Source organism: Talpa occidentalis, unplaced genomic scaffold, assembly GCF_014898055.3.
Source record: "Talpa occidentalis isolate TD23 unplaced genomic scaffold, MPIMG_talOcc4v2.1 talOcc4.17, whole genome shotgun sequence".
Lineage (NCBI taxonomy): Eukaryota > Metazoa > Chordata > Mammalia > Eulipotyphla > Talpidae > Talpa > Talpa occidentalis.
In genome coordinates, this window is record NW_023601754.1 from 53,696,446 (window position 1) to 53,963,151 (window position 266,706).

Here is a 266,706-nt window from a genome sequence, read left to right on the forward strand (position 1 = left end):
AGGTGCCCTCCCACCACGTGCCGGGCTGGAGGACGCCCTCGCGGTCCCTCGGCGCCCGCTCGGAGGAGGCCCGCCTGACCGCTGTGCGCTTGTCTCCGCAGGTACTGCGACTGCTTCGCCAGCGGGGACTTCTGCAACAACTGCAACTGTAACAACTGTTGCAACAATTTACGCCACGAAATTGAACGGTTTAAGGCCATTAAGGTAATCCGCTTTCGTGAGAACAGGTATTTCTAAAGCTTTTAAAGTACTTGGCCTGTTCTTAGCTGTCTCAGCGATTTCTTATACCCATGTCGGGAAAAGCGAAGGTCCTGCAGACTGCGTTGGTCGTGACGGTTCCTGGGGGCAGGGGTAGGGGGCCCACAAGGAGCGTCACATCCTGTGGGTGTGGGTGGGCTTCTGGGGGTGGCGGAGGCTCCGATCTAAGAATGTGCAAGTGTCTGCCTTGTCTTGCTTTGGGGTCCAGAGACCGGGGGCAAATCGCGTGGGGTGGAGCGGCCTGAAGGCGCAGCCGCGGGGGAGCCAGGTGAAGGGCCAGTGGCACCACCCCCTCGCCCCAAACTGCACACAAGCCGTGTCCTGGGAGAAGGGACGGCCTGTTGAGGAGGAAGCCGGGCGGCTCCGGCGACAGCACGGCGCCCCTCACAGGTGAAGGAGCCGACAGGAACTGTCCACACCCTGTGACGGCTGCTGCGAAGCTCCAGAAGAGGCAACACCACGGCCATCGAGCCAGAGCAGCGCCACGGGGGCGCATCGGCCAGGAGGGGTCGCGAGACCCCGCTGGGTGCTGCCCGTCCTCCAGCTTGGCGGGTTGGGGTTCCCGGCAGCCACGCGCATTCCCAGCCCCTGTGCCCAGTGCCCAGGGCTGCCAAAGGCTGGGCACGGCTGTGGGTTTCCGGTACGGGGCGGCACATCCCCGCTGTGAACCCCCGGGGGCAGCAAGAAGGGAGGGCCCCTGGAGCCCGGAGCCCCTTGACTGTGTTGCTGGGGACAGGGTGGGCCTCAGAGTTACGGTCGGCAGAGCCGCGAGGGCGGGCGGCACGTGCTGCACCAGGAAGGGCCTTCCCTGCCCTCTGCTCCTTACCCTCTCCGTGCGTCGGTCTCTCCATCTGCCAGACAGCAAGGGCGGCGGCTCTGAGGACGGAGGGGCCAGGACGTTCTCTGCATCCTTGCCGCCCGTCACCCCCCAGCCCTGACCTCAGGAGACGCTGCTAACCGTGGCCCCTTTTACAGCAACTCCCTGACAGGCCAACGAGGGCCCTCACTGAGCCGCACTTCAGCCGCGCGGCGGGCGCTGACGGCCTTGTGTTTGTCTTAGGCGTGTCTTGACAGAAACCCAGAGGCTTTCCAGCCAAAAATCGGCCTGGGCCGACGGGGCGACGTCAAGCCGCGGCACAACAGAGGCTGCAACTGCAAGAGGTCAGGCTGCCTGAAGAACTACTGCGAGTGCTACGAGGTGGGTGACCCACTTCCCGGCGCCGTTAAGACAAAAAAAAAGGTAGCACAACGGCTAGATACCTTGGCCTGAGTAGGGTTTGTGGTCTAAAGCCGGCTCGCTAGGACTCAGAACTAGAGCTCGTGTCTCCCGTCCAGGCCCACAAAGGGCCGGCACAGCCGCCGCGCTGATTTCTTGCCCTCAGTCACGCTCACCAGCCAAGTGCGCCGGCTCCCTTGGGCGCCCCTGCACCCCAGCCTGGGCGTCTACAGCAGCTGCTGCCTTGGGCTGGGTGTGGCTGGGCTGGGCAGTGGCCACCAGTGACGCCTGGAGGGCCCATGTGTGTCCCCTGCCCAGCCCCTGCCCAGCCATGCAGACGCTCTCAGCGGGACGGTGGCACAGTCGGTCCCCAGGTGTCCCCTGGGTGCTGTGAGCAGGCAGCTCCCAGGCCCCCTGAGGCGCCTGTCTCTGCTGAGGGCACGGAGCAGGGGCCTCGGCCCTCCCTGTCAGCGAAACCCTCCTTGAAGCCTCCCCTCCTTTGCGTGAGCTTTGGGGTTTCCTTGCATTTTATTTTTAAAAGGCTGTCATTGAAAATGTCAACAAGGCTTCAGAAAAGTCCTCCTGGCTCTGGAGACGTGGGTTGAGGGCTGAGGAGGCAGCCCCGCCGTCCCCAGCCGGGCCGGACAGCCCCACGTCAGATGTGGCAGCGACAGGATGTAAAAGCGAGAGGCCGCCCGCGGGTCTCCTCACGCCGCCGCTGCCGCTGGTGACAGGCCACAGGCCCCGCCTTCCCGGGGGGCCAGCAGCCCCCAACACTCACGGGGGCCTGGAGGGAAGAGGCGGAGGGAGGGCCCGAGGGCCAGCGTGAGTGGTCCCTGAGTGTCGGCCGGCCAAGATCACCCACAGGAGGCAGAAGGGCCTCCCCAGGCGCCAGCCTGCCCCCGCTGGGCGCCCAGGTCTCCCTGCCTGCTCGGTCCCGGGCTCAGGGCTCCCTCGGAACAGGAGCCCGGCGAGCAGCAGCCCCCCCGCGGGCTGGCACCACGCCCCCAGGAGCCCCATCGGGTGCCCCGTGTCCCCGCTCACCCCACGCCCCCGTCGCACTCCTCCACGCTGCCTTGTTCTCCGGGTGAGGAGACTGACCTCCACACGCCCGCGCGGAGGGACGGCGCTGTGGCCGAGAGCGCGCTTGTTCGGGCTGACTCATGGGCCAACCCGAGTGACCGAGCGCCGTGTGTTGCCAGGCCAAGATCATGTGCTCCTCCACCTGCAAATGCGTCGGGTGCAAGAACTACGAAGAAAGCCCGGAGCGGAAAACGCTGATGAGCGCGCCGGGCAGCGGGAGCTCCGAAGGCGGCCACTGCCTGTCACCGAGGTGCCCGGTGCTGCCGAAACCCAGAAGGGACAGGTGGGTGCTGCGAAGAGGTCGCCCCGCGTCCACCCGGGAGAAGGGGTGTCCGCCCTCGCCGTCCGAGGTCCCCGTGTTGTCCTGAGCCGCAGGCCCAGCTCGGGCGGGGGTGGGGGCCCCCAGACTGGGCCTGTGGGGCGCCACCCTCCGCGCCCCTCTGGGACGGTGGCATCCACACAGCACCTCCCGCTCCAGGGCTGAGGCACACTTGGCCTCGGTCGTCTGCTGGGGCCTCCTGGTTCCCACCGGGCCGGGTCCGTCCCCTCGATGCCCCGGCCATGCGATGGCCCTGGCGCGACGACCCCCGGCGGCCACCAGCCAGGCCGTGCTGGCGCCGGACATGCCCCTCGCTGGCACCTGCCTGGGCTGACCGGGTGGGCTGCAGCCCAGGGCCCCCACCTGGTCCCCGCGAGCCGAAGGCCCCCGGCGCTGTGCGTTGTCGCCATCGAGAGTCGTGTAACTCACCCCACCGCGGATGTCCCTTTTCACAGCCCAGCTCTCCACGGTTTTGATATTTAAAATTGATATTTCAAAATCTAACTTTAATATCTGATAACATTTTCCCGAAAGTTTTCCGCTCGAGCGCTGCTGGCAGCCATCTCGCGGCCCCTGAGCTGAGGCAGGCCCACCCCAGGCTCCGGGGAACCCAGGCCTCCAGCCTGCCCCAGCGGCCCTGCGGGGCTGACACCCCGAGGAGCCTGTCTCACCCCAGGTTCGGCTGCTCTCCCCCAGCCAGCCCACGGCCTTGACCCCGAGGCCCGGGGCCCTGCGGGCTCCTCATGGGGGGCCCAGAGTCACCCCGTACTGTCCTTACAGCCCCTCCTCCGCCACGGCAGCGGACAGTTGTGTCCAGCGCCGGGAGGACAAGGCCAGGCTGTAACTGGAGACGTTCTTTAAAATCCACCGCGGAGGCGGCCGGGCACGGGGCGCCCCTGACGCGGCCTCCACTGTGTTTGTGACAGGCGGGCGCCCTCCTGCATCTCGCGGGAGGTGGTGGAGGCTGCCTGCGCCTGCCTGCTGGCCCAGGGCGAAGAGGCCGAGCAGGAGCGCTGCCCCCCGAGCCTGGCGCAGCAGCGGGTCCTGGAGGAGTTTGGGAGGTGCTTGGCCCAGATTCTCCAGATCGAGTTTAAGTCCAAGGGGCTGACGGTCGAGTAGCGCACAGTGTGGCCACAGCGAACGCACCGGACTCTGGAGTTCAGGACGCTGCGGCAGGAACCCGAGGCCGGGTCTGCACCGGCGCCACGGCCCAGCTGGAGCTCCCCTGCCCCGGCCCCAGGCACCCCCCAGCCCATAGGGGTCCCGCCGCCCAGCCCCCTCTTTGCGGACAAGCTGCCCAACGCGCTGGGCGAGGCGGCGCCGGGGAGACGCCCCCCGTGCCTGGAGTCAGCCCTCCACGAGACGTCTCCGGAGCCTCCTGCGCTAGCGCCACGACGGTCCCCCCGACCCTCAGAAACAGCCTCCAGCTGGGCTGCCCGAAGCAACCGAGCCCCTTCCGACGCGGCTGGGTGCCCGAGTGCAGACCGCCTGGGGTCCAGGCATGGCTCCCCCAGGCCACCGGGGACGCTGCGGCCCTGCAGCCGCCAGGAGCCCCTCAGGCCCGGGCCTGGCCGCGCCCTGGCTTCCTCCTGGTTTCTGCCCGAGCCATGGACAGCTCTGCCGCCCCGGGAGCGTCCCCTCGGTGGCTGCGTTGGGTTGTGTTGCTGTTGCTGTTCGTAAAATATGGTTAAAATCACTGGTTTTCAGGAACCAGCAGATAGGACAGTCATTGAGTCGACTCTTGTTTCTGTCGTGAAAGCCGAGAGGAATAAAAATTTCAGCCGTCTTCAGCCAGGGCCGCGTCTGCACCGGGAGGGGAGATCGCGGGCGGCTCCCCCGGGGCTGGCCCCGGCCCCCTAGCTGGGGCTTTCCGTTCTCACTGCCCCAGCTCCCGCGCTGTCTGGGGCCGCGGGCGAGGGGCTCACCCCCAAACAGGGCCCCGTCTCCTGGGCCGCTTCCTTCCCTGCCCTCTCCGCTGCGGCACCTCCTCCCGGACACCGGTTACCCCTAATGGAAGGGGCGGTTTGGAGAGGGCCGGGGTGACGGAGGGGAGCCCCCCAGAGGTGGCACTCCACTCAGGGCACACCTGCTGGGGCGGGGGCGGGCAGCCCGTGGCCACGGTGGGCAGGAGCCAGGCCGGAAGTTGGCCGGGCAGCGTGGGCTACGGGCCCGGGACAGGCAAGCAGACAGGGCGTGGCCTTGACCAGCAGCCGCCGCCCGGGGCCCTGCTCAGGTGTGATTCCTGATGCCGCCCGGAGAAACTCGAGCGTGAGGGTGGCAGGAAGCGGGGGTGCGAGGGACGCAGGGCGGAGGGTGGCCTGGGGCCAGAGGACGGGTGGGTGGGCAGCCGGGCCACTGCGGCGGCTCGAGGGAAGCTGCCGGGGTGGCAGGGCCTGGGGAATGGCGGGGAGGAGGGTGCAGGGAGCCAGGCTCGGAGAACCAGCCCACGCCATGGCACCGCAGCAGCCAGGGCGGCCCAGATGCGCCCCGAGGTCGTCCTCCCCGGCCCGCTCTCGCTTGGCAAGGACCTCGGCCTCTGCCTGGCCCCCCCGGGCCTCACCTGGTGGGATCTTTTGCTTTCTGCTCCAAAGCCCACCCTCGCGGCCGGCTCCGCGCACCCCTCTCGCCCAGAGGCTGGGCCCGACGGATGGCGTAGGCAGCGCTGAGTTCCGGCCCCACGGCCCCCCGCACCCGGCGCAGGTCCGGCCAGCTTGGTGGTCTCCTTCGTCCCGGTGACAGACTCACCTGCACAACGGCGGGCCCTTGCTACCGCCCCGGGCCGGCTCCAGGCACCAGGGAGTTTGGAGCCCTCGGCGTCACGCTCGCAGCTTCGGCGGGCAGGGGAGCAGGCCGCAGGGAGACAGGACCCGGCCTCCCCGCAGCCGCCCTCCGGATCGGAGCCCTCGCTGTCTCGCGGCGGCGCCTCGCGTGCCCGCCCTCCGGGCCCAGGTGTGCGCACTTGCGCGCCACGCACCCGCGCTCAGGTGTCCCCGTCAGGCTCGCCGCCCCCACCCCCGCGCCCGCCATGTCAGCAAGGTCAGGCCGCAGGTGCCTGCCCGCCTCCTTTGCCCCAGTGGGCTCCGACTCTTGACGAGCGGCTGGCGTCCCGGGCGGGTGGCCCGAGGCAGAGCTGGGGTTCAAAGTGCTCGCCTGACGCCCCCGTCACAATCAGCGTCTCAGCCCTGGCGGCCGAGGTGCCGGGCCCGGCGCATGGGGGAAGAGACCATCGCAAGCAGCTGCTGCTTTTTATTTTGCCACACAAAGTAGAACAGTCACCGGAGGGGAACAGCCGAGACCACCCGGCCCGCGCAGGCTGCCCTGGCGGCGTCATGGCAGCTCCCCGGCCGTCCCCGCCAGCCACGGGCGCCGTCTCAGAACCGCTCCCCGTCGTCCTCCGAGGACACCGCTGCCCGGCCCTCGGGCAAGACCCCCAGGGCGCCGGCCTCTGCGGGAGAGTCACCTGAGGCCGAGCTCCCGGCCCCCAGCGCGCCCCTCCGCTGCCGCCGCCGACCAGACGCCAGGGGCCGTGGGAAGCCCGGGGTCCCCGCAGTCTCCCCGCTCCAGGGAACTGTGAGGGTGGTGCCAGCCCAGACGCCGTGAGCACGCGGTGGCCCGAGCCCGCCCCTGCCCCTGGCAGCTGCCCGGCCTCAGAGGCCACCCCCACAGGCCTTCCAGAGCCCGGGCCCCGGAGAGGCAGGTTCCCGCGGAGGCGCCCACCTACCCTTGCGGTGCAGGAGGCTGAGAAGCTCCATGACGGCGCGCCCCGCGCTGCTCCCGGGCCGGGGCCGGCCGGAGCTCCCTGGAAGGCAGAGCCGGTGGCAGCCGCGCCCTCGCCTCACGGGAGAGTTCAGGGCGCCTCTCCTGAGGCCCAGCCCCGCCGCTGTCCCGGCCTGGCCCTCCGCTTTCGCTGCTTCCCTCTCTGGAGGCTGCCAGGTGGGCCGGGGCGGCGGTGGCGGGGCGGCCCCCCCACTCCCGTGTGCCCGTGATGCGAGGGAGCCCTCTCGCCCCCTCTCCGGCCGCCCGCCCCACCCCGCCCTCACCCGGCCCTCACCTGGCCGCGCGGCGTCCTCGGGCAGGAGCTCCCGCTTGCCGGCGAGGCCGTGCTTGTCCTGGAAGGACCTGTGGCTGTCGAGGGCATCTGTGTGCGGACCAGAGGGAAGGCGCCTGCCTGAGGCCTCCCCGCGCCCACCCAGCGTGGCGCAGGGCCGCGGCCAGGGGGGCTGGAGACCGGAGGAGGGACGGCAGCCCGCGCGGGGCCTGGACAGTGGGCGGCCCAGGGCGCTATGGGCTCCGGCGGCTGGCGCAGGGGGACGGGGCTACCGCCCCAGGGGGCACCGCGCTGGAGCCCGGGTCCTGGACATGGCCACCGCTCTGGCCGCGGTGTGTGGAGGGTCGGGGGGGCCGGGGCAGGAGCTCCTGCTGGACAGGAGGCGCGTGGGGAGGCAGGGGGGGTGGTCCCGCCTGGGGAGGCGGTGGGGGGTGTGGGGGTGATGAGCCTGGGAGCCTGGCGACTGCAGCGGAGAGACTTTAGGAAACACTGGAGGGGCTGTGGGCGGGGCTGAAAAAAAGAAAACACTAGAAAGAGAGCTGCTTGCGGGGGGACACAGCCCCCCAAGGCGGCACAGGGAAAGCTGAGTCGTCTCTCCAGAGACAGGGCCTCGCGCTGAGCGGCAGCCCGGCCCCGGCCCGGCCCGGCCCCCGCAGCGCTGGCCCCAGGTTGCCTCCTCTCGCCGCGGGCTGCGAGGACCCCAGGAGGAGCCGGTCAGCGGACGCCCCGACACCGCGGGCCGCTTGCGCTCTGGCTGGGCCCGAAGACCCGCGGGATGAACACACTTTCGCTTTCTGAAGCAACACGACGCGCAGGGCCGGGTCGGGGCCCGGGAGAGCCTGAGGCCTGCGGCCGTCTGTCCCGACAGACCCTCCGTTCAGGGCACAACACGGAGCAGGGCCTCGGACGCGAGACCCCGAGACGCGCCTGCCGTCACGCGGCCGGGTCACCGGCCCCCACCACGGCAGAAGGTGGGGTGTGGGCTCGGGCCAGGAACCCCGCGTCACGGCACCTCTAATGGCCGCCGACCCTTCTCCCCGCTTTCTCCAGAGCGAGTGTCACCTCCTTCCCCGGGAGGCGGAGGCAGTAGACATAGCGGGGTCCATGGCTGCGCCAGAGCCAACCGCACCTCACGCGGGGTCAGGAGGAGCTGAGGGTGGGGGTGGGGGACTGTGCTGGGCGGGAAGCAGAGACGGGGGCGGCAGCCTCCCCACCCGCCCGCAGGGCCCCGGCCACTGCCCGCTCCTGCTTAGGGCTCCCCTGAGGGGAGCAAGTCCCGTAGCCACAGCTGACAAACTAGGGGGGCTCTAAGCTCCCCAAAGATCTAGAGCCAGGCTGTGTGAACGACGCCGTCACGCCTGCCCACGACTGCAGCCGGCCCCAGTGTCCGCCGAGGCCCATCCTGCCCAGAGGTGCAGGGGAGGCGGCCGGCAGCCCCTCTGAAGGGGCGTGTCGGGGTGTGGACACCTCGTCTCTGCTGCGGGTCAGCTGGAAGCCCCCACCACCAGTCCCTGGAGAGGCTCAGGGGCGCCCTGAGGCCTTTGCCCACTCTGTACTGACAGCCCCAGCACCCCAAAGCCTGACACCTGATTCCTCCTCCTCCTCCAGCCTCCACCCCCTGGGGCTTTGACTCATTGATTACCAAGCCCCCCCTCCAGAGAGCATGTCCTCGGGGAGCAGGCGCTGGGGCTGTGGGGGGGCATGGGCTCTGGGGCTGCGCTTCTGGCTACTTCGGTCCCTGGGAATCACCAAGGGGGCTGAGCGCGCGGCTCCGGCAGCATGGGGGGGGTTGCAGAGCCAGTGAGGAGAGGCGCCCGGGAAGGAGTAGGTGCTGGGAGCACAGAGCCACTGGCCGCAAGGCCACCCCTGGGGATGCAGGGTCCCCGCGACCGGGAGTCGCCAGGGTGGGCAGCCCCGGGGCCTGTGGGTGAGGGACGGAGGGCAGGAGAGGCTGCAGGTGTCGTTGGCGCCCGACAGGGCCCGGCTTAAGAGCAAGTGGTTGGGAGGTGGAGGGAGGACACGGGGCCAGGGCACCCCAGAATGCGGCCCTCTGCTGCGGGGATCCGGGTACATTCAGTAAAGGGGGGCCTACTAGGGGTGTCCCTCAGGGACTGGGGACCAGTGCCCCCTAGGGAACGTCAACCTGCAAGGAAACCCACCCGGCCCCCAAGTCTCCTGGAACGACCCCGCCCCGAGAGCTGACAACAGCCGGCCGGGGCGCCAGAGTCAGAGCGGCCTCGCCCCGAAGGCAGCCCAGGCGGCGCTGGGCGGGGCGCTGGGCGGGCGGGGCCTGGGTGGGCGCTGGGAGCGGGGCCCGGGCGGGGGCGCGCTGGGGGCGGGGCCTGGGCGGGGGCGCGCGCTGGGGGCGGGGCCTGGGCGGGCGCGCTGGGGGCGGGGCCCGGGCGGGGGCGCGCTGGGGGCGGGACATGGGTGGGCGCGCGCTGGGGGCGGGGCGCGGCGGGAGGCGGGGCCAGGGCGGGGCGCGCTGGGGGCGGGACATGGATGGGCGCGCTGGGGGCGGGGCGCGGGCGGGGCGCGCTGGGGGCGGGGCTAGGGTGGGGGGCGGGGCCCGGGCGGGGGGCGGGGGCGGGGCCTGGGTGGGCGCGCGGGGGGCGGGGCCCGGCGGGGGCGCGGGGGGGGGGGGAGCCCCGCTTACGCGGCCCGAGGAGGTAGCCCGCGCTGTTCAGGGTCCAGCCTCTCTTCTCCTTCGCCTGGGAGGGAGGGGGGTCAGCGGGCAGAGGGGGCCGCCCGAGCCCCGAGCCCCGCGGGCGCGCCCCGACGAGCCCCGCTCGAGACGAGCGCGCGCCGCGCCGGGGACGCGGGGTCCGGGGGCGCCGCGCCGGGCAGACGCGGGGTCCGGGGGCGCGGAGGGACGCGCGGGCGGCGGCGGGCTCCCCTCCGGCCGAGGGCGCGCGCCCGTCCAAGGGCTGCCGCCGCCGCGCCGGCCCGAGCCCCGCCGCCCTCGGGGTCCGCCCGGCCCCCTGCCCGGCCCCCTGCCCGGCCCCCTGCCCGGCCCGGGGCGCGGGTCCCCGGCGGCTCTTACCGGTGACGCGAGCCCCGGGGCGGCCGCGAGGGCGGCGGCGAGGAGCAGCGCGGCCAGCAGGAGGGCGCGGGCCATCTGCGGGGGCGGGAGGCGGGCGGGGCGGGGGTCGGCGCGGCGGGGGGCGGGGTGGGGGCGCGGGCGGGGGTAGGGCGCGGGCGCGGGCGCAGGGCGGGGTGGGGGCGCGGGCGCGGGCGGGGGTTGGTGGGGACGGGGGTCGGGGTGGGGCGCGGGCGGGGTCGGGTGGGGGCGGGGCGCTGGCGGGGGTCGGGGTGCGGGCGCGGAGATCGAGTGGGGCGTCGGCGTGGGGCGCGGGCGGGGGTCGGTCGGGGCGCGGCGCGGGCGGGGGTGGTGGGGCGGGGTCGGGGTGGGGCGCGGGGCGCTGGCGGGGGTCGTGGGGGCGCGGGGCGCTGGCGGGGTCGGGTGGGGGCGCGGGCGCTGGCGGGGGTCGGGTGCGGGCGCGGAGATCGAGTGGGGGCGTCGGCGTGGGGCGCGGGCGGGGGTCGGGTGGGGGCGCGGGCGGGGCGGGGGCCGGGCGGGCCCGGGGTCCGCTGGTCCGCGACGCCCGGGCCGCCGACGCCGGGAAGGGCGGGACCGGGACCGGGACCGGGACCGAGGCGCGCGGCGCCGCAGCTTGGGCGCTCGGGATGGAGGGAAAGCGGGGTCGCCCCGCCCCGCCGCCCCGGGCCCCCCTGGGCTCGCGCTACCTTGAGGGCGGCGGGGCCGGCGTCTGTCGCGGACCGGGTCTGAGTGCGGCGGGCGGCGGCGGGCCGGGGCGGGTCGGGCCGGGCCGGGGCGGGCCGGGCCGGGGCGCTCACCGCGTGGCGCGGGCGGGCACTCGGCGCGGAGCTGCGGCCGGGCGCCCTCGACGTGGGGGCACCGCGGAGCCGCAGCCGCTATTTATGCGCCGGGAGTCTGGGCCCCGCTCGCGTCACCCGCCAGCTCCCGCCTCCCGCGGAGCCCGAGCAGCGGCCGCAGCCTTGGGGCGGCCCCGCGCCCGAGACAGGAGTCGGGGGTGGTGGGGGCGCCGGCGAGAGCCCCCCAGGCCTCTCCCGGGAGGAGCCCCGCCGCCGGGCCACCAAGACCAGCCGTCACTCTGCATGGAGACCCCCAACAGCCAAAGGGGCGCCCAGTATGACCTGGGCCAGGGGTCATGGGATCGCGACGACCCCCCCAAAACAGCTTTCCTCCCCCAGAATTCAGGGAGAAGGAACATGACTCCAGTCCAAGCTGAGCCCAGGGAAACGCCCCGGGGTGCTGAGAGGGGGACAGTGCAGGATGCCCGGCTGAGTGTGGGGGAGCGCGGAGGAGGGCTCCACCACCCAGACGCTCCCCCTCCCCCAGCCAAGGCCCAACCCCCACCCTGTCTTGCTAAATGGGGCACTGGGCTGGGGGTGCTGGTGGCCACCCTCTCTTGGAAGTTGTGGGTCGTCCCTGCACAGGGAAGCAGCATTCAGGCTCCAGGCTGGAGAAGGGCCCCGCTCTGGCCACATTGCTCCTCCTGCTAAAAACCCCCAGACCTTCCCGCTAACACCCCCATGATGCAGGCGGCCACCGCGGGTCCAGCAGACAGAGCTGCCTTGGCTGACTGGACGCGTCCTCCAAGCAAAGCTGCTGCCACTTGGTGGGCGAGGACACCCCTTCTCCCTTGGTCTTGGCCGGGGGGTTCGTCCTGATCTGGCCTGTGGCCCGGGGCCCTGGCGGGCGGGCGGGCGCAGACCACGTGGCGGGGAGGCTGGCATCACACAAAGGAGGACACCACACCGGGGGCGCCCGCTCCCTGGCACAAGCTGTGCTGGGACCCACGGCCGGCCCTCTAATGGGCTGTGCGCTCAGCGGCAACCCGATGGAAGTCATTGTCAGCTCGTCATCTTGGGGACGGCCCGGTGTGTGGCAGCAAAGTGGGTCTCCATTAGAGTAATGGAGATCGAGGAGAAAGCGTCCTTCCGCCCTGCGTCGTGAGCTGCCCGGCTCCCCTCAGAAGCCGGCTCGGCGCCGCTGAGAAAACCAGTGCCAGCCTGGCAGCCACGCAGAGCCGGGCCCGCACCTGGCATTCCAAGGCTGCAGGGGAGGCGCTGCGACCTGGCACCCCTGCAGCAGGAGGGCGGCCTCCTCTGCCTTGCAGGTCACAGTCCAGCGGAGACCCAAATGCACAAAAAACGATTCTACAAATAACCACCCAGGGTCATGAGGGGTTTGGATTTGGGGAGTCTGGCCAGCTGGGGAGCATGACCGGCCAGCTGGAGCCCAGCACATTCCAGGCGGAGAGCGTTCCACACACAGGCCCCCTCCTTGGTCCTGGTCTCTCCCTCCTCTGCTCCTTGGGACGTGGAGGCGAGGGCTGGAGCTGAGCAGCCATTCTGGACCACAAAGTGAAGACGACTGACAGCCAGGCCACGCAGCCGGGTCCCCGGCCTCTGACGCCCAGACGGTATCACAACAGAGAGAAGCAAACTTCTCTCTTCTGGAAGCCCGGGCTAGGCAGGGTTTTGTTAAAGGTCGTCACTGGGGTGACAGCATCACACTCCTGGCGGATGCAAACAGATGATGCTGGTGAGGCGCAGGTGTTGGCGAGACAGGCTCCTAGGTGAGGAAGCTCGGGCGGCATGACAAGGGGCCGGCACTGCCTGCCAGCCCCCCGCGACCCCACCACTGCAGAAAGGAACGAGGAAATGGCTTGACGATCTTAAATTGGCTTTTCTTTGGCCACGGTCTATTCTGGAGCCTCCCCCTGCATGGTTCTGGCTGCTGACCCCACGCCCGCCCCACCCCATCTAGTGACAGTCATGAAAAGCCCCAGGTGACCCCGTAACAGCGGTGGCCGCTCGGAGCTGGCTGGGGGAGGACAGCCCGGAGGGCGCTCAGAGCCACCTGCGGTGGGTATGAAGGTCTGAACAGAGGTGCTTTTACACAGGGGGCGGGGGTGGGCATGGGAGTGGGGGTGGGCATGGGGGTGGGAGCCGGTGCAGAAGGGGAGAAGATGCAGAAGAGCTGGAGGAACAGGGACGTTTGGTGAGGACACCTGTTCCCTGGGGACGCTCCTGCGGGCCAGCGTCCTGCCCCGCTATAGCGGAGGCAGCCAGCTGGGGTCTTTAGCATGGATGGTGCTGGTGCCCCATAAAGTCGGGGTCCTGGGCCAGAGGTGGGAAGGGCGGCTGCTGGGTGGGCGGTGGCAGGCTCCACCTCGCCAGGGCCCTCTGGGTCCTTGTAGGGTAAGGTAAAAAAGTATCAGGCTTTTCTGCCCTCCCGCCATCAGGATGGATGACGGATCCCTGCGGTCCTGAACGCACGCCTGCTGGCGGCACCTGGAGCGGGGTGTGGGCCTAGGGAGATGGGATTCACCTGGGCTGAGACTGGGCTTTTAAGGGCAGCGTCACGGGGACGCCAGCAGCAGCAGGAAAAGCAGCCAAGTACAAGCAGAAGCCGAGAGAGAAGCAAGAGAAGCAGAAGCAGAGAGAAGGCCAGAGAGCCCCCATAGAGTGAAGACTTGCTGGGGGCCTGGAGGCCTGCCAGCCTCCCGGCCCCCCAGCACCCCTGCCTGCCGTGTACCTGCTAAATCCCAATAAAAGACCCGCAAAAAGCCACTGAGGACTCTGACTCCTCCTTCACCCGGTCTGCTGGATCCTAGAAAACCTGCACCGTGTCCCTTCGCCCCTACAGTCCTCTCAGGGGAGCGGGACTAGAGGTGCTTTAGTTTGGGCTGCTGGAGTGGCTTTATCTCACCTGACGTGCAGGTGAGGTCTGCGCCGCCCCGCACCGGCTCTGCAGAGGGGGATGGGCTGGGCTCTACAGGGATGCAGGACAGCTGCGGGGCCTGGGGGTGGGGAGCAGCTGAGGCAGGCGGGAGAATGCCAGGCAGCCGGGGGTCTGGCCCTTCCCGGAATCTGCGATCCCACATCAACCTCAGCTCACCCCGGCCTCAGGTGCCCCTCAAGCAATGATGCCCAGAGGGGGCTGGGGGCCGCTGTGCCCCATGGGCCTGTTCTCTCGGCTGACAGCCCTGGGCTCGGGGGTTTGAACCATCGAGGCCACGCTCGCTGGTGGCACCTTCCTCTTCCGTAAACCCACCACAGCCTCCCTCCCTCAGCCTGCACCCCCACCCCAGCCCCGGCCCACCCCTGCACTGCCTGGGCGCGCCAGGGAAGCATCGGCCTTCTTGCCCCGCCCTTCCACCTCCCGGCCCTGCCCAGGCCACCCCAGGCCACCCCACCCTGGGCCAGGGAATGTCCAGGAATCCACCTGTGCCCCGGGTGACTCACCCCTGAGGCAGGAGAGCGCCGGCTCCCGGCTCCCGCAGTTGGGCCGAGGCCAGTGACTCAGCGGCGGCTCCGGCAGCTGCGCCTGTTTCCTGGCCTGAGCCAGGCCGCAGGCGGCAGCCCCGGGCCATGTGCAGCTGTAAAGGCCGGACTGGGCACAGGGCAGGTTTTCTGATCCCATGCAGACCGGGTAAAGGAGGAGTCAGAGTCCTCAGTGGGTTTTTGCAGGTCTTTTATTGGGGTTCACCAGGCATATGGCAGGCAGGGGTGCTGGCTGGGGGGCTGGGAGGATGGCAGGCCTCCCAGCCCCCAGCAAGTCTTCACTCTATCTGGGCTCTCTGGAGTTCGTTCTGCTGCTTCTCGGCTTCTCTTTCGGCTTCTGCTTCGGCTTCTGCTGCTGCTGCTGGCGTCCCCGTGACGCCGCCCTCAAAAGCCCAGTCTCAGCCCAGGTGACTCCCATCTCCCTAGGCCCACACCCCACTCCAGGTGCCGCCATCAGGCCTGCGTTCAGGACAAGGATCCATCATCTATCCTGATGGCGGAAGGGCAGAAAAGCCTGATAGTTTCTTTACCCCACAGCAGCCCTGTGCCTGGGGCTGTGGGGCGGGAGGGACGGGCAGTGTCGGGGAGCAGGGGTGCTCCCGCCGGAGGCCTGGGCACCCGCCTGCCTCAGGGGGCCCAGAATCTTGCCCTGGACTGGACTGGACTGGAAACGGTCCCGGCCCATCACCTAGAATGTCCGGACGGAGGCGCTGCCGCGTCCTGCAGGGTGGAGCCCGGTGGGACCCTCTTGGGAGGCCCTTTGCAGCCGGGGTATTGACTGACTTCACCCTAAATGCTTGTTTAGAAGTGGGTGTGGCTTTTTGTTTCTTGCAAACAACAGAAAAGCTTAAAACAGCAAAAATCGCCTGTAGTTACACAACTTTTTAAAAAGTTGTAAATGAGAAAGCCAGGCCCTGCCTCCCGTGTTTCTAGACGGAGCCTCTGCAAAGGGGCGTGTGTCCTGCAGGCGGTTCCGCGCTCACTGGGGTGTTACGGGCGATTAAAAAAAGCAAAATGGAATTTTGGGGCCAATCCTACAACATGCAGTTTTCACTGTCTGCATCTCAGACCCTTCCCTCCGCCGCCAGCACCCCCCGCTACTGCCCAGCTGGCCGCCCAGCGCACCGTCACCAGGGCCCAGGGTCCTGGGGCCTCGCGACCCTCTCGGGCAGCTGTCCCTCCAGAATCAGTGGAGTCCGGGCCGTGGGGGCGGGGACAGGCTCTGCATTTTGTGCACGACCCCAGGGCCCCCCGGGCAGGCCGTGCTGTTTCACAGCGACCAGCGCCGTTGCTCCACCCCCCGGCTGGGGACATCAAGCTTGAGAAACATCTGTCCGATGCCCGGGGGCCTGTGTCCATCTGCTGGGCTGCTATGGAGAGGTCCGGGAACGAGCAGTCCCCAGCAGTCACGTGCTGTCTCCAGGACCGAGGCTGGGGCGCCCACGGCACCTGTGCCCTCTGGGCCGTGAGGGGAACTCGGCTCCCTTGGCCTGCTCGGAACGTTTTCCCTGAATGAAATCACGCTGGGTGCTCATCTGTGCCGTCTTCTCTCATGTGGCAGGACGGCAGCGGCTCGTTCCTTTTTATGGCTGTATAGTATTCCACCCGGCGGACAGACCACTTTTTTTAGTCCATTCATCAATTGATGCACACTTGGGCCGCTTCCACATTTTGGCCGGGGTGCCAAGAGCCTTCTTGCATCTCTTTTTGCTTAAAGGCGTGTTTTCAGTTCTTTGGGGTCTGTTCCTAGCAGCTGAATTACAGGGTCATATTGTAATTCTATGCTGACCTTTTGGAGGAACTTTATTTAAACCTTTGATGTTTTGTTCATCGCGGACATTATACAGATATTTTGATTTCTAAGTATTGGAATATTTTCCCCCAAGCCCAGTCCCCTCTGGGATGTGCCCTAGTCCTGGCCCTGCAGGGTGGAGGCAGAGGGGGTGGGGAGGATGGGCAGGTCCAGGCATCTCTGGGAGGCAAGCCCACCTCGATGCCGGCTGCCGGCTGACTCCATCCGGAAGGCCGTCCCGCCTGGGGAGACCAGGGTCCCAGGGTCAGGGGTGGGGTAAATGCCATGAAATACAAGAGTGGGAGGGACACAGAAGGCTTGGGGTGACCTAGATGGCCCGGCGGGAGGGGAGTCGGTGGGCTGGGGCCAGGCGTGTTTCCGTGAGGGAAGGGAGCAGGCAGCCCGGGTCTGCTGCAACAGCCGGGAGGGCCCTCGGCCGCGGGCCCCAGTCCACAGCCCTGCTCCCTCCGCGCCTCCCCCATCCCCCTCCGCTCCGCTGGGCCATCGCCATGGAGGTCACCCCAGGCCCATCGAGGTCACCCCAGGCCTTCTGTGTCCCTCCTGCTGGCCCGGTGTGATTAGGGAAAAAAAATACAGGCCAGTTCAATTTGGGTTTCAGATGAACAAGGAGGAAATGTCGGTGCCCGCACCCCCCACGCGATGCTCGGGGCCTGCTGTGTTCACACGTCTCTGCTGTTCTCAGAACTTGACCAGCTCCCTGGGCTGCCTAAGAGGGAGGGGGAGGCGTGGCGTGCCGGCGCCCCTGCCCCCCGGAGCTGAGACCCTCCTCACGCAGACGGGGTGCTCCAGAGCGCAGCCCCCCTCGTCACCACAGGGAGGTTTTAGGGCTCAGGCTCTGCACCGGGGAAACTGAACAGACCGCGGGGGCCCCGAGTCTCTCTGCAGGAAGACACAGGAGGAGGGACGGGGCGCTCATTAAGAGGAAGTCAGGTGGACAGATCCTCCCTGGTAAACGCGCTCTTCCCCTGCGACGCGTTGACAACGGAACAAATCGTGACCCTGGGGAAAAAATTTAATTCTCGAGCCCTGTGATTATATTTGACGAGTCAGGCTGACTTCCCGACGGCAGGACACGGCCAATTACCCCCGGCAGGGCCCTCGCCCGGGAGCACAGCTGGCCCGCGAGCCCAGACGGCAGCCCCCGCCCGCGGCGTCTCCGGGGAGACCGCGCCCTGGGTGCGGGTGCGGGTGGGCGGGGGTCCCCGCGACTGGGCAGGAGACGGCCCCGTCCTCCCTCCCGCCTCTGCGCGTCTGGCTCAGGGGCCTCCACCCTGTGGCAAATGGTCCCGGACCAGCCACTTCCCGCCTGCGGGTCTGCAGCGTGGGCCGGATTCCGTCGGGAGGGCTCGTGTGCATGCAGCACCCCTGGGGGCGCAGCGGGGCTGCTGGGCCCACACAGAAGGGCGCCCCCCGGGCAGCGGCGGGGTGAAGCTGCAGCCCCTGAGCCAGGGCCCTTCGTCCCCCCCCCGAGCCTGCTTGGGCTTCCTCGTCGATGGCGGCCGAGGCCGGGGCCGGGGGGCCTGGCCGGGCGTCCTGCCTGCTTGTGGTCAGAGCCCCCGGGGCAGCCCCAGGGCGGCCGGGAGACGGGACTGCCCTCTGTGCCCCAAGTGTGAGGACTGGCAGCGGTTTCGGACACGCCGGCTCAGTGCCACCGTTGCCCATGTGCAGGGGCCCTCAAAACACACGCCCGCCCCTCACGCTTCCTTTGCCTGAGAAGCCAAGCCTGAGCCTTTGCGGGCCGTGCTGAGACCCCGGGGTCTGACCGCTCCCGTCTTTGCACCAGCGCCCACATATTGTGTCCACACACCGGAGTGTCTCCCCGCACACCCGAGGGCCTCCACACCCCTGAGCCTCCGCACCCCTGACTTTCTCTGGACTTGGCGCCGAGGCTCCAGGGGGGTCATCGGGACGACAGCCTGTTGGAGGGAGATGCAAACTCTTCCTGCCCTCACCATGTGAACATTCAGCAAATCAATTTCTGTTTTGGTGTTTGAGGTTTTCTTCTCCCTCTAGTTTAAAAAAAAATCCTTTTCTGGGCCTCCCCGGGGGCGCAGCAGTTGAGCGCTGGGCTGTGAAGCTGCCCGCAGCCTCTGCAGCGCCGGTTCCATCCCCGGCTGCTCCCCGGCCACCGGAGGAGGGTCCCACATGGCGCGCAGACCTCTCCTGCCGCCCGCTGCTCCCCTCAGCAGTGTCCTTCGGTCCTTCTGCCTGCTCTGCTCCCCGCTCTGGCTCTGGTGAATTCTCTCACCCTCCCGCGCTTCTGACTGTGCCCAGTGCTTGTGTAAATAATAAATAAATCTTCAAAAAACAAAAAAATCCTTTCCAGTAACGAACGCAGAACCGGGAATTTCCAGAGGCGCGGGCCTCTCCGCTCTGGCTCACACACTGGGCAACCACAGAGGCGCCCACCGAGACCCGCTCCAGTCCCCACCGATGTGACTCTGCCCGACCGCACGGCCGCCAGCACCTGCGCCCGGAGGGACGCGTTCACCGCGGCCAGGCCAGCCCGTGGGGTGCACAAGGCGTCTGGACCGGCCGTGACCTCGTCCCCACCCCTGCCCCGCCATGTCTCTCGCAGGAAAGAACCGAGCTGCCTGGACCCCTGTTGGAGGCCAGAACGACCCCGCAGGTGCCGCGGGACCCCCCGGTGGGGCTGGGGGGGTGGGCTTGGCATCTATCTTGCCAGATCACCCTCGGGGGAGCCCCTGGTGTGCCGGGGGAGGGAAGGGCAGGTGCATTTCCGGACAGTGTGGCCACCCCCCAACTTGGACCCCTGCAGGCCTGGCCGGCTCAGCGTGTCTTCAAGGACGGTTCTTCCCTAAAAACGCCCAGCGCCCTGGGGACTAGAGTTTGACTGGCTGAGTCTCTTGCCACCACCTCCCTCATGCATGCGCTTCCCTCCCCTGCCCCTCATGACCTTGCTCTCCCAAACCCCTGGTCTCGTCGTCCTGATCTGGTCGCCACCCAGAGGGGCTGCTGCTCCGTGGGGGACCAGGCCCCGTGGCTGCCTGTGTCCCTTCACCACAGCCAGCGGGCCGGTCCCTGCACCCAAGGGCTCAGCCCCGCCCCGGCCCCCCCCCCCCACCTCGGGCCTGCTCGGCTGCGCTCTCCTCCTGGCGGCGGGACCCTGGGTCTTCCCTGATGGCTTCTGGGGGGCCGAGGAATCCATCCGTCTACACGAAGTTTGCCACTTCGCCCTCGGCCTGTCGGGGCCCCCGCCAGCGCTTACAAAGTCAGACTGTCCCCGACTCGGGGTGGCGCGGGGCGCAGGAGCCCTGCGTCACTTGGCAGAAACACCACATCCCAGGCATCTTCTTGCGGCTCGTCTGGCCCACTTGGGCTCAGCCCACTGTCCCCCCGCGCGGCCATGCGCCCCGGCCCCGAGCAGGTTAGGTGTGGTGGGGACCCTTTCTCTAGAAGAAATGCTGGACTCCACTCAGAGCACTCCCAGGAGGCCAGTCGAGCCTGCAGACCTGCGGGAGGGGGGTGAGCCGCGGAGAGGGCTTGAGCGGGGTGCGGGGGGGACAGGACCCCAGTTGACTCAGTGAGGTCCAGCTCCCCAGCCAAGCTCCCTGGGCTCCCGCAGGCGACAGCCACAGGCTTCTCGGAAGTCTGGAGGGCTGGCCGTGGAATTGCTGGTCAGGGCGCAGACCTTTGGAAGATTCCTGAAACGTGGCTAAATCCCTAAACATGTGGTTCCTCACCTCACCACTCAAAGGATCTGCTTCTCCTGGGGCTCCCTCGGAGACACAGCCTGGGGCACTGAGCCCCTGCAGGGGCGGCAGCCCCTACCTCCCGCAAGCACCCCCGTGCTCTACGCACGACAGCGGCGGGGTGGGGGGGTGGGCCGCCATCCCGCCATCCGAGCGCTGCCACAGCCAGAGGCCCTGCGGGACAGGATGCCGCGTGAGACACGCCGTCACCAAGGGGCGGTCCTGCCTGACCCAGTTCCAGGGGGGCCTGGAGGAGTCGCTGCGTGGACAGAAAGGCTGACAGAGGACCCGGGCGCCGGGGGTGGGCACTGCCCCGGATGGGACAGGCTGTCTGGGCAAGGAACGGAGTCTGGACGCGGCTGGGGTGTCAGCAGGGGTGACAGCAGGGTGGATGTGTAACGCTTGAGCTGGGCATCTAAGAAGAAACAAAAGGGCAACTTCCATGTTGTGTATCTTTCATCACAATAAAAAAAAATGAAAAAGAAGGCCAGACGGAATAATGAGCCTCCACGGAATGGGATTTGTTACGAAGTTGAAAAGATAATTGGGGAAGAAGCTGCCCGAGTGCGCCTCGCAGAGCTTCCTCTCCCCGGCGCTGCCACAGCCGGGCTGACGAGCGTCACAAATGCCTTTTGATTATTATATAAACTCGCGCCTGTCAGGAGGCTCATGGGGCAGCATGACCCCGTTAATGGCATCGCGCCAGTCCATCGAGCCTCGTTTCCAGGCCCATGACGGCTCCGCCAGCTCACACTGTGGCTTAGGTCTGGAAACCAGAGGCACAACCCGAGTGTGGGGCCCCGGTGGGCGCCCGGTCCCCAGGGCCCTTCTCCTGAGCGATCTGGGACCAACAGAGCTGGGGGAGGGCAGGTGTCCCCATGGGGGACGCCAAACCAGGCAAGCACAGATGTCTTTCCCTCTTCTCTCTTTGGCCGGGGCCAGGCCCTGACACCCCACCGCTGTCTGCAGTGCCCAGTCAGGGGAGCACTGCCGCTGTCCCGTCCCTGCCCCCCAGTGCTCACGCATCACCTGGCACAGCTCGCAGATGCCCGGTGTATGCCCTTCGTAAGGCCCCGAGGGAGTGCTCCAAAAGCTCAAGTGTCTCCCTCAAGACATGGGGGTAGCCCAGTAAGACCCTGCGGGGCCAAGCCGCCTGTCTTCTTCTCTGCCCTGTTCCTCTCTCCCTCCCTTACAGATTTCTCCTGAGGCTGCTTCAGAGAGCCCAGCTCAGGCTTTGCAGGAGGGACCCCAAACTTGGGCGGGAGTGGAAAGCAGAAGGTTTGGACCAGCTCAGAGCTGGTCCCAAGTCCTGAGTGTGTAAGCTGCAAGCCAGCCACCAGCTCACAGTGGCCCCATGTCCCCCGCTTCACTTCCATGGCCGGTGTCTGGCAGCCTTTTTGTGCCATGAGGCCTCAGCCCCACCCTCAGCTGGCAGACCCGATGGGATAAGCTGGGCCTGTCTGGCCTCCTCCCTTGGGGCTTGGAACTGGGACGAAGTCCCCTCTGAGAGCCACGCGGGGAGCGCAACACCTCTGCCGGGATGGCCTCCGGCCTCCAGGCTGGCAGCAGAGCTGGGCGCAGGCTGCAGGCGAGTACAGGCAGCTCCTTCACCACAGTCCAGGGCGCCTGAGACCCCACCCTCCTGTCCTCGTGCCCTTCTGTCCTCGGACCCAGGAACCCCTCGGGTAGAGTCTCCTCTCGAGCCTAAGCTGTCTTGAGTTGGTTTCTGTCACGCTGACCAAAGCCTCCGAAGGGACTCAGCAAGGAAACCACGCGCCTCCCCCATTTGCGAGGGCACCGGGCTGCAGAGAAGCTGAGTAACGCTCCAAGTAGCGCTGGAAGCCACACCTGTCGGCCCCACAAGGCTGAGGAACAGGCCAGAGGCGAGTGCCCAGGTGGGCCTCCCTCCCCACTCAGGCGGGTGAGTGAGCACAGGTGTGGTGTGGGCGCTGGTGGGTGTGCACAGCGTGCAAGCCGGTGCTTGTGCGGTGGGCGCGTGTGTGCTGGGCCGCCCCGGGGTGTGCCGTGACCCCTGGGTCTGCGGCCTCCCGCTGTCTGGAATTCCTCTGCGTCTCGGGGACAGCAGGGCCACCTGTGTGGGGCCCGGGGCTGGGGCCGGGGGCTCCTCTCCCCTCCAGGCCTCAGGGGCCTGCTGTCCAGGGTCCCCGCCTGCCCCGCCCCGCGAGGGGCCTGGCCCTGGGGCGCCTGCCCCCCCCCCCAGAGTCGTCCCCCCTTCCTGGCCTCTTACTCACAACGCGCTCGCTGCCGCTTGGTTTTTCTGGAAGCCATGCAGCTCTAGCTGGCCAAATTGAATTTGACTTATTAGGTTATTTCTGCCCTTTTAAAAAAGCGTCACCACGCCTGGCAGCTCTCCTAATTGAATAACATTTAGCAAATGAACTTTTCTTTAAAAAATAATCCCCAAACCATGATGAAGCAGGGAGACTTTCGTCTCTCTCTGTCTTCCTGGCTCACCAGCCCCTTCCTGACCAGGGCATCGCCCCCCGCCCCAGCTGCTACCCCGCACAGCCTCTCAGGGTGCTTAGGAGGCCCCCCGAACCTCAGCTCCGAGGCCCTTCCCCTGCCCCTCTGGCTGGCAGCGATCATCCCAGCACCAGCCCAGACCCAGCTCCTTGTCAGAGGCTCACCCTGAACCCCTATTTCCAAGCTAGACCCAACTGTGCGGCCACCAGGCAGGTTAGGGTCCGCAGGGCCGAGCTCGGACAGCCCACGGCGGCCCCCGGCCCGGCCCAGGGCCCTTGGTGACAGCCCCACACCGTGTCCTCCGCTTCCGTCCTGCCCAGAACCGCGCCTGGGGGGATGTGGGAGCTGGTTTACATCAACCCGAGGCAGCCAGGACACGGGGGACACACTGCCCCCCCAGCACGGCGCCTGGCAGGGTGGGGGCCACCCCAGGCCCCGGCCCCAACCTGGACACTCTGCCTTTCAAAGGGGCCCCCAGGCTGGCTCCCCTTGGGGGTGCTCTCCTGGGGGGTGTCAGGATTGGGGGCCAGGCCGCCTCGTCTGGTGGGTTGAGCCAGGGGTGCTGCTGTCCTGCAAGGCACAGAGCAGTCCCCATGACAAGGGCTGCTAAAAATCAGTGTGGGGGACAAGCCCGTACCTCACCGTAGTCCATCGCTTAAAGCGCACAGCCGGTGCGCGTGTTTCTTCTAGACAGGACAGCCCCCTTGGCCCGGCCTCAGGCCTTTGAAACCCACGTGGGCGTGTCCCATCCGCCTCTCTGCCTTTGCACATTCTGTTCCTCCTGGGTGATGCCCTTCCACGGGCTGGTGCTGGGCCGAGGCCAGGTCCATTGTGGCCTGTGTGGTAGTCTGGGGGCCAAACAACACACTTTACTCCTGGCAGCCAGCGGGCCAAGATCGACGTAGAGGCGTCACCTGAGCTCTGGCCCCTCCCTGCCATCTGCCCACACCAGACCCTCTGTGCCCGGAGAGCAGCTCCCTGGCTGAGGGGCCTGTGCCCATCTGACCACATCTGACCCTCCACATAGGCCCCTCTCTAAACCGCCACGGGGGATTCGGGCTGCAGCGCATGTGTGGAGGTGGGGGGCGGAGGCAGTGGGGGGCAGTGGCAGGGGGTGCTGGTCCACAGCACGAGCCACAAGCCCTTCCCTGCCCGGCGCCCACTCTCAGAAGCCCCCCCACCTACTGCTCTTGTAGACGCCTGAAGGGCGCTGGTTGCCCCGCCTCAGGCAGCCCATAGAGGGCAGCCCCCGCGGGCTCAGGGCCCTCTCAGCCTCTCCCCAGCACCCGGGGCCAGCGGCGGGTGACAAGAGGCTCCGCCCACCTCTCCCAAGGCGGACGGGAGCCCCACGGCTTGCAGTGGGCTAATTTCTCCTGAAGTTATCAGTAATTTGGGCCGTCGAAGCCCGTGGGCTGCTGCCGGCTGAGTGCCGGGTGAGGACAGGCCCCCGGCCCGGTGGCTCTGGGTGGTTTTGGGATGTCTCTTAACGTGCCACAGCTGAGGGAGGCGCCCCGGCGAGGCCCAGGGCGAGCGCCCCTCGAGTGGTGGACGAACCCCGGCTGTGGTCGCGAGGAGCCAGGGCCAGACGGAGCCGCCGCCCCCCCACCCCAGCTCCATTTCCACGTCTACCCCTCGCTGGCCTCTGCGCCGGGAGCTTTAATATCTGAAACTGTGGAAGGCAAATGGAGATTTATACTGGAATTTGCTTTGGCGTCATCTAACGAGATTCGAGTTTCATTTGAAGCATTTTAAAACACATTTCAGGAATATTTGAATCAGAATTAAGAACGTGAGCTGAGAACGTTCTAGAGAACTGACCCTTCCGAGGCAGGGCCAGCTCGCCGTGGGCCGCGGGGACAGTTCATCTCCGCGGCCTCGGGGCTCAGGACACTGAGGGTCCGGGTGTCCACAGCCCCGCCCGGCGCCCCGCAGCCCCAGAGCGGGGAGCCCCCCACCGCGGGCCGCCGCCGCTTTCCGCCAAGGGCCAGGGACTCTTTTGGGCTCTGTGGGCCTCGCCCCGTCTGGCCCTGGCGCGGGCCGGCTGGGCCTTGAGCTAATGGAACTTGTCTGCGACGCGGGCGGCGGCCCCTCCCGACGGGCCCAGGGTGAAGGGCGCCTCCACCGGCCTCCTTCAGGTTTGGGGCAGGATTCGGTCCCGGGAAAAGCACAAGAGCTGAAAAAAGCACAACGGCCTTATGGGGGGGGGACCTGCCGTTGGCAGCCGGGGAGCACAGACCCAGGGCTCCTCAGCGCGTCCTGCGGGGGCTGGCCTGTGGGGTGCGTGTTCTGGCCTGTGGGTGCGCTCGGCCCGGGCGGCTCAGCCTCAGTCACGTGGTCTCTCAAAGTCCCCACGTGTCCGCCTTGGCTTCGCTCCGGGGGTGCAGCTCCGGCCACCCGCCCCGGGAGCACTGGGAGCCGCCGGGAGCCGCCGGGAGCGCCCCGCGTGCCTTTCTTCCCGTCGTGGTGAAACAGGCACAGCCCGGACGGCCCGTCTTCCTCAGCTCAGCGGCGCTGGGCCCGCGCGCACGGCGGGCGGCCGGCAGCACCGTCCATCTTCAGGATTCTTTTTGTCTCAGAAAACAACCCTGTCCTATTAAACACAGCCCCAGCCTCCGTCCCCAAGACCCCGCCGTGCGACTTCTGTTCCGTGACGCAGGCCGCCAGCTCCTCCTCGGCGTGGGCTCAGGCAGCATTGCTCCTAGTGTGGACAACCCGCCCGGCAGGAAGCCTCGGGTGTCCTCCGTGTCGGAGCAGGCGTGACGAGGCCCCTCCTTTTCAGGGCTGAATAATATTCCAGCGTGTGCCTGGGCAGCGTCGCTTATCTGTTCGTCCACGGGCAGGTGCTTGGATGGCGTCCGCCTCCCGGCTGTGGTGAACGGGGTTGGCAGACGTCTCTTCACGTCTCTGCTCTCGGCTCTTCTGAGTTACTACCCCGACGTGAACTCCCGGACCAGACGGTGGATGTCCTCTAATTGCTTAGGACCCGCCGTGCTGTTTTCCGTGGCAGCTGCTCCATCTCACTTTCCCACCAGCAGGGCACAAGGGACCGACGTCTCCCATCATTGGCAACATGTTTTCTTCTTTCCCGGCTTCTGGGTGGCAGCCATCCTAATGGGTGCGCAGTGCTGTCTGGTTGTGGTTTGGGTTTTCATTTCCCTGCGAGGAGTGATGTGCAGTGTCTTCTCACGAGCTTATCAGTCGTTTGTGTTTTCTCTGGAGGCGTCTATTCGGGGCCCTGCTGTTTTTCACTGGGTTGTCTGGGGTTTGTTGTTGACTTGATTCCTGTTTATGACCAAATAAAACTCCCCTGCATGTGTCTTACCATCTGCTTCTCCGTTCACTTGGACATTTGGGCTCTTCCCATTTTCTAGCCATCGTGAACGCTGTCTTGTTTCACGCGCAAGTCTGTGTGACCCCCGGGGTAGCCCCAGCAGGACATCAGCCCGGCGCTCCCAGGAGGGCCGGTCGGAACGTGCGCTGGGGACAGCCAGCTCTCGGCGGAGACGGGGCCCTCCCGCCAGCCCAGACCGCACCTCCCGTCGGCCAGCGTGTCGGGCTCACGGGGGCGGTGGTCGGGTGGCGTCCTCAGCCCGCGTGCCCAGACGTGGCAGCTGCAGGGCTCACCCAGGCCAGGTTGGAGCCCCACCTGCCTTCCCCCCTCTCCCTAGCCTTCCCCTCGCACCGCAGGACCCCAGGCAGCTCTGCTAAGCTCAGGGTCTGGCTCTACCTCCACGCCTCCCCAGTTGATGCCCCCTCAAAGCTCTGGGTGGGGTTCATACCCCAGGTTCTCAGCTTTTCTAGGTCTTTCTTTGGCCCCAAGGCCCTGCCTGCGCCAGCATCCTGGCCTTGGGGCCCACAGAGCCCAGAGCCTTTGGCTACTACTCCCCGCATCTTGCTTTGTGGGGCCCCAGGGCTGCGGCCACCCTCCTCCTTTTTCCCTCAAGACCCAGAAAGAGCTGCAGACCAGGGTCTCAGCCCCACCCCTCACTCTGGGTGCAGAGTCTGCAGGGTCCTAGCAGAGGGTGAGCGGTGAAGAGAGGCTGCAGGAGACCCTGCAGCTTCCCCGCCCAGTCCCAGCGCAGACCAGCGGAGGGAGGGGTGGCGAACGCGACCTCTCAGCCTCTCGGCTTCCTGCCCTAGGACAAGGGTCGGGGCTGGGGGCCCTGGAGGGTCCGCCTGTGCCTGCACTGCCCTGGGGGAGACGCCCCTTAGGCCAGGTCAGAGGGCGTCCTGCCGGGCAGGTGTCTCCCAGGTACCCCCCCCTCCACGGCAGGCCTTGTCTGCAGAGCGAACCCCCGGATGTTCCAGCCAGCGAGGCGGGGCCAGGAGCAGCGTGTTCTGGGACTCCGCGTCCCCGTAGGGAGCCCACGAAGCTCCTGTCACGCGAATCAGCTCGATGGAAACCGTCTGGGCCTTGACACGTCACCTGGCGGCATCAATCAGGACAGATGTGAGGAGTTGTCGGCATGGCCCAGCCACCCTCCCTGGGGCCCCAGGGAGGGACGGAGAGGAGGGGGGAGCCAGGGGAGGGGAGCCGGGGGGAGGGGAGCCCCGGGGGAGGGGGATCTAGGGGAGAAGTCCCTGGAGGGACCCTCCCGCTGGGGCGCGCCCCTGTGGGAAGGTCCTCCAGGCAGCACCTCGTGTTCGTCAGCACCAGGAAAATCAAGTGGGACCTTCTGTTCCGGGAAAGCTGCAGGACACTGACCAGGGCCCCGGCCAGCGCCCAGGGCGGAGCTCCAGAGGTGCAGTGGGCGGGGCCGGGTGCAGGGCCAGGGTGGCCCCCAAACCGGTGTGTTACTTTTGGGGAGAGGCGCGGACTAGCTGTCCCGAGGGGTCCTGCCCAAGTAGCCCCTTGGCGGACCTACGTTCTGCCGCATTTGCTGTAAGGCGCTGGGCTGAGTTCAAATCCATCGTGTTTTTCACTTTTATTTCCACTTGGGCCTCGGTCCTCGGTGCAGGGTCTCTGGGGGGGGACCCGGGATCCAGGGCCGGCGGGCCCCAAGAGCCAAATGGAACCCGACTGCACTGAGGCGCTGCTGTGCCCAGCCCACCCCCCGCCCCCCTGTGGCAAGCAGCTCCGGGAGGAGGCCGGGGGCGCGCACCTGCTGGCGGGGGTGGCTGCCCAGCACCCCGCTGAGCGCGCGGGGAGCGGGTGGGACGGGTGAGCGGGGTCCTTCAGCCTCTCCTGGAGCAGGCGCCAGGCAGCCTGTGAGCCCACCTCGGGGACACAGCGTGTGCCGGGTCAGGGGGCCGAGCTGCAGGGGGCTCTCCCTGCTCCCCTCTGGGGTGGGCTCGGGGCCACTGCTGCCTCCCTCCAGCCACAGGCAGGAGCCCCAGCATCGTCATGGGTGGGTGGGCGTCGGCAGCGTCCCCGGGGTCCAGGCAGGGAGCAGCTCCTGAGGAAGAGCCACCCGAGGCCCCTGTGAGCTGACTCAGCCGCACGGGGCCCCTGAGCCGCCCCCCGATGGGCTTCGTGTCTGGCTGCAACGGAGGCCACTCTGCCTCCCACTCAGATTCCGGGAGCGCGCAGTGGCCTTAGCCCGCTTTAGCGGAGAAAATAAAATAGTAGAAAAATAACAGTGAAGATTATGCGTGACTTTCGTTGCCTTTATTTTTTTTTTCCCCTGCCCGTCCGGCTCTCCCCGCCACTCCCCGCGCCCCCATCCTGCAGTCTGACAGCGAGGGCGGTCGCGACTAATTTCCGAGCTGATGCGTCCAGGAGGCAGAGCAACAGCTGCCGGTGGCGATGACCGCCGGCTCCAGCCCAGGCAATCAGGCTAATCGCAGCTCGGCTCCCCTGAGTCATCGCCTAATTGCATCCCGGGCAGCCTCTGCGCGGGCACTGGCCTGCCGCGGCCTGGCTGCCTTCCGGGGTCTGGGCGCGGCCCTCGTCTGACGCCCCTCAGCCCAGCCTTCGAGGCCCAGGTTTCCTTTCCAGGGCGAGGACGGAGCGCTGAGGGCTTTAAACCCAGGCCCGGGCCTGCGACAGTGGTGACCGGCTTGGCCAGGGCCGCGTGGGCACCATGGGCAAGGCAGACGCTCAGGGACTCGCCTGAGAAAGCGCCACAGGAAAGGCCGGGACCAGCGTGCTTTTTCAAGAAGGTTGAACAACCAAATACGTATTTTTATGCCGCTAGAAATTTCAGGAACACAGCCTCAGGCCCCACCCAGGAGGCCTCCCCAGGGGCGTCTGCTCCCGGCCCCTGCTGTCCAGCGCAGGAGGCCAGCGGGGCGGGGCCAGGTGCCCTCCAGCACTAAGACACCCTGAGAGGCCAGGCCAGGAGGATGAGCCACTGACCCTGCCCGTGACCCCGGCCCGGCCACTAGGCCAGCCAGGCGTGGGGGTGGTGGGGGGCGCAGCCTGGGGGGTGGGTGGCAAGGGGGGGGGCCAGCAGCCTCCCTAGACAGATCTGCCCCCACCTCCTCACATCACCTCAGTGCAAACTGCTTCTCCTCTGCGCTCCCTTCTGGCCCACAAGCTGGCCGGAGTTCAGTGGACACGTCCCGCCCAGCCCTCTGAAGCGCCCTCCTGGGCAACAACATGGCAAATGGGTTCCGACTCCTCCTATCGGTGAGTCGGTCCTGAAGGGCGGGGCCTGGATGTTTCCTAATACGGCACCCCAAGGACTCAGGCACCCACCTGGCCCCAGGCAGCGCTGGACAATCGCAGGCCTCGCGCCCGCTAAGGACAGACGCCTGGCGTGTGGATGGCCAGCGGCGACTGCATCCCTTGGGGCAGACCGCCCCGGCCGGTCCCTGGACGACACTCAACAAGCAGGCGCAGGCCCTGCTGCACCTGCGGGGTTTGGCCTCTTTGCTCTACAGACCACGGGACAGAGCAGTGCCGTCTAGCGAGCCACTCCTGCTAGTTTTACTTCACCTTCTCCTTTAGAAAACGCAGTGTCTCCTCATGCCCCTTGAGTGGACCCTCCTGCGCCCACTCAGGAGCAACTGCTCTGGTTTCTGGCACCTTCCACCAGCTCAGCCAATTGTAGGGCATCATGGAAGGATGGGCCGGCTCCATGGGTGCCTGGCTCTGGCACTTGCTCGTGCAACTCAGCGCCGCCCCCTCTGCACATCCGGCCACTGCTGCCAGCTGCTGTGCGAAGGCGCTGCGGGTCCCGTCCTCACACACGTGTGTCCATGCCTGCTGGGCGGTGCACACCTGCCTAGCCCAGCGGCAGAGGGCCACGGCGGAGGTCAGCGGCGCGCGGATCTGTAGGTGGGCCTGGGGCTGGGAGGCGCAGGGTCCCCTTCGGTGCCCCGGGGGTGGGCGGGAGAGCCAGGCAGGGGTGTTTTGCCCTCCCGACCTCTCGCGCATTCTGTGATGATCTGTCCAAGCGTCTTGCTCATTCGCCGCACTGGGTTTGCATCTTATCTCGGCTGGTGTTTTCCTGTATCCCCGCACAGCCCTTCTGGCGCACACAGCTCTTCTTCCCTGGCGCCTGTGGCCTGTTCATTCTGAAGAGCAGGAAGATTGAGTTTTGATGGAGCCCGATTCCTTCCTCCAGGACCTGTACTGCCGAAGTACCCGCTACCATGGCCGCGGCTCAGCTCCTTCCACGCGCTCTCCTTCAGACAAATGACCCCAGCGGTTGCTGTCTGTGCACGGTGGACAGCAGGCATGGAGGCTCCGGGGGGTGGGGGGGCCTCTCCAGAGTGACCAGACCTGCCTTTTCCGCAGGCAATGGCCTTGGCAGTGCTGTTGAAAACCTGACCACTACGAGCAGCCTCTGGGGATTCCATTCCACTTCACGGTCAGAGCTCAGGGTCCGGCCAACTTCTGTAAAAAGCCAGATCCTAAGAAATTTTGGGTTTGCAGGCCGTGGGGTCTAGTTGCAACTCCCCAAGCCTGCAGCCAGACGGCCGTCCCGACCAGCAGCTCCTGGGATGTGTCTGCTCCCGCAGGCGGCGATGGAGCCTGGTGCGCGCGGGCAGCCTGGCGTGCTCGGCCCAGCGGTCTCTGCCCATGGCTCCTCCCGTGCCTTCCTGCGCTCTGCACGTGCGCCAGCTTCTGGACAGTCGGTCTCCAGCTAGTCACTGCTGATTTGAAAACAAATCGTCAAATCCTAAGAAATCCAGGATTTCACTGGGCTGTACCGTGAAAACAGCTAGCACGCCCTGGCACTCCATAGTCAAGTGCTGTTGTATTTGAATGTGTTCACTTAATCCTGACAACTGTCACTTGCTAGCTAGTGACCGCTGCGCCCTCCTGCGATGTGTAATTCACACACTGCTGAGGAACAGCTACTGCCCACCAAGTTCCTGAATGTGCCCACAGGGCGAGGACAGGGCTCCAGGGCAACTCAGGACAGCACAGAAGCCCAACGTGCCTTCACCGGGCAGCATGAAACGCACGAGATGGCCATGGCTAGCCAGTTCCCTCTTTGCCGCCGGGACCTTTTTGGGGAAGGAGAATGGGAGGCAGCACGCTGGGTGTTAACTGTTCACGGGGCAGGCGCCGAGGGGAGGGCAGGAAAGGGGTGGCCATGGGGCGGGGTGCGGTGGCTGAGGCAGCACACCCAGCAAGGGCCACACCAGCCATGAGCTGCACGCAAGCCGGCGGCAGAGCCGTGCCCCTGGAGACACAGCAACATAGGTGGCCAGACGCCACAGCACGAGGGGCAGGGCCGCCCCCACAGGGACCACTAGCTCAATCCATGTGTGGAGTGAAGGCACGGGAGCTTTCTGGAGGTACAGGTTTCAAATAAAACAGCAGGCTCAGAGCCAGGAGTTAAGACAAGCCGGCAGGTGACTTGTGGGGCTGAGAAGTGAGTCAGCACCGGACACTTAAGCATTTACGAAGGGCTGGTACTGTCGTTCTGCCTTCCGATGGACCAGGCGCGACGGATGTTCCCCACCACTGGCTGAGGTGGGACATGAACACAGCCCTGGTCGAGCAGGCTAGCCAGTGGGCGGCCTGCAGAGCCCAGGCGGAGCGGTATGAGCCCAGACTAGGGTTGAGGGACCTGGCGGTTAACTGACTTCTGGGGGTGACAGACCCCACGAGGACATCTGTGGAAGGTGCAGGAAGAACGCTGGCCAGGCCACCTTACGCGTCAGCGCTACACCGAGCACCGAAGTCCTAACACTGCGGGCAGCTGCGGGCTGGGGAGGTGCTGCCCACGGAGGAAGCGACCGGGAGAGGTGAAGCAGTTGCTGGCCAATAAAAACCTATGATGACTGTGCGCCGGCACAGGCCCTCTGGGTGCTCAGGTGGCACAGGCGGCAGAATCCCTGACCGGCGGCTGCCCACCCCAAGTGCCCACACAGTCCTCGCGTGCACCCCAGAAGCCCACTGGAAATCGGTGGTGCTCCCTCCTCTGGCTGCGCGCCGTCCGGTTAGGAAAGACAAGGCATGGCACAGAGATTTCTAGAAACAAAGAATCAGGCTTTATTTTCGCTGTTGTTATTTTTAACACAGGTATTGTATTATAGACATCTGTTAGTCTCACGATCCAGTATGGCCAACACAGAGGTTACAGCAGAAACGCAGCAGGGGCTGCTCCTGGCCAGCGGAAACCGCTAGCAGACTCAGTCCGTCCCGTGCTCAGGTCCTCGCCCTGCTGTGCGACACAAGCAAAACGGAAACTACCCCAAAGAAAAGCCCTGAAAGCACTTCCATCGGCAGCGGGTGGCTCGCTGTCGGTGCCGTGACCTCGGGTGGGACAGGGAAGTTGACCAAATCCACCGAGGGAGGCAGCACAGGCCCGCGCCCGGCGGGGCAGCAGCGTGGTCCGTCAGCGTCCTAAGGCCGGGGCAGTGAGCCAGGCGTCCTGGAGACCCGGGAGGAGCCCGTCAGCTCGCAGCGAGAGGTTCAGAGTGGGGAGCGCGGACCTCTCCCGGGAAGCGCTCACGACAGCAGGGCTTCCTGAGGAGGCTGGAGGCCGCCCTCTGGGCGCACGTCCCACAACGCCACGTCCTCAGAGCTAGCCTGCCTCGGCCAACCTCGCCAAGTGTCTACACCGCTCACGATGGAAAAGTAAATGAGAAATAAGGCATTAGACATTTGATTTTTTTATTTCCATATGCAATGTAATGTTTAGGCACGCTGCTTGGGATGCTATTTCTAAAAAAATTCGTTGGCCATTTTTCAGAATAATCCTTTTGGTTTTAAATACTGGTCAGGAAAAACAAATGATGTAAAAATACGTGAATAATTTTCTATTACAGAAATGAAAAACTGATTTGCATCTAAAAGTGCAAGAGGTGAAGTAATTTAACCCTTTCACCAGACGATATGGCAATATACGATATATTGCTTCAGCTGTTTGAGAAGGCTGTGATGTATTTTTATATTGACATAGAAAATTATAAATTACATTGAATTAGTATCCATAATCACTATATATATACACAAACCAGTTCTAAAAAAAAATACACTGGTTTAGAATTTACGAGAGAAACCTCACAAGGTACAGCGGAACAGCCACACGCGGAGGCGCCCGGCAGCAGCCCCACCGGCAGGTGACGCGCTCAGGCCCCGTCAGCAGCACGAGCATTTTTCAACAGACCCGCTTGGTGTGACTCTGGTGTGTGAGATACGCCAATTGCTCTGAAATGTTCATTGGTGATGCTTGTTAACGAGGGGAATTTTGGTGAATGGGTTAAAAAGGCAGATGACTACCGAAACAAAACGAAAAACAAAAACGAAAAAACAAACAAACAAACAAAAAAAAACCCCAAACCACAAGCCGTGTACACGCCAATATCCTAGTGTTTCACCTGTAGAAGAATCATTTCAAGCAAACAAGACTTTAACAGAACATATGGCTTTACAATAACATCAATTTATCAACTAAGTTGTAGCAATAAATACTTAATCTCTACCAATAGACTTACGTTTTTGATCCGTTTTAAACAATACAGAAAACAGGTACCAATCAAAAGCTGGTTATAAAAAGAACACCGAATACTTCCAATTCAAAATCACTTTTGTATGTCAGACCAACCAAAGAACACTCGGGGCACGTGAGCCCCACAACTCCTTGCCAACCTGGAAGAAAAACGAATTCCGAATTTTTGTACAAGATGAAAAATGTATGAAAACTGCCTAATACTTTGGTCACACTAATAATTGTCAAATAGTTATGTTTCAAATACAATAGATCTGTGTATTCACTTTTATAAAACTATTCTTACAGCCATTTTAACTATAGTATTACCACTATGAATCATTACATGGGCGGCAAGATCTTATTTCACAGGCTGCCCATTATTTAGAACAATACAATATAAACATACGCAAAAATTCTTGGTATTTGTCAATGTGCAATATTTTTACACTTCTGAATCTCTCTGTACAATGTCTTAGACTCTAGAATATAAAGGTTGCTGGTCCTGATCCCCTGCAGAGTGGGTGCAGCGGTGGCGGCGTGGCGGCTCGGGAGAAGCCCTAGAGCCCCGCATGGCGGCGTCTGCAGTCCTCGGTCAGCAGCGCACACGTCACTCATCATACAGGGCCGTTAACCGCCGTGTCGCCTGGCAGGCTTGGCTGGTCAGTCCTAGGGAGCAACAGGTGGAACTCTGAGACGCGAGGGCAGAACAGGAGGGGTCTGGACGAGGGCTAGTCCCGCAGGGCAGGGAGGGTCTTTTTAATTTTGCCGGAGGGCTGGAACTGAGTGCTTAAGGGACGCTTCACAGTGGGCGGACGAAAAGCACCAGAGAATCTGACCCACAGCTGCGGTGAACAAGGCCGCGCTGGGCGAGGCTGCAGAAGAGCGGGAGCTAAGAACGACCAACCGGGCGCCCAAGGAGCACAGCAGGCGCAGGCGTGGTCTAGACCCACGCGCACCTCTCCTTCAGAAAAGCATCTTGTCTATCCCACATATTGAGAGCCACAAAAAAATTCACTTGAAAAATGGAGTCTGCCGCTAGGAAAGAAAACAAAAGACGAAGTTGTGGGGAGGACGGACAGCTGGCAACACGGCGGCCTCGGAGCCGAAGTGCTCCCACCGCCTCCCAGGTCAGGGGCTGACCCTAGAGGGACTGTTCCCAAGCCAAGCTCCCCGCGGCAACACTCTCAAGAGAGAAGGAAGGAAGAAGCTGTGACAAGAATGTGCAGTTCACTCTGTCCAAGTGGATCAGTAAAAGAACCCAATTGCGTAACACAAAAAAGAAAGCCAAAAAGACCGAACCCCAAAAGCATACTTGCGTGGTGAGCAGAGGCTGGGGCTAAAGCAGGGAGCGGGGAAGAGGTGGGGACGACACAGAGTGGTGCCAGACTCGGCCGACCACCTTCCTGCCAAAATCACCACCTCCACACAGGAGGGTCTCCGCGGCTCCACGTGCCAAGTGCAAGCACAAGGCGTCGGGCAGGCCTGGAGGAGGGACGGAGGCTCCCCGCTCGCCTGGACTGTGCTCACCATCTGTGAACAGGACACTCGCTCAGGACACGGGCCAGCCACCCAGAGACCCGACATGCGTGGGCCACGCGCCACACTCTCCTCGCAGCCGACGGACATGATGGTGTCTCAGCAGGTCAGAGACACAGGAACTGAGAACTCTGGAACCAGACAACCGGGGACGTAGTCTTCCTTCACCGCTCACAAACTGAGACCTTAAGTCAATTTCTTAACCTCTCCCACCTCGGTTTTCTCTCCATAGGAAAGGGGCCGACCCCCGGCAGGGCTCAGCAGGTCTGTGTGCTCTGCAGGCAGCGCACACGCTCATGCTCTGAGGCGGCGTGAGGGTGCGCAGCAGGCGTCAGGAGGCCCGCGGCCCTGGCTGCGGCGGGAACACTGTGGGGAAGGCGGCGCCCGGCCCAGGCCAGCTCTGCCAGGTGTTTTTCCATCAAGGCGTAACGCATCTGAAAACTTACCCGAGGCAGCCAGCACAGCCAGAGGCTCACAGGTCCCCTTCTCAGAGGCTGCGCCTCATCTACCGAGACTGGGCTGCCTCACAAAAGCAGGCCCCTCATTTTGGCCACACCTTCCAGGAGGAAAAGCAGTGAGGTCTGGTGCTCTGGGAACAGGCCCGACCAGTGGGTGGAGAGCGGCCCCTGCTGGCCGCATGGGTGAGGCCTCCCTGAGGCGCAGAGGGGAAGCACAGGGCCTTAACCTTATTCCTTTTGGAAGGAACATGCACGCTTCAATGTATTTCATCAAGAAAATTAACCGTGGATGTGCTGAGTAAAATTCCTTGTTTCCCAAGGCAAACCCGTCTCCTTTCGTGAGCTCCGCAGTGGGCTGGGGGTCGCCTGAGCTCTACCTGTGGGGCCTGTGTGTGGCCCCGCACCAGCCGGGACATCGGGACCGGGTCTAGCCCTTCAGACCACTGGCTCAGTCCAAGCAAAAGGTGACGAGAAAGAAAACACCACATCCAAACCACCTGGCTGTGGCCGCGGAATTTTCAGTCCACATACAAACACTGAGAAATCAGGGAACCGACTGAGCGGTGAGCATATTTAGCTACCCGCCTGGAAGGGTCTCGAGGGAAGCTCCCCGAGACTCTCCCAGGCGCGACCCTGGAAAACGGGCACCCAGAGCTGCTGAGCCTGCGGCTGGTGGCTCCCTGGGGCCAACGCGCCCAGTGCTGTAGGGCTCGCCATCAGCCTTAGGCCTTATCAAAAAAGGGTTGGGGCAGGAGGCTCGGCGGTGAGAAAGCCCGTTCATTCCCATGAACTCCTTAGAGGAACAGGGAGATCACAGAACCCCCAAGAGCCGTCTGTTCACGGCTTCCGGGAAGGAGAGAAACTTATTTCTAAGTTCTCAGGCATCCTGACTCCCAGGGCTGCAACGCGAAGCTGCAGGGCTGAAGCAGCCCCCTCCCCCAGGCCGACCTCTCTCCCTGCTCCCAGGAGACAACAGGCGCTGGGGGGCCCAGGAAGTGGGGCGTTACCTCTGCTCTGGACTACTGCTGGGGGGCCGGGGGGCTGCAGACTTTGCCTCCGCCGTCTCGGGGCTCTCCTCCACATCTTTACAAGCAGCATCTTGAGAGGTAGACAGTTTTCCTTCCTCACTGCGGTAAAGAGGGGGGACAGGCGGCGTGAGACACCCCAGCACCAGGGCCGGGCGGAGGGTGAGGGCACGTGCAGATGGCTCGGACGTCATGAGCGCCATGGAGTGGAGGCCCTGGGTGCGCATGCTCGGGGAGGAGCACAGGGGCCACAGACGGGCACACGGGGAGGGCACACACGGTGGGGACGAGGAGGGACGGTGTGATGCGGCTGTGTCTGGTGAAGAGCGGCCCCCGTCTGTACATACCGGTAGGATTTCAACACTCTGAAGCCAAGTGTGCAAAACAGAAAAAGAAATGTACAAGAGTTTCAGAATACTCCTATAAATGAGGAATTTTGGGGAATAATATGTCCACGACTGCACATAAGCAAAACTGCAGACTCGGTGAAGGTGTCACATGGACCTGTTTGAAGGAATGAGTCTTTAGTTACAGCACTTTGCTCGCAGGGCAGAGCCCACCATTTAAACAGCCAGCGGGAAGACCCAGCAGCCGGGGGCAGGGTCACGTGGGAGGGGCCCCACAGCCTGGACTGAGCCTGAATTTCCCAGGCTGTCCTCCAGCAACACGTGAGAACTACAGACACCACAAGGAAGAAAACCGAGATGGATCCTGCGGGCAGAGGACTTGGGCACACGAACAAGAGGCTGCCTCTCTCGTGCTGACCACTCAGTGGACACAGATGGCAAAGGCGCTCAGAGAGCTGGGCCGCAGTCCCCCAGACCATCCTGTCTGCACTTCCTGCCTCTGCACCAGCCCCCTGCACACAGAGAGCTGACGCTTCACTCTGACAGCTGCATCCTGCCCTGGATTTGCTTATAAAACACTAATATTAAGATGATTTCTCAGCCAGCATTCAGATGGGTGCAGGCGATTTTTAGTAGGAAACACTGAATTCTAAAGATGCGCGACCCCCCCCCCAACCCCCTGGGCAGCGTCCGCTCACTGCTCAAGGCGACTACAGGACTCCCTGTGCCCCAGGCAGAGGCGCCACTCATACAGGCGTGGATGCCCAGGATGGGCCTCACAACTGGCCACACTGGCTGTCAGGGTGCAGCCAGTGTACAGCTCTGCAGCCACGTCCCGCTGCCGGCCCTCCACCCCATGTCTCTGCAGCCAGTGCCAAGGGCCATGGCCCCAAGGGACCTGCGTGCCATTTCTCAGGGCCCAACATCCAGGGTGTCACTTGCCCATCCACAAGGATGCCCCTGCTACCCTACAGACATTGCCCCAGCACGGTTCCTGCAGGCCCACTGTCCTTATCTCCACCCCAATACTCAGCACTAGCCACACCTCTAATTCCAGGGGGTCTAATAAGAGGTGGTGGATAATGAATGAGTTTTGAGCCCGTTCTCTGATTCAGGTTTTGTGTCTCCTCCTTCCTGGGCTACAGGAATCCCTGAATGCTAAGTATCAGTAATCTCTTGCTGATTTAGATATTATTCCCTTCCCCCCTCCCCCCCCCGACTTGCTATCAGTGTCTTAATTTAGTCCACGGTATTTTCAAGCAGAAACCATCCAGCTCTATTCTATTATGTATCATGATTTGTTCTTGAAGGTTTGTTTTGTTTTTAAAAAGCTGTCCCTTCCTGCGCACAGGTCAGAAAGAGTCTAGCCACATCCCTCAACCACCCTCACCACCGTCCTCACCCAGCAAGTGGGCTGTTAACTGCCGTCCTCCCCTCACAGGGCGAGTCCCCCAGCGCACACCGAGCGCCGCCACCCTCAGCCTCCCCGGAGGGAGCTGCCCCCAGGCCTGCCCAGTCACGTGTTCTCCATCCCGCATGAGCGGTCTCTCCTCTGGGTGCTGGCATCACGCCATGTTCATTATTTCCTTCTTATGACTTTGCAGCAGGACCAAGTACTCTGATTTAACCTTCCTTCTGGCTTTCTAAGCAACTTGTGAAGCTTTATTTTTCCACATAAATTTTAGAGTGTATTTCTTGGGCGGCTTTAACGAAGTCTGACGGGTCAGCTCTGAAGGTGAAGGGGGGCAGCGGAGTCTCATTGCTGCCCACGGGAGCGGGACTGACCTCCACTGCGCAGATCGCCGTGGCTGCTCCTATTTGCACTTCCAAACTCTATAGAGATCGCAGGTTAAGATGGTTCCAGAAGAGTCTATGGCTTGATCTATTTTGTGATTGGTACTTGGCCTTTCATTATAGACTCAGATTCCAGATCTTTAAAATCCATCTCTAGCCCCAGCCTCTGTGATTGACGTGGCTGCAGATGACGGTCATCACTGCCAGTGCAACAGCCACACGGCTCCCCTCGTGACACCGCCAGGACCACCTGTTCGGCTGCAGTGACATCACAGCCTTCTCTGTCCCTTCTCCTAAAGGGAGTGGGTGCATCTGAAATTCCCCGCAGAAGCGAGATCTCTGCAGTCACGTTTTGGTACTCAGCTTGCACCAAGTTGAGAAGCTCCACCTGTGTTCTTGCTCTGTTCAGCATTTGAATCACATATAGGGATGGAACTTTATCAAAAGCTTTAGCAAAATACTGAATGATTTTGCTCCAGCCTATTAATCTAAGCGAGTTACCCCGGCACCTTCTCCTGACGTGTTAACTGGTCACTACGAGTTGACTTTAAGCAGCTACTGGGTTAGTCAGGCAAATGTTTTACAGGGGGTTTTTGCATTTCATTCGCAAAAAAATGACATGAGCTCATCACTTTCTGTATTTATCCTTATCTGGTTTTTGAATTGAGACCTCACTGTCTCATAAAGTATTTTATGGCAGTTTTTACTTTTTGTATTTTCTGTAAGGACTTAAGGCAGGCATCAGAGACCAGTGTGCATGACGCAGCCAGGGGCACGTCCCTGCAGGCGCTTCGCAGCTGTTTTCCTCCAGATAATGGCTTGTTTCCTTTATTCCACTAAAAAAATTATTATTAGAGTGTCTCTTTCTTACTGACATTAGGGTCTTCCTATACCCTAGCTACTGAATCTTTCTTTGCTGGTTATGGCTTACCTTCCCACATTATCCTATCTTCTAGAATACTACAAAAGAAACAGTCACATTTGTCAAACTTTTCCTTTATGGTTTGGCTGTTTTAGGGTTAAAAAAGTTCTTTACCCCTAAATTATAAAGATGCTGCACCTGAAAGTTGCAGTCTTGCCCTTCTTACAACGTTGAAAGATTTCACTTTTCTTCGAACAGCCCGCCATACACGGCACGGTCGCTGCGATGTGTGCCACGCCTGTGTCTAGCTCTGGCGGCCCTGCCAGCTCCAAATAGCAGCTCTAGGAAGTCTTGACTTCCAGTGTGGTAAAGCCCCTCACTTTTCTCTCTGAAACGATCTCGGCTCTTTGGTCTTCAAGAATCTCACAACTGGCTTCTCAACGTCCATGGAGAACTCCACTGGGAGTTCGAGGAGAGAGGCATTCATTTCACAGATTGTTAGAAAAGGCCAAAAACATCTTCCCATTAACAAACGCGGCACCACTCCCTCTGTATTTAGGTCTTCACCGTATCTTTCAATCTTACTTACCTCACAGGCCAAATATAACATTTTTCCTTAAAAAGAACATCTAAGGCACTGCTCCCTCGTTTACGGGTTGCATGTCCAGCAAACTCGCTGAGCTTTTCTAGTAATTCTAAAACTTCACAGATGCAGCTGAATTTTTTTACATATAAAACCGTAATTTACAGTTAAGCAATAACCACTTACTTTTTTTCTTTCAAATCTTTATACCATTTATTTTCTTGTATTTATGAAAACGCCAGCAAAGCACCACAGAGAAGCAGTGACTACTGGCCCACTGGCTTGTGCCTCTGAGGGGAATATTTCTTGGGCCTCAATGTTCAGAACAAGTCGGCTGTAGATGTTCAGTAGACCTTTTTAAACTGTTTCAAGTATCTCTTTTCTATTCCTGGGAGCCTAAGATGTCATGAAAGGCCTTCATTTTGATCAAATGTTTTTCCTCCATCTACTGAAGGTCCAAATGGTTTTTATCCTTTTATCTGTCTGTGAATTACCTTCCATGATGCTGACAATGTTGGAATATCCTCACACTAGTGTGCTACATCCTGGTTGTGAGTTGAAACCACGGTGCTGGGCGTGACTGACTAGCCTAGCACTTCTGCGTCTGAGCGCTCAGCACATGAGATCAGCCTATGATTAATTTTTCTCCCATGACCTCTGCTTTGCAGTGGCCTCACGAGCTGGTCTGGCTACAGCCTGCAAGCTAGCTTTCTGCAGCTCTTCCAGCCAAACGTAAGCCAGGCTTCTGCATACTACAGAAAGAGAAAGTGCGTGTGGCAGGCACTGAGGGGCCCAAGCTCTTGTTGTCGTCAGTAAGAGTCGCCAGGTCTCACAGAGATGTCAGGTACCAAGCTAGTTCTAATCGAATTAGAGATGTTAATGCTCCAGGCTTCCCCACCAGCCTCCCAACGACCGGGGCGGCCGTGCGCACAAGCCCTGGTTACCTTTTGAAGACCGCGGTTTCGGTCTTGGCATCTACAGTGAGGCTGAGCGTTTCCTTCATGCCGCCATTCATCACTGTCTCAGTTACCTTGTCTGCACCCTCGGCATCCTCCTCTCCGTCGGAGCTGGCTTCCATGGCCACGCTGCCCGGGGCTGGAAGAACACGCAGCTGATGGGCATGTGCGCCAGAACTAAGCTGCACCCAAGTGCACATCTGCTTTTGCAATTCATGTGCAGACCCACCCGCCTGGTGTCCCAGCTCCTGCTTGGGAAGTCACTTTCCTTATTCACCCTATGGGGTAATCAGCCCCCTACAGAACTGCTGAGGGAGGAGTGAGGGTGCTTAGTCACTGGCTCTGGTGTCCTCCCAGCCCCAAGGTTCTTATGCCCTGTCAAAGGGCTTGCTCCTGGCACACCCAATCCCGGCCACCTGTCACACCCCTTTGTCACACCCCTTCGCCAGCCTCCTCCCTTCTCCCCACGTCTCCCAAGGCCCCTCTGGTCGGGATGGCTCAGGGCCAATGCCAGCAGCACATCTTGAATAGTAAGACAACCCCTGAGCACCCCCAAACACGTCATCTGTTCTGGAGCGAGGACAAAACACATAGCCGCAGCCCGAAACATGCCCAAACACACAAGGCTTCTGCTTCCCTCACTCTGAGGACTGCGAGCTACAACATTCTTCCCTTCTGGGCCTCAGTTTCTTTTTCGGGGCACTGATGGGACTGCACAGCTGTTCATTTAAGCCCTTACTCTTAGACTCTACATGCTATGGTTCTGGAACAAAAAGATAACTTTGTCCTCATTTTCCCAGTTCCTTTGAACTCCTGACCAGTCAAGACCAATTTTGTGAAGTTGCAATGCAGCAAAGACAACTTTTCAGATCCAGAAAACTAGAGGTAAAATAAAAGCTGGGACACCGCCACAACGGGCCTGCACCCACCTTCCGGCTGCACCGCGAGCGCAGTGACACTCGGTGCCAGGGGGCCCACGGGCTCAGTGCTGGTTTCCATTTCCACTGGGGAATTACTTCTCAAAGAGTCTTTCGTGCTTGTAGGAAAGAGAACATTCAGATATTAGCAACAGGACTTCACCTGCCATCATTCACCAGAAAACTTTGAAGTAAGCTCTGGCCCCACCAGGAAGACAGCAGCAGTCGTCAGAGCAGAGGCAGCACGACGGCGGGCAGGGCTGCTTGGCCCAGTAGGAGAGCCTTCGCTCCACCAGCAGGGACTCCTCAGAGGCTTTCTGGCCGCTTCAGAACATGCCCAACTTCTTGTCCCACCCCAGCCTCTTGCTGTACCCCCACTGCAGGTTCCCAGGGCCAGGACGGGGTGGTGGTAACTGTGCCAACCCTCTGCAGGGCCATGCTCACAAAACTCTTACTTATGCCCACCCCTGCTCCTGATATTTCATGTGAAAATATCACCCTGCCGAGGGGCAGAGGAAAGATGCTGCTTCAGCAACACACGCAGCCGGGAGCGCCTACCCTTCAGTTACCAGAGCAGAGACGAGCAAGAGCTAGAGAAAGGGCAGCTTTGTGCAGGAAGTCAGTGACCAGCATGGGAACACCTTGCAGATGCTCCCCCAAATCTCACTGCACCCCTCAGAGTAGCTTCTGGCTACTGTTGCTGAAAAGAGGCGAGAAAGTGACCTGGTCCCAGCCTGCTCTTTGGCTTGCCTACACTGCTAACTGCAGGCTTCTGGAAGCTTGTCTTCTTATCTTTCCCATCACCAGGGGGTATTTACAAACATCACTTGTTAGAATAGGGAATGCAATGGGGTGTGGGAGACTTGACTTTTCAGTAGACAAAATAAAACTGCTTAGCCAATCAAAGCAGGTCTAACGAATCCACAAATGCTGATGTCACGGCAGAGAACAATGAAATGACGGGTCATATTCCTCATGAATGACACAAATGACAATACTGACAATCACACCCTCAATATGCTGCTTCAGACTAGTGACCAGCGAGCTGCAAGTTCAAGGTCTCTACTCCATTCCGGAGACACACGCAGGCACCTGCAGGAACTCCCTGGCACCGCTGTGCTCCTGTCCCCTCAGTTCCGCCTGGCAGCTTGGTGGAGCCATAAGATGCCCTGGGAGAGGCCATCTTGGTGGCATCCTGCTAACATCCAGGGCCACCTCTTCCCAGTTCAAGATCTACTCTCTTCCCTAATTCACCCTGGACTAAAGGAAGAAGCACACTGATGGCTTTTCTTGCGAAAACACCATGTCAGCATCTTCCACGGAGACGTAAATGGTTACGTGATTCAGGCGTGAGTCCCACTTGACAAAGTGAGGGGCCCCGGGGAGGTGGGACGCTGGTGTACGTGTGCTCACCTGAGGGAGGATGGGAACTCAGAAAAGGAAGCCCAGCCCGTCTCCTTAGTCGGCATTGGTTCCTCTGTGCTCCAGACATCAGACCCTACAGAGTCCAAGGGGGCACCGTGGGTTGTCTCCATGGGGACATCAAAGTTGGCCGACCAGTTGGGTGCTGAAAAAGAGGGGAGAAATTTCATTTGGAGAATACTTTAGTGGTTTAATGTAATACAAGGCATTTTTCAAAAACAGATCAGCAATGACAAAAAAACTAGCAGATGTAGGGAAAGGTAATCGGATCCACTACAAGCACAGTGCGAAAGGTGCCACCCTGGGCCTCGGCCTGAGACATCTAGCACAACCTGTGCTTCCTTTATGCCTCAGCTGCTCCGTTTCTAACAGTTTATCTTCCAATAGAAATCGCGCACAGGGACGGACGTTGAAAGAAATTTCTTTCACATGTGAAAGAAAACGATGTTCGCTTCTTACTCGGCACAAGTATACCAGGGTCGCGTTAACATTGTGGGGAAGAGTTGATGAAGGGGATAAGGTCACTTCCTGTACAATTTTTGCCACTATTTTGTAAACCTGAAATTATGCCAAGATCTAAGGAAAAAAGAGTAGGTTGGTTCTTCAACTGCAGTGACTGGAAACTACCTGATGCCTCCCAGTCCGGATCCGGCCCCACTTCATACGTTCACAGCGGCCCTGCAGCCCGCCCACCTCCTCTCAGCCTCGGAATCTCTGAAGCGAAGTATCTTCTGGGATTCCCAGGCGATGACCAGAGGCCAGGGGGCTCCTACACAGCCTCAGGACTCGGGCAGGCTTCCAGGGGACTACCCTGGGGGCCAGAGAATCAGAACTTTCAGCCTCACCCACTCCAACAGACCCCCAGCCACCAGTTCCAGGGCATGGAGAGCAGCAGAGGCCGAGCTGATCTCCAACGGCCGGCTATGTAATCACCCACTCTGACTTAATGTCATCTCCGCAAGGACCCCACACTGCGGGAGTGTAGAGCTTCTAGGCTGGTGAAGAAAGGGAGCCAGGCCCCACGGGGACAGGAGCCCTTGTGCCTGGGGTCCATCTGGATCTTGTTCTATTCTTCCGTCTGGTTGTTCATTGGTGTCTTTTTAAAATACCCCTTGTAATCAGCCGGTGATGCAAGCAAAACACCTCTCCGGGCTCCATGAGCCATCACGGCAACATCAGACCCAGAGAGGCGGGCGGGGGCGGGGGGCTCCCGATGACACGAGGCTGAGTGACACGGGCTGGTGCAGGGAGACATACGCTATGTGACCCACTCACAGGGCGGCCCAGGGATAACCCAACACAAAGGCAAGAAACAACACGGTGGTGTCCGGAGCCGGGCTGAGGTCCAGGGGGCAGGTGCTGGCTCTGCCAGGTGACGAGGCCTGTGGCCATCCCTGGGTGTGCCCTCCTATGCTGAGCTGGGGACTTGAGCATACCCATACCTGCAGTCCCCAGGGCTCCCTGCTCACGGCCTCGCCCCATCTCCTCCTTTCCTCCCTGCTGCCCAGCCGGCCCGAACAACACTCATGGTGTCTGAGGTGCGCAGTATCTTTGTGGCTCTCTAGAGCGCGCTTCCTCACCCAGCGCCCACGCCATGAGCGAGTGTCTCAAAACAAACCCACACGTTAGTTGTCCTAAAACTCTCAGGAGTCACAGTCTTGCCTCTGGTCTCATCTCCAGGCCGCCCTCCATGGTCTCCACGCCACCCGCTCTCTCCTTGAAACTGACTGATCCCTGCCTGTCCCCCGGCGTCACCTCTTCCAGGAGGTGCCTGCAGGTGGCAGAAGGAGCCGACTCTCCTCCTCCCACTCCTAACACTTCTGGCCCTGTGTCCCAAGCGCAAAGCATTAACATCCTCAGCAGACTCCGAGCTCCTGGAGGCTAAAGGTGCTCCTGCCTCTGGCACCCGGCAGGAGCTTGAGAAAGGCATGTTGAAGTGAACTGATTTACAGAGAAAAGCCAATTTCTCCTTCTGAATAGGGTGAGCTGAAGGAGTCCGGGGAAAGGGCGGACCTCCTCTTTCAGCTGGCAGTGGCCCGACCCGTCAAGGGTGGAGCTTGTAGGCTCACTGCTGAGGGCATGGCCAGTCCGAGGGGAGATGAAGCCGAGCCCCGGAGCTGGGTTCAGCCCTAGCCGCGAGTCTTCAAAGGCCTTCCCGGGAACAGGAGGCTCTCCCAGCCCAAGGCAAGCCCCGGTATCGGCCCATATGGCTCTGTGAGCTGAAGCTTTATCTGAATGTGTACACACTAACTGTATGTTTTAAAGCCAGCTAACTCCAGCCGTCTTAGTAAGGAACAGGACATAAAAAGCTGGGTAAATTCTAGGGTCATAAACAAACACTGAAGGACCCATTTAAAATGGCTTAATCTGGGGCCTCCCCAGTGGCGCAGTGGTTGAGCGCTGGGTTGTGAAGCTGCCCGCAGCCTCTGCAGTGCCGGTTCGATCCCCGGCCACCGGCTGAGGGTCCCACATGGCGCGCAGACCTCTCCTGCCTCCCGCTGCTCCCCTCAGCAGTGTCCTTCGGTCCTTCTGCCTGCTCTGCTCCCCGCTCTGGCTCTGATGAATTCTCTCACCCTCCCGCGCTTCTGACTGTACCCAGTGCATGTATAAATAAATAAAAAATAAATCTTTAAAAATAAAATAAAATAAAATGGCTTAATCTGGGCCTCCCTGGTGGCGCACGCGGTTGAGCGCAGTGCTGTGAAGCTGTCTGTAGCCTCTGCAGTGCCAGTTCAATCCCCGCCAGCCTTGGAGCAACCCACATGGCACAGACCTCTCCTGTCTCGCCCGCTGCTCCCCTCAGCAGTGTATTTTGTCAGTCTGCCTGTTCTGTTCCCCACTCTGTTTCGGGTGAATCCTCTCAACCTCCCGTGCATCTGGACTGTACCCCGGCTCTTGTATAAATAAAATAAATCTTAAAAAAAAAAAAAATAAATAAAATGGCTTAATACTGCGGTGTTTCCCCTGTCTTGGTCCACGTATAACTCCCCACACCACAGCATTTCCTCCTCTCCCCACCGTCTGTGACTCCCCCCCTCCAGTCTCTGCTACCAGGTGATGGGGCCAGGCCATGGGCAGCAGTGCGCGGTGTCCCTGGCTTGACTCTCACAGCAGAGGGGCACTGTCATCAGAGGTATGGCCCGACAGCATGACACTCCCTTCAGAAGCCATCTCAGACAGTACAGGCTGCTTTGCCTATTTTTGAAATACCCAATTCCAAACACAGCAACTATTGTGGAAGAATATGGCAACTTACGCTCATTCAGGTCGACTTCCATTTTGTCTTCTGTATTGGCACTACTGGATTCAAACAAGTCTTGTTTGGCTCCATCCTCTTCTTCAGAGTCTGTACTTTCCTCGCTGTCTGTGCTCCCCGAGCTGAGAGAAGAGAAAAAGAACCCAACTATTTAGTGCTGCAGCTCAAATCAGGCAACTCTAAAGGTCACCCAACAATAAAAAAATCACCTTGCACTTCCATGGGGCCACATCTGCCCAGCAGCCATGTGGCTACATCCGGGAGACTGGGCTATCAGCGTGCCGCCAGACCCCTCAGCCTGCCCCTGGCTGAGCTCCAGGTGGAGCCCACATCTACAAGGTGACCTTGCAGGGGTGTGCTGGGGTGTCTCATGCTGGCGGGAACTGGCATTTTCCTACTGACCAGGATGTTGCACTTCTTACCTGTTTATTTGCCACCCACACACCTTCTTATCTGAACTGTCTTCATGTCTTTGGCACATTCTAAGAACTGGCCTATTGTCTTAGCTATGGGAGTCTTCAGCTACCCCACTCGCACGCCTGTGTGCTCTGCAAGCGTCTTCTCCCAGTGTGTGGTCTCTCCTTGCACTTAACACTGTCTTTGTAGAGCAAAATGTCTTAACTTTGATGAAGCTCAACACAGAAATTTTTACCTAATGCAAGGTCACAAAGATTTTCTAGTATAAGCTTTTATGTTTTACATTCAGATCTAAGATTCATTTGGCATGAACGCGTGTGTGGTAAGCGGAAAGGATGGAGTTCATTTTTTATACGGATGGCCAAACACTCCAGCTATCACTTAGACTATTTGTTCCAAAGGCAATCTTCTCTCAATTGCCTGTGCATCTCTATCAAAACTCAGCTGTCTCTACAATGACTCTTATTCTACCCCCCCATGTATCCCTTATCTTAGTTATCGTCATCATCTTAATTACGTTATCTTGAAATCGGTATTAGTCCTCAATTTTGCTCTTTATGAAAACTGCTTGGGCTATTCTGGGTCCCTTGCATTTCCATATGAATGTAAGAATCAACTTGTCAAATAAGCACATGAAACCTTCCAGGATTTTCTCTGGGACGGCCGGGCATCCGCACAGCAACTGGGGCCTGGAGCGACCATCCCGAGTCTCAGCTAACCGTGGATCAAGGCTCTGACTTGTCTCAGCTGGTTTGTGGTTTTTAGGGTAAAGGTGCTGTGCATCTTTTGTCAGATTCACCCCCACATATTTTCCATGTTGATGCTATTATGAATAGTACTGTTTAGTAATTTCAACTCCAACTGCTTGCTATAGCATGTGGAAATAAAAGAATCTATTGACCGTGAAACATGCAATCTTGTGAAAGCCACTTAACTGTCTAGTAGTATTGTTGTGGATTCCAAAACCTGCTCCACATTGTCAAGTTACGTTAATCCGTGAACAATGCAGTTTTGCTTCCTAATTCAGATGTCCTTTATTTCTTTTGCTTCACTTGTTGCACTCGCTAGAACCTCCAGCATGATATTGAAAAGAAGTGAGAGCAGACAGCTCGATCTTAGTGGAAACCATTCAGTCTTTACCAATAAGTGTGATGCCAAGCACAGGTTAATCATAGAAGTCTGACTGCTAATCAAGTTGAAGAAATTTCCTTCTCTACCCAATTTGCTAAGAATTCTTAGGATTCAGCCACATGCTTATTGATTTGTTTGCTAAAAATTTTAAAGGAGACTTTGCACCTATGTTCAGGAGGTGCACCTATGTTCAGGTGTTTTGGTATCTGGTCACAATGATGGAGTCTCATCGAGAGAGATAGGCATTAATACCTCCTTCCCAATTTTCTGGAAGCATCTGTATAGAACTGATTTAAGTTCTTCCAGAAATGTTTAGTAGACCTCATCAGAAAAGGCATCTGGGTCTGAGACATTAAGCCCGTGTGTTTGTGGGATATTTTAAACTAAAAATTCAACTTCTTCGACAGATGCAGGACTAGTTAGGTTCCCTTTTTTGCATGTACTCTGGTAGTCTGTGCCTTCCAAAGGTCACCGATGTGTAAGAATTACTGGCACAGAATTGTCCGTAACATCCCCTCTTCTGATCCTGTCAGAATCTGCAGAATCCCCAATGATGTGACTGCTCTTGCTCCTAACATTAGTAATGTGTACCTTCCTTTTCCCTTCACCATTCTGTCTAGATGGTATGACTATTTCTTTACTCTCAAACCACCACCTTTCTCCTGTTGCTTTTCTGTTTTGCATTTCATCGATGTCTGCTCTTTATTATTTCTTTATTTCTGCTTACATCTGGGTTTAATGTGCTCTGGTTTTCTAATTTCTTAAGATGGAAACTGATTTGAATTTTCCTTTCAAATAGGCAGTTTGTGCTAAAAATGATTGTGTGCTGTATTAGTTGCACCCTCCTAAATCTCTCCATTCAAAACACCGTGTAATTTACCCTTTGATTTCGTCTTTAACCCAATGGTTATTAAGTTTCCAAATACTTGGGAATTTTCCAGAGATCGTTCTGCTACTGACCTCTAACATAATTCCACACCTCTAATTTATTTCCATTGGCTCAGAGAACAGTCTATGTATAAATTAAACTTTCAGAATCTACTGAGACTTGCTATGCATTCTAGATACGGTCTCTCTCGAGAAATATTTCACATTGTACTTGAAAAGCCCATGTTCTGCCTTCGTTTAGTGGGGTGCTTTATGAATCTCCCATAAGCCAGGCTGGGTGAGTGTAGTTTAAGGGTTCGGTGTCCCTACTGACTTCTGCCCACTGCGCTGACATACCTGGCTGTGGTTGTGGAGCGGTCTTCTCTTAGCAGTTGTAGCTCTCGTTTTTGGAGCCTCTGATACCAGGTATGGAGGGTATATTTACTGCTATGTTCTCTTAACAAAGTGACCCTATTAGCATCATATAAAGAGCTCCTTGAGCCCTTCCCTGTGAAATCTACTTTAATATTGCTCCAGACTCTACCTTTTCTTTTTGCCAGTGCTGACAAGGGGTATCTTTTACTATCCTTTTCCTTTTAACCTGTTTGTGTCTTCATATTTAAAATTATTTCACATAGGCAGGATATAGCCAGACCTTATTTTTTTTTTTAAAGATTTATTTATTTATTTATTTATTTATTTATTTATTTATTTATTTATTTATTTATACAAGCACTGGGTACAGTCAGAAGCGCGGGAGGGTGAGAGAATTCACCAGAGCCAGAGCGGGGAGCAGAGCAGGCAGAAGGACCGAAGTACACTGCTGAGGGGAGCAGCGGGCGGCAGGAGAGGTCTGCGCGCCATGTGGGACCCTCCTCCGGTGGCCAGGGAGCAGCCGGGGATCGAACCAGCGCTGCAGAGGCTGCAGGCAGCTTCGCAACCCAGTGCTCAACTGCTGCACCACCGGGGAGGCCCACCAGACCTTATTTTTTATTTGATCTAACAATCTCGGTGTTTTCACTGGGCTTTATGGATCACTAGTTAACATACCTACACTACTGATATGGCTGCGGAGGTTTAATACCATCATCTGTTGATTTTCTTTGCCTTCATTTAGAACTTTTTTATGATTTAACTTCCTTTGTTGGTTTATTTACTATAATTCTTTGTTTTCTTACTTAGTGGCTGCTTTAGGGTTTCCAGTACACATTTTAAAGTAGACACAATCTATCTTCACCTAATGACACAGCCCACAGATGAAAACAGCCCATGACCATCAACAGGGAAATGAAGGAAGAGCTGACAGTACACCATGGTTGCACACTGTGTGGCCCAAAAAAAGGAGTGACCCATTGGCACATTATGTAACGTAGATGACTCAAATAATGATGCCGAGGGGGATGGAATAAAGGAAACGAACGTATATAATACATCGTTTATATAAAACTCTAGAAAGGCAAGTCACCCTAAAGGAACAGAAAGATGGGGGAAGAACACGGGGAAATCTGCGAATGGCCGGAGCATACACGACCCCGCCGGCGGGCGGCCCTGGATGCATGCGCACACTGACTCACGAGCTGGAGAGCACGACGACATGCAGTGCCCCACACGCCAGTTACACCTCCACAGAGCTGCTAAATAACAGAAAACCACCTTCCCCAGCCCGCGATCCTGCATTCTACTCTGTGAGCTCCTCCAGTATGGTGTCCTCGCTGGCACACACAGCTGGCGGTGCCTCTGCAGACAGGGGCGGGGAGGAGAGAGGCACTGTGCTGCTGCAACCTAGCGTGAAGAGCCTGCCCGAGCCCAAACGAGCGGGCATTTAGCAAATCCACACCACACAAGGACGAGAACCTCCTGATAAATGCGGACACACCTGACCAGGGCTTTGTCTTGAAAAAAAATAAGAGTAACCACACAAGAAAACCATCACACAGACAGACACGTGTCTCATGCTGCTGGCCCTGCGCTAAGGTGAAAACCCAACATGCAGAAGATGTCAGCGGGGGGACCAGAGACAGGGTCGGGTTCAACGGCCCCAACGGCTCCAGACGGTGAGCCGAAGACACCTCTGCTGGTGAGGCCAGCGTCGGGGCTCCTGCAACCTGAGGCGCGGCAGAAGCATGGCACGAGCCGGGCACGGGTGTTAGCCGTCCTCTCCAGCAAGAGCACCGGGAGGGCCCCCATGAGGCAAGGATGGAGGGGATTTTACCCTCCATCCAAAAGTCTGGAGACTTTTCTGTTCTCTTTGAATTGCATGCCACTTACTAAAAGTAAATGGAATAAAAATGGGAAGTTCAGCTGCCTTTCAAATATCCCTCTTCCACTAATGAAGATTCTGATAATGAACACTCAGGGAACAAAAACTCCCTGTCTACAGGAGCAAATTTATTTAGCTTCTTATGAGTGATTTTTAAAAATTAAAAAACAAAAACAGAAACAAAAACTCTAGGCTGATCCCTGTAGGTATCAACTGATATGACTGTCTCCCCAAGGGCGTCCATAAACAACTTCGAGCTCCTCTGCAATCTTTCAGCCTCTTCTCAGAGACAACACAAAGCTCGGGCCTCTGCTCTTGCTAAGGTGGGGGGGACCCCTGCTGTCCAGGCTTTCACGGCCACACCCACCAGCTGGCAAGGGCCTTTCTGATCGTGCCACAGCGCTATCTGGTGACCCTGGCGAGATCTTCCAGACCGCCGCTGGCCCTGGGCAGCGGGCAGGGATGTGACTGCAACCAACCCTCCTCACCTGGACCGTCTCTGGGACTCTGGCGTGAACGCGATGTGCTTCTCCTCCCAGATGTCTTCCTCGTCAGAACCGCCATCATCAAACTGCTGTATCCGTTCCTTACAGCATGCCTCAAACAAGGCAATATTGCCCTACAGAGAGAAAAAAAGAATACAACACATTGAAAAATCTAGTTATTTTCTCTAGAAGTTACCAATAAAAACTGAATTTTTTCGTTTTCTTGAAAGCAGGCTGCCTATCCAGACGTCCAACAAGAGTGTGGCAGCAGCTACTGTTAGCTTCTGTGTAAGGAACAACAAAAAGTTCCCTGCAAAAGACTGGACTCAAAGCCAGTGTGTGCGAGAGGCACTGAGACTGCCCCCTCGTGGGCTCACATCCACCTGGCCATTGCAGCACTTCAGCACTAGGAGCCTCCCTGCACCCCCGCCCCAGAGGACGCTTCAGATCCGCTCTAGCAGGAAGGGCAACCTGTATTTCCCCTGCTATGGCCAGCCCAGGCAGCCATGCTGGTAGTCTCTGGTGGTCCCTACCATCTCAGTATCCACAGCAAACCAGGCAGGGGGCCCCCATGCTGTGCCTGTTCAAATGGCACCAGCCCCACATTGCTGCAGCTGCCTTGGTGGTGAGAGGCTGGTCTAGTCCAGATGCCTCTCTGGTGACACAGGCAGGCGTACAAGGCAGCAGGCAGAGTCACACACAGTTGTGGGGCCTCCAAGTCTGTTCTGCATCACCAGGGGCCCTGGTTTTCCTAAGCTGTCCCACCTGGAACCAGGGTTGCAAGCTCACATGGCCACAGAGCAAGGCAGGTCCCGTGAGCACGGAGGGCCCAGTGGGTGAGCGCCCCCTGCAGGCTCCGACAACCCCACCCCCACCTCCCACGGTGTGCAGGACAGGAAACATAAGTACTCACACTGTCATTCGTATTGAGGGTAAAGTTGATGTCGGCTACTCGATCAAAAGAAACACTGCAATGAAATGTAGGGAATTAGTTACTACATGGGCTCACAAACAGAATTCAGGCAATTTTCCAAATTTAAAATCGTTACCATTAACATCTCCCGAAGTAAAAACAAAACGCAAAACAAAACCCTGCTCACGCTACGTGACCCCTCCTCTGTCGACACTAAGGACTCTATCTACATAGGGTGGGAAAGCCCGGAGGGAAGCCCTTGGAGATGTACTCAACGTACCCCAAGCCTTCCTACAGAGGACAGTTCACAGCCATGGTAACAACCATGGCTCCCTGGGCTTACATAACAAGAAGAAGGTTATTTGCAAAGACACAAGTCAAAACACGAAAAAGTGCACACAAGCTGTCAGACAACCAGCTAGGGACGGCCAACTTCCTATACAAAATACACCCCCCCCCCCCGAATCTCCCGCTGCAATGACAGAGCCCAAGAAGAAAGGAAATCAATTCACTCCGTTAAGCAAAAGTTTTTGATAACAGGATGATCTTATGATTCAAAAGATCGTTAGCCCAGTACCCGAGGCAAATGTTAGAGGTCATGGACTCCTAACTAGCAGCACTCGGAGTCCAGACACTAGAACCTGCAGGTGCCGGGCTGCATGCTCTGGGGTGCAGACTCAACACCTGGGGCAGAGTCCTGGTTCTATGGATCCCAAGGTGCCAACCTCCGGCAGGTAGCACCTCCACTCCTGCTCAAGGCAGTGGTGCCTCTGTGCCACTGAGTCCACATGGCACTCTGGATGGCACAGCATGCTGGAGTTTCTCACAGGCCAGCACTGGGTCTGGGCCAAGCAACAACCTCCACTGGCTGGAGTTCAACAACTGTGGAGAATCCACTGCTGTAAGGACACCCCCCACCCCCGACCCCGGGTTTCCCCAGGAGAGCAACTGACCAATATTTAAAAGTGTTCTCCATGAACCGTCATCCCCCTCAAACACTGTTTAAAAGACTTCGCATCTCCCAAGGTCGGGGCAAGATTTACTTTGGTCTCTGTGGGTCACCTATGCATCTAGTGATCAATTCTGTGAAGCACCAAGAGTCCCATTTCTGTGCTCTCTGACCCTGCGTGGCATGACAGGTCAGCTTGCCTGGCTCTGCTTTGCGGTGAGTCACCCAGAGAAGGGAATTTGCACAGGGTGGAGCTGTTCCTGCCACAGCGCACCCCACTGTGAGTGCTGTGAGTGCATGTCCTGGCTCAAGCCAGGTAAGCAACGCAGGGATTAGCTGCTTCAGAGAAGCTGCCTCACTCAAGGAGGACAGGTGAGTGCCTGGTGAAGTTTAATCTCATGAAAGCGCACCTCTGTGAAAGCGGTCAAGCCCGAAGCACAGCCTCTTCCTGGGAACGGCGCTCTAATTCCCACCTGTGCCGCAGGGCTCTGGGAGGGATGGGCTGCAGCTAAAGAAGACCCTGGAGAGCTGGTCCCTCCGCTCAGGAACAGGAAAGCGCTCTAAGAACCCAGGAGATTCACCAGGCCGTGCCAAGAGCAGGGGTGTAGGAGACAGTTAGAGAAGAGGAAAATATACTCACTTGCCAATGTCATCTTGATCTGCAAACTTCTCATCGTTGAAGCCAAACTGGTCAATAAAATTGGACGTCATTTGTTGCATCTGATAATCAGAAAAGGCCTGGCAACCCCAGGACCAGTGACAGTGATATAATGATTCTAGTGACATTCTATATACTATTTGCCCATTTGTGTTTCAGAAACCACCTTAATTATACAGCCATAGGGCTTTAAAAGTTGGTGTGTATTTCTAAAAAATTAATCAAATAATTTCAGACACATTTTACCAAAAAGGGGCAAGTTTGAAATTGGGGCCACAGCTCATTCTGATGCACGTACCCACTGCACAGGCGCCAAATGCGCACTCTGCTGGGAATCATCTTTAGAGGTGGGCTTGGGTTTAGTCTAGTTCAGAGGTGATCAAGTGACACTGAGTCTGAAATTATCTGGTGTACCAGTCACTTCTGCACACAACCAACCTTCTCCTGAGGCCCACCCGGTGGTGGCCACCCGCCTCCCTCGGCACCTGCCCGCCCCCAGTCCACCACAGCCCAGCAGCGCCCGAGGACAGGGCTAGTCTTGACCATGGGCCTAACACACAACCTACGGATGCTCTTCTTTTTAAAAAGACTTAAGCTCTAGAGGCTGGGGAGAAAATAAAAGCGACTTCTTTCCTACCTACCTTAGAGAGAGGACAGAAAGTTTTAACACTGATCCGAAATCACTCTGAAAAGCCTACGACACTGTAAGGTCCGTGGAGGGCCAGGTCTGTGTCCTACACCATTTCTAGGAGCACCAGGCTCACTGGGGTGGTCTTAGGTGAGAATGAAGGAATGTTATAATGGACTCCACAGAAAAACTGATATGCTAATTGCAAACAATAAACAGGCCCACAGGAGCAAGTGAAATCGCAAGAGTTTTCTCACACTGTCAGTCAGGAGCGAAGCACCTACAAGGATGAGTGAGCGCCACCTCCTCACTCCACACACAGGAGGCAGTGCGTGGGCACTGCCTGGGCAGAGAGCTGACACTGGGCAACACAACTCTTTCCGTGGGTGTGGCCCAAAGCGGGCACCCCGGAGTCCCCTACTGGGAGGCACCGGCTTCTTCCTGGTCCGCATCTGGGCAGTGCCCAGGGGCACCACGCTGCAGAAATGCCCTGAACATTATTCTGGTCACTCCTTCTGGTGGCAGGGAATGATGGCATGGATAATCCAAATGGCAGATCGTTAAAAAAATAAAACTTATATTTGGCTTTGGAAGGCATCTTTTCCTCAGGTCTAAAAAAAGTCACCTAGCTTCCTTTGAGCCTGAAAACCTGTCTTCTCTCACTCCAGAGGCCACCACCACTCTCTTCCTCTCATGTTATCCCCTTCGTTCCCTGGAGGGCTGCACTCCTCAAGCTGCTGCGGGCAGCCCGGAGGGGCACACTGGTGAAGCAGGGTGCGCAGCACAGCGCTGACGGTGCAGAGGGGCAGCTGGGCAGAGCCAAGTTCTGGGAGGCCGCGCTGAGTTTTGGCCAAATGAACAGGAAATAGGAAATGAGGCCTCCACACTGCTCAGGCAAGACGAGGAAGCTAACAGCTCTACGCCGGGTAAAGGGGTGCGTGAAGCCAGGGCAGGGTGGGGCGGCAGGGAGTCTCTTCCCGTCCAGCTGCAGAGCCAGGCTCATGTTCATTTAGATGAGAAATTTGGCCACATGAGGGGAAAAGTCCATTCTGATTATTTTGATTCTTTGTTGCTTTTTTTCTTTTTTGGTACCTCTAAAGATCGTATTATGACTCTTTGGGACATAAAAGGAAAGAGTTTCCCAAAGTGTCCCTATATTTTAGGAGGCTGCAAATACAAGCAGTGTAAATGCACACATGCGCACGTGGGTGCCCACAGACGGGTGCACACATGACACCGCCTGTCTCGTCATCTGTCTGTACAGAAATACCTCTCACCTACCTACGGAAATACCTAGGACCTGACAGACACAGGTAACCTCCCAGCAGTAACGCAGAGGACAAAGAAAGTCAATACATTGTCCTCATCGCTTTTAAGTCTATTATAAGTTCTAGGAAAATAACTAGCATAGAATGTGAGGTTTCAAACCTGACTTTTACTAAGAAAGCTATCAAAGCTTACTGAGCGCACGTGAGTGAAGACTGTTGCTGTGTTCTAGCTGAAGCTATATAAAAAGTGCTTTTGGACTTTTAAGAAATTCAGTTCTGAAAAGTACTATATACATAATCATTAAAAACTTTTCCCATTTAAAATAACACGAAACAATCTACTTCCCAGAACTGCCATCCTGGCCAAAGCCAGGGGTTGCTGAGCTGCCACGAGGACTGAGTCTGCCGTTTACCAAGCAGAACTCTGCAGCGGGGCCGGGAACAAGCCTGTGGCAGCGGTGTGCGAGGTGTCAGATCAATGCCCCGGAGCCCCAACTCCCCAGACTAGGCCCGGGGAGGCCCCCTCACCCTCTGCATTGCTGTCAGGCAGAACCGGGAGGAGGAAGGAGGAAGAAGGCTGGGCGGGAGGCACAACAAAATGGGCAGCGAGGCTCTCCCCGAGCTGCTCACGGCCCCCGGGAGATATGGCTGGTCATCTTGGTAAACAACCGCCCTGAGTTCTCTGAACGTGGGACGTAACATAAGAGCTGACTTCAGGTATGAATGAGAACTTGAAGCTGATACATACAAACTAAGAATCTACTTAGAATGGAGACTAGAATGAAATTCTCAAGTTAACCTTGTATCCTCAAATGAAAAAATAAATAAATAAAAGCTTTAGAGCATTTTGCTTATTTTCAAAATAATTCACAATTGGTTTATAGTTTGAAAGTTTACTGGATGCTTGCCAATCAGAAAATGGTAATCATTCTTCCTACTTTTAGAGGGTGGCTTACATAAGCGGATCAAATCTAGACAACAGGAGCCCAGAGAAAGTTATCTGGAAGGTGTTTGTGACTGGGATGTGCACATATCAGCAGTCAGTCAAACCACAATAAATCAGAAATTCTCCCCAGCGCGGCTGTGGCCGTAGCGCCGGCTTTCATGAGAGCAAGGGACCCCGCTTTTCAGAGACCCACATTTAACCACTTCTCAATGAAATCAGGAGCCCAAAGTCCCAAGTTAATTAGCTTATTTACAAATAGATGTTACTGGCACTCTTTTTCTTAAAGTTATTTCAACAGGAACAAAATCACCTCGATACTCTTCATCTTACACCAGCACACATCATTATGGATGAGAATCAATGTGCAACACTGAGTTCACACCAGGTAAGGTACTCTACGAGGCTACGTGGAGGAAGGGCTGTTGTTAAAAGTGCTTCCAGGGAATAACTGAGCATTCTGAGGTCAAAAAAGGATTACCTGGTGCGCTCTGGGTGGTCAGTGCTGGCCAACAGCAAGCCAAGGCAAGAGGGCGGCAGTGAGGAGCTGCTCTGGGCTACAGGAAGGCCTGCTGCACAACTGCTCCTCCTGCAGGCTGGCGACTGCCACCCTCACCCAGGGGCTTGGCTTCCCAAGGACCACAAGAGGCAACAGAGAAGCCAGCCAAGGGCTGGAATGCTACTTCGGGGCTACCTTGAAAATGTGAGTGTTCAACTGCCTTAGAAGCAAAAAACGCAAACTTTGTATCAAAACTTAGTTCGGCCTGTACCTGAAATGACAGTCATCTACTTGGAGGCCAAAGACAGGGCCGCCATAATCACTGGAAGCTCCATCCTGGTCCCCCCAAAAGAGGAGTCTTAAAGAGTGAGAAAAAAAGAAGGTAAGCCACAGTCAGGGCTGGGTGGGAAGGAGACGATCTGAATTTGCATCGAAGCAACGGACATGCCAAGAACTAGTTAGTGATAACCTCCAACAGCTTCTGTTTTTAGCTCCCAAACTTGACACCAGAGGAGACAGTGAAGTCATCTGTCACTTCTCCAAGAACCACCAGTGGATGATAAACTAGTGCATATATTTTATATTCTGCTTTCGACCCCACAAAGATTACAAACAACTGATCATGGAGATGAACTTGGGGGTAGGAGGGCAGGGGTGACAATGAATTACTGTAACTAAAACTTAGTCCAAGTGTCACAATAACAGAACTTTAAGACATTGAAAACACATAAACCATGTGGTACAGGGATATCTGTGAAAGTTTACTTTTACTAACACTAAAAAAAAAAATCTTATTCCTACTATTCCTCCCCCCTTATTCCTACTATTCCTCTGCTAGGGGGATCTTTAACTGACAACTCGGCTGAGGTCAAGCTCTGCATGGGGGCACGTCCGAGATGCTGTAAGTGATTCACTTCATTCAAACCTCCTGGGAGTTTACCTGAGTCATGATTATAATCAAGAATGAAACATTTATTGGAAATATAATTGGGATGAACCTTCCTTTCAAATACCCGACACTCCCTATTTGCACTGCTTTACCTAACCAGTGAGCCCCCCAAATCACATTCTAACACATGATCTGATTTTGAAGCTAATTCATAAACGGCAACTGGACTAAGCATTTAAAATAAAAATAAAGAGCAAAGCTTTAGGCGTGACTCACTTGCTGCAAAGAAGAATCCTGTGAGAACCCCGTGTCTTTAAAGTCAATTTCATCATCACTGGATGAATGAATATGGCAGGTTGTAACCTATATGCATAAAAATGTAAAAAACTATTTAACATGAAAAAATCTTGGACATTTGTATCAGCATATTTTATGGAAAAATCACATTTAGTTTTTCACTCAATGTGTAGCAGCGAAACCAGAAGTACACTGTAAGCCATATTCCACCCGGCAGCTCCAGGGCACACACCGCACTCAGCCTGCCCTGGCACCGCTTGCGGGCACGGCCCTGGTTACCACGTCACCAGGCAGGAGCGGCCGCCCCACTTAAGTGATTTTCATAATTATCTCCAATGAAATGTTTACAAGGGGAGGTCAAAATAATTGCTCAGATGAAACAGAAAAATCACTTTTATGTTCCAGGCCCGAAGAGTAAAACTGTAATTCCCAGGGATTACGCAGGAGCCACTAGAAAGGTCAAGTTTAAATATAACCACTTCACTTTAGATTCTTGCATTTCCTGGCTGCACCAAGGAAAGCACTGTCCACTGAATACGACTCAAGTCAATCATTCAATTCCCTGCTTATTAAATAAAACAGCCAGAATTCCGACCCTTAAAATGTGCGTCCCTACCCTTGGAATTTACAATTAAAACTTACCATAACTGAGCAAAAACACAAACATCAACTGCTCGCCTATTTGTACTAATTCACAAAATGTCACACAATACTAGGAGGAAATGCACGACTCGTTAGAAATGAGATATCCAGATGACTGATACAAAGAATAGCATCACTTTGTACAGCCTGGTCGCAAGCACTACACTTCTGAGGATAACAGACACTGACTGTGTCCTCTGGCTTAGCGTGCCTTTCTCACAGAAGCGTCGAAGGAGAGAACACTGTCACCAGGGGAGACCTGAGCAGCTGCCATGGCCCCTGAAGCCCTCCCTGTCTTAACAGCCCGGAGGACAGAAACTGGCCCGCCAGCTCTGTGATGTTCCAACACGGGTTCAAGAAGCCTTAAGTCGAAACGAAGCAGGCCTGTGTCAGTGGGGCTTAAGACATTCTGAATAGGGGCCTCCCTGGTGGCACAAGGATTAAAATGCAACCTATGGGGCTTTCCACAGCCTCTGCAGCACGACTTCGATCCCCGGCCGGGGAGCTACCCACATGGTGCCGCAGACCTCTCCTGTCTCCCCGCTGCTCCCCTCAGCAGTGTATTTTTCAATCAGTCTGCCTGTTCTGTTCCCCCACTCTGTCTCTGGTGAATCCTCTCACCCTCACACCTCTGGCCTGTACCCCAGTTCTTGTATGCATAAATGAATCTTAAAAAAAAAAAAAAAAAAAAGACGTTCTGAATAAACCATGATAAAGCACCGCCTGAATAAAATCAGTCCCTTCTCCCCCCTTGTCTGAACACCTTGGCAAGGGAGACACTAAGCCCAAGGAATGACCTGTGTTTCCAGTGAAGTCTCTCCACCTCTCTGAGCCGCCCCCCACTCCAAGTCTAACTCAGGTGATAAAATCAAAGGCAGACTGTGCGATGGGTGGAGGGAAGCGGCTGAGTCAGTCTCAGTCTGTGAGTTAATGGCGAGATATGAGGACAGGAATGTTCCAGGACAGCCCAGCAGAAGGCGGGCAGCGAAATAAACTGCTTGGTCACGGGAGCTGGCATCTTACGGGGTGACTGCCCTCAGGGGCAGGTCAAGCAGTGCTACCACCGTGGACTCAGAGGCATTTCGGGATGCTCAGCTGGCAGGCTAGTTGCAAACATCACACAAAAGCAGTGTGTATTGGCGGGGGGTGGGGGGGAGGCGCACCCCATGGTGGGGCACAGAAATAGAAGACAATTCAAACAGGAAGTTTGGTGAACTAAAAAAGAGGGAGTAAAACGAGGTGGCTACTAGCGGCTGTGGCCTGAGTTAGACAGCAGTCTCCTGTCCTCCCTGGTGCAGCAGCTTGCTGGTTAAAGAGGAGGAGGACTGGCTATGACGGGCCGCTGAGCCTGGACAGCCTCAACTCCTACCCTTACAGCGGTTCTGGGAGGGATTAAAATTTTTCTTAAAAAAGAAACGACCGCTTCAGAAAGCGGTGAGTAAAGCAATGCACGCACACCTTCAAACCACACTAGCGAAGGATGTGGCGATTCCGGCTCCACGCGCCGCGCAGGCCATTGGAAACCAGTGTGAGTAAGATGAGCTACAGGCACAGTCTTGTTCCCCACCAGGGGAACGTGCTGACCAGGTCCTGCTGGCTCACTGCGCAGGTATACCCACACAGAGCACCTGACCTCCGCTCCGCACACACCGCTGAGGCCCACCACCTCCACACAAACCACCTCCACTCCTCACACCTGAAAATCTCAGTCCTCATTTCTCCTGTCCCCGTGTCCACTGTGCTGTCAAAGGATGGCCTAGACCCCATCACCTCTCAGCAAGTCTGGGCAAGCCGCCACTGCACCCCTGGGCCTGCACTGACTCATGCAGCCAAGCAGCTTCTCTCTCCGCTCTTGCCCCATTACAGTCTGTCCTTAACCCAGCAGCCAGAGGGCCTTTTAAAAACAACTATCAAATTGTGACTTTCTAGCTCCACACCGATGGCCTCTCGGCTCAGTGAGAGTACACCGCGCGGCTGGTGCGGAGCTGCAGGAGACCTGGCTGCAGGCCCTTGCAGACCTCCAGCCCCGCGCGCCCTGCTACAGCCATACCGGTGGCATGCCAGCCATGCCCACACCAGGAGACCCCAGGCTCTGGCCACTGCACTCTGCTCTCCCCGCACCCCCCCCATCCCCAGCCTCTGTGCAAACACCACCTTCTCCACGAGGCTTGTGGGACCAGCTGATTTCAGACCAACCCAAGACACTCCCGAGCTACCTCCCCTGGAGCGGACCCATTTCACATGGAGGCAGGAACTCCTGACAACCTTGTTTAAAGCAATATCCTCAGTGTCTGGCACACAGCAGCCATTCAAGTAAATTAATGAACATGAGACTATCGACCCCTAACTTTAAACAAAAGGAACATGTACACAAGACTACGCTTGCGCCACCAGACCACTCTAAATACTCTTGATGTTGTAATAAAAAGTGCTTTAGAGATGACACTATCTTCCTATATTAAAAATCTTCTTTTAGGGCCTCCCCGGTGGCGCAGTGGTTGAGCGCTGGGTTGCGAAGCTGCCCACAGCCACTGCGGTGCCGGTTCGATCCCCAGCTGCTCCCGGACCACTGGAGGAGGGTCCCACATGGCGCGCAGACCTCTCCTGCCGCCCGCTGCTCCCCTCAGCAGTGTCCTTCGGTCCTTCTGCCTGCTCTGCTCCCCGCTCTGGCTCTGGTGGATTCTCTCACCCTCCCGCGCTTCTGACTGTACCCAGTGCATGTATAAACAAAATGAACAAACAAATAAATAAATAAAAAATAAAAATAAGCCTCTGTAAAAAAAAAAAAAAAAAAATCTTCTTTTAATTCAGCTGTATTAATTGTTGTCACAGGGAAGTGTTTCTCCATCTGGGCTGACCAGGCTGTTAGAGCAAACGACAAGCATGGCTCGACTGTGAGCCTCTGAGCGGAATGTGGGGCCCACAGACTTACTCGGGACCCCCAGCACCTACATGGCCCCGGAAGGCTAGAAAATAGACTCTCCGAGGGCCCGACCCAACCTGCCGAGTCTTCAGGCCAGTCTCTCGTGCCTGCCTATGTCACGGTCTTTACACAACTTCACAAACTGGCACTGAGGCGCTGGCACTTTTCAAAACAGTCTCACCCTTGGAGAAGAAGAAAGACAATAAAAGAAACTCAATTTTCTGCAGTCACTACAAAAACATTTTCTACATTATCTAAGTTCACTCCATCTAAATCTTTACCAATTTCTATGTATCTCGGGATGGAGAGTGCCTAGGCAAAACACAGAGGTCTTCGGGTGTGAGTAAATGTGATTTTATTTTTTTATTCACCGAAACTCCCACCATAAAAGCACATAAATGTACCCTGGGTATGACGGGGTCAAACGAGCAAAGAACTTCAGCCTGCTCAGAGGTAGGACAGTTAACGCCTAGGGTGAGGCACGGGGGCTGGCACAGCAGTGTCCAGACCACAGTCCTCCAGCCCACAGGCAGGGCACAGGCACGGTTTTGGTGTACACGTGAGCGGATCCCTGCTGTGGCCAGAAAAAGAAGAACAGGCTAGGCCAGGTAACGGGGTTCCCTCAAGCATGTGCCGCTCAACCCCCGGCTGACTGACTGGAGTCCTGGAACACACCTGAAGTGACCCCCAGGACGGCAGCCCAGCCACCCCATAGCAGGGCCCGACCTGTCAATCTGAGGCAGGTGCCGCAGCCTGTGACTTTGCCCCCTGTCTCGAAATGAATGTGTCACAGTCAGCAGAAACGTGCTTTCCCCAACATCCCACTGGTTCACAATCCTCTTGTGACAGTTTGGAAAGATGAGACCCCACTGCACTCACCATGTTTTCCCTGGAACATGGCATGCAGGCCTACTGGGCTAAGTCTGACACATTCTGGGCAGAAAAACAAAGCGCCCACAGGCCACAGCTAAAGTGTCGCTGGTGGCGTAGTGTCCCTTAAACACCGTAACACGTGCACCCTTGATACCACCAAGCAAGACTCTTGACAGAACTTAAGACTAAATGGCTGTTAATGTTGGATATTTGGGACCAAGGAACTGAAGGGTCTTAAAGGTTAACCTGACAGTCTCAACAAAACCACAGTGTGGGGCTCCCCCAAGATGGGCAGGACAAAGGCGGTGACTGGCTCTGGCATCTAGACATCTGCTCCATAGGCTGACTCCGTCAGCTGCAGATGACCCGTGTGGCCCAGCACGGTGTGGAGAGCGCTAAGGCTAAGGGCCCCTGCTCGCCTGTCTTGTGCACAGGCGTGCGTGACTGGCTGACGCACCTGAGCTGAAAGGGCTGCACGTTGCACACAGGCCCGAGCTGCTCTGTGCAGGTGCACGTCACACCTGCAGGTGCAGACCAGACCCTGATGGCACCACGCCAGGCACCTACCTCGTTCCAAGCAATGAGGACCTTTCTACCAAACTGCTCACAAAAGAAACTGGCTTGAATTACTGAAGGTATAACTTTTTTTTTAAATTCCTGATAATGAAAATTTAACTAGACATTTTTCAGTTCTACTTTTGAAGTTAATCAAAAGAAAATTTTAAACCAAGTTTCTCAAACAAAATCAGAATATTCCCAAGTACCCCTTTATCAATAAGACAATCTCTTTAGTCATCATGTTCCCCACTTTCTTAATAAGGACTCAATACTGGAGCCTCTAGAAAGACATGGCTTACAGCATGACAGCACAACCTCACTTTATAACACAACCCTGGTATCTGGAACTCCACCTGACATGACTAGTGAAAAACAAACAACGGGCCACACATTAAAGGTGACTTAATCCTCCCTTGCTGGCTCGGGGCTGCCAGAATGAATGTCAGTTTCTCCACTGGGCTATGATATTCTCAGACACTAAGGGCGATCAGACAGAACTAGTTTAATTTTTTTATAATTATCTCTTTATAATTCTTTCAAATCATGGTACCTACTACTTCTATCGTTCTATCAAATCGCGGTACCCGCCAATTCCAACATCATACCCAAAAACCCATTACTCCACCAACCTGTCCAGAAACTGGAAGAAGATAACCCAATGTGTTAGACAATCTACCCAGGGGGAGGGACACCGGGACCAGTGACGCTCCAGAGCTGCCAGAGATGCTCTGCCTTCCTCGGGTCCACATCCTGCTGTGAGCCGAGGCTGGAGCTGCTCCATTCCTAGTGACTGGGTGTGACTGTACACCAGAGACTCCCACCGGCAGCTCTGAGTTGCAAATACGGAATCAAATGTCTGGCACATCCACCTCCACAAAGTGCAGACGCCCGCCTATGTCCAGGCCACAGGAATGATTGATTACCCGCCGGCATGGGCCTCAAAGGAAATGCTCCCGGTCTTCAAAAGTAAAAGCAATACTTACCTTAAAGTAATAAGTTAAAAAAAAAAAAAAAGAATACTTTCCAAAGTCCAATATAATTAAAAAAAAAAATTATCAATGCCATTATTCCCTGGCTAAAGTACCACTCCATTAAAGAGTTTTAAGCTGGGGTTTCAAAGTCATCCACAAAAACTTCCCGCTGAGAATGACACAGAACAAGGGAAAACTCAACTCAGTAACATCAGAAAATACCCAAAGGAGTATTCAGGCTTCCTAATCCCCTGGGATCACCTGAGGCAAAGTTAACAAACCCAAGGGCGCACCAGGCAGGCCAGAGGCGGGTCCGAGCGATGCGCAGGGAACAGGGCACTCTCTGCCCGCGGGGTTAAGAACTGTCAGTGGCTTCTGCATCTTCGGTCATCCCAGGCAGGACGTGGAGGTGACCAGAAAAATGCGCAAGGCTACTGTGCACAGTGACCTCTCTTTCTGGTAAAGCATGAACCTAAGCTTGGCCCACATCACAGGGACAAGTTTTCCCACCTTTCTGAATAAATGGACAAAGGCAGAGAGCCCTGAAATCACAAAAATGTAACCTTATAAAACCTACTAGATCCACCGTGTTCCTCTTGTTAGTCTCTCCCAAGGAGCTGGTGCAGAATGTCTCCCATCGCTCCCTGACCTCGTCGGGGAGATCTGCAGAGAGAAAAGGACGACGCACTGTCACTCCCGCTGCAGTGAACTCCAGGCTCAGGAAGCGAGAAGGGACGAGGTGGCCACACCCACTCGACCAGTGAGGCCAGCGGGTCTAGAGCCAAGCACCTGGCTGAGAGGAATGGAGTAATTAAGCCCACCCCACAAGTCTGCAGGACCCCTACGACTTGCAGGAACCCATTCCCACCTCCACCCCCGGCTACATAAGGTGGCAGGAAATGCTGCCCACATCAGCTCCCACACGCTCTTCTGAGTCACCGACTGGCACCTGGCCAGCGAATATTCCATGAAGGCCACCCGGTTCTCCATGACGCTAAGCGCGCGATATCACAAGGCCAACACAAGGACATAAAGCAGTAGACAATTCGTCCCTGTTACAGAAATTTTAAAGAACATACAAATAATTTTCAGAAAACTCAAACTGGCTGGAATTCTGGAGTCCTTCTAAGAGAGAAGTGGTCAAGTGACAGTTTTGCTTTAAGTCCACACTTGAGCGTGCACCCCACAGGCACGCCCAGCTCATCTGGCAAGTGACGTCCACAAACTCAACCATAGTTTCTTCCGAGGTAGCCTGGATGGATTAAATGTTAATGCTGCTGCAGAGACCTTCAGGAGTGCACAGCCGCCAGCCTAGTGAGAGGCACGGAGAGCGAGTCCGCGGCGCTTCAGCCTCACAGCCACGGAACTTAGTCCCCAGGCACACGGGGCCTACAGAAGGAAGGAAAGGGCGGGAGTGGCCACAGCTCCAGCGACCCCGCACGGCCGAGCATGCCCACACCAGCGAGCCGTGCCCTGCGGAATCCAAGTGGGTAACTCAAGCACAGCGAACTCGACCAAAACCTACTAAGAGGCCTGCAGGAAGGAGAAGTTCCCTCTTCAAATACATCCTCATGAACCTCATTCAAGTCTCCACATCAATTCATAAAATATAAAGAAACCCCAGAGCAGCTATGAAAACGCTACACATACCCACTTGCCGGCCCTCGCGAGGCCTGGCCACTCACCTCGGATGAGCCGCTGTACCAGTGTGCTGCTGGGGCCCTTGTCGGCGCTGTGCACGATGCAGTTGGCGATCCGTGTCAGGTGTCCCATGTAGCCGTGCCGTCGGCCCCCCTCGGCCCTGTCGGGGGGAAGGACACACACTCAGACTCCTGATAGCACAGAGAGCGGGAACAGCTCGGGGACAGTGTGGGTTTACAGGCTCGTTCTGAAGACGGAGCACACAAGAGACTGGCCAGAAAAGGAAGAGGCAGGACAGCGCCGGGCTGAGAGCCACGGTGGCCTCCCCCCAGGAGACAAGGTCTGCTCCGACCGACAGCTCATCTGCTGTGATGTCTACTCTCTTTAAAAGACAAACAGGCGCCATTCATTGGTGCCTAATACTTACTTCCCCTTATAATGTTTTGTGAAATGATTTGTCAGACTTTCAACAGGTCGCAGGGAACTGAGAGGAGAGCACTGGGGTTCATTTTGCTGAAAGATCATTTTTCTCATCCCACCCAGCAGCAGCGGCGGCATCCACAACGGCCTCTCTCCAGCCGGAACATCTGCCGACAGGAGCCGGCCAAGGCAAGACGTCGCCAGCTGCACGTGCCCAGTGACCCTGGGCAAGGCACGGCAGGGTCATCTTCCTAACTGCGGGCTGCGCCGTGGCGACACACCAAGCCGCTGTGACTGCCACCAGGCTACTGACAGAGGGTCACGGCCTTGAAGTCTATGAAACAATAGGGGTTTGTTTTTTTTTTTTTTTTTTTGAAACAGAAGATTTTAGATGGCAGACAGGTGGAGTAAACTGAGATTTTTTTTTTTTTGTTTGCTTAAAAGGATTAACTTTCTGCAGCCACCAGAAAAACCATACTCTACTGCAGGCCTGCTGGAGAACAAACAGGCCAGCGATGAGGAAGCGCAGCATCAGAGGCACAGGGAGGATCTCTCTTCTGGTTTCAAGGTCTAGAGAGCAAAGTGTTTCTCCTACACATCCTCTTAGACCTACCATGTCCCCTCAAGGCCACATGAAAACAAAAGCCCAGCTACAGGTTTCCGACCCAGGCCTTCCGAGGTTCTCGGGGCTTCTGGTACAAGGGAGGACACAATAGGAAAACCTGTCCAGGACCCCTTGGGACAAGGTGGGTGTCATTAGCCAGGCCTGGGGGGTGGATCCCCTGGGGGGTAGAGAGTACCAATACCTCTGCTCCGGCCAGATGAGGCAGCGTGGAGAGAGAGTGGCGGGGCAGGCACAGAGAGGCGAGACGGAGTCAGACACAACCAGATGCTGACCAGATGGCCCCAAAGAGCACCCCGCCGGGCTCCATTTGGAAGAACATGAGCAAGACTGGTGAGGAGAAGCTCCCCATCACACCTGCCACTGGGCCAACCCCAAGTCCTCACTGGGGGCATAAACAATAGTTTAAGACCAAGCCTCATAAAACAAAGCACTCCCTCCCATGAGCCCCCAGCTCCCCGAGGGCCAGGAGTCTGACAAAGCAACCCTGGGGAAGGACGGACGGCCCAGACAGCATCTTGGGGGGCGGGGGGGGGGGTTCCCGTCCTGGTCACGGGGGCCGCACGAGGCACACATCTGTCAGAGCACCTAGACACCAGCCCACCCAAGCAGGGGGAATGTCACCTTGGGAGGCTTATGCTTCAAGAAACTCGCTTAAAAACAAGTGCCCGGAGCAGGCCTGGGAGTGTTTCCCAAACATGCCCTATGACCCCTGCTTCAGAAGCCGGGGCATCAAGTCCAGGGCATGAGCGAGGACGGCACTATGGAAGACACATGGATACAGCCCAGGACCTCAGTCACCAGGGCTCTGGAGAGACCCCCTCGCTTCTCCCCTGACCCCTGTGGCAGCGGCTCCCCTCTGACACAAACATGCAGAGTCCCGTTCTGAGTAGGGTCTCCCAGGACAAACACGCCAAATAAAATCATCGCCAACGACTTGGCTTCACAAGCCTTTCTTCAGCTCCATGCTATCTCAGGAAAACTGCTGTCCAAAAGGACCAGGGCGTTTCCAGGGCAGTAGAGGTGGAATAAAGGCCCTGGTTCCCCCAAGAAAGTAGAAAGACATGGGAATCAAGCAAAGAAAGGATGAGAGAAATACCGCCATAATTAAATAACCTGGGTGGTCCTAGCTGTCACATGACCCGCACCGTGTCATTATTTTCACCGTTGTTCCTCCAAGGGAAATGGAGAATATTTTCTTCAAATTTTAAATCAAACTGAATTCCCATCCAAAGACCATTTACTTACTGTTTCTTTTCATTCATCTCCCAGGCTTCAAGTATTCGCTCAATTAATTGACATTTTTGAAAAAGCTGAATAAAAAGGAATATGCCAGTTAGCATTTATAAAAATCAAAGTGTCAAAGTTTTATTTTTATTTATTCATTTTAAAGATTTATTTACTTATTTATTTATACAAGCACTGGGTACAGTCAGAAGCGCGGGAGGGTGAGAGAATTCACCAGAGCCAGAGCGGGGAGCAGAGCAGGCAGAAGGACCGAAGTACACTGCTGAGGGGAGCAGCGGGCGGGCAGGAGAGGTCGGTCACACCATGTGGGACCCTCGCCGGTGGCCAGGGATCGAACCCGTGCTGCAGAGGCTGCAGGCAGCTTCGTAGCCCAGCGCTCAACCGCTGCGCCACCAGGGGAGGCCCAGTGTCAAAGTTTTAAAGGGAAACAGAACTCTGGTTAAACAGAAGAGCGGTGCGTGTACCCCAGCAAGCTAAATAGAACCACGAATGGCTGCCGACATGGAATGCAATGTAATAATAAGTTTACTCAAGGCCCTCAGGAACTAGAGAGACAAGCCAGGCTCCCCGCGTCCGCTGCGCCTCTACCTGGGCATGGCAGGTACTGGCCAGTGAGCAGCGGACCCAACGCAAAGCCAGGTTTAATCAGCCATGAAAGCTGGGCTCAGAATGAACAGAACCTAACTGCAATTTAGAGGCAATGAAGACAACTATGCCCTGGGAAAAAATCTAAGCAAGCTAGACCTGTACTTTTTAAATGTGAGCAGCATTTCCTTCAAAAGGTACTAGTTAAACTGTGTGAATACTACAAAAAGGTGCGGCCTGGCAACAGTCTTCGAGTCTATGACGGCGCTGCAGGCTGCGTTACGGAATGTGCGACACCCATTTATTCAAAGGTCACTTCTCTTCCCAGCTATGTGGTGACTCTGGGCTAGTCTTGCCAGTCTTCCAGGTTTGGGAGGAACCCAGGCTGAGCTAGAAAATTTGCTATACCACAGAACTTTAGAGCAAGAAGTAAGACAAATCACCAAAATCACCTCATATTTGACTAAAGAAAGCAGGCCCCCAGAGGCTCTCAATAGCCCATAAAACTCACTTCTCACGACCCTGGCCACCAGAGATTAAACTCTGGTATGCCAAATAACGACAACTGTTTTCTGCAGTATTTAAAATTTTATGGTTCTTCTGATTGCCAAGATATTTAAATCTCCAATTCAACTGATTTTATCCTGAAAAGTTCATCTAATGAACATTTGTCCAGGATTTGATTTACAGAAACACTGGTGCAGTAAAAACATAGCAATTAAATATTTAGATATGAAAAAATTTTTTGAAAGATTTATTTATTCATGCATACAAGAACTGGGGTACAGGCCAGATGCGGGGGGGGGGGGGGGGCCGGGGCAGGGGGAAGGACGGAATCGCAAAAAATATCACCAAGTAATCTTACGTGTTTCAGTAGCAAATTGTCCCCAGTGGACTCTTGATCGGTAATGGTGCCGTTCTCTGTGTTTTCAAAAGGACTTGCAAGAATCAGTGCAACACAAATTTCCACTTGTGTATGTAAAAAGTTATTCCATGTGTATTTGAAGAACATGTCCTATAAAAATGAAAAATGAAGGTTTTGTTCAGCTACCTCAGAGTTAAAGCCACTATTTTAATATACTCCTAGAACAGTGATTTAAGTAAAAGAGAAATGATGTGCTCATGTCCAAAAGTCTCAGTAGAAGAAGCACAAGTTTACTCTACTGGGGACCGGAAACACCCTTCACAATCTAAATAGCACCGTATTTGCTCACTGAACTAGCTAAAATTTGCTTGGCATCCAACAGAGACCAACACCACATGCATAAAGACTACAATCCATTTCTCAGAGAGAAAGGGAGTATCTTCTACTGCAACTAATGCAGTAAACTCCAAATACTTTTCAAAGAAATTTATGAGAATTTCATTTTGACTCAAAACTATTTACGAAGGTCTTGCACAGGGCACGGTGCAGGCACTCTGGGGACAGACGATGGCCCCTAGCTCAGGCACTCACACCCTGACGAACCACCACCACGCAGGCACTTCAAACTCATACAGCTACCAGCAAACGGAGCCAAGTTAAGAGTATGACAGGCGGTAACTTGTGGGTCTCCTAGGAATCCAATTTCTTTTTTTTAAGATTTATTGATTTATGCATAAAAGAACTGGGGTATGGGCCAGAGGTGTACCAGAGGTGTGAGAAGATTCACCAGAGACAGAGTGGGGAACAGAACAGGCGGACTGACTGAAATAGACTGCTGAGGGGAGCAGTGAGTGAGACAGCAGAGGTCTGCTTGCCATGTGGGTTGCTTCGCGGCCGGCGGGAATTGAACCGGCACTTCAGAGGCTGTGGACAGCTTCACAGCGCTGTGCTCAACTGCCTGCGCCACCAGGGAGGCCCGGGAATCCAATTTCTGGCAAAGGTAATAGTACCACAAAAAAGGAAAGACAATTCCTAGAAGCAGAAAGTGCACAGCTCAAGTATGTATTCAGGACTACTGAGGCTGGTTAGCTAATCTCAAAATGAAAAAGTAACAGTTAATGATCCACTTAGGAGACCTGTTATCACTCAAAAACAGCGCTGAAGATGAACGACAGAAAAAACTAATGGCAGCTGGCCAGGGCTGTGGGTGTTGTTAGGCTGTATACTCCCAATACTGAGAGTAAAGACTAGTAAGTGCTAACTTCGGGAAGGATCTCCCAGAGGCAAGCGTAGAAAGTCACATTCTGGCTTTGGCCAGAAGCCAGAGGGGAAGGCAAAAGTTATGTCCCCAGAGGACAACGATTATGCTACAAAGAAACCGTGTTCCTTTAAGGTTCCATCTTCCTTCAAAATGCTCTCTGCCCTATACCAACAGGGCATTTAACCCAAAGCTGAAATACAACCGAACCCCCTCAGTGATGAACAAGCATGGGTTTGAAAGCAGATGTGCTCTCGGCGTGATCTGAACAAAAGACACTCATTCTCATGGAGTCTCACATAGGCTTACATGAGAAACATCAAATGCGGGTCACAAGGGCTTCCAGGTCGTGAGCAAACATCCAGACACTCCTTCCAAATGGCCTTGAAGCACCCCAAATGCATGAGGCGCCAGGTGTCCCGTGGGACCTGCTGTGTTTGCTCTTGGGCCTTCTGTGCCGTGGGTGGGAGGCCAGAGCGCACACAGGACGGGAGGCGCCTATGGAGCCTACACACAACACTTGGGACTGGGGGTCAGGGTTAGGAACATCCAGGGAAGCCTGGGCAAGCCCCCTTCCCCGGCCAGCAGGCCAGCGGGTGTTTCAGAGTCTCAGTCACCTCACAGCCACGTATCGCAGTGGAAAGTAGAGCCTGACCCCTTGGCTATTTATGAAGAGAAAACAATGCTGCAAGTAGCAGTCACTGGTTACACACACATTACCCCCCCACACACCCCACCCAACCCCCAGCGTACTAGACAACGTGTGACAGGATGAGCTTTCTGTCTCTTTGAAATCCTCTGATGAAGTTCTCTACACACCCAACAATAAACTACTACCGAAAAGCCAAAAGCGTTCAAACGCGATGATACACTCAAGGTAAAACCATCTAAGAGACCATTTAAGCTCAGACCAAGAGTCACTGATGCCTTTTATAAACCCGTGAGGTTCTGACTCAAGTGACAGGTGCCTAGAGTCAGGGGCAAGCTGGAGAGCCCTCAGGGAGTCTTACCAAGATGACCCCGATGCTGTTCAGCTCCACGAGGTCCCCGTTGATGCTGCTGGTGTTGGTCTGCAGGAGGCTGGATATCAGGCGGATCACATTCAAGCGGGTGTTCCCCACGGGAGGGTCCAGCACGCCCCACGTTGTCTTCATCACACTTTTCTGAGGAGGAAAAACTGCCCAATTAAACCCAGGTAAGCCAACAACAGGGCGTGAGCATGTATTGAGAGACACTCCCAGGTCAACCAATCCTGTGCAAGCTCTGGCCTGAATTCTACATCTAGAGGAAAACCTGAGACTGCACCTGATCTCCTTGAGACAGGACAAGAGGAGCAAGAGGGAAATAAACGAGCCATTCCCTGGACTGTACGCTTCAGAAGACGCCAAGTATCCCTCTTTCCAATATCCCAAACTGTCACAGGAATAAGCATAAAGCTACTTGGTCCATAAAAAAAGTACGATATTCCAAGCCTGACCAGAAATCTAAGAAATTAAGAGAAAAGTACAAGTGGTTTGGGGAAAAGAGTCGAGACTTTGCCAAATCTTCCACAAAAACACAAACTCAGAAGTTGCTATGGATCACAAATTGAAAACGAACCCATTCTTGTCCATAAAAGGGAGTTTTAATAGTTGTAATCACAAAAAAACACAGGCCATGTCAGAACCGCAGAAGTTTGACAGGAAAGGGTGAGGAATGATAATCTAACAGCGAGCTACTCTTTGCCAACATTCCCATCCAAGCCAGCCCTCTCCTTCCTGGTCCCCAGCCTTAACGTAACTGAGGCCTCACAGTTCATTCCACGTGAGCCAGTTCTCACTGACAGACACTTGCAAAGCGTCACGGGCCCACTCACAGGCCACATCCACAGTGACACCAGGTGCTGCCGCCCCCCACTCTAGCAGCGAGAGGAGATCCGAAGCAGGCACTGCCTCACTTCTGAATCCAGGCCAGAGAGGATTCTTGAGTGGGAGCCATGTTAGAGGCTTCCTTTTCGTCCACCCAGAAAGATGACGGGGGCGGCGGGGCATCTAAGAGAGTGGGGGGCTTTCCACTGTAGCCCCACGGCTCACTCACATCCTTCTTCCTCCCACTCCACTGGCGACGTTCCCTCCTAAGGGAATCGTACTCCCTATCCTCCCTTCCCGCTCTCCTAGCCTTCTCCCTAGGCCTGCTGTCAAGGATGTCAGTGGCCGTAACTGAAACACCAACAGAGGTCATTTCCCTGCCAGTGGGCGCCGGGTCTGGGACGCACAGCACCCAGGTTGTGTGCAGACGAGACCACCGCTGCAGTGGCACTGCCGCCTGCTCCCTCTGCTCCCTCATGGCATCGGTCCGCTGAAAAGGCAATGTGGAAGCTGCACTAGGCTCCCTGGGAAACGGATATGAAATTACTGTTAAATCGCTAAAAGGAGAAAGAACAGAAAACATCTAACTTAGGAGGGAGAAACAGAGCACTGAGGCCCAGGGACTGAGGTGCCACAGAGCTGTGCGCTGCAGCGGCAAGCCCCAGGGTGGAGGAAGGGGCGTGCAGAACTGGCGCTGGGCACAGAGTTCTCACAGACCTGAGTCTCCCACCTTATAGGTCTCAACAGGTAGAGTCTCTCACTCAAGTCTAAATCTGTCACACGAAACCAAGGGGTGGGGTATAACGGAAAACACCCCTCTTTTGTAGGTCTTCACTGTCCTGTTTGTGCTCCCAGTGGCCTACTGAGGAGACAGTCACTTTTAGATTAGGGTGCTCCCTCCAGAGAGAAGCTCCAAGTCACGTTCGACCAACTATTTCTCAACGGAGGCCTCATTCTGTCGGGCCGCACACCGCCCAGCCCTGAGAAAAGAAACAACTGCACAGAGAAGCGCCTGAAAGATGATTGGAGGAGACAAAACGCTTTATAGAAACGACCGTGCACTGAAAAGGAAGTGAAGCTTCTCAGACAAACAGGGCAGAGGCGCAACAGAAGGTGCGGACGGTAAAGGGCTGTGGGCGCGGGGAAGGCAGGCCTGTCCCTGCACAGAGAGCTTGGCTGCTTCTGGTTTCGCAGGACAGGAGGAACGCCTGTCTGACCAGCATGCAGGTGCCCGAGAAAGAAAAGCTGCATGTTCTCTAAGCAACTAAGTATTTTACTTTAATCTTAAATGATCTACAAACAAAAGCCAGTTAAAAACCTCAGAAGCAGTAAGACGAGATATTACCTCAAACAGGGGCCAACTGAAAGCTATCTCAAGAGGCAGTGAGAACCACCAGCAGCGGGCGTGTACCAGGCCTGGCACATGCTGGTCATGGCCGCTGTTACTCTGAGGTTCTAACAATTGTTTAAAAATCAAATGACTGCAGCAGCCAGCCACGCACCAGGTCGCTGCCCTACCTTGGGAGGCTCGAGGAGGAGCTCGTGGAAAGACCTGAGTCGTCCCCGGATGGCTTCCAGGACACTCCTGTTGACCGAGCAAGCTGAGTGACTCATGCCTGGCGGGCAGATCTCTATGTGGCCTTCAAATCTTAAAATAAAGGAAGTTAGTTTTACTTAACACATTTCAAAGTAAAATTCTAGGTGTTCTGTACCGACGAGAGGTGTATAAATACATACTGGTTCTAGCAACTCTTCTGAAGGAACGGGGAAGGGGCAGAGCAAAACCTCACCGGGGATCCAAGGGCCCAAAGGCCAAAGGCCTCCACGGACAGGTGAAAATCCACATGGTTCGTCCTGTTCTCCTAGCCCTTCTAAGTCTTCCCCTTATTCATCACGAACTGGCCAGGAGACTGGAACAGCACCACACTGACCCTGAGTACAGGGCACGCGGCCTGAGGGTTGGGGTGTCAGCAATCAACAGCACTGGGGTATCAGGGCACAACCCATACGAACCCTGAATCATGCTGTATGCCTGAAATGTGTTGACTGTACCTCAATAAAAAAATGAAAGAGCTGAACTGCTACATATAAATTTAAAAACCATGGCCTGCATTTGTTCCCTGTAGCTTTCCTCAGCTAATCAGTCTCCTATTAAAGGGCCTCAAGTTCCTCCCAGAGTTCAGTCTGTACTTACCAGCACCCGCACTTATGAGACTCCTGCCCCCAGCCATGCTAGTAACTAAAAGGAAACAGGTTCTCAAAGTGGGGGCAGGATGGCGCTCAGGAGGGGAGGAGCGTCAGCAGAGGGAGGCCAAAGAATGTGGCATGAAGTTCAAATGGAAAGACACAAAGGAGAGCACCGCATGGAGGGCAGCACTGCATGCCAGAAAGACGCTGCTCAACTTTCCGGCTATTGGCTCTAGTATGGAGAATGGACCGCCACCACCTCACGTGGCCCCCTAGGACTGTGTGAGGCTCACACAGACACAGCCAGGCAGATAAGCCAGCACCTAGAGACGACCAGTATGTCTGCACTTGAAAATAGTCCCCACGTGAAGATTTCCAGTGCTGAGGGTGAATGTGTTCAGAAACTCGATTCCTGAACAACGGATTTTTGCTTTGACTATAGTGCTTTTGAATGTGGATGGATTTTAATAATCTATTTAGCCACATAAAGCTTTCTCACAGTTTCTGTCTTAAAAATTCTTTACAATCCCTTAATTCTGTGAGGCTAGTATTTCTGCTAAAAAAAGCAGTTCTTTTCACTAGTATTTTCAATTCAACTCATCAGGAATTCATTTCTGTGTAAAATAACAGGTACAGACACGATTTTTTTCTCAAGTGGTGAGTCAGCTACATTCACAGAACAATCTCCCTTTACCCAGTTATGTGAAAAACCATAGACTAAAATTTCCTAATCGCTCATACCAATGCTGTTTATTTGTTCATCTAGTAAATATGTAGCAAGCACCACTTATGGACCAGCCCTGGTCTGGGCCTGGGAGCTGGAGACCACATCCTCGCAGGGCCGACAAGCTCTCACGCAGCCATCTTTATTATAAAAATGCTACTAAAAAGTGTTTAGCTGTTCTATTTCTATTCAGCCAAAGCCCAAACAAAACCCATGCTGATATGCCAAGCAGAGCTGTGTTAAATTTAGTATATGTGCTGCCGAAGCGAGCACGCTGTGTTAAATTTAGAACTGAGATCTGGACGGGCACAGGAGGTATAGACATTTCTGGTATCAGAAGCTCCTTGGGAGGCTGAACCACAACCTACTGCGCAGACGCACATCATCTCCATTCATCAGGCGAATGGTTGTTTATAGTTTGGGGTGACTATGAATAGAGGTGACATGCACGTTGGCATACGAGTTTCTGTATGGGTGAATGATATGTAAGAGACTGCTGGGAATGATAATAAACGTGTGTTTAACTGTGTAGAAACCGCTGAGCACTTTGGAAAGCAGCGGCAGCTGGCATCCCCATGGAGCAGCTAGCAGAGACCTGGGGCGCCCTGCTGTCACCAACATTGGGTGCTCCACTCTGGTTGTTTGGTTTAGCTACATTGTGGGTGGAATGGGTGTCCCCAAAAGGTCTGTGAATGTGACATTATCTGAAGGTGTAAGACTTTCAGGTCTTGAGCAGGTGAGCCAGGGGCTCGACACGCCCCGTGGATCTGTACAGGGGGAGCAGAGGAGCTGGCCACAGGTCAGGAATGCCAACAGCCCCAGAAGCTGGAAGAGGCACCTTTGGGGCAAGGACACTGCTGATACCCTGACCTTGCACTTCTGGCATGCAGCCTATGACAAAGTAAATCTCTACTGTTCTAAGTCAAAAACTTGTGGTATTTTCTAAAAGCAGCACAGGAAAAAAATTCAAGTTTTTCAAAATATGTGTAGGTTATCTCAATGTGGCTTAACTTGAATTTCACGAATGACAACTGGCAATGCATGTTTTCAGGTATTTATTTGCTATCTCTATGCATTGCATGTTGCTCTATGTGTGCATGTGTGTATAAACACATATGCACATGCTTTATTCTCTAAATAAATCTTCTGACCTTATAAATGGAATTGTCTATTTTCTTGCTCAAAATTTTCAGTGTTTTTAATATATATCTGCATATAAGTCCTTTCTCTGATATGTTATTTACAAATATTTTCTGGTGGTCTGCGATCTGCCTTTCGTTTTCTTACTAGTCTTTCAGAGAGCAGAATTTAAAATCTTAACATAGTCTCAGCTGACAGCTTTTCTTTTGTGGACTGGGCTTTGGTGATGCATCTAAGAAATGTCTATCTAACCGTGGTTAAAGATCTTTTTCCCTAGAAATTCTTTAATTTGGGGATTTACATTTATTTCTATGATCCATGTAAGAGTGACTGTTTTACATAATCTGCAAGGTCCGCCATTTTAACATGGATGTCCAGAGTTCCGGGACCGCCTGCAGAGAAGGCTGTCTTTTTTCAACTAAATTGCCCCCACACCTGTCAAAAAACAGCTGACCTGAGTGGGGGTCAACTTCGGGACTCAGCACCGAGCCTTGTTAGAGCTCTGGATTTTGGCCACTGTCAATAATTGATTTTTGAAGGATGAATAAGCCGCAACCCCAAAATAAACTGTAGCTGATCGTGACACATTATCTTTTTAACACACTGTCGGATTTAAGGTGCTAACATCTTCTTAAGGAATTTTGCATTTAAGCCTCTGTGGAAATCTCAGTAAGCAGTTTTCTCTCCTGGAATACTTTTGTCTCATTCAAAGTACTGCTGGCCTCAAAGAACCATTTTTTCTGCTATATTCTGACAGAGTTTTTACATCTTTGGTGGAATTTACCAAAGAAGCCAATCCCGGCTAGGAGTTTTAGCGGAAGGTTTAAATGAATGTTCACCTGTCTGTGTTGTTTCCTTCTGAGTGGAATGAGCACTGGCAGTTTTTATCCCTTGAAGGAAGGTGTCTGTCTCATCTAGAGTGCTGAGTTTGTCTTGTTGTTTGTTGTCTTTTCTTATTCTCTTAACCTCTGTAGGGACTGTACTTATGTAGCCAAATTCATTCTGATTATCTATAATTTGTCTTTTCTTAGTCAATCTGGCTGAAGAGTTATTAATCTTATGATCTCTCTAATGAAGCAGTAGTTTCCTCAGTTTCCTGTCTTGTTCTCTTCCTGTGTCCACTCTAATACGAATACTTCCTTCTGTTGCTCGGGCTTTCATTTGCTCTGCCATTCCTAGCTGTATGTAAAGGTGGACACTGACCCCACTAGCAGGCTTCCCCCTTCCTACTAACGTGCCTCTACTACTCTCACTGCACTCTACAAATGCTGACACATTCTGTTTCTATCACCAATTTGTTTCAAAGCACTCTCCCATGTTTCTTATTTCATATTTAACACTTGTTATTAATTAGAAGTGTATTAATACATTTTAGAATATTTGGGGGTATTCCAGAAACCTTTTCCCATATTTCTAGCTTAGAAATTCATTATGATCTGAATATAGGGCGTGTCATTTCTTCTGGGCCCTTGCAGCTCACAAACCAGCTATCTTTTTGGTCTAACTCCTCCTCTTCCGGCATGGGTAACCCCCAAGCCCTCCACTGAGTCTCTCTTTGACTATGTCGAAGTTCACCTCGAGTCCGAAGCATTCTTCTCTGCTCTGTGCTCTCATCTCTGGCATTCCCTACAGCCTTCCACCTCACTGTTAACATTCTCCATCTGTACACACACACTGGCTGCTCTTCTTACAAATCTTAATATATTAATCAGTTATTTTAAATTCCCTGTCACATAGCTCCGACATTTTAAATACAGTCTGAGCGACTGCTTTTCCTCTTTGAGATTGTGCATAGGTTGTTCTTTTTTCCTCTTATAATTTTTGGCTGAACACGGAACATCCTGTACAGGGTAGTAGAAACTGTTGTGAAGAGTAGTGATGTCTGCAAAGGACCACTCCCTTTTTGTCCTATATCTTCGTGTGGGGTTTAAAGCCATCCAGCCAACAGCTGAGTTAGTTTGAGTTTTGTGGGTGCTGTGACTGCCCTCCATGCACTGAAGACTTCAAGTTTATCTCAAGCTACTTTGTATTTTTATACTTAAGGCTGTTTGGCCAAGTTTCCCCCACCTTTAGCTACAGTTCTTCCCTTTAAGCTTGTTCCTGTGCCCCGACAGCCTCCTCCCCACTGCAGACCTTCCTCTGGCATGGAGGCCTCGAGGCCGGGTGGTGAGGACAGGCGGGAGATGCACTCTACTGCTCTGGGTCAGCCTCAGCCGTGGCAGCTAAATGTCCCTGGGACTCAGAGGTAAAAGCTCCTCAGGGACCCCACATTCCTTCACCAGCAGGAGATCTCCCCCAGTCTGGGCCCAGAGTGTGTCCCTGCCTCTCCCACAGAGGAGGATTTATTTTTCCCAGTCCCTTCCTTCCACAGCAAATGGCCATCACCAAAGTTTTTAAGATTTTAAGGTTTCCGACCCTTTCCTTGGCGAGCGCTGTTCAATAGGGCCAAGAATGGAGAAGGCCCCTGGGGAGAATCATGATCTCCGCCAAGTCTGCTCCTCCCTCTCCTCAGGCCTGTTCTGCAAAAGAGGTTCACTGGGGCCTCAACCACGGCCAGCACTTCTCAGGAAGGGCCTGCAGGTGTATGCGGACGGACTACCCTGGTGCCTGTGGCTCTCACGGTCTCTGCTCTCCTTGCCCCCTAAGGGGCTTTGGGAGCTCCATGAACTGCCACTACCTAACATTTATTTTTAAAACGTATTTGGGCTATAATTTTATCAAGATAAATAAGCTGTCCCTGAACACAGACGGACACTGAGGTCTCTCAGGCTTGAAATGCCTCTCCCGCTCTCGCACATCGCTGCGGGACAGTTCAGGGCTTCTGCTCTGCAGCGCTCGCCTGCTTTGCCAACGGGATGTCTGACAATCCGCTCTGCTTTGTAGTTAGTTCACCAAGATTTTCTTATCTAGATACTTTAAAGATTTGCCCTCTAACCTTAACAGGACAAGGGCAAAACTTGAGACCTTTTTTAAAAATCTCACCTCGCTTAGGATTTAATAAACCTTCCAGGTCTCAGGACAAGCTCCTTCCAGTGAGGAAACCTACTGTTTCTCCTACTGCAGTATCTCGTTTGTCTGAGCACGGGTCTCGAGGGAGAGCTGTCCACGTTCCCGCTCAGTGCCGCTTCTGGGGCTTTCCCACCGCGGGAAGGATGAGGGCGGCGGGGGGAGGACGGGCCAGCCATGTGCCGCTTCAGCTTTCAGTTGCTGAAAATACGATTTACCAGGGAAGACACAGACACAGCCCAAACAGCTGCCATTCCAGAAAGGAGCTGTGCACCACTCCGCAATCCTGCTGGTACTCCCCAAGGAGTAGGCACCCCAGGCACAGACACCAAGAATAGGGAGGCAGAGGGTGTCCGCTGTTTCCAGACACCCAACCCACATCTTCCAGAGTCACTGCAGAGGTCTGGATGCGGAAGCCCTCCCAGCTGACAGCAGCCTGCCCTCGGGCACACGGGCAGAGCCAATAGAGAGGAGGGGCAGAGAAACTCCAGCCTCCAGCCCACCACCCAGGCCTGGAATGCTGACAAGTATGTCCCCCTTCAAATTATCATGCTCCAGGAAACAGCTAGAAAACTAACAATTAGTAAGTTAGCCGGGGACAGAAACTGTAAAGAACAACAACAGACACTAAATGCCTGGTCGAGGGGCGGACACATGGGAAAAGCAGGCTACACTTCTGATTCTGAATCTTAGCACAGACTCTCCTTAAAGGCTGCAAGTCACCCGCCCTTTCATTTTGCAACAGCCTCACCAACTACAGTCCCTCACATGTGAGACCACCCCCCAAACCATCTGAAGCCTAAATTTAATATCTGCAGAAAGAAATCATAAGCCAGAAAGAGCCCCTAAACTGTCACTGGAGGAGAGTGGCCGGCCACGCAGGGATCCCTATATTCGTCTTAAGTGAAATAAGCTTCTTTTGTGTTTGACCTGTTACACATTTCTGGTTTATTTTAGCACTTACTACAATAGCATTTTTGTAACCACTACAAAGATCCATATGACGAGAATCCAATTACTGCCAGAAAGCAGTGTTCATCAAAGATATTCTTCGAGGCATCCCTGTGTGTTCAATCACATAAAACTACGGTAGCTTACATAGCAGAAAGAGATTCAGCACATGAAATACAAGGCCATGATGTTGTAGCTTATCAACCAACAACTTCACTCGGCTTTTAAAAAAGCCTAAAAGTAGAAGAAAACGGTTTGTTCTGTAAGTTATAAAGGGAAGCTTACGTTGGTCGCCGCGTCTCAAGCAAAGTCAGCAGTATCTGGATTGCACTGACTATGGCCGATTCGTTTTTTTCCTTATGGAAAATATTTGACAGAAGCTGCTCTATAATTTCTTGCCTAGGGAAACAAAGCAACAGTCAATTACTGATTATAAAGTCATTTACCAGTGACAACATCAACAAAGAGATCATGATACAAGACAAGCATTATACAAGCATTCACCTTACTGGGGGCATATTTGGTTTTTTAACTCACATTTATTAAAGTCAGCAAGTGATCCCGATTATAAACATAACTCCCCAAATATATGGTCAAATGCCCTCCCCTCAGCAAAACCGCCGTGGGCCCTGTTCGCCTCCGCCAATCTTACCAAGTCAACCAGTGCTGCAAGACAGGACGTCACCTCACGGTGGCAGGAGTGGCAGGTGTGGGGTCATGGTAGAGACTCAGAACCCTTTACCCCCACAAAGGGAGGAGAATTTTTCAAAAAGGCTAATTAGGACCCATAACTGTTTTCCCACAAAGGCAGTAATGCATAATTAACATAGCTCTAAACAGGTACACGCACAACTGCTGCATTCTGCTCTACAACTAAAATGAGATAAATCCAAACAGTGAGGTAGCACCACAAGGTATCTTGACCCACTGAGGCCCACACAGTCCAGCAAGTCACAGTGACAGGAAGACTGGGCAGCCGTCAGGTACGTGTACGCGTACCTGTTCTTGAGGGAAACCCAACTTCTTAGACTGAATAATTTTCAGAACCCATGTGGATTAAGAAATACAGTCTCCCTGCAGGACCCCTGGCAGACACCGGCCAGCCTGGGCACAGCTGTGCTCACTGTATCAGGCCAGGGCAGCAGGTGTGAGACTATGGAATGGAAGTGGGCAAGACGGTCTCTGACCCAGCTTCAGAGGATGCCTCTGCAGAATGTACTCCCAGCCAAGCATTCAGATTACTTATGGGGACTCACCCCGGTCAGTGAGTCACTCTACACAAAGCAGGCTGCAGATTGAACAGCGGCAAGTGCAGAGGCCCACCTGCCACCGCCATCCACCAGTGTTCCCGCCTATCCGTTAACACATCCTCTCACCACTACTGATGCCCTAAGAGAGGGGCAAACCAAGCAGCTCTTGCTAGTTCGTGGCCGCAACAAATCAAAAGTCCGCTGCGCCCACGCAGCCTTCTGCTGGCAGACAGGACGACAGCCAGCAAGAGTACGGTCAAGACTCATCGTGGCAGCTGGTCCATAATCTGAGTCTTATGAAAAGACACAAATATGCCAAATACAGAAATCATAATCTGAAGGACTGAGCTTTTCCAACAAGAGAACAGGGATGTCTTCACATTCTTTGAGTAATAAGGTGTTTATGCACAAGAGGAAAATATTATAAAACACTGAAAGAAAAAAAAAAAAAAGGACTCCTCTTATGAGCAATACTCAGGACTTGAGCTGTTTTATACAAGAATGCACCCAGACCTTTTCCCCTGCCTTCGAGACAATGGCTCACTTTTGTTTGGTTTTGCCTTTTGTATGGGCAGCCAGAGGAAAGATTCACTTTGATATAAAACAAGCTGGCTTGACTGGGATCAAACTCCAGCTTACTCGAAGCTCATTAGTATGAATGAGAGCTGCCCAGGCCAAGCCTCTTAACATGACTGTTCCTAACAGAATTTTTGACCTTCACATTTTTCCAGAGTCACTAAAATACCTTCAATCTAAGTCCAAGCTGCGTTGCAAGCTGCTGCTCACTACCCAGGAGGCCCATGCACCCTCTCAGAGCCTGTGCTACCTCTGCCTATCTCCAATCTAACCGCAGCTCATCGCAGACTCTTCCGGAAGTGCTGACCTGTACTTATGCTTGCACAAATGGCATTTCTATGCACGTGGCATCCAGCCCGCGGGCCACCGGGCATCATGCTCCAGAGACCCGGGTCATCTATCTGTGTACTACACAGTGACAGTGGCCTGGTCAGATGTTATGGCGTCACTACATTATTAAGTAACCCATCAAGTGCACACATATTCAGTGTTATACAGTGCCACCAAGTATGCGCAGAGGCTACAGGACTGATCAAATCCACCAGGCAGGCTCAGAGCAGCCTCAGGCCCTGAGTGTTTTCTCACATGCAAGCCACCACCATGTGGGCATGAGTCTGATTTAGAAGGGCTGGGCCCTGTCCTTTTGAAGAGGGGGAGGAGCTATTAGAGAGCAAGTCTCCCTGTGCTACATGCGGTGACATCATGGAGCCCCCATTTACCATGGCCCACATGACGTGAGAAATGCACTCCAGGTAATGATGCACTGTACATTCGGAGCGAACACCTGTCTGCACCAGATCACACTCATCTGACTCAAGAGGGAAGACTGAAGCTCGGTGGCGGCTACTGAGACTTGGGGAGACACTCGGGGTGAGCCAGAGTGGTGACAGAGCTCCTCCCACACGTGGCCACGGAGCACCCCACACGTAACTAGCCTGAAGTTACCTGCCCAGAGTGGAAAACACAGGCTGGATTCCCACAACTTTGTTCAAAGAATGCAGAATATTCCCTCAATAACTTTTAAAAATAACTGTATGTTAAAATATTGTTAAATAGATAAAAGTAATATTAAAATGAATTTTACCTAGTTGTTTTTTGTTGATTTTTTTTTTTTTTTAACTGGAACACGACCACGGGACGTCAGAGTCCGTGTGGCATTACTGTGTCTCCCTGGCCAGCACTGCCCCAAGCCAACAAGCACTCTGGCACACCCAGGGTAGCGGTACCGGCCGAATCCCAGCCCAGTGACTGCTGGGCCTAGCAGGACATGTCCTGCAGTCAGAGCCGTGGGAAAGGGCCAGGGTGCCACGGGTTACTGAGATGGGGCAGGCAAAATTACATTACTTTACTCGGAAGCTGGTATCTCTTCAATTCTCCTATTTCAGAGAACGGCGGCAGCAGCACACAGAGCATGATGGCCAGTCACACTGTTTGCTCATTACAAGTACTATCCAAAGTGGGGAAACACCTGTTTGTTTTTGTTGTTGTTGTTTTTAAAGATTTATTTATTTATTTATACAAGCACTGGGTACAGTCAGAAGCGCGGGAGGGTAAGAGGATGCACCAGAGCCAGAGCGGGGAGCAGAGCAGGCAGAAGGACCGAAGTACACTGCTGAGGGGAGCAGCGGGCAGCAGGAGAGGTCTGCGCGCCATGTGGGACCCTTCTCCGGTGGCTGGGGAGCAGCCGGGGATCGAACCGGTGCTGCAGAGACTGCGGGCAGCTTTGCAACCCAGCGCTCAACCACTGCGCCACCGGGGAGGCCCGTTTTTTCTTCATTAAAGTAACTTTGGGCTCTGTGGACAGAGGCCCTCTGTGTGTCCCAGCTGGATGACAGGTGCTCTCTCTAAAGCGCACGAGTCTACAAAGACTAGCACACACAGGCGGGCCATCACAAATTCCGGAAGAGCACACCATCCCCAGGCTGTCCTCCACCTAAACATGAGCTGGCTGATCGTAGAGCTGTCTAGAAATAAGGGCAGAGGCAGCACAAAGAGAGGAAACATGGAAGCTGTGGGACCCCTCACATCGGTTCTGGTCAGGTTCCCCTAGTCGGCTACAAAGGGAGAAAACTCTTTAACAGCTCTGATGAAAATAAAAACCCAAACTAAAGTGAGTCAACAAGCCCAGACCCCCCAAAACCCCAGGGGGTGGCAACTGCAGCGATGATGTGACCACCCCCCCTGGCGAGCTCTAGGGCATTCTGCCTGGCCACACGCCCTGTGTGCACCTTACCCGCAGGTCTCCGCCGGGCACCAGTGCTGCTGGGGTCGCCACCCCTCGCCCCCACCCACGGGTGTCATCCAGGACGTGACACCCGCATAAGGAACACTTACCCTCCACTTATAGTGGAAACACATCAAAGTGCACCAACATGGAAAAAGAAGAAGAAAGTTTTCAACATACTTTTCTAGAGTGGCAAGCAGGGGGTCTGGTTCTGTACTGTTCTGAATTTGTAACATCTGGTCTCTGCTCAGGCGAACAATTTCACAAAGTGACTGTGAGGCATTTGAATGCCGCTGAAGGAAAAAAGTACAATTTTAACTGTCGCACATATCAGAAATCAAATTTATAATAAAAACTCAGAGAGGAAATTGCTTAAGAACACAAATTAACACTGGCCACAAACTGCAGTGAGTAAAAAGTCCAACACGAAAGAAACGACATGGAAAGCTGAGTATTTGATTCCGCCAGGCTCGACTGGCCTGTGCGGGGGTGCACGGGGCTGTGCAGGGAGACGTGACCCAAGCTCCAGCCATGAAACCTTTCTGTGACTGAACGTGAATATACCCCGCACACACACACTGCGGTCAGCACAGAGACGGACACTGGGTTCCCGGCTGGGGAAGAACACAGCCCGGGGCTAGAGCCGCATCGCCAGCAGGGTTGCCCTCGCAGGAAAGCTCTGTGGCCGCAGGCTCAGCTCGCCTGCCCAGGGCTCAGGAACTGGGCGGTGTGCACAGGCTGAGTGAGCGAGCATGCCCGCGCAGGAGGAATGCCATGTTCCGCCCGACAACAGCACCAGAGGGCGTGGCAGCCCACATAGTGGGCGGGGGCCTCACACTTCCTTATTTTTGGTCAGCATCTCTTTAGCATGTCATGTATCACCTAATACAGAACAGAGCACCAGAGGGATGATCCACAGACAAAACTGACTTCCTCGCCTGTCAAAAGGGCAGCTGCTCCTGCCCCAAATGCTTTGTCTTTAGCAAAACAATTGCTGCAGCTGCTGACAAAGGCGCCTCCTCTGCCTCCTTCTTGGGACTTGCAGGTATACGGTGCTGAAGCACAGTCTGTTCTGCTCAAGAACCTGAGCCCAGAGCCGAGCAACCTCAGCTGTGTGACCCTCGTGCACAGGGCAGGCCAGGCTGTAGACCTTGCCCTCCAAGGCCCCGCAGGCCCTGTGTCCATGGCACTGGAAATGTGCTGGGGACACAGGGGGGCTTCTCCCCCAACCCAGCGGAAGGCTCCTTCTAAGTAGGGGCCTCACACATGCACCCTGGATTGTATCCTGTCAGTGGTGACAACCAGTGCAGAGGGCATGAAGACCCTGCCCCAAGGGGAAAGATGGGCAATCAACAGGCCCTTCAGTACTTAGCAAGAAGTCTGTTTTAAATAAACTCCAGGTTCTGAAAGTTTTTGACTGGACCAAAGTAGCAGTTAGGTGTACCTCCTTAGAAAATATGTCCTGATAAGAGAGAACAGCCTCTGGCTGCTGCTCCATCCCTTGACTCTGCAGCCCAAGCTGCAACCCAGAGGCACACAGGAGGTGCCTCCAGGTCACACGACACACTCTGTAATTCCCTGAAACCAACTCCTTCCTAAACATGGTGCAGACGTCTCTGAGTTGGAGTGGGTGGACACTGGCAATTCCACGTGGCTCGGCCTGCTTCTGAGGCAACAACTGGAAGAGCAGAGTGACAGCACCTCTACAGAGCCCCCCACCCAATCCTGGCCACCCCCAAGAGGCATCCCCTCAGCAGAGTTTAATCTGCAAGCTACAAAGCAGCTTCAATCCTGCAGCCATTGGGGCCAATGTGCAAGCGCACTCGAGCCTAGGCCAGAGGGACTGCCGCAAGAGCCCGGGACTGCCGCGAGGGGCCAACCTGGCCCAAGGCTGTGTGTGCTGCCAGGCGGGAACAAGTGTGCACGTGGGCACTCGTTGGGGTAGAGAAGGGTATAAAAGAAAAAGGAAGTATGGCTGGAGGAGGTTTTTAACAAAGGCAAGCAGATTCAGTAGGAAACCCCAGAGCTAGCACCAGGGTCTGCTGTTCCATTTTCTGGGGGGTCAGCAAAACGTAGTCTTTGCTAAAGCCTCTGGAGTTTAGAAAACTGTCGACCTTAAGAATACCAGATTATTGCTGCTCTTCCGGCCTCTGCTTTCCCAGCTGGTGGAACTCTGCCCTCGCCCAAACAAACAGTTGTTTTCTTTAAACCGAGTTTACAGCCACACAAGAGAACTTACATCTTCTTCTTGCGATGGATGAACTATCTCCACAAGCCTCTGGATAATTTTCTCTTCATTTAGCCACTGCAAAACACATTGTAGAAAAGATCAACACAAGGAGTGGCTCCTGTTCAAGCCCCAGTGAAGATTAACATGCTCGGAAAGAGGCAGCACGTTCACGTGGAAGACTACGGGTTCTCCGGTCTTTGAACACTTACAGGATTAAAAGTCCCCCAAAGAAAATGGTAGCAAATACACTAGTCCGACAGTGCCTAGCAGTACCAACCACAGGTAAAACTCCTGTCTATCAGTTTCTCAGTCGTGGGGAATTCTCAGACACTGAGGACTAAGAGAGTCTATACTGGCTATTAAGGGAGTTTAAAAGGGTGGAATTTGCACATTTCCTGTAAGAGAGCTTCAGAAAGATTGAGAAAGAAAAGCAGTGTTTTGTAGCATGGGTTAAAAAAAAAACAAAAAAACGATTAACTTGCAGCTTCTAAAACGGAAGCCACCCGGCTGGTTTCCTGCCGTGTCACACTTCACCAAGACGCTGTCACCATGACAAGGACAGGCTCCTCTTCATCCACACAGGCGGCACGGCTGTGAGGACACTGCTGCGGGGTGAGGGCCGGTGAACACAGCACAGCCCCGTGGGACAGACACCATCATAAACAGGGCATTCACCCCCCCCCCAAAAAAAAATCCCAAAGGCTAGAGGAGGGGGGGCCAGGGGGTTGAAGGCCTGGAAAACCAACACAATTTGTTAACCACACAGAGAGAAACCCTAACGCCCTCTCCTGACTCCTTCAAAAGACAGCATGTCAAAGACAAGAGCCACTGAAGCGAGGACAGACCGGCCTCTGTGCGGTGCGCGTTCAAGAGATTCTGACTCAGAGGGGCAGGGATGGGGTTCTGACAAGCCCCCGTGATGTCTGGCACCACACTTGGAGCAGCGATGCCCTCAAACAGCAGTGGGAAACCTTAGGGGGGCAGAGGTACAGGATCCTCAGCACCTCAGGGAAGCAGGAAAATAGATGACCGTGAACTTACCCAGTCCTGAACCCCTACTTCCTCCATAGCTACTCATAAGCACCTACTTTCCAAATTCACTTTTGGACTAATGTCCCATGGTGGGCCCTAAAATCAAAGTAAGACATTTAGGAGTTTCTGCCTTCCCCTGGGGTCTGTGCCTTTATTAACCATCTACCACCATACCCCTCCAGAAATCCAGCTCTTCTGGATAAGAGCCTAATATTCAGCCTGGTAGTGACTGAAGGAATTCTAAGAAACTGGGCGAAATACTTCCCCCCGTGAAGGTGACCGCTCCTCCCCCCCTCATCTCAAGTCTTCCCTGGAGTCCTCAACCTCTTCTGTGAAAAGATTCGCATCCACCAAAACACACCTAAAAGGAACCAGTGTCCCAACTTAGGGCCCCTTCCCACGCGGTCTCAGGACAGTGACCAGGTGCCCCAGCTGGCCCTCACAGGGAGCAGGGCTGTCTGCCTGGTGACTGCACATCTGGCCTGGCCCCAGCCAGCCCTGGCCCTCCTGCTTGCAGACAGGGCCACACCTGTGCCCAACTCCCAGGAACAAGCCCTTTTCTGGGATGCCCCCAACATATTCGCCTTCTGGTCCTTCACCAGGCAGAACTCATTTCCAGACAAATGAGTAAATTCTACGACACCAAGATTGACTACAAAGATGGACTGGCCAGGGCGGTTAGCTCTGGAGGAAGGCAGCAAAGGGAACAAAGGGGAGAGGGGCAGAGACAGAAGATAAGCGGAGGCGAAGACGAGAAGCCTCACCTTCAGGCCACCGGCTCCCTCCCTGCCCCACCACGGTCCACCTCAGACGGCTCCTCCAGAGGCATACCGAGCCATACCGAGGCATACCGCTCCTGAGACAGCCACGCCTCAGAATTTTAACATTCACGCCCTTTTGGAAGCTAACTTCATTCTCCTTAGTCCCTGTTCGCAGAACACGTGCGAAAGCGCCTTCTGAAATCTGATTCCCTGGAAACAGCGACCCCTCTCCTTTCTGCCTTCCAGGGGATCCTGCAGCTGAGACAGCACTCCCACCTTTCTTCTGCTCCTTCTGCCAGGCCCAGGTTTAGAAAATCCTAAACCCATTCTGGTTCCTGCTCCCACTGAAAAACAGCCACAGGGAAGAACCCCGCGCAGGAACCACCCCATGCGCCACAGAGGTGCAGACCCGGGAGCCTGATCCTGCACAAGCAGAATCTCTCCCTAGGCTGGAACCACTGTGGTCCGTGCCCCCTTCCCTCCCAGCACTGGCGCCCAGGGGGCGAAGGCCCATGCCCCGGGCACAGGTCTACTCACATTCAGCACATCTTGCCGGGGCTGCGGCGGCTCGATGCACGTCAGGAGCCTGAGCAACAAGTCCATGATGGCCGAAGTTCCTATGTGCTTTATAATAAGGTCTACAAAATCACGTTTCTTCTTTAAGAAATCCACAATCTGGAGAAGAACAAACCGAAACCGAAAGACTTGTAACCTGGAACTTTAGCCTTCAGAACGCTCACAGTCCTGACTCTAGAACCCCACCGCCAGCTTAAGCAGAGGTGCAGCAAATACTGAACTAGTATCAGGACATCGCACTGGGAAGCCTGCTAGTTGTCACCACATGCAAAACCCCTCAGAAACTGCCTCCTCCGTTATACACTCCCTAAAACACACATTCCACATGTTATTTCTGTCCACTTTCATTATTTATTCTCAAAGAATGAGTGTTAAAATTTTAAAACACCTGTAAATAGCAGAATATGCCAAGAATTTATGGCTATAAAGCAAGTCCATTAAACCTTGCACTAAAATACAGAATACTCAAAATCTTAACTGTACTTTAACAAGTGAAAAAATAATTCAAAACCGAAGATTCCTGTGTCAAAGGGGCTAAGCCACCTGCTACAGAAACATCACATCCGGGTCCCATCTCAGCAATTTGTCTGATTAACTCGAGGAGGGGGTAGGGGGCAGCCAGGGGTGTGTGGGAAGCTGCCAGACCAGGTGACATGAAAACAGTAATGAGGGTGTGGCCCTGCCACCTGGGGCTCATGCAGGAAGAGGGAAAGGCGGCTCCTTTAGGCCTGTGGGCACCACTGTCAGGTCCTTCCACAGAACCCCTCCATCTCAGCCACAGAGAACCTTCTTGCACTGAATTACCCTCATACTTTTTTGAAAGTGATTTCCTTCTCTTTCCTTCTCTGCTACCAAAAATATAAATAAAACAGTAAATAAATATCTTTCATCACCTGCAGTTATGTACACATCCTTCCTATCATATCTGTGATGGGAAACCTTTATTTTCACTCCTACTTCTCAAAGGACAGAAGTGGCAGGTTCCACCTCCCCCCGAAGCTGAGAGCAAGGAATCCTCATGTTATAATTCGAGGAGTCCCACAGAGAAGCACCAGAGCAACAGGGCATCCTCCTTACAGACAGCGTCTCACTTTGAAGCCCAGAAAGTTCTGCCTGCACTCTTGCTCTTCATCAGTGGGCTAGCGAAACCCGGGCCGGCAAAGTTCGGCTCCCCAGCACAGCAAGGAGGAAGGCGATGAAGGCTTAAGGCCTGCCTTGGCCCTGGTGACAGGTCTCTGGAGCTGACGTGGAGGGCAGGCCCCAGGGAGCACACTTTCCTCCGGTGGTCTGCACACTCCTTTTCTCGCCAGGAGGTGGAAGGACTGCATGGGAGCAATCGTGATTGGGGGCTCTCACCAACGAACAAACCTCGATTCTGATACATTCAGAAAGGTACTCCTGGTCAACTGAGAACCTGAACAAATGCCCTGGCCTTTCAAAAATAAAGCACAGAACAGACGGGCTGGGCCTAACACAGGTCTTGCCCTGCGCTTCCACTCACAGCAAGGGCAGGTCAGAGCACCACGCCTGGCTGTGGGACCACCTGCACCCCTGCCCTGGACCCTTGCTGCGCTGTGGGAGGTCTCTCATTGCAATCAGGCACCTGGGCCCTATACTGCCCTGGGCGGCCATTTCCCTAAGTGGACCACAATCTCCTGATAAGAAGATCGAGAGTGTTGATTCGTACATTTTAGCATGTTCTAGAGTCACCCGGAAGTCATCTCCCAGACTGCTGCCCCTACCCTGACTTGGAAAACACGCCCGAGTACATCTAGACGTTTAAAAACAAAACAAAGCAGGGGGTGGGGTGGTCAGGCAAGAAAAGGAAACATGGACGGGAGGCCTGTACCTGCTGCGGTAGCCAGGTGCCAGCCTCTGCCCAGCACTACTGGGCAGCCCAGCACAATGCCACAAGCCCGCCCATGCCTCAGGCTAAGCACAGTGGTTTTGTTTTTAAAGATTTATTTATTTATTTATACATGCACTGGGTACAGTCAGAAGCGCGGGAGGGTGAGAGAATTCACCAGAGCCAGAGCGGAGAGCAGAACAGTAGAAGGACCGAGGTACACTGCTGAGGGGAGCAGCGGGCGGCAGGAGAAGTCTGTGCGCCATGTGGGACCCTCGCCCGGCGGCCGGGGATTGAACTGGCGCTGCAGAGGCTGCGGGCAGCTTCGCATCCCAGCGCTCAACCGCTGCGCCACCAGGGAGGCCCAAGCTAAGCACAGTTTTCACTAGAGCCACAACAGAGGCCATGTCACCAATACGGGGAAGCTTTAATTTTTTTTAAAGATTTATTTATTTATACGAGAACTGGGGTACAGGCCAGAGATGCGGGGGGGGGGTGAGAGAATTCGCCAAAGACAGAGCAGGGAACAGAACAGGCAGATCAACCGAAGTACAATGCTAAGGGGAGCAGCAGGCGAGTCAGGAGAGGTCTGCCGTGCCATGTGGGTAGCTTTTAGATTCAAATTCCACATGCAATCACCACCAGAGAAGAGAAGGAGAGCAGGAAAGCCCTGCTGCGTGCTGCAGGGCCACGAGGACCGCCTCCTACCCTGTCCGCAGACCATCCTCACCCATGTCCTGCTGCTGCCTGCGCCCCAAAGAGAGCATGTCGGGTCCGAACAGTCAGGTGTGTGTCAGGGAGCAGGTGGGCCATCCGGGGGTAGAACACACCCACACGGACTCCGTGTGAAAGCACACCCAGAGTGGGGAGGCAATGAAATACACGGGGCCTCGCCTTGGGGGTGACTTGCCCCACTCCTCACCTCAGGGGACTGACAGTTACCTGTTCTGGCTTCCTGCTGATGAGAATACTTAGCACCTTGCTGAAGAAACTGGCAAGCAGTGGGTTCAAGGGAGAGTCATTCAGGAGGAAGCTGTACAATTTCATTAGCAAGGACTCATCTTCCCCCAGCCTGTCGTTCATCTGGGAGACGTCGGAGGTGAGCAGCTCGCAGGATATATTTGGATACCTGGAAGGACAGGACGCTGAGATCATCATCCACGTTACCAGTTTAGTTTAATCACAAAGTAAAACACACAACAGAAAGGCTTCCTAAAATTTTGTGAAAAAATCATCATCATCTGCAATTAGAAAACCTTTTCAATCAATTCTAGTCAACTTCTAAACTAAAGTGAATTTTTCACCGTGTCTAGACAAACCGAGCCGTCATAAGCAGGCATGCTCCCCGGACACACCAGTGCCCGGCGAGGACAAGCAGGCTCAGGCTGCGGGGCACAGGCTGGGCTCAGCACCCGCAGCAGACGCTGGCAGAGGAAGTGGCAGAGCTCGCAGGACAGCTGTGGGCATGCTGCCTTCCAGGAAAGCCCCGCACAGCGCCTGCAATGCCTCACGGGCACGGGAGGCTCCTGGACCAGCCACCAGCACCTTCACCGGGTTGCTAATGTACCACAGGGGCTGTCTGGGGGCCTGATCACCTGTCTGGTCTGGGTTACATCTTAGGAGAATAAACGTTCTAACACACTGCAGAGCAGAACAAGACACCAAGGTGGGAAGCTTCCAAGGCCTGCTGGGGATCAGCCTGGGTCAGAGCTCGCTGCTGCGGTGCGCAGCCTCTGCCACAGATCCCATGGCCCTAAAAATACCTGCATCCCTGGGGCAGGCTTGTCTCTGGGTCCCAGAACAGTCTCTTTGAGACGGGCAGCAGATCCCTCTCCCCTGCTCACTTTTTTTTTTAAATAAATCTTATTTTTATATTCTCCATATAATTGCAACCCCCTTATTTTGACCCCAATCCCTCCCTTCCCCTCCCCCTCCCCCCACCCTTCATAGAAGTGTCTCTGGTTCATAGCTTTTTGTTGATTTTCACTTTCTTATAGTTATTCATTTTCCTGGTCCCTTATTTAAGTTTTCTAGATTCCTGCTATGAGTGAGACCATCCGGTATTTTTCTTTTTCTTTCTGGCTTATTTCACTGAGCATGATCCCTTCCAGCACCATCCATGTTGCTGCAAATGGCATGTGTTTATCTTTTTTGAAGGCTGAGTAATATTCCACGGTGTATATGGACCACATCTTCTTGATCCAGTCCTCTATGTTTGGGCATTTGGGTTGATTCCAAAGCTTAGCTATTGTAAACAGTGCTGCTAGAAACATAGGGGAGCAGGTGCTCTTTGGAATGGATGTTTCTGTGTCCTTTGGGTAAATACCTAGGAGTGGAATTGCTGGATCCTATGGAAGCTCTATGTTTAGTAGGTCCAGAAATCTCCACACAGCTCTCCATAGTGGTTGGACCAGTTTGCACTCCCACCAACAGTGCAGGAGAGTTCCTTTTTCTCCACACCCTCACCAACATTTGTTGTTGCTAATTTTTTTAATATGTGCCATTCTCACTGGTGTAAGATGGTATCTCATGGTAGTTTTGATTTGCATTTCCCTGATTACAAGTGACGAACATTTTTTCATATGCCTGTTGGCCATTTGCACTTCCTCTTTGGAGAAGTTTCTTTTTAGCTCTTCTGCCCATTTTTTGACAGGATTATTTTCTTTGTTGTTGTTGAGTCTCATCAGCTCTTTGCAGATTTTTGTGATCCGTCCTTTATCGTTAGTGTTGTGTGCAAAAATGTTCTCCCAGTCGGTGGGGTTTCTCTTTGTTTTGGTTATTGTCTCTTTTGCTGTGCAGAAGCTCTTTAATTTGATGGAGTCCCAGCTGTTGATCTTTGCCTTCACTGTCACTGCTTTGGGTGATGTGTCTGTAAAGATGTCTTTGATGTGCATGTCACGTAGTGTTTTGCCTATATTTCCTTCTATGTATTTTATGGTTTCAGGTCTTATGTCTAGTTCTTTAATCCATTTTGAGTTGGTTTTTGCGCATGGTGTGAGGTAGTAGTCAAGCTTCATTCTTTTTTTTTTTTCTTTTGAGATTTATTTATTTATTTATTTATTTATTTATTTGTTTGTTTGTTTGTTTGTTTGTTTGTTTGTTTATTTATATGAGCACCAGGTACAGTCAGAAGTGCGGGAGGGTGAGAGGATTCACCAGAGCCAGAGCGGGGAGCAGAGCAGGCAGAAGGACCGAAGTACACTGCTGAGGGGAGCAGCGGGCGGCAGGAGAGGTCTGCACACCATGTGGGACCCTCCTCCGGTGGCCGGGGAGCAGCTGGGGATCGAACTGGCGCTGCAGAGGCTGCGGGCAGCTTCTCAACCCAGCGCTCAACTGCTGCACCACCAGGGAGGCCCTCAAGCTTCATTCTTTTGCATGTAGCGACCCAGTTTTCCCAGCACCATTTATTGAACAAACTTTCTTTGCTCCAATGCATAGTCTTTGCTCCTTTGTCAAAGATTAGTTGACCATAAATCTGTGGATTTATTTCTGGATTTTCTATTCGATTCCATTGGTCTGTGTGTCTGTTCTTGTTCCAATACCATGCAGTTTTGATGATTATGGCTTTGTAGTATAGTTTGAAGTCTGGGAGTGTGATGCCTCCATTCCATTCTTTTTTTTTTTCAGGCCTGCTCACTTCTTTCACCACTAACTACTTCTTGTTTGTTTCCCACGAGGCAGACTCCCGACCCGCAGCTCACGGCTCTGCTCTTTATTCCTCCAGCACAGCAGCCCTGTCCGGAAGCAACCAGCCCACAGTGACAAGCTCAACACTGACCAGGACAGGGGGCAAGGGAGCAGAAGTGGTCATCCGGCAAGAGCAGGGAGCATTGTGGGCGAGAGCAGCGGCAGCCTCCCCCACCCCCCGGAGGCACCCAACACAGTGAGTGACTACCTGGCAGCTGGCAACTGACCAGAAGCCCACAGCCCCAAGAGGGTGAGGTCAAAGACTGCGAAGTGTGCAAAGCTCCAAAATGGACTCTGGGGAGGAAGAAAACTGAGAGAGGCGTCAGGGGAACTGGCAGGTATGTGGCATGCAGGGCACCCTGGCGTGGCCCTGTCTCCTGGGGGCCCAATCAAATGCCAGTCCTCCGCACTTTATGGAACAGGTGGCACAAAGATGCCATGATGTGACGTCACTGTTATCCCGGGAACACGGTTGCGCAGCGGCTCAGGGGCGGCTTCTGTGGGCACACCATCGAGGTTCAAAACCTGCCTCTTCCACTGGTGAGCTGCATGGCCTTGGGCAAGCGACGTCACCTCTCTGGACCTCAGTTTCCAAGTTCACAATACTAAGACCAGAGTCCTGACCCCGCAGGGAAGGGCAATCCCTGTGACGCACCGAGGGGGAGGACTGCCGCTGGTCCCCGGGGGTTGCTGCTCTGGGGACTGAGGGGTGTGGTCTCCACTGCCTTGAGAGCCGGCGAAGAATAAAGGACAGGTAAAGGGCAGCAAACCCCAAGCCCGGCTGCAAAGCAAATGACCAAGACGGTCCAGAACAGGGCGAGAGCACCTTTTAAGTGTTTCGTGAACATCTCACCGATTTCCACAGGCGACCTGGAAGCATGACCTAGGCAGAGAAGCAGGCACTAGCCTGACATTCTCATCCCAGTCAGTCTGGGGCTGTTCTCCCTCCTGTCTAACATTAACTAGCTACTAAAGCCCCCAAAGACACCCCCTCACTCTGCCCCTTGGCAAGACCTCTCCTTCGCCCCAGCACACACTGACCTCGCTGCCCTTGCCCCGAGACCACACGGGCAATCAGCAGAGAACCCAGCACTCACCACAGGCCTCGGCCCTCCTTCCTCCCCTACATGGGTGCTGTCCTTGTTCCCACTGGCCTCCTAATCACACCCCCCTGCCACCTACTCAGGCACAGCTGGCGACGATGGCTGCTGACGCTCCCCCTTCCCTCTGCACTGAATCATTCTCTTCTGCCAGCTTGGAGACCTACCTTTACTTCTTTCATCCAGGGAAAAAAAGCAAACACTCCATCTCTCCTGCCTCCACAGCTACTCCCATGTTCTCCCACTGCTCCCTTTCCAGGAAACTACTTGAAAGAACTGTCTCTACTTAATCTCTGATTCTTCCTCAAAAGGCTTTCCTCTCCACCTTCGAGAGTGCCTGCATGGACAGGCCCACCAGCTCCATGGTGCAAACACCAGTGTGCCCGGCTGGCCCCAGCAGCGCACCTCTCCTGCCTGAAGCCTGTCCTCCCTCAGCTTCCAGGGTCCGGGGCCCTCCTGGACGCCTGCCCCGACCTCTCTGCAGTCCCTCTGTGAGTCCTTGACCCAATCAATAGCATCTTAGCTTCTGCAATTGTACTGCTACTTAAGGACCTATTTTTAAAGTTCTTTTAACTCAAATTTCTGCCAAATCATTTAAAACCGGAGAACTCTGACAAATCTTTAACACCTGTATAGGATCACTGAATTAAAAGTGATGGTTTCAATCCACCTGAGTAGCTAATATACACTTATAAAGTCCACAAAATCCACCTATCACTCCACTATCCAGAAACTGGAAGACATTAGCCGGCATTTCCCCAAAGGACGACTAACCAGCCCTAAGGCTGAAGAGCATTCAGATCCCATGGGAAAGCCACCCTACGCTACTCCAGCTGGGGGTCACCCTGTGCCCACAGCTCTGTGGCAGCCACAGGGTAGCAAGGACCATGGTGCCCTGCCCTGGTGTCACCGCGGCTCTGTGTCCAGGCGACGGAAACACAAAAAACACCGGTAAGGCAGGTCCACAACTACTTTTTAGCAAAACAAGCTCTTTCCAAAAGGCAAGCCTGCTCTTCCCTGCCTAGAAGCACAGGCTTCATGCAGTGCATGAGGAGTGAGAGCACAGCAGCGGATGGGAGGCGTTCTCAGTGCTGGTGACAGGAGAGGGCAGGATGCTCCCAGGAGGGCTGACCGGGGCCCTCCCCACACCGCTCCAGCCAGGACATGTGCCCACGGGGCCTCCACAGCGACAGGAATCCCACGGGAGCACCGTGTCTCTTCCAGGAGAGGGGAGCACACTGCTATTTCTGCTTTCAACCTTCCTTCCCTCTTTTCTTTTTTCTTTTTTTTATAATGTCTATTTCTTTTTTTTTTTTAATAGAGGCATGTTTTTTATTTATTTATTTGTTTGTTTGTTTGTTTGTTTATACATGCACTGGGTAGAGTCAGAAGCGCGGGAGGGTGAAAGGATTCACCAGAGCCAGAGCAGGGAGCAGAACAGGCAGAAGGACCGAAGTACACTGCTGAGGGGAGCAGCGGGCGGCAGGAGAGGTCTGCGCGCCATGTGGGACCCTCCTCTGGTGGCCGGGGAGCAGCCGGGGATCGAACCAGCGCCGCAGAGGCCGCGGGCAGCTTCGCAACCCAGCGCTCAACCGCTGCGCCACCGGGGAGGCCCCCTTCCCTCTTTTCTTAAGGCACTGACCTATAAGCAGAGGCTGGCATCGAACGCTAGTTGTCAACCTAACAGGCTGGCGAAGAACATGACTTCCGTGAAGCTTCAAGTCAACATCAACTTGAAAGCATTAATAAGCATTATTTCCCCAGCAGCAACATTCTCCCATGAAGAAATAAAAAGGCGTCTGAAAAGCGGGACAGACTAGGGGACAGAAAGGGCAAAGGAGAATCTATTAAAGGATAATTCTTCCCATTAAGTTTATTTAATTTTAAAAAATGGCTTTTTGTTCCTGAATTTCCTCTATTTTCGGGGCTGGCAAAAGAAGGTTCAAATATTTCAAGAGTTGGGAAGGAAAAATAATTAGGTGAAACCCCAAATGCTTCAACCACATACGGAGTGTTCACAAAGGGCCTGCAGGGGGCTCCATACCAAGCGCTAGCAGCTCTAACAGCAGAAGCAGCAAAACAGCATGAGGGACACACCCACTGGGCTCTCCAAGTTGCCCGCATAAAGTAAAGTCGTCAAGTTGGCTGTGCCGGCTTCACCAAAACCCACAGCTTCTTTTTCTTTAGCTAAAGGTCAGAGCTTCTCATCTCAGCAATGCTCTCCATGATACAACTCTGGCTCAGAAACGAGACATGACTGGAGTAGTCACATCATCTCTTCCTATTTATTTGCAAAGCAGAGAAAACACTTGGATGGTCTCACTGCTTTCAGGAACTCGTTTGCCCTTCCACAAAACCTTCTGACTGAAATTAACAACACCGGTTTTTAAAACCTGAGACTTCACAGGATCAGGCTCTGAAGGCGACTATGAGCACCCTGGCCTGCGTGTGTGGCCGATGGCCCGGTCCGCAGAAGCCCCAGGAGACCGCCGGGCACGCGCGCAGTTAGGCCCACCCAAAAGAGAAGATTGAATTTTCTTACTTGTATCTGATCTTCTCATCCATGTCTTGAGGTGGTTCTTCTATAATGAACGAGACTAAATCTTCCAGACATTCTGCTTTTAACAGAAACTCTATAAGTTTGCGGTTCTGAGCTTTACATTCCTGTAAAACATCTTCCTCATCCATTAACTCCTTCAGTGTTACATCTTCTCTCTCTAGAAGTGTGTCTATGTGGGATGATGAGTGAAGATCAAACTTCCAAAACATGCTGGTCTAAACAAAATGCAGAGAGTATTTCAAATAAAATTTCAAGGTCACATGTTAATTTTCCAAATGTTAGTTTAGGTTTACAGTCTGAGTTGCCAACTTCGCTCACATAAGTAAAGTGTCATAATGAACCCGTAAGATACTTCCTAAATAAGTAAAACTGGCAAGATCGTCTCCTTCTCAGAAAATATTTTTATTGATAACCCAAAAAATTTGACTTGAAAAATGCTGAAAGCTGTAACTTGAGATACTATTAACCTGCAAAATTAACCCATCCAAACTTAGTTAAGAAATTAATGCTGGAAAAGGAAGGAAACCCCTTCTTGAGGGTGAAGAACACATTCTCACATACTGCAGCAACAAATGACAAGTACTAAGACCTAAGTACTTAGTAGTCTTCGGAATACCACAGATTTGAATAAACCACCACCCCAAACTAGCACTTTCACAGCAGAAATTCATAAAATGGCAAAACTTGTGCCATTCTTAATAAACCATGAAGCTGGAACTTCTTTTTTTTTTTTAAAGATTTATTTATGCATGCATATAAGAGCTGGAGTACAGGCCAGAGGTGCGGGGTTGAGGGGGGAGGGTGAGTAAGAGGATTCACCAGAGACAGAGCGGGGAGCAGAACAGGAGGATGGGCCGAAACACACTGCTGAGGGGACCACTGGGCGAGACAGGAGAGGTCTGCCCCACCCTGTGGGCATCTCCGAGGCTGGCGGGGATCGAACCGGCACTGCAGAGGCTGCAGACAGCTTCACGGCACTGCGCTCAACCGCCTGCGCCACCAGGGAGGCCCCTGGGCAGATTTTAAAACAGCTGTACCTCTCGAGGAATTTCTTGCATTTCATAAGTGAACTCAAAAAAACACAATGAGGAAGAAAAATGCACAGGTGACTCAAACACGTTGGGAAACAATGATGCCTGATTCTCATCCCGCAGAATACTAAGATTTTCACGGCCTTAGATTCAAAACATCTTGTTTATTCCAGGAGCAGCAGACACATCTGCACCAAACTTCTGGCCGAGCCTCCTGGCAGCCTGGGGCCAGGGCGCACTGAACAAGCAGGCCGGGAAAGGGCTTGCTACTGCCTCAAGCCCCTTTCCAGAAGCCCAGAAACCTAGAGTATCAGGGCCCTCCCAGGGTTTCAAGCTGGCGTGCAAGGACCGTTGTTGGCAGAGCTGGACAAGACCAAATGGAGGGCTGTGGGCTTGGGGCAGGCTACTGGCTGCTTACTGGGCACCCCAGAGGCGGCACGCTACCAAGAAAGGGGCAGAGGAGAGAATCTATAAATAGGAGAATGCAGAGTCACTCTCAAGAGGTCACCTCTCCGTGCTCTAAGTTCACAAAAACTCTTCCTCCCTTACAGCACAGTTATCACCTAGGTGAAGGTTCTGATTTTCCAAGAGTTGGCAGAAGCACGGAGAAACAGCTGGCCTCCGCGGCACTTTTCACTGAGTGCTAAGGGGAAAGATCACCAGGACTAGAAAGTCTGAGCAGCAGCGCAAGCCCGTTCTGAGCAGAGATGTTAGTTTCCTAGCGCGGCCTCCCCACCCAAAGGCTAGCCGAGTGACAGCAAATGTGAAGTGTCTACGAGTGACAACACGTTCTGCAGACGAAGGGGCAACGCAAGAGCTGCCGGTCAGACTGGCTTCGCAACTTCTCCTTCCAAAGGGCACATCAAAAGCAATCAAGTACCCCTAAATCTTGGCCAGTTTTAACATGTAACATCTTCGATATTTCAATTTTTCTTTCCAAGTAGTAAATAAAAGAGCTAAATTCATTTCCATGTGCTATATTAATCAATGCACAACCTGAAAGCATTAATAGGCACTGTACCGAAGAAATCCAGGTAATCTGATAAAAGGTCCTGATCTGCTTGAAGCAGCAACAAAACTGAGAACAGAAAAAATAGAGAGAACAAAAAGCCAAAACGCCAAGCCTGGACCTCAGGAAGGAGGCGCAGGAAGGGTGCATGGCTCCGAGGCGTCTTCCATGTGAGGCGCGCGCTAAGAGTGGCTCGGCTTAGCAGGCAGCGGCAGAAGCCCTGCGCTCCAGGCCATTAGTGACAACGGCAGGCACTGACCAGGGATGACCCAGCCGCCTCAGGAAAGGTGTGCAGAGAGAAGATGCTGATGCAGAGAGGCGCTCTCGCGCAGGCACTGGGAATAAGGAGAGGGCTCCCGGGGTCTCAAAGGGCCTGGTGGGCAGAAGCACAGGAACGGGCGGGTTCTGAGAAAGCACGCTTATAACATCTAGAGTCAAGATTAAACAAAGGATCTTATCCACATCACAAAAGAAACAATTGTGACCAGAAGTGGAAGCACTCAGAGGAAGTGGCATTTTCAGCCAAGCGGCACAGGAGAAGCAAGAGGCCCGGCCTGTTTGGGTGGAGCCAAGGGACAGGAAGGCAGAATACAATCCAGGGAGGGAGGCAGAGGGCCAGGCATGGTGTGAGGGTCTGAAGAGGGAGGAGTCTCCAGGAGAGCAACTTGTCCAGAGCCCGGAGAACTTGCGGACGATGACAGGGACCTTCAAAGGTCTCTGCTTCGCAGACCAAGGTGTCCTCCCTAAGACATTTCACACAAAAGTGCAGCTCCCCCCACCCCCAATCTCAAACATAATCGTCAAAGACAAATTTTTGTTTTCTTCATTCCTACCTACATGGTGGTGTCAGGTGATACACACTCACGGCGTGCCTTCCGGATACTGAGCTGCCCGGGAGACAACAGGCCTAAGAACGCAAAGGCCTACTCGTATGCTGGCTCCAAACCCACCCTGGGCGCGCAAAGGGCAGGGCAGAAGGGGCAGGCGTGTCGCCCACCCCACTCTCCTCTTAGATAGCCAACTGTCAGTCAAGGACACACTACCCTCCCTTCTGTCACCCGTTCTACATTAAAGCATTAAAATATTTTGTGTTCCTCTTCAAATTCTCATTATGAATTTATGCATTTCTGAGCATCATTTCCACAATTAAAAAAAATTCCGTTCAAGCACATGCAGAGCATGGCTTATTACACTAAGATTTTGAGTGGGGCTGAGGGGCTAGGAAGGAAAAAGACAAGTAATGAGGCTGACACAGGAGGGATTAAGTTCCGGCAGGAGTCTTGTTAGAGCGCAAAGCACTGAAGGCAAGGAGGGCCGGCTGGGTGCAGTCTGGGTCTGCACGTGCACGCGGAGTGAGAGGCCCCGATAAAAGTCAGAAAATTCTCATGAGCTCTAGAGAGGTTTCTGCCCCGGAATCAGGATTCTGACTCTGAAACCAGACAGAACCCAGAGTCCACACATCTGCGTCGAATGTCCGCACGACGCGCCGTCGCTGGAGGCGGAGGAAACCCGCGAGGCTGGCGGATGTGCCCGTCGTCCAGCCCAGCACGGCGCCTGCGGCTCTGAAAAGGAGGGAGGCAGCGCAGCCCGAGCAAGCCGGCAATGGTACGAAAACAGCACGGCCAGAAAGGAACGTCTCTACCACCACCGCGGGGGGCGGGGGGACCCGGAAATTCAGCTCACCAAGTTCTCACTAAGGACAGCAAGTCCACTGCGCTCCGTAAGTCACTCGGGTTGAAGCAAATGACAGCGGCCACTTCTTATCCTCGTATCTGCTGCGGACGAGCTGCCCGAAGAGAACAGCCTTTCCGAATCGGGCCAAAAAGAACAAGCTTCTGACTAAAAAACGAGGTGCTCTGCAACCTCATTTGTGGTTATAACCAATTCTGTAACAGTGGCCAAAACTGGCGAACGGTCTTGAAAATCTTCTCAAACCCCCTGCCCGGGAAACTTTAATTTGACGCCGTCGAGTCATGTGAGCAGGCCTCTGCCCAGAGGCCCCGCCTGAGCTGACCTCCGGGAGCGCCCCTGTGATCGCAGCACCCCACACAGCCTCAAGCTCGAGGAAGGGCAGAGAAAGGGTGTGGACTGCCAGGAGCCTGCCGAGGAAGAGAGTCCAGGGGAGAAGACGAGAACCTAGTGGTTCCCTGTGAAAAGCATCTTCGCTCTCTCCTAGCTCTTCCCCGTGTCGTCACCCATCCCGACGCCGCAGCTTTCTAGTCAAGGTGGACACACGATTAACAGCAACTACCTATTTATATTAGGTGCCCGCGCAATGCCAGGCTCTGGCCTTAATGCTTTCAGATACATTATTCCTGCCTCACAACAAGCTTCCCAGATTTTGTTTTCCTTTCGCAGATGGAAAAACAGAGTCTGCGAGGCCAAATGACCTAGTAGAGTCCAGTGCTTACACGCAAGACAGAGACCCGAGCCCGGGCCTGACAGCCCCCAAGCCCACCCCCTTCCCGTCACAGCTCACTGCCACGGGACCTGTGTGGACACACCTGCTGAGCAAGTGGTCACACAGCAGCCATCCAGAGCACAGATGCAGCCTCAGGCCAGCCAGCTCACATGCCCAAGCTGGCAGCAGGCAACAGCCACTGCCAACTTGAATCCGAGGGCTCCCGGGACACGCCAGCCATGGAACTGTGTCCATGCACAGGGCAAGGAATCACCTGACAGACAAACTGGCTGGGCAGCTCAGCCTGAAGAGCTCAGTGGTGACAGGAGCTCTTGTGGTCAGTGCTTCTATCAGAGCTGAGTCACCGTGAGGCCAGAGGCTTGTCAAAATGCACAGAAAACAGTTGTGAATCAGCTTCCCAGCACTGTCTGGCAAGATGAAACAAAATGAAATTTACTTAACGAGCTAAATATCTAAATGTCTTTGCTATTTGAAAAAAACACAGACACACACTGAAAAACACTCTGGGTCGGGGGCAAGTAGGTACACACACCAGGCGGAAGGAAACAAAGAGAGAAACCAGTTGAGAGGTTTTAGCTATAAGCTCAAAATAGTTACGTTATGATATGACTATCAAGCGAGCCATCTGAGAATGCAGTCTTAGAAGACTCAAGACTAGGACCGTGGGAACACTAACCCGACCGCAGTCTGCCCTGGCCAGGTCACCTCATGCCAGGAAACAGCATATTCTGTCCTGCGGAGGATGAAGAGACTGTCAACCACACGGCACCCAAAGAGACCAGGGTGGTGACTTGAAGAATAAAATAACTGGCTCTGATTATCTTAAAGCTATTTTATACTATCACGTGTGGCACCAAGGATAAATGCGAGCTCCTTAGTGAGACACTTAACTTGTGTGTGTGCAAAAGCAGCAGAAACTTGTCAAATATTGAGGGCCATGAACATGTGCACAGCCCGAGACAGGAGGTGCTCTGGGAGCTCTTCTGCGAGGCCAGAGGTGTTTCCATGGTAGAGAAAGACTCTGCTAGGGCCTCCCTGGTGAGCTAGTGGTTAAGGCTCAGCGCTCAGCGCTACCACGGCACTGGCCTGAGTTCGACCCCCAGTCAGAGAGCTGACCAACACGGTGCAGCAGACCTCTCCTGTCTCCCCTCAGCAGTGGATTTCAGTAGCTCCACCTGTTCTGCTCCCCACTCTGTCTCTAGTTGAGTCCTCTCACTCCCCAATTCTGGCCTATACCCCAAAAAATAAAATCTTGGAGAAAAAAATCCTTTCAACCTTAAAAAAAGAAAGGAAAAACTCTAAGAGATGACCACGTGGTTGTATAAATCTCTAAAGGTCTGTCTGATTAAAACGGGGGGGGGGGGGGGGGGCGTGCGCGGGCGGGGGAGGGGGGGTCCCGCACAGAAACAACTACATTTGGACTGACATGGCACCGCCATAAGAAAAAAAGAATTATACGATCATCCAAATGCTTACTGGTTAAATCCTACCTAAATCTCCATTCCTCTGAAAACCCTAGTAAAACAACAATAAAAGACAAAGAACATAGGCAAGGAGAATGCCAACAAATTTATGAAAGACAGAAAATGGAAAGTCAATTTTGGAAAGATCAACATCTACATAACATAAGTTTTAGAACATTACCTAAGCCACAACCACCCACCCTCACCAAAATCAAGCATCTCAAAGTGTGATGGTGACTCTAGGGCCCACACACGCCACCCGTGAGCGGTGACACAGACCTTCCGTGGCAGGGCCTGGACGTCCACGGTATCTGGCTACAGAGGGTGGCTCAACTGCTCAAGTGAGAAAAAACACACACACACATAAAAGGACTGGAATCAGAATGACGTCGGCTTCCTCAACAGGAATTCTAGGAAGGAACGTGTTCAAAACATTTCTCAGGCCTGTAGGTTTATCTACACTTTCTCAGGAAGCTACTGGAGAGTGGGTTTCATCGAAGCATGGTTAGAAGCCGAGGGGGAGAAAGAGCATGTCCAGAAGCAAAGATGATGCCCCACCTCCCCGGTGGCGCAGCGGTTAGGAGAGAGAGTGGGCACCTGCGGTGAGGAGGGCAGAAGAGGGGTGGAGCGAGGCTCGAGGCGGAGGGCTCAGGAGGTGAGTCCTGGGAGATGTGTTACTCACAGATGCGTGTGATCATGGGGAGAAGAGTTCTGTAAATTAAGTGATAGAGATTTCGGGAATCTATAACCAAAGTTGTGCTTTAACTCTGCGGGGAGAAGGGCAGGCAAGGGGAGGCTGTGGGAACTAAACTCTCGCTGTTGCTGTTAGCAGTCAGTTAGAAGTGGCCACGGGAGGGCACATCATGTAGGGAAGGGCACAGTGAAGAGATGAAGGGAGCAGCCCTGGGGTTCAGGGGCGAGGAGGGGCAGGGCGGGAAAGATGGAGTCAATGACTGAGATTTTTTTTTTTTTTTTTAAATAGAGGCATGTTTTATTTATTTATTTGTTTGTTTGTTTTGTTTATACAAGCACTGGGTACAGTCAGAAGCACGGGAGGGTGAGAGAATTCACCAGAGCCAGAGCGGGGAGCAGAGCAGGCAGAAGGACCGAAGTACACTGCTGAGGGGAGCAGCGGGCGGCAGGAGAGGTCTGCGCGCCATGCGGGACCCTCCTCCGGTGGCCGGGGAGCAGCCGGGGATCGAACCAGCGTCGCAGAGGCCGCCGGCAGCTTCGCAACCCATCGCTCAACCACTGCGCCACCGGGGAGGCCCAATGGCTGAGATTTATTATAAATCTTGTGATACGGGTTAGCTCTGTAACACTTTGCACCCAACTGTGCACCAATATATGCTAAAATTAAAAATTCTGAAAAGAAAGAAAACACAGTATCACTTAGCATAACCCTGGCATGCAGACGGGCACTATAAATGCAAGTTCCAGCCAAACCCAGGACACTGCGAGAGACGGGCTGGCACGGCGGGAGCACACTACACGAGACCACACCCGTGCTATTCCCTGGATAAAGACAAGCAGAGAAACAAACCCAAAACATCATCAACAAAACCACGACAGCACTTCTTCAAACACTGAGGTGCTTCCTTTTCCACCCCACTTCCACCACCCGTGTGTGACCCCAGCGCAGACCTGGGACACTCGGGGACACAGCACCGAGACAGCCAAACCCAGCCTGCCGCCCATTTTCACACAGCCCCGAGCAAAGAATGGTCTTGACACTTTTAACTCTTGGGAGGGGAGAGGGGCGATGAAAAGACCAACATTCCAGAACCTGGGAAAACGCCATGGCGCTCAGACGGCCGCCCGGGAAGGCGCAGGCGTAGACACACTGGCTTCCTTCCGTGCTGGCTCTGGGCAGCCGAGCCGCTGCGAGGCCCGTGGGACGCGTGGCACTTACTTGTGTTGCCGCAGCTCGCCTGGCACCCCACACAGCAGCGACACGTTCTAACGCAACAGTTCTGAGAGCCACATGCTGTACTGTGACATTTCATTTTATCATCACCAGTGTGTGCCCAACATGTCAAAACAAGAAGAAAAAAAACCCTAGTTTGAAATGTTGTGCTTTTAAGGCGCAGTGGGACACGGCTTCTCTTGCTGCGAAATGAGATGGCACCGTGCCCGTGCCCTCTCACCTGCCCGTGCTGAAAGGACACAGTATGCCAACACAACCAGGCTACGCAGGCATCGCCTGTCCCTGGCTTAGAAAACAACAGTCTGAGCAATGAGAACATTTCAAATGAGTGTCTCCCAATGGGACATTCTCTATAAAACCAGTAAAAAGACATTTCAACCAAAGTTCATTTGTTAGCCACGGGGAGCCTGCCCACGTGGCTGCTGATGCGCTCACAAACAAGGACAGAGCCCGGCTATCTGTGTGAGGAGTTGGAGGGCCGATGAAGAATCCATCTCTGTCATCAGCCTTCATGCATCACCTACGGGCACCAGAATCTCAGAAGCTGAGGAGACAAGCTCACTGTGTCACGCAGCGAGATCTGCTCCCGTGGGTTACAACTGACAGTGGCAAAATATCTGAAGAGCAAGGAAATTTAATTGGGCAAATTTACAAAAACTTGTGAAAATGTGAAATGTTTAAAGCTGAGCCTCCCTGGTGGCACAGGCAGTTGAGCACAGCGCTGTGTAGCTGTCCGCAGCCTCTGCAGTGCAGGTTCGATCCTGGCCAGCTGGGGAGATACCCACATGGTGCGGCAGACCTCTCTTGCCTCGCCCACTGCTCCCCTCCACAGTGTTCTTCAGTCAGTCTGCTGTTCTGCTGTCCGCCCTGTTTCTGGTGAGTTCTCTCACCCTCCCGCACATCTGGCCTATGCCCCGGTTCTTGTATGTATATATAATAAATCTTTAAAAAAAAAAAAAAAAAAAAAAAGCTTATGATTACTCTGTCCATTTTCACCAGCAGGTACTTCAAAAGATTTTAAAAACTCCATGCGTTCTTGAACCTAGTATGTCAGCAGTGACCTTGACTTCCTCTGTGGACTTAGCCATCATTAGTTCTTGGCTTGCCCTATCACACACCTAACCTTCAACGGAAAAGAGTCACCTGTGATAGAACGACATGCTAAAAGGCACAAATCAAGACAAGACTCTAATGTAAGTCTGTGAGGGATGACACCCAGCTAAAATCACGCTGTGGGCAAATATCACAGCGCGGCGGTACCTCTCCAAGCCAAAAGGCACTGTCAAAGCCGAAGTAAGTACCATCTCACACCCATCAGCACTAATGGATCAGAACACCTGCAATGGGTTTGAACGCATGAACCTCTAGCCTGGAATTCCATTTAGGTGAAATGTTATCCCCTCAGAAAAATAATTCTGTTTTCTTCATTAGATGTCTAGTAAAGAAAACGGAATACAATTATTTTTAGATTTGAACTTTAGCAAAAGAAAAAGTTGGTGAATATGTTTTCTCTTATTACAAAAATGCCTTCATAAAATCCTCTTTTTTGCTTCTTGGTCTGCAAAGCCTAACTACTCACTACGTGGTCCTTTCCAACAGGAGTTTGATGACTCCTAGCTGAAAGTGCCTCCACCTTTGAAGCCTGGCACTGGTTCTCGGAGCCCTGGAGATGGCAGGTAATGTCAGAGAAGAATTTGGCCATTTTAGTGGGGGACAGGACAGCTGATGCGCAGAGGGCAACAGAGAAAGAAAAAGGAAGAATACAGTTGAAGCGAAGGAATTGGCCTATAATCTGCCAAATCAAAAAAGAGTTTCTATCAGCAAAGGATCATAAACCAAAAAAGACTGTGTGATAGACAGGGGGAACATCTTAAAAATGTTATTCTGAGAAATGCCTCTTAAATTTAAGGCAAACAATGATACCTATTTACAGGCAAACTACTGAAGACGTCAAATAGAAACTTTAAACCTTGCTCATACACTGACCGAAATCTACTTAAAGAGGAAAAACTACACCAAAATAATGTAAAGCCTTGCAAAGCCCTGACCACCGCAGAACAACAGGGAAAGGCTGGATGGCAGAGGCAGAGCACGCCACACCGTGGAGACGCGAACCCAAACACCAAGACGAAAGGACGAAGCCAGTGGAGACGAGGTGCCAAGGGGTGAACGACAGGTCAGAGGGAACTCTCCCCGCAGGACTCATGCAGAGTAATATGGAGATAAAGTCCGTGACAGCAAAAGATGGATGGAAGAACCTGAATCTCAGCGCAAGAGGTGGGGCTTTACAGAGGTAGGCCTCAAAGGTTGAGGAGTCATTCCTGAGGGGCTGGCCAGCCAGGGGGAGAGTCCACGCAGAGGTATTCTGCCTAGAAAAGATTGCCTGGGGTAAGAAGAAACCTAGTCCAGAGGAACACGTGAGCACCTCAAAGATAACGAAGCCTGGAAAGTAGGTGACTGTGTGGTTCATGTCCACCTATTCCTCAAGATACACTGGGGCAAATGAGAAAGGATTTAAAACGTTTGCAGGTCCCCCAAAAGGACCCCCATTGGGCCACGATATTAACTGTCAACTGATCCAAAAGTCAAAGCTGCAAAGTCAATCTCTTTAATAAAAAGAGATTAAAAAGTTCCAAAAAGATAGTAATTACAACTCAGCGGGAGTCAGGTGGTCAGCCAGGAGCCAAATGTCTTCTGGCTGATGTCAAACCAAACCAAACCAAAACCAATCAATCAATCTCGCTCTCCTACACCCGTGCATGCGCAGCACCACACAACCTACAGGCAGCAGTGACTGAGTCTAACAGTCTCTCTGCAGGCTACTCAGCTCGCAGGCCTAGCTGCTTCTGGGCACCCAGTTCCATGATCCCTGGAGGCACAGGATCATGTGGATGCCAGATTCCAAGGTACACCAGAGCTAACTACAGAAGCTGCTATTCAACTCCCTGAACTGACCGCAGTGCCACAAAACCATACTATACCTGGTCGGAGAGGTGACCTACGCATGGTCCCCTGGACTCCAGGGTCTCATGACAAACTCTGCTTTCGCTGCTGTAACTAACAGAACAAGACTCCTTTGAATCTTAACGGTCTTACCTTTCAAACCAAGTTTAAAAATTAAAAGAAATGTTTTCTTCTCTGTGGCTCCTTGCCCATTACAGGTTATCTTGGCAACAGTTGTCTTCCAATTTACTGCATCAGCAGGTTCCCAGGAATACAGTGGGGTGTGGATACGAAGCAGAAGTTCTCCTAGAAAGAAAAAAGAACATACAGTCACCATGTGCTCTCCCTCACTCTGGTGACAGATGCCATTTGGATGATGACTCGGAGTCTTGAGTTACACAAAACCATGCTTCAGAGAACTGAAAAGTTCTGGCTGATTTCCTGAAAACAGGAAACAAGGCACTGTCATTCCTCCATTTCAGCTTTTATCCTACACTAAGCAATAATCCAGAAACAGAGACACCATAATAGCACTATCACTGAGTGATAAGAAAAAGTACATAGTCTTATCTTTAGCTAATGAAAACATCAATTATAATCTTAACAAAGAGTTGAGTGCAAAGGCCCTACACTTCGAAATACTAAAACTGTAGAAGCACCTGTCTCTAAATGTCCCCAAGTAGCCTCACATGATACTTTTAAACAATTGTAACTCTTACTAAGAACTGTGAGAAGAATAGCAAGGTCACTGAAATACGGGCTATAGCCAAAATGTGTAATATTAACTAGGAAAACCAAAATCCCTATGGTCAATTCACCAAATGCTATACATAAAAGGGCGTAGGCACTTCAATTATAACCTAAATGCTACAGAAAAAGATTCAAGTTATAGACAGTGTACTAATTAAAACTGCAGTCTATAAGGCATGTCAGCAAATTCTGTCCTCTAATACCTTTCTTCCTCAGAACTTACACTCTACTGTGATCTCAATTCAATGTTTGTCCTCAAGTTAACAGAAATGATGCTAACCACGTGATAAAACAAAATGAATCAAAACAGTACAAACCTTGGTGACAAAAAAAATTAATTCTAAAAGCATTTTACCAGTTAAGTGCTTTCTGAATATACACTTGAAAAGGCATAACTGATTATCTAAATTTTAAAATCATAAAGGACCTAGTGGCACCACGTACCACTCCACTACTTAGACACGACGCTCATTAACATGTTAGTGTGTGAAAGCCCATTACTAAACACCACAGGTAAATCTAGTCCCATCACAGCCATTCTCTGTATTAGAGGTTCAGATCCCTGTAAGAATCCAATTAAGATATGAACTCCACAAAATTTGGCATTTAAATTCAAGTGGTTCCAGAACATGCAGAGTCAATCTACAATCACTTCTCACACCAGCCACGAGCACCCACCCACTTTACCCACTTGCAGGCTGGTCAACCACAGGTTACCAACGGAGCGTTGCCACCTGCCTGCCTCACGATGCCTCACTCTTCTGCCCAAAGAAGCCAAAAGCAAAGCCAGGTATCAAACGTGCTCACAGCATTATGAACCGGGGTGCTTAGCTGTAGTAAGTACCCTGAAACATAATCCACTTTTCTGGAAAAGGGTCTGTATTTAATTGTTCATAGTTTTTTTCATTTTGTCTAATTAGGGGGAAAGAATGAGTCTATATTGTTGATGGGAAGGAATCTGGTTACTCCCAACTTTGAGAACATGAGAACCCAAGATCAAGGGACAGGAACAGAACCGTGACAGATGGAACTGTGTACAAACTCTGCACGGGGACTGCTGGGTGAAGAGCATATAGTCACCACACACTGACATGTCTCTAGAACCACAGTAAAAGGACTGTTTTGTCGGTTTTGTTTTGAAAGGACCAGAAACTGGAGGGTGCTGGGAGGGAGCACAAAGGATGCTGGATGAAAGTCACCTGACAAATCCTTAGATCCTTCAGCCTTCCTACCCTCTCCTGCTTGCCCCACCCCAACAGACGGGTGGCAGGAGGGGCCAACAAGGAAGGCCTCTGAATTGGTAGACCCCAGCACAGCTGGAGAGGACTTCCCTACACTGAAAGCAGACGCTGTGTGAACTGCAGAAGGAGCTGCACCCACCCCCGTCAGAGTCTCCTGTGCCCTCTGAAATGTCCAGCCAGGCTGGACACTGAGAGTCCGAGGAATGTTCTGACTGACTTTGAGAACAAGGATCTGAAAACACCAACATCTGGGGCATTCCAACAAAAGGAGCTCCACTGGCCATCCTGCTGGAAAGCTCAGGACCGAAGAGCCCCACCCACGACCGGAGTCTCAATCAACCACTCATCCCATCTTTTTAGAAAACTTGTCATTGTAGCCTGCAGACTAGTTGCAAGAAAGTACAGGAAACCCCCACAGGGCCTGTGTCTAGACTCACAGCTGGTGTCACTCTGTCGCTTTTGCTTTCACATCCCCTCTCCACATGCAGCCGGACATCTGAGAGTGCCTACAGGCCTCACAACCTTTAAATATTTCAATGTGCATTTCCTAAGAACATGGGTATTAGACAACCACAGTGCGTATATCCCAGTCAGGAATTTAACGTAATCATCACTAAATACAGATGAGATCACTCATGCTCCGACCATGCCTCTGCCCTGCAGTGTCTCCCTGGCTACTCAATCTGTTACAGGGCAGGGAGCGGGGCAGCCCAAACCCTGCAAACCTGCCTATTCTAAATGGGTTCTGCCATCCGCCAAATCAACACAAAACATATGAGACTTTAATGGGAAGGAACTTTAATACAATGAGGAAACAATACAGGAAAGGCAAAGAATCTAGTTTCTAAATCAAGCACCCAAAGTGACCCGTCCCCTCGTGGGTAAAACTCCATCCAAATGGGATTGGCCCAGAGCAAGGTCCCAAAGCCTGCCACAAGTCTAAAGCACCTTCCAGTGGGGACCCACAGAAAAGGATCAGAAACAACCAGACAAATCTGGAGGGAAAAGAGCAAAATCAAAATCAAGATAAAAGCTGCCACTGTCACCTCCCCACGGGTCTCACCCATATCTGTGTCACCCCATCCACGACCAAAAGGCAAGCGCAGGTTCTTCACATGTCTCTAGGCTCCACGTGCCTCCTCCAGGGCTCCTTCTGGCTCCATCCTGCTTCCCTCCTTCCTCAGTCTCCTCTGCAGCTTTTTCTCTTCCTGCTCAGCTCCACCCTCCATTTGGGTGGGGCAGGGAACCTGGAACCTCCCCCTTTCCTGGGGACCACCCTGTTACACCCCCAGCACCCCAGCCTGGTCCAGGACCACGGATCACACCTAGCTCACACCTGTTTCATTTCCCTCCATCTGAAATACTTCTTCAGCATCTCCTAGTCTTTTTGTTGATATCTTTGATGTCTTTGTGACCAGAAACATATCACAGAGGCTTAACTTTTATTCACATCTATTAGCATATGGTAAAATTGGTTTCCTTAGACATCATTTTGCTTAAAATCACAGTTTCCAAGGCTCTACAATGCTAAGTGAGGCTTTACTGCACAGAGTATGGACGCATTTCGGGGACAAATGCTGTTATTCCTGGCAGTGAAGCTTTGTTTTTCCTACAGTTTCACACTGAGAGATAAGATGTTGCCTTTTCCCATTACTGGTGATAAATATGATCACCTGTTTAATACTTGCCTTTTTCTCCACTATAAAATAACCAGTTTTCTGTTCATTAATTAGTACATAGTCTGTGGGAAGGCATTTGAGATTACATTCCTAAAATATTAGCTTGACTCCATTGTTACTCTGGAAGTTAGAATTTTTTTTTAAAAAAAGGTGATTTCTTGAAAATTTATTGTTCCTACTGCATTTATTAGTTTACATTTCTTTATTTTTTTAATGTTTTTTTAAAATATTTATTTTTATTTATACAAGAACTGGGGTACAGGCCAGAGGCACGGGAGGGTGAGAGAACTCACCAGAGACAGAGTAGGGAGTAGAACAGCCAGGTGGACTGAAAACACTGCTAAGGGGAGCAGCGGATGAGACAGGAGAGGTCTGCTGCACCATGTGGGTATATCCCTGGCCAGCCGGGAATCAAACCCGTGCTTGCAGAGGCTGCACAGCTTCATAGCACTGTGTTCAACCCGCTGCACCATCAGGGAAGCCCTATGAGTTTACATTTTAACCTCAGTTAGGTATGTTCTCTGCTTCCCACAATTTGTCCTTAATTCTCAGCAGAATGGGCTCATGAATTCCTTTTTTTTTTTTAAATGAATGTCACTCTTCGTTCTGATGATCAAGCTGTCCCAGATTTGGCCAGTGGGAGCCCCTTCAAGCAGATTTCTGTGTGCTTCTCGTATTTTTAAAGCACTTCCTATTTCCTGGCGTAACAACATGTTCCTAAGTCATCTTGGACGTTCTCTGTACCAGCTCTGAAATCAGCCATCTCCACAAGTTCTGGTTCTTTTAGTGGAGGATATTATTTAGAAACAAAGAACTGAGAGCTAAGCATTCCCATAGATAGTAGACAGTACTGGGAAAGAATGGCAACTGCATGATTTCGCTCCAAGTATTTGTATCCCTGACTTTTAAATGTAAATGAAAATCAAGTATTACTGGACATCTCAGGAAAGCCTCCATAGAGAACAAAACTAAGGAGAAGAAAGTTGGGGGCGGGAGGGAAAGACTATGTAAGAACATATAAAATAACTGATGTCTCAAAGATAATGGATCCATTAAATAAAAAGGATACCATTTAAAGGGGCACATGGAATAACAATCAGACTAATATAGAAGGAAAATGATTTCCAACCCAGAAATTTATACCCAGCCAAATTATCAAAGTACACAGAAAATCTCAAAAGATTCACCTCCTACACATCTCCCTCAGAGAAAACGTGTGACGACTGTGCTCCACTGAAGCAAAAAGAGAAGATAACAACAGAAAAGACAGGCACAGGAGCACCAATGTGGGAAAGAGGCCCCAGAAGCCCCACAGATGACTGGGCTCCCAGTAGGGAAGGGAAGCAATCCACACTGGAGTGGGGAAAGGTTTCTTCAGAAAGATAAAGCTGACAGAATACCTAACAGGTGGGGCCTCCCCAGTGGCACAGCAGGTTCAGCGCAGCACTGTGAAGATGTCCGCAGCCTCTGCAGCATAGTTTTGATTCCCAGCCAGTCAGGGAGATACCCACATGGTGCGGCAGACCTCTCCTGTCTCACCCACTGTTCCCCTCAGCAGTGTCTTCGGTCCGTCTGCCTGTTCTGTTCCCCTCTCTGTCTCTGGTGAACTCTCTCACCCTCCTGTGCCTCTGGCCTGTACCCCAGTTCTTGTATAAATAATAAATGTTTGGGGCCTCCCCTGGTGGCGCAGCAATTGAGTGCTGTGCTGTGAAGCTGCCCGCAGCCTCTGCAGTGCTGGTGTCAAGGGTCCCACACGGCACGACAGACCTCTCCTGCTGCGCCCGCTGCTCCCCTCAGCAGTGTATTTCGTCAAGTCTGCCTGCTCTGTTCCCCGCTCTGGTGAATTCCCCTGCCCTCCCGCACTTCTGGCTGTGCCCAGTGCTTGTATGGATGAACAAATAAATCTTAATAAATAAATAATAGTGGTTGGGTTTTTTTTTTTTTTTTTTTGAAGACTACCTAACAGGTCACTGGCTAGGAGTCTGAGGATGAATCAGTGAAAAGAGAGCAAGATACAATAGCCTCAAAGAAAATGAAAAATTGTTTAGGTAAAGTATTTGCAACTTGCCATGTGACAGCTGTCAACTGCACACATGATCATAATAACTAGCGCGCAATACTGATTTAACCAGGTATCTGTATTAGAAGGCTGGGAGGGAGATTGTGGGGAAGAGAGTCAGTAAGGGGAGGAGAGAAAATGAAGCCTTATCTCCCACATCTGTTCACAACAGGAAGTCAAAAGGATATGCTTAAAACTTTAAAAAAAATCAGCAGCAAGCATACAAATTTGAACTTTTCAAATATACCTTTCAGAACACAGCAAGAAAGACTTTTTTTAATTCAAAGAGGTCAAAGTATTATAGTTGCCGCTAGGAAAATGGAAAAAGGATAGAGTGGCTAAGAAACACTGTTTCTTCTTATCCAACCACTAGAACTAAGCTCCCTCATCTCCTCTTAACTGTGGGTATGTAAAATTTTGACCAAGAAAAATTTTTAAATACATTTTTAAATGAATACTATACTGGGAAAGGATATTAAGTGTTGAAAAAGGGCGACATAACATGGCTCACTAGCTGTGTGACCTAAGACGAGTCATTCAGCATCTCTCTTCATCTATAAAACAAAGGCGATGGAGTAAATTAACTTTAAATTTTCTCCCTGCTTCAACAATTTATGAACCAAATGTAAAAATGATCAAACCGTTAAATATCATGACAATGGACTGGCTACAGACACTAGCAAATTAACTTACAGAAAGAATTAACCAGGACTTGGTGAAAGAATAAATGGAGACGTAAAATGGGGTGGAAACTGAGAGTATGTTCATAGCAAAGAAGTCAGAAAAGTATTATTTAGGAAATGAAAACAAAGAATTTATCATCCTGGTCTGAAAAGACTTTTAACTGATCGCCATGACAGGAGACCACTGCAAAAAGCTCAACCAAGCCAGGAAGAGATGCTTGTTTTGAAAGTTAAAACATACAGATCAAAGTGGAATCCATGAGGATGATGACAACTTCCCAAAGAATACAAACTCTGAAGGGGGGGGCCCTCTCCCCAAGTATTTACTTTCTAGGACATCATGTGTTTTACATCATAACTAATGGGCAAAAATGAGAAGTGAGGCATGGCTACAGCGCAGCCGAGGAAAGGCTGCTGGAGCAAAAGCAGGGCCATGGAGCTTAATGGGGATGACCTGGAGTCACTGGTCAGTGACATCGCACGCAGGTGAATGCAAACGTGTGGTCGGGCTGCTAGATATCTGGGTGGCTTATAAACAAAGCAACTTCTTAGATTTCCAGAGACTGGAAACCCAAGACCAAGGCACCTACAGACCAGTGTCTGCCGAAGGTCACTTCCTGATTTGTGGAGGCCCATCTTTATTCTGTATCCTCAACATGGCAGGAAGGGGCAGGGGAACTCTTTAGGGGCTCCTTTGTAAGAGCAGTGATCCCATTCACTAGGGCTCCATCCCCATGAGCCAATCACCACCCCAAATTCCCCATTCTTAACACTGAGGAGGTTTCCACACACAACTCTGGGGAACAGTTTTGTCTACTGTAGATGACGACAGCATTCTCACAGAAGAAATGAATCCAGAGGGAGTCCCCTCAAAAAAGGAAATAAAGATGGGGGGAAGATAATGCACCCTTACTTTTATATTCATTCTTGCCAGTCAATCCTTGAAGAAACCACATTTTCTCCAACAGCCACACAATCTAACCCTATCACAAATGGTCTCCTCTACAATAATACTGACTGACTGTGCCAGAGAAAGAAAACATCATCACTATAAAAATATCAGTAAGGAATGAGGACTGGTTTAGCTAAAAACAGCAAAAGAACAGATTTTCAACTGAACAGCATCTAAATATGCACTTGCTTACTCACAGAACTCGAGACCAGCAGGAGGGAGCCCCCAGTCTTACAAACCCTTCATGCTAGCGTCACACAGTGCTCCTTCCTGCTAGGTATCAGCCCTGTGTTATCGAGCAGAGTGAGAAGAAAGAAGGTACTCAAACCAGCCTTATATGAACACTAATTTTATTTTTGGTAAACTCACCTTAGGGAAAAAAGCAGTAATAGTCTGCTCCCCATGCCCACATGTGACATTCTGTGATATTCCTCACAGATGCAAATTCACAGGAGGAAGTCATAGCTATTACACAACCTGCAAGAAAGCATTTCTCCTTCTAGCACACGTCAGTGCAGACAACTGAAGACACTCTCTCAGTCGCAGACTGGTGACAGGAGCCAAAGCTGGACACACAAAAGCAAGTAGTTCTATTTCGTGCTAACATCAGGAAGTCCTGAAGTAGGTCAGTTCAATCAATTTCATCCGTCTATCTCAATGACCCACTACTGCAGTGTCCCCGCAAATATGATCCAAAACACCCAATCTAGGGTCTCCCTGGTGGCGCAAGAAGTTAAGATGCAGCATCTGCAGCACGAGTTCCATCCCCGGCCAGGGAGCTGACCCACATGGCGCAGAAGACCTCTCCTGTCTCACCCACTGCTCCCCTCAGCAGTAGATTTCAGTCAATCTGCCTTTTCTGTTCCCCGCTCTGTCTCTGGTGAATCCTCTCACCCTCCACATCTCTGGCCTGCCTGTACCCCAGCTCTTGTATAAATAAATAAATCTTTTTTTCCTTTTCAAAAAAAAATTTATTCATTTTTATGAGATCTGTGGTACAGGCCAGAGGCGCGGGAGGGTGAGAGGATTCACCAGAGACAGAGGGGGAACAGAACAGGCAGACGACCGAGAAACATTGCTGAGGGGAACAGCAGGCTCAACAGGAGAGGTCTGCTATGCCATATGGGTATCTCCCTGGCCGGCCAGGAATCAAACCCGCACTGCAGAGGCTGCAGACAGCTTCACAGCGCTGCGCTCAACTCTCCCCAGCGCTGCACCATGAGGGAGGCTCTAAATAAACAAATCTTAAACAAACAAACAAACAAACAAACACCAAATCTAAAGAAATGGAAGACAGTAAGATGGGAAGGTAATTCATCTCTCTGAGATCTTGTCCACCATTTTATCTTCAATGTCTTAAATACTGTGAATTTTTAAAATGCACAAAATTTTTATACAAAAATGAATCCACAAGGACCTATAATTGGGAGAAACAACCTAACAACCTAATTTTAATGTCTTCAGCGGCACCTTCCAACAAAAGTAAAACCATGTATTGGTAATTCTCAGCTAATTTCAGAAACACCAATGGTTTTAATACAAGCCATGGCAAGACTACCAAGGCTTCTGTACCATTAATCAAAAGTCCCTAAACCAAGAATGCAAAAAACTACTGTTTAAGGTAGGAGGCACCCAAGGTAAATCCATACTACCACCTTTGAAAAGCACAACCACGTATGTAAAGTACTTTAAAGTTAAAACTTTGGCACCTGAGCGGGTTACATCATCGTCTGGCTATGTACCCTGATGGACGCTCGGATCACTGTAGTCATGCATGAAGCCAACCCAATCTAAGCTGCTATGAAAATGAAGCCAAGTCATAAATCAGTAAATCGGCATCCAACGTAAAGCCCAGAGAACCAGCCCTGCTTGTCACCACCACGAGCAGAGGCGTGGTGCAGGGCTGCCAGAGACCACCCACGACAGGGCTGGCCCAGCCACAGCACACGACCAAGTTTAACTCCCATGTAAAACTGAAATCTCCATAATTCAAGTGCGCAAATTGCAAAAACTACAACTTCTTGCAGGGTCTCGACAACCAAGTGACTAATAAGTGAAATAAAGCTGGAGATTCCGCGCACCACGCAGGTGAATGACTGTGTTCATGGGAGCGCAACCCTAAGCAGGATTTTCAGCTGGCAAACAAGATGCCCAAGAGTCGAAAAAGGACAAAAGCCCTCATGTAGGTTCCTAGGTACTCTCCTAAAGAAGGGATGAAACAGAGCCAAGAAGAAAACCTAACCCACAACCTCTGAATGTAAATAATTTTTGCTTCCAGTCTTCAACACCAAACTAATTCCTAGTTGGCAATTATAACATTTCGAAAACTCCCCCTCCAGTTTGGTTTGAATACGTAAATGCTTGAGACCCGTGCTGCCCACTGCAGGAGCTGCCACAGAGCAAGACTCCACTCTGAGAGCAAGAATCTGAACCACTACCAAGACCAATACTGACATCAACACCAATAGCAAACTCTGAATATTAGGGTGTTCCAGAGTGCCGATCGCTTGCACAGTCAAAAATCTGCGTGTAGGCCTCCCTGGTGGCGCAAGGGGTTAAGCACCACACTATGAAGCAACCCGCAGCCTCTGCAGCACAAGTTCAATCCCCAGCCGGCCAGTGAAAAACCACATGGCGCAGCAGACCTCTCCTGTCTCACCCGCTGCTCCCCTCAGCAGTGTATTTTGGTTGATCTGCCTGTTCTGCTCCCCGCTCTGTCCATGGTGAGTCCTCTCACCGCCCACCCACCCCCCCATCTCTGGCCTGTACTCCAGCTCTTGCATGCATTGATAAATAAATCTTTAAAAAAAAAAAAAATCTGTGTATAACTTTAAACAACCCCCCAACCTGAACTGCTAACAGCCTTGCTACTGACTGGAAGTCTTACTGATGACTTACGCAACCAAGTAACATATCCTGTGCCCGCATTACATACTGCCTTCTTACAATACAGTAAGCTGGAGAAAAGGAGAGGTCCTGGAGAAAATCACAAGGAAAAGAAAATACATTTATATTGCTGTACTATACATGTATCAATACTATAAACATCTGCTTACAAAAGTACCTAAAAATCCTCATCTAAGTGAACCCACACAGCTCAAACCTGTGCTGTTCAAGGGCCGACTACTTCCTTGCTAGGAGGCGGACTCATCTATTTAGGTGTGCCCCAGGGTTTTGTTGTTGTTTCTACTTTAAATCCACATGTGAGCACAATGTTTTCTCCAAATAAGGCAAAACTGCAGAAAGGCCAGCAGAACCGGTAATGGGGTGGCAAAACACACTGCTCACAAAGGTGCAGCTCTAAAAGGTGACCAAGAAAGTCATCTCCCTGCACCAGATAGCCGTACGGAATTCCTGCTGCTACACACAGGGTCTCGCACCTGCTTGCTTCTGACCCAAACCAAGGACAACCTGATGTGCTCTTGGTAATAGCTCTTGGTGCTATTTTTAGTGCAACAAAGTAATCTGGGGGTGAATTCATCCATTGAGCTTGTAAGATACCCCACACCCACCTGTCCTGGGGTGTTCAGTCTAGTGTACGTATAAAACAGTGTATGTATAAAAACCCTGACAGGCCCATGACAAAGGGAAAACAGACTAGTACCTCACGTGACATGTGTCCAACAACAATCCTGACACACACGGCTCTTCTAAGGCACATTCCCAAACACCTTCTTTGGCTTCTACCAGCCCCACTGATGTTTCTCTCAGTTGTTACAAAAGAGGGAAAAACCACTCTCCAAGAGCTTGATTTATAGCACAGCAGAAACATCGGACAAAAGTACATTCTCCTGGGCCTCCCCAGTGGCGCAGCGGTTGAGCACTGGGTTGCGAAGCTGCCCGTGGCCTCTGCGGCGCCAGTTCGATCCCCGGCTGCTCCCCGGCCACCGGAGGAGGGTCCCGCATGGCGCGCAGACCTCTCCTGCCGCCCGCTGCTCCCCTCAGCAGTGGACTTCGGTCCTTCTGCCTGCAATGCTCCCTGCTCTGGCTCTGGTGAATCCTCTCACCCTCCCGCGCTTCTGACTGTGCCCAGTGCTTGTATAAATAAATAAATCTTTAAAAGAAAAAAAAGTACATTCTCCTTCCTTGGAGAACACGTAATTACCTGATACAGACTTTCTTTGTAACTGCAGGTGATTTAACCCAGGCCACCAAGGAAGACCACTGAGTTTTCAATGCTTACCGGTATAAAAATAAGCCCGCGCTCCCGAGAGGCATCGACGGTGATCCAGATGCCCAGGCCCAGAGTGCGCATCTTGGGCGAGAGGAGCATGCCCAGCCCAGGCCCAGGCCCACACCCGCCGGCAGGAGCAGCGCCAGCTCCCTCCGCCCTGGCCTCCTCTGACAAGCACTGCCGGCGCGTTTGAGAAGCACTCACCTGCCGGCTCTGTTACACCCTTTGTCCACTTTCTGCCGGGCGGTCTTCTCAAATACATGGGGGGATTATTTAGAGGAAAATGAGGCCTGGTGAAGAAAACTCTCTGGGGACTACACCCGAGGGGGTGGGGGAAGCAACTATTGTTTAAAAATGAACAATGATGTAAACAAATAAAAAAATTAATAAAAAAAGAAAGAAAGAAAATGAGCCCTTTGCCGGAGACCATTTCCTTTTCCGTTCAATTCCCTCCACCCCAGCGTCTCTACCCGAGGGCCCTTCAGCTCAGGCTGCTCTTTCAAGTCACCAGTGACCTCCAGGTGGGGCTCAATCCAAACACAACTCTCCTGTCCTCTTCCCCTTGCTCTCTCTCAGCAGCACTGCACACAGCTGACCAGCGGGCCTCCTATTTAGAACATTCTCTTAGCTTGGCTTCTCTGATATCAACATGGCTGTTTCCTCAGGAAGCCCGGGGGAGGCTGCCTCCTCTCCTTTACAACTGCTGCGTGGGAGGTTCCCCAAGTTTCAGGGGCTACCTCAGCGGTGACTCTCCCTAGCTGATAACATGGGCTGGGATGTCAATTCCCATGTGCCGTCTTCACTCTCTACCGCAGCAAATGAAACAAAGCCCAGAGGGACGAAAACAACCCCAAAAGCAACCACAAATTTTGTTTAATGAAGCCATTTCGGTGCGGTTTTAAAATAGCTCTATCAACACAACTGAGCCCCAAACGTATGAAACCATCTGCACCTCCAAGACGCAGGCAAGCGAGCAGACATCTCCCCCGTGGAGGTCTCACAAGCACGACCAAGTCACTGTCTCCGAAAGGGAGCTGCTGTCCGGCACACGCCGTCCCTGACCAAAGCTCTTCGCCCCGACTGCGGTGCTCTGTGTTTCGGAAAGGCGTGACTCGAATTGCCAGTGACAGTCTGGAAGGTGGCCGGCTCCTCTTCCCCCGCCCGATCTCAATGCATGGACACGTTCTCAATTCTACCTTCGCGGTCTCTCTCCTCCTCCACCCCGCTAGCATCTGCTGGGGTTCCGAGTCAGCACCCCGCTCCTCCAGGTGAGCAGTGGCACGCTTCTGACCTACGGGGGGATCTGGGAGCCCCCACGAGGCTTCTGAGCCCCGCTGCGGCTAGTCGGAATGCAGATGTGCTGCGAATGGACAGCGCACACTTCATTTCAAAAACACACGATGAAAAACAGAGGTAGGAATGGCTTATTAATTTTTATACTGATTACATTTTGAAATAATATTTGGGGCTCTTGAGTCAAATAAAATACATTTAAATGAATTCTACCTGTTTCTCTATTTTTCTCACACGGAGTGACGTGCGCCGCCGCCGAGGCCCGGCCCGCGCAGCTCCAGGGCACCCGCTCCCGCGCACTCTTTCCCAGCGCGTGTGACCGAACAACAGAAGTGCCACACTCGGCATGGGCGGGCACCCAGGTTTTTGCTGACTGGATTGTGGGCAAACAATGTACATCATGTTTAATACATCCACTCAAAACAAAACACTGAAATTTTAATTCTCACTTGAAGGAGTTTAAAATATAATTGGTGTTCAGAAAACCAATTTCTAAATGTAAGCCTCAGACATACATAAATTTTAAGAAATAATGTGTCTACTTTCATGTTATTCTAGTCATGCATAATTAATGTTTCTAATTTTTCACTGCTACATTTCTGCTAGACTGGGGAGGAGACTGGAATCTCAGGATAGCCAAAGAAGTTAAGACTGCGAGTTGCCAATCCCGAGGAATTGGTCATTGCAACTTCACTCATCAGCCACGGGGGCAGGACAAGCGAGTGGACAGCAGAATTACCGAGAGCTGGACCTGGCTATGCTGGGCCCCGAGACAGTTTAAAGCACTGGAGAGGAAGTGGCACCTTCAGATAACGGGCTGGCGGTCAGCACTGCCGGTCCACAGCGAATGCACTCTCCAGCGGGCTCCCAACGCAGACAGTGAAGGGCTCGCAAGCACATCCCAAAACAAACAGAATGCTATTTGAACTAATGTGAGCTGAATGAATTTCAATGTGATTTAGGCTGGAAGCCTTTTAAAAGGAGCAGTTTGGGCCCATATGACAGAGCACAACCTCCAAAGACAAACCGCAGCCCGAGAGGCCACCCCAGGGAGAGGGCAACGTGCTCACCCCTCCAAGAGAAACAGGACCAGCACACAGTGACCGAGGGGCACAGAACACTATGGAGACACCACAAAACCACCCAGGTCTTCACAAATCGACAGCAAGGGAGAGATGAGAGAGACAAATGGGGAAATCTACACAATCTTTTTTTTTTTTTTAACGATTTATTTATTTATTTATTTATTTATTTATTTATTTATTTATTTATTTATTTATTCATACAAGCACCAGAGCCAGAGCGGGGAGCAGAGCAGGCAGAAGGACCGAAGGACACTGCTGAGGGGAGCAGCGGGCGGCAGGAGAGGTCTGCGCGCCATGCGGGACCCTCCACCGGTAGCCGGGGAGCAGCCGGGGATCGAACCGGCGCTGCAGAGGCCGCGGGCAGCTTCGCAACCCAGTGCTCAACCGCTGCACCCGGGAAGGACCAACACAATCTTTATTTTCTTTTTTTTTTATTTATTTATTTATTTTTTTTAATTTTCTAGAGGCATGTCTTATTTATTTATTTATTATTTGTTTGTTTGTTTTTGGTTTATACATGCACTGGGTACAGTCAGAAGCGCGGGAGGGTGAGAGAATTCACCAGAGCCAGAGCAGGGAGCAGAGCAGGCAGAAAAAAGTACACTGCTGAGGGGAGCAGCGGGCGGCAGGAGAGGTCTGCCCGCCATGTGGGACCCTCCTCCGGTGGCCGGGGAGCAGCCGGGGATCGAACCGGCGCCGCAGAGGCCGTGGGTAGCTTCGCAACCCAGCGCTCAACCGCTGCGCCACCGGGGAGGCCCCGACACAATCTTTAAATTGCTGACGTATTTGGATCCTGATTTGCCAAAATTGGAAAAACATACACACGCTGTATTAGAGACAACTGAGTATTTCAACTCTGACCACGTATCAGACACTTCCGATGACAGCCTTGTGGCTAAAACAAAGTCTTATCTTTGAAAGCTAGATGCTGACGTGTTTCCACAAGAAACAAACTATGACAGAACAGTTAGCCATTCCTGACAAAGGCCCACCTGGAGAGTAGCTGCGGCTGCCCGCCTGCAGCCAGGACTAACTTGCGGGGCGGATGAATGAGCCAGCTTGGGAAGGAGCCCCCAGAAGGCCAGTCCAGCCGGCACAAGGCTGAGCACATCCGAGCCTGAACAGCCCAGCCAAGCTGGTCCTAAGCTCCAACACCACAGACACTGCCAGGTGATAGATGTCTGTGGTCGCTACAAGTCACTGAGTTTGGGGATAATTTGTTATGCAACAACAGCGAGCTACTGCGATAGGAAAACAGATAATGCAACAGAAAAAAGAACAAAAAGACGTAACTTCAGTCTTCATAAAAAGGTAACCCCAATGACCAAAAACTTATGAAAAGATGCTGGACATGGGGCCTCCCCGGTGGCGCAGCGGTTGAGCACTGGGTTGCGAAGCTACCCACGGCCTCTGCAGCGCCGGTTCAATCCCCGGCTGCTCCCCGGCCACAAGAGGAGGGTCCCACATGGCGCGCAGACCTCTCCTGCCGCCCGCTGCTCCCCTCAGCAGTGTACTTCGGTCCTTCTGCCTGCTCTGCTCCCCGCGCTCGCTCTGGTGAATTCTCTCACCCTCCCGCACTTCTGACTGTACCCAGTGCATGTATAAACAAGCAAACAAACAAACAAACAAATAAATAAATAAAGCATGCCCCTATTTAAAAAAATAAATAAATAAAGGGGGTATCTCTCAAAAAAAAAAAAAAAAGATGCTGGACATGAAGGAAAAAAAGCAAAACATGAGCTGCCGAAGAGACTGCGGGGTAAGGCTGCCCCCACCCACTGATGGAGGGAGGGCCCCCTGGCACGCTAGCTCATCGGCCAGAGCGCGCTGAAAGCAAACATGCGCACGCCTCTGCAACCAGGCGGCCTCACTTCCCGCAACTCCCGGCAGCAATGCACACAAATGGTTCCCCGGAAGACACACAGCATAATCTGTAACAGCCCCACCGGGGACTCGATCCAAGTGTCCAAGCACGAACAGAATAAATGACTTCACACAATGACACTGCATGCAGCCCCACAACGATCAACACCCACACAGCGTACACCCTGACGCGGATGCCGCCGCACACCATCTTGCCAAGCGGAAGAACTCAGACATCAGAGAACATACTATAGGGTTCTATTGAGTTAAGGACCAAAACTGAGTAAAACCAGTCAGAGCAGTCAGAGGGCAGCGTCCTGGTTGCCCCACGCAGGGGGGGAAAAAAAGGGGCATCTGGGGCACCCATCACCCACGCTGGCTCCAGCTTCTGAAAATTCATTCATGACGTGCATTTTTCTTATAAGAGAGTGTTTTTATTTTTTTTATTTTTTTTTATAGAGGCATGCTTTATTTATTTGTTTGCTGGTTTGTTTGTTTGTTTTGTTTATACATGCACTGGGTACAGTCAGAAGCGCGGGAGGGCGAGAGAATTCACCAGAGCCAGAGTGGGGAGCAGAGCAGGCAGAAGGACCGAAGTACACTGCTGAGGGGAGCAGCGGGCGGCAGGAGAGGTCTGCGCGCCATGTGGGACCCTCCTCTGGTGGCCGGGGAGCAGCCGGGGATCGAACCGGCGCCGCAGAGGCCGCGCGCAGCTTCGCAACCCAGCGCTCAACCGCTGCGCCACCGGGGAGGCCCTCATGACGTGCATTTTTCTGTATGTCTATTACAATTCAATAGTTTAAAATTTTTTAACAGAGAGGTCGGGAGCTGGGGGGTAAGTGGGACAGGACCCACTGGAGTACAGGGTTGTTGGAGATGAGTAAACGGGGTTCCCTGTACCATTCTGTCCCATGAATGCGTGTATTTAAACTCTCCCCTAGTAAAAAATAAATAAAACTGGCTGAAATTGATGGGAGAAGTATAAGCTAAGACAGTTTTTCTCACCACAGGTATCAAAGGTATTAATATTTACACATCCTTTGGCCCAATTATTCCAGTTGTATGAGTTTATCCTAAGGTATTTATCCTGAGTAAACAGTCGTAGATATAACAATGTCCAAAGAGTTTATAACAACGAGAAATACCTAAATACAGAGAGCACAGGACTCTGGGCAGAACACCACAGGGCAAATAATCCAGGTGGGTCCACAAACACTGGATGACTAAATATACAATGAGAAGCACAAGTACCTTTATCTGTACCACGTTCTTTTATCCATCCAATGAAATAGAGTCATTAAAATGATGTGATCCTCTGAAAAGACACGCCACATCATCCTGCCACCACAGACATGCAAATTAAACATACTCTTACCATGTAATCTAGCGATCAGGTTGCTTGGAATTTATCCAAAGAAGGTGAAAGCTATTCCACATAAAGCCCGCCCACAGATGTTTACAGGAACTTATCTATACTCATCGAAACTTGGAGGCAAACGAGAAGGCCTTCGGTAGGAGTGGATGAATAAGCTGTGCTGCGCCCAGACCGAGGACTGCTCAGCACTTAAAGGAATGCACGACAGAGCCTTCGGGGAACAAGGAAGAACCTCAAATGCCTGTTACTGAGTGAAAGAAGCCAATCTGAAAAGGCTACCCAGTATATGATTCTAACTACCCAACAGTCTAGAAAAGGTAAAATTCAATGATGTAAACCAAAAGAAACCTATGGAGACAATAGTTTTCAGGGACGGGGGGAGGGGGGCAAGAAGATTAAAAAGTGGAACAGCAAGAACTTTTAGGATCATAGAAAATACTCTGCGTGACCCCACAATGACTGTCCAAAGTGACAGAGCGCGCCGCTCCAGAGGTGAACCGTGAGGGAAAGGACAGACTCTGGGCAGCGCCGAGGTGTCCAAGGAGGCTCAGTTACTGTCTGAGGACAGCTCTGCTCTGGTGGGCAAGCTGAGGGTGGGAGAGGCTGTGCACGTGTGGCAGGGCCTGTGGAAGTTCTCCATGCCTTCCCTCCATTTTGCTATGAACCTTAAAATACTTTGAAAAGATTTCAAAATGTGCTCAAATACAAAAGAAAACACAGTAGTAAATCTTTGTGAACCCGGACTAGCAAAATCTTCTTAGTTCTGATACCAAAACACAAGGAAAAAACTGGGCTTCATCAAATTAAATATTTTTGTGCTTCAAGGACACCATTAAAAGTGAAAAATATAATCTATAGAACGAGAGAAAAATTTGCAATCAGGTACCTGATAAATACTTGTGGACAGGTATATAAGGACGTTTACAAGTCAACAATCATAAATAAAAAACTCACAAGAAAACCAACTTAAAAATGGTCAATAAATTCAGACAGACATCTCCAAAGTAGACAAATGGTCAACAAGCACATTTTTTAAAAATACCCAATGTTATGAGTCATCTGGGAAATGCAAAATCACAATGGGATACCATTTCACACTTATTCCAGAAAGACACCCCAAAACAAGTGTTGGTTCTTCTGTGGAGAAATAATTTTCACACACTGCAGGTAGGAAAGTAAGATGGTACGGTGCCAGAGGATATCCTGGCAGTTTTCCTTAAAGGCGCTTCTTGGACACGGGGCTACCTTATAACCAAGAGAAATGAAAGCGTATGTCCACAGACAACTCTGTACCCAAATGTTTACGGAAGTATTATTTAAAAAAACAAAAAGCAGCAATATCCAATTATCTATCAACTGATAAATGAACAAGTAAAAAGCAGAATCTCCACACGGCAGAATATGAGCCAAAAAAAAAAAAAATTTCGTAGAACTAATGGATGCCCCAGCACAGACAGACGAAGGGACAGAAGCCAGTCACGGAAGGTGACACATTACAGGACTGCACTGGTAAGACGCGACCTGGACAGGCAAACCACTAGAAAGAGAAAGCAGACTGTGGGGGAGGGGAGGGTACCCAGCAGCAGGAGAGGAATGGGGAGTGGCTACTCAAGAGGACCTCCTTTTGAAGTAACGAAAATATTCTAAAGAGTGACTGCAGCTGCACAACTCTGACGATACTCACAGGCACTAAACAGGGTGCTTTTGGTATGTCAATTATGTCTGATAAAGCTGTTGTGAAAATGATGTATCCACAAAGAAAAAGTTGTGTAAGAACTTCAGCATCTGTACTTTGCTTTACCAAACACATTTACATACATTTTCATTTAAATAAATAGGTCACATGCTTCTTACAAGCAGACAATCTGAGGTGCAAAGACTGTAAGTAATGGCTGGGTCAGATGACAGAGGCCAAGGGCGCCAGGGCGCAGGTCTTAAAACGTCTTGGTGACTGGAACTTCATAGCACTCGAAAAACTGGTGAGTAAATCGCGTTTCTCCTAGACACCAAAGCTAAGAAATTAAGTAACTTAACCATTGTTATATTAAAGCAAGTAACTGCTATAAAAGTTAATTTGGGGTCTCCCTGTAAGCATATTTCTCAGTGACAGGGGTGCAGGGATGATAAGTGAATCAAAAGAGGGGCAATGGCATGAAGAGCAGGAATCAATACAGGAGGTCCATTTTTTCCTTCCATTTTTACGTAGAAGAACTGGGGTATAGGCCAGAGGTGTGTCGGGGGTCGGGGGGGTGAGAGGATTCACCAGAGACAGAGTGGGGAGCAGAACGGGTAGACCCAATGAAATCCACTGCTGAGGGGAGCAGCGCGGAGACAGCAGAGGTCTGCTGTGCCATGTGGGTAGCTCCCTGGCCGGGGATCGAACTCAAGCTGCAGAGGTGACAGTCACTGAGACTCAACCCCTGCGCCACCAGGAAGGCCCCCAGAAGGAGCTCCTTTCAAAGTGTGAAGAGAAAAAAACTGAAATCACCAGAGGATAAGCTGTACACTTGATAGTGCCTAGTGGAGAGCCAAAGCAGCAGCAACCTAATGGCCAAAAGCTCTGAGCGGAGCGCTCACTGAAGAAACCAAAATGCAAACCAATACATGAAACACATGTAATGTGCCCGATTTTTAAAATGAAATACCTATAAGGTGTTCCCAAAGGAACAGCAAATCCAGTAAATCAGCAAATAAAAAATAAATTAATTCCTTTTGGCAAGGAAATGTGGGGACACAGCTGGCAGGGTCAATGGGCGACAGCTTTGAAAAGAAGACTGCGACAATATACAAGATTAATAAAAATGACAGGACCTTTTAATTAGGTAATCTCATGAAATTTAGAAATAACGTCATGTAAAGGGAGAGGGTATTTCCACAAAGCACAAGAGCAGTGACAGTGATGCGGTGACCCACGCTGCTACAACACAGACACCACAGAGCTCTGCTTTAATTCACATGTGAACTGTATGGTTCTCACTGCATGAGAGAGAACCGAAAGTTTGGAAATAACTAGTGTTTCGTAGTAACGGGGCTCAGGCCCACCAGCAGGTAACCCTAACACCCGCAGTGACAGCTGAGAGTCCGAGGCAGAAGGAATAAGAATGCCAATGTTGACAAGCAGCTAGAACCAAGAGAAGACCTGCCCGGGCAGACGAATAGCACCAGCAGCACAGACACGAGGAATCAGCTATCAAAGTGAGATCGCCCAAGGGATGGGGGACGGGGGCCTAAGCACAGAACAGGAAGGTAGTCCAGAAAAAAATTTATTTTTAATTTTTTTTAAGATTTATTTATTTATTCATACAAGCACTGGGTACAGTCAGAAGCGCGGGAGGGTGAGAGAATTCACCAGAGCCAGAGCGGGGAGCAGAGCAGGCAGAAGGACCGAAGTACATGCTGAGGGGAGCAGCGGGCGGCAGGGGAGGTCTGCGTGCCACGCGGGACCCTCCTCCGGTGGCCGGGGAGCAGCTGGGGATCGAACCGGCGCCGCAGAGGCCGCGGGGAGCTTCGCAACCCAGCACTCAACCGCTGCGCCACCGGGGAGGCCCGGAACATAATTTAATTTTAAAGAGGAAATTGTCACATGCTACAACGATGAAACTTGAAGACTTTACACTGGGAGTCAGCCACCAAAGGACAGATATCATATGACTCCATTTATATGAAGTACTCAGAGCTGTCAAAATCACAGAAACAGAAAGCAGATGGTGGTTGCCAGGGGCTCAGGGGAGGCGGGAATGGTGAGGAATTGATTTAATGGGTATGGAGATGCACGATGGTGGAAGTTGTGAGCCACATGAATGTTACTTAACACCACCCAGCTGCACACTTGAAATGGAACTTCTGCATCTGGCCCCACATGTAAAGGGGCTTAGAAGTCACCACCCCACTTAGAGTCATCAACGAATGGTCATTGGGAAAACTGCTGTCCCCAAAACTGGAGGGACAGAGAGAGAGACAAAACCACAGCCTACTGCAGCAGAAACCCACCAGCAAAATCCTATGCGGGAACCAGGGTAGGAAAACCTGAACTAAAACTGACAAAGTGTCAGAGGTGCAGTAATTATAATTCTAAACCTTTACAAAATCTCTAAGAGGAAATATCTATCAGGGAAAAAAAAAAAAAAATCTCTGCCTTTAGTTTGAGAAAGTAGTAGAAATTATTTTACCAAAGTCTCCCCTGGTACTGTGTGATCAGAGCCTAGCGTAACTAGAGGAAGGAAAATACCAAACTCCAGCTCCACTAACCTTCCACAGGTGGAACAGGGAGCAAACCACTCCAGGTCACTGGAGCCATCCTGTCTCTCCTGGGGATGTGAAAAGCACCAGTGAAGTTCACAGACCAAAGATACAGGCTCACCAACAGATAGATCTAACCCTAGGACCTGAAAGACTTCCCCCACCCACTTCCACTACAGTTCTAAAGGTGAAATTTTCATCCAGTGCATCTTGCGCACCTTAAAAAAAAAAAAAAGAGGGCCTCCCCGATGGCACAAGGGGTTGAGCCTCAACACTGAAACTACTGGCACCCACTGCAGCACAAGTTCCATCCCCAGCCAGGAAGGTGACCCACACGGCGCAGCAGACTGCTCCTGTCTTGCACAGTGCTCCCCTTAGCAGTGTATTTCAGTCAGTCTGCCTGTTCTGTTCCCCACTCTGTCTCTGGTGAATCCTCTCACCCACCCACCTCTGGCTTATACCCCAGCTCTCATATGCATAAATAAAATAAATCGGGCCTCTCTGGTGGTGCAGGGGCTAAAGACAGCACTATCAAGCTATGACCAGTCACTGCAGCACTACTTCAATTCCCCAGCTGGCCAAAGGAACAACCCACATGGTGCAGCAGACCTCTCCTGCATCGCCCGCTGCTCCCCTCAGCAGTGTATTTCAGGAGATCTGCCTGTTCTGCTCACCACTGTCTCTGGTGAATCCTCTTACCACCCCCTCCACCCCACACCTCTGGCCTGTACCCCAGCTCTTGTATGCATAAATAAATAAATCTTTAAAAAAAAAATTACGGGACATACTTAAAGGAATAATTTGAAGAGACCGAACAAAAGCATTAGAATCAGACTCATATATGGCAAGGCTGTTGGAATTACAGAGAATTTTTTTTTAATATGACTGACATGAAAGATTTACTGGAAAATGTAGACAGAATGCAGCACCTGAGGAAACTAAAGAAGGGCAAACTAATTCCATAGTAAGCAGAAAATGGAAATAATAAAAATCAGAGCAAAAAAATCAATGAAATTGAAAATGAGAAAATTCAAAGCTGGTTCTTAAAAAGGTTAATACAATTTATAAGCCTTTCTCCAGGCTAAGGAAAAAAGACCCCAATTGCTAAGAAAGAGGAGACACCACTGCAGATGCCCAGGACACTAAAGGATAAAAGGAATATGATGAACAATTCTATGGTTATAAATTCGATAACCCAGATAAAAGAACAATTCCTTGAAAGACACAATCTGTCACACAATTCACACAAAACAGACAATCTGAACAGGTCTACATCTACTAAGGGAGTTGAATCAACGATTAATGAACTTCCAAAATAGCACCATGCTCAGATGGGTGTACTGGTGAATGGTACCAAATATTGAAGGAAGAAATTATGCCAAACTCATTCCAGAAGACAGAAGCAGAAAGAACACCTCCTAATTCATTCTGTAAAATCAACACTAATACCAAAAGGAGACACAAAGACCTCACAAGAAACCTAGAGATCAATGATGCAAACACAAATGCAAAGAATCCTCAATGATGTATGGCAAATTGAATTCAACAATGTATAAAAAGAATTATAAACCAAGTGAGATATATACCTCAGGTATGCAGGGCTGGTTTTAACAATCAAAAATCAATTAATGTAACTCATCGGGCCAAAAGAAAAATCACATTATTGCATCCATAGATACAGGAAATGCATGACAAAATCCAATATTCATTCATGATAGAAAATCTCCACAAACTAGTACAGAGGAGAACTTCATTGATGTGATAAAGAACATTTACACTTGGGCCTCCCTGGTGGCAGAAAGGGGTTAATTCTCAGCACTCATCTATCCACAGCCACTGCAGCACATGTTTAATCCGACTTCAATGTCAAGCAAGGAAGATGACTCACATGGTGCAGCAGACTTCTCCTGTCTCACCTGCTGCTCCCCTCGGCAGTGTATTTCAGTAGATCCACTTGCTCTGCTCCCCACTGTTTCTGGTGAATCCTTCCTCTTATCTCCCACACCACTGGCCTGCACCCCAGCTCTTGTATGCATAAAGAAAGAAATCTTTAGAAACAAATTAGAAAAAACCATTTACAACTAACATCATACTTAATGGTAAGAAACTCAGTGTTTTTCCACTAAGATCAGGAACAATTTCAATCAAATTCCAATCAGAATCCAGTGAGTTATTTTGTAGGTATTGATAAACTGATTCTAAAGTTTATACGGAAAGACAAAAGACCCAAAACAGCCAACTCAACACTGGAAAAAAGAAAAAAGAAAAAAAAATTGGAGAACTGACATTACTCAACATTGACAGTTAGTATAAAATGATAGTTATCAAAACCATGTAGTACTGATGAAAGAACCGACAAGCACACAGTGGAAGAGAACAGAAAGCCCGGAAATAAGCCCACATAGAGAGTCAACAGATCTCTGACAAGGGGCAGAGACAATACAACAGGGCAGAGTTTTTTCAGCAAATGGTGCTGGAACAACTGAACATGACATACAAAAATAAATAAAATAATCTAGACACAAACCACACACTCTTGACAAAACTGAATCATAGATCTAAATATAAAATACAACTATATATATAGTGTACACACACACACACACACACACACACACACACACACAACCTCCTAGAAGGTGACACAGGAAAAGACCCAGATGGCCATGTGCAATGGACTAAATGTTTTGTTCCCTTAAAATTCCTATGTGGAGGGGCCTCCCCGGTGGCGCAGCGGTTGAGCGCTGGGTTGCGAAGCTGCGCGCGGCCTCTGCGGCGCCGGTTCGATCCCCGGCTGCTCCCCGGCCACCGGAGGAGGGTCCCACATGGCGCGCAGACCTCTCCTGCCGCCCGCTGCTCCCCTCAGCAGTGTACTTCGGTCCTTCTGCCTGCTCTGCTCCCCGCTCTGGCTCTGGTGAATTCTCTCGCCCTCCCGTGCTTCTGACTGTACCCAGTGCATGTATAAACAAAACAAACAAAGAAACCAGCAAACAAATAAATAAAGCATGCCTCTATATAAAAAAAAAAAAAAAAAAATAAAATTCCTATGTGGAAATCCTAACTGCAGGTGTTAGGGAATTGGGGCCTTTGGGAGATAACTGGGTCCTGAGGCTGGAGCCCTCATGAATGGGTGAGGTGCCATCATAATAGAGGCCCCAGAGAGCTCACTTGTCCTCTCTCTACCACATTTTCACAGGAAACCTGTGAAACTAAGATACCTTCAGTATGACAATGACGTTTTAGCTACAACACCAAAGGCATTATTCATAGAAGAAATAACTGGTAAGCTGGACTTCATTAAAAACACTGCTCTGTAAAGACAATGTCAAGAAAATGGGAAAGCAATCGACAAGTTTCTAAGGGAAAAAATTACTTGCAAAAGCCACATCTGAAAAAGAGCTGTAATCCAAAATAAACTAATAAACTTCTTACGCTTAAATAAGTAAGAAGTAAATGAACATGATTTTTAAAGGGTCAAAAAAAACTAACAGGACTGAATCTCACCGAAGAACTTGTACAGGTGGCAAGTAAGAGCACGGCAGACACAGCATCGTGGCACCGGGAACCTAGCACCACGCATCAACGCAAAGTCACAATCCCGATGACAACCAAACGTCCCTGATGCTCTGGACCGGTAAGTCCTCTCCTTCACTGCTGGTCACAGTGACAGCAGTGACAATGACAATGACAGCAATCCACTTTGAAACAGTTTGAAAGTTTCTTACAAAACTAAGCATACGCTTACCCACAATCCAATGAGTAAAGTGGTATTTATTCAAATGAACTGTGTGTTCACACAAAAACCTGCACATGGAGGTTTATAGCAGTTTTTCGTAACTGCCAAAATGAGAAGGCAACCAAGATGCCCTTCAGCAAGTAACGGATAAACTGGGGCACATCCAAATAATGGTATATTATTTGGTGCTAAAAAGAATGGGCTCTCAAAACATGACAAGACATGGAGCAACCTTAAATGCATGTTACTAGGTGAAAGAAGTCAGTGGGAAAACTCTATTTGTGATTCCAACTACATGACATTGTAGAAAAGACAAAATTATGGAAAGAGCAAAAAAATTAGTGGCTGTCATAGGTTACATGGGAGGAAGAAAGGAATTTTTAGGGCAGTAAAATGCTTCTGCAAGGTACTGCATTAGTGGCAACATATCATTATACATTTGTCAAAACCCACCGAATATACAAGACCAGAACTTCACGTAAACTATGGACTGTGGGTAATAATGACATGTCAAGGGCCTCCCCTGGTGGCGCAGCGGTTGAGCGCTGGGCTGCAAGGCTGCCCGCAGGCTCTGCAGCGCCGGTTTGATCCCTGGCCACCGGCAAGGGTCCCACATGGCACGACAGACCTCTCCTGCCGCACCCGCTGCTCCCCTCAGCAGTGTGTTTCATCAGTCTGCCTGTTCTGTTCCCCGCTCTGGCTCTGGTGAGTTCTCTCACCCTCCCACACTTCTGTGCCCAGTGCTTGTATAAATAAATAATGACGTGTCAAATCTCAGGTTCACAGGTTGTTAAGAAATGTACAACTCTGGTGCCGAAGTCTACTGAAATGGGGGGGTGCGAGGAGGGGAGAGAAGGGGCTGAGGGCAAATGGAAGAGCGTATGGGAACTCTCCAAACTTTTGGCTCAATTTAGCTGTGACCCTGAAAGTATCTGAAATACACTTTATTAATTTTTCAAAATAGTTAAAATGTAAATTTTGCTACATTCTACAATAAAAAATTTGCGACGTCATTGTTCATTTATAATATAGCTAAAAAACAGTGTCGTAAGTCATACCACATTTGAAAAGGAGATAACTAAAAAAGTTCTTGAGAAAAGTTTCCTCCCATAATTTAACACTTGTCGAAAGACTCCAATGTATGATTTAGTGTTTGACCTGGGCCGACAGTGCTTCCACAAGCTTCAAAGAACAAAGCGCTTATTACATAGAACTGAAAGCAAACTGCACTGTTTGTGATTTAAAAGATCTGAAGCCCACTGATAAGGGCAGTGGCGCTAAAGGACACCTTTGCCGCGCAGCAGTTAAAAAGAATGTAAAAACTAGTAATAATCAAACCTAGAAGAATGCGGTAGGGTGCCGTGTGCTGCGTGGAACATGGTGAAAAGCAGTGGTGTTTTAAAAGGCCGTCTTCCCAGCGGGGTGCAGTTCCCAAGAGCACATATACACGCGTGTGCGCACACACGGGACGTCGAATCCAAATCCACTGTAACAGAAGGTACAAAAGGACTGAGAGGTAATCAGAAACTATTTTAGTCTTACTTTTTTCCAATGCAAAGATAATCACAAATAAATTCGTTGTTAAAACTAAAATTTTGTCTCCAATAGGAAAAATGGCAATAGAATAAGAAAAGAAACATTCACAACATCCTGTTGCTAGTCAAGTTTTCAAAAGTAAAACCACGGAGGGGTCACAAGATAAGCTGTTAATCATTAGCAAAGTGGACTTGGCCTTCACCACCTGTTCTATGAAAGGTCGTGATTTCCACATCAGCACACTTACACACCCCCTCACAAATTCATACTAGCCAGTGACACAGAAAAGGAAGGAACTTTCTGTTCTCTCTGTCTCACTTTCTATTCTCTCTGTCTATTCTCTCTGTCTCTCTCTGAATCTGGGGCTCAGAAAAGTGAACTAACTTGCCTAAGGGGAGACAGCCAGGCAGCAGTCAACCAAGTTCGCAGCCTGGTTGTCCCCGACGTGAAGACGGACCCTTCCTCCAGCCGTGTGGCTAGATGGCCTACGCCCCCAGGCCGCCGCTTCCCACGCACAGCCGTCTGGAGGGAAAGAGCTTTTCTAATGTACCAAGCACACAGGACAACTGTAATAACAGGCGCTGAGCGATCAAAAGAAGAGGAGACACAAGCTGCGCCTGCCCAAGGCTAAGGCGGTGAGAGGGCATGGGCAGGCGGCCGAAGGGTCACACCACCACAGGGCAGCTCCACAGGAACTGACGCCGCCACCTGGAAAGCTACAGGCTCGAAAACACGGTAAATGGCAGGAAAGGACTCTTACATTTTGGGGGGAATAAACACTAACGTGGCCAGAAATGTTTATTTTAATCCTCACAACAATTTGAGTAAACCAGCTCCCCCTCTGCCCCACGCTGCCTCTAAGCCTTTCTCACTCTCTCCTAGTTTGCCCTGAAAAGATGACCAAGCTTTACTTTTTGCAGTTTGAGGAAAACAGTAGTTTTGCTGGCTATTCATTCCAAACCCCTTGGCCGTGGAAACTACTGGGCCAGGGCTGAGTGCTTACTCACTCCTGGCTGCTGGGCTCGGCAGTGCTGGCACCAAAGCCCCCTCCTCCCAGCGGGGCCGCGGCAGAGAGCAGGAGCACCCTGCGCGGCCTGAGCTCACGACAGCGCCACCCAGCGAGAGCCCACTCTAGCCCAGCCCACGCGTCATCACCTACCTAATGCCTTTCTTCCCATTGTCTCGTTCACAGTTTCAGTCAAAGAAAGAAAAAATGTTTTAATATAAAGAAATAAGGGCCTACCCGGTGGCGCAGCGGTTGAGCGCTGGGTTGCAAAGCTGCCCGCAGCCTCTGCAGCGCCAGTTCGATCCCCGGCTGCCGGGTGAGGGTCCCACATGGCGCGCAGACCTCTCCTGCTGCCCTCTGCTCCCCTCAGCAGTGTACTTCGGTCCTTCTGCCCGTTCTGCTCCCTACTCTGGCTCTGGTGAATTCTCTCACCCTCCCGCGCTTCCGACTGTACCCAGTGCTTGTATAAATAAATAAATAAATCTTTTTAAAAAAAAAAAAAAAAAGAAATAAGTACCAAGTGTCCCTCGCATCCCTCAGGACAGGCTATGCATTAAAAATGCTGAACTCTTTTCCTTTCCCCCAAAATAGACTTGGCTCGTGATCTATTTTGACCCACATCCCTTTTCCAGATTGTTTTCGGTGTTCTGTACTTGGCGAGAGTCACGTTTAAAGTTCACATCAATGCTTTCAGGCAATCAGTGATCCCATTTCAAAAGGCAATTATCCTTGAAATCTCTCCCATTTCTGCATATAAAAACGAGCTACCTAGCACGAAGGCGTAGAATATCTCTAAGAAATTTCTGGTAGACACAGGAGCAGCCCATGTTAAAGGGCACGCATTCACATTTGCCAGCTCTTAAACAAAACGAACTCCCTCTACTGCTTGTAATTTTAAAGTTTCTTGAACACCGACTGACACGTATCCAAAACATGTACCTGGCTATTCAGAGGTAGCAACAGAACCAAAAAAATCCAAAAGAAAACAGCGAGAAGCTAAAAATAAGCCTAGGCACACCTACTGGATGGCCAAAATGACAAGCACTAGAGGGCAAGAGCGCCTCAAAGTCCAGGACAATGAACCACTGACACGGAACTTCTCATTAACCCCAACAGCAACGATGGAAAGAAGATGGGAAACACTGTCAAATGCTAAAGGAAAACGATCATCAACTTAGAATTGGGCATGAAGCAAAACTGAGGAGTATAAAATAATTATGCCTAATTTGTGGAATTAAAAAAACAATGTACTGAAGTAAGACTGGTTTAAAGCATACAGGCTTGGGGAATAGAGCGTTATGATTCAACATCTGTAGACACATCAGGCCCCCCGCTACGCTATAGTTTCCAACCACCAAAGACAGATCCCCTTTACCCAGTTTCCCGCTGGCCTCCCCCTTCCCTTTTGGTAACCACTACTCTGGTCTCACAGTCTAGGAGTTTTTGTTGCACTCGTACACTTGTTTTGTTTATCTTCCCTATGAACGGAATTACGTATCTGTCTCTGACTGACTTAGCACAATGCCTCTAAGGCCCCATCCATGTTACCACAAACGACAAAAGCTCACCTTTGTTACAGCTGAGCAGTAGTCCACAGAGCAGACAGACCCCTTATCTGTCGGGGTCACTTAGAGCAGCAAAATGAAAATTAGACAATAGCAGCACGTCAGTCAGGAAGGCATATAGGACTAAAGCATTCCAAGGTTCTTATAATATACTTATAAGGGTAATTAACTTCAGGCTTTAAATTAATGAAACATCTAAGATCACCAAGCAGTGTCTACCCTCTATATTACCGGGTGAGTATAGAGGGTGGGTAGTAATGAAGGAAAGAAAAATCCATAATGGGCCTCCCTGGTGGCGCAGCGGTTGAGCGCTGGATTGCAAAGCTGCCCCCAGCTTCTGCAGCGCCGGTTCAATCCCCAGCTGCTCCCTGGCCACCTGAGGAGGGTCCCACGTGGTGCACAGACCTCTCCTGCCGCCCGCTGCTCCCCTCAGCAGTGTACTTCGGTCTTTCTGCCTGCTCTGCTCCCCGCTCTGGCTCTGTGAATTCTCTCACCCTCCCACGCTTCTGACTGTACCCAGTGCTTGTATAAATAAAAAAAAAAAAAAAAAAAAAAAATTAAAAAAAAAAAAAAAAAAAAAATCCATAATATGTAAGGCAAGAAACGAAAAAGAACAGAAAAAGTCAAGTTAAGAAGGCCTCCCCTGGTGGCACAGGCAGTTAAGCACCGCACCGGGAAGCTGTCCGCAGCCTCTGCAGCGCTGGTTCTATCTCGGCTGGCCAGCAAGGGTCCCACATGGCGCGGCAGACCTCTCCTGTCTTGCCCGCCGCTCCCCTCAGCAGTGTGTTTCGTCAGTCTGCCTGTTCTGTTCCCCGCTCTGTCTCTGGTGAATCCTCTCACCCTCCCGCACATCTGGCCTGTACCTCAGTTCTTGTATAAATAAATCAATCTTCAAAATAAAAAAAAAGGCAAGTTAGGAAGCACAAAATAAGATAGTAAAACAAACCAACTATACCAACCACAATTAATGTAAATGAATGAATATCATCAGTTTAGCAGTGAATCACAGCAATGCAACCCAACTGTGTGTTGTGCTGCTTTCAAAACAACACACCTCAGGGCCTCCCCAGTGGCGCAGCGGTTGAGCACTGGGTTGCGAAGCTGCCCGCAGCCTCTGCAGCACCGGTTCGATCCCCGGCCGCCGGGCAAGGGTCCCACATGGCGCGCAGACTTCTGCAGCCCACTGCTCCCCTCAGCAGTGTACTTCAGTCCTTCTGCCTGCTCTGCTCCCCGCTCTGGCAAATTCTCTCACCCGCCCCCCCACCTTGCTTCTGACTGTACCCAGTGCTTGTATAAATAAATAAATAAATACTAAAACACACACACACACACACACACACACACACACACACACACCCACCCCTCAAACATTGAAGTAAAAAAAAACTTGACAATGAAAGGGCAAAAAAAATATCAAAAGCCACTTGGCACAGCTATACCAACATCTGACAAAATATACTTAATTTAAAAAAAAAATCCTTTAAAAAAAAAAGATTCACTACAAAATGACAAAGTACACAAATGACTGGGAATATAAAAATTCTAAATTCAAAGAACAGAGCAAAAACTGAGACAACTCAGGAATTTGACAACTCTCCCATCATAAAGGGATTTTAACACCACAAACTAGGTAAGGATGGTAGTTTGTGAATTCAATTAATGCATTTCCCCTAACAGACATGAAAAAAAACCAAAACCTTACCTTCATGTTTTTAGAAACATGGGGAAATATACAGAAATCTGCCACACTGCAGACACCATTAGGGCAGCCCAACAAATTTCAAAGAATGGAAATCACACTAGACTGCATGTTTGTAATCAATAACAATTGTTAAAAATGTACACTTATCAAGATTTTTAATGCATTTCCTAAACTTCTAAGTCAAAGAAAAAATCATAACAAAAATCTGAATATATTCAGAACTGAAAGATAAAAATTCCACATAGCAAAATTTCTGGGACACAGCTAACGCGCTACTAAAAGGGAAATTTCTACTTTAGATATAAATGTACATATAAATACATGAAAAAGTTGAACATCAGTCATTTAAGCATCCTGCTTATGTGTAAATAATTACAAATAAGGCAAAAATTCAAAATATAAGAAAAATAGAATTTTCTGCCAAAATATTTGAAAAAGCAGACAATATTAAACGAATTTTAGAAAAATGTAAATTACCAAGTGAGACTCAACAAAAATATTCTAATGATCCTGTAAATACCGAAGCAACCAAATCAGTAATTTTAAAATCTCAGAGAAAACAAGAGGTCTTGATGATTTTACCAAACATTGAAGAAATAATTTCAATTTTACATATTGGCTTTCTCAGAAAACAAAAAATGAGGTTTTAGTACAGCTCATTTGACCACAGTCACACCAGGCTGATAACCCTGACCAGGACTGGCCACAAAGGGGAAATTATAGACCAGTCCTCCTGACGAGCACGCATACATGAACTCCAAACATACACACCAAAAAACACAGCATTCTCTTTAAAAAAGCATGTCATGATCAAGTTGAATTTATCCCAGAAATGTAGTATTAATTTCAGTAATTGCCTTTTAAAGCAATTTTTCATAATACCGGACTAAAGAAAAATATTATCCTATCAAGTGGAGAAATGCTTTCAATTAAATTCAATACCCACTTGTGATTTTTTTTAAATTCTCCTTAAGACTGAAGGCCTCTTCCTCAACCTCCCAGAGGAAAAACAGCACCCACACACTGACTGGTTCAAGATGAAAGCATTTCCTCTAAACCAAGCCCACGGCGCGCCCGCCACCCCAGCGGGCGCTTTCCTGGAACGGCCACGCCACAGCCGGCACGGTGAGGTGAGAGCTGCACAGGGAAAGAATTGGGAAGAAATGAAGTGTCACAGTCAAAGACAAGGTGACGCGCACGGAGAAGCCACGCGTCCCCGCAGGCTAGCTGGAGAAACGCCTGCCCGAGAGCTGCATTTCCATTCACCAGCAAAGTGAAACTTAAAAAAAGAAAGGCAATAGCAACAAAAAGTCTAAAGTACACCACAACCACTGGAGGTTTGAAGACAATCAGCTATAAAGCAAGATTCGGTCTTCTGTCCGCATGGGCACGATGAAGACCAGAGATGCGTGGAAGGTACCGAGCACCTTTTCTGCCCTTTTCACTCCTTGCTTTCAATAAACACTTTTTTCCTAAATTCCACAAACAGCAATAAACAAACCACAAATTGAGCAAAGACATCTGCCACACAGATAACAAAAGATTTATTCATTAGAATATATAAGAAGTCCTACAAGTAAGAAAAACCAAACAATTCAACAACGGCAGAAATCCAAACGGCGGAAGAGATGCAGAACCCCTCGAGTAAGCGGAGGAAAGAACACTGAGGTTGTGCAAGATAAATTAGTACAAGTAGACGAAAGACTGAAACAGACTTTCCTCTGAAGACACACAAACAGAGCCTCCCTGGTGGCGCAGGCGGTTGAGCGCAGTGCTGTGAAGCTGACCGCAGCCTCTGCAGTGCAGGTTCGACCCCGGCCGGCCTCGGAGCAACCCACATGGCGAGCAGACCTCTCCTGTCACGCCCGCTGCTCCCCTCAGCAGTGGATTGCGTCAGTCTGCCTGGTCTGCTCCCCACTCTGTCCCTAGTGAATCCTCTCACCCTCCCGTGCCTCTGGCCTGCACCCCGGCTCTTGTATGAATTAAGAGAAAAAAAAAAAAAAGACACACACAGCCAACGACCACCTGAGAAGCCGTTCCGCATCATTGGTCACCAGGGAAAGACCAGAGGGGCCGGCAGGGAGACACCGGCTGCCCCCATTGCAATGCTGTCATGTTTTTTCCACGCAAAGCACTAAATACTGGAGACACCGGGCCCCTCCTAGCGCTGACGGAGACGGAACATGGTGCAGCCACTGTGGGAAGGTCTGGTTGTCCTTCAAAATGGGAAACAGTTACTCCATTATCCTAAATATTTACCAAGAGAAAGAGGACCAGACGCCCCTCCAGAGACCTGTACACAGGTGCTCACAGCCACAGGGGTCCATTACAGCCCAAATGCCCACCGACTGGTGCACGGGTCACACGGGTCAGTCACACAGTGGGATGTCACTTGGCAATAAAAAGCAACGCACTGACAGAGGCCACCACATGGATGAGCCCTGAAAACATGATGCCTCCCCTCAAGCGCCCAAGGACTCTCCCAAAGGTGCCTGGCTTACTCCCCAGGAACAAGGCTCCAGCATGTGTCCCTCTCCTGTTTCAAGTTACTCTGAAGACAACTGTCCCCACCCGTATCACAAAAATGCTATCATCTCTCCCATTTCAACAGAACCTTCCGGGGTCCCAAATCTCTCTCCAGTGTCCCGGCACATGCCCACGAGAGCTTTCTCTATTTGCCATCCTCTCCACTCCGGGCTGCGAACCCTCCTGTACAGGCTCTTCCTGCACCACTGCGTGGGCAGGGCTATGGTCAAGGTCACCCATGAGTTCTATGCTGCCAAAGCCACTGGACAGTCCAGGCCTTCATCTTACTGGACCTCACCACAGCAGCGCGAGGCACCGGACACATCAGAGCACTCTCCTGGCTTTCCTCAACCTTGGAGGCCACCCTGGCGTTGCCTCCTGGACTCGGTCCACTTCCACTCCCACACTCCAGGCTCGTTCTTATAGAACAGCTTCTGCCCAGACCCCTCCCCTCCACTCCGAATGCCTTAATCCTACACGCCTCCAGTCGGCTTATAAAGCCTCATAAGCATGTCCCCAACACAACTCCTGGTTTTTCCCTTTCTTCATAAATGGCAATCCACTCCCCACAAGACAGCGCCCAGCAGCAGCCTCCCCCCCCCGGGGCCCCACACCCACATCCAATCTGTCAGCAAACCCTGTCCACGCTACCTTCCAGATGCATCCAGAATCTGACCATTCTCGCTCCCACCCTTGGGCACCCTCCATCCTGGTGGCCATGAGCGTTCTGCTGCATCTTTCTGCAGTGCAACAACTGCTTACCAGCATCAGGGGACGCTACCGAAACAAACCTAACTTACATCTCATGTCACACCCCAGTGACACGCACTGCAAGGACTCCCCCTCCCACTCACAGAAAACGACAAAAGCTTAACCCTGGCCTGGATAGCTGGCTCCTAGCCTTTGCCCCTCCCCACTGGACCCCTGGGCTCTCCCCTCCAGCCAGGTGGCTTCTACAGCCCCTCCTCAGTCCCTCCTCCCAAAGAGCAAGCCAAGCCCTCTTCACACCTCTGTCCATCAGGCTCCTCACCCTACCCCGTGGGCAGCTGGCTGGCCCCCTCCACTCAAAGGGCCCCTCCTCAAGGAGGGCTACCCTGACTACCCAATTTCGATCTGCAAACAGCGCCCAGCCACCACCTCCCTGCTGCACCTTCTCCCTGCTCAGTCAGCAAGCATGGCCGCAGTGCCCCTGACTGGCCTGTTAACTGCCCACACTAGAACATAAGCTCCTGGAGGGCAGGGGCACTTTTGAGGGTTTTGTTCACCAATAATATACCCAGCGCCAGAACATGCCAGAACTGCCTAAGACACAAAAATTGTCATTATTTGAATAAATGAATCGCAAGAATAAGGTAGGGGGAAGGGAAGGAAGAGCAGAACAAATGACTCCGTGGGCACGGTCTGAAGACCGGCCCGCCCGACCATGGCAGGCGGATGGCAGGGCGCGAGCGGGAGAGACAAGGGCCGGCGCCGGGGGCCGGGCTCCGGGGGCTCCCGTCAGCGGGCAAACAAGTGCCGGGGTGCACACTGAACACTTAGCATCACGCGTGCTGAATGTGTGATCTCTGGATAAATGCTCTCATTAGAAATTAAAATAAAAATCGATAAGAGCAGACGAGGCCAAAGCGGCCTCCACCTGTCTGCAAAGGGCGGCCACCCGGCTTGCTCGCACGCGGTCTCCGGGGCTGTCACACCGCCAGGGCAGGCTGCGTCTTCCAAACACCATTAATGCCTGCAAAGCCTAACACAAACGGACCCTTTCCAGAAAAGAGCTGTGTGGGTATAACATGGAATTTGTTTTAAAAAAATTTAAGTGCAAAATCACAGATTAAGTCACCTGTTAAGATAAACGGACCCTTCAAGGCACATTCAGCTTCTCAAGAACATAGAAGCTGGGGCTGGGGGGGGGGGGAGGGGGGGAATGGTTCTACATAATATGGAAGATTTCAAAGAAGTTACCTCTATAAAGTCCTGAGAGTCAGAAATTTTTATAGATTTTTATAGACTAAGAAAACAAAGTACAAAACTTCAAATCTGTGATCTTTACTCCCACAGAAGAAATAAGATATTATCACATGTATGGAAGTAAAACGTAACAATCCAAAGTTGATTTTTAAAAAGGCACAGGAACACCAAGTCTACAGCACCCCCACCCCCGCGCACATCACAGTGCCCTCCCCAGAGCAGGGAGGCCTCGCAGGCCCCCGGGACCCCCTCACGGTCCATTTCCCGCTTCAGGCATTCCCTGCACCTTCCACTACGGTATAGTTTCCGCCCTTGACTCACCAGTTAGTATGAAGATGGCTAACAGCAACGATATTAATAAACTACTACTGTGTACTAGACATTGTGCTAATTAATTAGTTTATATTTAATACTCATTTCTGAGACAAGGAAATTAAAGGACAGAGACGCCGCGGAGTAACTAGACACAGCTGGATGGCCAAGTGAGCCAAACTCAAAGGCAGTTACTTCAGCCCCTGGGCCCTCCTGAACACCACAATGTCCTCGGAGTTGAGGACAGATCTGACAAAACTCCCTTAGCTTAAAATGCTACGCTTCTGATGGCTGCCAAATGCCGAGCTGCGGAATCCACCCGCGGGGTCAGGAGGTGAGGACAGAGTCCACAGCGCGAGGGGTTCTGACACTGCGGTGTTCCATCGAAAGGGGCTGCTCACAGGCCACAGAGGCAGAGGAGACCTGTCCTCGGCTCAGAAGCAACAGAAACAGGTGGAAACGGAGATGCTGTCCCTCAGCACACAGAGCCCAAACAAGAGCAAGGACCAGCACCGAAAGGAGCCGGCGTGCGGCCATTTACTCGGAACTCCCCTCGCGAGCCAGCTGCGACATCCCTCGTGAGGCAGAGGCTGGAAACTGATTCGGCGGGCCCCACAGCCCTGGGGAGCCGCCGGGGACTGAGCTCCTCAGCAGCCTAGCAGCCCGTTCTCCAGCACGGTCAAATTCTTCTGTAAGAATCAGTGACTTCTAAATTCTGTTCTAGCTCCAAAACCATGATGCTCTCAACGGAAGCTCCAAATAGCCAATCAAGCCAGTGCCCGCCAGGGTTCCTCCTACCACTGCCCCCATCTGCGCAGTGAAAGTCCAGGTTTCACCATGGTCCAGCCAAGGTCTACTAATGACCAGGCCCCTGGGGAGCAGGCCTTAAAAGGCAGCATAACATAGTGGCCTCGTTGGGCCCCATCGGGGTCTCATCCCAGGCAAGCTCTCCTTTCTCCTCCCCAGCGTCTGGCGGCGCTCAGGTGCAGGGACGCAGGGCTCCGAGGAGCAGCCCTCACAGCTTTCTCCAAGCTGGCTCCAACAGTCATGCCCTTATTTCTGCAACTTTTTAGTTCTGCTCGCCCATGCTCCTAAAAACAATCTCTTTGGGCCAACAGACTTCATGGCAGTTTCTCTCAGGCACACAAACCATTTCAAGTCAATATCTATTCCACTGTAAGAAACCCTGGCACTAATAACACCCTAGTTTTCTCCAGAGCCGCTAAGTACAAAATGAGGTTACTTCTATCAGCAAAAGATGCTCAGAACGTCTCAAACTCTACCTGTATAAACTCAACACGCAGCTGTCACTAGTACCTATCACCCGGCTCAACACTAACCCGCTGTGACAGGCAGTAAACAGCCTTTACCCAGAGTAAACCAGATTCTGGCCAAGTCCGTGACCTGAAAGCGTCACAGGTGAAAAGTCTTTCGAGCACCGCCAAGATTCCCCTTCACTCGCTACTTCCCCATGCAGCCGGATCCAGGTGTCAGTTCCGATCAATCGAGTGGGCAACAAACTGGGTACCGATCTGACCCACGACTACCTGCCCTGTCCCAATAAAGAAAAATAAAGGGGAGAGGACAAGAAAGGGGGTTTCCGCTGCAACTAAATCTAATAAGCCAAAGTCAAAGGGCCCCAAGAACAAATCTCCAAATCAACCCGAATCCAGATCCTGGCTGCAAGCACCAGCAACCTCGAGGAGGTTCAAGAGCTCAGCTCAGCTACGGCCTCTCTGAGGAGCAGGGAGCCCCTCACTTGACGGACTCAGGAGAAGACAATACGGACCCTCCCCTCAGGCGTGCAGGGTTCAGCTTCACCAGCACAGGACGAAAGACTCGCAAGCAAGGAGGCGAGTGCGTGCAACCACGTCACACACAGAAACTAAGGCGTGAGAGCTATTTTACTGTTTGCCGAGAGACCTCTAGCAATCTCAACCACCCAACCAGCGAACACTGGATCTTTCCTCCGGAGCCTCTTGGGTCTCTCCCTGGGAGCTGCTCACTGACTCCCGCGCCACGACACCGGGCTTTGGTGTCCGGCCTCTGTGGCAAAACCGCAGCCACTGCTGCCTCTCCCTCTAGACGGCCAGCCCTTCGCGACTCCCTGACACAGCCCGGCCAGAGCAAGGGCTCAATTAATACATTTGCTGCTCAAATAGGTGAAGCTGAGATGATGGGGCAGGGCCGCTGGTCATCACCAACGTGGTCACGTGGTGGAATCGCAGGCTCAAGCAGTAGACACGCCTATGCGATCATCCACCTTCTCCACGTCCAGATACTAGCATTCAGGTGCTGCAAATGTACGGCTTTTGTAAGAACACTCTTCCGTTCACTACGCCAGATAATGTAAGTTTTTAATGATGAGCCAGAAAGGCCCCCAGCTCCTCGCTACTGCACCTCATCTCCGCAGGAGGAAACGCGCGGCTGCGCGGGTCAGAGCGCAGTGCCCAGGAGCGGCCCCGGGAGCAGGCCCAGCCACCACGCGGGAAAGCTCAGCACCGAGCACACCTCTTTCTTGCCCTCAAGGGGCAGAACAAGCAAACTGATCCAGGGTTAACTAAAACTGGCACCTAAAAACAGAAGTGACAATTGACTGATGAGGGATGAGGGCAGAAGACTGAAAACTCAAAGATGACCGCACAGCAGATGGGTCCGTACAGGAGCCAACACCTCTATCCTCTGAGGGGGCCACTGCGTTTCAGCGCAATATGGCATTTTCATGAGCTAGAGAGAGAAGAAAGTGCCACGGTTATTTTATAAAAAGAGCTCAGCTACTGTCTTTCACAGGGCCGCCTTCCACACATACACCATCTCTCCCCACGACCGAGTCACGTCCCAGGCAGAGTCCACAGGTCACCAGAAGGATTCCTTGGCCCATCAGCAGTCCCTAAAATCTGTGGTTGAAAACAAGTGGATCCAAAACCTAGCTGCGGGGCCTCCCCGGTGGCGCAGTGGTTGAGCGCTGGGTTGCGAAGCTGCCCGCAGCCTCTGCGGCACCAGTTCGATCCCCGGCTGCTCCCCAGCCACCGAAGGAGGATCCCACATGGCGCGGAGACCTCTCCTGCCGCCCGCTGCTCCCCTCAGCAGTGTACTGCGGTCCTTCTGCCTGCTCTGCTCCCCGCTCTGGCTCTGGTGAATTCTCTCACCCTCCTGCGCTTCTGACTGTACCCAGTGCATGGATAAACAAAACAAACAAATAAAATAAATAAATAAAACATGCCTCTATTTAAAAAAAAAAACAAAACAAAACAAAACAAAACCTAGCTGCACTTCAGTACTGCCTAGGGAGCTTTTTAAAGATATTTTCTCAACCCCACCACAAACTAACCGCCAGAGGTGAAGTCAAAGATCCCATGGTCTCAGAAAGTGTCCCCAGTGACGCCAACACAGGGCAGCCTGGCTTTCAGCCAGAGCAGGCCCTCTCAGCCTCGGCACTGCCGCTGCTGGGCTGGGTAACTGTCTTGTCTGTTTTGTCTGGCTGGGGGTAGGGGAGCGCAGGTCTGTCCCATACATATAGAGATGTTTAACAGCATTCCTGGGCTCTGCCCTTCAGAAGCCACATGGCCCACCCCCGGAGAGGTTAGGGCAAACAAAACTCCTCCAGACACTGTTCAATGTTTCTCAGGGAACAAAAAGTCCCCTCACCTCGCTGAAAACCACTGACCTAGAGTAAACTAAAAATCATTTAAGGTTCTCTTAAGGGTGGAAAAAATAAGAAAACCGCTTCAAGCCAAGAGACCAGGTCCATTTTGTCAGTCATTCTCGTCAACACGAGCCAGTCCAGATCTTGACTAACAGAAGGTCCAAACCACAGCCTCTTGTGCTTTTTATGAAATAAACTTAATGAGTTTTTACTGAGCAGGTGGTTAGTAGAGCTTCATTATCACCATCATTTACTCATCTTAAGGATTTTAATAAACACTGTAAAATTTTGGACCAACAGAGGAGACTCAGGCTGCCTCTCAAATATCCAACATGAAACTGCAAGATAAAACTTTATCACAGAAACACACTGAATGCCAATCCTGATAAGCACTCTATTTAAGGCAGAGATGGTCTAGCCGTAGTGGGCGTTATCTCTGCACCAAATGGATGCTGAGGAAGGTAAGCAAACCTGGTCCAGTCAAGTCCTCATTTCACTACTATTTTTACGAGTATTTATTACTGTTTTACCACTACTCATTTTCTACCCAGTTATGAAATGGCTTTCAGAGCCTCACGTAGTTCACTGAAGCAAGTTTCTGCTCTGTCCCGCTATAATTTACACAGGAGCTGAAGTTTTCTAAACCAAACAATCTCCTTCCTGTTCGCGAGCGAGCTAGCCAGCAACACACTCCTCTGAGCCTATCAAGACACTTCCCCCGTGCGACAGAGCCAGCCAGGGCCCGAGCAAAAAGTAAGTACCAAGGAAGGGCAAGAGCCCAGGAGAAGCACCCGAGCAGGAATGAAAAGGGGGTGCGTGTGTGTGCCGGCCCGGCGTTCTGTTAGCGACTGGAGAGCCCAGAAAGGCCAAGAGCTTCCACAGCAGGCAGCCAGGACAGCAGCTATTCTCCAAACGGTCTCCACTGAAGCGTATCTCAAAGCACAGTAGCCTTCCAACCCTCAACAACGCTCAGGACGAGCACACCGAGGAGCCCGGAGTTACGGACTTGGGGGGGGGGGGGGGGGGGGGGGGGGGGGGCTGTAGTATTCCGAAGCACGGGGGAGCAGAACCGGACTTCTGCTCCAGATGGGCTTCGCTATATTTAACCACCTCTGAAAACACGCTGCGACACCACCACTAATTACTCCAGCAAACATATGTAATTTAATGAACCTTCAGCCACCAAGGAAAAGTTAACACAACTTCCGATTCCTGTTCCCGGCTCGGCTGACTCTCAGACACGCAGCTTCCCGGACACCCCGCGGGCGGGCCCGGGCGCTCCCCCGACTCCCTCGAGGATCCAACTTTTAAAAACCCGACGTAAGTGGAAGCACAAGCGCCTCGGATGACTAAGACGAACCTCGCGCCAGGCAAGACGTCCAGCGCCTTACCTGGGTTAACTCTTGGGCTCCCGACAAACTCCGAGGTGGCCGCTACGCCGAGTCCCGCGGTACAGGGGCGCCGAGCGACTCGCCCGGGTCACAGGGCGGGCGGCGAGGCCCCGCCGGGCATCCGCGTCGAGCTCCGGAGGGACGAGGGCGCAACCACCACCTAGGAGACAGACACCCGCGGGCTGGGACGGGGCCCCCACGCGCCCCCTCCCCGCGACGCGACCTTGAGGGCCGCCTCCAGGCCGCGCCCCCTCCCCGAGGGGCAGCCTCCACGCCGGGAGGAGACGCCCCCCAGCGCCCCTCCCCGGGGAGCGGCCCCGGGCCAGCGGGCGCGGACGACGGGCCCGGCCCGGCGCCCCCGAAGCCCCGAAGCCCCGGGCCGGGCGGCCGGGCGGGCCGGCGGGGGCGAGGGCGCCGCTCCGCGCCCGGCCGCGTGCGGAGGGAGGTGCCCGGCCCGCGGCAGCCCCCCCGCCCGCCCGCCCGCCCGCCCGCCCGCGCCCGCCGGGCCTCGCGTCTCCGCCGGCGTCCGAGCGCCAGAGGCTCCCGCCGGCCGCGGCGTCCCTGACGACGGCCCCCCGGACGGCGGCCCACCCCGGCCGCGGCGAGCGGCGGCTCCGACCCGACACGCTCCGGGCCCGCGCCGGGAAGTCTCCGGGCCGGGCGCGTCGGAGCGCGGAGGGCCGGGGCGCGCCCCGCCCGGCCGCCAGGCCGCGCAGGTCCGCGGGGCGCAAAGTTGGCGGCCCGGCCCGCGCCCGCCCCGGCGCCCGGCCCGGCGCGGCCCCGGCGGCTGACAGGAGCGGCGGGACGGGCCGGGCCGGGCCGGGCGCGGGCGCCGCGCCTCCCGGGCCGCCGAGCGGCGAATTCCGGGGGGGAGGGGAGGGGGCCGGGACGCTCCCTCCCGAGGCGCCGGGGCCCGGCCGAGGAGCCCCGCAGCCGCGCGCCCGGCCCCCGCGCCGCGGCCCGCCCGCCGCCCCCTCCCCATTACCTGGAGGTGCCCGCGACCCGCCGCTAGTTGCGCTCAGGCGGGAAACGCGCTCACCGACACCATCAGCGAAGCGCCCAAAATGGCGGACGTATCAAGCAGGCCTTGAGTGCCCCCCGCCCTCCCTCCAGCCGCCCGGCGGCCAATCGCGGCCCGGTCTCCGCCCCCAGCCGCACGCCCATTGGCCTCCCTCCCCCGCCCCCTGCGGCCTATTGGGTCGCCCAGCGGCGCCGCTGCACTCACTCCGATTGGCTCGCAGGCCCCGTCCGTCAAGCGCGAGGGAGGCATTCTTTTCCCATGGTCTGGACGGATCCGGAACCTCTAGGACCCTGGAGCCCGGAGAAACAAATCAGAAGGCCGGAGAAACCTGGCCGGGGCCCCCCACGCCGTAGCAACAGCAGGGCCGCCTCTTGACGTACGCTTCGGACCACCAATCCGATAGCCAATGCTTTTAAAAACTAAAGTGAGCCAAACCAATCACGCCCGGGGAGCGGGGGCCGCGAGGGAGCCAATGAGGGAGCGGGGTCGGCGGCGGCGGGCGGGCCGAGCCGGAGGAAACCGGTGATGACGTGAGCCACAATGCGCCGCGGCGGCGGAAGCCGGCTCGAGGTGGGGAATTAGCTCAAATGGTAGAGCGCTCGCTTAGCATGTGAGAGGTAGCGGGATCGATGCCCGCATTCTCCAGGGCTGACTTTTGTGAAGGGAAATGGCCCGTCGTGGTCACTTCACCTGTATTAAAGTGGCGCTCTCAGGTGTGGGGCCAAGGGAGGGGACTGGCCACCTCCTTCCCTCGGGAGAAGTGTTGTGCTTTTGTTCTTCGGAAACGTTTACAAAGGACCTTTTTCCAAAATGCCGGCCCGGACCCCCAACCGTCCCCTCTCGGGGCCGTGCGGGCCACGCAGGAGTGCCCACCTGCGGACACCCTGCCTGGTTCCCGCATGCATGCAAGGGGCGGTCCAGAGTCCTGGCCACCCACAAGGGGGCCGCGGGCGCAGGGCCGGGCAGGACGGGCCAGCCTAGGGCCCCGGGAAAGCGAGCCGAGTGGCCACGCCGAGGACCACCGGGGCCTGCCGAGCAGGGGGCGCCTCAGCCCGGGCCCAGGAGCGTGGGCTGCTGGGTCAGCTGGCAGGGACAGAGACGGAGACCCCAGGTGGGCTGGAGCCTTCTGCGAGGGGCCTGGGTCGTGGTGGGAGCCAGTCGTGCGGGGACAGGAGGCGCCAGAGGTGCCCAGGTCGTGTAGGGACTTGAGGACAGCACCATCAGGCAGAGGGAAACCAACAGGCCCGGCCCTCAGGCCCCCCGCCCCCCAGGCCTGGAGTCGAGTGGGGTCTCCGAGTTTAGGACAGATGGCTTCCTGGCTCCTCGGGTGCTGGCTGGTCAGGGAGGATGGGATATGGTCAAGTGGGGCTTCCCGACTGCCTGCTGGTGCTCAGGACCTATAAAATGACAGCTTGGCCAAGGGGCGTGCGAGGGAGGCAGGAGCCGTAGCGGGGCTGGGGACGGTTAGAGATGACCGCCAGGCTGCACTCCTACCTTTGCACCACGCAGCTGACCTGAATGCCTCCCCCTCACTGACTTGGGGGAGAATGAAACCCCTCTGGGGTGGGTCCAGCCCAGGACATGGGGAGCCAGGTCTGCATCGCCCCACACCCCGAACCCCCTTCAGCAGTGCCTGAGCCTGGAGGCAGACCCTCTGTGCTGGTAGCTGCATAACTCTACTATCATCCCATTCTGCAGGCTAGTTCACTGAGGCTCCAGAAAGAATTCAGACACCATTTGTGGCCCACAGAGGCTGAGTGACCTTGGCTGGGTGATCTTAGCCTCCGATTTTCCAGTTCTTATCTGTAAACTACTGGTGATAATATTTGCCAATCTGTGCCCATGGCCTGAAGGGTGCACCCCGGGCAAATGCAAATGTCCCTCACATTGATCCTGCTGATCAGAGAGGCCAGGAGCCTTGCCTGAGGTCACACAGCCAGAGAGCACAGCTGGGACTGAAACCCAGGTTAGGGAAAAGGTTGGGAGAGGGAAGCACAGAAGCTTGATGAGGGAAGAATATCCCTTGGGTGAGGGGCAAGGGTCATCACAGACCTGGGGGCAGAGAAGGGGAGAGGCCTTTGTAGAACCAGCTAAAGAAGGGTATTTGCTCAGACTCGAGAACCAGGAAAAACTTACTGGTTGGAGAAGGGTGTGTTCAGGGCTGGCCATACTTAGAAAAGACAGATTGGAACAGGGCAGCACAGGCCCAGAAGGGCAGGCCCCAGGGGCTGGACCAAGGAGCACTGGAGACGCGGCAGGGAACTCGGCCAGATGGGTGCCTGAGCGGAAGGCTGGGCGTGGGCCGGAGAAGGCAGCCAAGACGGGGACCTGCCCTCCTGGGAACCTGGGGAGGGCCCAGTCACCCACCCATCTGTGCATCCCTTTACTCATTCATCATCAAAAGACTTGCCAGTACCTGCTTCAGGCGCCTCCATCCCAGACTTTGAGGTGGACTGTAATTAAGTGATATAATGTAGTACCTCGCCCAATATAAGTGGGCCCCCATAATCTCCAATTATAAGGAGCTCCTAAACTAGCCTGAAGGGTTGAAGTCAGGGAGGACTTTTGAGAGGAGGAGGCATCTGAGCCGTGCCCCTCTCTCAGGAGCCCTAGGGTGCTACAGACAGGCTTTGGGCAGGAAAGTGATTCAGAAACATTACCTTGGCCTCGCCATCCTAAAACGTCTAGATTTCACAGATCATCACCCGCTTCTCTCCTTGAGTCCTTTTGTGGTCTAATTTTCGATTTCAACCCAGCTACACCTAAAAAAGAAATCTTATATGAGTGTCTTCAGACAGGCTCAACAGGAGTGAGGAAAGCATCATGAACACCCATCACCCAGCTATTATTTATTAACTTTTGGGAACAGAGCTGCCAACTGTTAATTCTATCGAGTAATGATTTTATTTTAATACCATTTACCATTTCTGTGATTTCACAGAAGAGGACATTTTAGCACACTCTCAGCAAAAACTAGCTCAGGATCAAGAAAAAGACTTTAAATTGAGTAAGTTTGACTAAAGAAACTTCCTTTTGGGGTGTCGCCAGTGCTCAGTCCTGCTCCGAGGTCTGGGTGGGGTCTCCCTGGCCGAAGACCGGGGTGGCTGGAGAGAAGGGCCAGAGAAGGGGCTCTGGTGGGCGATGCAGGGGCGACAGTTTTGACCAGGGACACGGGGCTAGTCTTTCTCTCTTCCTTCTCTCCACTGCACTAAGATTCCACCCGGCTTGGGAGGAGGCAAGTGTTTCCCTTCCCATCAAAAGGGCCCCTGCAGAAAGAGGAGCCCCCGAGTCACCAGCAGTCAGGGCTACCTTCCAGCTATAAAAAGGCTCCTGGGGCCTCCCCGGTGGCGCAGCGGTTGAGCGCTGGGTTGCGGAGCTGCCCGGGGCCTCTGCGGCGCCAGTTCGATCCCCGGCTGCACCCCGGCCACCGGAGGAGGGTCCCGCATGGCGCGCAGACCTCTCCTGCCGCCCGCTGCTCCCCTCAGCAGTGGACTTCGGTCCTTCTGCCTGCTCTGCTCCCTGCTCTGGCTCTGGTGAATTCTCTCACCCTCCTGCGCTTCTGACTGTACCCAGTGCATGTATAAACAAAATAAACAAACAAATAAATAAATAAATAAAACATGCCTCTATATTAAAAAAAAAAAAAAAAAAAAAAAAGGCTCCTGGGCGGAGGGAAAGAGATGTGTGCAAGGGCCTCTGGGAGAGGACCTCAGGGGAGGAGCCAGGGAGGAAGGGGTCTTCCTGGAGCCCAGCCCACAAGGGTGTGGTCTTTAGGGGGTCCCAATGCTGTGAGGTTCCAGCTGAGAGGCTCTGGAGAACTCCGAAGGGGCCAGGTGGGACCCCAGGCCCACCCAGTTTCCCGACTGCCCAGGTTTCGTGGAGACGGAACCTCAAACGTCCCGGTTGGTCCCACTGCATCTTGTCTGGCCGTGGAGAAGAGCAGGCAACACTGCAGGGGTGAGAGGGTTTGGAGGGAAGGTGGCTACCTCGATGAGCACCCAATTAGCCAATTAGTCATGGTTTTTGGATACTTGAACAAATTGATGAAAAAAATCTGGTCTTCACTCTCTCCCAAGCCTTGGTTCCCTCAACTACAGGTGGAGGACTCCGTCCATCTAGCTGGCCATCATGGCGTTCACACGAAATAAGCTGCCTTTATTTAACCGTGTGACTTAAAACACAGCTCGGACCTCGCCTCCTCCAGGAAGCCCTCCCTGCCATCCCATCTGACCCCCTCTCTGGGCTGCTGGATAGCTCAACACTACACTGTCCCCATGGCTCTGAAAACTGTCCGCCTCCACCGCTGGATATGAAGCGCCTTCGAAGGAGAGGCCGCACCACCTGACCTCTGGGACCCCCCACTGTGACTCCAGCACAGGGCTCTGCTCCCAGTGGGTGCTTACATTGTGGGAGGTGGGCTTTCCTCGAGTCCCCCTAGCTGACCATCTGGCAGGAAGGAGTCCAGCAGGGTAGCCTCTGGCTACCAGGTGGTCCCCCGGCCATGGGACAGTGCTATCGGGGGCATGTCCAGGATGGGGGGTGACAACCCTCCCCCGACCCATGGCTGACGGACGGCCAGTGGCCAGGCTGCTCTTTCAGTTCCCTGGCCTGACACCTTCCGTCTGGGAGGAGGAGGGATCTCCCTGGGGAACCCCCATGATGCGTGGCTGGAAAGGCAGGAGAGTGACCAGGGCAGTCAGGACAGTTTCTAGTCAGCAAAGGCCCTCTCGCCCCACTGCCCGGGTTGGGACGGACGCCTGTATTATCACCTTGGGGCACTGCCCTGGAACCCCACCTGGAAGTGGGGGAATCCTCAGTGCTTAGAGGGGCAGGGGACCCTGCCTGAGGCCTGGGAGCTCAGGTGCACCCACCAGCTCTGCCTGTCCAGAGCGGTGGGGCCGTGGGCGGGTACAGAGCCTCTCTGAGCCTTCGCAGGTCACAGCCACCTCTGCCAGGACCTGCTCCCAGCTGGCCCCAAGGGGCGTGGCTCCCTGTCTGGGGGAGGCCTTAGCAGCCCCAGGCGGGACGTACCCTTCCTTAACAGACTGACCACCCGAGTGTGCAGAAGAGGCTGATCCCACCCCAGTGTCCACCAAGGTCCTCTCAGGGGGCTCAGGCCAGCTCCCTGGCTCATTGTGGCTTGGCACTAAGGGCAGGTCACCCCTGTCTCCAGCATGTACCAGCCATGGAGAGCAGAGGTGACTGAAGGTCTGTCACAGGAGACCAGGCCTGGCAGGCTTGTGCCCTGACGTCTGGGCTTGGCTTGGCTTGGGCCCCTGGCAGGGCAGACGTGCACGACAGCCTTCCCCCCCAACCTCCTCAGCACCAGGCCACGGACCCCAGGGCGCTGTGCTCTGGGGCTCTCCACCTGGAGGCCGCCGGCCTGCCAGGAGCCCTTGTTCCAGGTCTTTGCATTTCGATGGTCAGGGGAAGTGTGCACCCCGCACCCCACGACGTAGTTCTCCTCCAGCCCCACCCTGACTTCCAGATCAGGGTCAGGCCCTTGGGGTTGCAGGGCTCCTCCCACCCCTCCCCATGTGGTCCTCCCCACCCGAGGCTTGGCCTGGTGAGGGAGCGCAGCCCCGCCCCTCGATGGCTCACTCCACCTCCTTCCAGACTGGGCACCCAGGGTGCAGGGAGGCCTCATCTGCCGGTCTCCAGCCCCTTCTGGGCGGCTGAGGCCTACCTGGAACAGATACAGCAGGGCCCGGAGGGCTGGGGCTCCCCACCGCCCGGGGCGAGTGCACCCCACAGCCCCCTCCACTGGGGCCACATGGATGGTGGGTCCTGGAGCGTCCCCGGCCCCTAGTGCCCTCTCCATGGGCAGCAGCACTCTGGCTGGCACGCAGGTCGTGACCTCAGGGGGGAGCCCAGGTCAAGAATCTGTAGGCCCAGGAGGAGAGTGAAAATGTGGGGCCTCTTTCTCAAACGTTATTTAGACCTTGAGGAAGGCGCGGCCAGGCCCAGCGAGGGGGTGACATCCGACAGCCGCGGCACCCGGCGGCACCCGGCGGGCTGGCGCCAGCTCAGACAGTGCCCGCGGGCCGCGCCTGGGGCACGCGGCTCGGACGCACACAGGGCACGCAGGAACGGCAGTGACGTTTACAAAAATTAAGTTTATAAATATTTTCTCCTATACAAAGTTTCCCCGGCCCCGCCCACCCCGCGACTGTTCACATTCCTCATGGTTTTAAAATCCCAACTCTTTATTTTTTAAATCATAAAATATATTTTTTTCTTTGTTCATATTTAAAACTATTTACAGGGGCGCAGAGGCCGGGCGGCCCGGCGAGGTCAGGACGAGTCCGTGCAGGGGGACGGCGGCGGCGGGAAGAGGTGGAAGTAGCTCCTCTCCGTGGCGGGCGACGGGGGGCAGCTGTCCTCGGCCGACAGGTACTGGCTGTGGGGCGTGGGCGGGGGCGGGTAGGGGTCCGAGTCGGAGTTCAAGTCCAGGTAGTACTTGCTGGCCTTCCAGCGGCTGGCGCTGTAGTCGCTGTCGCCCACGTCCGTGCTGCAGGGCGTGGTTGGGGGCGCTGCGCCTCGGAGGATGTAGGGCCTGAGGTGTGCAGAGCGGAGAGGACCTCAGTTCGGGGCAGTGGGCGCGAGGAGGGGTGGGACCGTGAGCAAGCCCTAGTGCGGAAGAGCAGGCCTGCCCTGACTCGGGGTGGGAGGCCCCCAGTCGAGTGGCCCCGAGGGCCAGTCCCGCCAGTCCGGCCTCTAACATGGGTGGATGCAGGGCCGAGAAGCCCAGGCCCCGGCCAGCACTGCGATCCCGGGCCAGGGGGCCTCTGGCCGATCTGGTCGACCTTGGGCCACTTACTGAGCCTCACTGGGCTCCCGTCTCGCTGGTCAAATGGAGGCAATGAAATGGGTGCCCTGTGCCCAAGGACTTACGGGCATCCAGTGAGATCCCGCAGAGAAAGTGCTAGAAGCAGCGCCCAACACCCCGCAGTGCCAGACAGTGCTGGACAGCGCTGGACAGTGACTCCTCATCACATCATCACCACAAGTGCCGGGGCCCAAAGGGCCCCATTGGAGCTAACGCAACCTGACCCGGAAGTTTCTCCAGGATCCCCTCTGGGAGCTCAGGATAGGGCGTGTTCAGGGCCCCGGCTGGGTCGGCACGGGTGGGCAGGATGAACCAGTACCAGGGGGCAGAGAGAGGCCAAGGACACACCCCAGGGGCCCGCGAGCAAGAATGGGCCCCTGCAGACGGAAGGAACGAGCCGGGGTGGAGCAGAGCCTGAGGAGCCTGCCTGCTCCAGCCCCGGACAGCAGCTCGGGAGCACGGCAGTCCCCCAGGGCAGCAGCGCAGTAAAGAGGGGAGCCTCTCCAGAGGGTGCAGAGCTCCCCACCCCCCCAACACCCCCCCTCCCCCGCAGCCCCTGAGCCCGGAGTTCTGGGAAGCGGCCACCAGATGGCGGCTCCTCCACGCGAGGCTCGGAGCCAGGCCCTGAGGACCGCCCCAGCTCTGGCATCCCCGGGGCCCAGGCCCTGCACCTGTGAGGGGCTATTGGCTGAGGCCGCGGGCTGGTGGGCCACCCCAGCTTCTGACAGGGCCCCTGGGACACTGGGGCCCTACTTCTCAACATTCTCAAGTGTCCACCCAGTGAGACCCACGCTCCCAGCATGGACAGTAACTGGTGGGGGTGTGCTGAGCCGGCGTGGGCCCAGGCTCAGACGGGATGGCCCCCTAAGCATGGACCAGCGCTCACGGGGTTTGGATGTGCTCCTTAAGAGACCCGGGGAGCGAGAGATCGTCTTGGCCAGGGTCTCACAGCCAACGGTGGGTCCCCTGGGTGGACTCCAGTCTCCCCAGAGAGCGGAAGAGGGGTTGCTTGCCGCTCCCCAGAACCGACCTGTGGGCGGACGGGGCCTGGCTAAGCCTGGGCAGGAAGCTCGCGATGGTAGCATTTAAGGCCGCATGTGCCTGAGCACGTCCCAGCTTACAAAACCACCCGCGGACGGCTCCCGAGCCTGCCCAGAAGGCGGGGTCCGGCTGGCTGCTGAGCCCCACGGGCAGGCTGGGTGTGCTGCTCGGGGAGGCAGCCCCATGGCCAGGCAGGCGAGCATGGCAGGCAGGGCTGGGCCAGCGCCTGGCACCAGCGCCAGGCCCCTCCCCGGGCTTCCTCTCTCAGACAGCGGGGCAGGCCGCCCTGGAGGCCAGATGGGGACTGAGACGGGGATTCCATACCTGTGGGGTCTGGCCGGGGCGGGAATGTTTGAGGAGTAGAACTTGTCCACGTTGTAACAGGAGGGGTCGGTGGCGGGGGATGGCGGCGGGTTCAGGATCTGCGGAAAGCCAAGCAAAGTCAGGCCGACGGGCTGTGCCCCTGCCACCCCTCCCTGCCCGGCAGGGGTGTCCACTGGTCTAAGGGGGCCCCACACCCCACTGTCCCCTTGTCCATGGTGGGAAGCAGCAGCTGTCACGCCCTGCAGGCCGTGGGGGGTTCCTGCCAGGGTCCCAAGGACCTGCCTGCTGACCGGCTGTGACCCCAGGCCACCCAGGGCTGTGCCCAGATGCCCGGCCTGGACTCACGGGCGGCCCCACCCAGAGCGGGCGCTGTCCCTGCAGGCCCGGACCTGTCCGCCTGGAGCCTCGCAGGCTGCTCTGGGATGGCGCCCGTGGCCCTTTGGACCGTGACATGCCAGCTCCTCCCGCGCGGGGCGAAGTCCTAACTCCCTGGCGCACTCCTCACACCCCGCTGGGCAGCCCTGTTCCCCGCCCGAGCTCAAGGACACACAGGGCACCACCCCAAGGGGGTGGCCCTCACGGCCGTCACAGCAAGGGGGTGGCCCTCACGGCCGTCACAGCAAGTGGGACGGTGTCGCCCCAAAGCTGTGGGGGCCGACACACACCTCCACGGGCCGACGCCCCGCCAGCGCAGGACGCCCCAGAGGGGGACGGACGAGGACCTGGGGCCCAAGGGACCAGCCAGGCCTGCGTCCCCCAGCCCTGCCCTGCCCACCAGGAGCATGCGGGTCCCTGCAGCTGTGGGGGGGCAGAGCTGGCCCCTGGGTGGGCTCACATCACCCGCGAGGAAGCCCCTCTGAGCACAGCCCTTCCCATCCCGCTGGCCCAACACCCCACGACCCCAGGCAGGGGACAAAGACCTGGCGGGGGAAATGTTTCAACACCGGTGCCGGCAAAGGGCTGGTCTCTAGATTTATCTACATCTCTGTGTGGAAGCCTTTCAAGGAAGAGAAACACCAGCCACCAGGACCTAGGGGGCCCCTCCCGAGAAATGCCACCCCGGGCCGCTGCCACCTGTGGGAAGAGAAATACAAGCACGATGGAGGATGTCCCCAGACGCCGTTTTTGCCGCGACCTAGACCCAAGGCGGGCACGTGGAAGACGGGCCATCGGGGTGGGGCCGCCGGTGGAAGAGGACTGTCCCGGGCGGGCAGGACGGCAGCCGGGGGCACGGGGGCGCCGCAGGCAGCACTGCTCCTGCCAGCAGAATGGCCACAAGAGGGGGCGAGGCAGCCCCCCAAGCACAACCAACCCGGGGAAGGGGCGAGGCAAGGTGAGGCCCAGGGGACCCCACTGCCTACCAACGAGGGGGCCGCACCCAATTGTGGCTCCTTGACAATAAAACGGGGTGACAGGAGGCCTCCTCCTCAGGCCAGGTTAACGTGGCACACGGCACCCCCACGTCACGCCATCCACACGGCACCGTGGCCCCGTCGCAGAATTCACGTGCCTTGCAGCGTTCACGCCCCGTGTCCTCCATCATTCCAGGCGCCACACCTCTCGCTCGTCCACCTCGCCCCTCATCCGCACCCCTTGCGCCCCCCGAGTCCACTGGCTGCAGCAGAAGCGCTCAGAGACCCAGCTTTTGCTTGTCAGGGGCGAGGCGCGGTCAGCGGCCACCGCTGGGCCTGGCAGGACACAGGAACGGCTGGTGCCCCATTAAGGGGGCCCCTGTGCTTGCCGGGAGAGCGGGGGCCGCGGGCCTGTGGCCGCCAAGGGACAGCCCCAGCGACGCACAAGCAGCTCCCGGGAGCGCCGGGGGGTCCTGTTGACGTGGGTGGCGGCCTCTTCGCTGCACGTTCTCTGGAGCCTCTTGAAATCGGAGCGGGAACGTATGTTATGGACACGGTCTTTTAGGTAACTTAAAAATAGCGGCTCCACGGAGGTTTGGGGGACACGAGGAAAATGTTCTAAAATTAGCCGCAGCGATGACGGCACCCCCTGGGCATACGCGGAGGCCCCCTGGGCACACGTGTGGTACGCGCCACGGCTGCCTGGCCGGCGCCACTCCAGCTATCTGGGAAGAGCCCCAGCCCTCAGGGGCACACGGGCGCAGGGAAGGGGGTCCTGAGCCTCCTGGGGTGTGTGGGGGGCCACAGGTGCTGTGCTGGGGGCGGCGTGGCCTGGCGGGTCAAGGCGGGGGGACAGGAAGCCGGGCTCTGGACCCCACCGTCAGCCCCCGCAGCCTCCCACAGACGCGGTGACGCCCTGCGAGTGGGCGATAATGCCCTCTGTGGCCTGCTCCTCCAGGGCCTGCGCGATAAGGGGACACCACCCCACGGTGGACACCCGGAGGGCGGAGGGCCCGGCGCGCGGGGCGGGGCTCGCTGGAAGCCAGAGGAAGCTGAGGGGCCGCCTGGGCTCAGGGACGTGCCGACGGCAGGCAGCAGGGTGGTGAAGCATGAAGTCCGTCACGGCTGCTCTCAGACTCAGACACAGACTCCCGGGGGGCAGCGAGCTCACCCCTGCCGGAGGCTACACTCCCGGAGGTGGGGTATCTCCCCAGCCTGCCGTGCGGAGGCCCCCGCAAGCTCCTGCAGCAGTCGGATGCCAGGGCGCAGGCTTCGCCCCCATGCTCTCACTCCAGCCTGGGGCTCAGTTAGAACGAGCCCGTCACCCCACTCGGGCTGCCAGAGGCTCCAGGGAGCGCTCTGGCCGCGGAAGTCACCCAAGAGCCCGTCCTCCCGGCAGGTCTTGGTGGGAAGAGGGGTGCTCTGGTGTGCTGGCGGGGCCCACAGGCAGGGGCTGAGCACCCCGTGCAGATGGGCGCTGCTGAGACCACCACTGGACACGCGCACCCACGCTGGGAGGTGGGGTGGGGCGCGCCCTCCACCCTTGAGGTTTTATGGGGTTCCCAGACTGTCCACAGAAAACACTCGCGAGGAGCACGGTTTTCAGACACCGTGACAGAGAAAATGGACGGCCTGGGCCGACCCGCCGCGGCGGCCGACTCTGCAGGTCCCAGGCCGCTCCCCCCCACTCACCGGCGGGTACAGCGTGGCCTTGGTGCTGGACGAGCTGCTGGAGGAGGCCCCCGTCACGTGGTTCCGGTCGTAGAGGGGCACCCCGCCCCGGCCCCCCATCAGGCTCACGGAGCTCATCATGGACTTGCTGCATGAGATGCCTGCCGGGGAGGGGCGGGAGGTGAGGACCCCCAGGCCTGGGGTGACCCCTAGGCTCCTGCTGCCCGAGAGGGCGAGCCCCACAGGAGGCGGAGCCCGGAGACCCCTGCCCACCCTCGGGTGTGTCTCAGGTGTCAAGTGGGCGTTTCAGCTGCTGGATCTGCTGTGAGAGCGAAACACCACCCCCTCAGCTCCCCGGAAACCCCTGACCTCCCCACTCCCCCAAGGGGAAGCAGGTCACGTCTACACAGACATCAGGGTCCCCACAGGGCTGCTGTTGGCAGGGGGGCGGGGGATCCCCAAGGGGGCCCAGAGGTGTGCGGGCATCATAACCCAGGGACCCTCCTGAGGCTCAGCGCCCACGGCCCTGTCTTCTCGGTACCCTGGGACGTGGCTCAGCTGCTGACATGGCCCGGGCACCCACACACGTGCCGTGGGGGCCGCTGCTCCTGGCAGGCCACCCCACAGGAATCGCAACTGCCCAGCCACAGTCCGGGCTGCGCTAGGGACAGAGCTGCCGTCTGCCCAGCAGCGCTCAGCCGCAGCCCCACGTCCATTCCCAGGAAAACCGCGGGTCCGGCTGAAAGGGCCGCCCCCGGGCCTCGCAAGGAAAGCACAGGTGGGGCTGTGCGGCCTCCGCACGCAGGACTCTGAGCCCAGGGCAGGCTCAGAGGGAAACCCTGGTGCTGCGATCCGCTGGCCACGTTTGCCGAGCGCGCCGACAAGGAGGCGGCCGGTCCCAGGCGGCCCATCCACTGGCCCCCGCCCAGGCCCGCGCCCCGCACCTCCGCCCGGGGCCTCTGCGCGGCTGCGGCTCCTCACCTGTGAAGGGACCGTGCTGAGCGCCGCCAGGGGCTATGAAGTTGAGGGGCACGTGGGGGGTCCCGCTGACATACTCGTGCGGGAAGGGCCCGCTGGCCCCCGAGTAGCGCTGACACACCACGCGCTGGCAGACGAAGTAGACGCCGCCCATGACAAAGAGCGACAGGATGATGCCGACGACCGGCCCGATGGCGCTGCTGTGCACCGGCAAGTCGTCCGAGGGCGGCTTGGTGATTTCTGCAGGGCCGGGGAAGCCGTGGTTGACGTCAAGGCGAAGGGCAGCCCCCCGGTGGGACCTTCCCTCTACCCTGCAGGGGCTGGTTCTGCCCAAATGGAGCCCGCTGACGGGGGCGGAAGCAGGGCATGCTGGGCTGCGGCGCCCGCTCCTCTGCCTGGCTCAGCCCCGTCTACTGCCCGATGGCCCCTCGGCAAGGATGCCCCCACAGCAGCCCCACATTCATCTCCTTGTGTCCGGGGCTCTCAAGCCCGAGTAACCCCCCGCCGACCCCCCGAGCAGGGTCGGGGGCCTGGAGCTGGCACAAGGAGTGACTCCGGGCCCCGGGCCAGGCAGGTAGATGGGGTTTCAGAGCCCAACATGCAGTAGACTCTGCCCCCATACAGGGGCTGGGCAGACTGGACACGTGGGGGTACAGGCCTCTACCAGGCCCCTGTCTGCCTGTGGCAGAGGCCAGGACCCCTGAAGGGCTCAAAGTGGGGCCACCACATGAGCAGCAGCAAGTGGCAGGGCCAGGTCTTGGGGACTCAGGCAGAAAAAAGCCAGGAGCGGCTCAGGCAGGTGCTGTCCTGTGCACCCAGGGGGCCGCCGCGTGGCCTGGCTTGGGGCCACCGGCCGGGTGGGGCGCTCCTCAGGTTCCCACCACTGTCAAAGCCACAGGGCCTTGGAGAGTGTGTCCCAGGAACGAAAGAGCACCCCCTCTCCCATCTGGTGGTCCCCTCCTGCCAGCCAAACACCCCAAGGCAGGGAACTGCCGGCTGGACAATGGATGAACATCCCCGGCTACTGGGCTCACAGTCACTCTGAAAGCCGAGGGCAGGCGCTGTGGGAGTGGACACATGCCCAGCAGAGGAGCCCTCTGCAGTAAACAGAGTGACCATGTCCAGACAGGCAGACACAGCCCTACGTCCTGTCAGGGATTCCAACCCCTGTCCTGTTTGAATCAGGGACAACCTTTCAAGAGCCACCACCTCCAGGAAGCCTTCCCAGACTGCCCTGGCCTGACTGCCCTGGCCTCACAGCCTCTGGCCAGTCTCCTTGCCTGTGTCCCTTGGGGGATTGTGGCACTGTGTGTGCACATGTGTGTGTGTTGCCTGCACACACATCACATCTTTTCAGCCAGACAGCAGGATGCCTGGGAATGGACTCCCCCCACAGCCTTCAGGAGTCATCCTGAAAGAAGCTGCTGGGTGAGGCCCCGGGCAGATGCAGCCACTGGACAATCAGGTTGACCTGCCAGCCCCACTCCCTTCGGCCTGCCTCTATGCTTCTGTCCCAGCCAGGATGCCCCATGGCTTAAGTCTCCCCCTCCCCTTCCCAGCTCAGCCTCACAGCTGCCTCCACCACCAGGAGGGCTTCCCTGCCTCCCCCCACCTCCCCAGTCCCCAAAAATGGCCTCACCACACATGAGTTCGTCAGAGCCGTCCATGCAGTCAGGGAAGGCATCGCACTGCTGCTTGATGAGGACACACTGGCCGCTGGCACAGCGGAACTGGTTGGGCAGGCAGATGGCTGGGGGCGGGGCGTTGCATTCAGAGAGGTTGAAGGGTCCAACGTGGCAGGGAGCACGTGTGGACCAGGGCCCCTAACCCGCTACCCAAGATCCCACAACAGAGGTCTGACTTCCAAATGCAGAGTGGGCAAATGGGACCCTTCTGAACATCCGATCGGGGCGTGGGCACCCCTAATCCACTGTCACCCTCCATGTCCCTGTTCCCAGACTGCAGTGGTGGATACAGCTGATGGGAAGAGCGCTCCCCCAGGCTACAGAGGCAGGGGAGAGCCAACCCCAACTCCCACACCCCGCTGTGGAAAGTGGGCGAGGCGGCGCTCTGAGGGCGGAGGGGAGCAGAGTTCAACCAGGAAGGCAGTGGCAGCCTATGCCAGAGACCAACACAGGTGCCACCTTTTGGGTAGAAGGAAAGGAAGGGCCGGGTGGCGGCTGCTGCTGACATCTCACTCCTCCAATGCTTACAGCTACATTCCCACCCGGAGGCGGCTGCCTGCGGGGTTCAACGCCCAGAGCTTACTCGCTTTCTAGACCCATGCCAGTCCTGCCACGGGTGCCCTGCTCTGGGGACCAGAGACAAGAGGACCCGTCCCTGCAGTGGTGGGAAAACCTGGTGGGAACTGAACAGACCTGCTGGAAGCTTCTGGGAGGGTGGAGCCCAGAGGCCGCAGTGTGCTCTGGGGAAGCCAGGGGGAGAGGGGGCTTCTAATTGGGCCTCCTGCCCACCTCGGAGGTGGTTAAAATAATGAGTGCTGAGGCCAAGACGCGTGGCGGGCTCAGCAGGGTTCCTGTAAAGCAGGAGAGAGCAGGCACACGGGCTCTGGGGGTGCAGGTTTCTACGACAGTTGCTTAACTAACTCTGCTGTCTGAGCAGAGGCCGCCACAGGCAGCAGGAAGCTGAGTGGGGCTGCGCGGCCATGAAGCTACAAAAGCTGGCGGCTGCTGCTGTGGCCCTCAGTCCGCGGTTTGCCAGTCCTTGGTCTCCGGCCACCACCTAATTCCGAGCGTGTGAGCTGCAGATACTTAGCAGCTGTGACTTCACAGAGCGATCAGGGGAAACAAGCCCCGAGCATCCATCTTCCAGAAACGGCTGCAGGCCGCCCAGCGGGACGGTGGATGGTAACTCCATCGCCCAGGAACTGTCCGAGAACCGGACCGGGCAGCGGTGAGGGACGAGCAAGAGGGGCTCGGGGGCAGCCGGGCCAGAGCTGACGGGCAGCGGAGCCACCAGCAGGGGCTGATGAAAGGAAGACTCAGAGGGGCCCGAGCGGAGCCCGTCAGGGTTTAAAGCAGGACCCCGAGGGTGAGAGCGGGCCTGGAGGAGCGGGCCTCGCGCCTGGCCCGGGGGGACGCCTGCCCCTGACAGGGGGGCAGCGAGACGGACGCCTGCGCCCAGGCGCGCTGCCCGGCGGGCGGCAGCTTTCCTCGAGGGCCTGAACTGTAGCTTTCCCTCCCAAGCGAGAAAAACCCGGTGGTTGCCTCACCGGGCTAAGATTTTACCCGGACTCTAGGCCCTTGTACCCCGGCTGTGCCTAAACCCCAACTTCTGCTTCGGGCGGGCAGCCAAAGGCCTCCCCCAGGCCCAGAAGGCAGCCTGGCGGGGGGGGGGGGGGGGGGGGGGGGTCTGGGGCGTGGCCTAGAGGGGGCGGGGTCACGAGGGCGGCCCTGGGCGTGGCCTAGAGGGGCAGGCCCAGGAGGGGCGGCTCAGGAGGGGTGGTCCTGGGCGTGGCCTAGAGGGGGCGGGCTTACGAAGAGCGGCCCTGGGCGTGACCTGGGGGGGCGGGCCCATGAAGGGCGGCCCTGGGCGTGGCTTAGAGGGGCGGGTCCATGAGGGGTGGCCCTGGGCATGGCCTAGAGGGGGCGGGCCCACGAAGAGCGGCCCTGGGCGTGACCTGGGGGGGCGGGCCCATGAGGGGAGGCCCTGGGCGTGGCTTAGAGGGGCGGGTCCATGAGGGGTGGCCCTGGGCGTGGCCTAGAGGGGGCGGACCCACGAAGAGCAGCCCTGGGCGTGGCCTAGAGGGGGCGGGCCCACGAAGAGCGGCCCTGGGCGTGACCTGGAGGGGCGGGCTCATGAGGGGAGGCCCTGGGCGTGGCTTAGAGGGGCGGGCCCATGAGGGGCAGCCGTGGGCGTGGCCTAGAGGGGGCGGGGTCACGAGGGCGGCCCTGGGCGTGGCCTAGAGGGGGCAGGTCCAGGCCATGCCCTGGGGCAGACCTGGGGCGTGGCCTAGGGGGGCGGGGTCACGAGGGGGTCCTGGGCGTGGCCTAGAGGGGAAGGGCCCTGGAGGAGGGGCGCGCCCAGGGCAGGTCCCGGGGCGGGTCCAGGCCTCACCGTCGCAGTCCGCCTCATCCGAGCGGTCCTGGCAGTCCGCCTCCCCGTCGCAGCGCAGACGCAGGTCCACGCACTGGCCTCGCGCGCAGGGGAACTGGGCGGCCGAGCACACGGGGCAGCCCTCCTCGTCGCTCTGGTCATCGCACTCCGGGAAACCGTCGCAGCGCCAGGCCCCGGGGATGCAGTCGATCTCGCCCGTGGCACAGGCGAACTGGTCCGGCGAGCACGTGGGAGGCTCTGGGGAGGACGCAACCCCGTCACAGGCCGCCCCTCCCAGCAAAACCAGGCGGTGCTGGTCTGGGCGTCAAAGCAGGAGCGCCCCAGTGCCGGGGTGCTGCATCCCCGGCTCCAGCGCCCTGTCCACTGCCCGCCCGCCCGCGCCCAGCCCGGGGGCAGGTGGGGCAACAAATGCCGGCTGTAGGAAGGCGCAGGCTTATCTGTGGGCCGTGTCTACCGCGGAGGGAAAGGGGCAGGTTGGGGACCGGAGCTGTAGGCGGCAGGCGCCAGCCCGAATAGAGCAGGAGCCCGGGGGCTGGAACCTGGTCCTGACTGCTGGAAATGGGGCACTCACCCTCCTTTGGGCCTGGTCTCACATGCGCCCCAAGGACGCTGGGACAGGCCTCTGGGGAGCCCCACTGCCCCAGAGCGTTTCTGCTCCCAGTGGGAGTGTCAGAAAGCAGGGAGTCAGCACCCAGGCGTGCTACGCGTGGCTGGCCGGAGCAGTAGGGGGAGGATGCGGGGCGGCTAGCACACCCACGGCATGGTGGGCTGGCAGTGGACCTGGCACGCTGCTGAGGAAAGGTGGGGGCAGAGGACCACCGGGGAAGGAGGTCGTGAGCTGGGAGGGCGAGGGGCTGGACCTCTGAAGCTGCTCCCGACAGGTGACATGGCGAGGACGTTCCATCCCTTGGAGTCAGCTCCCCCGGGGAATGGATTGTCCTGGGGGCCGGGAGCGTCGGCACCAGCAGAGAGAAGCCAGAGCAGCCCCTCGCCTGGGCTGCCCGCTATCCCAGAGCCGCCAGCGCCACCCCCAGAAGTAACCGAGGCGGCCTGCAGGGGGAGCGGCCGGGCCATCAGCCCAGACCCCCTGCTAACGCTGAACAAGTGTCTCCAACACACCTGACACCTGACTAAAGAGGGCGCTCATTTCCCCCCACGAGGACGCCTGTTGGCCTCTGGATGTCTGGGCGTCATGTGCCCCCCATAACCGCACTCACACCCAGCCGAACAGCGACAGGGACAGGACATCAGCCTGGAGTTGGGCAAAACCACCTAAGACAAAGGCTGAAGACCTCACGTCACGGATCGCAAGGGAGCGCACACGGCAGTCACTCGCCCAGGAGAAGCCGAACCTCAACACCTGTTCTAAACGCACGTGGCTCTCACACCATCACGGGCGCGGAGAACAGTCCCCGGACCGGGGACAGTCTGCGCTAGGAAAGGCAGGGCGAGCGCAGAGCAAGGTGCTCTGGAGACCGGAAGCCACAGACACTGGCTCTGAAAGGACGCCGGGCGGGCAGAGAATCACGTCCCTGTCCAGGGGCCCGACGGGCCGTGCGGAGAGCACACCTACCACCACAGGTCAGCAGGTTCTGCAGAAGCACGAGGTGGACCGGGCACGAGCACCTGGGTGTCCCGTCGCCCTTGGCGATGCAGATGTGGGAGCAGCCACCGTTGTCCCGGGCACAGGGGTGAGCCGCTACGGAGACAAAAGAGGGAGCGGGTCAGGTTCTACCTCCCACCTCAGGCTGGCGCCCCGAGGCGGAGGTGGCAGGAACAAGGGCCAGGCCAGAGTGGACTCCTGTGGGCTGGGCGCTAAGCTCCTCCGACGTAAGCCCCAGGTAACCTCCAGGTGTTTCCGCTGACGCTGCACTTGGCGCGTGAGAAAACAGGCTGAACTCGCTGATGGGATCATCTCAACGTCACACCCCGCCCTGCCCACAGCTGTCACTGCACTGCCTGCCTGTCTGTCCCTCATGCCGGAGGGGGGCCCCAGAACACGTGTGTCCACATGCTGATGCCTGGAATTGGGGAATGTGGCCTTAACTGGAAAAAGGGGTCTTTGCAAGTGTAATCACGTTAGGGATCTTGAGATGAAGTCATTCTGGATTCTCTGAGTGGGTCCTAAAGCCAACGACAAGTGTCCAAAGGACGCGGGGAGACGGTGGGATGGCAGCGGCGCCAGAAAGCAGAGGGGCCCAGAACGGAGCCCACCCTGGGCCCCCGCGCCCCTGGAGGGAGCACAGCCCTGCAGACTCCTTGACTCCAGCTCACGGCCCAGAGGCACGAGCGCCTTACGGTTGCGCCAAGCCTCCTGCTCACGGTGATTTGAGAAGCAGCTGCAGGAAAATGACACACAGGAGCTGAGACCCCGGGCCGCGCGGGGGACCGAGAAAGGCCTGCTCACGCAGCTGAAGCGCGAACTGAGACCTCGACGCAGGAGGACAGGTGCTCCCAGGCACAGTCGTCCCTCTCCCCCCAGCCCTTGGCTGCCCCCAGCCTGTGGTAGGCAGAGCCTCAGATGCCCCCCGACTTCCCAACCTGACCCCCCGTACAATGGACGAGCTGGGCTATCGTGCTTTTGTTACTGACCCAGCAAAAGGGGTTTTGCAGACGTAATCCAGGCTGCTTATCAGCTGCCTGGGAGGGGACCTGAGGGACACCGTCTAAAGTGGGGCCGATTCTAACCACGGACCCCAGAAAGGAGAATGGGGTCTCCACTCAGTAGGAGGGCACGTCAGAGAGATCAGGATTGGCTGCTGGACGGTGGAGCCACAGGCTGGGGACCCACAGGCCTCCAGGAGCTGAGAGTGGTGCTGGCCGAGAACCAGAAAGACAACCGGCCACGGTCCTGTAAGCACCCCCAACCCGGATGAGGAGGAAACGCTCCTTCCAGAGTCCCCCTGCCCCAAAGAGCACAGTGCGGGGGACACCAGGACTCTGGAGCAGGAACTAGGCCCTGCTCCTCTGCACATCTGTCCTAAGCCTCGGGGTCGTGCTGTTTACTCCACAGCAGCAGAAACAGCAGTGAGGCTCTGGGGGCTGCACACCTCCCTGACCTCAGCACTGGCCCCCTTGGGTGACGTTCAGTGTTCAGCTGAGCCCCCGAGGGATCAGGGGGACTCCCGCGTTGGCCTGGCCCTTCCCTAAGGGGCCCGGTTCAGGGGTCACTGTGCTCTGCCCAGATGCCCACCCCCAGCGCCCCGGCCCCCGCGGCTGCCGCCCCACGTACAGAACTCCTCCAGGCTGACGTCCTCCACGGCGTGGATGCCGGTCAGGTGGGCAACGCGGCCCTGGACCCGGGTCCGCTGGTCCCCGGTGGTCTTCTCCACCCGCTCGATCATCTGCTGCTGGCGGTCCACCCAGTACAGGTGCTTGCCCAGCACGGTCAGGCCCACGGGCTGCACAATGCTGGCATCCTGCAGGGTCAGGCGGTTGGCCCCTACAAGCAGGACAGGGGCCCTGAGTGGCGGTTGCTCCCCCACGCTTGGACAGGGAGGACAGGGGCTGCCAGGGGCTGCCGGGGGGTCTGACAGTTGTGCCAGCGGCCAGCGCTGTCCCCAACAAGGAGGCCCAGGCATCTCCGGAGGTCAGGCCTGGGGCCACCGAGGACCCCATTCCCGGGGAGGGCCCGGAGCACACCTGACAGGTCACAGCTTTCAATGCGTTTCAGGTCTGCGTCCACCCAGAAGAGCTTGCCCAGCGCGTTGTCCACGGTGAGGGCCACGGGGCGGATGAGGCCGGTGGTGAAGAGGACCTCCCGCTCGGTGCCATCCAGTGCCGCGCGCTCGATTTTGGCCGCGCGCTCCTGCATGTTGGTGAAGTACAGGTACCTGCGGGAGCCAGAGCTGCAGTCGGGGCGGGGCCGCCTTCTCCGGGGCGGCAAGACCAGCCCCTGGCCCTGCAAGTGTCTGGGGGCTTGGTAAGTCACTGGTCCCAACGTGCTAGTCCGCAGGGCTCCCCTCTGGGCTAGCAGCTCGCACTCTGCACTGGTGAACGGTGTGGCCCCCCAAATGCAATTCTAACCAAACCTCAGAACCTCAGAGCGGGACCCCACTTGGAGACAGGCTATGCCAGGAAAGGGATTTCTGCGTTCAAGTCTGATGCAGACGGCACAAGACCCGAGTCAGAACTCACACCCCCGTGTCTCTCCCCAGCCCGCCGCGCCCACCGCCCTCAGCACCCCGCTTCTGTTCAGGCCTCCCCAGGCTGTGAACAAGCCAGTGTGTCCCAGCCGCCCTGGCGGACTTCTGACTAGGGGACACAGCCACGCGCCCCCCAGCCGCGCCCGCGCCGCGCACCCCCGCTCGGCGTTGACGGCGAGGGCCCTGGGCTTGTCCCGGTCCCCGCGCAGCACCACGCCCATGGCGTCCCCGCTCAGCCGGTGCACGTTGATGGTGTTGGTGGCCTCGCACGTCCAGAACAGCGTCCGGCTGTAGATGTCGATGCTCAGGTCGTGGGGCTGCCTGTCGGGGTTCTGGTTCTGGCCCGGCGACGTCAGCACGAAGGGCTGCAACACGGAGGGCGGCGTTGGGCTAGGACGCCGCGTCCAGACCGACCCCAGCCCCACCGGCCTCTCCTTTCAGTCCAGCTCCCACCGCACGCCCTCGGAGACACCGGAGTGGCGCCAAGCGGAGGCGCCCGCCCCCTGGCGTGGATGCCGGGGGACGCAGCAGCCAGCACCATGGAGGCTCCCGTGTTCCCTGGGCCAATCCCCCAACACCCCCAGGACCGGCCCTCCGCGGAGCAGGCACCCCGGATCCCGGCCCTTCTCAAGAGAGCTTTTCTCTCATTTTCGTGGACTCAATCTGTGAATTAGCACACTCAAGTCTTATCTTTTAAACACAGAGTGCCAGCCAGGACAACAGGTTCCCAGAGTAGAGAGAACCCCTCACCACCCGCTTCCCCCGGGGAAAGAGGCCAGGTGGGGGCGGGGCCCGGTGAGGGGCAGGGCCAGCTGAGGGGGCGGGGCTACCCACAGCGTGTCTTGGGAACCCCTGGACCAGCTGCATCTCTTAGCACCCACTGTCCCTCTACACGCTCTGCGGGTATCCCCCACCCCACCCCCTGAAGCTCCCCAGAGCTCTGCCTGGCACCATGCCATCCCCTGCAGCTCAGGGTCAAGTCCTGACGTTCGGAGCCACCAGAGAAGCCCTCAGAGGGATGGGTTTCGTGAATGACCAGGGGCCTCATCTTCACACACAACAGAAGCTGATTCCCCGGTGGGCCCAGTCCCCAGGGCTCCCCCGGAAGGTCTGGCCAGGAGCAGAGGTCCCGGGCTCCAGAGCCGCTGCCAACAGTTTGGAGAAAAAGCCCTTCTTTAAGGAGGATTTTGGGATCACAGGTGTGGCTGACCTCACCATATGCTTTTCAGCAGGTAATAAAACAAGAAGCCCCCAGCAGGTGAGAGGGAACTGCAGCCAACAAGCAGCCCCTCCCCAGGCCCAGCCTCTGCAGGTCAGCTGGTGAGGACGCCCCCTGGCACACACAGCAGCCTCTACCCTGGCCCTGCAGTACCATCACCCACCGAGGCTGGGAGCCAAGTGCCCACTTTCCCGGAACTCACCGAGCGCTATGGCTAGGACCACGCCCCGTGATGCCCCGTGACGGCCGGAGCGAAGGGAGATTCCAGCTGGATCCCCAGGGAGGGCGGGTCTGTGGGAACCAGACTTTGGGCCACAATCATCAGGACCTCCAGCTGGGAGGCACAGCTGCCACAAGCCTCCCCAGGCAGACAAAATCGACAGGTCAGCGAGTTTTCTGCACCCCAACACTGATTTCATTGCACAGAACCACACTCAGGCCGAGAAGCTTCTCGGTTAGTGCCAGCAGATGAGGGGCAGGCCACAGCAGTGCATCCCACCGCCCAGAGGTGGACGCCACGCGTGCAGGGCCGGGTAGGTGACTACACCCGACCCTGGCTCCAGCAGGGACGTCCCTGGAGGCTGCTGAGATGAGTCAGATGTGAAAGGGCAGGACCCTACAACCAGATGAGCCCCCAGGGAGACAAACTCAGAGAGGCCTGTCACCTGGGGACAGAGCCGCAACCAGGGAACATGGCTAGTCTGGGGACAGCGGTGGAGGTGGCGTAGCGTGAGGATACTGGAGGCCACGCCTGGAAAGGGCTAACAAGGTGGTGCAGCTCATGTCTGTCCGTTGACCACAAGGAAAACCATCTCAGTCCCGCAGGTGCCTCAAAGGGCACCCGTGGGGGTGGGCGAGGGTACCCCAATAAGGGACCACAGTCGCCAGCCAGGGGCTCCGCCTGAGCCGCAGGGGGCGAAGCACATGTTTTTCGCATCATGCAGCAAATCCGGAGCTGTTCCACCGACTTGTTCTTCAAAGTCTTTCTCTGCTTTTGCCTGCACCCCATGAAAGAACCCTCTGCAAGGAGACTTGAAGGCAATTTGCGCCCAGTAACTTTCCCAGCAGGGGAGCCACAGCCGTCAATTAACACTTCTCCAGCTCCAAGGGACTGTCACCTGCACAGAGCCCTCCCTCCACCCGCCAGGCTGCTCCTGCAGAGGCTGTCACAGCGCCGCCTGCACAGGCCCCACTCAGGGCTCAGAGCTGCTGCGCGGGCACCGGCATCGCCCACAACCTCCACAATCAGCACTTCCCCTTGTGGGCCGTGACAGAATCAAGCCCCACCAGCAGGACGCCAGGGCGCAAAGGCGGTCACCACTCCTAGGGGCTCCTCTCAGGCTGGACAAGGCATCCAAACACACCTGACGAGTTGAAAAGGGGCAGAGTTTACGTGGTGGTAAATTCTGGATAACGGGACAGACCGGGGGGCTACCCAGTGCTTCGGGCCCTGGGATGTCCAAGGGGGCTCTGTGGACAGACAAGGGGGGGTGACCTCACCCTAACCCCAAGAGCTGCAAAGGGATTCTCAGAGAGGACATGTCCACTGACAAACTGCGCCTGGGTGAGACCCCAAACTACGTTCTTCTCGATCATGAAAAGGAGGCGTGGCGGTGCCTCCAGGCCCTCCCTGCTCAGCTTGAACCCCTGCCCTCTCCAAGGAAGGAGAACCGGCCTCCGCACTCACGGGGCCTCTGCTGGCCCCTGGGGCCCCGAGGAGACAGGCCTGCTCTGGCCCAGGCAGCACAGCCGTGTGACCTGCAGGGAGACGACCCCACATCCCCCACTATGCCACCGACTGCAATGCCCGCTGGACTGAGAGCCGCCAGGGCGTGTGGCTCGTGCAGACGGAACCCCGGGGCCTGGCGGCCAAGCAGGCAGCCCCAGCCTGTGGGGACATCGGGCACACAACACGGAGAGGCGGCCATTCTGAGAACCCGCCTTTCAAAGCCCCGCCTGGCTTTGGGCAGAGAGTGCCAGCTGCTTGGGCTTCGCACAGACTTCACGCCTGCTTTCGCTCAGCTCCACACGTGAGAAGCACGGGTGGGAGCGGAGGGCTGCCCCTACCCACAGGCGTCCATGCCCGCTGATGGCCCTGTCCCCGCAAGCCCTGAGCCACCGACTGGGTCCTGACTGCACCCCATTTCAGACGATCCACAAAACCCACAAGACACCCCAGCGTTGCGTCTTGAGGTAAAGAGCCCCTTCATCGCAGGGCTTGGGTATCGAACCCCAAACACATGCAAGGGGCCCTCCTGGACCACTAGTCTCTTGTCTGGGGGGCAGCATGCTGGCCCCCAACACAGCTGCTCCCGCAGTTCCAGCGGGTGCCCTGCCTGTCCCCGCCAGCCCGGGCCTTTCACCAGACTTTAGGGTGCGCAGACAGTATCACAGTGGGACAAGAGGACAGCGCCCATGGCATGGATAAGCCCAGGGGCACCAAGGGCAGAGGGGTGCCCCACAGCAGCACAAAAGCACTAAGAGGAAACCCCCGTTGGCTGCCTGACCCCCGAGAGCCAAGAGCAATCGGTCTGAGCTCCTCCACGCAGGACGCAGCCAGAACCACACACCCTGCCGCGGTGCCCCCGCCGCGTGCTGCGCCACAGAGGGGCAGCGAGCCTGGAGCCGGCCAGGGAGCGCTGCCAGCGCACCCACGTCGCTGCGGGGACACTTGCCCGCGTCCCGTCGTCCTGGGCGCGCTTGATGTTCTGGCGCCCGTCCACCCAGTAGATGGACCTGTCCAGCGGGTCGTAGGTGATGGCTCGGACGTTCCGAAGCCCGTGCAGCGGCAGGATGAGGTCGGGGCTGCGCTGGTCGTCGGGGACCATCCGGCTGATGGCACATTTTTGGCTGAACAGCAAGAAGGCGGTGGGCGCTGGGGGGCAAGCAGACAGGACGGGCGGTCAGCGCCCGGGGAGCAGGGAACGGGCGGGCCAAGCCTGCACACTTGCCCTCAGGCGTGCGTGGGGAGGGCTGGGGTGGGCTCTGGGGGTTCAGGCGCCATGCTGTGTCTGTGTCGCTGCTATTCCAGGACTTTCTAAGTGTGTGTGTTGCTGAAAAACAGGTCTCCGTTTAGTTTTAAGTAATTAAGGCTTAAGAAGAAGGGAGGCCTGAGAACTCGCCCGAAGGCCCGACGGCCGTGTGACCTGCCTGCGTGTGCACAGGTGAGCAGGTCAGTGACCCCGTGGGGACACGGGGGTGCCGACAGGCTTGGAAACTGCTTTGCCTAGGACGGTTGGGGCCACCACCTGCCCCCACTGTCAGGGGTTTGATCCCAGGTGCCACCCCAGGTCTGGAGAGGAGACCCAAGTCAAAGGCCTCCCCTCCAGGGGAGGACCTGACCCTCAAGGAGGACCGAAGGGAACCCAAGAGTGCAGGGGGTCCCCTGTGTGGCTCCAGGCCTGTCACACACCAGCTCGGGCCTTGCACAAGCCCCTGGGAAGCCTTGGCTTCTGGAACGAGGACGACAGGCCTGCTAACCCCGGGGGGCAGCATGGGAGGCCCTGCCAGGGCCCAGACAATGACGAGGGCCAGAGACAGCCACGTGCTGGGCAGACTGGGCCCTGCTGAGGTCAGCTGGGGAAAAGCTGCCAGCAGGACACATCTGTACTCCGTGGGCCTGTGGGAGTTGCTCCCAGGCTCTCTGAACCTCAATCTACGCATCCAAATGAGAGCAAAGGGCCTAGCTAATTCAGAGGGTCGGTGTGCGGTCACACGAGCGGGCGTGAGGTTGGGTGGCAAGGGGTCAGGAGCAGCTGGGGCCAGCTGCCCAGACCCAAACCTGGTTCCAACTTGACCCCTGTGTGGCTCTGGTTACCATGCACCTCTGTACCTCAGTACCTGGTCTGTGAAACAGTGATGCTCCCTACCCAACAAGGAGCTGTGGAAAGCGCTTAGAACACGACCGAGCTCCGCATGGGTGCGAGATGTGCCGGCTGAGGGTCGGGCCCACGGTCCTGTCCCGACGAAGCAACAGGCGCCCCCAGCCTGGGCCTCTAGTTACCATCACACCACTTGTGCAGTGCGCAGCCTCCCCAACTGCCCATGTCCACCACGGAACCCTGGAGAGGAAGCACCTCTGCGCTTCGGCCCCGGGGCCGCCCTGGCCTGACATGAGGGTGGGGGCAGGCGGCGTGAGACACTTACGGCTGCAGTTGCGGCTGCTGGGGTCCAGGGTGTAGTGTGAGGCACAGCCACAGCGGTGGCCCCCGGGAATGGCAAGGCACAGCTGCCCACACTGCCCATTGCTGTGCGTGCAGTCATTGAGGCCGTCCTGGCGGGAGGAGTGGAACACCAGGATGTCCATCACGAAGTCCAGGTGGCCCTGGATGAGGGTGCGGTTCCGGCCGCTGGTCTTGTCGGCCCGCTCGATGCTGTGCAGGTTCCAGTCCGTCCAGTAGATGTAGTCGCTGTACTGCGTCAGGCCGAAGGGGTGCGGGAGGTCATCAGCGATCACAACCCGCTCCTGACCTGCGTGGGGGCACATGGCCGGCGTCAGCAGGGCCAGCCAGGCCACGCCCGGACCCGGCAGGCAAACCAGTCACCAGGAGCCATGAGGCCACTTTAGGAGACAGGATCAACAGAAGCCGCGTGACCCTGTGATCCACACTCTCCTGCAAGGGCAACGCAGGCCACGTCCACCCATGTGCAGCCCCTGGGTCTGGGTTCAAATCCTACCCCTGCTGCTGGGAACTCAGAGTGAGGTTACCCCCACCCCCCCATCCCAGGATTTGGGGTGTGACTTGGCACACAGTAGGTGCTCTGGGTCAGGAGACTGAACACGTGCTCCTGGGGCCCAAGGGGGCTCTGTGACCTTGGGCCTGTCTCAGGATCGCCCTGGCCTCAGTTTCCCCACCCATGCAAACCTGTATCATGTAATGTGGGGTCACAGGTGGCACAGGATTCAGGGGACCGGCTCTCAGTGGGTGTGCAGGACACAGCCCTGGCCAGCCTCTGTGGCCACGCCTAGGCATCTGCCAGGGCACGCTTGCCCGCCCCTCCCAGGGGGCAGCAGGGTGGGAGGGGGGCGCCCCCTTGGCCCACAAGGCCCCGGGCCTCACCCAGCATGTTGGATGACTCGATCATGTTGGTGTCCAGGTCGGTCCAGTACAGACGTTGGTCAGCGTAGTCGATGGTGAGGTCATTTGCCCGGCCCACCTTGTCCACCAGCGTCATGCAGTTGGTCCCATCCATGAAGGCCCGCACGATCCGGGGCTTCCCGCCCCACTCGGTCCAGTAGATGTAGCTGAAAGACACCAGGGGGAGGCGGGGGGCTCAGGGGAGCCCACTCATAGGAGCAGGAGACGCGGCCATGACCCTGCAGCCTGAGGGTCAGTTCTGGCGGGGGGTGGGCACCGTGCTGACTTGGTCTGCCCCCCACCCCCTGGGTCTCAGCTTCCATGTCAGTAGAACAGGGACAAAGATGTCCGCCCTGGCACCCTAGACACAGGGAGCGTGCCCAGGACACACCCATGGTGTTTTCCATGCCTCCCTCTGCTCTAGACCTCAGTCTCCTCCTGTGACGTGAGTGAGACACTTCCAAGGCCCTGCTGGCCGGCGGCCACCCCCTGGGCTCGAGTCCTCCTCGGGCTGAAGTGGGGTGGAAGGGGGTGGATCGAAATCGGCCCTCACCCCTGGGTGGGGTCCAGGGCCAGTGACCTGGGGTTGTCCAGGTCCCGCCACACAAGGACCTGCCGGAACTGCCCATCCAGCCGGGCCACTTCGATCCTGTTGGTCCCGGTGTCCGCCCAGTAGAGGTTCTTGCCCAGCCAGTCGACAGCCATGCCCTCCGGGTAGTCGAGGCCAAACTCCACCACGTGCTCCACGGAGCTCCCGTTCATGAAGGCGCGGCTGATGGTCTGGGTGGGCAGGAGGCAAAGGGCTTGTCAGGTGCCTCAAGGGAGACCCGGGCCACCAGCGCCACGCCCGGCGCAGCTCCCGCCTGGGGGCTCTAAAAACACAGCCAAACGCCCTTCAGGAGGACGGTCTGGCGATGTTTACACTTATTTTATTTACGTGTACATCCGTATTTGTGGCGAGGCACGGTATTGACGTCCATTAGTCTGTGCTTATTCACAGCCTTAAACAGTCGTGTCCTCTGACCCAGTAAAATCTGAGCCCAGTGAATGAGAGTCCTAGAGATGAAGGCGCCGCAACCAGACTCTACACGGAGAAGCCCCGGGACATGGTGCTCGGCGGGGGGAGCCGCGAAACAAGGGCCACGCGGAGCCTGCGGGCGCGGGGCGCGCACACAGGGGCCAGTCCACGCGCCTCGAGGACGGAGCACAACAGTCTGCAACAGTCTGCAACGGCGTAACGGGACACCTGCCGGCAGCTGGGACCCCGCAGGCAGGCGGGTCTCCTTTGGAGACGCGGTCCCAGCAAGAAGCCCGTCAGCAGGGTCGACTTGGCGGCGACTTTGATTTCCCTCTTCATGCCGCCTCACTTCCTCTCTCTGCAATGAACCCTGTGGCTTCTAAAATCAGAAAACTCCTGGAGAGACGTCCCGTCTGCGTCTGCTCGGCTCGCGGGGCCCAGGGAGGGGAGGCAGAGTCAGTGCCGCTTCAGACAGCGTCTCCCGTGAGGCCCCGTCGCCGGCAGAGCATCCCATCCACGGGCGAGGCCGGATCCCGGCCGCCTGGTGATGGGACGGCGCGGCTGCTGGGAGCTACAGCGTGGAGTCACGGAGGGCCCAGCTCCGCCCCACGATGCCCCCTGAATTGCGTCGTTGTGGTTGGTCTGTGGTTGGTCGTTGTGGGCATCTGAATTACCTGCCCCAAGTGTAGGGTAAGTGGGAATTGTCAGGATTTTCCGCCCTCCCGTCCCTGGCATCTAAGACGCACGCCTGTGGGCAGGCAGGCGCGCCCAGTGGCGGCACCTGGAGTAGGGTGTGGGTGTGCGTAAGTGGGTGCACCTGTGCCGAGAGGCGGGGCATATGAGGGCGGCGTCATAGGGACGCCAGCAGAACTGTAGCAGCAGCAGAGAAGCAGAGACAGCAGGAGACCATGAGAGACGCCAGGGAGCCCAGAAAGAGAGAGGATTCGCCGGGTGCCGGGAGGCTGGTACCTGCCTGCCAGTTACCTGGCTGCGGCACTACAGAGGATGTAAAAGGCTCAATAAAAGCCTGAAAAAGCCACCGAGGGCTCCAGGACTCTTCATTCCCCGTCTGCCCAGATCAGAGATCCCGCCTGTGCTTTGCTGGCGCCACACCAAGTCACCCAAATGAAGCACCGTGGAGAGGAACACCCGTCTGGCATCTCCCCAGGCCAGCATTACCCAGATGCATCCCCTGGGCGACAGGAGCGCGAGACCACGGGTTGTCCAAGCGGGTTGTCCTGTGGGCTTGGGCCGAGTCACAACCACCAGCCCGGCTCCCACCAAGAGCCCCGTGTGGAGCGGCGCCACGGGACAATGGGCGCCATACCTTCAGGCTGACATCCGTCCAGTAGATGTGACTGTTGGACACGTCAAAGTCCAGCGCGGAGGCCTCCTTGACGCCCGTGAGTGGGATGGCCACGTCGTTGTGGTTGGTCTCCAGAGAGATCCTGTGGATGGCGGCCCTGCTGGTAAAGACCAGGAAGGCCTCGGGCACGATGCAGGTCCTCAGGTCGCTCAGCAGCTCCAGGCCGATAGGACAGCCGCACTTGGTGGCGCGGGGCGTGAAGAAGCACAGGTGGCTGCACCCGCCATTCCTGTCTGCACACGGGTTGGTCCCTGGAAGGGGGTGCACAGTCTGTACACACCAGCGCCCCAGCAGAGACGGGGGGACCCACAGTTGTACGAGGCTTCATCCTCCCCCTCCTGCACGGCGGCGGCTCTGGCTACCAAGTGCCAACTCAGAGCAACCCCGTCCACACCACGAGCTGGGAGTGGAGCTGACCCATCCCGTTTTTAGTCAAGGAAACTGGGGTGCAGAGAGGTCACTGGGGGCCTGGGTGTAAGGTTCGGAGACAGCTGGGACAGAGAGAGACCTGGGAGGTCCAGCCTGGCCTGAGCCCCGATCCCAGCAACACAGGGACAGGCCAGATCAGGGCCGCTGCCCATCCCCAGGTGGCACCCAGGCTCCCACCAGCCGCCCCTCAATTCACCAAGTCTCAGGCATCAAAATCTCGGCTGCGCTCGGGACATCACACCGCCTCCCCGCGGCAGCATGGGGGGCACATAGCGTGCCCCTTGTTTTTGGCATCTGCTAACCTCGCTCACCTACTGAAGCGCTGTGAAAACTGGCTTTAATTTAGTGTTAAGTATTTAAGCTAAGAAAAGAAGGCTTCCCCACCGCTCAGTTAATCCCGCCGCGAGAAAAGGACAGTGATGGTGGGGGGAGGGAGGGGGCGAGACGAGACAACACCCCACATTGAAGCCCCACCACCAACACATTCTCCTGACCGCATTTTATTTTCGGTTTGCCAGATGCACAGGGGGGTCTTGCCTGCCGCTGTGGGTAAGGCGCTCCTTGCAAGGTGCCAAGCCGGTAACCAACTTAGCCGACGCGAGGACTGTGGGGGCACAGCAGGCCCCCCCTCCCCCAAGCCACACAAGCTCAGGTTGCTCCCTGATCATCCTTGCGGCCACACCACCAAGGCTTTGCCAGGCTGCCCTCTGCCAGGTGAGTGCCGTCCCCGCAGGTACTCCCTAAATCCCAAGCTCAGAGGACTGCTCTCGTGTTTTAGAGCCAGGCAACCTTCTAACACCCCCAATGCAGCTCCCCGGCAGCAGGGCTGGGGCGGGTCCTTGCCAGTAGACAGTTAGCAGCCTGAAGGTAAGCACTGGCCCCCCACCCGCCTGCCCGCTGGGAGGCTCTGCCTCCCCCTCCCCAGCCTAAGCAGGGCCATGAATGCAACAAGCATCTAGTGTCTTCCGGGGCAGCAAGGCAGTGGGCCAGCGCCGGGCCAGCGCTGGCACCCAGCAACAGCAGCTGTGTGACGGGACGCTGGTCCAGAAGCTCTGCCTGGTCAACCCCACCAGTCAGGACACCGAACTCATCCAGCCGTCACCACCACGCCCTGTCCCGCCCACGCCCCGCTGCACCCAGGCCCCCAGTTTCAGCCCTAAGCCGAGCTCCCCCTGAACCAGAGGCAGCCAGAACCCTGGGCTGCTTCCACCCTGGGCCGGTCAGGATGGCTGACCAGCACTGGAGGCTGACCGGGTGGGCCGGACTCACCAACGACCTTGGCCACATTCACGGCTTTGAGCCCCATCAGGTCAGGCAGCTGGTCGATGATGACGTCCCGACTGGCCTTGACCTTGTGCACACGCTCGATGCTGCGTCGCTGCCAGTCGGTCCAGTAGATGAAGTCCCCCAGCAGCGTGAACCCGAAAATGTGCGGGAGCTTATCCTCCAGGAGGGTCCGCCTCTTGGTTCCGTCAATGTTGATCACCTGTGGGACAGCAGATGAGGGTCTGAGCTGCCGGGAACAACTGGCTTGCTTCCCCTTGCCCCCTAGCTCCCCCTGCACCTTGCCAGGCACTGTACAAAGCAGGGGACAGGGAAGGGGGCTGCCACACAGCTCATGGGCCGGGCCTGGCCCAGCCACCCCTGCCCATGAGGGTGCTATGCAGAGCCAGCATGGTTTGGAAGAGGCAAGGCTGAAGGGCTGGCAGTGGCCGCCTAGGGTACCAAGCGTGGGACCAGACCAGGGTGGGCTCCATGGAAGGGGTCCTGGCATCGATTAGCAACGCCTGTGCCAGGCAGCATGGGAGACCAGACACACCCAGCACTGAGGCTCCAGGGGCCGGACCCACTAAGGGCTTCACCTGTCTGTGCACCAGTCTCTTGCTAAGACAGCACCCAGCGGGCTCGGAGGGCGCTTCCGGTTCTGAGTGTGACTCTGCATCTCTAAGGCACTTCCCACCCCCAGACTGCACCAGTGGCCATCTATTCTGAGATGCAAACGCTGCCTCTTTTTCTGTAAGAGTCAGTGCTGATTAAAAGCATCAACCACAAAAGCCACAGAGGAGAAAAATACTGTCACACGCACACATGCCTTCACTGACTGCAACCCAGAGACAAACAGGCCCAGACGCTGTTGTGCAGACAGGTGAGCCCGGAGTAGACTGCGTTAGAAGGAAGACGCGATAACAACACAATAGCCAGCTCCGCTCGGCCGGGATGCAAGACAGGCAAGGGAAGGCAGCTCTCCGCAAGCTCCTTCCAGCCAGACTGTATTTCCAGCTCATCAGAGAGGCTCCAGCGCCTCTGTTTTGCAGGCGACAAAAACGGAAGGTAGACTGAGCGGCGGGACTAGAGGCTCTGGCCTCTGCTGCTCGGCGGCGGGGATGAAACAGCAAGGTTGGCCAGGAGGGGCAGGCAATGCTGGGCCCAGTGCTAAAAGCGCTTCTGTTGGGACAGAGGCTCCCCCATCCGGAGCACGATGGGGCCTCAACACGGCATCTGTGTTCCCTCCAGGCCCGGCTCAGGGGTTTCTGGAACCTTCCCCAGAGCCCTGAGCAGAGCTCAAGCCAGGGGAACACTCACATTCGCATCCTGGGAGGGTAAAGCGTGGAAACAGAACTCAGAAATAGCAGCATGGAATCTGGGACACCCAGGAAGGCTGGCGCAGGGAGCGCGTGTGGGAGGCAGATTTTCCAGGACAGGGGCTGACAAACTATTTCTGCCAAGGATCATAAATATTTTCAGCGTCGTGGCCGTAACGGTACTGGCCGGGTGAGAGCAGCAGGGAGAGCGCGCGAAAGGGCGAACGTGGCCCTGTTCCAATAAAACTTTATTTGTGCAAAAGCCAAAAATAAACTTTATTGGTGGACACTGACCTTTGAATCACATACGATTTTAGTCTTTATTTTACCCCCAGTCATCTGAAAGCACAAACAGCACTCAGAACTTGACAGCTGCGTGGAGGGGCAACCTGGCACAGTGCCCAGAGTTTCCGCCCCTGTTCTGGGCGTTCCTGAGGTATCCCCAAGAGCTGCTCCAGTAGTCAAACCAGATGCCCCAGGCACCCACACTGGCCTCACTCTCTGATCTTTCGCCCTGTGCCCACTTGGGCCCAGCTGACGCCACCCTCACAGCCAGGACAGGGTGGGACGGGACACAGCAGATACCGGCCCCTGACCAGCCCAGCGTGGGACACATCAACAGCTATGGCGAAGGAGGGGCAGGTGGAGACCCCAAAGAAGCCCACCCTCTCAGTGGGCTCCCAGGGGCAGGACCGCAGCTGTGGGGTCTGCAGGCTGGCCCGGGAAAGGGTGAACCCCAGAAAGCCGCCCAAGGGCAGCTTCCTTATGCTGAATCCCGTTCCTGCTGACTCGGTCTTGCAAAGAGACACAAGCAAATGGGCCCTTCGAAATCACTCGTTTAATGAACCTGAGAATTCTGTTCTCTGATGGAGTAACTGGCGACACTCGGACTTAAACTGCCACAGTTATTTTGGCCTGTGTATTAAAAAATCTCAGCCCCACCCCTAAATCCCCAGCCCGTGGCTCTCGGAGCAGAAGCCGAGCCCCGGCTCGATCCCCGCGGAGGGGCACGCGGCTGGCAGGCTGTCACTCCTGCGTCGAGGGTTTATTCTGCTCCTGCTAGAAGTCTCCCCTCCACTCAGCGAACACCAGGAGCCGGGGCCGGAGGTATTTTTAACTTCTCGGTCTGTGATTCATGCCCAGCCCGCCCACCTGCCCACCCGCTGAGTGTGTGGGTCCCCGCGGGAACTCCGTGCCAGGCGGTGGCAGCTCCCACCAGCACAGGGAACCCCAGCCCCCCAAGAGTCCTAGCCAGAGGAGGCAGCAGGGGGCCGGGGGGCTCCCAGAGCCCCATCCGCAAGCACACAGTGAGTCTCCCACAACGCTTTCCGCCACCGAGACGGGCCAGAGAGGCGGCTGTGTGTCGTCTGCTGGGCAGGGACGCATCTGCGTGGCCCGAGGGTGGGGAGGGCTGCTGAGGCTGCCGCCCAGCATAAGCCTGTGAGGGAGTCACCTGGGGCTCCCAGATGCCCTTATGGGGGTGATGAGCGGGTTCCCGAGGGGCTGTCCCAGGCTGGCCCGACCCTGACTGCCAGGGTGGCTGCCCAGCCCAGCTTAGCAGGGGACCCCCGGGAGGGGGCTGCCCCAGAGCCCAACAGATGAAGGCTCATAGCCAGCCGGGCAGCGGCAGGTATCAGCACCCCACCCAGCTCATCAGGGTTGGCCGCAGCTACCCGGCAAGTCTCAGAACAGGGGAGAATGCCAGGGCCCCGATCAGCTCTTCACAGGGAAAGCCAGTTCCTCCCCGGCATTTGCCTTGCCCGCAGCCCGTCTGCTGGCACAACCTCTTGGAGACATCTACCATGCTCGCCACCACCCCTAAGGGCGGACAACCCCCCTCGGGCTCCAGCACTGGCGCAGAGCCTGCTCACGGGCAGGGCCAGCGGCACAGGTTAGGGGCACTTCACTGCCAGCCACCAGTGGCCCTGCGGGGGCTCAGGCAGCAGCAGAGGCTGGCAGTGATGGCGGATGCTGGGCCCTGACACGTGCCCCAGGGCCGCAGTCCCTGGTCCAGGGGTGCAGGGAAGAGCGTGGGGCCCATTGGGCCAGCTCCAGGCCGTGGCTCCTGCAGCTGCGGGCAGTGGAGAGGCTCAGGTTTGGTGCCTGGAGTGTGGGGTGGGCCACCAGGTGCAGCTGTGAGCTGGCTGGTGCTGGCCCAATCGGGTTCCAGGCGGGGGTGAGCTGGCCAACACAGGAGCGGCCCCATGGGCTTCTCCTGCACTCAGAGCACTTCATGCCTTAGGCTGGGCGTGGAGGTGTGAGCGTTCTTTCTCTTCATGGCAACTCTGCACTTTGAAATAGTTCAAGTTTGAAATAGACAAGAAGCCACACAAGAGTTCAGAGGGCCGGTGTCCCCCTGACGACATCTTACGAGACCACAGGCCCCCCGGAGCCACTCACTCAGCCGCTGCAGGGAAAGTGAACAATCAGGCTTGTTACACCACGAGCCGCTGTGGCCATCACTTGCGGCCTTGATGGTGTTAAGAGGACAGTCCTTGGGGGTGTGGGCGCAGGGCACGCGGCCTGATGGTGGACACCGGAGCATGGTGTGTGGGCGTGCATGAGTGCGCGCACCTGGGGCAGGATAAAAGCGGCGGCAACGCTGGCACGGACTACAGAAGAGGCGAGACCAGAAGAGCACGCCAGAGAGCGCCAGAGAAAGAGCATGAAGATTCACGGTGGACTGGGGGCTCCCCAGCCTGCCTGCCTCCTCACTGCCAGCTCCCTGCCAGGGGTACCTGTGCACCTGGCTCCCTGAGAGAGCACAGAGGCCTGAAAAAACCACTGAGGGCTCCAGGACTCTCTGTCTGCCCGAATCCATAGTGAACCGCCCTGCACCTGCTGCCACAATGCCCCCTCCAAGGTCTATGCACCGGTCAGAGACCCATCCTAACCAAGTATTTTCTCAAGGATTCTATTTGGCCTAAAGATAGAACTGTGACCACGTGAGGCCCACAACTGTGGGCGCAGGCTGGCCTCTGAGCAGAACGCAGGCCCTGGGACAGCCCACCACGCGGTTTCTGCAGCTGGCCCGTGGGCACTCACCTCAATTTTGTCTGTCTTGGCGTCTCCCCAGTACAGCTTCTCCTCCTGCAGGTCCAGAGCCAGGCCATTGGGCCAGCCCAGGGAGGTGTTCACCAGGACGTACCGCTCCTGCCCGTCCAGGTGGGCGCACTCGATTTTGGGGTTTTCCCCCCAGTCTGTCCAGTACATGAGGCTGGAGAAGAAGCACATGTCCATTAAAGTGTGCATCTGTCTGTCCCTCCTGCATCCCTGGGGCTGAGAGTGACACCCATGCCCCCCCCGCCCCCCTCCCCCCCCCCACCCCGCTAATGCTCAGGAAACAATGCACCAGCGCCGGGTGGAGGGGCAGCTCCAGCAGGACGGGGCCCCTGGGGGCTCAGTCCCAGCCCCACAGATGGCAGACAGCAGATGACCAGCCAGGGACGCACGGGCTGCAGGGTTGAGCACCGACAGGGAGGAAGGAGGGGCGTGGGCCCTTCTCCAAATAGCTGAAGGGGTCCCACGTGCAAAGGCAAGCAACTCAGTCTGTACAAGGCCGGCGGGCACACAGCTCAGCCGCTGGCGGGCTCCCCACCCACGAATTAGCTCTGTTTCCACAGAACCCTAAGTTGAAGGAAGAACCTTCTGGGCTGTGTGACCTTGGGCAAGACCCTCGGCTGTGCTGGGCTTCAGCCCCCTGCACTGCAGGCTATGCCTGCCCACGGGCGGAGCCTCAGGTTTGAAGTGCTCTGCCAGCATGACTGCCCCAGCCTGGGAGCACGGGCAGGCTGAGCCCCTCACAGCGGGGCACGGAAGCCCAGTTGGAGAGACGCCCTAGGTCTCAGGCATCTTGCACACGCCACCAGGTGGGAGGGGGCTCTGAGAGTCTGGCCCTGGGCCAGCCTCCCCCGCCCCACCCCCGTCCCCAGTTTGTTAGAGCTGGAGTCCTTGACTCCACCCAGGCCTGAGTGAGGACTCAGGGCAAAGCCTGGGCCCCAGGGTCTCGGCAAGCCCTTCTCTGGGGACCCGGTGCAGCTCAATGTCCCCGAACTGCCCGGGTCTGGCGTCCCTCAGCCTGGCGAGAGTGCCGACCCGCGCCCCAGCCTTACCCCATGCCAGGGTGCAGCACGATGGCGCGGGGCTCGTCCAGGTCCTCAGACACCAGGATCTTGCGGGCGGTGCCGTTGAGGCGCGTCACCTCGATGCGGTCGGTGCCCGTGTCCGTCCAGTACAGGTTGCGGGCCACCCAGTCCACTGCGATGCCGTCGGGGTCATTGACCTCCGAGTTGACCAGCGTCTGCGCCCCTGACCCGTCCAGGCGCGCCCGGCGGATGGCCCGCACCTCGTCGTCTGTCCAGTAGACGTAGCCCTCCAGCGGGTCGTAGTCGATGGCGATGGCGTGCCGCACGTCGGCCACCTGCAGCACGATGTCAGTGAAGTCGGGCGTGTCCAGTGAGATCCGCCGCAGGTCCGTCCGCCGGGCCAGCAGCAGCACCTCCTCGGCGCCTGTGCAGACACAGCGGTGGCATCAGAAGCAGGGTCCCGGCCAGGTGCCCGGGCCCCAGGGCTTCCTCGAAACGGGGGGGGGGGTGACGGGGGTGACAGGGGCAGCGCCTGGCGCAGTCACTCGAGGAACCTTCTGAAGAGGGTGGTGTCTGCATCATCGCTTCGCAAACAGGGAAACGGGCCCAGGGAGGTTAAGCAAGCAGCTAGAAGACACACAGCCATTGGCTTCAACCGCCCTGGGAGTGCTGCTCACTCACCGTCCCGTCTGCTCCCTGCAAGCCCCTCTCCTGGCCGCAGACCAGCTCCAACTGCAAGCCCTGCCTGGGCACTGGGCTCGGACCCCACTCTCCAGCCACACCCCCCAAGTCCCCACGCGGCTCCACCTCCTGCACCCTCATCCTCAGGGCCACTCCCCTCTGGAGCCCACCCACAAGGCAGCCTCCTGGGCCGCACCTGCCCATGCCCAGCAGACCCGCTGCTTCGGGGTGAGCGCCTGGGGGCAGGGGCCACCTTCCTCCTGTCACCTGCAGTTTTAAGAGTCTGGGCTCTGTGCTAGAGCCTCCCTGCTGGGGTCTGAGCTTCCAGCAGAGGTGGCACAAGGAGCCTCACAGGGCCATGGGGACCCGGGGGTGCTCTCCAACCCTGACGCCATCCCCAGAGCTGGGCATCATCCATTCACTCATTCTGGCCCTTTCTGCTCTCAAGGAATCGGACAGCCCAGAGCAGGCTGAGCCCACCTCAATGCTCTAGGGCCCTCCCAGGTGTGATGAAAGGCCCTGAATGGGGAGGGGCCTCCTGAAGTCAGAGCAGCAGGCATGGGGCTGGGCCAGAACCAGCCCCTCACATCCAGGCTCTGGCTGGCCTCTGCAGCCAAGTGCCCTGGCTTCTCGGGGCTGGCCAAGCTGGGCATTCAAACAGCAGATAACACTGGCTTCTGGTCACAAGGGTGGAGCTCCCAGAAACTGGGGGTCTTACAGGATCTCTGCACTTCGGTGAGGGTGGAAGCCCTGTCCTGTCTCTCCTGTTCTAAGGCTCAGAGGTCATAATCCAGCCCCGCCACTAGAGGGCACACACACGCCAGCAATGGCTGCATAAGCCCAGGGTTGGGGAAACTGAGGCAGGCAAGAGGGGGAAACTGAGGCAGGAGGCAGGCAGTGCTCAGAAGGTGCCTCGAGCACCCCACTCCATTGGAGACCCCAGCATCCAAATTCAGATTAGTAAGAGGTATTCATGCAAGTTCTGATTGGGTGTGTGCTGGGGAGGGACGGGAGATGCTGATTTCAACACTAGCCTCCTCTGGGCTCTGTTCCCAAAATGTCCTCAGGGCCCAGGTCACACATGGCCACAGGGTTCCTCTGTGGCCGCAGAGACATACATGCAGAAACACACACACGAGATACACATGCACCTGCACACGACACAGAATGCGCACACAACCACATCGACAAGCACGCTCTGCTCCCTGTGCTGGCGCCGCCCTGCCTGACTCACTGGGGTCCAGCTCCCGGCCCTTCTGCTCCCGGCAGCCCCAGCACAAGGCCACGCCCGGAGCAGGTGCCCACACCCAAGGCGAGCCTCAGGCCTGCCCCTGTGACCTCGGGCAGGCCCAACCCTTGCTGCGCGGTGCCGCACTTAGATCAGCCCGCCTGAGGGTGACTGGGTCTCTGTCCAGCTCTGACTCCCAGGGGACCCTGAGCCAACCCCGTGGACGGTTATGGCTCAACCTGCCACCAAGGGGGCATGGGGGAGCCCCAGGGCATGGCCGAGTTCTGGCCCAGAGGTATCTATAACACTTTCCAAAGAGGCTGTGTGGTCTGTGGGGAGGTAGAGACAGAAGGGTGTGTGGGTGACTTGACCTCTGAGGTGCCCCCTCCCCCAGTGCTCCTCAGAAAGTGCTGGTCTGTGACAGAAACTGACACAGAGGCAATAATTAAAGGCCGGGATAAATCTGTAGGTGTTAACTGACAACACTGTGAGCCTGAGTTGCCCGTCCCTGCACCCATGACCCCAGAGACAGTCACCCCAAGCAGCATGATCCTCACCCACCCAAGGCATGACAGTACCCGTGTCACCATGCCCCAAGGTCAGCCCAAGGATGGGGCCAGCTCTGGGGTCATCCCACCGGAACCTTTGTGGGCAGCTCCTGCAGGCCAGGCCCAGAACCAGGCACTGGGGTGAGCAGTGCTCAAGGCAGGTGTGGGACCCGGTCCTGGCACTCCTGGGGAGCAGGAGTGAGAAACAGCAATACCCCCAACATGTGCCAGGAAGGAGCGCCGGGGTGTGGGAGCCCACAGAGGGGGCAGGGGGCACCAGCTCCAAGAGCTTCTGGAACCATGAGCTGAGACCACACGGCAGAGTCCAGCAGTGTCCATCAAGGGCTGAGCCCACCGGCCCCAGCCATCCAGCAGCCAGGTGACTGTGAAGCCTCAGGCACGCCCCAACCCCACCATTACCACCATTGCCTGCCACCCCAACATCCATCAGGGAAGCCCATTATCAGCATCCCCCAGAATGAAGTCTTCGAGACAGAGGCAATAATTAAAGGCCGGGATAAATCTGTAGGTGTTAATTGACTCCAAAGGGAGAGGCATCTCTGGCACCTCCTGGGCTGCTTTGAGGTTTTCATTTGTTCTGCTGAGAAAAACGCAGAGACCAGGACTCCCCAGAGACAGGCAGGGCCAGCCTGTTGGCTGAAGGGCTGAGTGGCCATGCCCAGGGGCCTGGAGGCACTGGAGGCCCTGCAGGGCCAGGCCAATGGCTACAGAGGGAAGAAAGGACTGCTGGCCTACCACCACCGGACACTGGCTGAGGCTGCTCCCCAAGTGCCCCCAAAAGGGAGCGTGAAGTCCAGCAGCAGGCCTGGCCTCAGGACTCTGGGGAGGGGCCGGTGCGACCGCTGTGCTGGCCACGAGGGGGGCAGCCCCCCTCCCGGGACCAGCTGCAGGAGTCTGTTGAAACACCAGGGAAGTAAACTGTTTAGAAACGAAGTTTGGCCAAATGGTTCTCTTTGGGGTTGTTTAAACAAACAACAGCCCCACGGCCTTGCCAACGAAAGTGAACCTTCCCCGGCTGGCCCGGGAGCGGTTCCCAGAGCCGCGGCCGCCTCCTCCGGCCAGCTCCTGACCTCTCCCCTCCGGCCGGCACACACAGGAAGGGCGGCCCTGATCCCGGGCCGGGCTCGGGGCACAGGCACAGGTCAGGCAGGGCCTCCCTGGCAGAGGGGTTCTCAAAGCAGACAGAAGGCCTGGGAGAGGGCCCGCTCAGCACCTGCCCTCCCTGCCAACACCCCCCAGAATAGCTGCCCTCCGTCCAGGGCCCGTCCCCGTGCCAGGCCTGCGACCCAGACGCAAAGCGGAGGCCATCACACATCGCCGCCGACCCCCGGCGCGTCACGGTGGACACAGACTCCCTCTAGCCTGGGGCCCGGAGCCAGGGTGAGGGGCGCAGGTCCTGCTCTCTGAAGGCTCTGGAGGCTGCTCCTTGGCGTCTGCCAGCTGGTGCCCGACCACCCCGGCACCCCCTGGCTAGAGGCCTCAGCCTCTGACCCGCTGCCTCCCCGTATCCACACATACCTCCCGTGAGCTCAGCACCAGGATGGACCCAGGAGAGCAATCGGACCTCACCCCAGCTCGGTCACATCTGCAGAGACCCATTTCCAAGTCGGGTCACATTCACGGGTTCTGGGCCTTGAGCTGCCTTGTCAGGGGACGCAATCCTGCCGGCACCGGCAGGGGCAGAGGGTGAGAGACTCCATGGAAGGATGGGCAGGCTCGGGGCAGCCCCCAGCCAGAGGGGCGAGGCGGCTGGGGGGCTGGGGGGCCCGGGGGCCAGCGCCCTAGCAGCGGAGCAGGTGAGCGGGTGCAGTCATCCCCAGCTCTTCACCGAGCGCCTGAGAGCAGGAGGCGAGCGCAGCCCTGGGCCTGGCCAGCCAGGGGCCTCGTGCGCGCCGTGGGGGCGGCAGGACAGGCCTGGCAGGAAGGGGGCGAACACCCCAGTGCCCACGGAAGTCCTTCCTTCCCACTCCAGCCAGCGGGCAAGCTCTCTCTGCCGGGCCGGGGCGCCGCGGGGCGCAGGGGCTCTTGGCCCCATCACTGCACTTTGACCTGCCCTGGGAAAGCTGCGGGCGCCACACGGGGAGCATGTGCAAGCAGCACCTCACGTGTGGGCGCCCACGTCTGAGTTCCTGGGCCCTTCTTTGGGCCCCCAAATACTTTACAAAACTCTCATTCCCCTCTTTAGCCTCTGGGGAGCAGGAGGCCATCACAGCTCTTCCCACCCCACCCAGCGTCTGGAGACGCAGAGTCTGGGGACCCCGAGTCTGAGCTGCTAGCATCGCCCTCCAGGAGCATGGGGGACAGTGGGGAGACAGTCTTTATTCACCTCTATTTTCTCCTTTCTCTACTGAGCCCCACTCCTGTCTCCCACATTACAGAACGTTCTCTTCGATTTCCTGCTACCTTCCCACGACACAAATATCTGACTTTCTTTCCAACCATGTAACTGTGTGAAAATCATTCCCGCTCGTGGCGGACCCTGCGTGGGGCCCAGGGGACCCCAGGGAGTGAGTTCTGACTGAGCTGGGCCCAGAACGCACCCCCCACCGCCCCAGTTTCCTGCAGGCTGAAAAGGGCTTTAAAAAATAAAGCCTATTCCCGCGCTTCTGACTGCACCCAGCGCTTGTATAAAGAAATACAGAAATCGTTTCTAAAATTTAATTAATTAATTTTAAAAAAGATACTCATTTAAAAAAATAATAATAATAAAGCCTATTATTTTTTGGAGTCAATTCAAAGGTGGTAAGAAAACCACCCAAACCCCAGTGATAAATGGGCAAAGGCCATAAACACAGCTTAACAGAAGCACAAGCAGAGCTGGGCGCGTGGGGCCGGGCCGCCCAGGTCCACCCCTGACCCTGCAGAGCAAGGGCTTGGGCCCGCGGGCAAGGCACATTCCCTCCAGGAGCCCCGGCCACAGTGGAGAAGCACTCGGCTTCTCACACACCGGCTCGGGCTGCAGAGACGCCCCGGTGCGGCCCGAGCCCCCCCTGCGTTCTCCAGGGGCACAGCCCCGGCCAGGGAGCGCGTGAGCGGACAGCGGAGGGGCCGCCCCGGGTGCAGAGCCGAGGCTGAGAGGCCGCTCGGTGGCGAGTATGGGCCGCTCTTATTTTCTCTATTAATTTTTATGACGTTTTCCTTTCTACTGCGAACATAAAATGTAGCTTTATACCGAAAAAAAAAACAAAAACAAAAAAACAAGCCTTTAGAAAGAGGGTGGAGGGGTATCCTGAGGATCTCCGGACCGGGGCTGGGCTCTGGGACCGGACTGGCTCATCCGTCCTGGGAATAAACTTACTCCCCACTCAACTGGGGGTCAATTTAGTTGGGTCTCCGGGAGCTGAGCTGTGCTGGAGGGAAGCACGGAAGGAAGGGGAAGCAGGAGACCCGTAGCCCACAGCGCAGGAGGAGCAGGAGACCGGCTGCCCTCTCTCAGGGCCTAGGAGCTGAAAAGACCCTCAGGGTAAAGTCCCTCGAGGAAAAGGGTTTTTGCAGCAAGAGAAAACTACAGCACATCCGGCCTGGCCAGGTCAACAAGCACAGGAGGCAGGACCCCCCAGAGCCCGCCCCCACCCAACAGCAGGGCCCCCACCACCCAGCAGACTGCGGACATGACAGCGCCTCTCCCGGAATCAAGGGCAACTCAGGTCACGACCCCGCCACAGGAGACAGACCACCACTCCGAGGCCCCTGCTGGGACAGCGCCACCCCGGACGGTCCTTCTCTGGCGTCTGTTCATGCTGGAGGCGGAACTGGATGAGCGGCCTCTCTCCAGCCCCCAACAGCGGCCCAGCCCTGCTCCCAGCCCCAGCATCAACTCTGGCCCCCGTGTCCCCATGGAGGTCCCCCAGAGGCGGCAGAGCCGACTGGGGCGACCTCCTGGGCCCGGAGCCTCACAGGCAAGCTGATGGAAGGCGGGCAGTGTCCACTCTGCACCCTCGAAGGCCATAAACAGCTTTGCAGCTGGCAGGCGGCCGGCTGAGTTTTGTTGTTTAGAATTACATTTCTCCAGTGCCCCCTGGGGTAAGTGGTTGGACAAAGGCTGGGACCGCAGCCTGGCACCCTGGCCCAGGAAACAGCACTGAGTGGCCACAGGGTCACAAGGCTCAGAGGAAGTGGCCAGGCTGGGCGCTGGCTCCACTGGAAACCTGAGACCCAGCAGCTGTCTGCCCGCCCGGCCCAGCCCCGGCAGGCACACAGGAGGGTTGTCGCCTGCCAGGGGGCTGGATCGGCGCCCCAGCCTGGACTCTGGGTGCCTGTCCACTTAGCCCTAAAATGGCAAAGTCATTTCTAGGCCCAGAGGCTTAGGACAGCCAGAGAGTGGCAAGGTCAGTGCCAGCCCCGTGACCCCGCCGCCAGCCCCCTCTACTCCTGACATCGGGAACCCACCAGCCCCTCATGTGGCCCTGGTTCCTGCCTGCCTCTGCCCAGCCACGGGGGATGCGCAGCTCAGGGCAGTACAGCCTAATGGTCAGACCAGCCCCATCCCAAGGCCTCACTGCTAGGACCCAGGCACGGAAGGCCCCAGTGGAGCTGCTGAGCCCCTAAGCCTGAGGCCAGCGGCATTGCGCACACCGGGCGGTTTTGGAGCCCAGCTCCGCAAAGCAGGAGTGGAGACACGCCCTTAGGGCTCTCATCCCAGACAAGGGCTTTGAGGGGGAGACGGACACACAGAGCGGGTCTCCGAGACAAGCCAAAGCGGGCAGCCTGGGCACCTGGACAGTGAGGTGGGGCTGCAGGCAGGTGGGGAGGGTCCAGCCTCTTTAGACACCATCATGACCTGCAAAGCTGTGCCCCCCAGTCACACCTAGGGCTGTCCAGGCGGGGTGAGGGGAGCCCCCAAGCCATGACCGGAGTTAGTCCTGGTCCCATGGCCGCAGACCCTTGCTCTGGCCACGGCAAATGCTCTCGAAGGCAAGCAGCCGAAGTCCCCACACTTGTGTGCCTGACACTGGCTCCTCAGGCCCCAGAAGCCCGGCAGAGGTGCAGGGTCAGAGGAACGGGGGCTGGGGTGGGTCTCTAGGACCTCGGGACGGGCATGCCAGGCACGGCGGGGCACAGGTGGGAGGCAGGCGCTCATAGGGTGGAGAGGAGCAAGGGACCCCCTGGATTGGAACAGGAGAGGACGGTGGGAAGTCTCTGCTCTCTTGGTGACAAGCTGGTGCCCAGCGCACCCAGCCTCTGGTCACTGGCCCAGGAAACACTGACAGGGGCGGGGGTTTGGGGAGGCCGCTGCATGAGGGGTCAAGACAGGGACTCTGTAGCCATCATCCAAAGCAGAGAGGGTGGGGGGGGGTGGCCAGATGGAGCTGAGGGCGCACCCGGGCCATTCTGAAAGGGCAGCCTGGGACCTGGAACCTGGGGTCCAAAATCTGACTCCAAAGGTGAGAGGGGCCACCTGAGCTCCAGCTGCAGGAGTCAGGACAGCAGACGGGCTGGGGGGACAGGGTCAATGTGACCAAGGTGACAGCTGTGGGCACAGGGTACCCACGGGACTGAGCACACCCAGAGGGGTCCTGAGGCCCAGGAGGCCAATTGGCCCCTCTAAGAACCTGGCACACCCCCACTCTCCGCTCATCAGACTGAAAAGTCTTCAATGTCAGGCACCACAGAGCACAGGTCACGGTCCCCTCCTGGGACATTCCGGGACAGGTCACACTAATCCGTGGCGATGGCAGTCAGCGTGGCAGCCACCTCTGCGGGCAGGGGGGCTGTGGGCCCCAGAGGTTTCCCGGCAGTGGGTGTGCAGACATCACACTCCCCAGGATGTGCACAGCTACTGTTTTTCACCGTCTGCGCGCTGTACCTCCACTTCCCCGCAAAGGCTGGGGCTGAGCTTAGTGCACCATCTCCTGGGGCTGCGCACTCTGATTTTCGTGATTAAGAATTCACGGTCCGTGGCTGAGAACAGCAGCTGCCTTCTGTTTGCAGAGCCCACGCCGGTCACGGCCCAGCGGCGGCGGCCACAAGGGCCTCCTTTCTCTTCCCTTTGACCTACTTCCCTGACAAGTGACACGACAGCCAGACCGGGCTGGGGACAAACCCCGCTAGTCCTCCGCCCTGAGCCCGGCTAATCCTCCGAGGCAGACGGGTGGACGCAAGGGGCTTTGCCGGGGCCCAGTTGTCATCCTGCTGGTCAGCCGCACAGTGGCCGCTTGTTCCTCCCGCAGCCCGCCGGCCAGATCCCCGCCGTCGTCTAGTTTCCTGACCCTGACAAACATCTGTTAAAATGACTTCTGGGCGAGGTGTAAATCAGAGCAGGCGCCCCATAAATCAGAGTCCATGCCTGCCTCCTGCACGCTCGGAGGGCGTAGGGCCGGCCTGCACCCTGGCCGCACCCAGACGGCGCGACCACACCACCAGTGCAGCCCCAGCCGGTCACCTGCCTGGGCGCCGGCAAAAGGTGGGGGGCTGCATGGCCCAGATGCCCCCAGTAAGGAGGACTTGGTGGGAGATAAAGGCAGAAAAGGGGCCAGTTCCACGCAGAGTGGACGCAGGGAGGGTGGGAGCGAGGGCTCCGCGGGCGCTGGCGCTAGCTCCCAAGTAAGGCCCCGCTACTGCTGTTTTTAGCCCATTCCACATAATTAGAAAAACATGGGGAAAACCAGCGCCAGCTGGGCCAGCCCATCGGTGAGGCCACGCAGAGGGGGCAGGAAGGCTGGCGGGCTCCGAGGCCAGGGCCACGCGGGAGGCCCGAGGGTGTGGGCCACAGCAGGCCCAGAAGGGCTCTGGACACCCACCAGGGTAAAGGTCACCTGGGCCTGCAGGGAGGCACCCAGAGACCTGACAGGTCGCCCCAAGGCCCTCCTAGGAAGGGCTGGCCAAGACCTGCACCCAAAGCTGGCGGCACCACCCACAAGGCTGTAGGGCCGAGCCCTGCAGACAAGTGCGTCAGGGAATTGCCCCACCCATGCAGACCCCGCAGGCAGCAGACACTCAAACAGCCTCGCCGACGGTGCTAAGGAGCTCCTCGGAGCACCCCGTTTGTCAAGTGAGGAAACTGCAGCCCAGAGGACTTAGCTGAGTGGCCCACGCACCCCCCTGTTCTGGGGCATGCTCCCTGGGAAGGCTGCACCCCCATCCTTAGGGCCACATCACCACCAGCTCAGTCCCATCCTCAGGGGTTGGCTTTCATTTGCTCAAAATCAGGAAAAAATAGGACCGTGTCATAAACACCTCTACATAGGCAACTGCATGAAGCATGAAAGGTCGGACACCCGGACTGAGGGGCCCCAGCATCACGTCTTGGGAGTCACTGGTTCTGTGGGGGCGCCCGGCCTGGCACATCAGCCCAGGAGGGTGTCCAGGGCAGACTAGGCCTCAGCCCCACAGCCGACCCTGCTTGGGGACGCTGACTTGGTGGGGCCAGGCAGTGGGTCTCAGAACCCTGACCCAGCCAGGCCCTCACCCAGGGGCCCAGTCCCCCTCAGCCTAAGGCTAACCGGCCCAGGAAGGGGAGCCCCAGCCTGCACCCCAGGCACACACCACGCTCCTGATTGCCGCCCACCCAGCGTGTGAACAGAGGGCTGCCCACCCCCCTTGGACCCTGCGAGGCCCCCTGCCGCCACCCACCTCAGCACCTACTGTTGACTCCAAACGTCCAGTGCAGACTCGCTGTCCCAGCATCAGGCTGCCAGGCGCCAGACTCCAAGTCCAAACACCTGCGGGGAGCCAGGACGTCCTCCCAGCCGCCTCGCAAACCAGGCCCTATCATCCCTGCTTTTTACGCCCTTTTGCTCAGAAGCACAGAGAGGCTGAGTCATTTTCCCAAGACCACACAGCTGGGGACGTGTGTTAAAGTGTCGTGAATGGACACGGGAAGCTGTCAAACGGTTGAATTAGGTGCTCTAGGGTCTGGGTTCGCCTGAGACAGTTCCCTCAGCACCACAGAAATCTTTAGTGATGCTCTCCGTCGCCAACAGGGTCTCTGGAAACCACACGAGCTCTTCCGCCACCTGGCCTCCACCTCCCGGCCTCCACCCTCCGGCCTCAGCCTCCTGACCTCCGCCACCACCCAGCCTCCCGTTTCCTCTTCCCGAGGACATCCTCCAGGCCACCGACCTCACTGCTTCCACGGCCAAGCAGAGATCCCTAAGTGACCCTGGGCTCCTCCACCAGCCCCGAAGTCCACCTTCCCACCGTCACCTCGCTCGGAAGGTGGCAGGGCTGGCGGGCGCCCCGCACATAGACTTTGCCTGCCAGGGCCCGAGAGCACGGAGCAGGATTAAGTGCTTCGACTTCACCCTGCACCAGGGTGGCCAGCGACCACCCCAGGCTGCTTTCACAGTCAGAGCCTGCCCGTCATCAGCCTCAAACCCTCACGCCATAGTCCACTGCCCCAGACGCTGAGCAGCACTGGGAGGCTGGCGGGGGCACCCTGAGAGGACCAGCCCGAGCCCGGGTCTCTCACTCAAGCAGGATATTTTGGGGCAGGGAATGAAAGCTGGAGGCAGGGGCTCTGCACCCTGAGGCCCCGCATCCTGGTGGGGTCTCGGCTTTCTGTGGGGTCTGAAGGCCTCAGCCTAGGTGGGCCTCCTCGACCCTGACTCCCACCCGGAGTCCTCTGGGCAAGTCTGTGCCCGACAGACTGACCCCTCAGGACAGACATCCCCACTCCGCCCTGTGTCTCTCTGGATCACAGAACAGGGAAGGAACTCCAGAGCCTCCCCGCGTTTCCAGACAGCCACCTGGGCGGCAGGCCCTGAAATGCTTCTGGGTCTCTGGGTTTTTTCTCAACTCAAACAAAAATTTTTAGAAATTCTGCCCTTTCCACCTCACTGCCCCTGCCTGAACCGCTTCGGCTCTGGACGGCTCTGGGGCCAGGAGGGATGGCCGCCCTCAGGAGCTGGGGATCCCAGCGTCACCCAGCGCCCCATTTTCATGCAGAGCAAGACGCCAGCCTCCTCCTCTTTGTCTCCTGGACAAGCTCTGCCCTCCTTTTGACGTAGCACCCCAGACGGTGTCTGGGAAAGCCCCCCTCTGCCCCGTGGACTACGGTCGGCTCACACTCCCAGCCCAGCCCGGCCCATTGTTTTTCTCCCGCGCTGGGCATCCTCCAGCAGAGTTATTTGTAAAAATGTCCTTCACTGCTGAGGGCAAAAACAGTTCTTAAGACCAGGGAACGGTGGCCCTGACCTCCAAGCCCAGGGGGATGTTGCTGGCCGGCCCTGCTGGCCGAGGACCAGCCCCCACCCGACAGCTTCAGCCTCCGACAGGAAGGGGCCCGCAGGAGGGGCAGCCTGGACCTGGACGTGCATTTGCTGGAAGGACATCGGACACCCGCAAAGGGGTCAGACAGGGGGGTGGCTCAGAGACACTGGCTGTAGAGATGCTGGGAACCAGAAAGAAGGCCGGGATCCACATTACCCACAGTCCCCTCCCCACATACACCTCCCAGGGGTGGGAGGGCCGCTAGGCCAAGACCTGCCCCTGGGCCCTTGCCCAGGAGATCATGAGGCGGCCAGGTGTGAGGGGTGGCGGCCGTGCTCACGCTACGCAGGGCTTCTCATCCCAGTAACACAGTTGGTGCTCCACTGCCTCCTGAGGGCTGATCTGTGACCCCCTCCACAAAGGAGCGGCAGTGAGGGGACGGGCCCAGGCCCCGTCTACCCCAGATGACCAACAGCCCAACTCTGATGCACGCGGGGCCACACTTTTTAAAGAAGAGGCCCCCAGTTCCTGGGAGGTCATATCTGCCCCTTCCCTCTCCCCCAGCGTCCACGAGCTGCCTGGCTGCAGACGCACGCGCGGGCAGAGATGGCAGAAGCAGCCCTTCCCGAGAGACATCGCCACTGGCCACACCGGCACGGAGGGTCACTGTCAACGGAGGCCACGGAGCCACCTCCAGGTTTCCCGCCAGGGCCTGGGCCAGCCCCCACCAGCAGCGCAGCTCAGGGGCGGCACAGGCAGACAGCAATGCCGGCAGGAGGACGAGCCAGTCTTGGGTGCTTAAACCCAAGATCCTGCAGCAGGCGGGCCTGTCCCGCCAGTGCTCCCATGGTCACATCAAGTGACTGCCGACCCAGAAGGGGGACCCCCAAACGAAAACAGGCCATCGTGATGCCTTTCAGTTCTTAGACACCCAGCAGGACAGCCAATCACGTGTGGGGAACCCCTAAGAGGACAAGTGGCAGGGCGTGGCCAGGGTCCCGGGCGGCCCCTTGGCGTGCATGGGACCCGGGTGGCACTGCCCTACACACTCTGCCCCGGGGCTGCCAGCCAGCACGGGAGCCTCCTGGCAGGACCACGCTGACCTGGCCGGGCAGCCCCCCGCCCCCCGCGGGGGCCCCATCTCACCTGCCTTGCACGTCCTGCCGTCGTCCTGAAGCTGCACGCCTGTGGGGCAGGCGCAGGCGTAGAAGGGCTCCCTCGGGGACAGCAGGCACAGGTGGGAGCAGCCGCCATTGTCCTCCTCACATCGTGTGTGCACTGGGGAGGTGGGGGCGTGTGAAAGGAGGTTCCAGAACAGGGCCCGTTTTATAAATGTATCTGAACATATAAATATAACTCCTGCTGGGTCTTTAAAACCCGCTGTCCCCCATAGGGCCCTCTGCCACCCCAAAGACTGCTGGGTGGGCCCTGCTGGGAAGCCAGCAGAGGGGCCTCCTCCAGGCCTGCTCCTGCACTCTGCACATCCTCCTCCACCTCAGCAAGCACCCCCTTTGCCCCTCTGCTGCTGAGGCCCGCCCCGACCTACAGTGAGGCTGCCGCTCGGGGCTGAGCACTTGGATGTCCATGGGCGAGTAGAGGGCACTGAGGATCTCCTTCCTCTTCTCCCCGGTCCTCTTGTTACAGGCGTGGATGGAGCGCGTCTGCCAGTCCGTCCAGTACAGAGTGTCCCCCGAGAGCGTCAGGGCAAAGGGGTGCATCAGGCTGCCCTCCACCACCTTCTGCCTGCAGATGCAGAGGAAGAGGGATGGCCATGAGGCACCCCGGGTCACACCGGCGCCCATCTTGGAGATCCCTAGGCTACTGCTGACCAGGAGCCGAGAGGGAGCAGAACACAGCCAGGGCAGAGGCCCCGGAAGCCACCCCCTGAACGGGGCACCTTCGACCCAGCAGGCTCCGGCCACCCGAGAGCAACATGTGGGGTCCCCCTTGCACACCCTGCTGCTCCCTGTCCCACCTGTCACCAGAGCAGGCTGCTGGCAGAGTTCCCCACAAAGGAGAAAGGAGGAAGCCGCCTGCAGCGACAGAGCGGGTAGCAGACCCCGGGCCGGCCCCGAGGTCGCAGCCACCTGGGACAAACCGGAGCACCAGCGGTTCAACCCACACAGCAGAAACCAGCGTCATCAGGGACTAGACACGACAGCCGCGCAAGGCAAAGTTCCTCTCCGGACCCACAGTTCCCAGCGCACGAGGCCGAGGGTGGACTGGGTGGACACGGTAAGAGGTGCGTGACCCCACACGTGGTTCTCTGCCAGTGACCCCCCGGGGCTCCCCAAGGGCAGGGGCGGCAGGCGGGGGGGTCAGCACCTAGGAGAGAGGCCCCCCAAAACCATACACAGCCTCTTTTAGTCTTTTTTGATGTCACTTCTGAAACAAAATATATGAAACTCACAGAACACAAAACTATTTCAAAGCTTCCGGGCAAACTAGCACATTCACAGCACTGAGACCACCACGCCTGTCTCGCTCCCCAACTCGTACATCATCGCGCACAGGAAAACCCCGAACTCAACCGGTCAGTCCTCATCTCCCGGCAACCACTGATATGCTTTCTGTCTCCATGGGTTTGCCTCATCTGGAAGTTTCCTAAAATCAGGAGCAGGCAGCACATGGGCTTCCCTGCCTGGTTTCACTCAGGTACAAGTTTTCAAGGTCCTCCGCGTGTGGCTCATGTCAGTGCTTCGTCCCTTTTCATGGCTGCGTGCTACTCCATTTGTAGGGACATGCTGCAGTTGGCTTGTCCTTCTCTCTGTGTCCACCTGGGTTGGACAGCCGGGTTGTTCCAACTGCTGGCTGTTGTGGACAGTGCCATGAGGAACATCTGTGGACAGTCATGTCCATACCAGTTTTCGGCTCTCTTGGGCATGTACCTGGGCTTACAGCTCATGTGTCTGTTCACTTCCCATTCTAAGGAATGGCCACACATTTCCCAGATGTTGATTTTCCTTCATCAGAGAAGGGAGAGGCTGTCATCTCTGGAGCTGGCCCTCTCCCCAAGCCCGGTCCTGTCCAGAAGCACCAAGGGGAGCTAGTGCCAGGCCTCAATTCACCTCACCACCCTTGCCCTGCTCCCAGAATGCCGTTCCCCATAGGCACAGCATCGGCCTTGCCCCCACTCCCGCCCCAGAACCTGGGGGTTCCCTGCGGGCACCAGCATCAATGGAGCGTGTATTGGGTCCACGTATTGTGCCCCAGCTCTACGTGCACTGCCACACCAGACCCTGTGGATACTTCCTGGAAGTTCTTACCACCCCCAATTCACACATGTGAGCATAACTGAACTGATAAACTGGCAAAAAGTAAGTGCTATGAAGGGCTAGCCATCAGCACCACCACCATCACCCACCATCCTGGCCACCACCATGGCCACCACCATCCTAGAGGCCTCATACCATCACCTTCATCATCACCTTCGTTATCACCGCCACCACCATCACCCACCTATATAGTGTTTTAAATGCCACCATCGGGCCTCCCTGGTGGCGCAAGGGGTTAAGCACCGCACATGAAGCAATCCGCAGCCTCTGCAGCATGAGTTCAATCCCCGGCCCGCCAGGGAGCAACCCACATGGTGCAGCAGATCTCTCCTGTCTCACCCGCTGCTCCCCTCAGCAGTGTGTTTCAGTCAGTCTGCCTGTTCTGTTCCCCGCTCTGTCTCTGGTGAATCCTCTCACCCCCCACATCTCTGGCCTGTACCCCAGCTCCTGTATGCATAAATAAATAAATCTTTAAAAAAAATAATAAATGCCTTTCTGTCCCCCACCTGATCCTTTTACGAGGGCACCCCCATCTGCAGGCTCTCCAGCCCCTGATCCACACATTGTGACTCCCAGATCACTCAGCCACCCAAGGGCCACAGGCCCCCAGGCTGCCACATGTCCTGAATCCCAAACCAGGCCCCAGGTCAGTCTGTGCTCACGAGACCCTAGGGGAAAATGTGACATGAGCAGCTGTAAGAGGCCCAGGAGGAAGTGAGGCCTCCAGCTGACAGTTCTGACACTGACCTTGGAAGTGGACCCTCGGCCTCAGTCGATTTTCAGATGCCTAATACCCCTCCAGGACCCCAGGACTCCCAGCCAGGCCATGTCTGGTTCCCGAAGCCTCACACAAATGGCTTGTTCTTTGGGGCTGCTCAGTTTCGGGGTACAGTAAGTCTTCTTTAACACCGCCCACTGGTTCTTGGAAACAGACTTTAAGCAAGATGTCATAGAGCCTCCCTGGGGGCTAGGGTTAAGCCTCAGCGCTGTCACCTCTATGGCCTGAGTTCGATCCCTGGCCAGGGAGTGACCCACATTGCGCAGCAGACCTCTCCAATTATTTCAGTGGATCCGCCTGTTCTGCACCCTACTCTGTCTCTGGTGAATCCTCTCACCCCCACGCACATCTGGCCTGTACCCCAGTTTTCCTACGCCAAAACAAAAAAGCAACAGAGCATATAACAAAACCAATCTTACCAGAGGCTGATGAAGACACACAGGAATTAGGTCCTTGACACAAAAACATCACCAAATTTACAAAGACGGAAACATTTCCACTGTAAACATTCCTTTGTATTCTTCGATGCAGCCATTTGCCAACCCGCTCATTCCAGTGGGGGCCTGAGCTGGGTAGGGGTTATCAAGCCTCTGACTATGCTCATCCACAGCAATCTCCAGTGAGGAACCGCCCTTTACACCCCATCATCCACGCATTACCCTGAGCACCTACTATGCGTCAGGCCCCTGGCAAGACTGGGCAGGAACAGCAAGGCCGCCGCACCCCGGGAGGCACTCCCCTGCGGCCCTGGCTCCTGTCCACAGTCCCTCATTCACGATTCTGAGATGGACGAGATGGGAAGGTTTGCACTTAACTGGGGGCAAGACCCAGTGCAGGTGTGGGGCTGTTTGTGGTCTTTTCAGTCCTGAGAACACACAGCCTGCCTAGCACCCTGCCGGTGGGAGCGACACTGGAGCACTGTTCGGAAAGTGACCTGGATCTTCCTTAAAGACCTGAAAATGAAGATATCGCAGACCCTGCTGTTCCGCTCAGGGGCATCTGACCAAGGAGCGTGGAGCCATCAACTCAGAAACGACACAGGCCCCAGTACTGGCTGCGGGACGGGCACAGCGGTGCACAGGGCGGCGGACAGGGCCCGGCCCATGCCAGGTCTTGCCTCCTCCTCAGAGCACTGGCTGCCCTGAGGGCCACAGTGACTGCCATGACCTCGGAGGGCTGGGTCCAGGAGATCCCGTCATGCTCTGCAACACTCTTCATCCCCAAGGAAAGATGAATTTTCGTATCAAACAATGCAGCAAGTAAGACCTTCAGAAACTAGCGGGCATTAATGATGAAGGGAGGTTCCTGAGGTGGGGGGTTTTCCCCGGGAAAATGGGATGTGAGTGGGGAGTATTTAAATGCTCCAGATTCTTAGAGCATTTAAGACACATAGGTTATTGTCTCGGGAAAAAAAAATTAAAGAATGAACATTCCACACTTTGTCATCAAAGTCTGCACACGTGGCAGTTGGCAGCTGCCACCTGGACCTTGCTAGGGGCGTGGAATTAGTCCCCAGGCCTCGGGAGGCAACCAGGCCTAAGGGAGAAGGCTCTCCTGACACACCCAGCTGGCACTGGCCGGCCAGAGTGCCAGGAAGGTGGGGCCGGGACAGGTGGGGTTTACCGGAAAGAGCCGTCCAGGTTGGCCCGATGGATGAAGCTGAGCTTGGCGTCGGCCCAGTACAGCTTCTGCTCCTCCAGGTCGATGGTCAGCCCGTTGGGCCAGTAAATGTCCACGTCCACAATGATCTTCCGGGTGCTGCCGTCCATCCCCGCCCGCTCAATTCGGGGCGTCTCACCCCAGTCTGTCCAGTACATGTACCTGGTGAAAAGAGCAGAGGCGTGAGTGGAGGCCCCCAGCCCCTCAGGCCCATGAGGGGAGACTCCCAGCCCCCCAAGCGCCCCAGGCCCACAGGCTGGGCCTGTCCCCACCACGCCGGTGCGACACAAAACAGCGCACCTGCCCCCAACCCCCAAGGAGTTCGCCGACACTCGGGGCTGGGAGTGCTGCTGCTTCTCGTTTGTCTTCCGAGCAGTTAATGAGAGAGTAATTTCTAAACAAGTCTGGAAAATCAAAGCCACGCAGTTCCTGGCCGGTCCTCGCTAGCAGCACACGCCGGGCGCCCGGCCTTCCTCCTCACGTGAGCCCCCTCGCTCGCCTTACGAGGTTCGAGCGACTGCGCCGTAAATTATTTAAGCAGCTCTGCGCTGGGCCTTTGAGTTGCTTCTGATGTTTTGCTACCAAGCTAACACTGTAAGTGCGTCCCTACACGCCAACCAGACACACGGGACAGAGGTGCGCTCGGCGCGGAGGAGGGACGAGTGAGCCATGCGAGCCCGCGGACCCAGGGCCAGGCGCATAGTCTCAGACCGTCTGGGGAGCAGAAGGTCCCCCCCAGGACATGCTGGAGGGCAAAAGCACAGAGGCAAGATCCTGGGGCCCCCAGGAGACGGGTGGGGTGGAAGGAGCCCCAGCACTAGCCTTGGTCGACACCCCCAGGCTGCACCCGGGGCCGTGGGAGCGCCACATTTCAGTTTTGCTCTGAACATAAAACTGCTTTAAAGAAACTAAGTATTAAAAAACCCACATGGGAGGGAGGGGCAGGGACACAGCGGCTGCCGCTCCCCCAGAGGTGTGAGGGCAACGTGGGCCCACACCTGGGCCAGGTGTCCAGGGCGGGCCAGCCACCACCCCCGGACGCTTCCTCATTGTCCCACTGGCACCCAAAGGACATCCCCAGTTTCCAAGAGGCCCACGGGGCCGTCCGTGGAGGCTGAGAGGACCCCCAGTTGGGAGGACATGAGCCACTCATGTCCACACGCCCCTAGCGTGGAGCTACAGGCGCGAGGTGGCTGGCCCAGTATATTTTGTCCACCCAGTGTCCAAAGAAGGGGACGGTGCCCAGTTTCCCTCGGAGGAGTCCCTCCCACCGTGGTCCATGGGCTCTAGGTCGTGCGTCCTCCTCCTTGGCGGTCCTGGCCCCCAGCAAGTCCTCCCAGCCTCGGCCTTAGTGACCACTTCAAAGACGTGGCTCTTCACACTGGCCCCAGGAGTCAGCCTGGAACCCCAGTGGGCACAGCATCCCGCAAGCCTCGTATCCTCTGTGGGAGTCCTGTGGGGCAGGCAGAACCTGCGCAAGGCTGAGACCAGCCCACTCTGGGGCCGGACACCACTCCAGCACCCCTCTGGCCTTACAAGTGAAACTTCACTACACTTGAGCAAACACCAAGTGGCTGCCCACTAGTTGGTCACCAGGGACACAGGCAGCAGGGGGCCTTGCCTTCCGCAGCCTCTGCACCAGCGGAGGAATCATGAGATTAGAGGGAGCAGCTCGCACGGGCTTTGTACCGCACGTCCGGGGCAGGGAGAGCAACACCCCCAGCCACCCTGGCCAAGCTCCCCTCCTCTCGGTCCCAAGGGGCCAGGCAGGAGAGGGGTGCTGGCTCCTCTGCATCTCCCAAGGACCCCACCGGCGAGGGGAGAGCGGGAATCACTGACTCCTTGGGCAGATGAGAAAGCCGGACCCCAAGGGCTGGCTGCTGGGGCCCGGGCCACAGCCACTCTGGCAAACAGTGCGGGTCTCTGCTGCAGTCGGAGCACGGCCACCACGTGCCTGGCTCCTTGGCCAGCGGGCAGCCCAAGGCCCGCAGTGGGTGAACTCCTGGCAGCCCAAGGCCAGCAGGTGCTGGCAGCTGCCCAACAAAGCCCCCTGCCTCCTGCCCACTGGGCAAGATCCTTCCTTTCCAGCTCTTTTCTTACCACCTCCCCACCCCACCCCCCAGCCTGGGATGAGCCCAGCCCTCACTGCCCCCTAGAAGTATCAGGAGAACAAATCTCAGCAGGACTCACGGTGCTTGCCCTGGACACTCCAGGACGGCCCACGGGAAAGGCCGGAAGACGTGACAGCTTGGAGCTCCATGAGGAGCATAATTCAAATTCCTTCCCCGAGTTTCATAACACAGGCCTCCGCCTTCCTTAAATGGGGAATCTGCAAACCACTGGATCCCGGGTGGCTCGAAGGGGCCAGCTGCCTCTGCATTGCAGGGAGGCCTGTACCTCTAGGGGAGGGCCCCTGCCTGGGTAGAGACCCACAAGCATTGCAGCCCCTGGAAGGTCAACCCAGCCTCAGGTATTCAGGCCCAGAGGGTCCTGCCTGCCCCCTACCTGAGCCCCTGGCACTGGAGCAAGGCTCCCTCCACCTGCCAGAACGCCTGTGCCTGGCACCAGCACTCTCGGACAACGAGTGCAGTCTCTGGGTCTGTGGCCTTCACGGCCACAGATAACAGCTGCCAGCATTAACTGGAACCCACTAACTTGGTGTTTTCACACAGGACTGGGTTCAAATCCCGTCGGGGAGGAGAGCTGCCCCAGACCCCACCCCTGGGGAGGTGGGCCGCCCCAGACCCCAACCCCAGGGAGGCGGGCTGCCCACAGACCCCACCCCCAGGAGGTGGGCCACCCACAGACCCCACCCCCAGGAGGTGGGCCACCCACAGACCCCACCCCCAGGAGGTGGGCCACTCACAGACCCCGCCCCCACTGCACCAGCGGGCCCTCCCGGGCTGCGTGTGTCCTTGAGCACTACGGTGTCTCGGTCCAAGATGACCGACAGCCAACCCTGTGGGAGGGTTGGGCAGACCCAGCAGGGGCCGGCCCGGGTGCCGCCAGCGAGCACCATCCCTGGACTGGGGAGGCAGGGACTGAGGCCGCCCAGCCAAGAAGGCCACTCAGAAAAGTCCAGAATGAGCCTGGTCTCCAACAGTCTGTCCACCCCAACTGCGACTCCAAGATTGTTCTTCACTGTCGCCCACAAAACCCGCCTGGCTGGGTGCCGGCCGAGGCTGCAGGCCCAGGTAGCTTGGCAGGTCGAGGGGCGCAGGGGTCCCGGGGAGACCCGGCAGCAGCCCCAGCACTTTGCACCACTACACAATAGCTCCTGGCGGGCGAGGTGACAAAGGCGCATGTCCCCGCCCGAGCGGCCGCACCTCCTCGGGGCCCCCACACGACAGCTGCCCACCCACCCGCGCCTGCTGAGCCCACCGCCACGCAGATGTGGGGCCTGAAGAATCAGCCTCGGGGCGCGGGGGACACGGCTCAACATCAGCGGCCTCCGAAGGGGAACCGCTTCTCTGAAGACGCCACTGGGGCGAGTAACCCAGGCCCCCCAACCCCAGCCCTGGCCGCGGTGGTGGTGAGGGGGCATCTCACCCGTGAGCTGGGTCCAAGGCAACCGCCCGCGGCTGGTCCAGGTCCTGCCAGAAGAGGACCTTCCGGGACGTGCCATCGAGGTTGGCCACCTCGATGCGGTTGGTCTCCGAGTCAGTCCAGTACAGCTTCTTGCCCACCCAGTCGCAGGCCAGGCCGTCGGGGGACACCAGGCCCGAGATGACCACGTTCTGCACGGCGGCCCCCGTCTGGTTCAGGTAGGTCTGCTTGATGGCCTCTTCACTCACATCCGTCCAGTACACAGCTCCCCTGGAGAACTGGAAATCCACCGCGGCTGCATCCTCCAGGCCGCTGACCACGACAGTGGACTCCAGCTTGACCCCGCCGGCATCCAGCAGGCGCACATCCCGGCGGTTGGCAAACAGCAGCAGTGGTGAAGCTGTGGGGCAGAGGCACACAGTAAGGACCGCTGGCTCTTCCTCCTGGTCCCCTCGGCACTGCCTGGGCAGGCCCAAGTCCCACCAGTCTCTCATGCAGCCAACAGCTGCAGCTCCTGAAATCACCCCGCCCCCACATCTGCACCTCCCCTTCATCAGCCGGCTGCAATGGCAGGGCTGCAGGGGCACTGCCCTAGCCATGCTACCCCCAGAGGCCTGGCTCAAAAGTGACTGTGTGGGCTCTGGAGTCCCACACAATCCCTGGACCACCGTCCACACTCAGGATCCTTCCTGCGACCACTGCCTCAGTTCCCCACCCTGATCCCAGATACCCCACAATGCATAAATTAGAGGGTCACTTTGGAAGGCCACCCCACCTCTCAAGCCCCTCCAGGATCCTCCATCCCCGTGCAGCTTGGAGGAAAGGGCAGCTTCCAGGCTCAACCCTAGCCTCTCCCCTGCGCAGGTGAGGTCCCCTGAGGATGGGGGCACTGAGGATGCCATGCCCCTCCCATCCTCACCGTGGCCCTAAGGTCAGGGAGGGACGTTGTGAAAAGACAAACACTGGGATGTCACCACCACAGCTAAGCTGGCACTGGCCTCTTGCAGGAGGAGCTGGCCACCAAAGATGGTCCCAGTCCCCCTCCTCCGTGTCCCCAAGCAGGTGCCAACAGGTCGCAAAGAGGCCTGGTCTGCAGCAGGCGACAGCCCAGCCGTGCAGCTAACTCTGACCCTGGTCCACGACCGTTCGGCCAGGCCACGTAGCGTCCAGGCACTTAGGGGAGACGAGGGCGGGAGGAGGCAGTGCTGCATACGAGGCCCTGGCACCAAGGGGCTCAGCCATGACGCGCTCACCGCACACAGATCTGCTGCCCCGTGGCCCCACACTCTGCCCCGTGACCCCACGCACTTCCCCGTGGCCCCGCGCTCTGCCCCGTGACCCCACACTCTGCTCTGTGCACAGACCTCACTAGCAAGTTCTTAAAGATTAAAAAAAATTTTTTTTCAACCAAAAATAAAGTTCAAACGGCATATAAAGTCAATACTTTATGACTCATGTTCGTGTCCTTCCATTTGAAGAGCATTTCAAAGTCTGGGGAGGGAGAGGGACGTTGCCAACTTGGAAGTAAGCACACCACGTGAAGAGACCGGGGTGACACAGAAAAGAGGGTGTTCTTCATGACGTAAGTCACTTCCTTCCATCTCAAAACCCGCATGATAGCAAAATGCAGTAGGCCCAGGTTACATACTCTATACAAGGAAAAGAGCTTAGGAAAAATAAAATATATGCAAAATGGGACTTACCCTGCTTCCCCAGCTGTTCACAAAAACCCTCCCTACCACATGGAGGGCCTCAGGGTCCCTATACCCGAGGAGGCACCCTGTGCCCAGGCCCAGGGCCAGCGCGCAGCTGGCTGAAGATCTGTTTCCCTGCCAGCCTAACCACCCAGCTTCCTGCAGCGGGTTGCCTGCACCCCCTGAGGGATGAAAAGGAAAGGGGGGGCTGTATAGAAGGGCCCTGGTCTGCACCCCAGCCAGAGGCTCCATGGAGCGGAGCAGAGTGAAGCCAGTCCAAGGGTGGGGCTGGGGTAGAGGGTGGAGGGCAGGGCACTGGGGTCATAGCGGGTCCGGGACAGCACAGCTGCCAGAGGCCCCACGGCTGCCAGCGCTCCCGGAAGGTGCTCCCATTCATGGCCCGGATTCTCCCGGCCCCCAGAGCTGGGATTACCAGGCTCCCAGAGGCCAGGTCCCCTGCATCCAGCAAAGGTGTGACCTGCCTGGGCTTGCTGAGTCAAAATTCCACTGTGGCTCTGGGGGTTACAAAGCCCTGGGAAGCTGATCTTCTCAGAAACACAGGCACCCACACATGCATGGTGCTGAGGCCCATGACACCCCCACCAGGGTGGACCCCACTGCAGCCCGAGAGCCCCTCACTACAGCAGGCAGGGGACAGGGCGCTGACCGCTTTCCACTAAAGTGGCTCCTCAGCAACAGTGAGCGACTGTCCAGGAGGAAGCAACCCCCCCACCCCCCACTTCGCCCCCAGACATGATGCACTGGCGGCCTCCAGGTGTGAGGGGAGTCTGCGAGGGGACAGCCCACAGGGGCTCTCTTCAGCCCAAAGGGGCAGTGAAGGGGGCCGGGGGTGAGTGGCCAGGCCCCACGGTTTACTGTTGGCTGCAAAGCGAAGGGGGCGGCAAGGAGCCTTGGAAGAGGCCTCCGGCACAAAAAATCCTAGCTCTGCTCAGTTCTATCTCCCCAAACTGGAAAGACCACATTTTCCCCTGGGTTTACACTCTGGGCAGTTCAGGTGCACCCTTCAAAGGCCTGAGGTTCGTGGGGGGATGTTTTTAATTTCCTGTTCTTTCCCCAAAGTGAGACTTGGGAGGGGCAAGCCCGGGAGGGCAGGCGGGAGTGTCTCCTGGGCAGGGAAGCAGGGGCGCTCTCTGGAGGCAGGCAGGGGTGCTCTCTGGGCAGCTCATGCTCCCTGCTGGTCAGAACACCTACCCTCTCCCAGCCTTCAAGGCGGAGCGGCCCCAGCTGCCCCTGCCCACCCTCCCCAGCAGGCACAGGAGGCCCCCCTTCGCCCAGACCCCTCCTCAGGACCTGGGGGACCAGGGCTAACATGCCCTGTGCCAACAAGGGGCCCGAGGTGCTCCTACCCGTTCAGGGAGACCGAGGCCTTCCCAGGGCCCTTCTCTCCCGGAGGTGGAGCGAAACCAAGGGCAGGAGAGGCAGAGAGAAGCCAGTTCTGGGGGGCCGGGGGAGAGGGCGGTGGGAGCCAGGCCGAGAGGAGAGCAGAGCAGGGGAGGAAGGGAGGAAAAGGAGTCAGGCAGAAGCCAGGCGCTGGGCTGAGCCCAGGACAAAGCTGCCAGGGGCGGAAGGACCCGCCCTCACACCCTGTATTCCAGAGGGGGAAACACTAAGCAATAAATACACCAGGGAAGGCAACAGGAGTAGGGCAAAGGCCAGCACTGTGTTCGGGAAAAGAGAGCAGGGTAAAGGGTTTGGGGGCTGGGGCTGCCACTTCACCAGACAGTCAGGGTCAGGCTCGCCCAGAAAGTGACCACCAGGTCCCCTTGAAGGGAAAGCAACCCTGGCGAAGGAGCCGCCCGTGCAAAGGTCCTGGGGCGGAGCACAGGGAGGGGGTGCCGCCGCACACCCCCAGACGAGGAGCCCGAGGCTGGAGGAGGCCAGACACAGCCAGGGGCACCCGTCGTCCACTGACCTGAGGAGGAGGAATGGCAGGAAGAGACCGTGTGAGTCCAGGAAGAGGGGGCCAGAGCCACTGGGCCGGCGCCACCATGCACCACAGCCCCCTCAGGGCTCCCTGGCGGCCACAAACGGCAGAACCACCCTTCCAGAATGAAACTCACGGCAACCGGTGTTAAGGGCCAGCCAGGCAGGGGGCGGGAGCTTGGGCCTGAAGGAGGGACAGCTCCGCGCACAATCAGCGCCGCCTTCTCTCACGACAGGGGAGCAAAGAAAGCACCGCCAACGCGGGGTCACCAGCTTCCCTGGGTGGAAAGGCCAGACCCCCGGAAGTAGTTAACACAAGGACGGTTTAACAACAGCAAGTGGTAAAACATCAGGCCAGACACACACAGGCACACACACGCAAACGCGTGCACACGCAGGCACACGCCGTGGACCCAGAGCCCTGCTCCGCCCGGACGGGCAGCCAGGGAAGGGCCCGGTGCCAGGGAAAGAACTTGCTGGGTTGGCAGGGTCCCTGGGTAACTGTTTTTAAGATTTGAGACCCAGGGCCTCCCCGGTGGCGCAGCGGTTGAGCGCTGGGCTGTGAAGCTGCCCGCGGCCTCTGCAGCGCCGGTTCGATCCCCGGCTGCTCCCCGGCCACCAGAGGAGGGTCCCTCATGGCGCGCAGACCTCTCCTGCCGCCCGCTGCTCCCCTCAGCAGTGTCCTTCGGTCCTTCTGCCTGCTCTGCTCCCCGCTCTGGCTCTGGTGGATTCTCTCACCCTCCCGCGCTTCTGACTGTACCCAGTGCTTGTATAAATAATAAATAAATCTTAAAAAAAAAAAAAAAAAGATTTGAGACCCAAATTCTACTTAAGCGACCCCTAAGTTTCCCCGCAAATTTCTCCTGCAGGACCCTTAGCACCAGAGCAGAGGGTCGGCCCGAGCAGAAACTGGGGTCAGCAGCTAGCTTGGGTCTGGCAGCCCCTGACCCCCACAGCCTGCCATGAAGCAGGGGTGACCACTGCACCCCACAGCAACGGCCATGCAGTGTCCACGGCCAGGTCATGCAAAGGGCCAGGCGGCGGCAGCAGTGGGGCAGAACTCCGCTCGTCCCCACCCCGGGCCGGTCTGCCAGGAAGGGAAAAGGACACCAACTTAGACTTGGGGGTGCCTGAATCCCAGTCTGCCCCGCTGTGAAATGGAGGCGCTGCCCTTCCATCTCCGCCGAGCCCAGCTTCCTTGGACACTGCCTGACGGGGCCCTCACCTGCCCATGCTCAGGCTGCTGCGGGCACAGCCCAAGCCCTGTCAAGCGATGGTCAGGGAAGCGCAAGCCCTGGAGGGGGCCGGGGGGGGGGGCAGCAGGCCACCCAGCTGCAAGCAAGGAAGGAGGCCGGAAGGAGGCCGGGGCACAGGCCTCTGAGGAGGAGTCCAGGAGCGCCTGCCAGGAAGAAGCTGGCCGCAAAAAGGCGCAAGTGAGGCTCAGCGCTGCGCCCCACGCAGGAAACCCCGCAGCACCCATGATGGAGCCCAGGGCCCGCACAGCGGGGGCATTTAGGGGGTGTGGGGTTCCCTTCCGGGTGATGGAGACGTGCTGGAATGATAGCGTGGGGAGCTGCCCACACCGTGAATGTGCTAAACGCAACGGGATCATTTACTTTAAAATGGTTCATTGCTGCGACGTGAATTTTCCCAGACAAACACCTTTTTCCAAAGGCACCACGGCGCTGAGCAGACCTAACTCCCGTGTGACCTGCTTCCCTCGCCCTGGTGCCCCGCCACTGACCCAGACGTGGATCTGTGACCCTAGATCTATGCAGCCCCCCTTAGCCTGCCCGCAAGACTCCCCAGCATGTTCCGTGGTTTCTCACACCCCCTTTTCAGAGAGGCGGAACAGATGACAGGCCCCCGTGTTTAGGGTCTGCTGGCCGGGATCCTCAATCAGTTCCCCCCCACCCGCCCCGGGGAAGGGCCAGGACCTCCTCCTGCCTCAGGTCCCAGGACTCGCGATTAGTTTTCAGTCTCCAGCACAACAGACTCGGGAAGCTGACACTCCGAGCGCCAGCACCCCACTCAGACCCATGTCAGCACGCCCATATTTATATGGAGAACGCGGAGCAGATGTGCGCCCCCACGCCCAGGGCCTGGGTGCACATGGTCCACGTGGCTCCACAGAACACCACCAGGCTCGGGGAGCCCAACCCCCAGCTACACCAAAATAAGCCACATCCAGCGCGTGCCTTATTACATCCACCAGGCGTTACGCTGCTCACTAGAGCAGGCCGGAGCCTGGAACTAAGAACGGGGAGGGGGGGTGCGGGGCTTGTCAGGAGTGACTCTGTCACACGCCAGCCCCTGGGGAAGGCCAAGAAATGGGAGGCAGCACAGGCCCATGTTCGAGACTCTAGCTCGTAGGGCACGCTCACAAGCACAGGCACACAGGCCCACATTTGCACACACACACATGCAGTTAAACCACCAGCGAAGCAAGAAGGAACCTCAGGTGAGTGACATGAGCAGGGGGTTCAGGGGCTGGAAGAGACTGGGTGGTGGGTCCAGGCAGGCTTCCCGGAGGAGGCGAGACAGGATCCTGGAAGGGTGGACAGCGACTGAGCAAATGCAGAGCGAGCCCGCGCGAACTCCAGTAACTGCTCATGCTCGGTCCTGCCTCGCTCAGTGATGTCTGGCCAGTGGGGCGATGCACACCGGGCGTCCCCATGTGCCGTCAGTCCTGGTGTGGGGGCACTGCCGTCTGGGTGTGCGATGGTGCACTGGGGGGACTCGCCTGACGTCACACTGCTCAGGACTCATCTGTGGGTGGGTGGCATTTGCTGTAAGCCGCTGACCGGGTTCACAACTTCCCAGGGCTTCCCTGAGGACCCTGGGCGCCTTCTGGCTTCCGCTTCTCAAACCGGGTGTCCGCATGCCCCACCCAGGGTGCCTCCTTGTACCACAGCCCCAGCGCCAGGGGCTCCTCCTGCCCAACCTCCACCAGGTGCCAGGGCTCCAGGTGTGCCTGATCCACCCACCTCCCCTCTGTCCACCCCGGCGCCGAGACCAGCCATCCCAGAAAGGCTTGCCAACCAGCTCTGGCCTCCAGCAAGGGAGCCACGGCAGCCAGAGCGAGCCCTGCAGCCGCTTTCTCAAAAATCATCTCAGCTTCTCGAAGGACTGAGTTAAGGAAGAAGAACTGTGAAATACTCACGCTCACCCTCATGGGAGGTCCCCGGCCCCATTTCCACCCCCACCAGCTCCCAGGAGGGGGTGGGCGGCAGGGGCTGCCGGCCCTCACGGACCACTGTTCCAGGGACAGATCTTCAGTTGGGCCGGACTCGGGGCCTCAGCCCTGGAGGAGGCTCTGATGCCTATAACCAGCAGAAACCCCAGGTCTCCCCCATGAGTGGGGCAGCAACTCTAACAGGGGGGATCCTGATGACCTCTCCAAACACACCAGAATCACCGTACCCACACTTCCACCTCGGGAACCATCACAGCCCCCCGAAGACCATTCATCTCAGGACCCACTGAGGCAGGGAGTGCCCCCCCAACCTGGTTCAGCCCCCCCAGGCTCCCCTCCATTCCCAGTCCCACCAGAGCAAACAGAGCCTCCAGAAAACCACAGGCCCCACCTCTGTGCCTTTAGCCCCACCCCCACCCCACCCAGTCCCCCACACCTGGCCCAGGTGACAGCTGGGTCCTCTGTAAGTGCCCGGCTCTGCGCCTGTGGCCTGTACCCCCACCAGGCAGCCCACGCCCCAGCCCTTAGGCCAGGGCTGGTCAGTGCCACCCCAGGCCTGGCCTGGCCGCCAAAGGGCCAACCATGAGGATGGGGAGCGAGAGCAGACACTGGAGCCCGGACCCCTGGTAGGGGGTGAGGCTGGCAAGCAGTCCAAGAAGCTTCTAGAACACAGGGAGCGACACTACTCTTAACCTGGGCTCACACAGTGAGCTGTGGGGCACTCATGAAGCCAAGGTCCGAGCGCCTCACTAGCTGCAGAATACCTCCCATGCCCTCCTCACTTGTCCTATCCCAGCCCAGCCGCAGGGTCCGCCAACCCCCAGTCCCCACATGGCCCCTCCTCCACCCAAACGCCAGACCTCAGCAACTGGCTGCTCCCCACTCAGCTCAGAGCTCACTCCTCCTCCCAGCTCAGTCCCCCCGAACTCACACGCTCACACCCATGCTCACACCCTCGTGCACACACGCACACGCACACACACACACCCCCCACCCCACCCCACCCCCAGGAAGGCAGCAATTAACCCCGAGGCCCAGGCAAGTTTCCCGAGCAGGGACCACATTTCAAAGGTCAGGGAAGCCAGCGGACAGGAAAGGCACAGGGCAGGCCGGCCGGCCCTGGCCGGAAAGAGAAAGCACTTGCAAAAGAGAGAGAAAACGAGGCTTGTTCCCAACACCCGGCACACAGAGGAACGCAGACCGGAGGTGGGGGAGAGGGTCCCGCTGCACCCTGCACGGGCCACCAAGGCCCTGGGCCGGCGGAGGGACCCCAGGGTGCTGAGGAAGGGCTTGGGCCTGCATTCCAGGTAGAGTCTTGGCCTGGCCACTCTGGGAAGGCTCCCGAGTGCCCACAGGAGGCCCGCTCCCCCACCCCTGCAACAGTCAGTGCAGCTGCCGCCCTGGGGCAACCCCAGGGGCTTCCCAGGAGGGTACAAGGGGGGGAGCCTGGGCACTCTCCCCACTGCCTCTCCTTGGACCACAGGAGCCGGCAAACTCCAGACTGGCTCTGTTTGAGGGGAAAGCACCAACAGAAATGACCAGGAAGAATGTGAAAGACAGAACTCCCCTTAGGGGGGACCCACATGTGTGGGGAGTGGGGAGCCTGGCACTGCCAGAGGGGACAGGTCTGAAGAGCTGAGCGGGGCCGGGGAGACGGCGGTCACTCCTGCACCCCAGTCCCCCGTCTCCCCGATCTGTAAAGGGCCCAGGAGGAGGGACACAGCCCGAGGCTCTGAGACTGAGGATCTTGAATGATCGTTGAGCCGGGGTCACAGAGCAGGGGTCACATCCTGGAAAACTCCAGCCCGAGGTGAAGTGAAAACAACAAACACCAAGCAGGTGGCCTCAACGGCAGGCACAGGACAGGGCTCAGCTTTGCCCAGGTAAAGCACATTTATTTTGTAGCTCAGTGGGGGTGCACCCCAGGCTCTCGGGGCCACAGTCCTCCTGGGGCCACAGCCACCCTGGCTGGCTGTTGCTCCCCGAGCAAGAGCACTTTGTCAGGGACCGTGCCTGCTTCTTTCTGACCGCCTTCCCTGGCAGCCTGCAGACAAGCCAGTCCCTCCCCCACACTGACCACAGCTCTCTCCTGCCCCTTTGCCTCCGGGGCCGGGCTCAATGGGTCTGCCCGCATTTCCCTTTTCACCCTGGCACTCTCTCCCACGAAGGCAGAGGGAGCCAGGCCCTGAGGTTCGCCTGCAGACCGAGCTCTTTGCTTTGTCCGGTGCCCCCACCCTGGGACTGACCAGGCCCCTCGTCCCTAGCAAGAGGTGCTGCCCTCTGCCCACATGCTGTCATTTCTCTCAGGAGAGGGCACTGCTGCGGCCTGGAGCGGGACCAGGCCTGCAGCCTGAGCCGGGCCCTCCCTCCGCACCTGCCCTCCAGCCACAAGTCCAGGTGGGGCGGCCTGGGTCTGGCTCCCAGCTCTCACTGCCTCTTGTCCTCTTGACAGGGACTAATTTAAACCCCCAGCAGGTGTGTGGAGACTTGATTCCTGTGCCCGGCTCAGGACAGACCCTGGAAAAAGGCCACACAGCAGCAGGCAGGGACGCCCTCCGCCTGCCAGCCGGGCTGCACTGGGGCGAGGCCCACAAAGGGAAGGGACACTGCCCACCCCAAGCCTCCTGCCCGGCCCTGGCTGCTGCCCGGCACCTGTGCTGCCTTCCGTCGCCTATGAGTGACGCCCACTGCCCCAACCTCCACCAGCCTGGGTTCAGGGAGGTCTACCCCAAGTCCAAGTGGCCCATGTGCAAGCCCCGGGGCTGTGGCGTCACACTTGGCTTGTGTATGGCAGCAGAGCTTGGGGTGCCCACACCCCCATCCTGCAGATGGGGATACTGAGTCTGAGGAGAACACAGATCTTGCCGTGTCGTGTGGGGTCTCCTCCCTGACAGGAGGGGCCTGGGGCGGAAGGGGGTGCTGACCAGAGCAGTGTCCTCTGGGTCCTGTTGTCCCTGTTGAAAGCAGCTGTGGGGCCTCCCTGGTGGCGCAGCGGTTGAGCGCTGGGTTGCGAACCTGCCCGCAGCCTCTGCAGCGCCGGTTCGATCCCCGGCTGCTCCCCGGCCTCGGAGGAGGGTCCCGCATGGCGCACAGACCTCTCCTGCCGCCCGCTGCTCCCCTCAGCAGTGTACTTCGTCAGTCTGCCTGCTCTGCTCCCCGCTCTGGCTCTGGTGGATCCTCTCACCCTCCCGCGCTTCTGACTGTACCCGGTGCTTGTATAAACAAAACAAACAAATAAATAAATAAGCATGCCTCTATAAAATTAAAAAAAAAAAAAAGCAGCTGTGGAGGGCCAGGCTGGGGCACGTCTGTCCTGATCCTCTTCCTCCTGAGCAGAGGTTGCCCCAGAACATGGGACCGGGATGTGTGGCTGGGGGAGGTGGGTTCACGGTCCTGAGGGGACGGAGGTCCAGGGGGCCGCTTCCTCCCGGCTGTGCCCAGGGCGGGTCCCCCGCCTGCAGAGCCCCAGGGCTCATCCGATGGCCCCATGCCAATGAACTTCAAAGTCCCAGGCGTGGCTGAGTGTAATGGCGGCGGGTGACCCAGCCCCTCCTGCCAAGTCCCTTGTGGTGACAGCACAGGGTGACCAGTGCCGTCTGCTGAGCACTAAGTGACGTCACATTTGAAGATGAACTCACACGGGATGGGGGCGCTCTCCAGGCCTCCATGGGGAGTTCATTTCATCTTTTTGCACCTATCTGCAGAGCCCCTGCACCACAGCGCTCCAGTGATGGCCTTCTCCCTGTTGCTGTGAACCTGCAGGCTGACCTTAGCCTGGTTCCCGAGGCAATCAAAGCTGGTCCTTGGCTCTGAACTTGACAGGCAGGCCCCAAACCTGCACAATGCTTTCAAGGGACAGCGCCAGCTCCCGCAAGAACCCCAGTGCCCTGCGAGGTTCCCCAGGGCGGGGAGTGGGGGGCAGGGCCTGCAAACAGACCTCAGGCCGAGTTCTCCCTTCCCGGATGGTTTTCCTGGAGCGAGTCCCAGGTCCCTGCTCAGCTCCCAGGTGGCTGCTTTTTCCAGGCACACGAGATCGTCGGCAAGCAGAGCCTCCCAACGTTGCTCCGGAAAAAAGGAGGTTTTGTAGAACGTCGGTGAATTTGGCCCGTCTTCATTATTTTTTTTTTTTGCAACACTTAAAGAAAATAAAAGCTGGTACAAAGGTATGTTTGTTTCTGAAATGTGTTTCCTTTCCCAGATGTTCTTTTCTGCCAATTCCAAAATGCTCGCTGAGCCTCGTCTCCAGTTTCCTCTCTGCGGGACAGAACAATGAGATCTCTGTGACCACACGAGGAAACCGCCGGCTTCCTCGCAGTGGGCGCTGGGGCGGGTGGGTCTCTCCCACCTTCTCCCACCTCAGTGGAAACCACTGGTCCTTGCCAACCTGGCTGGACTCTGGCCGACCATCAGGGTTGGCGGCCTGCCCGCCCCTGGTGGTCTTGCGGGTAGGGGCTCGGAGACTCTGCAGCCTATGCTTGGTTCCTGAACCCCGAGTTTGCCGAGTGGCCCCACACCTAATCCTTGCCACCGCATGGGTTTGTGGACCCGGAACATGACGCTGTCGCTATCACCTGGAGCTGCTCTGGGCCCTGTCCCCTTGGGGTCTTTCTGGCATCAAACTGGGCCCCGCCACAGGGCAGGATTCCAGGACACAGAGCCAGGAGCAGGGCGGGCAGCCGGGAAGGCGCGGCACGTACTGTCAGCTCCATCGCTTCTCTTCCAGAGGGGGAGTGTGCACGTGTACACCTTGGAGCTGTAAGCCACACGTGCATACAAGCTTACACGCGCATGTACATGCCATCCCCTTAGAAGAAGTGCCTCCTTGAGGTGTCTCCCTGGTGTCGCAGGGGTCAAAGACACAGTGCTAACAAGCTATAGGCTATCAAGCTATAGGCATCCGATGCGGCACAAGTTCGATCCCCAATGAGCCACATGGCGCAGCAGACCTCTCCTGTCTCCCCGCTGCTCCCCTCAGCAGTGAATTTCAGTAGTTCTGCCTGTTCTGTTCCCCACTCTGTCTCTGGTGAATCCTCTCACCCCCCTGCACTCTGGCCTGCACCCCAGTTCTTGTATGCATAAATAAACAAATCTTTAAAAAAAAAGTGCCTCTTTGGTCCCCGGGGCGTGTGGAAGTGTGCACTCAGATGCTGATGCTGGTCTCCATTAAGAACAGCCTCTGTGGGGCTGCTTTATTTGGGGCGTGCACTTAACGCAAGCCTTTATTTTCTGATCGATGCATCATGACTTAGAACACCCGAGAGACAACCATTAGACTTAGCAGGTAAAAACAGCTCACTTACAGCATCTTTTGGAGCGAATCAGCAGGTTCTGAGACGCCCGTCAATCGACTCATTTATTAACCCTTCGGCTGCTTTGGGGGCTGGGCGCCATCATGACCCCATTTTACAGATGCGGGAACTGAGGCCGGGCGCACGTGGCTAAGGAACAGGCTGGTGGTCACAAGGGGCTGACTCGCCGAGGAGGCACCAGAGCCCACCTCTTCATTGTTACTTGAGTTATAAAAGTGTTACTTCTGGAGAGACCCGGGGCATGGTAAGAACACTCGGCTGGGTGGTCCTGCCCCTGTGGCCCCTGCTCCCTGGTGCGCCCCCTACAGTGCCTGTTCAGTTGGGGACTCTGAGCAAAAGCTGGGGGCCTGTCTCTCTAGAGGGATCTGCACACTCAGTCCCCCTGGGCCTGGCCATGTGGGACCCAAGGCCGCTCTCTGGGTCTCTGCTGTGGCTCGGGCCACTTCCGGGAGGCTGGCAGGCCGGGAGCCATTGCACCGAAATGCCATGTAATCAGAATGCTATATTTTGTCAAAAATAAGAATGTTAGTAACCGGCTGGTTTCTGGCAAGTCAAACTGGGACTCTGAAATACATATTTTTCCCCGCTCTGCCCTAAACCTTCTAATTAGTGAAAACACACATGTGCAGGCATAAATCAAGTGTCATGTTCCCTAAAAACTTGTCCTTGGCACCCCCAAGTCAGAGCATTTCAGTGACTGAATTAGGACGTGCCAATAGGGCGTGTGTGTGTGTGCACACTCACGGGTGTGCAGCCGTACATGTGTGCATGCTCCTGGGCGTGCATGTGTGTGCTCACAGGCACGTGTGCGCATGAGACTGAGGGCTGTGGAGCAGCCTCATGGCCCTTTGCTTGCTCAGGCCCTTGGCCTCTGCTTGCACCCCCACCTGTCAGCGCCTGCCTGGCCACTGCAGCAAAATATACATTTGCCCAATTAAAACACAATTAGCAGGGAAATGGCAGGTAAAAGTACTTCCCTTCCAGGAAAATCTCTGCTGCGAGTCTTCTGAAACCAGACCCAACAACAGCCCCGTTTTGGAAAAGACCATTTGTCTCCAGTGACTGGTGTGTTATTGCCTCGCTAGACACCAGACAACTGGGTGCTCAGTGGGCTTTGGGGGCTAAGGGGGGACTCCACAGGGTCGCTGCGGGCTGTGCTGTGCTGGCAGGAACCGATGTCCTGGGTTGCCTGTGGCCAGTGGCTTGCTGGAAGTCGTCTCTGGACAAAGCCCTTCATCGAGGCTGATGTCCACTAGCCGTGGCCAGCGGTGGCCCTCGAGCTGCTTCCGCCAGCTCTGCCCTGGCAGCCAGGGGGCCTGGGGAACCCCCAGCCATGTCTGACAGCAGCAGTGGCAGCACTCAACGCAAGGGACCCAACAGGCTGCGCTGAGATAGCTTCAGCCAAGCCCTTTGTCTGAAGTTGAACGTGATCCCAGGATCCCCTGAGGCTCTCCCTCGTAACATTTACTACTGTGGTAATATCCTAATAGCTAATAATTAGTGCGCTCACCGGGAGCTGGCCTGGCCGAGCACTTTATGGCGTCCCCTCCCAGCATCCCCAGCGTGTCTGTGTGGAAACCCCCTTCCAGGTGAGGAGACTGAGGCCCAGAGGAGCTGACTCACACGCCCAAGGCCACAGGGCTGAGAGGGGAGCGGGAGCCAGCTGAACAGCTGGGAGGGAGCTGCCGGGTCCAGGCTCCAGGCCGGAGGCTGGGTGGGTGGCCCCTGGGCTCTGCAGCTGTCCCAGCAAGCCGGAGGGGAAGGGGACGGGTGTCCTCAGCCGCGGGTGGGCTTCATGGGGAGGCCAGTGCGGGCCTGGCTGCAGGGGCGGGCACTTGCTCTAGGACCCATGGCCGCAGCGGGGTGGCTGTCAAGAGGCCGCTGGTGACCAGGCTGTTGTTAGGTGCAGTGGGCAGGGGAGAGCGAAGAGGCCCACCTCATACTCACGTCCGGGACCTCAACCACCCAGAAGCTGTTTCGGACTCAGCCTCCCCTGTGTCCCATCCCTCTGCCCATGTCTGAACTCAGAGAAGCCCTGAGCCCCTCCACCCCCCCATAGGAAACCTCCCCGGCCCTCGGGAAAGACCTCACACCCTCCGGCACTGAGATTGAATGCCCGGGGACCTAGGGAAACCCCACACCCGGCCGCAGCCCGCTGTGACCCTCCAGGTGGAGGGCAGGCGCGTGTGGGGTTCTGCGTGGGTCTTTCTAGACCCTCAACAGACTAAGCAAGAGAAGCCAGTGGACAGTGCCCACCTCTTGCCAGGCATCCTGGATCCCAGGAGACCCCTCCTTCCCAGTCGAGCACATGGCCCAAGGGCCCCGAAGGTGAGCGGGGTCCAAGGTGCTTCCCACCGTGAAAATCAAAGGGCAGACTCGCCGCCAAAGCCGCGCCGGGCAGGCTGACTGGCCCCGCCAGCTCTGGCCTCCACGCATGTCTGGTCTGACAAGCAGGCAAGGCTGTTGCTGAACAAACATGCCTTCCTTGAGCAGATAAAATCCTTGAAAAAAGATGGAAAATTTTTTTAGACTACCAATGGTCACCAAGAGGACCCACTCTTTGCTCTGCTCTTTCCTTTTAAGCAACCATCCTCCCTCTCAGGCCACTGCTCGAGAGGCTTCTGGAACAAGGGGGCATTTGCTGAAAGATGCAAACCCGCTGTCGGCCCTTCTGCCCACTCTGCCGCAGACCAGCTGGGGCCCCAGGGCTGCCTGGCCCTGGGGCCCACCCTGGGCCGGTCTCTAAGCCTCCCCATGGACTCAGCCTTACCCAGCAGGGCCGGGGCAAGGCTGCAGCCACGGCCTGCCCCAAAATACCAGGGGCCTCACTCTCCAGGCAAGGGCTCGGGATCCCGGCACAAGGCAGAGGAAATGGCAGGTGCAGGCGACACCACGTGGTCTGTGCCAACCACACCCGGGTCCAGGTAGCGGTCAGCAGGCACGGGGTCCCGCCCAGCCTACGGGCAGCAACACAGAACAAGGCAGGGCCCAGCACAAGAGGGTGGCAGGGAAGGGCAGGGCAGATGGGGTCAGGAGCTGGTCCTGCCACTCACATGGGACCAGGCAGGGATGCCGGCACCAGCCCGGGCCTCCAGCCCCTGGGGCAGGTGCTACTGATCCTGGGCATGCGTGACCCCTACTCACCCACCTGCTCTGGAGTTTTAACTCAAAAGCACCAAAACCCTTATTTTAGCCTAAAAATGTGTAGCAGCATTATATCTACTTCGCATACAAGGTGTTTTTGAATAATGACCAAAAATGAGCAAAGGCCGCCGATGCCAGGCCCCACGGTGAGGGCGCTGTGGAAGGTGTCACAGGCACAGGGCCCCAGCCGAGGACCTTGGGGCTCAAGGGTTTCCCCGAGTGAGACAGCTATGCCCAAGCTGGGCTCCGCAGACCCCACCTTGGGAACAGTTGGTAGGAGGTCCCTGTGCCTTCCAGGGAGGGGGTCCCGCACGCCACCCCGGAAGTCACAGCCAGCTGGATTTCAGAGTGGGCCAGGGGCTCCGGACAAAGATTTGGGGCCAGAGGAAGGACAGGAAAGATTTGCTCCCCAGACATCGAGGCCCGGGGATCTGCTGCTACACATTTTTGAGAAGCAGAAGCAGTGCATCTTACCCACCACACCAAGCAAGAGGCGAAGAACAGGATGGAGTCGGCTCTGCCCCCAGCCCTTCTCAAGCCGGAGGGCTGCGGAAGGTTCCAGACTCCAGGGAGCTAGGTCTGGCTAGAGAAACACTCACACTGGGACGTGGAGAGAGGACCAAAGCCTGCTCAGGGCAGCACAGAGCCGCCAAGGAGCCCTGACTGTGGATGCTGGCAACCCTTGTCATCTCAGGAAACAGAGGACACTGGAAATGTATCGGGCCAGAGTGTAAGATAAAGGGGCAAGAGGGAAGGTTCTAGAAAGCAGCTGATGGAGGCCTTCGCTCTAATCCATGCAGTGAGTGCCGTGGGGGCTACAGGTGAAACGGGGGTTGGGGGAGAGGAGTTGGGGGGTAGGACATGGCACCTGTTTCCACTGTGTGGGAGGGATGCACTCAGGGCCAATCCTGGGGGGGGCCAAGGCAGAGCCCCATGCACCCCATTCTCCCCACGCAGTCCCCTTTTGGAAATCAAGGGCATTCTGGGGAAACTTCAAAGAAACGCCCCCAACCCCCAGCCCACAAAGCAGAGGACAGTTCTCTGAAGGCATCCTGTCCACGGGACAACCAGAAGGCACTGGCAGACGACAAGTTCTGAGGCCAAAACTGGGGGGACGTTCACTGCCCCTTCGAGCAATTCCCTGCGAGTCTGGCCGGGTAGGCACCGCCTCCCCATCTGGGCAGATGGAGGGTGCAGCCGGGGAAGAGATTATAGCTGTTCACATTTTGTTCTGGAATGAACGAGGGGAGGGGAGCAATAATTTACGCGGTAATTATATTTGCCTTCCGGCTAGCGCTGGAATTAGTTTGCATTAGAGCTTGTTTCCCGAGCAGAAGCTGGTGTGAGCAGAGCCGCTCGGGTGAGCCAGCGACCGGCTCCAGGTGCAAACAGCACCCGAAAAACGGGAAGGCCAGCTCCATGCCGGCGGCGGGGGAGTCGCTTCCGCAGCCAGAGACCAGCTCCCTAGAGTCCAGCCTTTGGACACCTGTTGAGTGTCCCCATCGACTGTCCCCAGATCAAGAGATCAAAGGACAGAGCCCGTTGATCACAAAAGAGTAAACATACAAGAAGAGTCAACACAATTTTTTTGAAAAGAACAATGAGAGGAATCACACAATTGATCCCAAAATATCCTACAATGATACAGAACACTGGCACAGAAAGAGACGGACGGGCCAAGGGAGCAGAGTGGAAGGTGCCAGAATAAGGAGCCAGGCAGCTGTGGATATGGCACCTGGGGGACTGGCCGGCCATCACTGTGTCGGGACAACCCCCTTCCCATTGATGGGGAGGGGTGGGGCATGCGAAGAAGGCTCAGTCTCTTCCTCATACCATGTGCCCCCCCCCAAAACCAGATAGGATAACATCCGAATGTAAAACACAGCAGAGTAATAGTCCTAGCAGGAAATAAACGCAGATGTATTTATAATCTGGGCGTAGAAAAACAAGGCATGGAACCCAGAAGCCATAAAAGAAAAGCTGTTTTCACTACATGAAATCTTTTTAATGCCTTTATGATAATGAACCACCAGAAACAAGGGCAAAGGAGTAGCTTCCAGGCCAGAAGAAAAATCCAGAACAAATAAACAAAGGATTAATGTCCACAAGGAATAAAGAGCACCTACTAATCAATAAGCGTAAACGGCTTGCCAGAAAAAGTGAGTCAAGGTTACGTAGGCAAAGGTCAGGAAAAGGGCCAACGAATTGGTGTTGAGGAACACGTAAGTCAAAATTATGAAATTCTAAACTATGAAAGTGATTAGAATTGTAATTTTTAACCAAGTGGATCTGAAAAATAGAATCTGGTGGTTGTTGACATTGGAGCGAATCTGGGAAGGTGGGTATCCTCGGAGGGGACAGATAATGTGTAGCCTTTCTGGAGAAACTTGTCAAGTGTCTTTAAAAACTTGTAAGTGGAGGCCTCCCCGGTGGCGCAGCGGTTGAGCGCTGGGTTGCGAAGTTGCCTGCAGCCTCTGCAGCGCCGGTTCGATCCCCGGCTGCTCCCCGGCCACCGGAGGAGGGTCCCACATGGCGCGCAGACCTCTCCTGCCGCCCGCTGCTCCCCTCAGCAGTGTCCTTCGGTCCTTCTGCCTGCTCTGCTCCCCGCTCTGGCTCTGGTGAATTCTCTCACCCTCCCGCGCTTCTGACTGTACCCGGTGCTTGTACAAATAAATAAATAAATCTTTAAAAAAAAAAAAAACAAACTTGTAAGTGGATGAACCCGTTGATGGGGACACCCCCACAGAAATGCGCATGTGTGCAGAGATACAGCCGAGCCCACCACACACATCCGGCAGCAGCAGGAAAGCCTGGAAAAGGTTAACCGCTCCTCAGCTGGATGAAAACCGTGACGCAGGGGTTAGCTGCACCACCAAAGGTCACAGGACTTTTGCAAAGATCGAAGATCTAAAAGTAAAGGCAGAAAATGTTTGTGGCACGTTAGGAAATGAAAAAGACAGGTCACGGAGTGAAAGAAAGAGGGTGATTAGATAGTCGCAAAAATGTGCGTACACGAGTCCACGAATAAGGCCAGTACACTCAAGGTCACACTCAAGGTCATTTCATTGTCACACTGGCGAGGACAAAAGTGCCAGCCACAAATGAAACGACCTTCTCCGAGGAGCTGCTGGTTTCACTTAAAGTCGCCATTTCCAAGGACTCATCGATAGATGAGCACCCACTGTCCCTGCTCAAAACCCGAGTGTGCTCAGACACCTGGTCAATAAAGGCCTGGTCCCCTCGGAGAGAAATACAACCGCAGATGAACAAGGACACTCGTCTCCACAGACCGCGGTAGAGGCTGACGCTGCTCACGGGGACCCAGGGACACCCCGCGCCCACGCAGGGGCGGCCACGAGCCATCAGCAGAAGGCCGAGCAAAACCAGCGTGCGGCCACTGCCAGCCCCGGCGGCCGCGAGCTGGGAGAGCTGGGAGAGCTGGGGACACCGGCCTCCCGCGGGGCTGCCGGGGCGGCAGGCGCTCCTCCGCCTCACCACCGAGCTAGCAGTTCCGCCGGCGGCGACACCCCAGAGTGAAAGCAGAAACTCAACGGAGCTGGGTGCTCACAGCAGCCAAGGGCAGGTGGGTGGCGGGCTCTGTCCTTGTGATGGAGTATCGGGGCTACCGGGGTCCCCAAAAAAGGCTAAAACAACAATCCTCTCTGAGCAAACACTTGCTGCAGTTTAACCACCAGAAAAATTACTTCAAGGCAAGCTGAAAGTACTAGAAAAGTCTACGGGGGGCCTTCCTGGTGGCGCAGGGGTTAAGTCTCAGCACGAGGAAGCTCACGGCAGCCTCCACAGCCTCCACAGCACGAGTCCCATGCCCAGCCAGGGAGCTACCCACAGGGCGCAGCAGACCTCTCCTGGCTCCCCGCTGCTCCCCTCAGCAGTGGATTTTCAGTCAGTTCATCTGTTCTGCTCCCCGCTCTGTCTCTGTTGAATCCTCTCACCACCATACCCCCACACACACCCCTCTGGCCTGCACCCCAGTTCCTGTATGCATGAATTAATCCTCAAAAAAAAAAGTAAGAAAATACCCAGAAAGTATAGCAGCCCCCACGACAGCCTCCCAGGGGGTGTGTGGCAAGGGGGACGGAGACACGTGGGGCACAGACTGGACCAGAAGCAGAGGTGCCCCGACCTCACGGCCCGAGAGCAGGAGCAAACAAACGGCCACCCGCAGCCCGAGCCCGCCCTGTCCAGGCAACAGGCAGACCCGACGAGGGGCCAGAGGCTGACTGGGGCGTCAGGACAGTGGGCAAAGTCACTGGGCAAGGGTGCGTGCCCCATAGGGCTTAGGGGTGCAGGGCACCCCCTTGTAGCCAGGGGGATGGTCTGCGGCCAGGCCTGCTCCCAGCTGGAGCTCCAGCCCCCGAGAGGCAGCACCAACGCTGACGCAGCACCCTCCCACGGCAGGTGCCCCCTGCCCAGGTGGGGACTGTTCTCGAAGTCAGGTCACATGCCTGCCTTGGGGAAAGGACCCCTGGGTGGGGCCTCGGGCAGATCCTGGCTCCCTGAACCCCAGCCAGCTCCCTGCCATCATCGCAGTGTTTCAAGTGGGGAAACTGAGGCCAAGAGCTAGCAAATCGCCTTCCAGAGCTGGAGAGACAGGCAGAGACCCACAGCTGCCTGCGGATGTCAGCGCTTGGACCCCAGCTGTCCCAGGACGCCGGGCGGGGGGTCTGTCCCGGCGCAGCCACCACTGCTGCCAGAGCAAATGTGTCAGCAGGCCCGCGAGGGAAGGGGCTGCACCAGGCCCTCACTCCCCCTGTTTCAAAGGCATGTCAAAGGGTTTATGGGGCCTCACAAACCACCAAGGGCCAGCGTCTGTGCGGCTGCAGTAACTCTGAACGTGGCACCACGTTCATCTCCGGGCGCCCCTCCTCAGCAGAGGCCAGCACGCCCTACGCCGCCTCCACCTGGGTCCTCTGCCATCGGCTCTCAAAGCCGGAACCCAGAAAAAGGGACCTAAGGACACTTGTGGCCCGTCCTACCCTGCCCAGAGAGCTCCCACAGACCAGGACAGCAGGCCCCCAGCCCCCCGCCGTGCCTTCTGGCCAGTCAGTTCTCCAACCCGTAAGTGGGTCCACAGGGAGCACCCCATAAACACAGAAGACGGAGAGGTGGCCCAGCCACAACCTGGAGGACCGCAGGGCGTGACGCTCAGCCCATGGCCACTGGCGTGCGTGGCTGGGGCAGCGTGCAGGAACCCCTGCGATGGAGGCCGCCAGTGCTACGGTGGGGGCGAGGGGCGCCCCTGTCTAGTGGGCACGGAGGCCCACTTTGGGGTGGTGGCAGTTCTGTGCCCTGGAAAGCGTGGTATCGGTGCTGTGCTGTGACTGGACGCCATGGAGCTGCTGGCCTTTAAATATAAAAATTTTACCTTTTGTGAATTTTGCCTCCATTTAAAAACAAAGACCAACTCACACCCAGGACAGACCTGACTGCAGTCTGCGTCTCCCAGCTCCCCAGACCCAAGTCTTCCGGAGCTTCTATTGCCTTCTGGATCTCCGCCAGGCCTGAGGCACAACCTGCCCCTTTCTGCCACCGCCTGGCATCCTACTCAGCACAGGCGCCAAGCGCAGCAACACAGCAAGACACGGGGCTCGCCTCGCCCACTGAGTCAGCGGGAGGAGCACCTCTGTCTGCACCTCACAGAAAATGGAGGCACATGAAGATGGAGTCGGGTGCCCACCGCCCCCACCTGGGGGCTGGGACCAGACCCCAGCACCTGGCCTCTCTCCCCACCAGCTGCGGCAGCAGGCCGGTCAGTCAGTGGACGAAATGTCCAAGGTCACACGAAAAAGAGAAATCATGACTTCTGGACCTTCAGGCCCAAGAGATCAAAGACCCGGTCACACAGCCCCTCCCCGGCCAGCGATGATGCCAGGGGCTCACACACAGCATTCAGTGTGGGGGGCCAGGTAAGGCCACTGGACAGGGGAAAATTGAACATGTCCCCTGAAGTCAAACAGCTTCGGAACAAGTCACCTGAGGACCCCGCTCTCAGCCCTGGCAAGCCCTGCTGCAGGGCAGGAGGCCATGGGGGCCCACCTGACAGCAGCACCCCCCCAATCCCCACCCCGCCACCCCCCCACCCCCGTGCAAATTCTGCTAAATGCCTGAGGGTGTGACACAGTGTAGCTGACATTAAATGGGCTCCAAAGAGGTCCGGCTCCCCACAGCCAAGGGTGGATCTTGCCGGCTGCCTGGGAAAACTAACTCTCGGATGTGACTGAAAACTAACTCTGAGAGGGTTGAAGCCACGTGGGCCCTGCTTTGAAAAGTAGGGGGTCTTTGCCGGGACTCTCTCGGGGGCTCCACGGCGTGCAGCTAATACCCACCTGCCGACCCTCCCGGGGCGTCTACAGTGCCCACCTGGGGGCTCCTGGGCAGGGTGGCCGAGCGCTCGCGGGGCCAGTGGGGAGCCCAGGGCCCAGGAGCCCAGCACGAGGGCCGCCGGGACAAAGGCCTTTCTGTGGGCTCACAGCTGCAGCTGCTCGGGGAGCAATCGGGAAAAATAATCAGCTACCAACTTGCGGGTCCCCTCCGGACGGAGGCATAAATCTAACCCAGAAAACCTGGACACCATCGATCAGCAAGTCAGAACAGCTCTGCAGGGGGACGACGCCCCTCGCTTCAGGGCTGGGTTACTGGAGAGCTCTGGGACCCTGAGCTGACAGGCCTGATGCTCGAATCATCAACTCTATTTTTGCTGCAGACCCAACCCAACGGCTCGGCTGGACTGTCTCCCGGGGGCCGGCCGAGGGGCCGCAGAGCGCGCCCTGGGCTGCGCCTGTCACTCCCCCACCCCCGGGCAGGAAATCCCAAAACTGCAAAGAAGTGAAAAGCAGCGCCAACGGCGAGAAACCCCACCTTTAAAACAAACATCTTCCCAAAAAAACCCTTTGCCTCCGCGATCCAGGCATTTCCGGAAGGAGAAGGCGCAGCGGGGCCGGGCGGCCGGGCCGCATTGTTTTGTCCCCACCTTGTTTTGCAGCCCGGGGAGCGGCGGGGGGTGTAAACAGGCGCCAGGGGGACCCTTTGGGGGTGGGGGCGGCCGCGGCCCCCCGCAGGCCCGCGGCAGGAGGCCGGGGAACCCCCTCCCCGCCCCCGACTCGGCGCGGGCCGCGGCGCCGGGAACGCGACCCGAGCGCGGCCAGGAGCCTCCCCGCGCTGTGGTGAAAGTTGGAAACACTCGGGAGCAGCTGTCGGCCCGGAGAGGCCCAGACAAAGGCATCCCGGCCCCCCGGCGCGGCGGCCCCGAGAGCGCCCGGCCGCGGCTCGCCCCGGAGGCGGCCCGCGCGGGAGGCGCGGGAGGCGCGGGAGGCGCGGGAGGCGCGGGAGGCGCGGGAGGCGCGGGAGGCGCGGGCCGGGCGGCGGAGCCTCCCCGGGCCCCCCGCGCGCTCCCCGGGCTGCGGAGCGTGTGCGGCGCCCTCGGCGCGCCCGGCCCCAGCCCGGCCGCGGGACCCCGGGAGGCGCGGGGCGGGGCGGGGAGGGGGAGCCCGGGCAGGGCCCCCGCGCGTCGCCCGGTCGCCCGCGCACCTGGCAGGTGGCGGCGCCCGAGACCGGCCGAGCGCCCCGGCCCGGCGGCCCCGCCGCTCCCGAACTTTCCGCCGCCGGGAGCCCCGGGCGGGCGCGCGGCGTCGGGGGCGCTCCGAGGAGCCGCCGCCGCGGCCTGTCTCGGGCCGGGGCCGCCGCCGCCCGCGCGCCGGGGCCGGGCAGGTGAGGACCCGCCCGCGCGCACCTGGCGGGGCCGCCGCGCCCTCCCGCCGGCCCGGGACGCGGACGCGCCGGGCGCCCGGGGCCGGCGGGGAGACAAAGGGCCGCGGCGGCCCCGCGAAGGCGCCCGGCTCGCCCCCAACTTGCGCGGAGGCGCCCCGCGCCCGCCCGCCCGCCCGCCCGCCCCCCGCGCCCACCTACCCGCGGCGGCGCCCAGGCCGCAGCACAGCGCGAGCAGCAGCAGCGGCGGCGGCGGGGCCCGGGGCGGCGCCGCCTCCATGTTGTCGGGCCGGACGGGCCCGCGGCTCACTCGGGCTCCATGCGCGGCGGCCCGCGCGGCTACGGCGCCTCCGCCTCCCGCGCGCCGCGGCCGGGACGGCGGGGGGAGGGCGCAGCGGAAGCCGCCCGCGTCCCCGCCCCCCGCGCCGCCGCCGCCGCCCGCCCGCCCGCGCCCCGCCGCGCCCCCCGCCGGCCGCGCCGCCGCGGCCCCCCCGCCCCGCGCCCCGCGCCCCGCGCCCGCGCCGGGGGCGGCCGCCGCGACCCGCGGGGCGCCGGGCCGGGCGCGTGGCGGCCGCCTCGGGCGCCGGCCCCGGCGGGCCCCGGAGGCGGGGGTGAGACCCGCAGCGCCGCGGGGGCGCCCGGGCACCGGGGAAACTGAGGCGCGGCGCGGGGGGGCGGCCCGGAGGCCGCGTCGGGGCGGGGAGCCGGGAGCCCCCGGCCAGAACACCTGTCCTCACCTGCCGAGGCGCCGACGGCCGACCGCGAGCCGGGGCGGGGCGGGCGCGCGGCCGGAGCCGCGGGGCTTGGGCGGCCGCGTTTCGCCAGACGGAGGCCCGCGAACACGGGCTCGTCCAGGTTTGCTTCCAGGCTGCTGGGGGAGACGCGGCCCCCGGGATCATGCCGCAGGTCAGCAGCAGCCGCAGGCCCGATGCACCCCACGCGCGCCCCGACGCCGCGCGAGACCCCGCAGAGCTGGCAGCGCTGCCCCCACCCTCCCGCCCAGGAGGCCGCGGTGGAGCCCGAGGCCCAGGGGCAGACGCGCTGCTGCGGCTACGAAGCAGGGGTGCCCTTGGGCAGCTCTAATATAACCTGTCCCTCCGGCCACCTGCCCTCTGGGTGGGAGCAGGACTCACCTGCCCGAGGTGCCGGAGCACAGCGGCGAGCCCCGGAACAGCCAGGTATTCCGGGCACGGGCACACGCTCTTCTCCAGGGGGTTTCTCTTCGGGAAGGCGACAGGAAGATGCCCGCTTCAAACAAACAGCAAGCAAATACCATTACCAGATGGGGAGGGCGGTGTGGGGCCGCACCGGGACGGGGTCTGACTTTGGGAGGCGGGATTTTCCAGCCACCACCAAGGGACTGGTGCCAGGGGAGAGCAGGGGTACAGCATCAAGGCCCTGGGGCGGGACCAACCTGGCTATAGACCTGTGGGGGCAGAGGCTGGGGTGGGCGGCACGAGGCGAAATCAGCTCTGCCGGCCAGTATCAGACTTGGAAAAGGGGTCAAAATTTTATCCCAAGAACAATGGAAAGGCCCTGTGGGGATTTAAGTAGCAGAAATCCTTGCCGATCCCTCTCTCACGCCCTCCGCCCAGGAGCACATCCTGTGCCTCTACTTTCAGAACAGAAGCAGGCTCCTGCTCTTCCCTTCCCGCCACTTCTGCATCGCCCTGTGTAACCACCTCTCATTCCCTGAAGTGTCTCCCAATTCCAACCCTGAACCCCTTCAGCCTGACCTCACGATATCATGGGGGAGCCTGTTTAAACAGGTACTCGGCTCAAGAATCCGCTATGGCGCCTGTCTCAGAATAGAAGCCAAAGGCCTGATCTGGCCATGCGGCTCCTTTTACCCCCCTGCCTCCTCAAGGACTCGCCCACCCCTCTCCCTCACTGTGCTGTAGCCACCGTGACCTTCTCATGGTCCTCAAACACAGCAGGCACATTCCTGCCTCAGGACCTTTGCACCTGCTGTTGGCACTCACACCCCCATTGTCACAGCTTCAGCCTCTCGCTCAGGCCTTCCCTCAGTGCCTTTGAAAACTGCAGCCCCCCACCTTCCCCCCCCCCACACACACACCCACACACACATGCTCATGCACTTCCTTCTCCACTTCCTTGCTTTGCTTTTCTCCTTTGCACTGATGGACACAGACTGGGTATTATCATTCCGCCGTTTGCTAGAATGGAAGCCACAAGCAGAGAGATTTTCATTTCTCTTGTTCCTTGTGTGTTCCCCCGAGCTTAGACCAGAGACTGGCACACAGTCGGTACACAATGAAAGTTTGTTGATTCAACAAATGACATGGTAAGATTGGATCTACAATGATAAAGGGAGCTCTGGCTGCTGGGTGGGGCAGGGGTGTCAAGAGGGAAGAGGAGCTGGGAGGGTGGTAGCAGCCAGGAGAGATGGAAGCTTGGACTGAGGGCACGGGGAGGGGGGGGCAGCTCCTGAATGGGGAGAAAGGGCTGGAGCCAGGTCCTTCAAAAGAAGCTAGGGGCGCCGGCTGTGGGGTGAAGGGGGCACTGATCACAGCAGACAGTCCCAAGTTCAAAGTTTCTAAGTTCAAAAGCCTAAAGACCTTACAGCCAGTCGTGCAAATAATTTTTTTTAAAGATTTATTTTTATACAAGAGCTGGGGTACAGGCCAGAGGTAGGGGCCGTGAGAGGATTCACCAGAGACAGAGTGGGGGAGCAGAACAGGCAGACAACAGAAATCCACTGCTGAGGGGAGCAGCGGGCACGACAGGAGAGGTCTGCCACACCATGTGGGTGTAGGGATTGAACAAGCACTGCAGAGGCTGCAGACAGCTTCACAGCGTGGCGTTCAATCCGCTGTGCCACTGGGGAGGCCCGCAAATAATTTTTTAACTTACTTATTTTTGCATAGAAGAACTGGGGTGCAGGCCAGAGGTGCGGGAGGTGAGAGGATTCACCAGAGACAGAGTGGGGAACAGAACAGGCAGGTCTACTGACATACACTGCTGAGGGGAGCGGTGGGGAGACAGGAGAGGTCTGCTGCACCATGAGGGTCAGCTCCCTGGCCAGGGATCTGGCCATACTGGTGATAGACGCTGAGACTTAACCCCTAGGCTACCAGGGAGGACCTTGTGCAAGTAAAAATCAAAATCAACAAGCAAGGGCCTCCCTGGTGGTGCAAGGGGTTAAGCACCGCACTATGAAGCAATCTGCAGCCTCTGCAGCATGAGTTCGATCCCTGGCCAGCCAGGGAGCAACCCACATGGCATAGCAGACCTCTCCTGTCTCCCCGCTGCTCCCCTCAGCAGTGGATTTCAGTAGATCTGCCTGTTCTGTTCTGCTTCCCACTCTGTCTCTGGTGAATCCTCTCACCTCCCGCACCTCTGGCCTGTACCCTAGCTCTTGCACGCATAAATAAATCTTTTAAAAAATTAATTAATTAATTTGAACTTAAGCAATTGGTATGACCACATTTTAAAAAAAAAAACAACAAGCAACTATAAACATGAGACACACTATGGGGGGGGGTGCAGGGAGTAGGATCAAAACAAAGGGGTGGGAATTGTACGGGGACTATCAGCAAGATGAAAATGCATACATCGTGCAAAAATGAAAAATGATGTAAAAAGTATGTAAAATTTTAAAAATGGGAAAAAAGAAAGGAAAATGAAGCGAGAATATAAACAGAACTGGGGTTCTTATTCCCAAGGAGGGAGGTGGAAAGCTTCACTTTCAGAAAGGGAGGCTCGTGATACAGAGAAGACCATTAAGTTGGGTGGCGAGGTGGGAGGCAGCTTCTGGGGTGTCCGAGGATACCGGTGCTGGCTTTTGGGATGTCCATCATGGAGGGGGCCCCAGACACCCCCAGAGAGGGAAGGGGCCGTGCCCCAGGCCGCAGGGCATGGGGGCAGGATCCCAGCTTGCTCCAGTCAGAACTTAGAGAAAAACTGCTGGCAAAGGATAAATGAGAACTGATGCCTGCTTTGTTCCTGGGACGCTGACATGACGAGGACAGGTGTTTTTAGACCCTTCACTAATGCAAGAAGCAACCAGAGAACGTGCTAAGCCTCCTCTTGCCGGAAGTCTTCCCGGCAGGGCCCAGCATGCACCCAGCCTCCCAGCCTCGCCTTGGGCACACGCCACCCCCACCCGCCGTTCCCGCCCCAAGTGCAGGTCCCACCCCACTGAAGGGACAGGTGCTGACCGCTGGGGTCAGACGTGTGCCTGGACTGAGCCTCGAGCACCTTCCCAAGGGCAGCCGGCGGAGGCGCCGGCACAGGGAGAGCGGAGGGGCCGGGCAGAGGATGCCGGGGCAGGGAGGGTGGGCCAGCTCTGCAGGGCCCTGGCCGGCCCCCTCCTCTAAGTGCCGCGGAGGAGGCCTCTGAGGGCCAAAGCAAGGGACTGGATCCCCCGTCACAGAATCTCCCCGCTCCTGTGCAGGAACTGCCCGGGGCCGGAGGCCAGCTGAAGGGCCACCGCAGAGGTCCAAGTTCAAGACGGTGGTGGCCAGGAGGGTGTGAGGCGGCTGGCGTCGGGACCTCCGGAGGGGAGATCCGTCGAGGGGGCAATGTCCAGGCCAGGAGAAGGAAGTGTTGAGCAGGTGCAGGTGATCAGAAGGGTGAGGCCTGAGGTGTGGCACTGCCTGGAGCTTGTCTCGCTGAGGTCCTGGAGATGCCCCAGGGCAGAGCTGAGGGACAGGGCCTGGGGCTTCGGGAGAAGGGCTGGGCTGGCCTAGAAACGTGGGGATCCCCCGTTTCGGGACGTGATCCTGGAGGAGCACTGTACAGAATGAGGCTCACGTGGGGCCCAGAGCTGGAGACGCAGGAGAGGGGCCTCCCAAGCCAGGGGAGACAGTGAGTGAAAGGGGGGTGGGAGAGGAGATGTGTCCACTGGACCTAGAGGGCAGCCAGGCACGCTGGCTTGAGGAAAACCCACTGGACACGGGTGGAGACTGGCTTGGACCTGGCTCTGACCAAGGGCAGCAGCTCGGCCCACCCTGAGGTGAGCCTGCAGGGCCCTGCCCCTGTGTGGAAACCTGGTGGCTGCTACCGGCCCCTGGTCACTCAGGTTCCATGAAGTCCTTGGTCACTCCCGGTCCCAGGAAGAATGTCGGCGGACCGGCCATCCCAGGTCCGGTTTATTGACCAAAACTGAGTTCTGTGAAGTCTCAGCTCCCGCGCTGCCAGCGCCAAGGGGCTACGGGCAGGAAGCCACGGGGCAAGGGGTCAGCACGGCCTCTGCTCTTCTCCGGCTGGGGCTGGGGGCAGGGAGGGACACGGGGGTGGACGTGCAGGATGGCCGGTGCCCTGAGACTCAGCCCCGGGGCCCTGTGGGCCTGGGGACTCCGTCCTTTCTCCCCCAGGCTAGGTGGACACTTTGGCTGGGTCCCAGGGGCTCCTGGCCTCCGGGACACGCGCGTTCGCCCCGTCATCCCAGCACGGCCGCCTGCCAGCTCCATGGCCACGGCCTTGGCCTCTGATCTATCAGACGGAGAACAAGCAGCAGGCCCACATGTGGTCCCCCCAACCCCAGACACCGGGGGTTCCTCAAAGCTCCTCTGCCTGCCTGGAGATAAAGGGGCTCATCCCTGGCAGGTAGGGTGAGGGGGGCTGGCGCAGGCTCCCCTCTGCGCGGGGTCTGGGATGAAGAGCAGCACCTCCTGGATTTCACTTGACTTTACTGAAACTCACAGACGCTGCGTTTCTACCAGACCCTCCAGCAGAAGAGCCGCTTGGCATTTTTTAGCAGTAAAATGCTTTTTTTTTTTAAAGATTTATTTATTTATTTATTTGTCCAAGCACTGGGTACAGTCAGAAGCGCGGGAAGGTGAGAGAATTCACCAGAGCCAGAGCGGGGAGCAGAGCAGGCAGAAGGACCGAAGGACACTGCTGAGGGGAGCAGCGGGCGGCAGGAGAGGTCTGAGCGCCTTGTGGGACCCTCGCCCGGTGGCCGGGGAGCAGCCGGGGATTGAACTGGCGCTGCAGAGGCTGCGGGCAGCGTGTGCCGGGCGGTGTGCCGTGTGCCGGGCGGTGGCGGCAGACCCGAGGGATCCCGGTGGACCCCCCCCCACCACTTCAAAGCCGAAAGCCCCCCTCAACACATCGATGCCGTTTGAAAGAGAAGCGGAGGGGTTTTTCCAGATGAAAAGAGATTTCCTGACTGATCCTATCCTGCTTAAAAAATAACTGGTGCTGGGCCTCCCCGGTGGCGCAGCGGTTGAGCGCTGGGTTGCGAAGATGCCCGCAGCCTCTGCAGCGCCGGTTCGATCCCCGGCTGCTCCCGGCCACCAGAGGAGGGTCCCGCATGGCGCGCAGACCTCTCCTGCCGCCCGCTGCTCCCCTCAGCAGTGTCCTTCGGTCCTTCTGCCTGCTCTGCTCCCGCTCTGGCTCTGGTGAGTTCTCTCGCCCTCCCGTGCTTCTGACTGTACCCAGTGCTTGTGTAAATAAATAAAAATAAAATAAAATAAATCTTTAAAAAAAAAAATAAATAACTGGTGCTACTGAGAATTACGAGGGCGTATTTATTGTGACGGAGGTGACAGGGTTTACACAATGTCTATGCAGCTCTGGGTTACCAGCCCACACCCACCACCAGGCCCCCCCACCGCCCACGGGGCCCCCCACTTCCAGCTCTACTCTCGTTCCGCTCATATTTATGCGGGAGAATGTTCTTGGGAATCTCCACCAAGGCATTTAGTGGGGGGGGCGGTAATGCAGCGGCCTGCAGCCTGCAGTGTATTTTGGGCGAATGTGGCAAAACCGTCACACATTCGGAGCGCAGGTTATAAGACGGCGGCTGCTCGCGGGACCATCAGCCCCCGGCTGCGGGTGACGGGCCATCCTTCCCGATGGATCAGTCACCTTCATAAGACAGGAAGGGGGCGCCCTCAGAACTTTCTGGACTCTTCTGAGTTCTGTGCAGGGTGTCAGAGGAGACCCAGCCAAGACCCTGACCCAGGACCCCTAAAGGGTTTGGGGGTCACCCAAGAGCCTGGACTCGGGCTTTGGGCTATTTTGGGAGGATTTGCGTTCCCAGGTGGGAGTGGGCTTCACGGAGTAGGTGGCCTGTGGGGAGCAAGTGAGATGGAGAGGGGGCCCCCAAATCCTGGCAGGTTGGCGCCTACGATTTTGTCCTACTAGATAAATCTGAGGCAGCAAGTCCCTCTTTGCTTCACCCGTAAGAAGAGAGCCTGTGCTCAGAGCAGGCCTGGCACCTGCCCAAGGCCACACAGCTGGAATTTTAGCCCAGTCTCCTGGCCCTGCCAGGCTAATCCTCTCTGCTGCCTGGAATTAACCATCTCTCCTTCCCACACCCGCCCCCTACCCACAGCCCTCCTGCCCCATCGAGTTCAAGTCAGCCCCCCACCATCCCGCCTTCTAGCTCCACCAGCCAAGCTTGTAAACATAGCGAGATCCTCCCTCCTTACAAAAGTATGGCCATAAACCCAACTGGTCTGACCCAGTAACCCGGCTCCCGGAAGCTACCCGAGGGATGCAGGAGACACGCGATCCAAGAGATGTGTGCGGCCGTGTCACCGCAGTGCTGCTTACAACAGCCCACTCTGGAAACAACCTAAGTGCCCAGGGACAGGGGAGGGGATAAAGAAGGCATGTGTGGAATATTACTCAGCTGTGAAAAAGGTGAAATCTTGCCATTTGCGATAACATGGATGGAAGGTGAATGAATTTGCTTGTGTGGAATATAAAGAAACAAAACAAAGGAACAGGCAGAACAGACCCCACTGGGCTGTGGTGGGGGAGTATGGGTGCCTGGGTGGGGCAGCCACCGGCTTCTCGCCGCTCCCTGCGCCAGGGGCCGAGGGCCGGGTTCTCGCGCCCGCGCCCCGCTAGCTCAAGGAACCCCCGACAGCTCTCCCGGGAGGGGCTCCCAGAGGCTCACCCGGGCCGGGCACACGGAGCCCCGGCGCGGGTCGGGAGACCTGACTGAGCTGCCTCGGCGCGCCGGGGCGAGCGGCCGCGCCCGCAGGGCCTCCTCCCGCGCGCCGCCTCCGTTCCCGGCCAGAGGAAGCGGGGAGACCGGGGCTCCGGGGTCCTCGGCCGCGGCCCCGTCCTCGCGCCCGCAGGGAGCCGCGCGGCCACCGGGGGCAGCAGCGCCCGCCCGGCCCGGCGCGTCTGCGCGGGCCCCGCCGAGCCGGGCGCCCGGGAGCGAAGGGCGGGGCGTCCCGGGGCCCCGACGCCGGCCGGCCTGCCGCGGACCCCGGGGCGGCCACGTCCAGTCTGGGCCGGCGGGGTCGGTGGTCGGCGGAGAGCTCCGGCTGCTGCAGGCGCAGGCGCCCGGCCGGCTGCCCCCGCGGTCCCCGAGCCCGGGCAGTGCCGGCTCGGGCGCCGCCGGGCCTCCCAGGGTCCGGCAGACGGGCCAAGGGAGCCGGAGCCCTCGGGGGCCTCTCAGGCTTTTCCCGAGCTGTTACATGCAGAGCAGCAGCCAGGCGCAGGCAGGCAGGGGTGCGGGGGGGGGGGGCCAGAGGCGCCGCCTCCAAGCCCCTCTTCACTCTGGGCTTCTCTGGCTTCTTTCTCCCCTTCCCGCTCCTGCTTCTGCTTCTCTTGAAGACTGTCTCAGCACCCCCAGGGCCCGCAGAAGTTAACAACACAGCAGTGCAACAACTGCGGGCGCCCCATCAGGCAGGGCAATCCTAATGGTGGGAGGGCAGAAAAGCCTGAAAATCATTTACCCTACACCCGGTCAACCCCCCCCCCCCCCCCCCCGCACCGTGGGTTCACAGGGAGGGCCTGGCCAGCACTGGGGCCTAAGCGGCGGCCCACCCGTCTAGACTTCTCCCCATTTTGTGATGAGGAAACTGAGGTTCACAGAGGCTGAGCACCTGGCCAGGGCGTACCTGAGTCAGCCTCGGAGCCCAAGCTGGAGCGGAGGACCTGGGATTTGCAGCTGGGGCTCTGCCCTCCGCCTCCTGCGCAAACCCCAGAATCCTGCCTTTGTCACCTGCGCAGCTTTGCAGCGGTCAGGAGTGTTAGCTCCCTCCCAGCTCCCCCACCAGGCAGGGCTGTGGTGGCAGTGGGGCTGCCGTCCCCTCCCCACTTGCCCCTTCAGGTGGGCCCTGTGGCCTGGAAAGAAAAGCTCTAGAAACATTTCCACTAGGAGCCTATTCTGCCCCTTTCCTTGTAGCTCAGCACCTCAGCCAGGGCAAGTCCACCGCCGGGAGGAGGATGTAGTCAGGATCTGCCCCCACCCACCCCTCGCAGTCCCAGGGGACTGAAGCATGTGCACGTGCTCTCTCTCTCTCTCTCTCTCTCTATATATATATATATATATATAAGATTTATTTCTTAATGCATAGAAGAACTGGGGTACAGGTGGGGGTGGTGAGAGGATTCACCAGAGACAGAGTGGGGGAGCAGAACAGGCAGATTGACTCAAACACACTGCTGAGCGGAGCAGCAGGGGGTCAGGAGAGGTCAGATGTGGGTAGATCCCTGGCCAGGGATCGAACTAGTGCTGCAGTGGCTCTGGATTGCCTCATAGGTACCATCTTAACCCCTTGTGCTGCCAGGGAGGCCCTATTTCTCAGTTTTAACACACAGATGATACTCATGATTCATGGATTCCATATTTGCAAATTCACCTCTAGCTAAAATGCCAGGTGAGTCCAACAAGACTCTACTCTTTTTGTAATATTTTATCTTTTAAGATTTATTTAATTATACATACAAGAACTGGGGTACAGGCCAGAGATGCCGGGGGTGGGGTGGTAAGAGGATTCACCAGAGACAGAGTGGGGAACAGAACAGGCAGATTGACCGAAGTACACTGCTGAGGGGAGCAGCGGGCAAGTCAGGAGAGGTCTGCTGCGCCATGTGGGTAGCTCCCTGGCCGGCGGGGGGATCAAACACATGCTGCAGAGGCTGCGGTTTGCTTCATAGTGCGGTGCTTAACCCCTTGCGCCACCAGGGAGGCCCCTGTTTCAGCTCATTCTGGAAACAAGTGTCCTTTCACACTTAGTGCCATATTTTTTAATTTTTGTGCTTTTTGGAAAGTGATTTTAGTGTGTTTAAAAATGGTCCCCATGCACAGCACCCAAGTTCCTGAGGACAAGAAGACTATGATGCGTGTGGAAAGAACACCCGTGTTAGATGTGTATCCTCCAGGCATGAGTTATAATGTTGTTAGCGGGGAGTTCAATGATAACTAGTGATACATATCAAACAAGGTGCTTTGAATAGAAACACACGTAAGATTATACATTGATCAGTTGATAAAATATAACCAAAGGCTTAGAGAAACATTTTTTTTATCCCTACGAATAAGGGTTTCGTATCCACCTTGTGTGTGCTCGTAGACTTTATGAAACACAGCTATGGGGAGGACTGAGCATAGACAGAGGCATAAAGAGTCTCAGTCTCTTGCCTGCTGTCACTTGACTGAAAAGGGAAGGCGTCAGGACTAGAAGCCAGGCAGTTACTCAGGAGCCTCGACTCCCACATTTGGAATCCAGCGTGACCTTGTGTTTAAACAACACTGTAATTGGATGGCTGGAGGGCCAAGTTCTGAGTTTGTTATTTAGCAGGTATTAACTGTATTCCAATAAAACTTTATTTACAAAAGCACAGGTGTCCAACAGACGCCCCCTACCACAGTAAACTCTTCCAGGAGGCTCTGTCTTATCTTTGTAATTTCATCTCTACCAGTAATAATTGCCCTGATTTTACCAAAGAAGGAATGAAGACACAAAGAGACACTGACACTGACTTTTTTTGGAAAAGACTTATTTATTCATGCATACAAGAACCGGGGACAGGCCAGATGTGCGGGAGGGTGAGAGGATTCACCAGAGACAGAGCGCAGAGCAGAGCAGGCAGGTGGACCGAAACACACTGCTGAGGGGACCAGAGGGCGAGACAGGAGAGGTCTGCAGCGCCATGTGGGTATCTCCCTGGCCGGCTGGCTTCGAACCCGTGCTTTAGAGGCTGCGGACAGCTTCACAGCTTTGTGCCCAGCTCCCTGCGCCACGAGGGAGGCCCCACACGCTGATTTTGCGGCAGGGAGGCCCAGACCTACAACGGACGGACGGCTCAGATGTCGGCTACCGGGAAAAAGCAAACACAAAGCAAGGGCGCTTGTCTCCGCAAACGCGCGCCGCGGAGGGTAAGGCCCACCGCCTGGATCCCGGGACTCGCGGCGTGACCCCCCCAACTGCGTTCCAGGCGCTCGGGCGGCTCGCGCGGCTCGGCGAGGCCCGCCCTGAAGCGCGGCCGTCCGCGTCGGGTTTAGTTTCGAGCCCGCGACACGGCGAGGCCCGGGAGGCCGGGAGGGCCTGACGCGAACGGGGATCCTGCCGCGGAACGAGGGGCGTGCGGAGCCGTTTCTGAAGAAGCCCAAGCCCCGCGCCCCCTCCCCGCGCCCCGCTGCTCTCCGCGGCGCACAGGGGGGGGTCACTTCGCGAGCCCCGGCCCGAGGCGAAGCGCCCCCGCGCCCCGACGGCTGGGCCGGCGCGCCGTCGGGGCGCAGGGGCGACACGGCCGCTTCCGGCCGCCCTGGCCGCCCCGCCCACGGGGGCGGGCCCTGCGCTCGCCCCGCCCCTCGCTTCCGGCGCGAGGCCGCGCCCGGGCGCCCGTGACGTCACTTCCGGGGCGGCGGGCGGGGCCCGAGCTGGGGCCGCTGCCCTGAGTCTCGGCCGCCCGCGGGCCACGTCCCCACGCCGGGCCGCGGGCGCCTCTCGGGTCCGAGGGCCGCCGGCCGCCGCGGGCCTGCCTCGCCCGGTAAGGGGCGCGCTGCCGCCCGGGGCGCGGTTGTCACGGCCGCCTGCACCCGCTGGGGCCGGAGAGGAGGGAGGTGGGGCAGGAGCGGGGTGAAGGGCAGCAGAGGCTGGAGGGGTTGAGGGGGACGGGAAGGGGCGTGAGAAAAGATGGGGACACCGTGCAAGACGTGGAGGAGGGGAGGTGGGGAACAGGAGGCGACAGGAAAGAACTGAGGGAGCCCTGTGGGGGAACCTAAGAACTTGGGGCTCCCTGGAGGGCAGGAAGGGGCTGAAGGGCACCCCAGACCTGGGAGAGACGAGGCCCCGGGGGGTTCCCCTCTGGAAGCACAGCCGGGGGCAGTTGGGACACTCCTGAGTGGGTGGGAACTAAAGGGCTTAGCAGGCGAGGCCGGGACCAGACTGCGCCCCAGGTAGTATTGCCCTCTAAGAGAGAGGTGGCCCTTTAGGGGACACAGGTCGCCCTCCCCCCCGGGCTGCTTTGCCTGGGAGGGACGCGTGCATGTCCAGCTACCTGTCTACCTCCGCCGTGTGCGTCTGAGTGGCTGCTTAGCGTGCACGCTTACCTGGGAGACAGAAAGGAGTCGCCGTCCAGGCGGTTTGCCATAAACCTGTGCTCGGAAACCTGCCGGGAACACCGTGCAGCAGAGCGAAGGAAGCATCCCAGGCCCTAAAATTCCAATGAAATTGTCAAGGAGAGCATTTAAAATGCTCAGTTTCCACGCATGTGTTAGACTTGCCTAGTGGACAAAGGAATATCAAATTGACCCACAATGACAGCAAAAACTAGGTCCATATCAGTATTGAGCGGTGATACCCAAACCTCTAGGAACCCAGAAGCTGGCAAAGTAGTTAAGACAATAGCCAGCATTCCAGGTGCCCGTCTGCCACCCAGACACATCCTTTGGACCACAGTGCAGTGTGTACACAAAGCCACATCTGTGTTCCTTGGACTTTGCTGTCAAAGGTCGGCCAGGTGACGTGTCAAGATCAAGGAGCGGGGCCACCTATGTTTGCTTCCACAGTCCCTTCTCCAGCTGCGGCAGGGACCACGGCCACGTCACTGCTCGCAAATCAGTAAGGGTGGTGTGGTGGCATGTAGACGTGGCCCTTGCACGCCCTCACTGAGCCTGGGGATTACTTGTGTCGGATGTTAGAAACCTGCCTAAGCCAGAAAATGGAGTGAAGGAACTGGGAGTCTGATTTCATGTAACTTACACAGCACCTTGCTATGATTAGAAAAGAATCAGGAAGTTGACGCCCACACCACAATCTGGGGGTGCCTTCCTGGGAGGGGGTGATTCAAGGGGATACTGCCCCTTCCCAGCAGAACTTGTGAGAAACTGACCCCAGAGTCAGGGGCTCCCCACACTAGACTAACCCCCATTTTTCTCCTCTGCTGGCCCAAATACCCTAACTGTAATTCTTGTTTATTTCCCTGTGCCTTGGGGTCTCTTTCCTTGCCATCTGCCATGGTCTGACACCTTGGTCTCCCCACCTTGGACTCCCCAGTCTCCCTGCACCAGCCAATGGTCAATAACTACACTGGTCAAACCCTCATGCAAGGCTCCTGGTGGTGGCCTTTGTAGGAGAAGTGATGATTTTAAATCTTGTTAATGGGGTGTCAATTGGGATGTAACTTAGATTCACACAGGGCCCCACAAGTGCTGTTGGAAAGTGGGGGCAGGACCATACCAGAGAGATGAAGTCACAGCCCGAAGGCCAATTCCTCTTTCCGTGGGAGTGATCACCCGCCCCACTGGCTGGGAGTGGATAAGCAGAGCTGGGATCCAGCAGAAGTTTCCCAAGAACCTGGGGGTTTCCTGAGATGGCCTCCTAGAGACGCCTCATGTGTGCCCGGCTTTCTGTCTGCAGCCGTGTGGGCTTGCCTTGTGCACGTGTACACATGAGGCCGTGTGCAAGCACATGTGACTACACTGGAGCGTGGCTGCTGGGTGTGTACATGTGGGGGCATGTGAGGGGCCCAGGTGGCTGCAGACGTCAGCACCCACAACACCAGCCCCTGGCCGTGGCTGGGAGCCGCTGCTCTAACCTCCTCCTGGGTTTACTTTAAATAATCAACAAAGGGGATGGTCTGTGCTGGCGGTGCCCTCCCGTCGCCTTCCCTCCGGGCTGCTGAAGCTGAGGTCGGTGCCTAGAGGCTGAAGTCAGGCAGGTGCACTGAGTTACTGAACGTGCCTGTGAGGCCGTCTCGGGTTGTGTGGCTGCTGCTGGTCTGTCATCAGAGCATTTCAGAAGGGCTTTTAACAACGGGACACGTGCTCGTAAAACACATGTGGAACCCGCAGGGCCTCCTCCTGTGGGCAATGCGTGTCCTCCCAGGCCCCTGGACGACGTCTTTTTAACCAGAGCTGGGGTGGCGGCGAGGCGCGATGCGACTACCTTTCGTGCTTCCCAGGACCGGCAGATGTGTCATTTTTCACAGCTGCATAGTGTGTTTTCTACGGATGGGACCATCCTGAACAGACCTTTCAGGGGGTTCCCACTGTCAGCAGTGCCGTGGGGGGCCCCTCATGGCTGTCTGCATCCAGATGCGTCCATCTGCTCCCTGAGAGGAAACCAGGGTGTCCCCAGCGCTGCTACGTGGAGTGCCCCCGCCCTGTGCCGTGCCTGTCCTGACGCCCGCTCTCTCTCGCACCTTAGATGTGTCCCTCAGCGGAGTGGAGCAGGGCCCCACATGCGCCACACAGTATGCCATGGCCTGGGCGGGCCCCTCCCAGCCCTCACCTCCTGCAGAGCCAGCTCTCGGTGCCAAACCCACAGCTCTCCCTGGAGGAAGACGCCCTGGCCTGGGAGTGCAGCCTGGGCAGCGGCCTCTGGTGAGTGTCGAGGGTCCTGCAGGCCCGGCGCCTGCTGGGTGACAGGCCAGGGAGGGCCAAGGAGAAGAGCCGGGGCTTCGGGTGTATGGGGCCTCCCCTGCAGACACCCTTCTTCTGAGGACATGGAGCATCCACGGGCGGCCCCTCAGCCCTCTGTAGCTGAGATGCAGCTGCAGTCAGCACAGGAGGCTCTTGCGCCTTCAGGAGCCTCGTGCACAGAGGGTGCTCGCGCTCCGATGCAGGGCGGGGCCTCTCAGCAGAGGCGCCACGGGAGGAGACCCAGTAGAGGCCGCCCCCCCTGGGGGCTGAGCCACGTGGGTTCAGGGCAGGCACTGTGGGAAGCGGAAGCCCCTCTGCTTGGGGAGCCGCCCTCCTGGCCTGCAGCTGCCCTGTGGCTCGCTGACCGGGAGCAGGCCCTGCTGCCGGCGAGTTTTCTGGGGACTCGGCCTCGCCCGAGCCACAGTCTTGTGTTGCTGCGATGGGCCGCGGGGCCCATAGTCCGAGATCACACTCGCTGGCTCTGTCAGGGAGTCGGCCAGCACTGCCCTTGAGGTTTGGGGTGCGGGAGCAGCGGGAGGCCTTCAGGCTTGGGCGGCATTCAGGGAGCTCCTGTCTCCTTATCTCAGCAGCAGAGCCAGACCCAGGGCCACCCAGGCTGGGCTTGGCGGCCTTCAGATAATGCCGTATCTGTGGGGGCCCAGCTGCACGGCTGGGGGCGTCTGCGTGCAGGAGCCCGGCCCCTCCCTCTCCCCTCAGTGACAGTGTCCGTTGTCCTCCCTCCACGCTCCCGCTTGTTCCGTCAGAACAAAGACTGGTTTGCGCTCCAGATGCAGCCTGTGGTCTGCGGGGCTGGGGAGCTTTTCCAGCCCGTCTTCTCCCGGGAGCCCGAGCACCGTGGGCAGCCCTGGAGGACGAGGACACCTTGGACGTGAAGTCTGCTTCTCGGGAAGGGTCAGCGCGCGCCGGCTATGCCGGCCCCCACGGAACAGGTGTGGGCAGGGCCTCCTCCCGCGCACCCCCTCCCGCTGACCACAGGAGGCAGCAAGCCCAGGGTACCCTCCCCCGGCAGCCCCCATGCACGCCACACTCTCCAAAACTCCAGTTTTGGGATGTTTGGGGTAACCCCTGCAGGGGCAGGCTGGCGGCAAGGCCCAGCTCGGGCACCAGCAGCGCCATGTGCCCAGTGGGGTGGGATCACAGGAGCAAGCCGGGGCGCTCACCATGGAGGCTGCCTCCACCATGACACGGAGCTTTGGGGTATCTTGGGCAGCAGGGGTTTTAGCAGTGGGAGGTAGCAGGTGGGTCAGGACCATGACGGGAGGATTCGTTTGTGACTTTTAGGGCTGATGGGGGGGACAGTGAGGCTACCCGGCTCCCCACGAGCCGCCTGGCTACAGGGCCCCCAGAGATTGCATGCTGGGTGGGGAGTTGGCTGGTCCCTTAAGGGCACCCTTCCTCATCGTTCGGGGGAGTTTGAGAGTTGAGGGCCCCGTGGGGAGACAAGCCTGGGGGTTTCCGGCAGGACTGACTCTGGAGGCTCCCTGTACCCCAGTCTACCACCTACCCTCAGCATCCACCGGGCCTGTGTTCTGCTGACCCTGTGCCTGGGACTATGACCAAGGGGACCAGGCTGTTGGCCCGAGGGCGTGGGCATGGCAGGCAGCTGTGGCCCTCGGTGGTCAGGCAGGGCTGCGGGCAGCGGGGATGCGCCCAGGACCCACCCATGAAGTGATGGAAGGCTTGGGGCCAGCTGGCCTCTCGGCTCCTGAAGCCAGGGGTCCCCACCTGCTGGCACCCAGCGGGGACCTGGATGAGTGTGGGGTCCTCTGTGTACTTGATTAAGTGGCTCTAGCTAGGCCCAGGCCTGTTCCTGCTGAGGCTCAGCCACTGGCCTCCAGAAGTTTCTAGTCACACGCTCTCCCTCACAGTGGTGAGGGAGAAGATTCTGGTGGTCAGAAGATTTTGGCACCGTGAAAGTGGCCAAGTCTTGTCCCATTGCTTCCCTCTGAGCTTCAGGGTAGGAAAGTGCGCACTTGTAGAGGTTGAGACTCGTAGAGAAGTCGGGTCCAGAGTGCCTTAAGCCCCCCAGTGCTGCACCCCATGCTCTTCCTGGGCTGATGCGCTGGGCGGTTTTGCAGCCAGACCCCGTGGGGCCTCCACGGCAGGCACACCGCTGAGCGTGGGCCCCGGGCGAGGCCTTGTGGCTCTGACCAGTTGCCTTTTTTCTTGACCACAGATCCCTGGGCCAGGCAGCAGGAACGTGCTAGCAGCCTGAGGAGAGGCCAGCAGGGCACTGTGGGGACAGCCCAGCCTTGCGCCCAGCCCTCCTGCAAGATGTGGACAGCCCTCATGCTGCTGTGGGTGCCCACCTTGTCCTCGTCCTTGTCTGCAAACCAAGTGGCACCCCCTGATCCACGTAAGTCAGAAAGTCAGTGACTACTGGACACCCCCAGTGGCCCCAAGTGTTAGGGTGACCATGTACCTGGCAGCAGGTCAGGGCCAGGGTGCCCCTGAGTCCACTGGGCAGGTAGTGGGCTGAGCCTCCCAGGGTCAGCGTGGGTGGGGAGCCCCCCAGGGCCTGGCCTCTGCCCCTCGCTTGCTTGACCTGTGACATTTCTATACCTGGTTGTTTTGGGGCTCACCCATCATACCCCAGAGCTCACTACACACTCAGCTCCAGAATTCCCACCACAGACCCGCTCACACAGCCAAGCCCTTCTGCGGTGTGACTCCCTGGGCCACGCCGCGTCCACTGTGTGGGCCTGGGGGTGTCTGTGCTGGTTCCTTACAGCAAGATGTGCCTGTCTTGGGAGGCCTTCGCCCGGCCGGGGCTCAGGGTTGGGTCTAGGAGCGAAGCTCTAAGTCTCCTTGGGCTGGGGCCTCAGAGAGGGCAGAGAAGTTTTAGAATCAAAGTGCCAGGTGCCCCCCGAGGGCAGCAGGCTGGACGTGCAGGGAGAAGGCTGCTGAGGAAGGAGGGCTGAGCTGCCCAGGCCAGCACCGGCAGCTGAGTAACCCACGTCTGCTGTCCAGCGCGGCTGACTTTCTCTCCCTTTCTGACTCTCAGGGCACTTAGTCAACGAAACACTAAGGGCTGTCAATAAAACGTCTGAGGCTGTGACTGTGGCGACACCTCCTCCTGTCATGCTGACCACTGGACCCTTAGTCACCAGCCCCAGCTCCTCTGTTGGCACCACGGGGAGGACACCTGGGACAAAGGGGAGCACTGCAGCCACGGCCCACGGAGCCCCCGAGCGCACAGCCTCCCCAGCATCCACACAGCAGGCCTCGTCCTCCACCGCTGCCACCAGTGGCCCCACTGAGGGGTCACAGCAGGCCCTGTCCTCTACCACTGCCCCCAGCGGCCCCACCAACGGGTCACGGCAGGCCCTGCCCTCTACCGCTGCCCCCAGCGGCCCTGCCGAGGGGTCACCTGGCAGCACGTTGCCCAGTGCAGTAGCTCCCACCACACCAGCCACGGGCGCCCCGGCCACATCTAGTGCCCAAACAGTGACGGCCAGCCTAGAGGGCACACACGTTCCTCCCAAGAACACACCCGGCCACCCCACAGTCAACTCCACACGCCCCACGAGTGCCCACACACCGAGCTCGGCCTCACCATCCACACACGGCCTCACCGTCGACTCGCCCACTACCCGACCTGTGGCCAACAGGACGAGTGAGCCTATGTCCACCCCCACAAACACAACCCTAGTGCCCACCCCCACAGTGAGGACCACTACCGGGACACAGGCCGGAGGGCTGGCAGCCAGCACAACGCCAGCACGTGCCACCAGCCCCAGCCCCGAGGCGGTGGCCACGTCCCCCACCACGTTGCCAAGCCCTGCGCCGTCCACCCCAGGGGCAGAGGGGCCTGGCACACCCCACACACCGGAGCAGCCAGAGCCAGAGGCCACCACCGGTACCACCTCCACCCCACCAACACCTGGGCACTCAGGGGGTCCTAAGGTGCCAACCACAGACTCGTGCCAGCTCAGCACCCAAGGCCAGTACCTGGTGGTCACCACTGAGCCCCTCAACCAGCCCCCCGTGAACCAGAGCTTCCTCCTGGCGGTGCTCGTGCTCGGGGTGACCCTGTTCATCGCCGTCTTGGTCCTGCTCGCCCTGCAAGCCCACGAGAGCTACAAGAAGAAGGACTACACGCAGGTGGACTATCTCATCAACGGCATGTACGCTGACTCGGAGATGTGAGGGCAGCGCCCCGGCCTCCGAGCCTGCCCAAGTGCTTCCGGACCCTTTTGGTGCAACTTAGGAGACACGCCAGATGCTAAAGGCACTTAATCGCCATCAGATTAACCCCACGGTCACTAGAGTTCTGCGTTTTTCATATTTATTTTTTTAAATGATGCCTCGGACGGCCCAGGCCGGAGCTGCCCAGGGAGCAGCTGGAGCCGGGCCGGAATTAAAGCGATGACCGATCTCTGGTCAGTGTGTCCCATGTCCCATGCATGAGCTGCGGCTCGCGGGGGGCGGGCTTAGCGGTTTCTGGGACTTGCGGCCCCAGGGGCCTGCTTCCCGATGCCCAGGCCCTCCCAGCGCCCCACCCCCACCCCTGGGTGCTATCCCCCAAGACTGCCCGCGCTCACTAGCCTGGAGCCCTTCAGAGGCTGCGCCCTTGGGTGTGAGCAAGGCCTCAGCCTCTGGCTCCACCTCCAGCCCCCTCCCCTCCCCGGAGGTCACTGGCCACTAGCCCCCCTCATTAACACAGCAAGAGACATCCAGGGCTTGGGGGGGCCTGAGCTAGGAAAGATGACCTTGGCCGCGGGAGGCCGCCCTGCACCAGCTGGGCAGGTGCCCCGAGCACGTTGTCTGCCACTCGGGCACTCGCAGGTGAGGCTGCTGCCCACTCGCAGGCACCCCGGGGCAGTGGATGAGGTGGGAGCAGCACAGGAGGAAGGCCTGCGCTCAGGGGAGGTGCCTGGGGGGGCTCAGTCTCCCTCTCCCCATCTCTGGGACTGCAGCCAGGACCACGGGGGCCATGGGAGGAGCGGGGTTCCCCCTGCATGGGGAGGCAGGGGCCAGTGTGGACATAAGAGTCAGGGCGGTTCTGGAAAGGAAGCTGGGCCCTTCGGTGACTTTGCTGCCTCCTCCCCGGGCTGACCTCTGGGGGGACAGTCAGAGCACCGCGATGAACGCCCCTGGCACTGCACAGAAGAGACCCGCTGGGAGCACCGAGGGGCCAGAGGCCTGCCCCTAAGGGGCTCTTTCCTTCACGGGGGAAACCGAGGCGCAGGGAGGGCAAGCTGCTGGCCCAAGGTCACCCCCCAGCCGGCGGCAGGACGGGGTTCACCCTGGGTCCGTCTGTCTGGGCGAACTCGGGCCGCGCTGGGCACAGGCAGCCCCGGAGCAGGACACCGGAGCCGCCCCTGCTTCCCGCGGCCGCCCCCTGGTGGCCGGGCGCGCCTGGCGCCCGGCGGCTTCGCGGGACCCTCCCCGGCTCCCTGGCTCCCCCGGCTCCCCCAGCCCCGGCTCCCCCATGCCCTGCTTCCCCGCCCCCCCTACCCCCATCCCTGCCCCCCTACCCCCATCCCTGCCCACCCCCGCCTACCCCATCCCCTGCCCCCCCCTACTCCATCCCCTGCCCCCCCCACCTACCCCCATCCCCTGCCCCCCCCCCCCTACCCATCCCCTGCCCCCCCCGCCTACCCCATCCCTGCCCCCCCGCCTACTCCCCATCCCTGACACCCCCCCCCCGCCTACCCCATCCCCCGGCCCCCCCCCCGCCTACCCATCCCCGGCCCCCCCCCCGCCTACCCCATCCCTGCGCACCCCCGCTTACCCCCATCCCTGCCCCCCCCTCCGCCGGCCTCCCCCACCCCCGGCCTCCCCTGGCCTGGCCCCCCGCGCCCCCAGCCCGGGGTCTCGCCTGCTGCGGGACAGAACGTTCTGGAGCAGCTCCAGGGCGCGCCCGGGACGCCCCCGCCAGGAGCCAGGCCTGAAGCCGGAGGAGGCAGCGGGCGCCCCAGGGGCGGGTCTCCCGTGCAGAGCGCCCTGCGCGCCCCGCTCCCGGCCCGGCTCAGCCCGCCCGCGCCTGCACACGCGCGGCACACGCGTGCACACGCACAGGCACACAGGCACACGCGGGCACATGGAAGGCACGCGTAGGCACACGCACAGGCGCACACATGGGCACGCTCAGGCACACAGGCACACGCAGGTGCACACGCATGCACAGTCACACGCATGCGCACACACAGGCACGCGCAGGCACACGCAGGTGCACACGCAGGCACACACAGGCACATGCACAGGCACGCGCACACAGGCACACGCAGGTGCACACGCAGGCTCACACAGGCACACGCAGGTGCACACTCAGGCACATGCAGGCACACGTAGGCACGCGCAGGTGCACACGCAGGCGCACACTCAGGCACATGCAGGCACACGCAGGTGCACACGCAGGCGCACACAGACACACAGGCACACGCAGGTGCACACACAGGCACGCGCAAGCGCACACACAGGCACACGCAGGCGCACGCAGGTGCACACGCAGGCGCACACACAGGCACACGCAGGTGCACGCGCAGGCGCACACGCAGGCACACGCAGGTGCACACACAGGCACGCGCAGGTACGCGCAGGCGCACACGCAGGCACACACAGGCACACGCAGGTGCACACACAGGCACACACAGGCACGCGCAGGCACGCGCAGGCACACGCAGGCGCACACGCAGGCGCACACACGGGCACGCGCAGGCACACCACACGCGCGGCTCACGCCCCGCAGCTTCCCAGGAATGCCAGCTGCGGGCGCCCTGGCCGGAGCCTCCCCCCCCCCCCCCCCCCCCGCCCGCAGGGCCCCCCCGCCGCACGCCCTCCCCCGCGGCAGGCCCCCCACCCCGCCGCAGGCCCCCCCCAGCCGCAGGCCCTTCCCCCGCCGCAGGCCCCCCCCCGCCGCAGGCCCCCCCCGCCGCAGCCCCCCCCCCCCCCCCGCCGCAGGGCCCGGCCTCGCAGTCTACACCGGGGGCTCTGCGTGCTCCCGGCACCCCGTGAGACTCGAGGCGCGGGACCCCGCAGCGGCAGCCGCCAGCCCGCGCCCCCCGGTGGCCCGTGTCCGGCGACGGCCACGGCGGCCACGTCCAGGCCGCGCCACCGTCCGGGCAGCCTGTCCTGCGCGGCCGCCCCTCCCGGCCCGCGCCGGCTCCGCGCCCCCGGGGGCCTGTGCGGACGCGGGGGGCGAGGGGGGCCTCCTCGGGCGCCCCGTCCCCGGCTCAGCCGCCGCGTCTCCGCCTCGCCTCCACGCGGGGCCGGCGCGGCCGCGTCCAGGGACCACCTTCTGGTCTCCCCGAGGACGCCCTTCGCTGGTTTCGTCTCCTCTGATTGAGTCGCTGCTCCCCGATCTTCACGACTCTCCTCCTCCTGGGTCCAGTTTGCTCTTCTTTCTCCTTCACGGAACCTCGCGGGGCGACCCTGTGTCTCCCTTAGGTGACAGGAACTGGCGGCTCTCAGCGTCCTCCCGACACCCGCCTCTCCCGCCTGGGAGCTTTGCTGTTCTGTGTTTACATTTCATTGGTTTCAAGTCATTTTCTGATTTTCTTTTAAAGATTTGTTTATTTATTTATTTGTCCAAGCACTGGGCACAGTCAGAAGCGCGGGAGGGTGAGAGAATCCACCAGAGCCAGAGCGGGGAGCAGAGCAGGCAGAAGGACCGAAGGACACTGCTGAGGGGAGCAGCGGGCGGGACAGGAGAGGTCTGCGCACCATGCGGGACCCTCCTCTGGTGGCCGGGGAGCAGCCGGGGATCGAACCGGCGCCGCAGAGGCTGCGGGCAGCTTCACAGCCCAGCGCTCAACGCTGCGCCACCGGGGAGGCCCATTTTCTTATTTTCTTTGTCGCTGTTTTCCTCGACTCATTACTTAAGAACATGTTGTTTGATTTCCACATATTTGTGAATTTTCCAGTTTTTGATGTTCGATCCCATCGTGATCAGAAAAGATACCTGTATTACTTCAGTCTTTCAAAACTTGTCAAGATTTCCTTTGCGGCCCAACCTAGGATCCATCACGGAGACTGCGCCATGTCTAGTGGAAAAAGCAGGTGTTCTCCCATGGCGGGGCGCGCTGCGTCTGGCTGTTAGATATAAGTGGTTTATAATAGTGCTCAAGTTCTCTTTTTCCTTACTGGTCTTCTGTCCCGTTGTTCTATCCATTATTAAAAGTAAGGTATTGAAATCTCCCACCATTTTGTTAGACCTGTTCTTCCTTTCAGTCTGTCAGTTTTTTGTTTCATATATTTTGGGGCTCCTGTGTTAGGTCTGCTGTCATTTTCGTATATATTTTTTCAAGATTTATTTATTGGGGGCCTCCCTGGTGGTACAAGGGGTTAAGCACTGCACTATGAAGCTATCCGCAGCCTCTGCAGCAAGAGTTCGATCCCCAGCCAGCCAGGGAGAAATCCACATGGCGAGGCGGACCTCTCCTGGCTCGCCCGCTGCTCCCCTCAGCAGTGGATTTCGGTCAGTCTGCCTGTTCTGTTCCCCGCTCTGTCTCTGGTGAATCCTCTCACCCCCTGCACATCTGGCCTGTATCCCAGTTCTTGTACCCAACCCGCGCTACAGAGGCTGCAGAGAGCTTCACAGCGCTGCACTCAACCGCCTGCGCCACCAGGGAGGCCCAAGATTTATTTATTTATGCATACAAGAGCTGAGGTACAGGCCAGAGGTGTGGGGGGTGAGAGGATTCACCAGAGACAGAGTGGGGAGCAGAACAGGCAGATCTACTGAGATACACTGCTGAGGAGAGCTGCGGGCGAGACAGGAGAGGTCTGCTGCACCATGTGGGTAGCTCCCTGGCCGGCTGGGGATCAAACTTGTGCTTCAGAGGCTGCAGACAGCCTCATAGGTTGCGTCTTAACCCCTTGTGCCACCAGGGAGGTCCCTTTCATATATCTTGGTGAATTGAATCTTTTATCAAATTGTAATGTCCTTATCACTGCATAACTTTTTTGGACTTAAAGTCTATTTTGTCTGAAATAATATGGCCGGCTCACCTCTTTTGGTTGTCATGTGCTCAGAATATCTTTTTCCATCCTTTTGCTTTCAATCTCTGTGTCTTTGTGCCTGAAAGTGAACCTTTATGGGTAGATTATAAGTGAATCATGGTTGTGTTTAATCTAATTTGCTAATCTCTGTCTCTCAATTGGAGAGTTTAATCCATTCACATTTAAAGTAATTACTGATAAGGAAGAATTTATGTCGCCACTTAGCTGTTTGTTTTCTGTGACTTATATTTTCCTGTCCTGCATTTCTCCATCACTGCCTTTTTTGGAATTGGTTGATTTTTATAGAAAAGCATTTTAATTGTCTTCTTTCCACATATTTTTCAGTTGTTTATATATTTTCTACATATTTTTTAGTTATTTAGTGGTTGCCTTTGAATTACAAATAGCCTCTTAGAACATCTTACTTTGAGTAAAACAACTTTGTTTAAATAGTGTACCAACAGGGCCTCCCCTGGTGGTGCAGCGGTTGAGCGCTGGGCTGTGAGGCTGCCCGCAGCCTCTGCAGCGCAGGTTCATTCCCCAGCCACCGGCGAGGGACCCACAAAAAAAAAAATAATAAAATAATAAAAATAAATAATGTACCAACAACTGCTCCTGTGCATCTTGATTCCTCCCCTTGGTATTGCTATTGTCACAGATTAAATCTTTACATATTGCCCATTAGCACAAAATTTTTATTTTGTTAAAATCAAATTTATAAGCTAAGGCTCACATTTTGGGTGTTAAATCTAAGCAAGTTTTACCTAATCCATGATCACAAAGCAATTGTACATCTGCATGCAAAAAAAGAAAAAAAATCCATATCAATCCATATTACTCAACATGTACAAAAACTAAAATATATCAGAGACCTAAATGTAAAACACAAAAATAAAAAACCAGAAAATAAATTAAAAGTTTATTTCTTGTAGTGTGCAGTTGCATTTCAAAAAGTACGTTTTAACTATCCCTACCTTTTATTTATTTATTTTTTTTAAAGAGGCATGCTTTATTTATTTGTTTGTTTGTTTATACAAGCACTGGGTACAGTCAGAAGCGCGGGAGAGTGAGAGGATTCACCAGAGCCAGAGCGGGGAGCAGAGCAGGCAGAAGGACCGAGGGACACTGCTGGGGGGAGCAGCGGGCGGCAGGAGAGGTCTGCGCGCCATGTGGGACCCTCCTCTGGTGGCCGGGGAGCAGCCGGGGATTGAACTGGCGCCGCGGAGGCTGCAGGCAGCTTCGCAACCCAGCGCCCAACCGCTGCGCCACTGAGGAGGCCCTATCCCTACCTTTTAATTCAAAGGTGTCGCTAATTTGTTTGCTGTGATGATTGATATGGTTATATTCAAATTCTTCCTCTTGCTCTTCAAGTTCTATTTGTCCATCTGTTCTCTCTTCTACCTGTGCTTTTTTTCCTGCCTTCTCATGTGTGGAGTGTTTTAGGATTCCATTTCATCTCCAATTTGGGCTTATAGGCTAAAACTCTTAGGTCTTGCATTTGAGTGGTTGCTGTGTAGTGTGATTTATAACTTTCCGTAGTCTACGTTCAAGTGCTATTATTATAGAACTTCACATGCAAGCAGCTTATAATAGTGCATTTCCATTTCTTTGTTCCTACTCGCTCTGCTACTGTTGTCACGCACGCTCCACTTTTATATAAACCTACATTTTGTTTTGTTACCTTATATTGAGATTTAAATGAGAAAAAACTTGATCTGCTCGCCCGGGTAGTTATACTGTTCCCAGTGGCCTCTGTTGCCCTGAGCAGGTCCAGTCTCCCTGAGGCCTCTTCCTCCCGCCCACCTAGGGCTCGCTTTGCTGTTAGCCACCTGACCCTCTCCTTGCCCCATCTAATTGGCTGTTAATCCTACACAGTGTTTCAGCTCAGACATGTATATTGAAGTTAAATTTTTTTAAATTTGATTTTTGCATGTAAGAACTGGGGTGCAGGGGCCTCCCCTGATAGCACAGCAGTTGAGCGCTGGGTTGCGAGGCTGCCCGCAGCCTCTGCAGTGCCAGTTCGATCCCCGGCCATCGGCGAGGGTCCCACAAAAAAAAAAAAAAAAAAACTGGGGTGCAGGCCAGAGGTGCGGGGGGTGAGAGGATTCACTAGAGACAGAGTGGAGAGCAGAACAGGCAGGTCCACTGAAACCCACAGCTGAGGGGAGCAGCAGGAGACAGGAAAGGTCTACTGCGCCCTGTGGGTCAGCTCCCTGGCTGGGGATCAAACTCAAGCCGCAGAGGTGACAGCGCTGAGACTCAGCCCCTAGGCCACCAGAGAGGTCCCTGAAGTTCAACTTGGATATTTTAAAAAATACTTGCTGCATCTCTTCTTAACTTTCTAAATTCCTTCTTCAGTTTCCTTGGCCCGTGGGATGCAGTGATAGGTGAAAGGTCGATGCAGGAGACCTGCCTCCCCCTGACAACGTGCGCAGCTTCACTGACCCCCACCTTGGGTCCGTGAAGTCCGCCTGGGGCGCAATAAATTTTCCCTTCCTTTGAGAAAGCTTAGCCTGGCTCTCCTTTTCTTTATTGCGCTGAACCTTTCGATAGGAACTGTCCATGTCCCTCTTTAGTGACCGGGTCATCTGGGTTGTGTGTGGTTTGATCTCCACTGACTGAACTTCCTCCTCTTCCTGGCACCTAGTTCTTGTGGCTCTGCAGACTGGACAACCTTTGCTGCAGCCTTACACGCCCGTGCTAGTTTTTGTCTTTTTTTTTAAGATTTATTTATTTATGCATACAAGAGCTGCGGTACAGGCCAGAGGTGTGGGGAGGGTGAGAGGATTCACCAGAGACACAGTGGGGAGCAGAACAGGCAGACTGACTGAAATCCACTGCTGAGGGGAGCAGCGGGGAGACAGGAGAGGTCTGCTGCGCCATGTGGGTCGGCTCCCCGGCCAGCCGAGGGACGAACTCGTGTTGCAGAGGCTGCAGATTGCTTCACAGGGCTGTGCTTAATCCCTTACACCACCAGGAAGGCCCCCGTGCTAGTTTTTAAAGTGATTTTACTTTGCTTTGTGTGTGCTATTTTTGTGTTCATATAAATATCCATGAACTTTGTTCTGGGACATGGTTCAGTGCCTTGGAAATAGCGGGGTGCTTCCTGGCACGGCTCTGTCTGCTGACCTGGCAGCACTCATCCAGGGCTCCTCTGGGGGGAGCTCTGAGAACCCTCAACCCATGCCAGCTCTGTGCCGGCTCCACTCCGGCGGTGGGAGCAGGAGCCGCGTTCCCCGGCCTGTGGAGCTGTGGTGATGGTTCCCTCCTCTCCTTCTGGGAGTTTCTTTCCCTGGCCTCGGTGTTTTCCTCCCAACCACGCGGTGATTGGTGCTCAGCTTAATCACATCTCAAGGACTTGCAGATCCCTGAAGCCCAAGCTCCCGTCCTCCTCCCTCTCCCTCTCCTTTCCAGTTCTCTGCCCTGTGAATTCTGGCCTGGCCCTCCCTAGCCTGCCAGCTCCGCCTTCACGGGCGCTGCCAGGCGGCCCCATTTCCTCCTCCCGGCAGCGCAGGCTGGCAACTCCTTCAGACAACAAGACGGTGCAATCGCCAGGCCGCGCCACATTCTTTCTTCTCCCGCAGGGACCACGAGTGACAAACAAGAACAATAAAACCATTAGAATTTAAAGAAGCACCAAAAGTTTTATTTTTTTTAAAGATTTGTTTATTAATTTATGCATACAAGAACTGGGGTACGGGGCAGAGGTGTGGGGGGTGAGAGGATTCACCAGAGACAGTGTCAGCAACAGAACAGGCAGATTGAAATCCACTGCTGAGGGGAGCAGCGGGGAGACAGGAGAGGTCTGCTGCACCTTGTGGGTCAGCTCCCTGGCTGGGGCTCGAACTCGTGCTACAGTGGCTGTGAGTAGCTTCATAGTGCTGTGTCTTAACCCCTTGGGCCACCAGGGAGGCCCCTTATTTTTTTTTTAAAGATTTATTTTATTCTTATGCATGCAAGAACTGGGGTGTAGGTCAGAGGTGCAGGGGTGGGGGGTGAGAGGACTCACCAGAGACAGAGTGGGGAGCAGAGCAGGCGGATCTACTGAAATCCACTGCTGAGGGGAGCAGTGGGAGACAGGAGAGGTCTGCTGTGCCCTGTGGCCAGGGATCATGCTGCGATGATGCTGCGATGATAGCTTGATAGCGCTGTCTTTAACACCTGCGCCACCAGGGAGGCCCCAAAGAGTTTTAAATACTTAAATTTAAATTTAAGAAAGATGTGTAGGACCTGTGAGCTGAAAACCGCAAAATGCTAATGAAAGAAATCAAACAAGACCGAAGTACCAGAAAGAGATCCTGTGTTCCTGGCCTGGAAGACCTGAGATATGTACCAGCCTGAGTGCACACGCATGTGCATATATGTGTGACACATATGTGTACCACTATAGTTAGTGACAATTCTCTACACATTGATCTATGGATTTCATTCCATTCCAACCAAAATCCCAACAGGATATTTTTGTAACTATCAACTAGCTGATTAAAAAAATTATATGAAGAGTCAAAATAAATTTATAAAAGAACAAAGTTGAAAAGCTCTCATACACTCCCTGGCATTTTAGCAAAGATCAAAAGGCAAATCCATGAGAAAAGGAAAGTCTTTCAACAAACGGTGCTGAGAAACTAGGATGTACAGACATAAAATGGGAGGAAAAGGAAAAATCCCAACTTCTATTCACTCTTTATATAAAGATTAGCCAAAAGTAGAGTTCAGTCTTAAATGTAAAACAAAACATTGCAGGGCCTCCCTGGTGGCACAAGGGGTTAAGACATTACCTATGAAGCTATACGTAGCCACTGCAGCACAAGTTCGATCCCCGGCCAGGGAGCTACCCACATGGTGCGGCAGACCCCTCCTGTTTCGCCCGCTGCTCCCCTCGGCAATGTACTTTGGTCAATCTGCCTGTTCTGTTCCCCACTCTGTCTCTGGTGAATCCTCTCACCCCCGACACCTCTGGCCTGTACCCCAGTTCTTGTACGCATAAAGAAATATTTAAAAACAAACCACAACATCGCAAAAGACTCTTTGTAGAAAACACAACAGCGTAATCTTCATGATCCTAAATTAGGCAAAGAATTCTTCTATAGGATGCCAAACTCATAATCAAGACCCTTAAAATAAAAAATTCTTCAAAATGAAAAGCTTTCGCTCTGTGAAAGATGCTGTTAAGACAACATGAAGCCACAGTTATAAATCACTTTTCCAAAAAGGGACTGTTCTCGGCAGATATGCAGAGCTCTTCAAATGCAACAATAAGAAAACAATCCAGTTTTAAAGTGGGTGAAAGATCGGACACTTCAACAAAGAAGGTAGAAAAATGGCAAATAAGTCAATGAAAAAAATGTTCGACACCATTAGTCAGTCCCTAAGGACATGCAAATTAAAACCATAGGATCCCCAAGACCTACCTACCTACGAATGTCCGAGAATGGCAGGAATTAAAGACCGACCACAGCACCCAACGAGGAGGACACGGAAGGCGGGGCCTCTCCTGCTGCTGGTAGAGACAGAGCGCGCAGATCTGAAAACTGGGTTGGCAGTTTCTTCTAAGACGCGGCACGTGCCCTTGGGCCCGGCAATCCTACTTCATCATTTACCGAAATGAAATGAGCACTTACCTTCACCCCCAACCCTGAAGATGAGCGTTCACAGCAGCATTAGTCACAGAGCGAGAAACTGGAAACAACCCAAAGGCCCTTCCGTGAGAGAACAGACGAGAACAGACGGCCACAGGGAAGTCCATCCAGCAACAATGCGCAAAAGCATTAAGGTAAGTGAAAGAAGCCGGACTCCAAAGGCCACACGCTGAAGAATTCCAGTCACATGACAATTAGAGAAAAGACCAGAGGGCAGATGAGTGATGCCCACGGTAAAGAGGCAGCATGCGGGGTGATGGGCCTGTTCTGTCTTCCCACCGTACCGGTGCACAGGAAGGCTCGCGGGCATGTGGGACACACACACACACCACAACAACCCTGCCTCTCAACTTTTTTAAAGATGTATTTATTTATGCATACACGAACCGGGGTACAGGCCAGAGGTGTCGGGGGTGAGAGGACTCACCAGAGACAGAGTGGGGAACAGAACAGGCGGATTGACTGAAATCCACTGCTGAGGGGAGCAGCAGGGAGACAGGAGAGGTCTGCTGCGCCGTGTGGGTAGCTCCCTGGCCGGGGATGGAACTCGTGCTGCAGTGGCTGTGGACAGCCTCATAGGTTGCATCTTAACCCCTTGCACCACTTGGGAGGCCCCCTGCTCTCATTTTTAAACTCCAGCTCACCGGGACAGAAGATTCTTATATTTAATCCAACGTTTCCAGGGAGCTGAGTCTCCCGGGCAGCTTCCTGATACTCGGAACGCCTCATGTCCTGGTGCTCCTGCTCCCTCCAGCCCAGTGTCCCCACCGTGTCCACACCCTGGTCTCGCTCCCCTGCATCTCTCTGCTCCCGGGAGCTGCTCTCCCTCCGAAAAAAGCTGCAACCAGCACCAGCCGCCATCTAAGTCAGTGGATCTCCCGCGGGGGTGATGTTGCCCCCAGAAGGTCTAAGACAACATCTGGACACGGGTTCAGGTGTGCCTGGGGCACGGGCAGGCAAGGCCAGGGCTGCTGCTCAACATCCCACCATGCGCCGGGCAGCCCCCGAGGGGAAGTGTCCGTTGCAGAGTCACCAGAGCCAGTGCTGAGGACTTGCTGGGACCTGACACCCACCCCCCACCCCACCCCCCGCTAGCACCGCCTCTCCTTGCCGATGGAGGCCGCTACAGCCTCGCCCAGGCCACCCCTCGGCCTCCCACCCGCTCTGCGCCCCTGCCCCACGGAGTACTCTCATCCTCCTCAGAGCTGACAGGGGGAGAGCTGCCTGCACCCACGGGCGCTCTCGGGGCCAGTCCCGACGCTCGCCCCAGAGGCGAGGACACACTCTTCCACTTGGCAGAGGTCGCTTGGGACCTCCCAGGGGTGGGGTCAGGGGCTGCCTAGGCTGCCAAGAGCTTGAAAATGGAAACTAGAGAGAGGGAGCAGCAGAGGCGGGGCCCCATGGGGCGGGAAACCCGGAAGCCTGTACCCCGGAGGTCACGTCCCAGGGGGTGCGATGCCTTCTGCTGGAAGGCCCGGGCGCGGCCCCCAGGAGCAGGGCCAGCCAGCTCCACCTGAGGCCGGCACCCGGCCTGGGGGACGGTGGGGCCTGGTTCCGCTCACAGGCCGTAGCCCAGAGCGTGCTCCGAACCCAGAGGTGCCGCGGGGGCCCCTGGTCTCAGGTTTCTCTCGGGAGAATGTGCCCTTTTGAAAAGGTCTAGAAGAGTCTCGGAAAGAATTCCACTTTCTTCCCCAGCACTCTCTTTTGGGGGGTTTTCATCTTTCCAGGTTATGATCTTTGGGCTTTCGAGGTTTTGGGATTTAACCGTCCAGGTTCTGGCATGAGGGATTGTGTTCTTTGGGATCACGACCCAAAACCCCAACAAATGTGACTCTTCTCCCAACCCTGCCTGGGCCCCCAGTCTTCTGGACCCTTCCAGACCGTCTGTCCTTCTTGGCAGCCAGCTTGCTCCACTGCGCAGTCGGTACCGCGCTGTCGTCGCTGGTCAGTGACAAGCTGTGACGGCTGCTGTGACTGCCAGAGGACCATGTCAGGTGCACGAGGGTGCCCTCAGGGGCCAGGATGCATTGTCTCCAACATCCCCCCAGGAGGCTCAAAAGCAAGGCCTACGCTTCTCCCAAGCCCAGCGTGAGCCTGCTTCAGAGGCAGCAGCAGAGTGAGTGATATTTGGGGTGCAAGGGTCATGACATCAAAGAAAAAGGGGGTCAACTATGGTCTGTGGAGGGGGGAAGGCAAGCTCGGGCTGCCGTAGATGAGGATGCACGTGGGGGTGGGGGTGAGCTGGACGAGGACAATGTAGAAGGTCAGAAGTGACCCGCGGAGCTAGAGGATCACGTTGCAAAAGGGAACCCAAGCACCCAGGAGGGTGGGAGCCCCCAAACTTGCCATGTTTACAAAATCCCTAGAACGGAGCACCCAGGTTGGAACACTTCAAAAAACATGCGCATGGGCCTCCCTGGTGGTGCAAGGGGTTAAGCACAGCACTGTGCAGCTATCCCAGCCACTGCAGCACGAGTGCTATCCCTGGCCGGCCAGAGAGCTACCCACATGGCGCAGCAGACCTCTCCTGACTCGCCTGCTGCTCCCCTCAGCAGTGTACTTCGGTCAATCTGCCTGTTCTGTTCCCCGCTCTGTCTCTGGTAAATCCTCTCACCCCCCGCATCTCTAGCCTCTACCCCGGTTCGTGTACGCATAAATAAATAAATCTTAAAAAACAAACAAACAGGGCCTCCCCGGTGGCGCAGCGTTGAGCGCTGGGTTGCGAAGCTGCCCGCAGCCTCTGCGGCGCGGGTTCGATCCCCGGCTGCTCCCCGGCCACTGGAGGAGGGTCCCACATGGCGCGCAGACCTCTCCTGCCGCCCGCTGCTCCCCTCAGCAGTGTACTTCGGTCCGTCTGCCTGCTCTGCTCCCCGCTCTGGCTCTGGTGAATCCTCTCACCCTCCCGCGCTTCTGACTGTACCCAGTGCTTGTATAGATAAATAAATAAAAATAAATCTTTAAAAAACAAACAAAAAAAATTGCACCTGACCTGCTGGCTTATTTTTCTTTGTAAACAGCAAGGTAAGTGCTTTGATCTAAACAGCAACACTTATGCATACGCACATGTGGCTGATTCTTCTTCACGGATTCTTTATTTGTGAATTTGTCTTTACTTAAAATTGACTTGCGGGGGCCTCCCTGGTGGCGCAGGGGTTAAGACGTAGCACTATGAAGCTATCGGCAGCCACTGTAGCACAAGTTTGATCCCTGCCAGGGAGCTGACCCACAGGACGTAGCAGACCTCTCCTGTCTCCCCACTGCTCCCCTCAGCAGTGTGTTTCAGTCAATCTGCCTGTTCTGCTCCCCACTCTGTGTCTGGTGAATCCTCCCAGTCCTGGCACCTCTGGCCTGTGCCCCAGGTCTTGCATGCATGAATAAATAAATCTTTTTTAAAAATAAAATAAAATAAAATTGACTTGCACCCCAAAAATGCACACTTGGTGAGCGTTTGTGGTCATTTGCAGACACGAGTCTGTGCAGAGAGGTGAAAACTCAAGCCGCCAGACACCAGGGCCGCGGCCTCTTATTTCTACTCACAGACGGTCAAGAAACCCGTGGTTCGCTGGCTGCTCAGAACGAGTCTTGGGAGGTCTGCTCCTTGGAGGGGGCGTCACTGTTTAAAACGGCCCCAGGCACAGAACTCAAGGGCTGGCTGGTGCATCTTAGCAGCGTTGGTCAGCTAGTCAACTAGGTAGCCAGCTAGTCAGCTAGTTAGTATACTAGTTAACTTGTTAGACAGCAAGTTAATCAGTCAGCTAGTTAGCAAGTTAGCCGGCTAGTTAACTAGTCAGCTAGGTATTAACTAGTTAGCTAGTTTGCCAGCAAGTTAGTGAGTTAGTCAGCAAGTTAGGTAGTCGGCTAGTTAGCTAGTCAGCCAGTTAACTAGTTAATTAGCTAGTTAGCTAGCTAGGTAGTTGGCTAGTTAGTCAGGTAGTTAACTAGTTTGTCAGCTAGTTGGCTAGTTAGCGAGTTAGCTAGTTAATTGCTTGTTGGGTGACCTGTTAGCACAGGACCCGTGTGATGTTACTTCGGACTCAGGTGCCCACTTAACAACACAGGAGCTTGGGGGCCCAAGGGCGCCCACAGTCTGCGGAACCTATGCCCGGCGTCGGCCCCTGTCCTCAGCAGGCGCCCTAGGCCGGCCACGCTGCAGGGGGTCCACACCCCTTCTCCCCCAGGCTGGTGATTCCCCGTGGGCAGACCACGTCCGTGTATCTGTCCCTTGCACGATCACTCGAGGGGCTGCTTCCGCCACTGGGCTGTTGCCATCACCTGGCGTGCTCTTGTTCAGCAAACACACGTTTGCAGCATGCGAGCCTGGGTCGCGCACGGTGCGTCTCCCGATGGGGCACTTTGCTCCTAAGTCATGCTGCATCAGCGGAGACTGGGTCCCGGAGGAGGGTGGCCAGGGGTTCCACCCCCCACCCCGCGCCCCCATGGGCAGGCCCCACAGCAGCCGGTGGGGACCCCCACCTGGCCGGAACCCTGCTTTCCCACTGAGCCCAGCGCGGTTCTGACCGGCCTGATTCGCGGGGCAGCCGCTTGTGATGTGAAAACAAGTCTTTTCTTCGCTAAAGTGTCTTCTCCTCCCTCCCAGGGCCTGTGCTCTGACTCTCCCGCCCGCCCGCCCTGCCCACAACTATAAGAAGACGCGCAGCACCCCGCGCCACCCCGTGCCACCTGCAGCTGGCCATCCGCAACGACGAGGAGCTCAACAAGCTGCTGGGCAAGGTGACCATCGCGCAGGGCGGCGTCCTGTCCAACATCCAGGCCGTGCTGCTGCCCAAGAAGATGGAGAGCCACCCCAAGGCGAAGGGCACGTGAAGCGGCGCCCGCGCCCCCCGCCCGCCGTGGGCTTCTCTGCCAGGTCACCCGGAACACTTGGAGGAAAACTGTCCCCACTTTCGACTCAGGAGGTGGAATCCCCCAGGGGACAAGGTTTCTGTGAGACCGAGGAGCGAGTGAAGGGCGAGGAGTCAGCCGGACCCACTGCACCCTGGCAGGTTGAGGGGTTCCAGGCTATGCTGACCAGACAGCCGCTAGAGGCGCCCCTGGGGCTGGAAGGTTCCCTGGGACTGTGAGAACAGCAGCCACCCTTCCCCCCTTTCACTCAGCGACTGCAGCCCTGACCCGTCCTGACGCAACAACAAGAGTCTTCAGCCCCCTCACCAGCACCTTGAACCTGGGCCATCCCCAGAAGCAATTCAGGGAAACACCCCCGAATATACAATGTTGCATAACTGACTGGCTGTCACAGAAGCGATGAAAAGGTCAGAGGTGTCTCCATGGAGCAGCAGCCCAGGTCAAGGCGCTTCCTTCCCAGCTGTTTCCCCACCTTGTGAGTGTGCAACATGCTGCAGTGATGTGCACAGCACTGGACTTATGATGAACACAGCCTGTCGCCCCCAGGTGGGGGACGTGCCCCCACATCAAAAAGTTCCTCCTGGATCTTGCCCCGGTGGGTCACCCGCCAGAGGCCAGCAGCTCCAGAGCTCTACCTCCTCCGCACATCAGGGTTTTCTGTCCCAGGACAGCCCACATTTGGGACCAAGAAAATTTTTTTTTAAGATTTATTTTATTTATGCATAGAGGAACCGGGGTGTAGACCAGAGGTGCGGGGGGTGGTAGGGTGAGAGCATTCACCAGAGACAGAGTGGGGAACAGAACAGGCAGATCCACTGAAACCCACAGCTGAGGGGAGCAGCGGGGAGACAGGAGAGGTCTGCTGCGCCCTGTGGGTCAGCTCCCTGGCCGGGGATCGAACTCATGCTGTGGTGTCTGCCAATAGCTTCATAGTGCTGAGACTTAACCCCTGTGCCACCAGGGAGGCCCTCAAGTAATTTGTACGCTGTGGTTTCCAATCTTTCACCTCAATATGATGTTTCTGGAATTCACCCACGTTGCCTGCTTTGGGGATATTATAATTGGCCACAAATATCTCTGAAGAAAAATAGGGGGGGAGGGGTCGCGGGAGGGGAAGAGACAAAACGAGAGATTAGAACCGAAGAAAAGCAGAGCCCTCAAGTCCACACTGATAGATCTCAACAGACCAGCAGC

General features: G+C 56.8%; 4 protein-coding genes across 12 annotated transcripts in view; 2 read left to right on the top strand and 2 right to left on the bottom strand.

The window, feature by feature from the left end:
* The window catches only part of TESMIN (testis expressed metallothionein like protein), a 22,702-nt gene extending 18,046 nt beyond the window's left edge, over positions 1 to 4,656 (top strand). For both annotated transcript variants that reach the window (XM_037517425.2, XM_037517426.2), the window contains 4 exons: positions 102 to 204; positions 1,319 to 1,456; positions 2,677 to 2,840; positions 3,803 to 4,656. In XM_037517425.2, the coding sequence (XP_037373322.1) occupies positions 102 to 204; positions 1,319 to 1,456; positions 2,677 to 2,840; positions 3,803 to 3,995 (598 nt within the window). In that variant the 3' untranslated portion in view covers positions 3,996 to 4,656. The remainder of the gene's footprint in view (positions 1 to 101; positions 205 to 1,318; positions 1,457 to 2,676; positions 2,841 to 3,802) is intronic.
* Positions 4,657 to 32,273: 27,617 nt separating this feature from the next.
* PPP6R3 (protein phosphatase 6 regulatory subunit 3) lies at positions 32,274 to 151,401 on the bottom strand. Of its 8 annotated transcripts, XM_037517429.2 has the most exons (26): positions 151,332 to 151,401; positions 150,347 to 150,506; positions 136,036 to 136,183; positions 109,722 to 109,874; positions 98,756 to 98,988; positions 92,369 to 92,555; positions 89,542 to 89,679; positions 87,221 to 87,286; positions 85,162 to 85,274; positions 81,217 to 81,330; positions 74,442 to 74,571; positions 72,087 to 72,239; positions 69,819 to 69,968; positions 68,369 to 68,433; positions 66,123 to 66,238; positions 65,015 to 65,100; positions 58,450 to 58,536; positions 53,929 to 54,026; positions 52,340 to 52,394; positions 51,430 to 51,560; positions 46,267 to 46,388; positions 43,002 to 43,155; positions 41,601 to 41,707; positions 40,660 to 40,810; positions 36,112 to 36,231; positions 32,274 to 33,776 (listed from the first exon to the last, which is right to left on the bottom strand). In XM_037517429.2, the coding sequence occupies exons 5-26, from the start codon at positions 98,980 to 98,982 to the stop codon at positions 33,725 to 33,727; spliced, it is 2,622 nt and encodes an 873-aa protein (XP_037373326.1). In that variant the 5' UTR covers positions 98,983 to 98,988; positions 109,722 to 109,874; positions 136,036 to 136,183; positions 150,347 to 150,506; positions 151,332 to 151,401; the 3' UTR covers positions 32,274 to 33,724. The 8 variants fall into 8 exon arrangements, with proteins under 8 accessions (XP_037373326.1, XP_037373328.1, XP_037373327.1 ...); XM_037517431.2 differs by lacking the exon at positions 136,036 to 136,183 and having other exon boundaries at positions 53,929 to 53,975; XM_037517430.2 differs by lacking the exon at positions 136,036 to 136,183 and having other exon boundaries at positions 53,929 to 54,008.
* Positions 151,402 to 157,468: 6,067 nt separating this feature from the next.
* Positions 157,469 to 231,812, bottom strand: LRP5 (LDL receptor related protein 5). The gene is made up of 23 exons (XM_037517435.1): positions 231,661 to 231,812; positions 208,451 to 208,847; positions 204,866 to 205,063; positions 200,736 to 200,932; positions 200,336 to 200,467; positions 187,589 to 187,985; positions 186,522 to 186,693; positions 182,164 to 182,380; positions 180,427 to 180,716; positions 178,635 to 178,861; positions 178,064 to 178,248; positions 177,150 to 177,473; positions 175,679 to 175,878; positions 171,941 to 172,149; positions 171,282 to 171,472; positions 170,872 to 171,081; positions 169,213 to 169,338; positions 167,640 to 167,876; positions 165,202 to 165,312; positions 163,566 to 163,802; positions 162,606 to 162,745; positions 159,562 to 159,659; positions 157,469 to 157,923 (listed from the first exon to the last, which is right to left on the bottom strand). The coding sequence occupies exons 1-23, from the start codon at positions 231,737 to 231,739 to the stop codon at positions 157,662 to 157,664; spliced, it is 4,836 nt and encodes a 1,611-aa protein (XP_037373332.1). The 5' UTR covers positions 231,740 to 231,812; the 3' UTR covers positions 157,469 to 157,661.
* Positions 231,813 to 243,109: 11,297 nt separating this feature from the next.
* CUNH11orf24 (chromosome unknown C11orf24 homolog) lies at positions 243,110 to 250,477 on the top strand. The gene is made up of 5 exons (XM_037517436.2): positions 243,110 to 243,168; positions 245,829 to 246,004; positions 246,808 to 246,993; positions 248,241 to 248,420; positions 249,069 to 250,477. Exons 2-5 carry the CDS (start codon positions 245,863 to 245,865, stop codon positions 250,211 to 250,213), a joined length of 1,653 nt encoding a protein of 550 aa, XP_037373333.1. The 5' UTR covers positions 243,110 to 243,168; positions 245,829 to 245,862; the 3' UTR covers positions 250,214 to 250,477.
* The last annotated feature ends 16,229 nt before the right edge of the window (positions 250,478 to 266,706 follow it).

Coding starts and splice junctions, on each gene's coding strand:
- PPP6R3 (XM_037517428.2), bottom strand. CDS start 98,982: ATGTTTTGGAAGTTTGATCTTCACTCATCATCCCACATAGACACACTT. Junction 72,240..74,441: donor TCCTCCTCGAGCCTCCCAAG/GTAGGGCAGCGA, acceptor TTTCCTCCTCAG/AAAAGTGTGATGAAGACAAC. Junction 33,777..36,111: donor AGCAGTAGTCCAGAGCAGAG/GTAACGCCCCAC, acceptor GTTGCTCCCTAG/GACTGACCAGCCAAGCCTGC.
- LRP5 (XM_037517435.1), bottom strand. CDS start 231,739: ATGGAGGCGGCGCCGCCCCGGGCCCCGCCGCCGCCGCTGCTGCTGCTC. Junction 167,877..169,212: donor GAACCTGCTGACCTGTGGTG/GTAGGTGTGCTC, acceptor CGTCCTCCCCAG/AGCCTCCCACGTGCTCGCCG. Junction 165,313..167,639: donor GGATGAGGCGGACTGCGACG/GTGAGGCCTGGA, acceptor CCCCGCCCCCAG/CCATCTGCCTGCCCAACCAG.
- CUNH11orf24 (XM_037517436.2), top strand. CDS start 245,863: ATGCGCCACACAGTATGCCATGGCCTGGGCGGGCCCCTCCCAGCCCTC. Junction 246,005..246,807: donor AGCCTGGGCAGCGGCCTCTG/GTGAGTGTCGAG, acceptor TTGTTCCGTCAG/AACAAAGACTGGTTTGCGCT. Junction 246,994..248,240: donor TGCCGGCCCCCACGGAACAG/GTGTGGGCAGGG, acceptor TCTTGACCACAG/ATCCCTGGGCCAGGCAGCAG.